The 288,358-nt window shown below is 35.8% G+C and overlaps 1 protein-coding gene across 1 annotated transcript; it reads left to right on the top strand.

Annotated features, from left to right (window-relative positions):
• The first annotated feature begins 91,317 nt into the window (after positions 1-91,317).
• MCC (MCC regulator of WNT signaling pathway) lies at positions 91,318-274,268 on the top strand. Its single transcript, XM_044680147.1, has 17 exons — positions 91,318-91,371; positions 155,924-156,037; positions 161,631-161,773; positions 166,410-166,552; positions 180,801-180,964; positions 186,547-186,753; positions 202,855-203,001; positions 203,961-204,050; positions 205,162-205,310; positions 209,392-209,532; positions 211,114-211,214; positions 213,940-214,123; positions 245,519-245,753; positions 247,906-248,112; positions 257,857-257,957; positions 270,843-270,965; positions 272,203-274,268. The coding sequence occupies exons 1-17, from the start codon at positions 91,318-91,320 to the stop codon at positions 272,381-272,383; spliced, it is 2,484 nt and encodes an 827-aa protein (XP_044536082.1). The 3' UTR covers positions 272,384-274,268.
• Positions 274,269-288,358: the final 14,090 nt, after the last annotated feature.

The following is a 288,358-nucleotide window of genomic DNA, read 5'->3' as shown; positions in this document are numbered from 1 at the left end:
TAGATATTACTCATCATTTTAGAAAAATTCCATTGATTTCTCTGCTTCCAAGTATATTTTATAGGAATGGATAGTATATTTTGTCAAAGGTTCTTTCTGCATCTTTGATAAAAATCATATGCTTTTCATTGTTTATGCTTGATATGGTCAATTATGCTTATAGCCAAGCCTGCATTCCTGGGATAAATCCCATGTGGTCATAGGGTATCATCTTTGTGATATTTTGCTGTAGTCTTCTTTCTAATATTTTTTTAAAATATTTGCATCAATATTCATTAGGGAAATTTGTCTATAAGTTTCACTGTTTTTACTCTTCCTGGTTTAGGTATCAGAAACATATTTATGTCATAGAAAAAATTTGGTAGAACTTGTTTACCTTTGTTCAGTTGTCTACATAGTAGTGAGATTAATTGTTCTTTGAATGTTTGGCAGAATTTGCTTATAAATATATCTGGTCTTAGTGTTTTTTTTAAGGGAGCTCATTTGTGACTTGTTCAATTTCTTTTTCTATGTCAGGGTTATTTAAGTTTATTTTCTCTTCTGTTAAGCTAGGCAATTTATATTTTTTGTAAATTTTCATTTTTTTTAATTCAAATGTCAATTTTATTGGCATAAAATTGGGCAAAATAGATCCTAATAATTGCTTTAATTTTATTTTCATTGTTGGTACATTCACCGTTTCCTTTTTTGATAATGGTAATTTGGTTTTCTTTTTACTTTTAAAATATCAGATTAACTAATGGTTCATATATTTTATTGGATTTTTTAAAATAAAACCAGCTACCTGTTTTCCATTTGTGAAAAATATTTTTACTTTCATTTTTGTTAATTTCTCCTTTGAAATTCATGATTTGTATTGTTTTAAGTTATATTTTTAAATTAGGTCTATTTTTGCTCTTGCCTTGTCTGAGATCATGATTGCCACTCATGCCTTATTCTTTTACTTCAATTGATGCATAATAGAGTCTACTGCAGTCCCTTATTTTAACATTGTATTTGCCTTTCTGTTTCAAATGAGTACTTCATAACCAATTTATAATTGGATCCTGTTCTGATTCATTTTGCTATCTTCTTCTGTTTTACAGATGAATTCAGCCTATTCTGTTTCCACAGTCATGATTGGTAACTGTTTATTTCTCTTCATTCTATTTTCTTGTTTCTCCTTTCCCTCTTTTAATTTACCCTGTCCCACCTTGGAAATTCATTTTGCTTCTGACCACTTCCTCCCTTAATCTGCCCTTTCTCTTGTCACTCTCCCCTTCCTGTTCCCCCTTCCTGTCCTTCTTCTCTGTTGGGTAAGATGAATTTATATAAGTGCAAACATTTCCCTCTCTATTCTCTCCCCATGTCCCCTCAATTATAAAAATTCTTCCTTGGGTACCTCTTTTATGCTAATTTCCCCCATTGTGCCTCTCCCTTCCACCCTTTTTGGTACCTGAGTAACAATAGATTCCACTTTCTCGGCCTTTCATTTTTCCTTTGAGATCACCTGTAGAGAGCCAATTGGAGAAATAGGGTCAGGATAGGGCCTGTTATCTGGATTCCCTACGTGATCAATCCAGGCTGAGGCAGTCTTTGTGTTTGGTCCTGGTCACCTGAGCCCTGAAAAGCTCTGGTACCAGCAGGTTAGTTAATCCAAAAACAACTTGACCCCTCCAAGAGGCTATTGGGAGTCATTTAGAGAAATAGAGTCTGTAATAGATATTTTATCAGGATCCCATTACAAAATCATTGGCAAGTAAAACTGTGTGTATGATTTTTTTCTGTACTGCATGTCAGGTAACAGACAGAATGGGCCATCTGAGGTAAAAATCTGAGACTCTTCTTTTGACTCATTTTCAGATCCCCACCTTTTCTTAATATTCTTATTGGAAAGCTTTTAGTCCTTAGCAGACCAGCAGCTACTGAGTTCACCATTTTTCTACTTGATAATTAAGAAACCTGAACTCTAAAAAATATTACTTAGATAAGACTGGAGCCAGACAATCTAGTCCAGACTTTATCTGACCAGGTACAGTCCTGTAAATCTAGGGAACAGGACGCAATTAGTAAAAATCTGTATGAAATATGTTTCTGCTCCCAAAGTTAACCCCCTACTAATTGGTGGTTGGAATTTGGCCCTTGCCCTTGTACCTCTCTCTCTGCTTTTTAGACTTTATGGGTTTGTGTATGATTTGTAACCCCTTCATAGCTGTGATTCTTTCTCTGTGTTCTTTGTTTGAAACCAGTATATAAATAAACTCCGAACTCCATAGCAGTTGGAGCAGCTATGGCTAACCACTAGTCTGGCTGTTCTCATTTTCTGTTTCCTGTCTTTTCAATCTGACACCATTAAATGCCACTCAGGACCCCAACCATATAGAGGTGGCTCTCTATGTGAATAGATAAAGTCTGAACTAGATTGTCTGGATTTTTGTGTTTTAATGTGAACTTTTCAATTCAGCTCCAGGCTTTTCATCAAGAATGCTTGAAAGTCCTCTCAATAAATATCCATACACTCTTCCTTGCAGGATGATGGTCAGTTTTTCTGGGTAGATTATTCTTAGTTGTATTTCTAGTTCCTTTGCCTTCTGGTATATCATATTCCAAACTGTCAGCTCCTTTAACATGGTAGCTGCTAAATCTTGTGTGATCCTGACTTTGGCTGTGTGATATTTGAATTGTTTCTTTCTAGTTATTTGTAGTATTTTCTCCTTGATCTTGGAATCTTGGTATTTGGTATACTATTCTTTGGAGTTTTAATATTGAGATCTCTTCCAGGAAGTCATCGTTTATTCTTTAAAATTTCTACTTTACCCTCTAGTTCTAAGATGTTGAGTCCATTTTCCATGATGATTTCTTGTGTTTTGTTTTTTTATCATGGCTTTCAGGTAGTTTAAAAATTCTTGAATTATCTCTCATCAATCTGCATTCCAGGTTGATTGTTTTCCAAATGATATATTTCACATTTTATCCTATTTTTCCCACTCATTTGACTTTGTTTTATTGCTTCTTGATGCCTCATGGAGTCATTAACTTTCACATAACAAATTCTAATTTTTAACAAATTATTTTCTTCCCAAAGTTATTATAAATCTTTTTCCTATTGGACAATTTTACTTTATAAGAAGCTATTTTCTTCTAAAAAGCTTTATACCTTTCTATCACTTTGGCAAATCTGTTTTAAAGGAGTTCTTTACTTCTCTATTTTTTGTATTTCTTTTACCAAATTGTTGATTCTCTTTTCATATTTTTCTTGCATTACTTTCATTTCTTTTCCCAATTTTTTCTCTACCACTTTTATTTAATTAAAATTTTTTTATTCTTTTTAAATTCTCTTTAGCTCCTCTAGGAATTTTTGTACTTAATCTTCATTTTTCTTTGATGTAGATATATTCATAACTGTATAAATGGAGATTTTGAACCTTGGCCTGCATCCCCCAGAAGTCCCTTAGTTTTTCCCAAAATTCTCTTTAATCTTTCCTGTGCCTCTACATTTGCGTGGTAACGTTTGCATAAGTTCTAAAGCTCCGCCTCTCTTTTGCTCTAGTGAGTGGCCTGAATAGCTAAGTCTCTTACTTTAGTTATTATAAATAAAACTTTATTAAATATAATACTTAGTTATTAGATATTAATTTTAAAATCCACATTATGTCCAACCACAACAAGATAGAATTCTCAAATATTTTTAAGAGTGATTTTCAGTTAAGTTAGTAAGTTTTTTGCTATTAGTTTTTGCTGGCCACCCAGCCCATCAGCTTTTGTATCATCATAGCCCCTACTGCTCCACCCTCTGCCTGTGCTCTGCCTGGTGCCACTGCTATTGCTGCCAAGGGAAAAAAAACACACACACACAAATCCTGAAACCTGAGGTAACATACCCCAGCAGCATAAGAACCCTGGAACTTTAGGAAGAAGCCAATAATCAGCCTGGCTGTTGAAATTTTTTTTTAAATTAAAAAATGAGCAATCAAAGAAAAATCGAATTATTGATAGCTACTATGGGGACAGAGAAGTCCTTGGTTCAAACTCAGAGTACAATGAAGTAAAAACACCAATTTTTAAAAATAGTAAAGAGATAGAATAAATGGCTGCAAGCTCAAAAAGAGTTTTTGGAAGAGCTTTAAAAAGACATAAAATACCAAATGAGAGAGGTTGGAAAAAATAAGAGAAAAAAATCTAAGAGCAATACAAGAAAATCAAGAAAATTATGAAAGAAGGCTCACCCACTTGGAAAGAGAAATCTAGAAACTCATGGAAGAAAACAATCTATTAAGAAGAAGAGTTGTACAAGAGGAAGCTAGTGATTTCCTTAGGCAATAAGAAATAATAAAGCAAAAATCAAAAGAAAGAAATAACAGAAAAGAACATGAAAAATCTCATAACAAGAACAACTGATCTAGAAAATAGATCAAAGAGAGACAATATAAGAATAGTTGGATCCCCAGAAAGTTTATGATCTTAAAAAAGTTCAGACACTATACTCCAAGAAATCATCAAGTAAACTTGTTTAGAAATTTTAGAGAGGATAAAATAGAAATTGAAAGAATCCAACAATCACCACCTCAAGGAGACACAAAGACGATACTGCACAAGAACATCATTGCTAAGTTCTGAAGCTACCAGGTTAAGGAGAAAATACTACAAGCAACAAGGGAAAAAGAATTTAAATACTATGGAGCTACAGTCAGAATAACATAAGACTTAGCAGCTACAATATTAAAATATTGCACTTTGGGGAGACACCACTGAACTTTATCTTTGGAGACCTTGTGGCCTCTCTTATGTAGTGCTAAAAGGAGATGCTTGCTCTCCTCTTGGCATGCCTCAGCATTTGGTGAGGCCAAGAGCAAACCATCCATATATTAGATTAAACGGCTGTATTTAAATTTAATGGCATCTGTATTAGCAGTTAAGAATTGTGTGAACAATGTAGGGGTGTCGACGAACCCTTGGGGCAAATGTGCCCATGTCCATTGGAAACCTTTCCAGGTGAAAGCAAAGATATGCCTGGAAGAAGGCTGAGCACAAGTCTACTACTGTAAAGTATGTAGCTGTGCTAAGAATAGAAGAAATGATAGTATTTATATTGGAAAATATAGGGTGTCTCTTTATAACGTGATTGTTCACAGCCTCCAAATCCTAGACAAATTGATAGAGATTCTTGCCATCGGGCCCCAATTTTGGCTTTTTAACAGGCAGGATTGGCGTATTGTATTCAGATTTACAGGGAATTATGATGCCTTGGTCAATTAGTGAATTTATCACTGGTGAAATGCCTTCTATTGCCTCCTTCGAGAGAGGATACTGAGGAATGGAAGGAGGTGGGCTAGATTACGTTTTAATTTGGATAAGGATAGCCAATTTAAGTAAGCCAACATCAGAAGGTGATGTGGCCCAGAGAGACTCAAGTATATCTGTTGGGATTTTAAAAGTGGGAGACTCCTTCATCTCATGACTATCTGAAAGAAGCACAGGGAGCAAAGTTAAGGATTCCTCAGGCAATTCCAGTGACATAGAGCCATCTGGAGAGCAATTTATTGTGGCTCTAAGCTTGCATAAAAGATCTCTCCCCAGCAAATTTATAGGGGAGCCAGCCATCAAGAGGAAAGAGTGCTCCACATTTAGGGGTCCTACAGACACTGTTGTAGGGGAAAGCTTTGGAACCATTTGGGGTTTCCCTGATACCTCCACTACACTTATTAATCCTATTGAATTGCAATATGGGTCTGGTGTACTCTCCAATATAGATCTGGAAGCTCCAGTGTCCAAAAGACAGTCATAATAGGTGTTACCAACCTTTAATGTTACATAGGGCTTGTCAGTATTGGGGGGGCCAGTGGATGGGGACAACAGGTAGTAAGGCATCAGGGTCTGGAAAAATCAAAGGTTGTATCCTTTGATTCCTGTGCTTCAACCCCCCCTCCCGGCCCCGTACACCTTCATAACCTTTGGGTAGGTCCTTGGGCTCCTCCTTGAGGGGCAGTAGCACCCTGGGTGGTTCAGGGCTGAGCTCCACTCAAGATATACTACTCTGGAGTCATTTGGTATGAGTTATCAATTGCCTGATCTATATTCCTAGATCTATTATTAGTCCTAAAGTTTCAATTCCTGAAATCATTATTGTAATCATTTCCATAATCATTATTATTTTTATAATTGTTATTATTACTAAAGTTGTAATTTCTTAAGTTATTATTTCTATTTGCTTGTTTCTAAGTCCTACAGTTCATCATTATGTGACCCCTTTTTCTACAGAAGTGGCACATAAGGCGCTGAGAGGTAGATTCTTGGAGAAGGGCAATTGCCATTGGTTGAGTAGCATACTCTTTTAGTTATTTTCCAACTTTATCACTTAAAGAGTCTAGTTTCTTTGAAATATGTTCAGTAGACTATTACTCTCTTCCTGTTTCTCTTTATGGTTGTTAAAGATATAAAAAGCAGTTCTTATCCACTGGGGGATGGGGGGAAGGTGCAGTTTGGAAGCCCTGGATGGGAAACCCTGACTGGGAACTCATTCCTCAGAGGATCTGAGGCTAGATTCTGAGTTCCCTTCATGTTGCCAAACTATAAGCTTTAAAATTAATATTCAATGCCTCCAAAGTATATTTACAAGGATTTATTAAAACGCAGGGAAAGAGTCCCAACTCACCCTTCACCACGCTGCCTCGGGTCCAAAAGCCCTGTGACCATGCCAAAAACCCATTTCAATACAGCCCGTGAAAACCAACAACCAATAGGAAAGGCTTAAGGAATTATGGGTACGATGAAAGGGAGTTTGGATAATGTAGTTTAAAGGAGTACAAGGTCTTTTCAACTTTACAGCATCTAGACTCTTTTTCTAATCATGGCTTTCAAAATCCAATAATTCTTAAATTATCTTTCCTTGATCTATTTTACAGGTCAGTTGTTTTTGCATTGTATGCTCCTGGCCTCTCATCTCCCTGCTGTCTTCAGATGTTTTTGTCCGCCTCTCTTTACTCTGATGTAAGAATTAAAATTTAAGAGACTGGCTATAGATTAAAAATTTGATTAAATCATAAGTAGTGTTGTGTGCAGATGCAAAGCATGGAATCCCTGCAAAGGTACAGGGAGAGCCTCACCCAGAATTCCAGGGGACCCCCCCCCTGGAGAATTTTGGGTGAGGGGCAGTTGAGATGGGTTGAAGACAGTTAATTGGTGGGATTGGATGTGAGCAGATACTCTGCTTGTCTCTCCTGACTTGGGATTTCTCCTGAGAAACCATTGTAGCTTAAGCTAGTAGTTTCTACTCATAGAGCTAGCCTATTTGTCATTTCTATTCTTCATTAATATAATTATATAATTATTTAGTAATTAGAGAGTAAGATATTTATCTATAGCAATAGAGCCAGTTTTAGTTAAGTGCTTCATCTTCTCCAGTGAGGAGGAGGAAGGGGGCATCAATTTAACAGTTTAGGGGCACCTTTCATTTATCCTAAACCCTTCATGGATTTATATAATTTTCCTTGTTAATTCCTAATATAACTTTTACCCTTCAAATCTGTGCCTGATAATCATTTGGAAGATACTTACAATTCAGTCTGAACTTCTTGATTGAATCCTGTTGGCTGCCAGTTTAAGATTTCCTCTGTCCTCAACAGTTAGATAAATAATTTCTATATATCTCCTCTAACTGACCTGAGAGGAATATAAATTTAAGAAAGGAACATTATTGGGATTTCAGCCATAAGAGAAACTTACCAGAAGAATCCTATTGCTGTCTTCATTACCAACTGAAGAAGAAGCAGTTAGAGGGGGAGGGGTTTGAGAGCCAGGAGTGTTTTACCCCCTTGTTTCCTCACTGTAGCCTGACAATCTCTGGCTCTTAACTTAAAGCGCTATTTGGTCCTGAAACATTTATCTGCTTCTCCAAACTATCTGTTATTATAATCATAACAGTAGGAGGAGGAAGAAGAAGGAAAAAATAAGAGAGATATATAAAGGTATAAAGGTACCTAATCTGTGGCTGCCATTTTGGGACCCCTACCAGCCCTACACTGAGGAGAGCAGTCAACAGGAAATAAGGAAGTCCAGACACCTCGAGCTCACTTCTTGCCTCAATTTATCCAGCCTAATCTCCACCCACTAACACATGACATCCCAGGAGCCTATCATTTTCTCTTTTGTCTGCACCCCCAGTGGTAGGGAGCAGTCTAGAGGACTCAGCTCTGCTTCCTGTCTTGTGACTCTTAGCTTCCCTTTTCCAGTGGTTGGTCTATATCTCAATTTACTCAGTGGTACCTAGCCTCCAGATGATGTCAAGAGATTGACAGGAGAGAGAGAGAAATTTACTTTGGACAATGACCTTGTATCAACTATCAGATTTCAATTTGATACATTTTCTAGGTCCATCTGGAGGACTTCTGTGGAGAGGAGCATGGCCATATAACTAACTACCACTTCACTTTGGATCCTTCTCTGGTGGAGAGATTACAAAGAATTACCTGGGATTGGTCATTCATCCCAAGAACCACAAGCATAGTCACTTTAGAAGGAAAGACTTACAAGGAGCTCCACCCCTGAATATTCTATTGTCCTTCTTGGAAGAGTCAGAGGAGGGAGGGGTTTTTTCCAGAGCTGGATTCTTTCTAAAGGAAACTGGTTTCCTGTTTAATGAGAGATTTCATTCTCTGTCTCCAAGATTTACTATCTAACTCTTTATAAGATATTTTTCATCATCTACCTACGAAAGGGAATGGGTTTAATGGAGCCCATCTTAATGGAGCCACCTTTGGTGGCTTTAAAGACACTAGATTAGGGTCAGCCAGTAGACCAAGGCCCTTGGAGCATGTATAGATTTGGTTATAATTGCAAACTTGGTCTTTCTCAAAATAGAAGAAAGAAAGCATTCTTTCCATGTGCTTAAGCATAATGTTGCAATGCTTCTGTTCATCAAAAGTATAAATTTGTTCACTTGAGCACTTGAGACTGCATCTTTCCATTTGAGATAAATGCTTTTTTCTAGAGTGGAGAGGAGATGCAATTGTTTATTCATGAGATGACTAATAATTATTTGATTTTAATCAAAGTAGGGGAAAGGTTGTTGTAAATAGAAATTATTTCTTTTACTCATATATTGATTGATAACAAAGGAAGTTTCACCTCCAAAACATAAAGTAAATGAACATCTGATTATTATCTGGATAATTCAGTCACAGTAGATAGGTGCTCTGAATAATTCATATGGAAAAATTGAAGTTTTCATTCTAATGTTCTTATGTCAACTTAAATCAAATTAACTGTGTGTTTCCCTCTTTTTAACTATGTATAACTTTTAGAACAAGAAAATCGTGACATATTTTGTGCTTTTTATAATTTTGGCAAACTGAAGTTCTGTCTATACAATTAAAACCTGAGAAACATCCAAATGAATCCTTTAAGAAAAATCTGATATATCTTATTCATTTAGATTGACACTGGAAAGAAATAGTAGCTTTGGAAAGAAGCAAAAAGACCTATTTTCTGACACTACTTGAACAACAGGCATTAGGCAAATCTTGGGCCTTGCCTGGGCCTCCTTTTTAAAATGAAGGGACTAAAGGTTCTTTGAAGTCTCCTCCAACTCTGGCTTTATGCTCCTATGATCTGTATGTCTCCCTGGAACACAAATCATTTCTCTTTATTTTCCTCTGACTGTTTTATTTTATTTTATTTATTTTTTTAAACCCTTATCTTCCGTCTTGCAGTCAATACTGTATATTGGCTCCAAGGCATACGAGTGGTAAGGGTAGGCAATGGGGGTCAAGTGACTTGCCCAGGGTCACACAGCTGTGAAGTGTCTGAGGCCAGATTTGAACCTAGGACCTCCTATCTCTAGGCCTGGCTCTCAATCCACTGAGCTACCCAGCTTCCCCTCCTGACTGTTTTAATATATTACTCCATGCAATTCAGTATCTGCAGCATTGGCTACCTCCCTAGTAGAGAAACTTTTTTTTTTAATTTCCATTCAAGCTAGGAGAAAATAGTTACTAGTGATTAAAATAAAAACAAAAACTTTCATTTTATAGATTTTTAAGAGTTTGAAGAGATGGTAATCACTTAACCTAACTTCCTATCCGGTGCCAGAATGTTCTGGAGGTCATCCTGCTTGAACACTTTCTGTGATGGAAAAGCTCATTGCCTTACAAGGTAGAAAAATATAATTTTTGGAAAATTCTTATTGTTATGAACAAAGTGACTAGAATGCCTATTGGGACTTGGATTCCATCACAAGACAGACCCAGACACCAAAATATTTATAGCAACACTTTTTGTGAAACTAGAAACAAGGTAAATGATCATTGATCAGAGGAATGGTTAAATAAATTGTGGTACATTGATGAACGTAATTAAAACTAGAATACTGTTGCACTATAATAAAGGATTAATATGAAGAATTCAGAGGATAAACTAATATGAACTGACAGGGAATAAAGTAAACAGACCTGAGAAATAACATACACAATGTGAATAGGAAGAACAACAATAACTATAAAGCCTAGATTATTGTGTAATGATAATTATGAAGTTTGGCTCTGCAGAAGAGTTGAGAAAATGTTCTTCCCTCCCTTCATTATGTAAGTGGGGGAATATGGGTGTGGAATATTGCATAAACTGTTAAATATGCACTGGCTTTCTTGTTGAAGTGTTTTTCTCATAAATCTTTGTACAGCAAGAGTTAATGAACATGTAGACATTTCATGGGAGGTGCCCATCTTTGTGGACAAAGCTCAAATGGTATAATTTCCATCCAGGGATTTGAATAAGATTCAGATTTGACCCAGAGGCCCTCCTGATTAATCCTCTGTTATAGAAGGGTTCTAGAAGAAAAAGAGAGATATTCAGAAATGAAGGAAAATAAAAACAAACACTAGCAATAAAGTCAAGTTTTAAAAAAGAAAAATTTTCCTTAGTTTTGGTCCACACCTGTCTTCCTTATATTGGTCTAAATTTTGCAGCTCTGTAGTGTCCAACCTAGACCTACGTTCTGGAGCCACAAAGATATATTCAATCCCTCTTTTATATCTCTTTAGATATTAGGAGACAGTTTTCTTTCCTAAATGTAGAAAATTTGTTTCATCCACCTAACAGGGCATTTACACCCTACACAGATAACTCACAAAATTATAGATTCTAAACCATACTTCATTAGGAATTAGTTTTACAATATACTCTACCAGCATGTAGCTTTTACTTTATGATTTTTTTCTAATATTAAGAACTCACTAACTAAATTCATTCCTTTTGGGAATAGTGATAAGAAATTTTTCCCTGCATCAAATTTTAAATCCGCTTCTCTGCAGCTCCCACCTGTTGCTCTTCTGGGGCCAGACAGGCTCTTCCAGATTAGTACTTCAAATCTCGGAAGGCAGCTTTCATAGCCTCCTTCCTCACCAAATCTCCTTTCTAGACTAAATATCACCAGTTCCTTTTATTCGTTTCAACTAATATAGTCACCTGCCTGGGTGAGGGAGGGGTCTAGCTTGTCAACGGTCTTTGAATTCCCATGACTCTTTTAATGGTAAATTATATTCTTAATATTTCTTTTTTGTTAATCTGCGAAAATATCCACCTCAAGTCAAGGGAGGGAAGAACATTAATGTAGCCCACGAAGTGCTTGACTGTCAGTTTGGGGATTTGTCAATACCTAAGTGGGGGAGGACTTTTCATGACTTGGTGAAGTCTATGTACTTTCTTTCTCCCCAAACCCCAAGACAACCTTTCTAACTTGGCTATTTTAAGTGGCTTTTCCTGTTTGTTTTTTTATCATTATAGTTTTAGGTACTGTAATTAGTATTACAAAGAGCTGGAAAGATGCCTGCAGTTACAAAATGCTCCCTCGGTCCTCCCTCTCCTTTTTCTCCTAAGATCCCGCCCCTTCTGCTCACCCTTTAGCCAGCAGTGAGACAGCTGTGTTCAATCAGAAACCACTTAGAACTCCAGGCTGAGAGAAGGGGGAAACTTTATCGTGTAGTGCCGCAGATAGGTCTGAGTGTCTCTAGTGTTCTCTTGTTCCATGGGGCGGTCCGGCGCACCCTTCGGAAGAGCGTCGAGCCGTTTCTTGGGTGCTGGTCTTTTCTGGTAAGTGCCTTCCAACCCAGCTGAAGAGAAAGGTAGCTCAGAACTGCGGAGGAGCAGATATTTCTCATGGACTTTCGGCAGTTTCGAAATGCAAAGCCATTGCTACCTTCTCACTGCAGCCAGGGCAACTGGGCACTGCAATGTTAGTGAGTCTTTTGTAGCAATGGATTGTTGGTGAAAGAAAACCAATCCGGCTATTTTCGGAGTGTTTGCATCATGATTTAGGGTTTACAAATTCCTGAGTAAAAATGGCTGTCTAGAGCAAAATATGCAAAAAGGAAAACGCAAGGAAAGGGAGTGAATGTTGAATCTTAAAATACAACTTCCGAATATTAAAACCTGGCGGAATAATCAAGCCTGAAAAGTACAATCATGAATTCTGGAGTTATCTTGAAATATGGAAATGACTCCTCTGCCGAGCTGAGTGAGGTAAGAAATCGCTGAAGTCAGTGCGTTCCTATTCGTCATGCGTTTGGCTTTTTTGAAATCCTTTCTCTTCCTCTTTCACGTCCATCTCCCTCCTCCCACCCCACCCCCTACGTTGTGCTTCCAGTCCTTGCAATGAAAGATTGCTTTTTCTGTATCTTATTTAAACTTGTAGTGCTGCTCAGGAAATGACCTGGACTTGCTTGTATCTTGAGTTTGCACTGAGGGATAAAAAGAAGAAAAGCTATCTTTGTAGATAGAGGCATTTTTTCTTGCTTTAGTAAGGATTCCCCTCCCCCCAACCTCTCACATTCCTTATTGCAGTAGGTAAACTACGGAGATCTCAGCCGAAATTAAGCGGTGGGTACTGATTTGATAGAAAAAGAGAGGGCAAAAAAACCAAATAATACTAAGCCGACAACTTTCGTTGAACCACGTGATGTGTTTGATTAAGTTCAGCCCAGGTAGTCCCGCTTCTTCTGTTTAGATGAGTTTATCCTTGTTGGGGGATGGGAGAGAAGGACAGTGAAAGCCTTTTAGAAGTTGATTTCCTGGCGGAATGGTAGGACTTGGATTTCCTCAGTTTTATTCCCCTGAAAACACATTTGAAACTCCCAAGCTGTTAGAAGTCTTGACTTGTGTTTAAATGTTTGTTTGAAATTAAAAGTCACACAAAGCGTTTTGCAAATATTAAAAGTAGTACGGTACTCAAAATTGTCTCTTTTTTGGTGAAAGGGGGCTGGCTATTGGAACGCCTTGGACTCATCTTGTAGTGATTTTAAATGCGTGAAAAGCACTGATAGGGTTTGTAAATATCCAATTGAAATTAGGATGTCTTTTTTTTTTTTTAATGGAAGGCTGGTAGTCAGCATTTTTTTTTTTCTCCTTAATGAGCCTTATGCACTACTGTAGTCCCTGGGAAGGGGGAAATGAATAGAAATAGATGTGGCCAATGTTAAAGGTAACACAAAGGCAACTAAGTAGATTTCCAAACTTGACGTCGATGGAAAAAAGAGATAAAGCCTTCCAGTGGTTAGCCGGATGGGGGTTGGTGATTTAAAAGAACTGGAAGAGGAAGAACATCAGGGAGGGAAACCTGAGAAGGTTTAATGTGCTCATGCATAACCACTTACTGCAATTGGCCTTGTAGCACGATGCTTTGATTTAAAGGCCATTCTATTATACTGTATTCTGCTGTTTTGGTGGAGGAGGAGGGAGAAAATAGAATTGCATCTTATATTTATAGACCCAGTTACATTAATTACTTAAGCCACAATATTCACTCATTCATAATATTCATTCAGTTAAGGAGGGAAGCAAAAGAAGTTGTTTGTGACATGAGTATTTTATAGATGAACGCAAGACAAGGGGACTGAGTAATTAAGTAATGTGCCAAGTTCAAGCACAGGAAAGGTATCTGTGTGGTAGAAAAAGTACCAGAGTATTTGACTCATATTTTAGATATCTAGTAACTCTAAGCACTTTTTCTCTAAAGTCCTGGTGTCAAGTCCTTTTGAATTAAAAATGATGTTCATCACAATATAGAATCTTTACAAGCCCCCTCCCCCCATCTTGCTTTCAAAAGCTATGAATATCATCTGCTCTTCTGTGTAATTAGTTTCCTCCCGAGCTTTAAACTTAAATAGTAAACATTAATCTGTACATAAGGATCCTGGAAGGCCTCACAGTAACTTAGTTTTAAAATATAAAATTATCTATGTTTTATTATATATTTTTTGTTAAATATTTCTCAATTACATGAATTTGGTTTGGGCAGCACTTAGTATTGTTATGAACCATGTGTGAATCAGAAGATCTGGATTCACACAAGGTCCATCACTTAAAAATGTGTGCAATCTTAGCAAAAAAAAAATACAGATTCTTAATTTTTCTGTTTCACATGAGTACAGATAATTTACAACTTTACCCCTAAAAAAATATACAGAAGAACAAGCTAGTTTAGGGTACTCAGCACCCTGCAAGAGTCAGAGTTTTACGCTGCCATCTTTCAGTTTCTTCTTATCTCTTCCTCTAGCACCAATTCAATGTTTTTGTTTAAATGAATCTGGGTTCCCTAGAGTTTGCCCCTTTAAACATCTACCCGCTTTCATTTGCTTTTTTTTTTTTAAAGAGGAACAGGTTTATTTATTTTTTATTTTAATTTAAACATTTATTAATATTCATTTTTAACATGGTTACATGATTCATGCTCCTACTTTCCCCTTCACCCACCTCAATCCCCCCACCAATGGCCAACCCACATTTCCACTGGTTTTGTCATGTGTCCTTGATCAAGACCTATTTCCAAATTGTTGATAGTTGCATTGGTGTGGTAGTTTCCAGTCCACATTCCCAATCATGTCCACCCCAACCCATGTGTTCAAGCAGTTGTTTTATATGTTTCCTCTCCTGCAGTCCTTCCTCTGAATGTGGGTAGCATTCTTTACCATAAATCCCTCAGAACTGTCCTGGGTCATTGCATTGCTGCTGGTACAGAAGTCCATTGCATTCGATTTTACCATAGTATATCAGTCTCTATGTACAATGTTCTTCTGGCTCTGCTCCTTTCTCTCTGCATCAGTTCCTGGAGGTCTTTCCAGTTCACCTGGAACTTCTCTAGTTTATTATTCCTTTTAGCACAATAGTATTCCATCACCAGCATATACCACAATTTGTTCAGCCATTCACCAATTGAAGGACATAACCTCCTTTTCCAGTTTTTTGCCACCACAAAAAGTGCAGCTATAAATATTTTCTTGCAAGTCTGTTTATCTATGATCTCTTTGGGGTACAAACCCAACAATGGTATGGCTGGATCAAAGGGCAGGCATTTTTTTAATAGCCCTTTGAGCATGATTCCAAATTGCCAGCCAGAATGGTTGGATCAGTTCATAACTCCACCAGCAATGCATCAATGTCCCAATTTTGCCACATCCCCTCCAACATTCATTACTCTCCCCTTCTTTCATTTTAGCCAATCTGCTAGGTATGAGGTGATACCTCAGAGTTGTTTTGATTTGCATTTCTCTAATTATTAGAGATTTAGAACACTTTCTCATGTGCTTATTGATACTTTTGATTTCTGTACCTGAAAATTGCCTATTCATATCTCTTGCCCATTTATCAATTGGGGAATGGCTTGATTTTTTATACAATTGATTTAACTACTGGTATATTTGAGTAATTAAACCCCTGTCAGAGTTTTTCGTTATGAAGATTTTTTCCCAATTTGTTGTTTCCCTTCTGATTTTGACTACATTGTTTTTGTTTGTACAAAAGCTTTTTAGCTTAATATAATCAAAACCATTTAATTTACATTTTGTAATTTTCTCTAACTCTTGCTTGGTTTTAAAGTCTTTCCTTGCCCAGAGATCTGACAAGTATACTATTCTGTGTTCATTTAACTTATTTATAGTTTCCCTCTTTATATTCAAGTCTTTCACCCATTCTGAATTTATCTTGGTGTAGGGTGTGAGGTATTGATCTAAGCCTAATCTCTCCCATATTGTTTTCCAAATTTCCCAGCAGTTTTTGTCAAATAGTGGATTCATGTCCCAGAAGTTGGGCTCTTTGGGTTTATCATACACTGTCTTGCTGATGTCATTTACCCCAAGTGTATTCCACTGATCCTCCTCTCTGTCTCTTAGCCAGTACCATATTGTTTTGATGACTGCTGTTTTATAGTATGGCTTAATATCTGGTACTGCTATGTCCCCTTCCTTCACATTTTTTTTTCATTATTTCCCTTGATATTCTTGATCTTTTGTTATTCCAAATGAAATTTGTTATAGTTTTTTCTAATTCAGTAAAGAAGTTTTTTGGGAGTTTGATAGGTATGGCGCTAAATAGGTAAATTAATTTGGGTAGAATGGTCATTTTTATTATGTTAGCTTGTCCTACCCATGAGCAGTCAATGGCTTTCCAATTGTTTAGATCCAGTTTTATTTGTTTGGAAAGTGTTTTGTAGTTGTTTTCATATAATTGCTGTGTTTGTTTTGGTAGATAGATTCCTAAGTATTTTATATTGTCTAGGGTGATTTTAAATGGTGTTTCTCTTTCTACTTCTTGCTGCTCTAATGTGTTGGAGATGTATAGAAATGCTGATGATTTATGTGCATTTATTTTGTATCCTGCAACTTTGCTAAAGTTGTTGATTATTTCTAGCAGCTTCTTAGTTGATTCTCTAGGATTTTTTAAGTATACCATCATATCATCTGCAAAGAGTGATAGCTTAGTCTCCTCATTGCCTATTTTGATACCTTCAATTTCTTTTTCTTCTCTAATTGCTTCTGCGAGTGTTTCTAGTACTATGTTGAATAATAGAGGTGATAATGGGCATCCTTGTTTCACTCCTGATCTTATTGGGAAGGCTTCTAATTTATCCCCATTGCATATGATGTTTGTTGATGGTTTTAGGTATATACTGTTTATTATTTTTAGGAAAGGTCCTTCTATTCCTATACTTTCCAGTGTTTTCAATAGGAATGGATGCTGTATTTTGTCAAAGGCTTTTTCAGCATCTATTGAGATAATCATGTGATTTTTGTTTGTGAGATTGTTGATATGGTCAATTATGTGGATGGTTTTCCTAATGTTGAACCCATCCTTGCATTCCTGGTATAAATCCCACCTGATCATGGTGGATGATCTTCTTAATTACTTGCTGGAGTTTCTTTGCTAGTATTCTATTTAACATTTTTGCATCTATGTTCATTAGGGAGATTGGTCTGTAGTTTTCTTTCTCTGTTTTTGATCTCCCTGGCTTTGGAATCAGTACCATATTTGTGTCGTAAAAGGAATTTGGTAGGACTCCTTCTTTGCTTATCATATCAAATAATTTGTATAGTATTCGGATTTCTAGTCCTTTGAATGTCTGATAGAATTCACTTATGAATCCATCAGGCCCTGGCAAATTTTTCTTAGGGAGTTCTTTGATGGCTTGTTCAAATTCTTTTTCTGATATTGGATTATTTAGGTATTCTATTTCTTCTGCTGTTAATCTAGGCAGTTTATATTTTTGTAAATATTCATCCATATCTCCTAAATTGTTATATTTATTGCCATATAATTGGGCAAAATCGTTTTTAATGATTGCCTTAATTTCTCCTTCATTAGAGGTGAGATCTCCCTTTTCATCTTTTATACTGTCAATTTCGTTTTCTTCTTTCCTTTTTTTATTAGATTGACCAGTACTTTGTCTATTTTATCTGTTTTTTCAAAATACCAGCTTCTAGTCTTATTTATTAATTCAATAGTTCTTTTACTTTTGATTTAATTAATTTCTCCCTTGATTTTTAGTATTTCTAATTTAGTTTTCATCTGGGGATTTTTAATTTGCTCACTTTCTAATTTTTTGAGTTGCATGCCCAATTCATTAATTTCTGCCCTCCTTAATTTGTTAATATATGCACTCAAGGATATAAATTTCCCCCTGAGTACTGCTTTGGCCGCATCCCACAGAGTTTGGTAGGATGTCTCATCATCGTCATTCTCTTCAATGAAATTGTTGATTGTTTCTATGATTTCTTCTTTGACTAATTGGTTTTGGAGAATCATATTATTTAATTTCCAATTAGTTTTTGATTTGCCTGTCCAGGTGCCCTTACTAATTATTATTTTTATTGCACTATGATCTGAGAAGGTTACATTTATTATTTCTGCTCTTTTGCATTTGTTTGCAATGATTCTATGCCCTATAACATGGTCAATCTTTGTGAATGTGCCATGTGCAGCTGAAAAGAAGGTGTATTCCTTTTTGTCCCTATTTATTTTTCTCCACATATCAATTAAATCTAGGGCTTCATTCACCTCTCTTACCTCTTTCTTATTTATTTTTTGTTTTGATTTATCTAGATCTGAAAGAGGAATATTTAGATCTCCCACTATTGTGGTTTTACTATCTATTTCCTTCTTGAGCTCTGCCAGTTTCTCCTTTATGAATTTGGATGCTATACCACTTGGTGCATACATATTGAGCAGTGTTATTTCCTCATTGTTTATACTGCCTTTAATCAGGATGTAATGACCTTCCCTGTCTTTTTTAATCATATCTATTTTTACTTTGGCTTTGTCAGAAATCATAATAGCCACTCCTGCCTTCTTTTTCTCATTTGATGCCCAAAAGATTTTGCTCAAGCCCTGAACCTTAAACTTGTGTATGTCTACCCGCCTCATGTGTGTTTGTTGTAGACAACATATGGTAGGATTTTGGTTTCTAATCCACTCTGCTATGTGCTTCCATTTTATGAGCAAGTTCATCCCATTCACATTCAGAGTTATAATTATAAGTTGTGTATTCACTGACATTTTTGTATCCTCTCCTATTCCTACCCCTTCTTCTTAAACTATTCCCTTTTAAACCAGTGTTTTGCTATTAAGCCGCTATCCCTTATCCCTTCCCTTGATTAACTTCCCTTTCTAACCCCTCCCTTATTATTCACCTCTTTTTGTTTTTAAAGGCCTAATGAATTCCCTCCCCCTTCTCCCCTCCCTTTTTTGACCTCCCCCTCCCCTGCTCCCCTTGGTTTATCTCTTCTGACTTTCTCAGTAGGGTTAGATAAGAGTTTTATATCCCAATGGATAGTATAGCTACTCTTCCCTCTCTGGGTTGATTACACTGAGAGTAAGGATTAAATATTACCTCTTAATACTCTCTTCATCTCCTTCTTATAATAGTATTTGTCCCCTCTCCTTCCCATGCCCTCTTTGTGTGTAATAGAATATCCTATTTTTCTTATTCACTAAAGTTTCTCTTGGTCTCCCCTACTATTTTCCCCCTCTTTCCAACCCCCCCATGTCATCTTAGACCATTTAGTATTCCACCCTCTCCCTGTGAATTATTCTTCTGATTACTATAATAGTGAATAGAGTTCACTATAGAGAATTATACATAGCATTTCTCCACATAGGAATATGGATAATTAGATCTTACTGAGGCCCTTAAAAAGGCAAATTTAAAAATTATAAGTTTTCTTTCTTTCCCCTTTGTTTCTTATTTACCTTTTCATGTTTCTCTCGATTTTTGTGGTTGGATATCAAACTTTCCATTTAGCCCTGGTCTTTTCTGTGCAAATACTTGGAAATCTTCAATTTTGTTGAATGTCTATACTTTCCCGTGGAAGTATATAGTCAATTTTGATGGGTAGTTGATCCGTGGTTGCAGGCCCAGCTCTCTTGCCTTTCTGAATATCATATTCCAAGCCTTGTGCTAGCGTGGAGGCTGCCAGATCCTGTGTGATCCTGATTGGTGCTCCTTGATATTTGAATTGTCTCTTTCTGGCTTCTTATAAGACTTTTTTCTTTTACTTGGAAGCTCTTGAATTTCGCTATTATTCCTGGGTGTTGACTTTTTGGGGTCGAGTGTCGAGGGTGATCTATGGATCCTTTCAATGTGTATATTGCCCTCTTGTTGTAGGACTTCAGGGCAATTTTGCTGAATAATTTCTTTTAGTATGGAGCCCAGGTTTCTATTAATTTCTGGTTTTTCTGGAAGACCAATGATTCTCAGATTGTCTCTTCTAGACCAGTTTTCTTGGTCTGTCACTTTCTCATTGAGATATTTCATGTTTCCTTCCATTTTTTCAGTCTTTTGACTTTGTTTTATTTGTTCTTGTTGTCTTGAAAGATTATTAGCTTCTAATTGCTCAATTCTAGCCTTAAGGGACTGGTTTTCGGCTATAATCTTTTGGTTTTCCTTTTCTATCTGGTCATTTCTGGTCTTCAATTTGCTTATCAGTTCATTTGATTTCTGAGCCTCACTTTCCAATTACAAAATTCTGCCTTTTAAACTGTTATTTTCTTGCTTGATTTCCTTTTGAGCTATTTCCCATTTCTCTAACCAAATCTTTTCCAACTTTCTTGTCATCTCAGTTTTGAACTCTTCAGGAGCTTGTGACCAGTTTTTCTTATTTTGGAAGCGTCCGGATGCTTGTTTGTTCTCCTCCTCTGTTTGTTCGATTGCCTGGATTTTCTCTGTGTAAAAGTTGTCGAGTGTTAAAGATTTCTTTTTCTTGTTGTTAATTTTTGTCTTCTGAACTTCCTGATTCTGTGTAGCCATCATTAGCCCAGCAGCTTCTCAGCTTTATCCTCGCGCTCAGGGTCTGTCTGCGGTCTTTTGGGTCCTGAGGTCTGAGGTCTGGTTTTTCTCAAGGTGAAACCCCCTGGTGCACCCCCTTGCTTGATCCTCTGCCTGAGGTTCCTTTACAAGTCTTAGGGCGCTGCTTCCACAGACGTATACCCATCTGCACTTGTTCCCCACTCAGGGTTTCATAGCCTTCGCTCCCGCCTGTGTCCGCCTCCACCCACGCCTCTGCCCACGCTTGTGCTCTGTATCTGCGCTCAAAGTCTGTGTGCGTTCTTTAGCTTTTTGGGGTCCTAAATCTTGCTGCTCTCAGGAACAGGCCCTGGAGCTCCCAATGACTCAATGGGTGCCCCAAACTTGCTCTATTTCTTTTTAGCTGGCTTTGGACTTAAAGGTGGTGTGTGTGGAGGGGCTGGGGGAGGGGGTGGTTGCTCAGCCCGTGATTTAGTGAGAGCTGTTTCACCCCTTTATAGCATGGAAATGTCCCGATTCCACATACCTTCCAAGCTGTACCCTGTTGTGGGGTCCCTTCATTCATCTGGACTTGTTTTTATGTCCCCTTGAGGAGTCCTGTGTGTTTCGGTCAGGAGAGGTTAAGAGCTGCTTTTTACTCTGCCACCATCTTAACCCGGAACCGCCTCTTTCATTTGCTTTTAATTCTTTTTAGGCATCAGTAGATTTGTTCTGTGGGAATTGCTATTTGTTGTTGGTGCAATCAAGTTGTTAAGTGTTTTGTAAAGGTTATGCTTCTTTGAAAACTCAATCTAAAATCAGTTTATCTAGTTGATAGAAAAGGATTTTAACGTTCACTTTGTACATTAAATTTTTTTTAAATTTAAATAACATATGTACCAGCACAAAAATATAAATTTCCCTTTAGGTCACTCAGGTTTCATCAAGTATGTATGTGTTTCTTCATTTTTCCCACTTTGTTTAAGACCTGCTGTAGTTTAGTATCTTGCAGAGCAAACGCAATAGAGAAATTACTTTCTAAAAAAATTCATTCTACCTTTCTTGCTTGGAAAGCTACTATCAACATCCCTCCACTCACACAGTCACTGCTCTGAACAGATCTCCATTTCCTTTCTCCTAGATTACTGAAATAACCTTCTAACTGGTCTTTTTCGTTATGTCTCTTGCTCATCAAATTTATCATCTACTTCACTGTCAAAGTAGTTTTCCTAAAGCACTTCTTTCTTTTTTCAGTAAACTTCAATGGTTCCATTTTATCTTCAGAAGCAAATATAAAATTCTATGTTTGGCTCTTAAAGTCCATCACAACTTGGAATTTCTTACCTTTCCAGTCATCTTACACATTATCACCTCCATACACATTCTGATCGTACTCATGGGTGACATTCCCATCTCTCAACTCTGCCTTTTCATTGACAAAGTATAAGATGGAAATGGAACAAATGAATCCCTCTACAGTATTCTCAAGATGACACTCTATATTTTCCACTTAAAGATACACTATACGGCCTCAGACACTTCCCAGCTGTGTGACCCTGGGCAAGTCACTTGACCCCCATTGCCTACCCTTACCACTCTTCCACCTATAAGTCAATACACAGAAGTTAAGGGTTTAAAATAAAATTTTTCTAATCTACCAGACTACAATCCTTAGTTGCTGGTTTAGTTATTTATCTTAGAAGTTGTCTCCAAATTTACTAAGAATGAACCCAAGATGGCTGAGTTCACTCAAAGCTGAGTATGGCTCTGAGGTGAAAATCCTGGAGCCCAACCACCAGGATCTCCAGGTAAACTTTCTCATAGGCAGTGTTGGTAAAACAGCTGTTGGTAAAAAAAAGAACATCTTACTGAAGATATATCAGATGTTCTCTCCAATGAAAAAGAAACCTCCAAATGCAGTTTAAAGGTTTCCCTTCTTCCACAAAAGGCTGAGGTTGTAAACACTCAGAAGAGTACAGCAACCTTCTTCCTCTCCTAGCTCAGGACAAGAAGTGTCAGTTACTCACTCAACCAACTTCCTCTAGCTCCCTATACATTCCAAGATCCCTTCTAGGATTCTTGGACTGAGCTCATGCTAGTATCTCTGGAGACAGCATCCAATATTCTTAAACTTAACCCTCCAAAAATTTAGCTTTCTATAATCCCATTCCTATAATACACAATGCTTTTTACTTCTTAAGAATAGTGTAAAAACTAAATTGAATTGAGTTGAATGAATTGAGAAAGCTAGGAATTGGGTATTAGGTAACCAAATTGTGTTCTAAAGGTAATTTATTCAGAAAATTATTGTTCATTATTCTTATCAATAGTTATAACCTGACTTCTGAAGTTCCCTCTATTTGTTTTGATGATGCTGTTTTCCATGCAGATTTTGCTGGTTGGCCAATAGGTCCAATCAAGAAAAACAATCTTGACAATAGTGTAGAGCTAGATCAGTGGTTCCCAAACTTTTTTGGCCTACCACCCCCTTTCCAGAAAAAATATTACTTAGCCCCCTGGAAATTAATTTTTAAAAAATTTTAATAGCAATTAAGAGGAAAGATAAATGCACCTGTTGCCATCACCACTCACCTGGATCGCGGCAGCACCCACCAGGGGGCAGTGGCGCTCACTTTGGGAATCACTGAGCTAGATGATGGTAAGTCTCAGCTTTTAAGTTGGAGGTATCACATAACTAAAATATAAATGATCCTGGAGATTAACCTCCCTATTGCCTATTTTACATATTAAGAACTTTGAAACATTATAAGGTTATGTCTTGGTGAAGGTCCAGAGCAAGTCAAAGAACTTAGATTCAAAGCCAGATTCAAAGTGAAAGAACTTTAGATTCAAAGCCAAGTGAAAGTACTTAGATTCAAAGGCATATTTTCACTATGACAGATCTACAAATAAAGATATAATTTAGTAGTTAGAACAAAGCTGTAACGAGAATTCTCACAATTGCCATGCTAAGTATTAAAGCTCTTATTTTTTTTTAAACTTGCTAGGTGGCTTTTTTTTTTAAACCCTTGTACTTCGGTGTATTGTCTCATAGGTGAAAGATTGGTAAGGGTGGGCAATGGGGGTCAAGTGACTTGCCCAGGGTCACACAGCTGGGAAGTGGCTGAGGCCGGGTTTGAACCTAGGACCTCCTGTCTCTAGGCCTGACTCTCACTCCACTGAGCTACCCAGCTGCCCCCTAGCTAGGTGGCTTTTTAATGGACATTTAAGAAGATCTATCATCATACTAGAGTCTAGAGAAGTTCACAGGACCCCTTAGGGTCTCAGAGACGAGGCTACATGACCTGTGAATTAAAAATATAGGTCAGTGATTCCCAAACTTTTTTTGGCCTACTGCCCCCTTTCCAGAAAAAATATTACTGGAAATTAATTTTTAAAAAATTTTAATAGCAATTAATAGGAAAGATAAATGCACCTGTGGCCATCACCGCCCCACTGCATCGCTGCAGCACCCATGGGGGGGGAGAGGGGGTGGCACCCACTTTGGGAATCACTGATATAGGTGAAAAAATGATGACTCAGAATAAATGTGGCTAGACCTGGCTGTTTTCCTTGTAATTGTCCAGTATCACCAACAACTAATCAACATAGAAGATCTTTTATGGGATGCTTAGCAAAAAACATGGGTAGTAGTATAATATTCAAAGTATTGAATGACTTTTTTGAATTTCATTTCATTTTGAATTTCAACATGTATATTGATGATACAAAAACAGTCATGGGTAAAATTTTTGATGAGCACTTCTGCATACCAAAGAAAAAGCACTTGGGTGAATGAATTGTGAACTTTTCATGAAATACTATTTTTATGTGAAAGAAGGACTAACAGACAAACTATGATTATTCAGAATTGGATTTTTGGCAGATATTTTCTTAAAAATTAATCTACTATATCAAGGCAAACAACTGACAGTATTTATTGCCAGAGGTGAAATTTGAAATTCAAAGTAGAAATTAGATAATTTGAAAACCTGATGGCTTTGGGGTACTTAAAGATTTTTCTGATGGGAAAAATCAGAGATCAATGGAAACAAATGAATGTGGTTTTTAAAAATACTGCATAATGAAATATGTTTATCTTTTCCAAATGGCCAAGTGCATGATGTGATTACAAAATCATGCATGTGTAAAAGATCCATTCAAAGCTCAAGAGAAACCAATGGATTTTAACGTTAACAGAATATGAAAAGTTCATTGACTAGGCCTTGAGCTATGCACACAACTAGACTGCAGAGGTAGATTAGTAGCCTCAGAAGGGGACAGGGGAGGAGGAATGGTTCTAGAGATTTTGTACAACCAACCTGTTGAGTTTAAATAATTTAGCAACACTGCCTTTGTATAGAACTCTTAGTTGACCAAGACAGGGTTATAACTAATCATTTAGCTAACCTATTAGAACAAGGCTATTTCCCTATTTCTCTCTCTTAATTTGGAAGCATAATGTCAAAAAATATCAAATGAATTAATACATAAAATAAATTGCTTTGCAAATCTTAGAAATGTAATGTATACATATATACACAGATATATAAACTATTATATCAGTCTAGGACACATGCTACTTGAAAAGGAGACTTGTCATATAGTCATGAAATGTTAAAAGATCTACAATTTTCATCACATTGTATAGATTCTCTAAGAAATATTGAAGGGTGAGTCAACAAGTATTTATTAAGCTAAAATGAGAAGAGAAGTAGGAAAAAGTGTAAAAAAATCTTTTTTGACAATTTTCTCTTATAAAAGGTCTCATTTGAAAGATATTATAGGGAACTGATTCAAATGAATAAGAACCATTTTACCAATTAACAAATGATTAAAGGATATAAAGTTTTCAGAAGAAGTCTAAACTATCAATAATCATATGGGAAAATGCTCCAAATCACCAATTATTAGTGTAATGCAAATTGCTTTCATTGGTGAAACTGTGAGAATGGTATAGCCATTTGGGGAAGCAATTTGGAATAATGCCTCTAAAGCTTTTAAAATCCCTGATGCCACCTTGTAACTGCTCAGTCTATACTCCAAAGAGACCAAAGAAAGAAGAAATAACCCATATATAGAAAAATATTTATTTCAGCTCTTTTTGTGATGGCAAAGAAGAAAACTGAGTAGATGTCCATCAGTTGGGGAATAATATATATAAATAATATGTGGAGTAGAATTTTGAGGAGGCTCATACCTCCAGAAATCACTCACTCTAATGATCAGACAGGAGACTTGATAAGATGCTGGCAGGGAAAAGCTGCTTTATTCAGAGAAAACAGCAGACAGCAGGGGTGGGAGGGAAAAGAGTAGAGAAAGAGAAGGAAAAGAAATTCTGCCCACACAAGTGGTTTGCTTCTGGGCAAAAATGTCCTCTCTTCTTCTAGGTAGAATCACAGACTTTTAGAATAATCTTGAGGGCAAGATTCTCTTCCTCTTCTCTGTCCAATCCCACAGAAGAGGGGCTGTGACATTTCAAGTCTTGAGTGTGTGATTTTCAACATTATGTACCCCTAAGGACCCCCATGATTAAGAAAAACCCGTGACTATCATGGGATTCCCAGGCTAGGACAAAAAAGATACTTTTGAAATTCCCTGTACTTTCCCTCCAGCTTATCTTATAGTTTGGCTTTCTTCCCAAAGTAGAGATAAACTCTTCTCAAGAAAATAGGTCAGAAAAACTAAAAGTTTTATGGGGGAGACAGTTTGAGTCTAAAGAATAGTAATACTAAGCATTCTTGAAAATAGGAGTTACAAGCCAAATACTACTCTGAGAGTTACACACTGAATCTTATCCCACAAAATAAGATGAAATATTATCTTACTCTAAGAAATGATGAAGATTGTTTCAGAGATACTTGGGAAGACTGTATGAATTAATGAAATGACCAGAATGAGAAGAACAATTTATGGAATAACAATATTGTAAGACAAGCAACTTTACCCACCTCCTGATAGAAAGGCAGTGGACTGAGAGTTCAGATTGAGGTACATATTTTTTGGACAAGTTTGGGGGTTGGGGTAGTTAACAGACCTGATTCTGAAGGACCCAAAAGAACTGACGTAGGTAAATTGAGTCTCGTTTGTGTGATAGCAGTAGTGTTTGTTTTATAAAAGTATAGACATGCATATAGAGCAGAGAGAACCTAGTCTCAGCTTCTCAAAGACAAGCTGTGGCAGCACCATAATTATGGTGTCTTTGAGGAAAGGAGGTTTTGGGAGGTAAACAAAGTCAAGGGTAAAGGCATACTCAGATACAGATGTTACTTGACATAGATCACAGATATTTTGAAAAGTCTAAATCTCAGAGACAACATAATGGGGTGAGAAATATCTGAGGCTAATTGGATCAGCTCTGAATCTATATCTCAAAGATAGCATAATCGTGGGGAACATCCAAGGCTAGCCAGGTCAGCTAACTGATTGCAGATGTGCTTCATTTTTCTGGGGTCAGTGAGGCAATTTACAAGAGTTGCTATTGGGTTGGGGATATTCCATTCAAAAGATTATTGAATTCTCTTCTTCCCATGTGTCTGGGAACAAAGCAACTCAAACGCAAAGTTAGACTGTGAATTATTTCCACAAGGTGTAAGAGAGGTGAAACTTCACAAAAACTTAATTAAAAATAATCAAACATTTATTAAGTATCTACTATGCTGTAAGTTCTTAGGATACAAAGCCAAAGAAAAGAAAAGAAATAATCTTCACTCTCAATGAACTTACATTTTATTGAAGAAGAAAACATGGACATATATTATTATACACAGCATAAATGGAAAATAAATGCCATCCTTCACATTCCATCCTTCACACAAAATGATGAGATGATTTTCCTTAGGTACAGCTCTGACTTGGTGATTTCCCTACTAAGTAAACCTCTAGTTATTTCCTGCTGCCTCTAGGAAGAAAATACATATTTCTTTGGCAGGCTTTTAAGGTCCGTGATAATGTAACTACAACACATCTTTTTAGCCTCACCATATTGACCCTGCACTATCTTCCTCCTTCCCTTTGCCCTGGCCTTCCTCATGCCTGGAATACACTTCTTTTTTAGCTCTACCTCAGACTCTAACTTTCTTCAATGTAGAACTCAATGCTTTTCTACACAATGCTGTTCCTGATCCCAACTGCTTTCTAACTATACTTTTCTGCCTTTCTTTAGCTCATTTTACAAAGAATAATAATAACCTAGTAGAGTGGAAATGTATTGTACTGAAAGTCAGAAGTGTGCATGAAGCCTTGACCCTACCACTTAGGAGTTGAGTGACCTTGAGAAAATAATTGAACTTCCTTTTCTTCATCAGGTTGGTGAAGGGGTTGATAATATAATCTCTGTTTGCTTCAGCTCTAAATTTAAAACTTGAATCAAATTTTTGAAAAGAATTTTGAATTCCTAATACTAGATTCTAATAGCATCTATTTTAACTTTGCACACAGTAACAGCTGATGAATGCAGTTGTTGAATGTTCATTGTGAGCATTTACAGCTTTGAAATCAGCAAACTCTACAAATCAAGGCTTGATTTATTGTTTTGTGGATTGCCTAAGACTTAAAGTATCGAAGAAAATGTTAATATAAATTAAATTTAAAAGTAGGTAAACACTTTTTTTTTGGAGAGTCAGTTGCTAAACATTTGCTAGCATACCACTACTTAAAATCCTTCCTTTCTTCTGTCTCAGTCTCTGCGTCAGTCTCCTGGGACACTTAATGTTACCTTATGAGGATCTATAAGAAATGTGATGGATTTAGATATGATGAGTAAGCTCCAAATGCTGATGTGCTCTTATGCTACATTAATAGAAAATAATATCTAAAACAAATGGTGCTCCTCTACTTTTTTTTTTCCTGAATCAGCCAGAATCTGGAGTATTTTATTATTTTCTGGGTATAACATTTCAGGAATGTTAATAAGTCTGCACTGTCTAGATGAGAGGTATTCAAATAAGGGAAGTTTAAATCATGCTTTAGGAATACTGGTTGAAGACACTGGAAAGGGGGTGGAGAATTAGATGGTATTAGAAGTCTAGGGAGAAATGATCATTGGCCTCAGATATTTGAGGGGTGTTGTTTGGAAGAGGCAGTAAACTTGTTCTTTTCAGCTTCTGAGAGGAAAAGAAAGATCAAAGAGTAGAGTTTATTGGGAAGTAGATTTTTGCTTAGCATAAGGAAAAGCTTCCTTACAATATCCAGCTCTTAGGGGAAAAAAAAGTTAATAAATTGCTTGTGTCCTTTTAAGAGGGACACTACTACTTTATAATCTTAGGAAGTTAATAGTAAGAAAAGACTAAATATGTGCAAAAATTATTCATTATCTTAAGTAGCAGAAAACACAAACAAAAACTATGCCCAATGATTTGGGAACAACTGAATAAACAATATATGTGTATTATAATAAATCATATATCAATGTAGTAGAATATTATATTAAAATAATAATTTGAAAATTTGAGAGAATATGGGGAAATTGATGACAGAATGCAGAATGAAGAGTTACAAAACTATACATCACTTCAGCAATGTCAGTGAAGACATTTAAAGGCAACAAATTTCATATTTTGAATTTTGAAGACAGTGGCACTATTTGATTTCAGTTAAAGCACATTTTTACATATGGCTTAAAAGTAGAAGAGATTTGGATACATTGAATGATAGTATCCAAAAAGATCTTGACACACTAGAAAATTGGGCTAAATCTTTTAAGATGAAATTCAATAGGGATAACTATAAAGTCTTATAATTGGGTTTAAGGAATTTCACAAGCACAAGATGGAAGAGTAAATGGTTAATATCAGTTTGTCTGAAAAAGATATGAGAGTTTTAGTGTACAAATGTAGAGACATCAGTGTCCTACTACTGACACATATTAGCTATGTGACCCTGGTCAAGTTAAAGAATCCAAAGTTTCTGAGACTCTTTTTTGTACACAGCACCATATCCTTTTCTGTGAAGAATCATTCTATACTATGGGATGTAGTATAGGGCTTGCCAAGAATTTATATTTGATCCTGGAGATAATAGGAAGCCACAGGAGTTTATTGAATGGAGTTAGGTAATATGGTCAGATCTATGCTTTAGGCTGATTAACTTGATTATTAATTGATAAGATTGCAAGCTCGGAAGATTTAGAGGTTGGTAGTACCTTTAATAGTAATAAGGTTGTCAAGAAGAGGGAAAGTTTGTGGGAATTTAACCATGAAAGGCAAGAATGATAAGGATTATAGGTAGTGGGAGTAGATGAATCAGTTGAGTTTTTTTTTGTTTGTTTGTTCTATTTTTTGAGGACTGAAGAGACATGGACACAGCAGCAAGGAAACAGTGAGTACTCAGGGAGAAATTGAAGACAGGTGAGAAAATAGGGATGACAGAGGGGCATAGGAAGGAAAAGGAACATGGAAGATGGACTGGAGTGGAGAGAAGCTTGAGGCAGAAAGACCAACCAGAAGACGATAGCAGTAGTTCAGGCACAAGGTCATGAGAGCTCCAGACAAATTGGTGTTAATTCCAGAGAAGAGAAGTGGGTGTATAGAAGAGATATTATAGGACTTGCCAGGACTTGACAACAGATTGAAAATGGAGGTGGGAAGGGTTGAGAAAGAGGAGCTGAGGGTGATACCAAGTGATAGCCTGGATGACTGAGAGCTTAATGGTACCTTTTGATAGTAATAGGGATGTAAGGAAGAGGGAAAAGTTTGTGGGAGTTTAAAGTTTCTATGGGACATTAAGTTTTAGGTGTCCCAATAGGCAGTTGTAGATGTGAAACTGGAAGTTAGTAGAGAGGTTAAGTTAGGGCTAGAAAAATAGACCTGATCCTTTGTATAAAACAAATCCGTGCTAGAAAGATCACTAAATTGAACAGTACAGAGTGAGAAGAGAAGAAGGCCAAAGACAGAGCCTTGGAGTACATCCATGGTTATCATGCATGACTCGGATGAAGATCCACCAAAGGAGACTGAGAAGAACTACCAGATGGTAGGACCAGGAGAGAGTAGTCTCCCCAAAAATGCCTAGAAAGAGGAAAATATCAAGAAGAGGGTTATTGATTATGTCAAAAGGCTGTAAGATATCATGAAGGTTGAGGATTAAGAAAAGACTATTTGATTTAGCAATTAAGAAATTATGATTAACTTTGGAGACTGCAATTTCCATTAAATTATGAGACTGGAAGTCAGTGCAGAGAGATAAAAGAGAATGAGAGGAAAGCAAGGAGAAGTACCAACTGTAGGTGACCTGAAGAATGATAAAGGATCATAGGGAGTGGATGGATCTGGTGAGTGTTTTTTGTTTTGTTTTGTTTTGTTGTTTTGAGGATCAAAGAGACATGGAAGATCTCTTGAAGCATGAGTGGAGAGGGAGAAATTGAAGACTGGCGAGAGACTGGGAATGAAAGAGGGCATAGGAAGGAATTGTACATTTAAAGTTTTCCTTGGAAAGAGGAACACTTCATGTGAGACAGGATGAAGGAGATAGTGGCAGAAGGCATCTGAGTTAGATGAGAAGAAGGAACTCTAGGCAAATGGTCTATTTTTCCAGTGAAATATAAGGCATGGTTCTTAGCTAAGGATGAAAACCATGAGAAGTATGAGGAAGGATTAAAAATTTTGGAAAAGCTACTGTAGTAAGTCAGATAATTAATCAAAGAGCTGTGAAAAAGATTATGTTACTGCAATAAATTCCAAAATAAGACCATCTAACATAAATTTAGAGCTAGACCTCAACAAAGTTAACGAATTAAGCACTAAGGCATTGTGTATTAGTGATACAAAAAAGGTATACAAAACTCCAAGTGGGGAAGAACTTTGGATCTATGACTCCAGCAATGCGGATACTTCTTTCACTGGAGTAAATCTTACTCTATCTCTGGTTTCTTATCTTTTTAAATTGCTGATCATATCCTTTTTATAACTAATACATAGGAGTGTGAAATAATGTGTGCAAGAGAAAACAAAATAACTGCAAAGAAGAGACTTGGTCGTGAAGAACTAGTACTTAAAATAGTAGTTTGTGTTTAGGGAAGAGTAAATCACTTTCACTTGAGGGGAAAGAAATGGGGAATGATTTGAGAAGGATTACTTGGAGTAAGTGGCATCTTTAGCTGAACTGTGAAGGAAGGGAGGATTTTATTAGAGATATGTGGGCCAGGGAAAATAGTGTTATCAAAGTCATGGGGAAAAAAAAGGTGAGTTGAGACAGGAGAATAGACCAGTTTGGTGTAAAATTAAGTATATGGAGGTGAGTAATATGAGATGGAAAGTAGACTGAAGCCAGAAAGGCCCAAAGTTTTTTCTCTTCTGAGTTTACTTGAAGGGCAACTTAATACTTCAGAATTCACTTTTCTTTTCTTTTTTTTAATAGAATTTTTTTTAAGAAAAATTTTCCATGGTTCCATGATTCATGTTTTTACTTTCCCCTTCACCCTCTTCAAATTCTCCCCTCCCCATAGCCAACGCACATTTCCACCGGTTTTAACGTGTCATCAATCAAGACTTATTTACATATTATTGATAGCTGCATTGGTGTGGTCATTTCCGGTCTACATCCCCAATCATGTCCGCATCAACCCAAGTGTTCAAGCAGTTGTTTTTCTTCTGTATTTCCTCTCCTTTAGTTCTTCCTCTGAATGTGGGTAGCATGCCTTTCTATAAATCCCTCAGAATTGTCATGGTTCATTGCATTGCTGCTAGTACAGAAGTCCATTACATTCAATTTTACCACAGTGTATCAGTCTCTGTGTACAATGTTCTTTTGGCTCTGCTCCTTTCACTCTGCATCAATTCCTGGAGGTCTTTCCAGTTCACGTGGAATTCCTCCAGTTTATTGTTCTTTTGAGCACAATAGTATTCCATCACCAGCATATATCACAATTTGTTCAGCCATTCCCCAATTGAAGGGCATACCCTTGTTTTCCAGTTTTTTTTGCCTCCACAAAGAGTGCGGCTATAAATATTTTTGTGCAAGTCTGTTTATCTATGGTCTTTTTGGGGTACAAACCCAGCAATGCTATGGCTGGATCAAAGGGCAGGCATTCTTTTAGTGCTCTTTGGGCATAATTCCAAATTGCCGTCCAGAATGGTTGGATCAGTTCACAACTCCACCAACAATGCATTAATGTCCTAATTTTGCCACATCTCATTTTAGCCAATCTGCTAGATGTGAGGTGGTACCTCAGAATTGTTTTGATTTACATTTCTCTAATTATTAGAGATTTAGAACACTTTCTCATGTGCTATTTTTGATTTCTTTATCTGAAAATTGCCTATTCATATCCCTTGCCCATTTATCAATTGGGGAATAGCTTGATCTTTTATACAATTGATTTAGTTCCTTGTATATTTGAGTAATTAGTCTTCTGTCAGAATTTTCTGTTATAAAGATTTTTTCCCAGTTTGTTGTGTCCCTTCTGATTTTCGTTGCATTGTTTTTGTTTGTACAAAAATTAAAAAATGTAAAATAAATAATTTTACTTTTTACTAATTTATTAAAAAATAATCAAAATTATTTATTTTACATTTTTTTAATTTTTTCTAACTCTTGCTTGGTTTTAAAATCTTTCCTTTCCCACAGATCTGACAAGTATATTCTGTGTTCTATTCTGTGTTCTTTTAATTTATTTACAGTTTCCTTCTTTATATTCAAGTCTTTCACCCATTCTGAATTTATCTTGGTGTAGGGTGTGAGATGTTGATCTAAACCTAATATCTCCCATATTGTTTTCTGAAAGAAGATTAATATACCCATAATATGTTATTCTTCATTTTGTACTTTGAGGTTTTTCTTAGCATATTTCTTAAGAGGCAGAAGCCAAGACTTGTTTCTCTCTGACTGATTTTCCCTTTCTGCATTTGGGGACATGAAAGCTATAATATACAGAATGAGGTTATTGATCATACAGTGTTTGTACATTGAGCATTTAATGGTTTGTGTTAATCAATTTGATAATGAAAGGGAGAGGGGGAAATTGCAGAGTTGGCCTAAGTAGAAAATAGAAAGGTCATCCTTTCCTTCCACTTTTTTTTCACATTTAGAGTTGGACTTCATTTTTTTCTTAAAAGACCAGGTAGAACATTGATAAATTTTCATTTTTCATATCATAACGATTAAAAATGATAAAGGCTGATATTATAAGGAAAATTAATATTTTATTTGGGCCCATGTGATAGCAATAAATAGGACCACGCCTGACTATTTTAAAAAATACCACCAGTCCCCATCTTGTCTACATAACCAAAGAGGTCATCTCAAGCCCGACCTCCGAATTTAAGCTACCCTATATGTTGGAGACTTCAGAGACGTCCCCACGTACAAAACCAGAAACCCATTGGATCACAGAAAATGTAGTCTCAAAGTCCCCATCATGTCCACAGGAAGTTTGTAAGATACTTTTAAATGGCACCTCCCTGAATTCCAAACACACAATATGGGATAGTTGTAGATCAATTGAGGTTGTTGGTTTTGTTTTTTTTTTTTCAGTTCTCTAGTATTAGGAGTAGATCATCTCTAGTACAAGTCAACAGGTAGGTAACTAAGGGGATTGTGTTTACTCCCTCATTTTAAATAGTAATGTGTCAGCTGTGATCTCTGGCAAATAGCTTTCAAAAGTTATAGGTGATTCTATGAGCCTTTCTAAATTAAAAAAAGATACTTAGAAGGGATTTCTTTCCCAATTGAGATAATACCCATTTGCTCTTTCATAAACAAAGCTCATTATTTATTCTAAAGGAAAAAACAACTAGGTGCATTTCTTCAACAATGTTTGGAGTAATATAATTTATATTTAATCTCTTTTTCTTCTTTCTCTCATTTAGAAAATTAGCAAAGAAAAATAAGTAATGTATTGAATAAGACTTTCTACTAGAAAAAGAATATTTTCCAAGTTTGGTTAAGGTTAAGGTGGTTTCTCTTTTCAAGTTAAGCTGGTACTTCTGCCTTTCTCTTTTTGTTTGACAACATGTTACAAAGAAATCTTCAAAATGGTGTCCATTTTATTTTACCAAATGAGTGATAATCAGCTTTCCACTTGCATGCCATAATTTAATACCAATTTCAATATTTAGTTGAAGATTTGGTACAGTATTTGACAGACTTGACTCACTGAATCCCATTTCTGTTAAAACAGCATACTTAAGATAGGCTATAGGGTTATACTTATCTAATAAACATTTTCACTTTTTTTTTACATTGTCTTCTTGAGTCACTTTGTATTTCAGAGTATTGTTGAGGTATAATTTTTTTCTGCCAATAACAATAATTTATTGACTCTATTCCCAGGAAAGAAGTACCTAGCGTGATATCATGGTTATGAGGGAATTTAAACTTTTGTACGAAGGTTACAGCTTTCACTCCAAGCTGAGAAGGAAACATAAGAAAAAGGTGTGTGACTAATATGTGTAAAGAGATTAGTCTTTTTTAGGTGGAAAAGTCATACAAATTTAAAGAAAAAGAGCAAAGAGAACACTGAAGCAAATAAAATGCTCTCAAAATTTAGGCTAAGAAGAGACTTTAGAAATCATTTAGATCAATACTCCTTATTTTACAAATGAGAAAACTGAGTACCATCAAAATAATGGAATTGGGATTCAAGCCCAGATTCTCTCATTGAAAATCCATGTCCTTTCTAGTATACCATATTTCCTCACTACCATTATTTTTATTTTCATTTTAATGTGTTTATTTCTCTTAATTGCCACTTGTATCATATATCTCCTTTACAAAAGTCTCACTAAGTAGTCATCTGAACCACTGATTGAAAACCTTTTATGAAGGCGAATTCACTCCTTTACAAAGTAGCCCATTTTTTTTTGAGCAGTTGGTTAGAAATTTTCCCTTGTGTAGATCCTACAATTTGCCTCTGATTAATTTCTGTTTTTTTAAACTTTACCTTCTGTTTTAGAAATGATGCTAAGATTTAGTTTCAAGGCAGAAGGGGAATAAGGTCTAGAATTGAGATGCCGAGGGTTATATTGCCAAAGTATCTGAGACCAGATTTGAACCTAGAACTTCCTGTCTCTAGGTCTGCCTCTATCCATTAAGCCATCTAAATGCCCTTGATTAATTTCTTTTTTTTTAAACCCTTAACTTCTTTGTATTGGCTCCTAGGTGGAAGAGTGGTAAGGGTGGGCAATGGTGGTCAAGCCAGGGTCACACAGCTGGGAAGTGTCTGAGGCTGGATTTGAAACTAGGACCTCCTGTCTCTAGGCCTGACTCTCAATCCACTGAGCTACCCAGCTGCTCTCCCTTGATTAATTTCTATCTTTTTGTCCTACTGGCTTTTTCTGGTACCAGAAAAATATAATTTAATTTGTCTTTATTATGACAACTATTAAATTCTTAGTTAAAGATATGGATGTAGAAGCCTGTACATGTTTATAATTCCTGCCACCAGGGAAGCTGAGGTGGGTTGATCTCTTGTGCCCAAAAGAGTTCTGAGATTCAGTGGGCCAAGTCTCTTAAGCTGTCTGGACTAAGAGCAGCAACAATATGGTGAGCCCTCAGGAGCTGCAGAGATGAAGTTCTATCAGATTGCAAAGGGAATGGTGAATAGACCCAGATTAGAAATGGACCAAGTCAAAAAAGTTCCCATTCTAATCAGAAGTGGGATTAGCCTATGAGTAGCCCCTGCACTTCTAGTCTGAGAAAAAATAGAGATTAAGGAAGGAAAGTTTCCTTTCCTGTATCCAATCATGCTAAGCTAAGTACAATCATATCTGCAAGTTTTCTACTACAGAATCATGATTTTCATATTAAATATATTTTTTCCTACAAATACTCTTTGAATATGCAAATATTCTTAGGAAAGGTAACAATAACAATAGTTCTCATTTTTGTAGTGTTTGAGTTATAAGGAGTTTCCCTTGAGAACTCTATAAGGTAGGTAACACAAGTAATTGTTATCTCCATTTTATGGATGAACAAAATATGTCCAAGGCCATCTGATTAGCTGCTTTTCAACACAGGAAGCCATTAAAAATCTTATTATGGGGCAGCTGGGTAGCTCAGTGGATTGAGGGCCAGGCCTGGAGACGGGAGGTCCTGGGTTCGAATCCGGCCTCAGACGCTTCCCGGCTGTGTGACCCTGGGCAAGTCACTTGACCCCCATTGCCTACCCTTACCACTCTTCCACCTATAGGTCAATACACGGAAGTTAAGGGTTTGGAGAAAAAAAAATCTTAATATGAATTTGTTTATCGGATTGAATTTCTTTAATAGAAAGAAATTGGAAATTCACAAGAGGAAGGAGGACGTGGAAGAAACAGATGAATAAAAGGTGCACAGTAGAGTGTCAGAGATGTCATTTACTCCCATATGCTAGTACAAGAGATCATAGGTATCAAAAACATATACTACAATACACTAGTGCCACTAGAAACTAGATTAAAATGTAATTGGGAAATATTGAAGAAAATAATTAAAAATACAGTAAAACATAGATTATGTTAATGTAACTTTCAAGGTCAATATGCAGCCTGTGAGGGATCCTTGTGAGTGGTCCTTCCTTTACCCTCCATTCTATGAGTTTGACACCACTGTTTTACATGTTTGCTGGGCATTCTGGCCACAATGCTTGAAGTGCAGATTAAGGCTGGATTAATTTTTTTAAATAATTTTTATTTTTTAGAAAAGTTATCATGGTTACATGATTCATGTTCTTACTTTCCCCTTCACCCCCCAACCTCCTCCCTGCCCATAGCCGATGCTCATTTCCCCTGGTTTTAACATGTGTCATGGATCAAGACTTATTTCCAAATTGTTGATAGTTGTATTGGTGTGGTAGTTTCAGGTCTACATCCCCAATCATGTCCTCCTCAACCCATGTGTTCAAGCAGTTGCTTTTCTTCTGTGTTTCCACTCCTGTAGTTCTTCCTCTGAATGTGGATAGGGTTCTTTTCCATAAGTCTCTCAGAATTGTTATGGGTAATTGCATTGCTGCTAGTACAGAAGTCCATTACATTTTATTTTACCACAGTGTATTGGTCTCTGTGTACAATATTCTTTTGGCTCTGCTCCTTTCACTCTGCACCAGTTCCTGGAGGTCTTTCCAGTTCACATGGAATTCCTCCAGTTTATTATTCCTTTTAGTGCAATAATATTCCATAACCAGCATATACCACAGTTTGTTCAGCCATTCCCCAATAGAAGGGCATACCCTTGTTTTCCAATTTTTTGCCAACACAAAAATCACGGCTATAAATATTATCGTTCAAGTCTGTTTATCTATGATCTCTTTGGGGTATAGACCCAACAATGGTATGGCTGGATCAAAGGGCAGGCAATCATTTATAGCCCTTTGAGCGTAGTTCCAAATTGCCATCCAGAATGGTTGGATCAGTTCACAACTCCACCAGCAATGCATTAATGTCCCAATTTGGCCACATCCCCTCTAACATTCATTACTCTCCCCTACTATCATTTTAGCCAATCTGCTAGGTAAGAGGTGATACCTCAGCATTGTTTTGATTTGCATTTCACTAATTACTAGAGATTTAGAGCACTTTCTCATGTGCTTATCGATAGTTTTGATTCCTTTATCTGAAAATTGCCTATTCATGTCCCTTGCCCATTTATCGATTGGGGAATGGCTTTGTTTTTTTATACAATTGATTTAACTCCTTGTATATTTCTGTAATTAGACCCCTGTCAGAGTTTTTTGTTATAAAGATTTTTTTTCCCAATTTGTTGTTTCCCTTCTGATTTTGGTTGCATTGTTTTTGTTAGTAAAAAAGCTTTTTAATTTAGTATAATCAGTCATCCCATTCACATTCAGAGTTATAATTATCAGTTGTGTATTCCCCGATATTTTGGTATCCTCTCTTAGTTCTACCCCTTCTTCTTAGGCTATTTCCTTTTAAACCAATGATTTGATTTAAACCAGTAACCCTTGTCCCCTTCCTTGATTTACTACCCTTTCTACCCCCTCCCTTGTTATTCCCCTCTTTTTATTTTTAAGACCTAATGAGTTCCTTCCTCTTTCTCCTCCCCTCCCTTTTTTGACCTCCCCACTCCCCTGCTCCCCTTGGTTTATCCCTTCTGACTTTCGCAGTAGGGTTAGATAGAGTTCTATATCTCAATGGATATAGCTACTCTTCCCTCTCAGGGTTAATTCCACTGAGAGTAAGGTTTAAATATTGCCTCTTAATGCTCTCTTCCTCTCCTTCTTATAATAGTATTCATTCCCTTCCCTTCCTAGTCCCTCTTTATGTGTAATAGAATATCCTATTTTTCTTATTCACTAAAATTTCTCTTGGTGTCCTCTGCTATTCACCCCTCTCTTTCCCACCCACCCCCATATCATCTTAGACCATTTAGTACTCCAGTCTCGCCCTGTGAATAATTCTTCTAATTACTATAATAGTGGATACTATAATAGTGAATGGAGTTCATTACAGAGAATTGTTCATAACATTTCTCCATATAGGAATACAAGTAATTAGATCTTATTGAAGCCCTTAAAGAGGCAAATTTAAAAATAAGAGTCTTCTTTCTTTCCCCTCTGTTTCTTATTTACCTTTTCATGTTTCTCTTGGTTTTTGTGGTTGGATATTGAACTTTCCATTTAATCCTGGTCTTTTCTGTGCAAATACTTGGAAATCTTCTATCTTGTTGAATGCCCATACTTTCCCCTGGAAGTATATAGTCAGTTTTGATGGGTAGGTGATCCTTGGTTGTAGACCTAGTTCTTTTGCCTTTCTGAATATCATATTCCAAGCCTTGTCGTCTTTTAGTATGGAGGCTGCCAGATCCTGTGTGATCCTGAGTGGTGCTCCTTGATATCTGAATTGTCTCTTTCTGTCTTCTTGTAAAATTTTTTCTTTTACTTGGAAGCTCTTGAATCTGGTTATTATGTTCCTGGGGGTTGTCTTTTCAGGGTCTAGTGTAGAGGGCAATCTATGGATCCTTTCAATGTCTATATTGTCCTCTTGTTGTAGAAATAAAGGACAATTTTGTTGAATAATTTCCTTTAGTATGGAGTCCAAATTTCTATTAATTTCTGCTTTTTCAGGAAGACCAATGATTCTCTGATTGTCTTTTCTAGACCTGTTTTCTTGATCTGTCAATTTCTCAGTGAGATATTTCATGTTTCCTTCTATTTTATCAGTCTTTTGACTTTGCTTTATTTGTTCTTGTTGTCTTGAGAGATCAATGGCTTCTACTTGCCCAGTTCTTGACTTTAGGGGCTGGTTTTCTGCTATATCCTTTTGATTTTCTTTTTGATTTGGTCTATCCTGTTTTCCAGCTGTTTGATTTTAGTCTCGAATTTGCTTATCAATTCTTTTGATTTGGGGGCATCTTTTTCTAATTGCCCAATCCTAGCCTTTAGAGACTGGTTTTTGGCTATAATCTTTTGGTTTTCCTTTTGAATCTGGTCTGTTTGGTTTTTTAAGGCTTCCAGCTGGTCATTTCTGATCTTCAATTTGCTTATCAATTCATTTGTTTTCTGAGCCTCACTTTCTAATTGTGAAATTCTGCCTTTTAAACTGTTATTTTCTTGCCAGTTCTCTACCATGTTTCTCATTTCAGATTTGAACTCTTCAAGAGCTTGTGACCAGTTTTCATGTTTTCGGGAAGGTTGGAATATGATTGCTTGTTCTCCTCTGTTGTTTGCTCTGTTGTCTGGATTTTTTCTGTGTAAAAGTTGTCGAGTGTTAAAGATTTCTTCTTGATCTTTCTCTTCTGGGGTTCTTGTGTCTGACTTGCCATTGTTAGCCCAGCAGCCTCTCACATTTATACTCACGCCCAGGGTCTGTCTGTGCTCTTTAGACTCCTGAGGTCTCAGGTCTAGTTGTTCTCAGGGTCAAGCTTCCTGGTGGTCCCCTTGCTTGTTCCTCTGCCTGAAGCTTCTTTAACAGTCTCAGGGCACTGCTTCCACAGTCATGCACCCCTCTGCACTGGATCCCCACCCTAGGTCCATGCTTGCGCTCAGGATCCACGTCTGAGACTGCACCTGCTCCTGCCATTGTTAGCCCAGCAACCCCTCAGCTTTTATCCTCACGCCTAGGGTCTGTCTGTGCTCTTTGGGCTCCTGAGGTCTCAGGTCTAGTTGTTCTCAGGGTCAAGCCTCCTGGTGGTCCCCTTGCTTTTTCCTCTGCCCAAAGCTCCTTTAAGAGTCTCAGGGCGTTGCTTCCATAGTTGTGCACCCCTCTGCACTGGGTCCCTACCCACGGTCTGCACCTGTGCTCAGAATTTGCATCTGCAGCTGTGACCGTGCCTGTGCTCAGGGTCTGTTCAAAGTCTGCATGTTCTTTAGCCTCTTGGGGTCTTAAATCTTGCTGCTCTCAGGAACAGGCCCTGGTGACCTCCAGTAGCTGTCAAGGACTTAATGGGTGCCCCATACTTGCTCTAAGTTTTGTGTGCTGGCTTTGGCACTGTAGGTGGTGTGGGGTGTAGTGGGTTGCTCAGCTCGCATTTTAGTGAGAGGTGTTTCACCCCTTTATAGCATGGAAATGCCCCAATTCCACATACCTTCAATGCTGTGCCCTGTTGTGGGATCCCTTCGTTTGTCTGGATTTGTTTTTATGTGTTCTTGAGGAGTCCTATATGTGTGGGTTAGGAGAGGTCAAGCAACTGCTTTTTACTCTGCTGCCATCTTAACCTGGATTAATTTTTTGACTACCATATTAAATCAACTCCACTAAGAGAGACTTTCCTTTCTGGGATGTCAAATAATATTTTCTCTAAGACTTGGAGAAATATATCACTTTTTAGAGTGGCCTCCATAGAGATTGTTTATAGTGGCTTTAAGTTTAAATCAACCCTATGCCTTTACGTAAAATTATAATATTCCATCATCCTCAAGCTTGTTCAGGCTAAATAATTTTTTTTGTTTGTCTATTTCTGGCTGTGTTCAATGTCTACCCATGCCACTGCAGAGTCCTTTTTAGATTTGCAGCAGTCCTAGTACCAGATGCACCATATTTTTTATCATTATCATGATCTTTCCTGTGGGGAATATATTGTCAAGTGACACTATTGGCTTTCCTGAGAAAGTTTTCAAACTTTTGGGTCATGAGAACAAGATGAAGGAATAGATATTGTCTCCAAACCTCATGAGTGCTTAAAACTTCTTCAAAATAAGAATCATGCACAAGCAGTAAATCATTATTGCTTTCGCCCATGGTGAAAGACTCCCCCCAAAAGTAACAATCTGATAAGACAAAGCTCTAATGCAGTACTGTCTCTTATGTCCCAGGTGGGACAACACAGCTTGTTTAACTATACTGTGGAATTCATTCAGCAATTCTCTTGCAGCTGCTGTATGATAGCGAGGCTTTTTCTTTGTTCATGACTTTTAGGGAGTCCAATAATCCTTTTTAAAAAAAATTATTCATTTTTAAAAATTAATTTAGTATATTTTTCCATGATTACATGGTTCATGTTCTTTCCCTCAGTCCTCCTTCCTCCCCCATCCCGGTGCCAATGAGCAATTTCACTGGGTTTTACATGTATCATTGTTCAAAACTCATTTCCATATTATTAATATTTGCAATAGAGTGATTGTTTGAAGTCAACATCCCCAATTATATACTTATCACACCATGTGATCAATTATATATTTTTCTTATGCGTTAGTCCAGTAATTCTTAAATGATCTTCCCTTGATCTATTTTCTGGGTCAGTTATTTTTCAATGAGATATTTCATATTTTCTTCTATTTTTTATTTCTCAATGTGTCTTGGGATCCTGGCTTTCATTTACCCAATTCTAAGTATCATTTTCTTCAGTTTTTTTGGTGCCTTTAAATTTTTTTTATTTAATTTAAATTTTCTCTATTTATATGTAAAAACAATTTACAACATTTATTAAAGAATTGTGAGTCTCAGATTCTCTTCTTCCTTCCCTCCTTCTTTCTCTCACTCCATTCATGCAAACCATTTTCCCATGTTAATCCTTTTATGAAAGGAAACTTGAACAAAAGAAATTAAGAAAGTGATAAAAGTTTGCTTTGGTCTGGGTTCTCACTCCATCAGATCTTTTTCTTGGGGTAGATGGCATTTTTTTATCCAGGCCTTTGGGATTATTTTGAATCATTGTATTGCTGAGAATAGCTAAGCTATTAATAATTATTCTTTCAGCAGTATTTCTGTCACTGTGTATGATGTTCTTCAGGTTCTGCCTGTTTTACTCAGCTTCAGATCATGTAAGTCTTGCTGTTTTTTTTTTTCTGAGCTCCTCCTACTCATCATTTCTTATTGCACAAAAGTCTCTCATTATAATCATAGACTAAACTTACTTAGCCATTCCTAAATTGATGTGTATTCCCTCACTTTCCATTTCTTTGCCCCCACAGAAAGGGTCATTTTAAGTATTTTTGTACTCATAGGTTCCCTTTGTGAGGGGGAGAAGGGAGGAAGGTAGAAGGAAGGAAAAAGAAGCCCTGGCAGGGGGTAATTGACCAGAGCCCTTTGGGGCTCAAATAAAAGATCAGAGAGCAACGTAGGGTTTAGAATAATTAGGTTTTATTTAAATTAGAAAAGGGAAGGTCTAGGGAAAACTAGGAGGTAGATAGGAGGGAAAAAAGACACTAAGAGAGAGAGCTCAGGGTAGAGAGCTTCAGCCAGCCTCCAGGTTCAAGAGCCTCCAGAAAGTTTGAAAAGGCACCAGACTTACTCTTTTATACCTTCTCCAACACCTCCCACAAAAGAAATGGAAGGTATTGGGGTAAGTTGTGGCAGGCAGCCGTGGGAGATTGTAGTCTCCCAGGGATTATAATAATTTTATTTTATTTTATTTTATTTTTGAGATTTAAATATTTTATTTTTTTAGAAAAATTTTCCATGGTCACATGCTTCCTTTTTTATTTTCCCCTTCACCCCCCTCCCAACTTCAAACCCACCCCCATATATCCAACGTGCATTTCCACTGGTTTTAACCTGTGTGATCAGTCAAGACTATTTACATATTATTGATAGTTGCATTGGTGTGGTCATTTTGTGTCTACATCCTCAAACATGTCCGCATCAACCCAAATGTTCAAGCAGTTGTTTTTCTTCTGTGTTTCCACTCCGGCAGTACTTCCTCTCCATGTGGGTAGCATTCCTTTTCATAAATCCCTCGGAGTTGTCCTGGTTCATTGCACTGCTGCCAGTACAGAAGTTCATCACATTCGATTTTACCACAGTGTATCAGTCTCTGTGTACAATGTTCTTTTGGCTCTGCTCCTTTCACTCTGCATCAGTTCCTGGAGGTCTTTCCAGTTCACCTGGAACTCCTCCAGTTTATTATTCCTTTGAGCACAATAGTATTCCATCACCAGTATATACCGCAATTTGTTCAGTGATTCCCCAATTGAAGGGCATACCCTCGTTTTCCAGTTTTTTTGCCACCAAAAAAAAGCACAGCTATAAATATTTTTGTACAAGTCTGTTTATCTATGATCTCTTTGGTGTACAAACCCAGCAATGCTATGGCTGGATTGAAGGGCAGGCATTTTTTAGTGCTTTTTGGGCATAATTCCAAATTGCCATCCTTTTATTGGTTGGATCAGTTCACAACTCCACCAACAATGCATTAATGTCCCAGTTTTGCCACATCCCCTCCAACATTCATTACTCTCCCCTGCTATCATTTTATTTTATTTTATTTTTTTAAACCCTTAACTTCTGTGTATTAGCTCATAGGTGGAAGAGTGGTAAGGGTGGGCAATGGGGGTCAAGTGACTTGCCCAGGGTCACACAGCTGGGAAGTGTCTGAGGGCAGATTCAAACCTAGGACCTCCCTTCTCTAGGCCTGACTCTCAATCTACTTAGCTACTCAGCTGCCCCCCCTGCTATCATTTTAGCCAATCTGCTAGGTGTGAAGTGGTACCTCAGAGTTGTTCTGATTTGCATTTCTCTAATTATTAGAGATTTAGAACACTTTCTCATGTGCTTATTGATACTTTTGATTTCTTTATCTGAAAATTGCCTATGCATGTCTCTTGCCCATTTATCAATTGGGGAATAGCTTGATTTTTTATACAATTGATTTAGCTCCTTGTATATTTGAATAATTAGACCTCTGTCAGAATATTTTGTTATAAAGATTTTTCCCAGTTTGTTGTTTCCCTTCTGATTTTCGTTGCATTGTTTATGTTTGTAAAAATCTTTTTAATTTAATATAATCAAAATTATTTATTTTATATTTTGTAATTTTTTTCGAACTCTTGCTTGGTTTTAAAATCTTCCCTTTCCCGTAGATCTGACAGGTATACTATTCTATGTTCACCTAATTTTCTTATAGTTTCCTTCTTTATATTCAAGTCATTCACCCATTCTGAATTTATCTTAGTGTAGGGTGTGAGATGTTGATCTAAACCTAATCTCTCCCATATTGTTTTCCAAATTTCCCAGCAGTTTTTGTCAAATAGTGGATTTTTGTCCCAAAAGTTGGGCTCTTTGAGTTTCTCATATACTATCTTGCTGACATCACTTACCCCAAGTCTATTCCACTGATCCTCCCTTCTGTTTCTTAGCCAGTACCTTATTGCTTTGATCACTGCTGCTTTATAGTACAGCTTAATATCTGGTAATGCTAGGCCACCTTCCTTCACATTTTTTTTTCATTATTTCCCTTCATATTCTTGATCTTTTGTTATTCCAGATGAACTTTGTTATAGTTTTTCCTAATTCAGTAAAAAAGTTTTTTGGTAGGTTGATAGGTATGGCACTAAATAGGTAATTAATTTGGGTAGAATGGTCATTATTATTATGTTAGCTCGTCCTACCCAGGAGCAATCATTGTTTTTCCAATTGTTTAGATCTAGTTTTAATTGTTTGGAAAGTGTTTTGTAGTTGTGTTCGCATGATTCCTGTGTTTGTTTGGTAGATAGATTCCTAAGTATTTTATATGTCTAGGGTGATTTTAAATGGTGTTTCTCCTTCTACCTCTTGCTGTTGTGATGTGTTGGAAATATATAGGAATGCTGATGATTTATGTGCATTTATTTTGTATCTTGCAACTTTGCTAAAATTGTTGATTATTTCTATTAGCTTTTTAGTTGATTCGCTAGGATTTTTTAAGTAGACCATCATATCATCTGCAAAGAGTGATAGCTTAGTCTCCTCATTGTCTATTTTAATGCCTTCAATTTCTTTTTCTTCTCTAATTGCTACTGCTAGTGTTTCTAGTGCAATGTTAAATAATAGAGGTGATAATGGGCATTCTTGTTTCATACCTGGTCTTATTGGGAAGGCTTCTAATTTATCCCCACTGCATATGATGCTTGTTGATGGTTTTAGATATATAGTGTTTATTATTTTTAGGAAAGGTCCTTCTATTCCTATACTTTCTAGTGTTTAATAGGAAAGAATGTTGTATTTTTGTCAAAGGCTTTTTCAGCATCTATTGAGATAATCATGTGGTTTTTGTTGGTTTGCTTGTTGATATGGTCAATTATGTGAATGTTTTTCCTGATGTTGAACCATACTTACATTCCTGGTATGAATCCCACCTGATCATAATGAATAACCCTCTTGATTACTTGCTGGAGTCTTTTTGCTAGTATTCTGTTTAAGATTTTTGCATCTATGTTCATTAGGGAGATTGGTGTGTAGTTTTCTTTCTCTGTTTTTGATCCCCCTGGCTTTGGGATCAGTACCACATTTGTCATAAAAGGAGTTTGGTAGAACTCCTTTTTGCTTATTATGTCAAATAGTTTGTATAGTATTGGAATTAGTTGTTCTTTGAAGGTTTGATAGAATTCACTTTTGAATCCATCAGGTCCTGGGGATTTTTTTTTAGGGAATTCTTTGATGGCTTGTTCAATTTCTTTTTCTGATATGGGATTATTTAAGTATTCTATTGCTTCTACTATTAATCTAGCCAATTTATATTTTTGTAAATATTCACCCATCTCACCTAGATTTCTATATTTATTGCCATATAATTAGGCAAAATAGTTTTTAATGATTGCCTTGATTTCCTCTTCTTTAGAGGTGATATTGATGATTTGGTTTTCTTCTTTCCTTTTTTTAATTAGATTGACCAGTACTTTGTCAATTTTGTTTTTTTTCAAAGTGCCAGCTTCTAGTCTTATTTATTAATTCAATAGTTCTTTTACTTTCAATTTATTGATTTCTCCTTTAATTTTTATAATCTCTAATTTGGTCTTTACCTGGGGATTTTTAATTGGTTCCCTTTCTACTTTTTTAATTTGCATGCTCAATTCATTGATCTTTGCCCTCTCTAATTTGTTAATACATGCACTCAAGGATATAAATTTCTCCCTGAGTACTGCCTTAGCTGCATCCCATAGAATTTGGTAGGATGTCTCATCGTTGTCATTCTCTTCAATGAAATTATTGATTGTTTCTGGGATTTGTTCTTTAATTAACTGGTTTTGGAGAATCACATTATTTAATTTCCATTTAGTTTTTTATTTGCCTGTCCATGTGCCCTTACTAATTATTATTTTTATTGCATTATGATCTGAGAAGGTTACATTTATTATTTCTCCTCTTTTGCATTTGTTGGCAATGTTTCTATGCCCTATTACATGGTCAGTCCTTGTGAATGTACAATGTGCAGCTGAAAAGGTGTATTCCTTTTTGTCCCTATTTATTTTTCTCCACATATCTATTAAATCTAATTTTTCTAGGATTTCATTCACCTCTCATCTCTTTCTTATTCATTTTTTGGTTTGATTTATCTAGAACTGAAAGAGAAATATTTACATCTCACACTAGTATGGTTTTACTACCTATTTCCTTCTTGAACTCTGCCAGTTTCTCCTTTAGGGATTTGGATGCTATATCATTTGGTGCATACATGTTGAGTACTGTTATTTCCTCATTGTCTATACTGCCTTTTATCAGGATGTAATTACCTTCCCTATCTAATTTAAAAAATATCTATTTTTACTTTGGCTTTGTCAGAAATCATGATCTCCACTCCTGCCTTCTTTTTCTCATTTGAAGCCCTTCAAAAAAAAAGATTTTGCTCCAGCCCTTGACCTTAAACCTGTGTATGTTCACCCACCTCATATGTGTTTCTTGTAGACAACATATGGTAGGATTTTGGTTTCTAATCCACTCTATTTGCTTCAGTTTTATGTGCGAGTTCATCCCATTCACATTCAGAGTTATAATTATCAATTGTGTATTCGCCGACATTTTGGTATCCTCTCCTAGTTATATCCTTTCTTCTTACACTATTTCCTTTTAAACCAGTGGTTTGTTTTAGACCAGTCCCCCTTGTCCCCTCCCTTGATTTACCTTCCTTTCCACCCCATCCCTTATTATTCCCCTCTTTTTATTTCTTAAGGCCTTCCCTTAATTCTTAAGGAATTCCCTCCCCCTTCCCTCCCCTCCCTTTTTTGACCTCCCCACTCCCCTGCTCCCAGTAGGGTTAGATAGAATTCTATATCCCAATGGATATAGCTACTCTTCCCTCTCAGGGTTAATCCCGCTGAGAATAAGGTTTAAATGTTACCTCTTAATGCTCTCTTCCTCTCCTTCTTATAATAGTATTCATCCCTTTCCCTTCCTGTGTTCTCTTTGTGTGGTATAGAATATCCTATTTTTCTTATTCATTCAAGTTTCTCTTGGTGCCATCTACTATTCAACCCCCTCTTGTTTTCCCCACCCCGTCTCATCTTAGACCATTTAGTGCTCTAAACTCTCCCTATGAATAATTCTTCTAATTACTATAATAGTGAATACAGTTTTTTAAAATTACACATAACATTTCTCCATATATGAATACAAATAATTTGATCTTATTAAGGCCCCTTAAAGAGGCAAATTTAAAAATAAGAGTCTTCTTTCTTTCCCCTCTGTTTCTTATTTACCTTTTCATGTTTCTCTTGGTTTTTGTGGTTGGATATTGAACTTTCCATTTAATCCTGGTCTTTTCTGTGCAAATACTTGGAAATCTTCTATCTTGTTGAATGCCCATACTTTCCCCTGGAAGTATATAGTCAGTTTTGATGGGTAGGTGATCCTTGGTTGTAGACCTAGTTCTTTTGCCTTTCTGACTATCATATTCCAAGTCTTGAGGTCTTTTAGTGTGGAGGCTGCCAGATCCTGTGTGATCCTGATTGGTGCTCCTTGATATCTGAATTGTCTCTTTCTGTCTTCTTGTAAAAATTTTTCTTTTACTTGGAAGCTCTTCAATCTGGTTATTATATTCCTGGGGTTGTCTTTTCAGGGTCTAGTGTAGAGGGTGATCTATGGATCCTGTCATTGTCTATATTGCCCTCTTCAGGGCAGTTTTGCTGAATAATTTCCTTTAGTATGGAGTCCAAATTTCTATTAATTTCTGCTTTTTCAGGAAGACCAATGATTCTCTGATTGTCTCTTCTAGACCTGTTTTCTTGATCTGTCAATTTCTCAGTGAGATATTTCATGTTTCCTTCTATTTTATCAGTCTTTTGACTTTGCTTTATTAGTTCTTGCTGTCTTGAGAGATCATTGGCTTCTACTTGCCCAGTTCTCGTCTTGAGAGACTGGTTTTCTGTTATAATCTTATGATTTCCCTTTTTGGTTTGGTCTATCCTGTTTTCCAGCTGTTTAATTTTGGTTTCCAATTGGGAGTTTCTGTCTTTTTTTTTTCTGTTAATTTCCTTATGAGCTATTTCCCACATCTCTTGCCAAATCTCTCCCATCTTTCTCATGATCTCAGATTTGAACTCCTCAAGAGCTTCTGACCAATTTTCATTTTGGGGGGAAATTTTGGATGTGATTATTTGTTTGTTCTCCTCTGCTGTTTGCTATGTTGTCTGAATTTTTTATGTGTAAAAGTTGTCGACTGTTAAAGATTTCTTCTTGCATTTTCTCTTTTGGGGTTCTTATGCCTGGCTTGCCATTATTATTATTATTATTATTATTATTATTTCTTTCTTTGTCAGAAGTCTGGGTGAGACAGACAGGCTCTCTGCCTATGGAGCTGTGGAGCAGTTTTTACCTGAATCAGAGATCCGTGCGCCCTCTGAGTTTTATCCTTGAGGCCACAGTTGGTCTGCACTGAGGTTTCAAGTCTAGTTGTTCTCAAGGTCAAGCCTCCTGATGGTCCCCTTGCTTGCTCCTCTCCCTGAATCTCCTTTAGCAGTCTCAGGGAGCTGCTTCCACAGTCATGCACCCCTTTGTACTGGGTCCCGCCCCCAAGTTCTGTGCCTGCGCTCAGGGTCCACATCCATGCCTGCGTCCGGTCCTGAGCTCAAGGTCTGTGTTCAAAGTCCGGTTCGTTAGCCTCTTGGGGTCTTAAGTCTTGCTGCTCTCAGGAGCAGGCCGTGGTGATATCAGGTAGCTGCCAAGAACTTAATGACTGCCCCAAACTTGCTCTATCTCTTGTGCACTGGCTTTGGCACTGTAGGTGGTGTTGGGAGGGAGGGGGTTGCTCATGTTTTAATGAGAGCTATTTCACTCCCTTATAGCATGGAAATGCCCCCAATCCCACGTACCTTCAATGCTGTGCCCTGTTGTGGGGTCCCTTCGTTCGTCTGGGTTTGTTTTTATGTCCTCTTGAGGAGTCCTATATGTGTGGGTTAGGGGAGGTTAAGCAGCTGCTTTTTATTCTGCCTCTATCTTAACTTGGAAGTCTTACAATAATTTTAAATGACACACCTTTTTGTTTTTTTATCTTTTGGGGATATAAACCTAGTAATGTTATTGCTAACACCCTAAGAATCATCATCGAACAGTCCATCCAGTGGCAGTCCCCCCTCTACATGACTTTCGTGGATTTCGAGAAAGCATTTGACAGCGTGGACAGGAACATCATCTGGAGATTGATGCAGCATTACGGGATTCCCCCGAAGCTCATCAACATCATCCAGCAGTTATACGAAGACTTTACCTGCCAGGTCATCCACAATGGGAAACTGACGGCTCCCTTCACAGTGAAAACCAGAGTGAAGCAAGGCTGCATGCTTTCGCCCCTTATCTTCTTGATGGTCATAGATTGGACCATGAGAAGAATTACCAAGGACAACAATACGGGCATTCAATGGACTCATACCAAACAGCTTGAGGACCTTGACTTTGCAGATGACATCTGTCTCCTTTCTCACAAGCAGCAGGATGCACAAGCCAAACTTGCACGACTCTCTGAAGAAGCGGAGAAGACAGGTCTGAAGATCAACAAGAAGAAGACCGAGGTGATCACAGTCAACAGCAGACAGGACCTGCCAATCCAACTACAGGGAGAAAACATCAAGGAGACGGACCACTTCACCTATTTGGGTAGCATAGTCAGTAAGGAAGGCGGAGCAGATGAGGACATCAGAAACCGAATCAACAAAGCCAGACAGGCATTTAACACCTTACGGTCTGTCTGGATCTCCAAAGCACTGTCCCTCGTCACTAAGCTCCGAATCTTCAATACCAACATAAAGGCCGTCCTCCTATATGGATCAGAAAGCTAGAGAGTGACGAGCACTAACACCAATATACTCCAGGTCTTTGTTAATAGATGTCTACGCCACATCTTGAACATCAGATGGCCTGAAAAGATCTCCAATGCTAGTCTCTGGGAAAGAACAATCCAGTATCCCATTAGTCAGGACATAAAGAAACGTAAGTGGAGATGGATAGGACATACGCTACGAAAACCGGAAGACAACGTAGCCAGACAAGCATTGAGCTGGAACCCTTCAGGGAGGAGGAAAGTTGGAAGACCAAAACAGACCTGGCGAAGATCTGCCGAAAATGAAACAAAAACGGTCGGAATGACATGGGCCCAGCTGGGGGAAGTTGCCCAGAACAGAGTCCGCTGGCGTGAGATGGTTGCGGCCCTATGCTCCTAAGGAGTCAACAGGAATAATAACAACAAATAAATAAATAAATAATGTTATTGCTGGGTCAAAGGGTGTGGACTTTTTTTTTAATGCCTTTTGAGCATAGGTCCAAACTGCTTTCCAGAATCAGTTCAGAACTCCCACACAGTGCATTAATGTCTCAATTTTCCCACATCCATAAGTTTTGTCATTTTCCTTTTTGTCATAATAGCCATTCTGATAAGTGTGGGGTGGGGTAACTCAGCTATTTTAATTTGTATTTCTCTAGTAATGATTTAAAGCATTTTTGCATGAATATAGAGAGCTTTATTTTGTCTGAGAACTGCTTGTTTATATCCCTTGACTATTTATCTTTTGGGGAATGACTTGTATTGACATACATTTGACTCATTTTTATTAATGTATTTGAAAAATGAGGCCTTTATTAGGTTTGTAAAACTTTTTTTTACCATTATGATCACTGTGTGATTAGTCTCTATCCTATTTCCCCCATATTTAGCTTCTGACCACCACATACCCTAATTTTTTCTCTTTTTTATCAGCCCAATTACTCTTCTTCTATCCCTGTGCCCTTCTGCTTTCCTGTAGGGCAAGACAAATTTCTATTCCCAATTGATTATGTATATTCTTCCATCATTGAGCCAATTCTGATTAAAGCAAGGTTTAAATACTCCCCTCTCTACCTCTCCATCTTCCTCTCCAATGTAAAAGTTCTTTAATGCCTGTTTTTGTGAGATAATTTATCCCATTCTGTTTTTCTCTTCCCCCTTTGCCCAATGCATTCCTCTTTCTTACCCATTAATTTTATTTTTTAGAAATTAGCCCATCATAATCAACTCACACCCTTACCTTCTGACTATGTATACTTCTTCTAACTTCCCTAATAATGATAAAGTTATTAGAAGTTATAAGGATCATGTTCCAATGAAGATATGTAAACAGTTTATCCTTTTAAAAGTTTTCTGATTTTTCTTTCCTGTTTACCTTTTTATGCTTCTCTTGAGCCTTGTATTTGAGTCATGTTTTCTATTCAACTTTAGTCTTTTCTTCAGGAATGTTTGAAAGTCTTCTATTTCACTCAATACACTTTTTTTCTCCAGAAAAATGATTCTTACTTTTTTTTTGGTTACTGATTCTTGGTTGAAATCCTAGCTTCTTTGCCCTCTGGAATATCATATTCCAGGCTCTCTGACTTTTTTAATGTAGAAGCTGCTAAATCTTGTCTTCTTCTGATTGTGACTTCATAATTTTTGAATTGTTGGGAGTTTTTTTGGCTCCTTACAATATTTTGTCCTTGACTCCCCTGGGAGTTCTGGAACTTGGGTATAACATTTCTTGGAGTTTTCATTTGAGGATTTCTTTTAGGAGGTGACCATGGATCTTTCCATTTCTATTTTGCTCTCTGGTTGTAGAATATGAGGGCAATTTTCCTTGATGTTTTCTTGAAGATAATGTCCAGGTATTTTTTTTTTAATCATGGCTTTCAGGTAGTTTAATAATTCTTAGATTATCTCTCGTAGATTTATTTTTCAGGTTAATTGTTTTTTCCATGAGATATTTCACATTTTCTTCTATTTTTTCATTCTTTTGATTTTGCTTGATTGTTTCTTGATGTTTCATGGAGTTATTAGCTTCACCAGGCCCAATTCTAATTTCTAAGACATGATTTTCTTGAGTTAGCTTTTGTACCTCCTTTTCCATTGGGTCAATTGTACTTTTTAAAGAGGTCATTTCCTCAGTGGATTTTTGTACCTGTTTTTCAGTGTGGCAAATTCTGCCTTTTAAGGAGTTCTCTTCAGTGGATTTTTGTATATCTTTTTCCATTTGGCCAATACTAGTTTTTAAGGAATTCTCTTCAATGGTGTGTGTGCATGTGTGTGTGTGCGTGTGAGTGCGTGAGTGTGTGTGTGTGTGTGTGTGTGTGTGCGCGCACATGCGTGCCTCTTTTACCAATTGGCCTATTCTGTTTTTTTAAGACATTAATTTTTTCATCATTTTTTGTGTCTCACCAGAGCTAATGTGTGCTAGAGATCCTCTTTACCCAGGGCCGTGACCCAAATCTGCATATGAACAGTGAAGTAAGAGTCTTGCACCCAAGGCCAGCAAAGAAACTGCTGTAATCTCATTCAAAGCAGTTTTCTGACCCTGCTTTACTATCTGTGGCTGAGAGTTTCAGATGCCCTTTGCTGCTGATTCTACCACCCCCAAGGCCTGCTGCCATGATGGGTACTCCTTTGACATGCTGCTTTGTGCTCCACTTCACCCTTAGTGCAATAGCTCTTTTGTGCCAGCCTTCTGAATTATTTTGGCCCAAATAGTTATTTCACCTCTTCTTTTTATGTGTTGTGCTGCTCCAGAATTTATTTTGTGGCCTTATGTCATAGTTGTCTGCATGTTAATTTGGTAGAGATGAAGTAGGTCTTTTTACTCTCTCCATTATCTTGGCCTGCAAGTAAATATTTTTTATAGTTTTATATTTTTTATATTTATGTATATATGTATTTTATATTTTTAACCAAGCTGTTAATTATTAGTTTGTAGTTTTCTTCCTTTGTTCTCATTTCATTACTTAATTTTTTCCTTTTTTTGCTCTTTCAGGAATTCATGGTAGGCTTATGTCAAATTTACAATTTTCCTCTTTGTGGCTTTGTTTTGACTTCATTTGATGCTGAGTTTGTGGATCTTCCCTTTCACTATAGTAGCTTTTTATGGTCAGGTTTTTGTTGTTTTTTACTCATTTTTTCCACCCTATTTCTTGGTTTTGAACTTTTTTTATAGTTGGGCTTGGTTCCTGGCATAGACAGTAGTGGTGGAGGGAAGGGCCATTGTCTCAAGCACCTGTTCTTTTTTTTTCCCCACTGTTGTTTTCAGAGCTAGTTCTGGAAGGTTGGAGATTTATAGTTCTTCCAAGTTATCATGATATAGGGAAAGGTGTGATTACTGCTATCCTGGTTAGCACTCTGGTCCTTACTCAGGAAGGGCCTCTGATACCTTGGGATTGCAGTAGATACTATTCCTCAGGGTCCTTGCTCGCCTGGGATCAAAAGTAATGTTGTTCTTCAAGGTCTTCAATCCTTTATGACCAAAAGTACCCCTCTCTGCCCTTGAAAAATGACCCAGAAGCGTGTATAAGTAATAGATTTGTCAAACAATATCTGATTCCATGTCCAGTGTTAGCACCTTGTAATCTCTGACTGGTTGCTTTGGTCCCCTTATTATCTCAGGCTTGATAGCTCCTGGAGCTTCTGCATGCTTCTGTTACCAACACTTAGTCTCACTACTGGTATTTCATCCACATGACCTCCATACCAGCTTCTATGTCATAAATCTCTTTTTCCAGGCTCCTGTGTTTTTCTTGTATTGGAAGAATGTCTCACTCTGACATTTTCTTGGCTCTACCACTCCAGTAATTCTAACTGAGGCATTATTTTAAAGTTGTTGGAATGACAATATTGGGAAAGTTTATCTGAGAGCTTTCTCTACTACACAATCTTGGCTGCATACTCAGAAGTCCCCTTATAATTGTTAAATTATTCTGCAAGTGATCAGGAGAAAGACCTTCCTTCAAATATTAAGGAAAGGAAATTCAAGCACAAAACTGTGCTTCTCCACCTACAGGAATCTATAGCCAGGGAATAGAATTATGTATTCTGAAGTATTCTGAGTACAAGAGCTCAAAATGTAACCCACAGCAATATTCCCTGCAAACTTGAACTATATTTCTTTATAAATGTATACTATGAAACTAGGGTGAAAGTGAAACTTAAATGGACAAACTGATGGTATAAGATGTCTTTTGATGCCTTAAACACCATGGACTAAACCCTAAAACATCCCATTTACAATTGAATCAGTGGTTTTTTATGAGGCCAATTTGTAGAAGGCATTAAAGGGAAGTGAGGAGGAATGTGTAATGTACCTTAAACAAGTCAATGGTCCACAATGAAGGGAAAAAAAATTCCTTCAGTCTCTCAGAAAGAAGGCCTGCTGACAGGTGAGATAGTAAAGGGAGAGATTGAAATAGGGAACGCAAAGGGGAATTCTTGATTCTGTGATGGGAGAAGATTCCACTGAAGCATGTTTCCATGCAGAGAAAAAGATATCCTATAATGGGAGGTGGTGACCTTTAAGTGAATATAATCTACCGGGAGGTGGTGTTTAGCGAGAACACTGTCTCTAAGAGCGTGTTGTGCCCATATGCACAGCATCTTGCTTCCGGAGAAGAGCAAAACAGAGCTCCTGGGAGCCACTAACATCTAGAAGGATGAGAAAATATGGACCCAGAGAGGTTATCTAATGGAAAATGGAAAGAAGTTAGTATGGGGAGTTGTTCATAATGAGCTGTACAATCAGAGATAGAAGAAAATTTCTGTGATGGGACAATGTTTTTAATCACCATCATTTTATCATCTTTATGATACTCAGGTATTGATACTTTAAAAAATGAGGTACAACAGGAAAAAAAAGAAAAATATCTTCAAGGTAAGAACATAGAAAACATTTAGAAAGGGGAAAGTAGGTAACTTAGAACCTTTAATTTCATGAGGAATTATGACTAAAAAGAGGATAATTAAATAGGAAGGTAAGAGAAGTGGGGAATAGAACAGGCAAAATTCTTTTTCTAAGAAAGAGCAGGCAATTAAAACACTATGCAATAAAACAAATTGAAGAGTGGAAGGGAGTTTTTACTTGACTGATTAGCTGAGTGACAAAAGAAGAAAATAATTAAATAAAATAAAGACAAGAAAAGAAACGAAGAAGTTAAGCAAAACTGCAAAATTAAAGAGGTGACAAATGGAAAGAGAAGGCTTGAGTATGAGGGAAAGAGACCATGTAAAAATAGGGTTGCCTTAATGTAAAATAAGCTAAAAGATCTTAACAAAGCTAAATCCTAATTAAAAGAAGATAAAAGTCATGTTCAAGGCAAGTAGAGGAAAATATAGACCTCACTTTGTAGACAATTTAACCAAACTAATTAAACTTTTAATGTATTTAAAAAATCCAATAAAATGAAAGAAAGTGACAGATTGGATCAGAAAACTAAAACCCATAGTCTGTTGCTTCTAAGCATACACCTCAAAAGCAAAAACATATAAAAAAATAAAATTTGGGGGTTGTTAAAAATTAATATACATTAAATGACGCAAGATGGTAATAATCTATTTTGGAAGTATTGATGTGAGATAGACACACTATTGTAGTGTGGGTGAATTTGTGATTCATTACAATCATTTTGGAAACAATTTAGAAATATGCAAATAAAGTCACTAAAATGTTCAAATTATTTGACCCTCTACTGGGCTTATGTGCCAAGGAAGTCATTGTTAAGAAAAAAGTTCTCATATGTACCAAAATATTTATAGCAGCACTTTTTGTAGAAGTGAAGATTTGGAAGCAAAGTAGGTATCTATCAGTGGGATGGCTAAACAAGTTTGGTAAAATGATTGTAATATAGTATTGTGATGTGAGAAGTAAATATTATGACTAGCAATCAGTAAACACTCATTAAGCACTTACTTTTTAACAAGCTCTATGCTAAGAATTGGGGATACAAAAAGACTGTCCTCAAGGAGCTCACAATTTAAAAGAGACAACATGCAAACAAATGTATACAAAGCAGGTTATGTATAGGATATGGAAGGCACTGAGGGGTTGGAGAAGTTTTCCTGTATGAGATAGGATTTTAGTAGAGACTTACAGAAAGCAGAGAGGCCGGAGTAAGGAAGGGAGAGTTCTCCATGCATGGGAGACAAAAAAAAATGCCTGGTGGGTGAGAGATGAAATGCTATGGAACAGGTAGGGACTGATATTAAGAGGTGGAAAAGTTTGTTTTAAGGAGTAAGGTGTAAGAAGTTTGTAACAGTAATAGAGGGCTAAGTTTAGAAGGGCTTCAAATGTCAAACAGAACATTTTGTATTTGCTCCAAGAAGCAATAGAAAGCCACTGGAAACTGAGGGAGATGATATGATAAGACTTACATTGTAGGAAAATCACTTTGGTGGCTCAATGGAGGATGGAATGCAGTGGAGAGAAACTTAGACCAACGACAGAGATTTTCATGATCTGAGGGAGAGTGAAGTAAGCATAGCAAAAAATACACAATAACTACAACAATATAAGTAGAAAAACAGATGCAAAACAACCAAAATTAATGTTTCAAATTTTCAGAGAACAAGCATGGCTCCAAATAGAAAAAATCATTTTTCTGTGCCTCTGTAGAGGTGGGAGAACTGTGGGTGTAGGGGATTGCACATATTTTTAGACTTTACGTATTGAACACTTCTGTTGATATCTTTCTCTTTTTCTTTTGTTTTTACCTGTTAAATATTATATTTGTTTTAAGAAATGGCTCCCTGAGGGAATAAGAGAGAGAAATTTTATTTATATTAAAAAATTTAAAAAAATTCAAAAGGAGCTTTTTCATTACTAGCACTTAAAATATATTTAACTTTAATATTTACTGTTTTGATATTTAAGTACATATAACAGCATAATTTTATACAATAAATAAAATGAAATCTAAAAAGAGTGAAGATTCTGGAGGTCACTTTTCCTAAACTCTCTAAGTAGGCTTGGTAGATTGATTAATGAGAAGTTGCCTAGTTAGTGTTCTTCTTAGCTTTCTAGGGGAGATAGGCCATTGGCTCCCTTTTGATATGCTCTTCTTTTTAATAACAATTATCCTGTTTTTTAATAACAAATATCCTTAATAGCAAATAACCATTTATCATCAATTAGCTTTGTAAAGGGACATTTAGTGAAAAGATATAGCAAAGACCAAGATATAATGGTATTTCCCCTAATTCTTGAGGAGAGTAGACTCAAACTTAAAATTTTGGGTACAAAACCCCAACCTCCTCTCATATAGAAAATCAGACAGTTACTTTTTTAATTTTAATTTTAATTTTTTTACAATATTTTTCCATGCTTACATGATTCATGTTCTCTACCTCCCCTGTTCTTTCCCCTCTCCTGAAGTTGACAAGCAATATTTCTGTATTATTTATATTTGTACTATAGTAATCTTTTAAAAACCACAACCCCAAATTATATACCCATATAACCAAGTGATAAGTAGCCATGACAGGCTGCCCCTGCTACTAGCTGTTCTGTCAATTGCAGGCTCATAGAATTTCTTTCTTCTTACTCAGATGGGGACAGGGGAGGAGGAAAGTTAAATGGATATTTTAATGTAATAAAAAATAGAAAAATAAATTTAGATTTAAGTTTTTAAAAAGCTTATAGAAAAGAGAAGGGAGAAATTTGTCCTTTCAAACCTTTTATATACAAACTCAGTTTTGACTCAGGAACCAATTAAAAAGGTGTTTCATTATCACTTGTTAGGCCAATAGGAAATAAGGCATTCTATGTGTACTCTGGACAATTGTATTCATGAATTTCTAGAAATTCTGGACACTGGCTCAAGAAATCAGCTTGTGATTTGCCTTTATTGTCCAATCCCACTCGTTCCACAAAAAAATGATACAGTTTTCAAAAGTTTATGGTTCTTTCCAGATCTGCATTGTCTGAGCTTCTGACCTGACTAAATTGATAGTATTTTAGGATTATCTTTCATATTCCAAGTTTGCCCTAGTCTGGAGTAGATTATGGAAGGTCTCAAATTAATTAAATAAGTAGCTTTATGTAATATTAAATTACATAGACATTACATAGTATGTTAATGTTGAAAATGAAGTTTTGATCATGCCATTGAAGTATTCTGGATAATATTTTGACCTCTTTGACAAGCAAAGGTATAAATCCTTTCAACAACCTATTCTTTAGGGGAGGACATTGTGGTTTGAGACTTTTTTTAGAGCAACATGCCCAGAATTTGCTTTTGGTCCTGTCAGTTTGACATCATTCTAAGGAGAGGTCCATCTATTTTTGGAGTTCAACCTTGAACTAATATCAAGCCTTCCAACCTCTGGGATATAGAAATAGGATGGTATAGCATTACATGTTCTTGGAACTCTGTCAATGAACAAAACTACCTGTGATTTCTAGTACCTTAGCCTCAAACACTGAGTCTTTGTAAAGAGCAGGGATCCACAAACTTTATCTTAGCAAATATTTCCATTCATTTCCTAGGAAATATGCTTCATAAATTCTTGATTAAGGTTCATTTTCCAATATCAAGGTTTTTTTTTCTTGAGCTATGTAAATAATTCTAGGTTGCTGGCAAAAATTCAAACAAATGTGTATTTTTCATTTTTTTGTTCTTTAAACCTAGAATTATACTATCTTTGAGTTGGGAAAGATGTCATCTAATCTAACCCCTTGATAATTCTTGGTGACTTGTCACTAGTTAGTGGTGTCTAAGACAGAGTTTTGATTATAATGAGGAAAAATGTTCAATTTTGAGAAAAGTTAGAATTTTGTAGAATCCAAGAACTCTACTGAAGTTTTTAGGATTTTTATTATTTGGTTTATAATTCCATGTAATGAAATTGGTTCTAACTTCCCACATAACTGGAGGGAGAGTGCCATTGCTCCATTTATCCACAACCAGCCAGTTTTCCTGAGATAAATATGCTAATTAGTAAATATGTTGCATCCTAAATTAGTTAGGTTGCATCAATTTGGGTGCCAAAAGGTGGCAGAAAAGTATTTTATAGAAAGAAAAAGAATTATATCAACTAGTAAAGGATTGATTACTGTTTCCATATATAAACAGTGTTGTTTGGAAGAAATAGGAAAAGATTTTCGATTTAATAAAAACTACTAAAAATCTCTGTATAAAGAAACAATTTTCAGGTAATCTATGAATAGTTTAGTTGCAAAAGTGATGGAAAATGAACTTGTGCATAAATATGAATCACCTTACAAAGGATGTAGCCCCTTGTATTTATAAATGGTTTAGTGGTTTAGAAAGGCAGAAATCTAACTTATTTATTAAAAACTGATACACCTAAGTTGAAATAAATAGTTCCTATAGGTGCAAACTATTAAGAGGATCTCTTTTAAGACTACAAAATAATGAACTTCATCAGTGTTTCAACAGCTTATTTACATGTAACTGTTTTAAGACTTGTGAGGTTAAAAAATTAGATGAAAAAATAATATTATTGGTGATCAAGATTATTTTTAACTGTCTATTTTATTTGTGAAATAAGTGGCAGTCAGAGCAGGAAGTTGGCAAAAAGCTTCAGCTATAATGTTTCTGATTGTAGAGAGACTGAACCTCAGTTAAAAGTTTCATTGTTAGCTATTGCTCTTTAGACGTTCATAGAGTTTGAAAGGTAAGAACTCGTAGCAGGGCACTTGCTCTCTGTTGCTATGTTGGGTTTGGAGAGGCAAAACTGCCATTCTAATTGTTTTAATCTGTTTGCTATAAACTGATTGAATGATGTATCTTCATAAGTAAATAGCTGACTAGACTAGAGAGCCAGACTCTTGAGCTTTGCAGATATTTGGCTTAAAGGTATTGTCAACAAAATTAATAATGCATTCCTTCTGGTACCATTTTTGATTTGATAGTAGAAGAGAAGAGAACTTGCCCAGCTGAAAAGTAGTGAGGAACCAAAGGGCAACAATTAGCAGCACTTAGCTTTATATGGAAGCCAAATAACAGTAAGACTTGCAGTTCAAGTTGTTACTATTTGTACAAGTGTGTGTCCCCTCTTTCTCATACTCAGTACATTGATGGAAGAAAGTGACATGTTTATGCATGAATTGTTATATTTATAATACCTGCATTTTACTTTAATATATGAGTAAATATGATGCTACTTTTTATTTTGCTATATTAAATAAATGCTTATATTTAAGATCTAAATCTTTGGGAGTGTCAAGGTTTGAGTAAGTGGAAGCACACAGGTAGCAACTTGAGTTAAACTGATTAACAGGTGGAATATATTTTGCCAACAACAACAACAACAAGGTTAACCTTATGTGTGTAGTAAAGACCCTGCTCTAGAAACCTAGTGGTGAAAGCAGCTGTTGAGGTGACTAAGTAGATGTCCACATTTTCTGTATAAGAATTGTGAGATACTCATTGCAAATTGAGACACCTCATAAGTGCCCTTCATCTTGAAGTTGCATGACAGAGACAAACCATATAAGGGTTTGTTACCAGTGTTGAGAGTAGACCTGATTGTATTAGTGCTAAGAGTGGAACCACAAGATTCCTTCTTCACCAGATCTTTTAATTTTACAATTTTAGCTTATGTAGAGATTATTCAGACTTTGGTCTCTTTTCTTGTCATGTCCATTTTTTTAAACCTTCTGTCTTAGAGTAAATACTATAGATTCTAAGGCTAAAGAATGGGAAGGGTTAGGCAATTGGGGTTAAAATGACTTGTTCAAGGTCACACAGTTAGGAAGTATCTGAGGCCACATTTGTATCGAGGACCTCCCATCTCCCATCACCTAGCTGCATCTCCATGCCTATTTGTAAAACATTTTACTTCTCACTATTTAAGAAAGAAATGAGTCTTCCGGTAACTTCCTAAGGGATACATTTTATGACTTTTTTTCTTCAGTATTTATTCTCATTGACTTGTTTGAAGGTTTTAACACAGTTAACTAGATATTTTTCCCTTGAAATTTTCTATTTTTGAATTCTTTTGGTATACTATAGTACTCTGGATCATCTCATATTTGTTATACCATTCCTTTTGTCATCTCCTGAATCCACTTCTTCCTTCTACTACATTTTAAATATATGAGTAGCAGTATTGCGTAGTAAAATGAGTATTATACTTAGCGTCAAGAAAGACCTGACTCCAGTACCATAAATCCTAACTCTAATACTAAGTATGAGGAATCCATTCTCTCTTAGATTCAATTTATTCATTTTAAAAAATGAGCATAATGCCACCTGTTCTATTTTCCTAACAGGATTGATTTAAGAATCAAATGAGATAGCTTATGTAAAGGATTTTTAAACCTTAAAATACTGCTTGTCAACTGTTGTTGAAAATTAGAACATTACCACCTCCCCGCCCCACCCCATTTTGGTTAGCACTGAAAAAAAATTGATGGAACAGCAAAATTAAACTAGCAAGGGGCAACAAAATTTTGAGAGGGTTCAGGGATAAATGACCAAGTTATATGAAAGAGAGGACAGCAAAAAATTGGGAAAGTATTGGATTTTATTTTTGTAAAAAGGAGGCGCCACTGAGGCAATATCAACTGTAGATGACCACTTTCTTATTTTCCTTACTTTTAAAAAGCTTTTATGAAACTAGTGTTTATAAACCCTTCTTCCTGTCTATCCTCTCCCCACCCTCTTAGATATCTAGATCCCCAGAGATTTGGCTAGAGTTCTTATAGGTAGGCTTTTGGGGTAAACAGTGTTGCACACAAGATTGGAGAGAGGTATTGTTATGATGATAATAACAGATAATTTGGAGAAGCAGATAAATATGTCTGGGTCAAGTAAAGCTTCAAGTCTAGAGCCACAGATTGACAGGCTTCAGTGAGGAAAGGAGGGGGCTAAACACTCCTGGCTCTCAAGTCCCTCCCCCCTAAACAGTTGCTGGTTTCAGTTGGTAATGAAGACAGGAATGAGATTCTTCTGGTAAGTTTCTGTTATGGCTGAAACCCCAATGATGTTCCTTTTCTTTAATTTATATTCCTCACAGGTCAGTTAAAGGAGTAAGTAGAAGCTAGCTATAACTGTAGTAGACTGAGATGATCTTCTTAAACTGGCAGCAGACAGGATTCAAACTAGATGTCCAGACTGTATTGTGAGTATCCCCAAATAATTGCCAGGCACAAATTTGAAGATAAAGGTTATATTAAGTAATAACAAGGAAAACTAGAGAGGTTAATGAGGGTTTAAGGATAATGAAAGGTGACCCTGAACTGTTAAGTTGATACTGCCCTTCCCCCCTCTCACAGGAGGGGATGAAGGCACTTAACTAAAACTGGCTCTCTTGCTACTAATGAATATCTTTACTCTCTAATCGTTGATATAGACTAACCCTATTATACAGGCTAATCCTTATGTAGAAACCACACTGGCTATGCCACAATGGCCTCTCAAGTGAACCCCCAAGTGTGGAATAGTAAGCAGGGTGTCTGCTCACTCCAACCTTCACAAAGTAACTGTCTCAAACCCTTCTCAACTGCCCCCTCACCCAAAGTTCTCCAGGGGGGTCCCCTGGAATTCTGGGTGAGGCTATCCCTGTGTATCTTTGCAGGGATTCCATGCTTTGCATCTCCACATAACAGGTATATAAGATTTAACAATAATGATACTTTTCCTTACTATAGACCTAGCTGCTGAGTTTGGCACTCTGCTCTGTGATATTGCTTAGAGGTGTGAGAAATCCTTGCCAGAGTCAAGCTAGTGGGACCTCATAGGTCTCCATTGATACTGGTTCCTGAGTTCCTTGTCTCAAATAAAAAAAAGAATCAGAATTATGCTACTGATCAAATGTTCTGTAAACCCATATAGTTCTTTATGTGTCACTGGTTTTGCTCCCCAAATACCCATGATCAGCCTTGTACATCAGAAAGATATTCACATTTTTTTCATGGCTTCCCCATTACTTCCTAGACCTTTCACTCCCCCATAAAGAACCCCATACCTCCAAAGTTTCTTTCTCTGCTATTGTCCCACAAGATATATGTTAACCATTTTATGGAAACTATGTTGTTTATTTGTTTTTGCCTTCTCACAGGAGCCTGGTCCACAAGAAATTAAGCAAGCTTATAATTTCCTATTCTAAAAAGCTTATTTATTTCCTAGAACTCTTGGTTTTAGATTGTTTATGTTTCTGACACATAGCGGACATTTAGGAGAGGATGGCTCAGCCTCTTGGTAGAAGTTTTGTTATGCATTGTGTTCTAGTTATTATGCATTATTTAATTGCTTATTGATTTGAATCTAAATGAATATCACTTTATGTTTTATCCAGACATGTCTTTTTTCTTTTGAGAGCCAACAAAGTTTACATAATTAGGGCTCTCTGAACTACAGGAAGTTTAAAAAAGCAAGAGATGGGGTTCAACAGTGACTGGAAGCCACTAGCTAAGTTGTGGTTTGATAAATTCACAATAACCTCTTGATAATGAATTTCAACTACCTCACAGAGAGAGAGAGAGGCACAACAAATAGATGGAAAGTAGCTGATTTATCTGAGAACTTGCTCAGCATTTCCACTCAGCTGGCCATGCAAACAAAGCAAAGATTCTTTACTCAAGCTTAGTTTCATTCCTACTGTCACCATTCCTATCCAAAATTCTCACTACCTCCTAACTGATCATCATGTCTCTAATCTCTTTTGGAAAAAAAATGATTTACACATGTTACCCTCCCTCCTCAGAAACCTTCAGTGCTTCACAGGTACCTTCAGGATTCCAAATACAAAATTCCTTAACCTGTTCTAATGTCTAACTATCTTACTAATTTTTCAATATCATCCTACAGCTTTCCTACATACACTGTTTTATATTAGCTAAGTATTTACTCCTACAGTCCTTTCTTGGGAGGTGAATAGCATTCTTTTTCATAAGACTTTCAGAATTTTCCTGGATCATTGTATTGCTGTGAATAGCAAAGTCACTCAACAATATTGCTATTAATGTGTACAGTATTTCCCTGGATCTGCTTATTTCATTTTGCATCAGTTCATGTAAGACATTACAGCTTTTTCTGAAATCATCCTGTATATCATTCCTTATAACACAATAGTATTCCATCATCCTAATATGCCACAATTTGTTCAGCCATTCCCCAATTGAGGAACATCCTTTTATTTTCCATTTTTTTGCTACCACAAAGAGAGCAGCAATAAATATTTTTGTACAAAGTACAAACAGGTACTTTCCCATATTTTTAAAAAATCTTTTTTGGGATACGGACCTATTAGTGGTATTACTGGATCAAAGGTTCTTTTATAGCCCTTAAATTTAAATTTTTGGTTTTTCTATAAGGCAAAGGAACTGGATTTACAACCACAAATCACCTACTCATCAAAACTAACTATATTCATCCAGGGGAAAGTACGGTCATTTAACAAAAAAGATTTCCAAGCATTTCTGAAGAAAAGACCAGACCTAAACAGAAAATTTAATGTCCAAATACAAGATTCAAGAGAAGTAAAAAAAGGTAAATAAGAAAGAGAAAAAAATGTAAGTACTGCTATAAAGTAAAATTGTCTACATTCCTAAATGGAAAGCTGATATTTGTAACTCTCAAAAATTATGATATTGCAAAAAAAAAAACAAAACAACCCTAAGGGTGAAAAAGAGGATTGTATGAAGAGAAATGAAAAGAGAGAAGTAAAATGGGGTAAATTATATCAAATAAGGAGTGTAGGTGGGAAAAATATTTCTTTGGAGGGGAAGATGAGTTGGTGACTGCTGTGCTTAAAACTTACTGTCATTGGAATTGACTCAGAAGAAGAGCAGCCAGATTCATTGGGGTATAAAATCTTGTCTTACCCGATAGAGAAGTAGAAGAGGAATAAGAAAGGGGGTGGTGGAGAGAGGAGGAATATAAAAGGAGGGAGAAGTTGGGGAGTGATTAAAAGACCCTCTGGAGAAGTAGGAAGGAAATAAGAAGGGTGGTGGTGGGAAGGAAAGTAATATAAGGTAAGGGGAATAGGAGAAGTGATTAAAAGCAAAACACTAGTGTGGAGGGAAAGAATGAAAGGAGAAAGGGCAAGATTAAAAGAAGAAAACAAGATGGAGGGTACACAGATGGTAATCATAATTGTCAATGTAATGGGATGAACTCACCCATAAAATAGAAGGGGATAGCAGAGTGGATCCTGTCTACTAGAAACACTTGAGGCAGGTAGGCACACAGAGTAAAAAGTAAGTGGCTGGAGCAGAATCTATTGGGTTTCAACTGAGAGAAAAATCAGAAGTAGCAATCAAGATCTCAGACAAAGCTAAAGCAAAAATAGATTTAATAAAAAAGATAAGGAAGGTAATTACATCTTGATAAAAGGCTGTAGAGACAATGAAGAAATATCAGTACTCAACATATATGCACCAGATGATATAGTATCTAGATTTTTATATGAGAAATTAAAGGAGCTTAAGGAAGAAAGAGACAGTAAAACTATACTAGGGGGGAACTTCAATTAAAGACTAAATTGGAAATCCTAAAAACCAAAGGAGAAATGTATAAAATTGAAGGTAAAAGAACTACCAAACTAATAAAAAGAGTAAGAGCTGTTTCTCTGAAAAAAATAAAATAAAATAGAGCATTGATTAATTTACCTAAAAATAGAATCAAATTACTAGTATCAAAAATGAAAAAGATGATTTCACTTCTAATAAGAGAAAATTAAAGCAATCATTAGGAGCTATTTTTCCCAATTATGTGATATTAAGTCTGACAATCTACATAAAATGGATGAATAATTACAAAAATATAAATTGCCTAGAATAACAAAAGAGAAAATAGATACTCAGATAATCCCATCTCAGAAAAAGAAATTGAATAAGTCATCAGTTAATTCCCCATGAAAAAGTCCCCAAGGTCATATAGATTCACAAGTGAATTCTATCAAATATTTAAAGAACAATTAATCTCCAGATTCTTTCACAAAGTGAACAAAGAAGGAGTCTTATAAAATTCTTTTTATGTCACAAATATGGTGCTGATACCTAAACCAGGAAGGCCAAAAACAAAGAAAGAACATTACAGACTAATTTCCCTAATGAACTTTGATGCAAAAATCTTAAATAAAATACTAGCAAAGAAATTACAGCAATATATCACAAAGATTATTCACTGTGATGGTGGGATTTATGCCAGGAATGTAAGGCTGGTTTAATATTAGGAAAATTATCAGCATAGTTGACCATATCAATAATCAAACTAACAGAAATCATATTATCTCAACAGATGCAGGAAGCCTTTTAAAGAAATATATCATCCCTTCCTGTTGAAAACATGAGAAAGCATAGGAATAAAAGAGCCTTGCCTTAAAATTATAAGTAGTTTTTATTTAAAGCCATCAGCAGGTATCATCTGCAATGGAGATAAATTAGAAACCATTCCATTAAAATCAGGAGTGAAGCAAGAATGCCCATTATCACCACTATTATCTAATATTGTACTAGAAATGCTAGCTTTAGCAATTAGAGAAGAAAAAGAAATTAAAGGAATTAAAGTAGGCAATAAGGAAATTAAACTGTCAATCTTTGCAGGTGACATAATGGTGCACTTAGAGAATCCTCCAAAATCAACTAAAAAGCTAGTTTAAATAATAAATTTAGCAAAGTTGTAGGATATAAAGTAAACTCACATAAATCATCAGCATTTCTGTGTATTTCCAACAAAGCTAGCTCAGTAGCAAGAGAAACTCCAAATGCAGGAATTATATGAATACAATTACAAAACACTTTTCACACAAAAAAAAGTTAGATCTAAACAATTGGAAAATACATTAATTGTTCATGGGTAGGTAGGTTAAGCTAATATGATAAAATGACAGTCTTACCTAAATTAACTTATTTATTTAGTGCCATGCCAATCAAACTACCAAAAAAACTATTTTATAGAACTGGAGAAAATAATAACATAATTCATCTGGAAGAATAAAAGATCAAGAATATCAAGGGAACTAACAAAAAAAAAAGTAAAGGATAGGGACCAGATCTTAAAACTGTACTATAAAACAGCAGTCATCAAAACAGTCTGGTACTGGCTAAAGAAATAGAAGAGTGGATCAGTGGAATAGATTAGGGGTAAATGACCTTGCAATATAGTGTTTGATAAGCCCTAAGATCCCAACTTTTGAGATAAGTACTCGCTATTTGACAAAAACTGCTGGGAAAATTGGAAAATAATATGGAAAAAGTTAGGTTTACATCAATATCTCACACCCTATAGCTAAGATATGGTCAAAATAGTTTTATGATTTAAATATAAAAGAGTGAATAGAATTTACTTAATTTATAAATAAATTAGAGCAACATAGAATAGTTTACCTGTCTGATTTAGGAGAAGGGAAGAATTTGTGACCAAATAAGAAATAGAGAACATTACAAAATGTAACATGAATAATTTTGAATATATTAAATAATTTGAATATATTAAAATTAAAAGGTTTTGTACAAACAAAACCAATACAACCAAGATTAGAAAGGAAGCAACAAACTGGGAAAAAAATTTTACAACAAATTTCTCTGATAAAGGTCTCATTTCTCAAATATATAATTGTCAAATTTCTAAGAATCCAAGTCATTCCCCAATGGATAAATGGTCAAAGGGTATGAATAGTTAGCTTTGATTTCTTTATCTGAACACTATCAATTATCATATTAAAAATATTCTAAATCACCCTTGATTAAAGAAATGCAACCTCATACCTATCAGATTGACCAATGTGACAGTAAGGGAAAATGATAAATGTTGAAGAGGATATGGCAAAATTGGGTCACTAATGCATTAATGATCAAGTTGTGAATTGATCCAACCATTCTGGAGGAAAATTTGAAATTATGCCCAAAGGGCTATAAAAGAATAAGAACCAGGAAAACACTGTACACATTAACAGCAATATTGTGGAATGACTTTGCTACTCACAGCAATACATCATTGATCCAGGACAATTCTGAAAGAAAGAATGCTCTTCATCTCCTGAGAAAGAACTGTTGGAGTAAGAATGCAGATGGAAGCATATGATTCATCACTTGCTTATTTGTGTATATGTTTTATGGTTTTGGTTTGATAAGATTATTCACTTTAAAAAATGAAAAATACGGAAACATATTTTGTGAGATTATATGTGTATAACCCAGATTGAATTGCTTGCCAGCTTGGGGGGGGGGGGATGGGTGAAGAAGGGAGGGAGACAATTTGGATTATATAACTTTTGAAAACTCGTGGAAATTTGTTATTAAAATAAAAAAAATAAGTGAGAAAAATCTGTTAGTTTCAGTGAATTTGTAGCTTTATTACACAGTACAGAATTGGGAGAGTCATTTACTTCACACAAAATAATTGAAAATAGATTGGGTTTTTTTGATGGTGAATTCTTTTGACTTTTTTGTGTATAAAATGATTTATTTTATATTTGTGTGTAATAAATATATGTAACTGGGTCCCTGAGCTCTTAATGTTGTATGATTGAATAAGAGCAGTCTTGAAATTCTGAGCATCCTTGGCATTTATTGGATAATTATTTTTCCATTTCATATTATATTTTCCTCCTAATTCATTCTTTTATCTGAGCACAAATTTCTCTAAAAGTTGGACCAGGTCCATTTTTCTCTTTTCCTCTGAGAAACTCAGGGCACATTACCTGCTGACCCTTGTATAGCGGTTTACCCTCAATTAATTTTTGTTTAGGATAAAACTGTATCTTGACTTTTAGGGTAATTATGACAAAGTGCTTTTCATCTTTAGTAACTATTGATTAGTTAATGAAATATATATATATACACACAGTATATATTGACATATACATGTGTGTACATGTATATATATACACACACATGTACACGTGTCTATATGGCAGATACAGCATTCTGGCATCTTTTACTTTTTGAAAATGTATATATAAGAAGTGTTAGCACAGCCTTAATGCCAGCATTTGTCTGGTTCATGGCGGTATAGGCAATTAAATAATATTGTACAATCAGAAGTTGGCGTTAGGTATACTTATTTGTTGTTGTTGTTTTTTGAAAAATTTTATTTAATTGATTTAGAATATTTTTCCATGGTTACATTATTCATGTTCTTTCCCTCCACTCCTCCCCCCAAAACCCACCCCCGGTAGCCAACAAGTAATTCCACTAGGTTTTACATATTTCATTGATCAAGATCTATTTCCATGTTATTAATATTTGCATTAGGATGATTGCTTAGAGTCTCCATCCCCAATCATATCCCCATTGACCCATATGATCAAGCAGTTTTGTCTTTGTTCTGTGTTTCTGCTCCCACAGTTCTTTCTCTCAGGATTGTCCTGGATGATTGCATTGCTGCTAGTAGAAAAGTCCATTACATTCAGTTGTGCCACACTGTATTCATTTCTGTGTATAAGGTTCTCCTGGTTCTTTTCCTTTCACTCTGCATCAATTCCTGGAGTCATTCCAATTCACATGGAATTCCTCCAGTTCATTATTCCTTTTAGCACAATAGTATTCCATCACCGACAGATACCACAATTTGTTTAGCCATTCCCCAATCGAAGGGCATCCCCTCATTCGCCAATTTTTTTGCCACTACAAAGAGCACAGCTATAAATATTTTTTACAAGACTTTTTCTTTATTATCTCTTTGGGGTATAAACCCAGCAATGGTATGGCTGGATCAAAAGGCAGTCTTTTAAAGCCCTTTTAGCATAGTTCCAAATTGCCATCCAGAATGGTTGGATTGTTGAAAGCTATCCAACAGCTCCAGGAATCTGATAAATGGATGTCTTAGGTGAGAAAGAAAGAAACTGGAGACTGTCAGCTCATGGCCGCTCGGCAATGAGCTTGAGATTTATTTTATACAGTATTCAAAAAAATCTCTTTCACACAAAGGACAAAGAAAATTTCACAGCTGCACAGTCATGCCAAGGTTACAGAAATTACATCATAATTAGTATATGGTTTTACAAAGAATTTTCTCATGAAGATCGTGCCCGGATGAGAAAAAGTCCCAAGGTTAAAAATGAGCCTCACTTTATCTAAAGTGGAATTTTCCCTGAGTCTGCCACTCCATGACCTTGGGACTCCTGGAGCTGTAAGAGAGATATACCCACAGCTGCAGCTCTACTCTGCTGAGTGAAAAAAGGCTGTTAACTCATTAAGTGCTGGTTTACTAAAAACTTAAAGCTTCTTAGAAAATCAGATTATAGTGCTGTCCAATAAGAAAAGGATCATAAAAGGGATCAGAGAGGAGTTCAGATTTTTATCTTAGATAACCCATCCTGACTTGCAGGGCAGAAAGATCAAACACTATAATGAATAAAGGGGCTGATGCTAGTAATAATACTAGAAGGAGAAAGGTGCTAGCTATAGAGAGGATGGTATGGGCAGTACCAGGGCTAAGCTTGAAACTGATTAAAAATGTAACAAGGATCCAGCCCAGGTTAGCAGAGTTTTAAGGAAAACTCTCTCTGCTAGGCACCAGGCTCCTTTAAGATGTCAAACCTGCAGCCCCTGTCCTAATGAGGAAGAAGCTTCCTATTGGTGTGTATAGTACTTTAACAGGAAGTGAGTATGGGACTTCCTGTCCAACTGCAATGGAGTTTATCCCTGATGTAGCTCTTCAGAACCTTTCTTTTGGCTGTCCCTGCTTGGCCTTAGATGGGTAGGCAATAAACACAAAGTTCTCAGATTAAGGCTAAGGGGTTTATTAATAGAGGAGTATGGGTGATAAGGTAATGGAATGAGGGTTAGGAAGTACAGAGAACTAAGGGTGAAAGATTTATCTGACTCAAGATGCTATTAGGTCTTCCTAGATGCTCTTCTGCTAATAGCCCTGGGTCAGAGTGGTGTGGTCTCTTTGATAATAAAATAAAATTAATCTTTGGTTAAAGGTGGTTTGCTCTGCCAGTAGTAATAATAGGTTGTTCAGCAGAATTAGTTTAATCATATTCTAAGCCTAAAATCCTACCCACATTCCCGCTCCCACCATCCGGTCCCAAGGAGGTATGGGGCAAGTGAGAGGTGATGGGAGAAGTGAGAAGCCAGGGTCTGCCAAGCTTATTTATAGCCTGGCCCCAACTGCCAAGTGGCACCAGCCGCCTGTCTCATGGCATGTTCCACATTCTAACCATCTCAAATTGCCAGGTTGCCCCATGCAAAATATGACAGTATGCTTTTCCATACTACAACACACAGTATTACCTGTTGTTGATCTCATAATGGGGTCCAGATAAAATATCTATTATAGATTCTGTTTCTCTCAATGACTTCCAATTATAAAAGGACCCTCCGGGAGGGGTCAATTATTTTGGATTAACCAACCTGTTAGCAGCCCAGCATTTCAGGCTTAGGCTACCAGAATTAATCATAAAGCTGCATCAGCCATATTGATCATGATGGGAATCCAGATAAAAGGTCCTATCAAAGACCCTATTTCTCCAATTGGCCTTCCACATTGGATCAATTCACAACTCCACCAGCAATGCATTAACGTCCCAATTTTGCCATATCCCCTCCAACATTTATTACTTTCCTTTGCTGTCATTTTGACCAATCTGCTAGGTGTGAGGCAGTTAGGTATACTTATTTGGATGCCTAGAAAGGAATAGGAATGAAGTCTCATTTTCTCAAGCACCTACAAGTAGAAATTCTAGCCAAATATCAATTTCATAATTCCCTCATAAGAGATCCCTTGCTCTTGTTATCTCTATTGTTACCTTCTTTAGGTTAGAACTGAGTGAAATAATTTCCTCTTTGGGAAGTATGGGGTAAAAGACTTTCCTATTTTTCCTTGTGTTATAAAGAAAATAGGACTCTGTTACTACTATGCTTCTAGGGGATATTGGTTAGGGAAGCTGTGCCTTTGTATTCCCCTAGGTTACTGGTGACTGGGGAAACACCAACCCAATCAACCTTGCTTGATGATATAATTCCCTACTCTAAATAACAGTGCCCAGGCAGGACCCTTAATGGTCTGGTGGATGGGTAACCCTTTCAGGTCCCACCTGGGGTTGGATTATTATTAATATTGGGCTTTAATTAGCCTTGGATTACGTTTTCATCTGACTGCATTGCTCCCTCCCCAAGGGTCGTGATGTAATGACCACTCAGGAAGGTACTTAATGAAACTTTATCTACTGATCTTAAATAGGGAAAGGGATAATCAGGAATGGAATGGAGAGTGGGGACACTGTCACACTAATATCTATGATCAATAATCCCTCAGGACTGTAGGCTGTTGTTTCAGTAAAGCTGGAGCTACTGTTTTCACACTCCTCTGGTTCAGCTTGGCCGCTGCCAAACCAGAGAGGGCAATCCGTTTGGTTGGTACAGATATTGTGATTTCTCTCAGCTTCCTTATTATCGTTTGTGATATGTCAGCCTTGACAGTCTTCAGGAAATATCCACCCTTACCTGCCTCTTCTTCTTCACCTCCCTTCCTCCCGTTCACCACCCAGGCCCAAATACCTAAATAGCTAATGATGATTCAAATGCCTAAAGATCTAGGGAGATTCAGGGAGAACCAGTGACCCACGGTCAGGGATCCACAGATCGATGGTCAAAGGCCAAGGACTAAATCAAAAGCCCAAAGCCCAAAGAATCCTCCTAGAGAGCTGTTAGGGGTATTTATACTCTCAGGCCAACCAGCTTTGCCCTGTCCTCATGGCCTCTGGGAACATTCCGAAGTCTCCAACTGTGTCTTTACCTGTCAATCAAGATGAGACTAACAATTCTCAGAGTTTGAATATAACACTTGTTAGGCCTGATATTTATCTTCCAGGCTCCAAATTATCTGTGATGGTAAATAAAATGATTTGTAATCAAACATTTGATGCTTTCTTAATGATGTGAAGTTTCTGATGCTTTTTAATAAAATGTATCTACCTAAAATAGTATACTCTGCCTCTCAAATATCAGAAATTAGAGAAGAGCTCATACTAATTGGCATTCAAGTGGAGAAAAACCAAAATTTTAAATTTAAGTAAAAAAGAGGGAAAAAAAATAAAATATTACTAGATTACCAAGTTTTTTAAGTTTTTTAAAATTTTTAAATCATTTATTAATATTCATTTTTACCATAGTTACATGATTCATGCTCCTACTTTCCCCTTCACCCCCCTCTTTCCAAATTTCCCAGCAGTTTTTGTCAAATAGTGGATTCATGTCCCAAAAGTTGGGCTCTTTGGGTTTATCATACACTGTCTTTAACCCCAAATCTATTCCACTGATCCTCCCTTCTATCTCTTAGCCAGTACCATATTGTTTTAATGACTGCTGCTTTATAGTATAGTTTAATATCTGGTACTGCTAGGCCCCCTTCCTTCACATTTTTTTTTCATCATTTCCCTTGATATTCTTGATCTTTTGTTATTCCAAATGAAATTTGTTATAGTTTTTCCTAATTCAGTAAAGAAGTTTTTTTGGTAATTTGTTATGTATGGCGCTAAATAGATATATTAATTTGAGTAGGATGGTCATTTTTATTAAGTTAGCTTGTCCTACCCATGAACAATTAATGACTTTCCAATTGTTGAGATCCAGTTTTATTTCTTTGGAAAGTGTTTTGTAGTTGTTTTCATATAATTGCTGTGTTTGTTTTGGTAGATAAATTCCCAAGTATTTTATATTGTCTAGGGTAATTTTAAATGGGGTTTCTCTTTCTACCTCTTGCTGCTCTACTGTGTTGGAAATATATAGAAATGCTGATGATTTATGTGCATTTATTTTGTATCCTGACACTTTGCTAAAGTTGTTGATTATTTCTAGCAGCTTCTTAGTTGATTCTCTAGGATTTTTTAAGTAGACCATCATATCATCTGCAAATAGTGATAGCTTAGTCTCCTCATTGCCTATTTTGATACCTTCAATTTCTTTTCCTTCTCTAATTGCTACTGCTAGTGTTTCTAGTACTATGTTGAATAATAGAGGTGATAATGGGCATCCTTGTTTCACTCCTGATCTTATTGGGAAGGCTTCTAATTTATCCCCATTGCGTATGATGCTTGTTGATGGTTTTAGGTGTATACTGTTTATTATTTTTAGGAAAGGTCCTTCTATTCCTATACTTTTAAGTGTTTTCAATAGGAATGGATGCTGTATTTTGTCAAAGGCTTTTTCAGCATCTATTGAGATAATCATGTGATTTTTGTTTGTTAGACTGTTGATATGGTCAATTATGTGGATGGTTTTCCTAATGTTGAACCATCCTTGCATTCCTGGTATAAATCCCACCTGATCATGGTGGATGATCTTCTTAATTACTTGCTGGAATCTCTTTGCTAATATTCTATTTAAGATTTTTGCATCTATGTTCATTAGGGAGATTGGTCTATAGTTTTCTTTCTCTGTTTTTGGTCTACCTGGCTTTGGAATCAGTACCATATTTGTGTCATAAAAGGAATTTGGTAGGACTCCTTTGCTTATCATATCAAATAATTTGTATTGAGATTAGTTGCTCTTTGAATGTCTGATAGAATTCACTTGTGAATCCATCAGGTCCTGGTGATTTTTTCTTAGGGAGTTCTTTGATAGCTTGTTCAATTTCTGTTTCTGATATGGGATTATTTAGGTATTCTATTTCTTCTGCTGTTAATCTAGGCAATTTACATTTTTGTAAATATTCATCCATATCTCCTAAATTATTATATTTGTTGCCATATAATTGGGCAAAATATTTTTTAATGATTGCCTTAATTTCCCCTTCATTAGAGGTGAGGTCTCCCTTTTCATCTTTAATACTGTCAATTTGGTTTTCTTCTTTCCTTTTTTTTTTTATTAGATTGACCAGTACTTTGTCTATTTTTTCTGTTTTTTCAAAATACCAGCTTCTAGTCTTTTTTATTAATTCAATAGTTCTTTTACTTTTGATTTTATTAATTTCTCCCTTAATTTTTAGTATTTCTAATTTAGTTTTCATCTTGGGGTTTTAATTTGCTCGCTTTCTAATTTTTTGAGTTACATGCCCAATTCATTAATCTCTGCCCTCCTTAATTTGTTAATATATGCACTCAAGGATATAAATTTCCCCCTGAGTACTGCCTTGGCTGCATCCCACAGAGTTTGGTAGGATGTCTCATCATTGTCATTCTCTTCAATGAAATTGTTGATTGTTTCTATGATTTCTTCTTTTACTACCTGGTTTTGGAGAATCATATTGTTTAATTTCCAATTGGTTTTTGATTTGCCTGTCCATGTGCCCTTACTAATTATTATTTTTATTGCATTATGATCTGAGAAGGTTACATTTATTATTTCTGCTCTTTTGCATTTGTTTGCAATGATTCTATGCCCTATAACATGGTCAATCTTTGTGAATGTGCCATGTGCAGCTGAGAAGAAGGTGTATTCCTTTTTGTCCCTATTTATTTTTCTCCACATATCAATTAAATCTTAATTTTTCTAGGACTTCATTCACCTCTCTTACCTCTTTCTTATTTATTTTTTGTTTTGATTTATCTAGATCTGAAAGAGGAATATTTAGATCTCCCACTATTATGGTTTTACTATCTATTTCCTTCTTGAGCTCTGCCAGTTTCTCCTTTATGAATTTGGATGCTATGCCACTTGGTGCATATATATTGAGCAGTGTTATTTCCTCATTGTTTATACTGCCTTTAATCAGGATGTAATGATCTTCCCTGTCTTTTTTAATCATATCTATTTTTACTTTGGCTTTGTCAGAAATCATAATAGCCACTCCTGCCTTCTTTTTCTCATTTGATGCCCAAAAGATTTTGCTCAAGCCCTTAACCTTAAACTTCTGTGTGTCTACCCTCCTCATATGTGTTTCTTGTAGACAACATATGGTAGGATTTTAGTTTCTGATCCACTCTGCTATTTGCTTCTGTTTTATGAGTGAGTTCATCCCATTTACATTCAGAGTTACAATTATCAGTTGTGCATTCACTGACAGTTTTGTATCCTCTCCTAGTCCCACTCCTTCTTCTTACACTATTTTCTTTTAAACCAGTGGTTTGCTTTGAGCCAATATCCCTTATCCCCTCCCTTGATTGACTTCCCTTTCTGCCCCCTCCTTTGTTATTCCCCTCTTTTTATTTTTAAAGGCCTAATGAATTCCCTCCCCCTTTTTCTCCCCTCCCTTTTTTGACCTCCCCACTCCCTTGCTCCCTTTGGTTTATCCCTTCTGACTTTCTCAGTAGGGTTAGATAGAGTTTTTTATCCCAATGGATAATGTAGCTACTCTTCCCTCTCTGGGTTGATTACACTGAGAGTAAGGTTTAAATATTGCCTCCTAATGCTCTCTTCCTCTCCTTCTTATGGTAGTATTTATCGCCTCCCCTTCCCATGCCCTGTTTGTGTGTAATAGAATATCCTATTTTTCTTATTCACTGAAATTTCTCTTGGTGTCCCCTACTATTCCCCCCCCCTCTTTCCCACCCCTCATGTCATCTTAGACCATTTAGTATTCTATCCTCTCCCTATGAATTATTCTTCTGATTGCTATAATAGTGAATATTATAATAGTGAATATTATAATAGTTCACTACAGAGAATTATACATAGCATTTCTCCACATAGGAATACAGATAATTAGATCTTATCGAAGCCCTTAAAGAGTCAAATGTAAAAAATTATGAGTTTTCTTTCTTTCCCCTCTGTTTCTTATTTACCTTTTCATGTTTCTCTTAGTTTTTATGGATGGATATTGAACTTTCCATTTAGTCCTGGTCTCTTTTGTGCAAATACTTGGAAATCTTAATTTTGTTGAATGCCCATACTTTCTTCTGGAAGTATTTAGTCAGTTTTGATGGGTAGTTGATCTGTGGCTGAAGGCCCAGCTCTCTTGCCTTTCTGAATATCATATTCCAAGCCTTGAGGTCTTTTAGCGTGGAGGCTGCCAGATCCTGTGTGATCCTGATTGGTGCTCCTTGATATTTGAATTGTCTCTTTCTGGCTTCTTGTAAGATTTTTCCTTTTACTTGAAAGCTCTTGAATTTGGCTATTATATTCCTGGGTGTTGACTTTTCTGGATCCAGTATAAAGAGTGATCTATGGATCCTTTCAATGTCTATATTGCCCTCTTGTTGTAGAACTTCAGGGCAATTTTGCTGAATAATTTCCTTTAGTATGGAGTCCAAGTTTTTATTAATTTCTGCTTTTTCTGGAAGACCAGTGATTCTCAAATTGTCTCTTCTAGACCGGTTTTCTTGATCTGTCACTTTCTCATTGAGATATTTCATGTTTCCTTCTATTTTATCAGTCTTTTGACTTTGTTTTATTTGTTCTTGTTGTCTTGAGAGATCATTGGCTTCTAATTGCTCAATTCTAGCCTTTAGGGACTGGTTTTCCTTTTCAATCTGGTCATTTTTGGTGTTCAATTTGCTTATCAGTTCATTTCATTTATGAGCCTCACTTTCCAATTGCAAAATTCTGCCTTTTAAAGTGTTATTTTCTTGCCAGATCTCTTCCATCTTCCTCAGCATCTCTGTTTTGAACTCTTCAATAGCTTGTGACCAGTTTTCATTGTTTTGGGAAGGTTTGGATATGATTACTTGTTTTTCCTCCTCTGTTGTCTGGATTTTCTCTGTGTGAAAGTTGTCGAGTGTTCCAGACTTCTTCTTCATAATCTTTCTCTTCTGGGGTTCTCAGCTTGCCATTGTTAGCCCCACTCCTTCTCAGCTTTTTCTTCACACTCAGGGTCTGTCTGCGCTTTCTAGGCTCCTGAGGGCTCAGGTCTCCTTGTTCTCAGGGTCGAGCCTCCTGGTCTTCCCTGGTCTGCCCCTCTGCCTGAGGCTCCTTCAGCAGTCTTAGTGGCTGCTTCCACAGCCGCATTCCTGTCTGTACAGCGTCCCCACTCAAGGTCCAAGCCTGCTCTTGAGATCTTTGTCTGCGCCTAGGGCAATGTCTTCACCCGTGCCAGTGCCCAGGGAAGTCTGCGAGCATTCTTTAGCCACTTGGGGTCCTACGTCTTGCTGCTCTCAGGAACAAGCCCTGGAGCTGCCAGTGACTTACTGGGTGCCCCAATCCTGCTTTCACTCTTGTGTGTTGGCCTCTGGGCTATATGTGGTGTGGGGTTGGGGGAGGGGCTTCTTCCCCTCACGTTTTAGTGAGAGCTGTTTCACCCCTTTATAGCGTGGAAATGCCCCGATTCCATGTACCTTCAATGCTGCGCCCTGTTTTGTAGTCCCTTCGTTCGTCTGGATTCATTTTTATGTCCCCTTGAGGAGTGTCCTGTATGCTTCGGTTAGGAGAGATTGAGCAGCTGCTCCTTACTCTGCTGCCATCTTAACCGGAAGTCTATGTGAACTCCTAGATTACCAAGTTCTTGTGAAGAGAAACAAGTCCTGTTAGAAAAAAGTACAAATGCATGAATGCTATAAATTTAAACTTGAAATTTGGGTAAAGACATCATAGATTTTTCAGTTCTCATTTACCTGTGAAGTACCTCCCTCCTGTTATAAAGGAAGTCATACCTCTTTATTTTTTGCCTTCAATAATGAAACTGTAAATGGGAGGAGGACATAGGTTAAGCTTGTCCTGCAAAGCATGCATCCATCAGTAATGGTCTAAAAAAGCTAAACGAGCTAACATGGTTTGTAGGATGGAGCAATAACAGCTAGATCAAATGAGATAATAATTGTAAAGCACTTAGTATTGTGCCTGGGACATACTAAACACTTTATAAAAATTGTTATTGTTATTACTATCCCCCTATACTCTGAACTGATCAAACTATCTTTATAAATTTTAAGGGGACTGTATGAACTGAAACATGTATATAAGACAGTTGCTAGAAAAATGAGGAATTTCGAAAACAGGCCATCCATACAAAGTAAGGAAATGGGGATATTAAATCTTGGTAAGAGAAGAGTTATACAGGATATTATTGTTATTTTTCAGTCATACTCTGACTTATTCTGAGCCCATGGATGATAACATACCAGTGTTTTGGATGGGGTTTTCTTAGCAAAGATATTGTAATGGTTTGCCACTTCCTTCTCCATTAGATTAAAGCAAACAGGTTAAATGACTGGCTTTGTATCACACAACTTGTAAGCACCTGATGCCAGATTTGAATGCATATCTTCCTGACTTCAGGCCCAACATTTATCATATTAACTTAGCTACCCCAGTTGGGACATTAATATATTCTTAAAATATTTGAAGGATTGATAAATGATAAAAATTCATTTTACTTGGATTTGGCAAAGGAAACTAGAACCAGTGGGGTTAAATGATAGGAAAGGAATTTGCAATTCAACTTAAAGAAAAACTTAACAATTAAGAGTTACACCCAAATGGAATGGTTTACTTCAGAAGGTAGTGAATTTCTCATTCCTAGACATCTTCAAGTAGATGTTGGATGACTACGTCAAGATACCTTGTTTTTTCTTATCGCTGTTAGCGGCAGATTTGATGTAAGTGCCTTGTTCATTCAGGTTCAGGATTGGTATGAAGTAAGGCAGTTATAGGTCACTGAACAGTTCACAAAAGGAAGTTCTCTTAGCCCTGACATAGCAAGAATATACAAGAATACAGAGGCAATTAGCCTCTACAGATGCATCCCCTCTTGTCTCCATATGAAAATATCATCAGTGTAATAGTAACTGGATTTAGTCCTTGGTTATCTACCAAATCAGAGGAGTCTTGACTCAGTGTGGATGGGACCTTTCACACCCATCAGTGACTCAGAGATCACATCAATACAGCCAACGGCAACTAGAAAGCTGAGCCTAAAGGGGCACAGTTTAGACCATGTCCCTCTCTCTGGCCATTCAAATCCCAATCACTTTTTTCTAACCCAGGCTTGCTGGGGGGAGGGGTGGGAAGAACCTTACTAAATACTCAAATACACTGATCCTATCACTTCCACTTCTTAAATTCTATAATTATGTCACCTGGGTTGGAGAGAAATAAATTCATCATGGGTCAATAAACCACTACTGCACATAAAATAATTTGTGAATAATGTGTACTTCATTTCACCAACATCTCTTTTCTCTGTCTCTTCCAAAGAGTCAATTTGGGATCCTGGTGATACTGCTGTTACTGCTGCCAAGAGAGCCTTGCTCATGTTTCCTTCTTGGAATATTATTGTCTCTAGACATCTCTTTTCACTGCACCCTCTCCCACCTGGTTTTTCAACCCCAACTCCAGATAAGATTTAGTGGGATCAACTCTACTCAAATACACACACTGGAATACCTATGTAACATTCTCTTCTATCCACAACAACTATTACTTTAAAACTTCCACCACCAGACATTTCTTCCCCACTCTCAGTTTTCTAAGCTTTTAAAGAAGATGGCCCAGTGCGTGTCTAGGAAATTTCCATTGCAAGTGGAACTATGTTTGCCCATAGAAAGATCCCCTGGATAAAATTTAAGTACATTTTCTTTTGGAAATATTGTTGTAAATGGCTGTTTTTTATTTGATATTTATACACACACACACACACACACATGTGCTAGTTTTTACTAGCATTACAATTAAGGCAGTGAAAGTGGTTAAGAGGCTTGTTGGTGGACTGATCTGGGAGGCTAACAATCCTTTCCCAAACAATTGACAAGTGCAATTCATTTCAGTTGATGTTTATGAAGCAGGTACTGCTTTTATGTGCTAAGCTACAGATTCAAAAAAGAAAAAGTTCTTTTTTTAAAGAACTTTAAAACTCCTGCTTTTAAGGAGTTTATAATCTAATGGGAAAGATAACACACAGAAGGAAACTGTAAAGGGAGGAGGGTATACCCAGAGTTGGGAACATGAAAACAGAGCTTTGGATGGAAAATGGAGAGTTGTAACATTTAAAAAAAATCATTAAGGATCTGCCTGAATATCCCTGGCCCTAAATCACATGCTCTTGGTTTAGAGGAAGACAATTGATTGTCAATAGACAATAGGTTGTTCAGTCCACATTACTTTGTTTAGATGTTGGATTGTAGGATTCATTTCTAACTAGCACCCTTAATTTTTAAGCTGGAGTTCAGTATGGGGTGGCAGTTAAATTGCTTTTTAAAACGTTATTATCTCCATTATGTATCTGAGAGACTTAGATTCCAATCTTCCCTGTTCTGAGGCTGACCCCCCCCCCCCCAAGTAAGTCACTTAGCCTTTCAGACTCTAAATTGCTGAGGTGGTACCCATTTGTATTTGTAAAGAAAATTTCTTCATTCAAAAGTTCCCTTTACAGATGAAATCATAGGTCAGATCTGCATCCTTACCCTCTCATATATGAGAAATGTGAGGCTTAGACATGTTAAATATCTTGCCTCACGGCTAAGAAGCTTTAGAGCAAGGTGTCAAATCCAGCTATATTGATTCCAAATTCAGTGACCTTTCCTCCAACAAACAAAAGTCAGATTTAGCAACCTGGCAAAATGGACCCAATTCTTGAAATTATAACTACATCCTTAGACAAAGTAAAACTCTGTTTTGTCATTCTTGATTTTTGAATTAAGTTATTTCAGTCACGTCTAATTTTTCATTATTCAGTTTGGGGTTTTCTTGGCAAAGAGTAGAAAGGAGTAGATTGTTATTTCCTTCTGCATATTTTACAGATGAGGATCTGGAGCAAACAAGGTTAAGTGACTTGTCCAGGGTCACACAGCTGAGGTAAGATTTGAACTCTTCTTAGAAGTCTTCCTGACTTCAGCCCATGCATTGTATCCACTATGCCACCCAGCTGCCCTAATTTTAAGGAGACTTATATTTTTAAAAAATTACAATGAAGACCAAGTTTTCAAAAAATGATATCAAATATGTCTGAAAGAGACTTATTCATAAGCATTTAAAAATGCTATTCAGCTTTTTAGCCAAGTTTTCTAGAAGGTGTCTATTTTAAATAAAATTGAATTTTTAAAATCCAACACAAGACGTTAGTTTACATCCACTAAACTCTCTTAATATGGTTTCATTTTTAAAGATAGCAACAGTTAAAATTCATGTTTCAGTCTGCTAACAATTGTGATAATTTTATATGGAGAAAAAATTCTTTTGGCTTTTCCAATTCAGGGCTATACATATGCTCCTTGGACTGCTCCTGATCCAAAAAGATAAAGCTGAATATAGCTGCATTCTTGATGTCTGATATTAATATAACAACCAGAAATATTTTTGCTCTCATTACTACTAGGGGAATGGGAAATTAAGAATCAACAGACTAGACTTCTTTCTTCCCTTTCTTTTTCTGATGTTTCTAACTTTCTGACCCTTTCTGACTTTTTTTCTACCTACTCATGGGGATTTTTTTCAGTTGTTGAGATGTGGAAGAATTGTAATAATTAAGGTACAACACATTCATAAGTAGGCTTTACATTTAACCTGACTTAAATAATTATATCTTTTACAATAGTTACCTTTTACATCAAAACAGGACATATATACAAAATTCTTATCCCCCTGGATTCACTCAGTGAGTGCACAGTGATTCATACTGATTTATACACCTGTAATAAGGGAGTAATATGGCTGATAACAGGGGAGCTGGTGGTACAAGTGAGTCACCTGGACTGAGGAGCCTGTAACTATTGGTAGCTGGTGATTTGAGACTATCAGTGTTGTGTAGCCTGAGCTGTGATGCCCAGTCAGTCTCCCTGCTGCCTATAGGCTCCTTTAAGGTGGAGAGTGAGGAGCCCCTCCCTGCTGGAGTGAAAGCAGAACTCAACAGGAAGTGAAGCTCACACACTTCCTGAATAAAATGGATGCTTGCCCAGTACTTCCTTTGGAGTCAAGTGGTTGCTCTTCTCCCTCTCCTCACCCCCTTAGCCCAGGATGATGTTATAAATAACTATAGAAACTCACAGTTTCAGGCTAAGGGTTTGTTTAAACACAGAAGGGGAAACTGAGGAAAGAGGGTTTAGGGTCTGGAGAAGCTGTTGCTAAGGGCGACTGGCCAGTGTTGGCAATGGACCTAGAAGGTAAGATCAGGCTGAGGGAACCAGCCTCTCAGCCAGAGATAATTTTCACTGCCCTGATGTTGTGATCCACCAGCTAGACAGATGAAGTTGATGAATTGGTTTAGGGGTGTCCCTGTTGCTAGGCTGACCTGATCTAATTTCCTGCCCACGATCCTCCTCCCTCAATCCCTCCCGGGTCTCCAAGGGAAGTCAAGAGGTAGTCTTGGTGAGGTCAAGGAAATCAGAACCCCCAGGTTGGTTCTGCAGGGGTATTTATAGTCCCAGCTCAAACTGTCATATCCTGGGCCAGAATTCCATTCTCCTAACTGACAGGATTGCCTAGGGTAATTTTGCAAATGCAAGAGATCTTGCATAAATCCTGCATTACACGCCCTATGGAATGAATCAGGAATTTTTGTTGAGTTGAAGATTGATTGGTAAAATAATACAATCTTATATCTCATATATTCCTTCTTTTGGAGTAAGTATATATGGGTGCACATGTTTTCTCTAAATCATATTTCCCTACTTTTTCTTACTTTGTCATAAACCAGAACCCATGAAGTATTTTATTCTTGAATATTATTCTTTGAAAAATCACATTTCTTAGTTTTTCACCTTTGTAAAAATTGACCATGTGATAGGGCATAAAAACTCTATGAAAGATGGAGAAAAGCAGAAATATTAAATAGACTATTTATTGACCATAACACAGTAAAAATTATAATAAGTAAAAAACCTTGGAAGAAAGCATTCACACTTAAATAAGAATAATTTAATCTTAAAAAATCTGTTCATCAAATAACAAAGAAAAAATAAATAAAATTATCAAAGAAAAAATAAAATAATATATGAAAGTACATCTTTTTAAATGTTTTGTTTTTTGTTTTTACTAATTACATGTTACAACAAATTTCCACACAAGTTTCCCTTTGTTATAAGATTGAAATTATCTCCCTCTCTCCTTTCCCTTTCCCTTCCTGATGTTGGCAAGTGATTTGATCTGGGTTTTAAACATGTATTATCATGTAAAACATATTTCCATGTTGTTCGTTTTTGTAAGTGAGTAATCTTATAAAACCAAAACCCCAAGGCATAAGCCCAAATAAGCAATTGAAAAATTGTATGATTTCATCTGCATTCTGACTCCAGTAGTTCTTTCTCTGGAGGTAGATAGCATTCTTTGTCATAAGTCCCTCAGAATTGTCCCAGATCATTGTATTGCTGATAATAGCTAAATATCACAGTTGAAACTCTGAAGTACCACCTCACACCTAGCAGATTGGCCAATATGGCAGCAAAGGAAAGGGGATCTGACAAAATTGGGACGTTAATGCCTTGCTGGTGGAGTTGTGAATTGATCCAACCATTCTGGAAGGCAATTTGGAATTATGCCCAAAGGGCTTTAAAAGAATGCTTGCCCTTTGATCCAGCCATACCATTGCTGGGTTTATACCCCAAAGAGATAATAAGGAGAAATACTTTTTCAAAAATATTTATAGCCGTACTCTTTTTGGTAGCAAAAAATTGGAAAATGGTGGGGAGTTCATTGATTGGGGAATGGCTAAACAAATTGTAGTATCTGATGGTGTAGTATACTGTGCTGAAAGGAATGATGAACTGGAGGATCTCTAAATGAACTAGAAAGACATCCAGGAATTGATGCAGAGCAAAGGAGCAGAACCAGGAGAACATTGTATACAGAAACTGATACATTATGGCACAATCAAATGTAATAGAGTTTTCTACTAGTAGCAATGCAGTGACCCAGGACAATCCAGAGGAATTTATGAGAAAGAACACAATCCACATTCAGAGAAAGAACTGTGGGAGTAGAAACACAGAAGAAAAACATAGGATTGATCGCGTGGTTTATGGGGATATGATTGTGTTTTGGCATTTAAAGATCGCTCTATTGCAAATATGAATAATATGGAAATAGGTTTTGAACAATGATACAGTAGAATACCCAGTAGAATTGCTTATCAACTCCAGGAAAGGGGAGGGAAGAGGAGTGGGAAAAATCATGAGTCATGAAATGTAAGAGGGAAATTTAAGGTATTTTATAGATATATATAAAACGTGGCCGCCAGGAATCAACAGTTCAGATTGATTCCATAATTAAATCAGACCCAAGTCAGCATCCGGTTGAGATAAGTTTATTTACAATCAGGAAGATAAAAGTATAAAGAGAAAGGGAGAGGCTAGTCCAGGCCAGGCCTGGACGAGAGAGAAGGTTAAAAGGCTAAGTAAATGAAGCTGCAAGCCACAAGGCCCAGCAACCAGATAGGCAGAGTTTGGAATCGGCCTAGGTAGGCCAAGGAAGTCAGCCTAACTTACCCACGTGACAATACAGAGTATTAGTGTTCTGTGGTCTGAGGAGCTCCTTTCAGCACCGAGTTTCGAAGCGGGGAACTGCCTCAACAGGAAGTAACTAACATACTTAAAGAGATATAGTGTCTTTAGTCACTTCCCGTGGGTCTACCTCTAATTCAAATGGACAAATGGCAGTCTCTACATTGATTTGGACTGCCCAAAGGGCAGTCCCTTATTCTTGATTTGTTACTTGTTGTCACGTGTGGGTAACTCTTCTCCCCTCCCCACTAAGGAAGGTGAGGGTGACATCATTTCTACGCCTAGGATGGGTAGATTTTTTGACTATGAATGGGCTAGAGTTAATTCCATTTACACATGGAACAATTAAAAAATATTCTAATTAAATAAATTAATTAAATGGGGAAATAATTAATAAATAAATATCACATTTGATCATTCCACAATATTGCTGTTAGTGTGTGCAATGTTTTACTGATTCTGCTTATTTCACTCTGTTCATGTAAATCTTATCAGCTCTTTCTAAAATCATCTTGTTCATCACAAAATATATCTCTAAGTACAGTTATCAACACAGAGGAGAAAGAACAGATAAATGAAAATAATATGTAACTAAAAAATGGAGAACAAAAAGTAATAAAACCTTACCAAACTCCAAAATAGAAATTCTGAGTCAAAAAAGAGATAAATAAAATTGAAAGCAAAGAAAAAAAACAATGAATTGATCACTTAAATTATCTGGGATGGAGATGGGACACTGATAAAGGTGGTGTTATTTTTTACTTGTTTAATGAACTGTACCAATGAGAAATCTGTTTAATTATTAATACGTGTTTAATTGTTTTGGAGAGAACTACCTGAGAAAGGAGTAATATTTTACTTGTCTCTCTAGTATCTAAGTTAATAAAAAATGTTTACTTTTTTATTTGGGAGAGAAAAATTATTTGATTGCCTTATCTGGCCTGGTGCCAGATCCCTGGTAGTCATTCAACTCTAGGATCTAAGATAGAGGAAGGAAAGGAACAATCTCCCATTTCTCTTATTTTTGCCTGAATATATTTTTACATGTAGCTTAGTATGTTGACAAGAAAATGTGGAAATACATATAGCACTTTTTACTCTGCATATCTTCTAGAAAGCTACATAAGTGAATAGAAAATAATTAGTTGCTAGCATTTATATAACACCTTAAGATTTGCAAAGTATTATCTCATTTGATCTTCTCATCAACTCTGACAGGTAGTGCTGTTATTACCTCTATTTTCAAATTTGGCCACTGAGGCCAGGTGTCATTTAGGATCTTGCCAGGGTTTGAGTAATTATCTAGGCAGAATTAGAATTCAGATTAGATGGATCATAAATAAATTCTCCAGGAATAATCATTGTATCCTGCTACAATTTTAGAGGTTGCTCTTTACTGTGTGTTATGAAAAATACTAAATACAAAAAAGAAAAATTTTAAGTTTTTTGGCTTACAATTATACTCTCTTGGAACCATTGTTACGGTTGTTTCCCTCATTCTCATGGCAAGAAGTCCAAGAATCTTTTGAAAGTGATCAGGACTTTTATTTTATGTCACCTTAAGGTTTTTGTGCTCTTTTTATCTTTTTTTTTTTGCTAGTGTTGGAAATGCCTGATTCTGATACTCACTGTCTGAAGTTGTTTTTCTCCAGTTCTGGTTTTCTTTGCAACCTCTATATCCGGAATCCATGAAGAAGTAGGGTATTATTTGCAAGACTGGGTGGGGGAGACCTGTGTTTCCTTCAGGAAATGAGTTGGAGATGAGTCCAGTTATAACTGTGGGTGTTTTCTATATATATATATATATATATATCTACCCCCGGCACAGAACCACTTCATTTTACTGCTTGTTTAGCCTGCTAAATGAAAACTGAAAACTATAGGAAGAAAATTTCTGTAATTTTACTTCAGGATTTTTCAGTTAGTGGACAAATTTTTAAAGAAAACTACAACTGGACTACTACAACATAATATTATTCTTCAGTATGTACCTTCGGGTCTGACAAAAGGCTTGGATTCAAAGGCACAGTTCATGAAGGAAGAACTTGGGTAAACTTTCTATCATTACATTTTACCAAATATTTTTTAAGTCTTGTGTTCTTTTAAACTAAAACAGTATTTTAAAAGTAAGCCAAAATGTTTCATTCTTGAAAAAGTCAGAGAATCCCTAAGCCTTAGTTTCCTTATCTGTAAAATGAGTGTATTGGAGTAGATGAGTAGATTGACCTCTAAGAGCAGAGCCATTTTAATTCTAGATGTATGATGCTATTATCCTGGGTTTTTTTGGTAATATATAGTAGAATGCATTGGTAGAATTGATTGTATGTGTTTGGTGATGTATCACAGAAGCAGATATATTTTGAGGAGTGGCTTTGTAAATAAGGGAGTTTATTGTTTATGATTAACTATTAATAGTTAATATCATATTAATATAATAGTTAAAATAATATAATATAATATGATAATTAATATAGTAGTGTAAGACGGGAGACTAGATATGTAAGGTATGATTGCCAGAACAATAGTAGTTATTTAGCAGTTTCTTTCATAAAGATTTTACAATGTTTATAAGGTAGTTTAATGAACTATCATAGCATTTCTGAGAATGAAGCAAATACGATTAAAATGAGAATTGATCATTAAGTACTTCATCCATATGGCTTAGATAAAATAAATATGTACAGTGCTGAGTTGTCTCCTTTTAAAACTGAAATAGATGATATTGGTGGAGATTTACTTTTTTAATGTTACTTTTTGCTTAAAATAGATTTTTACATATACTTGCATAAACATTCCCCTTCTCTCTGACTTTTGCTTTTTGTTAATTTCTCTATCCTTATAATTACATAAGTATGAGTGAACAGTTTTTATACTGATATGTGATCAGTTTGTTAGTAACTGTGTGATCATAGCAAATCTCTGGGCCTCCAGTTCCTTCTTTGTAAATGAGATTAGGTTAAATGATCTGAGAATGTTTCAACTCTAATATCCTATGCAACATGGAAAATGGCAGGATGGGATTCCTGCAAGATACAGGGTCACGCCTCACCCAGAATTCCAAGGGAATGGTATGGTATATTATCAACCTAATTTGAAGTTTCTTTTTTGGAGGAGTTGGAGTTACAGAATAGAATGCATGTGATTTCCTACTTATGTACATAGGTACATAGGATTGTAGCCACTGACTAAGTGTGACCTTGCTAAATCTGACACATAGTCATCTGTCCATGGAACAGTTATTTAACCTCCTTGAACTGGTTTCCTCACCTGTAAAATAAAAATAATAATATTACTCATAGTACTTAATAAATCTTCTTAGTACTGTTATATAGGAAATTTATAATTTATAGATAGGACTTATTGTAGTGAGTAAAGTAAAAGAAAGACCAAGCAAAACCCTAGCTGAGGCTGTGAACATTTTAAACCCCGAATGTTCAGAGAGATTTGTCCCTAGAGACTGAAAAGAAACAGTTTTTGCCTGAGAGAGTGTTGGAGGCTGTGACATTTGTTCAGCTAAGCCTGTGGACTATTTTGGGATCTCAATAGAGGAGATTGATCTACAATCAAGATCTAGGTAGAGTTGGGTGCTTTTCTTGTTGGTGGACCACAACAGAAAGCCCTATATTCTCTAGTCCTTTGGATTAACTTGCTCTTCCCTGAAGAGTTCCTGTGTCCTAATTTCATTTGGATATCATCCTAGGACATGCTTTGTGAGATTCCCAAATCCCCTTTGCCTCTACAGCCTTGCCAGAGCTGGCTGGCTGTAGATGAGTAGTGTAGCCAATTCCCCAGCCACCATTCCTTTTGACAGTTGGTCATAGACTTGAGATTTTAGCTAACCTTCTACCCTCCTTACCTATCCTTATTAAAACATTAAACAATCCTTTTTATAAAACTTCCTGATAGACTCCTTCCCAGTCTTCAAGAACCCACTTAGTTTAAACTGTTTCCCTGGCTGTATTGATTTGTTACTGTTTGTTTCCTCAGCTAAGTTATTTTGTGTTTCCTCTACCTAATCATCTATATAGCAGAACTGGTGTTTCCCTTCTCATTCCTACCTATTTCCCCATTCCCCTAAAGTTACTGTTATTTGTCAGTTACCATTATTCTTTCAGTACTTAGACGATTAAATAAGATAAAGTTTTGTAAAATCCCAGAATATTATAAAAATGCCCTTTTAATTAATATCATTATTATGTTTTTAGAAAAGCTCTGAAATTACTAAAAAATTTCTAGTTACAATATTGACCTTTGTCACCTTGATGGCATAATAAGAAACATAATGGTATTTCTTACATAAAAGATCCAGCTTTTTTAAAAGAACTCTGTATTTTCAGTTTAGAGATCTGTTATTGATAATTAATAAGCATTGTTTTCTTGAAGATGAAAAGTGGTTAAAAACACATCTCAAAAGGAAACAATAAACTATTCCAATTATTGTCTTTTGTAGTGTGTTAAATCACTTTATAGTGAATGTAAAAACAGATGTGTGCTAAAATTAAAGGTTAAGCAAATTAATAAATTGTTGAGTGTATTTGAAAAGTAGAGGTTACTAAGGGTAGAGTTAACAGGTATTATAGTAGGCTATAACTTGGATGTTTACAAACTATGCTGATCACATAAAAAAACCTTGAAAGAGATGTAGCACAGCTGAAAATAAACCTCAGTGATGAAGCAGTGAGTTCCACACAAATCTGTTAAGCTCATTTTTTTCAGTCATTGATGCTGGCAATAGCAATTATGTAAATATAACATTATTTTCATCTTACATAGATGTCAATTTTTCTCTTTTCTCTTTTTAAAGTACCACATTAAAAGAAAGTAGTGAAAATATTAATGAAAAAGTTGTAATGAGCATTTGATTCAAGGAGAAGAATGAATTGTGTAGAAAGCCATGATTAAAAGCAGAAGAATCATCTCTTTTTGAGCTTTACAAATTGTAATCTGGCAAAATGCTAAGTGTCCTTCATTTAAAGTAATTTTTGTCTTCTTTTATAGAATTTTGAAATTTACCAAATGGAAACAATGAAATATTTTTATTTTAATTTAATCCAAAGCCCCCAAATAAAGTAAGTTTTAGGTATGAACACTTCATGTGTTGGAAGGTGACCTATTCTGATTAGAAAAGGCCCTGTAGCCATCACCAGTGGTAGATCATGATATCTAGATAAAAAAAAAAAGAGCAAAACAAAACTAGTTTCAAAAATCCAGAGATTTTCAGCCTTGAAAATTCAAAATACAAATGCAGCAGCATTTATTAAACACTAACTCTATACAAGCTACTGGAGGTACAAAGACAAAAAGAATATGTTCCCTCTATTCCAGAAATGTATGCCTTCGTAGGAGAGGGGATGATGGTGGTGGTAATGCAACAGGTACAGGTGAGTATAACATATGTGAGTTAGAGAGGAAATGAACATCAACAGCTGTTTACAGCAAGGTCAAAGAAGGCCTTGAGAAAAAGGCATATTAGCCTAGCTTAAAAGAAGAAAATTCTGGACTTGTACAAAAATATTTATAGCCATGCTTTTTGTTGGTGGCAAAAAACTGGAAAACAAGCATATGTCTTTCAATTGGGGAATGGCTGAACAAACTGTGGTATATGCTGGTGGTGGAATACTACTGTGCTCAAAGGAATAATAAACTGGAGGAATTCCATGTGACCTGAAAAGACCTCCAGGAATTGATGTAGAGTGAAAGGAGCAGAGCCAGAAGAACATTGTACACAGAGACTGGTACACTGTGGTAAAATTGAATGTAGTGGACTTCAATACTAGCAGCAATGCAATGAGCCAGGACTATTCTGAGGGATTTATGGAATAAGAATGCTACTCACATTCAGAGGAAGAACTACAGGAGTGGAAACACAGAGGAAAAACAACTGCTTGAACAAATGGTTTGATATGGACATATTTGGGGATTTAGACTTGAAACGACCACACCAATGCAACTATTAATAATATGGAAATAAGTCTCGATCGATGACACACGTTAAAACCAGTGGAAATGTGTTTCAGCTATGGGTGTGTGCGTGAAGGGGAAAGTAAAAGCATGAATCATGTAACCATGGAAAATTTTTCTAAAAAATAAAATTAAAAAAAAAAAAAGAAAATTCTGAAAGGAAGAGTTGAGGAATAAGTGTATTCTGAGTTTGGGGGATCTAGTTTAGAAAACATCTAGTAGTCCACTTTAGCTGCCCAAGATATAAACTTGATTTAGGATGGAAACTGGGATTGAATTTCAATGGAGAATTTGAGGTTTTGTTTTGTTTTGTTTTGTTTTTTACAGAAAGTCTATGGGAGAGCATCTAGTTCAGAAAAAGGCTAGGATGATATACCAGTTAGGCAGTGAAGAAATAGATGCACCTTTCAGAATTCAGCTTATAAACTTTGCTGAAATACATCTGTTTTATAAATCATGGAAAATATGCAGTTTGTAGGGAGTTTTTTTCCAGGAGATTTTGATGAATTTCTTTCTCTAGAATTGAGAATGAAACTCCCAGTAGAACTGTGGAAAAGTCAGCATAAATTAGTGAAGTTCAAGTGTCTTGATACCTTTCTTTTTTTCTTTTATCATTTAAAAAAATTGAACTTAAAAAAACACCTAATTAGAGAGGCAATTATATATACAAAATAGAAAAGAAAAACAAAATTGCATATGCAGTGGTAAATCTGCACTAGTGACAATTCGGTTTTCTCTCCAAGTATACAAAAATTCAGCATTTTATTTTCAGAACTATTCTTCATCTCTCTAACTTCTGAGCATTTTGAAAAGTGCTTCAATGATCCTCTTCTTTTAAAAACTTACTTCTAGCCCATCACTGCCCTAAGGAATATTTCTGTTTTAAAGTTTTTATGAATTTTTTAATATATGTAAGACCACAAATCTTTTTTTTTAAAACCTTTACCTTCCACCTTAGAATTAGTACCGTGTATTGGTTCCAAGACAGAAGTGTGGTATGGGCCATGCAAGTGACTTGCCCAGGGTCACATAGCTGGGAAGTATCTGAGGTCAGATTTGAATCTAGGACCTCCCATCTCTTGGCCTGGCTCTCAAACCACTGAGTCACCCAGATGTCCCCCACAAATATACACAAATGTGTATATAGGCATATATATTTCAACATATTACTTCCAGAGCTATATGGTTTTTCTTCATTTTTCTCTAGACTCCCTTCTAATGTCTTAGGCATTTAAAAAATGCTCCAATGACTTTCATTTCTTGTTTTCCTTTTTTTGCTAACACTTTTACCAATTCCCAGGGGGGGAAGGAATCCTCTCCAAATTAAAAAAAAAAAGCCAAAAATAATTGTAATAAATAAGCATAGACAAGCAAAATAAATCCATACATTTGCCTTGTCCGAAGATGTTTAGCTTATTTGGCCTCATGGGTCTATCTGAAAGATGGGTAGTATGCTTTATGTTAATCCTTTCATAAAGGGGGAAAATCTCCCCATACTTTATTTGTATTGTAGAAACTAGATTTTCTTGTAGGTTTGTTTAAAGTGAGATGAATCCACACTTTTGGATCATGAAACTGTCTTTTTAAGCATTGTATTATGTTAATGGAATCAGGAGATTTATGAACAAAGGAAGCAAAAGCAACTAATGCACTTAACTGATTATCCTGACCCGCTTTTGCCCTCCTGGTTTAGTGGCTAGTAATGTCAGTAATAAGAAAAGAGCAGACACTCAGATCCTATTGCCCATTCTCCTTTCCTGACATTCAAGAACAGTTTTGTGAAACACTGTTCTTCCCATCCCCATCTTTTTCAGTTCTGCTCCTATAGCAAATATTCTCAGGAGGATGGAATGGAAGACTAATGCAGAGGTACTAGACAAAGATGCTCATTAACTGTCTTGGGATTTTTTTCCATACTGAAATGTATAGAATAGTGGGAACATTTTTTTTCCTGGTTGACCTCACAGGCCAGAAAAATTTTATTACAGATTTAAATATATCACATGACATGTCAGTGTAGCATAGTCAGTGGAAAAGGTTTTTCAAGATTTATATCTATATTATTTCTACCCTATTGTAGTTTAGTATTTACTAAACCACAGAGTAGGTTTTATTCAACCTATACTTCTCTCCTCCAGCTGCTGATAGGAGGAACACACTATAAACTGATTAAGGCTAGCAGTATTTTCTCCTCAAACTCTCTTCAAAGAATCCTTAACCCTCATTTGGGAGAAATGATTATTTTTTTTTTTAGACCCTTAACTTCGGTGTATTGTCTCATAGGTGGAAGAGTGGTAAGGGTGGGCAATGGGGGTCAAGTGACTTGCCCAGGGTCACACAGCTGGGAAGTGGCTGAGGCCGGGTTTGAACCTAGGACCTCCTGTCTCTAGGCCTGACTCTCACTCCACTGAGCTACCCAGCTGCCCCCTGAAATGATTATTTTTAAAGAAAGTATATAAAAGGTTTGAATTCATTGACTTCTCTCCCTTTCATAGATCACAAATATGAAAAAATCTGGTCCCTCTTTGGACTCAAGCATTTGTAGAATCTGGATGTTTTAGTGTGGTATAGGCTGAAGAAGGGAAAAGACCAAATAAGTTTAAAAGTTTATTGAGGAAAATTCATCAATTAAACTTTGAATTATATTTCTATTCATTTGTAATTTTTGTGCCTTTTAATTGGTGGGAGTCTTAGCTACCATTTTACTAATTAAACCTTTAGCAAGTATCTGGATAGAAGATTAACTTTTCTTAAATCTCACTGTTCTCTGTCAATAATGGCCTGAACATCAGCAGAATAACTATTTTCCTCCTTTATGCCCTTCTATTATAAAGGATAACTGTTTGTTAACTTAAGGCCTACAAAATTTTCAAGCTTCAGAAAAGAACCTTGGAGATCATATACCCCACACCTTTAATTTTTTGATAAGGAAACCCACTAAAAATATAGGTGGATTTGTCCAATAGTACAGAAGATGAGCAGTTGTGCACCAGTTGTAGCAGTACATAAATCAATTTCCTCCTGGAAATATGGAACTTAAGCACAATTCAGCAAATGTTTATTCTTATTTGTGCAAAGAATTGTGTTGAGTACATAAATTTGAAAAAATACCACAATTTTCTAAATTAATGTTAGTGATAAAGGGTGGGGAAAAGAGACATGAAAATCTACTTGTGAGAATTCATATTATCATTTCTCTTAAGTTTTAAAAACTACTATTTTTAAAAGCATATTTTCATTTGAAACAAAAAATTATCCTGTCAGAAGAATTATTAGTAGAAATCTACTTGACATTGCAAATTATTTTTGTACTTAGCCAAAATACATTTATAAAGATGCATATTCTGAAAATATTTGTTTCAGTTAATAATGAATAACGAAATGCTGAGATAAATGAAATTTTTTTTCCTTTTATTTTACTATAAATTTTAAAAATCCATAAACACTCTAACGGTGGTCATCCTGATATGGCTTTAGCTCTAGGTAGTTGGAAGTTTATTTCTGTTTAAATTTTGGTTTTTGAAGTGAAAGTGAGGAAAATTTAGGGTCATAAAAAAAAGAAGAGGGCAAGGAATAGTTTTATTTTTTTAATTGCATAGAATTTTTTAAAATTTTTAAACCTTTAATTTCTGTGTATTGGCTCCTAGGTGGAAGAGTGGTAAGGGTGGGCAATGGGGGTCAAGTGACTTGCCCAGGGTCACACAGCTGGGAAGTGTCTGATGCTGGCTTTGAACCTAGGACCTCCCATCTCTAGGCCTGACTCTCAATCCACTGAGCTACCCAGCTGCCCCCTAATTGCATAGAATTTTAAATGCTCTCATGTTCCCCACAAATGAATTTGAAACTTTTTAATATTTTATTTTTTCAACTACATGTAAAATCAATTTTTACTTTAATTTTATAAAAATGTGGTTTCCAAAGTCTATCCCTCTTCCCCCACAGATAACAAGCAATTTGATATATCATCACATTTAGATACATATCATATCATCTTATATTATCATATATGTCATATCATCAATCAGCTAACTTCCCCACCTTCTTTCTGGATAAATTCCTTCTATCTTCTCTACTACTAAGAGTAATTTTTGAGAATTACATATATCCTCTTTCCATGTAAACATATAAACATTTTGACCTTGATGACTCCCTTAAATTTTCTCTTTCTTATTTACCTTTTTGGGCTCTCTTGTGTCTCATGTTTGGACTTCATATTTTTTGTTTTGGTCTGGCTTATTACCTTAGGAATGCTTGGAAATCTTCTGTTTTATTGAATGACCATTTTATCCCCTGAAAGAATATATGCAATTTGGATAGGCTTTCTGATAATCCAATAATTCTCAAATTCTTTCTCCTAGATCTATTTTCTAGGTCAGTTGTTTTTTCAATAAGATATTTAACGTTTTCCTCTGTTTTTTATTCCTTTGATTCTGCTTTTTTGTTTCTTGACTTCTTATGAAATCATTAGTTCCTACATGGTCAATTTTGATTTTTAAGGCCCTATTTTCCTCTGTCAGTTTTTGGTTCTCCTTTTTCAATTGCCCTGTTTCTTCTTGTATCATTTTTATTTCTCTTTCCCACTTTTCCTCTGCCTCTCTTAATTGGTTTTTAAAGTCTTTTTTTGAGTTCTTCCAGAACCTCTGTCCAATCCATATTTTTCTTTTGGACTTTGCATGAGTTTCCTTTGCTTTCACTGTCCCTTTCTGTGTCTGGACCTTGCTCTTTTGTCTCCTTAAAAATTCTTTAGAGTTAGGTGATTTTTTTTGTTGTTTACTCATTTTTCCTATCTAATTATAGGTAGGCTTGGTGGGGGGGTGATGTGATAGAATGAGATCTGAGAGCTCTGAGAGCCCCCTCCCCCTGATGATTCAATTGATCCCTTGAGATGTTGCTAGCTTAAAACCTTGCTTTAGGCTTAGGTATAAGCTTTTGATCTCAAATTCTAGTCCCAGGCTTAGGCTCAGATTGTTGGTCTTATTGTGTACTTGATTCAATCAGTCACACCCTTTGTTGTCCTGTCTTGGAGCTTAGCCCTGAGCTTTAGGCAAAAAGATCAGTCCTTTTACTATCATTCACCCCAAAGTGTGAATTAAGTCCTTGTCCCAAACCCAGACTAGAATTCCCTGGGCTGGGACTCCAGACTTCTTTGAAATTTCAAGGGGTATAGGTTGACTTGTACCACTATTTGCTCAGGTAGGATTTCGGGGTCTGGATGTTTGCACATAGGTTCCTGAACCTTGGTTTGGCAGATAAGGGGTGTGGTTTTGCTTGGTTTGGCAGATAAGGGGTCTTGGTTTGCTCTTCCTTCCTTGCTACAGCTTCTTGCTGGGTTTCTGTGTTTCTCTCACTCAATTGCCCTAGATGTTCTTTGCCTACCTTTTGGATTCTTCTTTTTCACTCTGTCCCCTTGTTAATTCTTTCACTCCTGTAGTCATTGTGTGACAATTTTTTTTTAAACCCTTGTACTTTGGTGTATTGTCTCATAGGTGGAAGATTGGTAAGGGTGGGCAATGGGGGTCAAGTGATTTGCCCAGGGTCACACAGCTGGGAAGTGGCTGAGGCCGGGTTTGAACCTAGGACCTCCTGTCTCTACGCCTGACTCTCACTCCACTGAGCTACCCAGCTGCCCCTGTGTGACAATATTTTAATCTTGGTCACAGAAGATTCTCATGGTGGCAACAGCAATTTGGTATAGATTATACATGAGCAGTCATGCAAAACATATTTCCATATTAACAATGTTGGAAAAGAAAACACAAAATAATTTTTTAAAAAAACCCAAAGTTTAAAAAATATGCTTTGTTCTGCATTTAGACTCTGGTTCTTTCTCTGGAGGAGAATAGCATTGTATTGCTGAGAACAGTTAAATCATTTACAGTTGATCATTGTATAATATTGCTGTTACTGTGTAGAATGTTCTCCTGATTCTGCTCACTTCTCTTTGCCTCAGTTCCTGTAAGCCTTTCCTGTTTTTTCTGAGAACTTGTCATTTCTTATAGTTCATATGATCATATACTATAACTTTTTTAAGCCATTTCCCAATTGATTAACATCTCTATAGTTTCCACTTCTTTACTACCACAAAAAAAGAGCTAGCAGTAATATTTTTGTTCATCTAGGTTCTTTTTCTTTTTTCTTTTTGTCTCTTTGGGATAGAGACCTAGTAGGGGTATTGCTGGGTCAAGGAATTTGCGTAGTTCCAAATCACTCTCCAGAGTGATTGAATCAATTCACAAGCCTCCCAGTAGTGCATTAGTGTTTCAGTTTTCTCATACCCCCTTGAACATTTTTGATCATGGCTTTCAGGTAGTCCAATAATTCTTTAATTCTCTCTCCTGGATCTATTTTTCATATCATTTCTATTTTTTCCAATGAGATATTTCACATTTTCTTCTATTTTTTCATTCTTTTGATTTTGTTTTATTATTTCTTGATGTCTCACGGAGTCGTCTTCTACTTAGCCAATTTTATTATTTTTTTTGGCCATATTTATTCTCCCTTACTATAACTTTAGCAGATACTTTCTATCTTTAGAACAAAAGAAGCAACTTCAAAAATACTAATGCCCCCATTTCTGGGTCATTAACCTCCTCATATTACATTATCCAACTACTTTCAAAAATGTTATATGCTATTTAATTAGAGAGGGGATGAATTTACAATGCAGAAAGGGATAAATATTTTTGGACATAGCTAATTTTGTTTTTAGTGGACTATATATCTAATTTATCAAGGGATTTTTGTTTTTTAGATTTTTTTTTCCTCAGTGAGATGAGGATGTAGTGATGGACAAATTAATAAAAATACTTGTTGCTTGAAAAAATAAAATTATGTAAAAAAGGAATAAACATTTAGAAGCAACTCACTAGAGTAACTGGGTTTATCTATTCCTATTCTTTTTCAAAGTGGTCTCCTCCCACAGTTTTTGGAACCTCATATCTCCACTGCTTGACACTCCTTGACACAATGCTAGCACACAGCTAGTACCCAGTCCATTATTATAGCACCTAACTGCATTACTGAAAGCAATACATTTCTTTTGATTAAGCTATTTAACTTTTATAACAAAATATTTTAATAGGACTGTGCATTCTATAAGGTGTTAAAGATGAATATTTATTATTAACATAACAAAAAGGAACATTAGAGATGGATTCAGCTGATGAGTTTGCAATTCAATCTGGGAAGAGTCATCACTAAGCTTCAGAAGTCTCAGGGGAGAAATGGCAAGTTAGCATCGGAGTAACAGAAGTTTCAGTTTTCAATACCCCTTTCAATGGGAAATAAAACCTTGACTTACTATGCTAAGATTAAGTCAAAGAAGAGATTAATGAAAAAAAAAATTTTAATGGACATTTTAAAAGCAATTGTGTCTTGGTTCCTTGATAACTAGCAGATTTATTTCAGGAAAAGGAAAGGAAAGTAGAATTGACAAATCCAAGAAAATGTGGTTAGAAAGGATGATATATATACATATATATCTGCACATATGAAAATGAGAGGGAGATAGAAAAGAAAGGGAAAATATTCAGAGATATAAATTATCCTAAAACTACAAGAACCAGAGATGATATACTGATGAGAAGATTAAAACAAGAGTCTTCAGCAGTGGTGAGGAAGGGACCCTCTACTGATGCCTTACTATGATGCTTTTGGTCTGAACCTGCTGTGAGGTTCTCCTGGGCACTGCCAATAAAACACAGCTTCTACTAATTCCCTTCAAAAAGTTCCAGTTTACTATATTAATTGCAATAGACTGTCTTGTATAAGGATTAATGTTCCCAAGTTTGGAGAAGCTTTTACAAAGCCTACAGAAATAAATAAAATAGATAGTGTGCTAAAATGTGGAGAAGTATGATCTATTTCCTGGAGGAAAGCCAACACCAACTATAGTCATGAAACTGAAATATTAAAGAAGAAGGATATACTAGAGGAATGTTTAGAAATTAAGCAAAAGAAAAAATAAAAAATTGCTAATGGCATAGTTATAGGAGAAAATGAACAAGAAGTTTAACAATGTTGAATGTATTTCAAAACATATTTGACATGATTCTTTTTGAAGATATGAGTCTAAAATGTAAAGTATATTTAGAGGTTCACATTTTATGTACATCTACATGTCAACTCTATGTGTTGTGGTTAATTCTGGGCTAATCGAATTGATAAAGTGCTCTTGGTTTTAAAAGATTAGACCACATGTGACAATTGAATATTATGCAAGAAAATTATATGACATCTCTTCCCTATAGTGTAATCAAATAATGTCTGCTTAGTCTTGACTTTAATTAACAAATGTCCATGTCTAGAATATAAAGATTAAGTGAAATGTAATTATTTATGACTTGCCTCTTTGCTTTATAATGTCATAATATATATTTATAAATACTAAAATGTCTTTACATTTTAAACCTACATTTACTCTCATTTATTTAAAATAATTAGGGAATAGGGAATTATGATTAATTGGATATTATGATGAAGTAATAATTAATATATATATAAAATACAAATGTTGTTTAAATTCTTAAAAACTAATGCATAGTTATAGTATCAGTCTTTTCTCTAGCACCCAAAAGTTTTATCCTTTTTCCACCTTAAAAAAATTCATCCTTCTTCCACTGCTACTTAAATGAACTATTATTTAATTTAACAAAATTCAATAAATTCACAGTTTGTATAATCCACTGTAATAAGTACTGGAGAAGCAGGTATGACAATACTCTCAGTTCATAGACTTAATGATTATGTTGGTTTCTTAGAAAGTGCTTTCATTTTTACCCTGGAAAGAAATATATATATATATTTTTTTGTCTTTTCTTACCAACCAAATATTTTTCAATATTTTCCACTGTATACTTTTTGCCTCTCCAAATTCTACATAGCCCAAGTTCCATCTCTTTCGTGAAGTTCTTCTGACTATTCTAGCCTTCCTTTCCTCTGAAGTCCTAGAGAATTTATGACACTTTCTTATATTTGTGGTATGTCTCAGCCACAATTACTTCATGTTTAAAATGTAAGGGGTGGACTAGATTGCCTTTAAATGTCACTTCCGATTTGAGATGTTGATCTATGACCGCTTTCATTTGAATTCCTGTCATATATTGAATCTGTATTACAAAACTTTACAACGTTGTTTTATGACTAATATTAATTGTTGAATGTTAGTCTTCTTTCCCTATTCAGCTTGTCAGGAGCAAGAACTCTGCCCTATTATGCATAGCAGTCTAACATAGTGAAGAAAACATTGATTCAAATTCATGATTGGTTTAAAAATGTAGGTAAATTAATTCAGTATGTATTTTAATGTTTTAAAAGTCCCAAATGGAGCCATTTGTCAGAAGAATCTCCATATGCTGTTAAAGGCCTAATATTTCAGCCTCTCCATCCTTGTTTTTGTCACTGCTTTTTCTGCACTGATATTCCCTTCCTTTAATGATGACCTCTGTGCTGACCGGTCTTAATGAACTTAATAGAGCAGATGAGGTTACTCTGATTGGGGAAAAAAGGAGGGAGGGGAAAAAAAGAACACTCATCAGAGTGGCTCATAATAAGCAGAGTAGTTAAATGGAGGTGGGGTGGAGGATGCCTTCCAAATGCTTGTCTTCTCTGAAATGTGACTTAGAAAAAAAAGCAAAAAAACTAAGAGAACATTTCCAGAAGTTACTTGACTTGTTTAGTAGTCAATGGTAACATCCTTTTGCTGGCTCTTTAGTTTTCTTGTTTGTACCTGTAAAACAATATGGGTTGATCATGGTGTCACAGGTAAAGATTGCTGGTATCACTGCTGTTGAATCATCCAAGCCTGTCAAAGCAGACAATACAAATAGGTCAGCCAGAATAGCTAGCTACATCCTAATACATGAAAGCAATAATTACCTTACTCTTAATTTGGGCATGGGAGAAATTTTCAGGGTATAGGAGAAAACTTGTTGGATAGGTTAACATAAAACAGGTTTCTATTTGGCTTTTAAGATAAAATTGATGAACCTATAAAAAATAGGGAAGTACCTAAAACATACAAGATATCAAGGAAACCTATAGGAAATTAAGACCAGTCTCCAAGACGTGCCTTTTCTTTTCTTTCGAAACCAGTACATTTGTTTTAGGCTTGAGTTTTTCTTCCTTAGATTGGAAAGATAGAAAAGTAGGGTGCTCATGATTTACATGCAAATGGAGAATCAACTGGAAGAGAATTTGAGGCCCCAATTATTAGCAGCTATTTCTAAGGCCTTTATGCAACTTAAATTTTTATGTGGTTGAGTAAATATGTCCAATTTTGATTAAAATAAGACATTGTGTTCAACAAACCTCAGCTATTAGAAAAACTGAAACCTCATCCTACTCTGGATGTGCCCATATCTGGTTGTTTTTTTGGGGGGTGAAGATAATATATTAATAAATCTCTGAAAGCTTACTAGAGGGATTAATATAAGGGGGGAGAATGAACAACAAAGATTAATAATAACCCAGGAGATAACCTGGTATTGCCAAAAAAAGTATTGGACTAGTAGTTGAATGGCTGGCATTCAACTAGTAGTTAAATCCTTGCTCTGCTGCTTACTTTTGTTACTTTGGGTGAATCACTTTGCTGTCCTGGGTTTCAGGTATGCCACCTGGAAAATGAAGTGTGAACTTAATCGCTTAAATTGGTTCCAACTTTCAAATTGTGTAATTATCTTATACATGCAAGCCAAAAGAACCAAGACTAGAGAGGCCTGACCCTTATTGAATACCTACTTGCTATTTAGTGTCATAGTATGTCAGATTTGGATAGGTATGCCTAATTTATTTTTTTATTTTTTATTTTTTTTAACCCTTAACCTCTGTATATTGGCTCCTTGGTGAAAGAGTGGTAAGGGTGGGCAGTGGGGGTCAAGTGACTTGCCCAGGGTCACACAGCTGGGAAGTGTCTGAGGCTGGATTTGAACCTAGGACCTCCCGTCTCCAGGCCTGGCTCTCAATCCACTGAGCTACCCAGCTGCCCCTACACCTAATTTATACCATCACTTTCTATAAGGAAACACTGCCTTCAGTCATCAATCAATAAGAATTAATTGAATTGGCTATTTACTAAGAATGGTGAATATTTTGTAGCCACAATGACACAAGTGAAACAATTTCTGATAAGGAACTAACATTTTCTTGTGAGAAACAGCATATATACATGTAAAAAAATATAAAAGAAATACAGTAAATACCTAGTTATTTTTAGGATAGCTAAGGTAAAGAGCAAGGATAGGTTTCCCATAGGAGGCATTACTTGAACTGAGCTTTGAAGTGAGCTGAGAATAAAAGGTAGGAATGAATAGAGACTGGCTTGAAGCACACAAAGATCCATTAGAAAGCTATAAGAAATAGAGGACCCAAAAGAAGGTGAAGGCTGCTTAAGTGTAGGGTAAAGGGAAAAGCTGTTCTGTGGATGCAGAATCAAGATGACTTGGCAATGGATTGAATGAGTTGAATGAAGGAGAGGGAAGAATCAGAAATGATTGTCTTGGGGCTTGGATGATTGCTAAACTCAAAAGGAAGTTTGGAAGGTGGTGGTTTGGTGTGAGGAAGATAAATTTTCATTTCGGAATTGCTGTCAGGAGGTGATAGGTAACTTTGTTCTATTTGTATATTTTCCTTTAGTTCTAAGAAACTAGGCTGTTTTATTTCTTGATTGAAATATGATATCTAGGATCTATTTTTGTATGTTTAGGTAGTTTAATGATACTTAATATCTCAATATTTTCCAGGTCACTTGTTTTGATTATAAGATCTCTTATCTTTTCTTCTCATTTTTTTCAGTTTTTTTCTTTGTTTTAGTGCTTCTTTTTGTTTCAGTCATTGACTTTTGTCTGTTCTAATTTTCAAAATCTTTCTTCAATAAATTGTATTTCTTTTTCCATTTTTTTCTAGTACCCTAACTTGATTTTTCAAATTATGTTTTAGCTTTTAAAAAATCTCTTGTTTCATCTCTTCTAAGAATTCTAGAACTTTTTCTCACACTATTTTCCTTTGAGACTTTGCCTATAAAAATTTGGAGTTATTTTATTCTTTTTCTGGGTTTGTTGTGAACATCCCTGACACCATACTATAGTGGGATTATTTTTTTGATTGCTCATTTTTTCTGGATGGCTTTATGACTTTGGTCTTTAAATTAGAGTCATCATCTACACACTTTAAAGGAGAATGACTCTTTGTCCTTTTGGATTCTGTTTTTCCTTTCCTAAGAGTTTTGAGTGTTTTGTTGTTCTAGACTTTTGGGGATAGCTCAGGCTGGGGACCTGTAAGCTTTCAGTGTTCTCAAAGTAGTCTAAGCCAGGGCAAAGTCTTATTATTGACCTCCTCATCTGAGCTCTGCAAGTTACTAAACCGAGTTTGTATCTGAGCAGATGTGCATTTCTGGGCTCGATCCTGGTTAGAGTTTTTGCTGGTTCAGAGGTATAGAACTTCAGGCTCCTCTTTGGTCAGGGATTCTTTACCTAGTTTTTTCAATACAAGCTTCAGACTGAACCACATGCTATTATTGATACCCCACTCATCAGATAGGGTCAAAGTTACTATTTGCTTCTGAACTTATTCTTCACTCAGTATACAGCACAGAGCCCATAACTGCTCCTTATCCTATAACATCACCCCTTGGTATACTTGGTATCCTGGACTTGTGATGGCAGATTTGAGTAGTGAACATCAGAATTGCTGGTTGGCACTTACTATAGCATGCCCAACACTGAGATTCTCCTATGCAGATCTTAACCTCTGCCTCAGCCCTCTGTATTTCTGTGGGCTGTAATGCTCTTTTTGTTGAGCCCTAACCCAGCGCCAAGAAACCTCCCAGTCTGTCTTTATATAGACCTAGACTGGAAACATGCTTTTAAAAAAATCAATTTCATATTTATAGCCATATTTTGTGATGGCAAAAAATTGGAAAATGAGAGAATGTCCTTCGATTGGGGAATGGCTGAACAAATTGTGGTATCTGTTGGTGATGGAATACTATTGTGCTCAAAGGAATAAAGAACTGGAGGAATTCCATGTGAACTGGAATGACTTCCAGGAAGTGATGCAGAGTGAAAGGAGCAGAACCAGGAGAACATTGTACACAGAGACTGATAAATTGTGGTACAATCGAATATAACAGACTTCTCTACTAGCAGCAACGTAAGGATCCAGAGCAAGGCTGAGGGACTTATGAGAAAGAAAACTAGCCACATCCAGAGGAAGAACTGTGGGAGGAGAAACACAGAAGAAAAACAACTGCTTGAACACATAGGTTGTTGGGGATATTATTGGGGATGTAGACACTAAACGATAACTCTAGTCCAACTATCAATAATAAGGAATTAGGCCTTGATCAATGATACATGTAAAACCAGTGGAATTGTGCGTCGGCTAAGGGGGGGTTGCGGGGCTTGGGGGAGAGGGAAAAAATGTGAAATATGTAACTAGGGGAAAATATTCAAAATTTAAATTAAAAAAAATTTTAAAAATTGATTTCTTGAGAAGAACTTGCTGTGGTACTTTTTTATACATCTTTGTGAAGGAATTGTGTTGGAGAGCTCATCTGTAATTCTTACTTTTCTGCTGTAATATTTAACTCAACATTTTTATAGTGATAATATTAACTCGCCCTTCCTTCATTGACAACTAGGCAGTTCTTGTCTGATATGCAGTGATTTCTAGTGGAGTCCTCCCACTCGAAGGTCAATACCTTTTGTTTTACGTGGTAGCCCTAAATTTGTGTGTGTTGGGGGTTTTAGAAGGTGGAACAACTCTGATAATGCTGTTTCTGAAAGTGTGCTCATCCAGAAAGTTCTGTAGAGGCCACTGAGATACACTTTTGAATAGTGCTTTCAGTATGCTGTCATCTCAGAGACTGATCAGCAACTCTTTTCTGATAGAAGGTAAAGAAAATTTGTAACTCTAGGTCTCACCTGTTAGAAGCGATTTTTATTAAGTTATAGTGGAATTTAATCCATGTATTCATGTTATTACAAAAGCAATGCCAATCTAAGCAACTGTTCATTTGGTTGTGTAATTTTTACATACTAGAAAGTATTTAACATTTGTAATCATTCCAACTACTCTTTAATAAGAAAGTGGTATTGGGATAATTATTTTATAAAGGAGGAATTAGCCTAGAGACATTTAAGTGACTTTGGAGTAAAACTCAGGTATTTTGGTAAAAGCTACTTGCAGAATTTTGTTTTAATCTCTTTCTCTGAGCATTGGAAAATGGAATTAGTATTCCTTTGGGACAAGGACTATTTCATTTTCAACTTTCTATCTAGCCTAGAATTTAGGCTACTTAATTAACAGTATATCAATTTGTAGTACTAAGACAATTAAGCCTCTTTTGCCATAGTTTTTACTTTTGTAAAATGAAGATTGCTCCCATAAAACCTACCTTACTCATCACAAATGATGGTTATAAGGAGCAGGTATAGAAAATATTTTATAACTTAGAGAACAAATTACAAAACATTTCCATATTAGTTTATGTTGTCCCCCCCAAAAAATAAAGGAGAAAAAAAAAGAGTGAAAAAATAAGCTCCAAATTATTTTATTATATAGATATATGTTATTATAAAGATATAAAGATATATGTCTTTCACAGTTGATCATCCTTACAATACTGGCATGTATAATGTTCTTACTTCTGTTCATTTTATTTTGCATCAGTTCTTGTATGTCTTTCTAGGTTTTTCTTATAACACAGTAGTATTCCATTACAATCATATACTACAGTTTGTTCACTGATTTCCCAATTGATTGTCATCATTTTAATTTCCAGTTCTTTGCCACCACAAAAAGAGCTGCTATAAATATTTTTGTACATGTTGTTCCTTTTACTTTTTCCCAGTTACATATTGATACAATTTTAATATTTGTAACCTGACACTTTGCAATCCGGGTTCTTTCTCTTCCTCTATTCTTCTCCCTTCCCCAAGAAAGCAGGTAATATGATATAGGTTATACATACATTATCATAACAATACGTATTTCCATGCTTGTTGTGTTGTGAAATATGGAAAATATTGCTTATGCTAGAGAAAATTTCATGGAGGAAATAAAGTGAAGAATGGTATGCTTTAATTTGCATTCAGACTCTGTTCCTTCTATGGCATTGGATATCTTTTTCACCATGAGTCCTTTGGAGTGTCCTAGATCCTTGCACTGTTGATAATAGTTAAGCCTTTCATAGTTGATCATTATACATTATAATTGTTCAACATTCTGGTTTTTCTCACTTTACTTTGCATCACTTCTTAAAAATCTTTTCAGAGTTTTTGTGATGATCTTGTTTGTCATTTCTTATGGTACAGTAATATTCCATTACAATCCATATACCAGGCATTTCTCAATTTCTCATTATTTGCCACAACAAAAAAGAGATAAATTTTTTTTGTACAAGTAGGTCTTTTTCACTATCTTTGATCTCTTTGGGATATAGATGTAGTAATACTATTGTGACATCAAAGGGTATACACAGTCTTATGGTCCTTTGGGCACCAAACAGTATATTTATTAGTGTACAAATTTTTCCACATCACCTCCAACATTTATCATTTTCATTTTTTGTGATATTAGATAGTCTGATAGGTGTGTGGTGGTATCTCAGAGTTGTTTTAATTTGCATTTTTCTAATAGTGATTTTGAGCATTTTTTCATATGACTAAAAATAGTTTTAATTTCTTCATCTGAGAATTGTCTGTCCATATTCTTTGAACATTTATCAATTGGGGGATGTTTTATACTCTTCTAAATTTGTCTTAGTTCTCTATATATTTACAAAATTGTCAACAAGAAAAAAATTTTACATTCAGGGTTTTGTTGTTGTTGTTTGCTTATTTCCCCTGGCTATGTCTTGACTTTAAACTTTATATTAAAGTTGAACTCTGCTTACCCTGGAATACAGAAGTGCTGCAAACTTAAAGACTTGCTGTTTTCACAGTTATTTCTGCTGGGGTTGGAAGTTTTCAGAATTTTCAAATGAGATCTAGGGAAAGGTGTGGTCACTGTCCTGAGCTATTTCACTGGAAGCTCTGGTCTGTACTTAGGAAGGGCTCCTACTTCTTTGTAGTCACAAGTGCTCCTCTCCGGACTTGGAATTGCAACCAGGATCCTTGTTTCTTTGAGACTTCAATTACTCCTTTCAACCTAGGAAGTGTAACCAGCACCTTGTTCACTCTAATTCACAAGTGCTCCTCCCCACTCTGGAACTGTGAGCAGGGCCCTTGCTCCTTTGCATCTACAATTGTTCTTTCTACCCTGGAACTATGACACAGGAGTGAGTATGAGCAATGGCATCACTGAGCAGCTCCCATTCCTGCACCTAGTGCTAGCACAGGGATCCCTCGTAATCTCTTTCTAACCAGTTGTACATCCCTTACTATTTTGGGACTGAGAGCTTCTGAAGTTGCACCTCTTGCTGTGTTGGCAGCTGTTTCCATTGTCTACTCCTGGTGTTGCCGCTTCATGGGCCCCAGGCCAGTCCCTTGCCCAATGTTTCAGACCTCTTTTCTGACCTTCTAATTTGTCTTTGGCAAGAAAAATGTCTCATTTTGAACTTTTGTTGGCTATGCCCCTTCAGAATTCAATTTGAGGAATTATTTTAAAGTTGTTTGAAGGTGGACACAGGGAAATCTACATTATAGACTTTACTTACTACAGTCTTGGCCCCACCTTTTTCTCTCTCTAATATGTTTTAAATATTTATTTAAAGAATAAGTATGAGGAATGGATCAAGTATAAGAAAGAAAAAACATAGAATAAAAAACTGAGAAGATGGAAGGGGAACCTAAATTGGCACTTAAGATGCCATTTTTTTTTTTTAACAAAAAGAAGTCACTGCTGCCTTGATGAAAGCAAAACCATATCACCTTATATTGATCTATGTAATTATGCTCCATTTAGAGGAAATGTATCACAGTGCTCCATCCATTCAGTTCTCTATATAGTTTGAGATTTTTGTATTACTTGATTCTATTCTTGAGTTGATTTTATTTAAGTAAGCTTTAGAATATCCTCAAATCAAATAAATAGCTTTTCTAAAATTTCCAAATGCCCTTCACATAAATCAATTTATGTTACAAACCAACAAAGAAAATTTTTTTTGGTGATTTAAAAGTTTAGTTGACATTAAATACTCCATCTGTGATAAAGAGTATTATAAGCCAGAGAGAAAATTATGAAACTAATCTTAGTTTACTTAATTTTGCTCTCTTCCCTTTCTCCAATGAAACTATATTTTTACCTCTTTTGCATTAGTCTTTATGACCCAACTCATCAAATCTCTCTTAACCAACCCTCATATCTGCCTACCTTGTTGTACTTGTAATCCTAAAGTGTTATTAAGTATTTGCAAAATTCCAGCAAATTTTTTGGACTTGTCTTGTTTTGTTTTAACTTAATACCTTTGGCAAGCAAATCTATAATTTTCAAAATATTCTTTCATAGAGTTAGGTAACACTTTAAGGATAACTGAGAGAGAAGGCAAAGGAAACTTTTTTCAATATGGTAATTTAAATAGTATTCTAAAGTTCCTTGAATATTGTTTTTATATCTGTTTCATTATTGTTCCTTATTCTTAGTATGTTGGACTAACTTCATTTAGCCTCTCAAATGATACTTATTTTTCTCCTATTAATCAGTATGCTCTTAGTAGATTTCAGAAAGCATCTGTTTATCTTCTTAAAAAGCATTTTTCTGTATTCCAGTTTGCCCTGGGTTCTTCCAGGACTGAGAGGTATGATTAAGATTCATTGAGTTGGGCTTTTTAAATAACCATAGGACAAAGAAAATCTGATATCTGTCTCAAAAAAGACCTTATTAGGCTTGGTTAATATTTTTTTTTTTGGCAGAAGTGTTGCTGGATAGCTTTGTGTAAGGTGTATGCCTATATAACATTTTGTAAATTCCAAAATATTTTCTGAAAAATTCCCATGTATTTCTTTAGGGGAAATAAAGCTGTTTATTTAATGATATGCTTTGAAAAAAAAGTATGGTATGGAAAAAAAGTTAGCAGAATGTTGAAAGTTATTTCTTAGGTCTGTTACACAATTCAAGAAGCATTTATTCAGCGTTTACTGTGTGCCAGGTATTCGTGGCACACACCAAAAGTATTCTTTACTATAATCCTTGATGATATTATTGATGAAGTATCAGGATATGGCTTAAAAGGCTAACAGTAAATTAGGTAAGAAAGTGAAAGACCTCTTCCTGTTGAACTTCCATTTCTGCCCTATCTAGGCTGTCTTTTGGGTCATCTGGTTGGTCATTTGAAGATAGATAACTGAAGTCCTCAAAGGATTGTACAAAATTTAAGGTCTCTCATAAGTCAGCTACCAAATAAAAAAAATTTTTTTAATTACATGGAACAAAAAAGCAATTGCTTTAACTGAGTGTTTAGGAAACCAATAGCAGCACCCTCAAACCTGTTATTTTTAATTTCATGTTATCCTAACATGTAAATGTTTTTACCTGATTGACAAAGGGAATTCCTAATGTTGAAACTCCCTTCATAGAAAGAGATAAACACCTCTACCTTAATAGTTATTCCAGGCCCTGGCCCTAAGAACTTATGGTATTTGTCCATATATCACACATTTAGTATGCAGGAGACAGAATATGAACAAGGTCTAACTGACTCAGAGGTTTCTTGCTAATAAGACTGTTGGCTCTCTGGAATTTCAAATGTGGTCATTTTTTATAAAACAAATGTATACAAGAAATATTGAATGAATCTAATACATAGGGTTTCTTCATAATAATTTACATAAAATTTTGTATCAGTTTTCATATTCTTATACCTTTTCATGTGACATTGAATATTGGTTATTATGCTGTTTTGTTAAAGCCTTAGGAAAAAAACTCTCCTCACATTAAGCTATATAGTCAATAAAGAAGTCTTATTGCAGTCTTTTGTAAATAGTGTCTACATAGGGAATATTCTTTGGTCCTCAGGGAAGGTCAACAAAATGGTAGTAAGACACAGAGTACTCTGGTCTGAGTAATGCTGAAAGCTCTTATTGATAGATTAGTCTCAGTGGAAGCATCCTACTGTCAGAAGCACATTATACTGATTGAGAGGGGGAAGAAGTGAGCAAGGAATTGGAAAGAGAAGTTGAATTAGATTTATAAAATAAGTTTATTAAAAGGTAGTTGATATGTGGGAGTGGAGGGAAAGAAATATAACTCAGTCACCTACTCTTGTCAGATAGTTGATCAGGCTTGTTACACTGTTTTTGGAAGAAATAAAGCAGTCCTCAGAGATTGAAATCCCGACCCCCCCCCCCCCCAGGGCAAGGAGATAACACTGTTTCTAGAGCTAAACATTGTGGGACAAAACAACTGGAATGTCAATTGGCCTTTGAACTCCCTCCAGTTTTTGTGTGCCTGCATTGGGTGTGTCTTTGTTTTTCCCAGAGAGAGGAGATCTGATTACCAAAGGTTTCCTGATTATGTGTGGCTTTGCAGTCATAAAAGGGAAATAGAATGAAAAAAAAAAGTGACACAAAAATGCAAACCTTAGTAACAACTAGCAGAGTTTTGGGTTGTATAAAAGGTAAAATGAAATTTTAAGTAGCTCTTTTTCCTATAATCTTCCTGCTTTGCTTAGTCCTATGCTATTTGTGGGCACAAAAAATATGAATCTATGTAATTCAGGAACTTTGTGCCATTTTAAGTGGCTGTGGCATGAAGTATTTCTTTGTGTATATGCTGAAAGAGTTAGGTTAGATGATTTTTAAGATGTATTCCATTTCTACTGTTCTGAGAATCTCTGAAAAGATATGTGTGTAAAGTTGGTGCCAGAAGTATAGCTATGAATAAATTTTCTGTGTGCCAATTGTGCCCATCAGAATGGATTGGTGGTTAGAAAAGGACAAACATTTTTAAGATACACTCACATGAGTAAATATAGAAATAACAAAAGGGTTAATGGTTTCTTGCTTACTCCCTGAAATAATAAAGAACAGTGATTTAGATCATTCTTATCTGGGTTTTTTGGAGGGATTTTGTTTAGTGAAGAGCAGAAATAGATATCCTGCAACAAGAAATAGACATTAGAGTTAAAAGGGACCTACTCAAATGAGGCAAGTCTATCCATTTTTCTGGAAATATTGATTAGTCATTATTTCCCGTTAATGCTATCCTTCTAGAGGCAATGATGGGTTTGTTTGCTTTTTTTTTTTTTTAACTATTTTATAATCCTTTTGAAAACCTGAGCATGGAATCCTATTAATCTTGATTTGTGGTTGATGAGGCCAAAAGAGAAAATCTTACCTAGAAAAGGTCTGCTGGTTTCTTTTGTTTATACTTTAAAATAAGCTATGAGAGTATAGAACCTGTTTATTCTAATAAAATTTGCTGTTTACAAGAGTTGGCAACTATAAGAATTGGGAAAGGGGTAAAAGAGAAGAGAATTAGTTAGCAGTATAGCCAATGCTGTTCCAAACAAGCATAAACAAGTCAGCTTTTTGGGGAAACCACTTAATTCCCACTTTCCCTTTTTGAACTTTTCTATAAAAATGAGAACAACCAACCCAAAATATACCATGCTATCTCTGACTTTACCTGATTAAGACCCCTCATTTGAGAAAAAGAAGAGACAGTGTGTTTCAATATCAATGTACCTTTCCTAAACCACCATTCTATGTAAGTAAATGGGATGCCTGTGGATATAGAGTATCCTTGAAGTGTAAGGTTACCCAAATTAAGAAACTTGGTTTTTATCAAGTGCTAATAAAACTGCTTGTTCAGCAAGTTTCCAAAAAATTCAGGGGAAAATCTCACAGAAAATTGGTTTTCTATGATTCAGTATTGAGCAAGCAGTCATGACCTGGTATGAACTATAGATTTTGACATAATCCAGTGTGGAGCTTGTAGTATTCATGGTGAGAGGAATGTGAAAAACTAATGGTATTTTGACTATTCAGTAGTACTGCTAGCCTTTCTAGGGATAGAGACTTTTCAGAAGAAGAGATCTGAATCTGGATGGTTTCATTCTCTCAGCTGTTTTTTTATCTATATATCTAAACATAAATAGATATAAATAGATTGTGTGAGCATAATATCTAATAAGAAAGCAAATAACTTATGTACTGGGTATTAGTGGTAAGCACCAGAGATACAGAAACCATCCCAAATCAGAAGGAGCTTACATTCCAATGGCAGAACTATTAATTGTACAGCAAAAATATAAAGGCAATATACAAAAGTAGTTAAATACAGAATTGTTTGGGAAGGTCATTAGCAGTTGAGATGATTAGGAAAGACTTAAGGCAGAAGATGGTACTTGAACTATGTCTTAAAGGGATGTGTGGTATATTTGGGAAGAACTAGCATCTCTGGTGTGAGGGCTTGCCAAGCCTTTTTCAAGGCTACTAATCCTCCTTTGTAGTTAGGTAAAAACCCAACTCTCAGTTGTTGCTTCAAGAAGTGGTAGCAAGTACAGTGGCCACACCTCGTTGTAAAACCTTCTTGGTAGACAGGTTAAACCAAGTACACAGTAACTGCCAAGCTTCAAATCTGTTGGTCAGTTAGGGGGACATCTACGCAAGCATATGAGGACTTCCCCCAGTGGAATAGGTAAATGAGAACAATTCATTCCAACAGCCATGAAAGTGGCTGATGCAGATGCTGTGGAGTACATAAAGGTTCATTAAACATCAAAAGACACTGAGATCATCCACTACATCCCAGTTGGCTTTACTCTTGTGTCTTACCACTGGATTTCGATGACTCAGGAAGAGAAAGGGAGGGTGAGAACTTTGTACAACATTTGTTTCAGTTAAATCCAATTCATTTGGGAAAAAGAGACTTAATGAGGCAAAAGGAAAGGAAGGAATAAATTTCATATGTATTGGCCTGAGAATGCAGTGGCACAGAGTCAAGAGGGATTTTTACATTCAAGGAGGGATTTAGGATCTGAGAGAAGGCCAGTTTGGCTTGATCTCAGAGCAGGAGAAGAATATATAATTCACTGAGGCTTAGAAAGACAGGTTGGGGCCAATTAGGTTAAGATAATGCCAAATTTATGAACCTGGGAGACTGGAAGGATGGTGGTACCTTTGTCAGAAATAGTAAAGTTTAGTCATTTTATCATTTTCTACCTCCCACATATCATATTGGTAAAGATAATAATGGAGGAATATAATAAGTATACACTAATAAATAGAATAGAATGGAATAATATTCTGTATTGATTTAGTTACTCACAACATTTTTCATGTGACTGTTGGTGATAGCTGGATTTCTTACTTTAAATATTGCCTTTTTTTGTCTTTTATATTTCTATTGAGAAATGTTTCTTAGTCTTATACATTTAAACGAGTTCCTTATTTTGGATATGAGAACTTTAACAGAGAACCTCATTGCAAATATTTTCCCCCTAGTAAAAGATAAAACTGAAATAAGAACTATTTAAAAATAATTTTATTGGTGTAAAGCACTTTGATTACTCTAAAATATTAATATTTTAAGTGAAAATAACATGATTGAATATATATCACTTAATGTTTGGCTAACACTGTGATAATGCAATTTAACAGTCTTGTAAGTCTCTTCATTTCAATACCTGATTTAGTGGTTGCCACACATGAAATAGGCAGCTAGGTGGCACAGTGGAAAGAGTGCTGGGTCTGGAGTAAAAAGCACTCATCTTTCTGAGTCCAAATATGACCTCAAACATTACCTGTGTGACCCTGGGCAAGTTGCTTAACTCTTTTTTGCCTCAGTTTCCTCATCTGCAAAATGAACTAGAAAAGTAAGTGACAAAATATTCCAGTATTTTTGCCAAGAAAATCCCAAAATGGGATCACAAAGACTCTTACATGAATGAAAATGATACAACACATGTAATAGGAAGAATGTGTAGATTCTTTTTAAGGGCTTCTTCATATATATATATATATATATAATTTTATACATCTTTTTCCAGGTGGCCAGTTTTGCTTTTTAAGAAGTTCTCTTTATTTTTGTGCCTCTTTTTCTATTTGATGTATTCTGCTTTTCAAGGTATTATTTTCTTCAGTATTTTTTGGTACCTACTTTGCCAAGCTCTTGTCCCCTTTTTTTCCATGAGGTATTTCTTCTCCTTGTCAAATCAAATCCTCCCTACTTTGCAAATGATTCAATTTCATCACTTCTTCAGAATATTGTCTCTCTCACTGATCTTCATTGTCTCTCTACTAGCTGCTTCCCTGCTGCCTACAAACATCCTCATGTCATCTTCTTCCTTATCTTCAGAAAAACTCACTTCATCCATTTATCTTCATTAGCTATTATCTTATAGCTCTTATTTCTGGGCTAAACTCCTAAAAGACTCTATAATTATTGTCTCTGCTACATTTTCTCTCTTTTCCTAACTAGAGTCTGACTTTTGGCCTCATAATTCCCACTCCAGCCCATCTTCCACCCAGTTATCAAATTGATTTTCTCAAAATGCAAATTCTGACCATGTTATTTCCAATTCTGTAATCTCTAGTGGCTCTCTGTTCCCCTCAGAGTCAAATATTAAATCTTTATTTGAATTTTTAAGCTATTTATGACCCTGTCTCCTCTACCTTTTCAATTCTCTTTATGCCTAACTCTTTCCCATCTATTTTGTGATCCAGTGAAAATAGCCTCCTTGCTGCTTCTCAAATAAGACAGTCTGTCTATCTACCATCTCTCAGCATTTTTTCCTTACTCTTTCTCTTCCCTGGAATGTTCCTTCTACTCCCATCTTCCTCTTTGCTTCCCTGGCTTCCTTCAAGTCTTGGCTAAGATCTGACTTTCTTCAAGACTTCCTCAGCCCTTCTTAATATTACCCTCTTTCCTCTAAGATTTAAGGTTATACTATTTATATTATGTTTGTTACAGTTGTTTGCTTGTTGTCTCCCCTATTAGACTATGAACTCCTTTAGTGAAGGGACTGCCTTTTGCCTTTTGTGTCTTTTGCACATAACACATAATGCTTGCTTATTGATTTGCTAATATACCATCTCTATACATAACCAGAACTGTGCTCTTAAGGTTGCCAACCTATCCTTAATGGAGAAAAGTTTGTTATAATTTTTTTGCATGTATTTCCTATTTTTTTTGTTGTTGTCCTCTTTCACTTTTCATCTGTCAGTATCTTTGGCATGACTGATTAATTCAATATTTTACCAAGTTGTGTTTTTTTTTAATACTGGTTTTACTCTTCATTGCTTCTATTTTATGAGATACTATGGCTCATAAATGTTTATCATCCTTCTTTCTAAGATTATACAGATGAGTTTTTATTCCAAACTGATGTTGCCTTTGGCAACCATCTCCCTCAATTTGGCAAGCAAGTCATATATTTCATGACTAGCACTTTTGATATAACTTGTGTGGCTATTAGTTTGTATTAACATTTTATATAAAATTTTTTAATTGGTGAAGTCATTTCTGTTATCCCCTTACCATTTTTTTCTAGAAAATAAAATATATCTTTGTTTTATTTTTCCAATCCTTGCTCTGATGAGTCAGTGATTTAATTATACAAAGACAACTGATTCAAAGTTGATTCCCACATAAATCACATGTATTTTCCTGTCTGTTCAAATATCGACTTCATTCTTATGATATTATTTAATGGCTACCAAGATTAGCTTGGCAACTTGAAATCCAGGAATCGCCAATCAACTGGCATTTATTAACCACCAACTACATGCCAAGCACTATACTAATTGCTGACAATACAAAGAATGAGAAAAAATAGTCCCTGCTCTCAAGGAGTTCATAGTCTAATGGTGGAAGACAACATGTAAACAAGTAAAATATGAACAGGGTAAATTAGAGGTAATGTCAGATGGAAGTTACTCCACTTAAGAAAGACATATCATAAGGTTAATTTTCATAAGCTTATTTCATAACTGAGACTTGAAGGAAGGTAGGGAAGCTAAGAATGAAGATGATGAGGGAGAATGTTCCAGGCAGGGAGGGTAATCAGTGAAATTTCTCAAGAGTTAGGAAATGGGGTGTTGTGTTCAAGGTCTAGCAAGGGCATCATTGTTACTGGATCACAGTGTACTTTGATTAGTGGATGGAAGAAGTAAGGTAAAAGAAAAAAGGTAGGTAGGAAGGGGTAATATTAGAAATATTATTATTTTTTATCTTAGTGGTAATAGGGAGTCACTGTAATTTATTAGGGAGCACATAAGTAGTTGCAGAGGCAGTAGATGCTTACATCCAAGGCTGGGGTTTGGAAGGGCAAGAACTTTGACAAGATAAAGGGGAAAGGGACTGAAGAGAACAGGACAGTATAGAACAGTTGCAGATAGTAAGGATTTAGAATACTTGTGGTCAGTGGTAAGATCAAGAATATGACCATCTCTGGTAGAATGTGGGATAATGGGAAATGAGCAAGGGATTTGAAAGGTTAGAGTATTTGAGGGAGTTTCAATGTATATATTGAAGTTTCCCAGTATGAAGGTAGAAGTTGGGGAGGAGACAAGACTGTGAGCTACACCTTTAACTCTGAAGAAGGAAAGAAAGTGAATTGGACTGGATGTCTATAAAACAACAGCTACCAGAATCTTGATTGGGATGTGTAAGAGGGAAAATTTAGGGTATTTTATAGATATATATTTAAAGTGTGGCCGCCAGGAATCAACAATTCAGGTTGATTGCGTAATTAAATCAGACCCAAGTCAGCATCCGGTTGAGGAGTTTATTTACAATCTGGTAGGTAAAGAGTAGGAATAAAGAGAAGAGGGAGAGGCTAGTCCAGGCCAAAGGCCTGGACAGAGAGAGGGGATTAAAGGCTAAATAAATGAAGCTGTAAGCCACAAGGCCCAGCAGCCAGATAGGCAGAGTTTGGAAGCGGCCCAGTCAGGCCAAAGGAAGTCAGCCTAACTTACCCACGTGACAATACAGAGTGTAAGCTGTCTGTGGTCTCAGGAGATCCTTCAGCACCGAGTTCGAACTGGAACTGCCTCCACAGGAAGTGAGTAACATACTTAAAGAGATAGTGTCCTTCCTCACTTCCTGTGGGTCCACCTCTAATTCAGATGGACAAATGGCAGTCTCTACATTGATTTGGACTGCCCAAAAGGCAGGCCCCTGTTCTTGATTTGTTACTTATTGTCACGTGTGGGTAACTCGTCTCCCCTCCCCACTAAGGAAGGTGAGGATTACATCATTTCTACTCCTAGGATGGGTAGACTTTTGACTGTGAATGGGCTCGAGCTAATTCCATTTACACATATGTAAGTATGGATTGAATTAACCCTGAAAGGAGAAGAAGTTACTGACTAATGGTGATTGAGGAAGAGTCTAATAATAATGGCATAAGAATGAAGAGTAATCCATCTCTCCCAACCATAGCCAGTGAGTATGAGGTAGGTAGTAACAGCAAACCAGGTGTATCAGTGAATACAAGATGATGGAGCGAGCGAGGAAGGAAAAGTTTTTAAATACACTCTTAACTTGTTACATGTGAAGTAGACATTCCCTAGAGCAGTGATGGGCAAACTACAGCCCAGGCCAGATGAGGGCCCCTGAAATGTTCTATCCAGCCACGGGACATTATTCCTAATCTGACGAATACAAGGAGTAGGATACAATACAATGAAACTTCGAAAGAGTTGCCTTAGAAACAGACTGACAGATGAGCATTTCCTTTCCTTTGACCCCCTCTTTAAAAAGGTTGCCCAACACTGCCCTAGAGCAATGATGGCCAACCCAGAGTGCTAGGCCATCCCCCATCCTGCCCCCTGCCAGAGACCTTGTGCTGTTTTCCCCCCCAATCCCACCCCCTAGTGCTGGGCATGTCCCCCCCCCCACACTCATTACCCCACCCAGGGAGGGAGAAAGCACTCCCATTAGCTGTTGGGCAGAGGGGCAGGGGAATGTGAAAAAAGTCATCAGGCACAGTGGAGAGAGGGAGGGGAACAGCTTCCCTGAGTACCTCTGCCTTTCTAGTAATGAGTTCCGCTGGGGGAAGGAAGGGCCCCCAGAGAGCGCTCTACATGCCATCTTTGGCACCTGAGCCATAGGTTCACCATCACTGCCCTAGAGCATAGTGGAAGGATTCAGTAGCTTCAGCGTGGAAGGCTGAAGAGCATGGTTTGATGGGGAAGTGAATAATGAACAGGATGCAGAACCACTGAGATAGGCAGATGTGGTGGAGTAAAAGTATAGCAGTCACTGAGATATCAGTTCATATCGTCATTTTCCATAGGGGTTAATTCTCAGCTGGAGTTATCTAAAGTTGGCCATGGGGGAGTAGTATGCAGAAGTGGGTGGAGAGGAGTGGAGCTGCAGATAGCTCTGCAGAGAAGGTTATTTCTGAGAGCAGGAGGGAAGCCGTATAGGCCGCCAGGTGGAAGTAGCTTCAAATCCACTTACCAGCTGTTTGACCTGGGCAAGGTTTCTGCAGCTTCTGCCTATTTGCTTTGATTTCTTCAGCTGTAAAATAGAAACACTATATAGCAACTCTATCCTAGGGTTGTTGTTATTGTAATTGTAACATTTATAAGGCACTTAGGAAAGGCACTTAAGTACCTGTTCTCTTTCCTACTTCTCCCATAGAAGGGTGCAGGCAAAGCTGTCTCTGTAACCATATGTAGTAAGACCTAGGTTCAATTCCCACCTTGAAACATACTGACTATGGGATTTTGACCAAGTCATTTAACATCTCAGAGCTTTAAGACTATGTGTTGCTGAGAATGTGCTCAATTGCACTGGGAGAAGATTGCTCATCTGGGAGTCCCCTATAGTAAGGACTTGGTTTTTCATCATATCCAGGATATGAAAACTATTCTTTCAAAGATATCTGTTCAATGATTAAAAGCATGCGATTTATCAGTAATCTTAATCTCTGGATTTCCTATTCTTTTTTAAATAATATTTTTTGAATTACATGTAAAAACAATTTTAACATTCATTTTTAAAATGTTTGACTTCAAAAAATTCTCTCTACCTTTTCTCTGAGACAAAAAACTGTTTTATTATCGGTTATACATGTACAGTCTTGAAAAACATTTTTATATTAGCCATTTCCTCAAAAAAGCAGACAAAAAATTATAGGGAAAAATACTGTGCTTCAATCTGTATTCAGACTGCATCAGTTATTTCTCTAGATAAATTTTTTCATCATGAGTCCTTTGGAATTGTCTTGGATCCTTGTGTTGCTGAGAATAGCTAAGTTATTCACAGTTTATCATTACATAATATTGTCATTACTATGTGCAAAGTTCTGGTCCTGCTCACTTCACTTTGTATCAGGAGAAATGTCTTCCCAGTTTTTCTTTTCTTTTTTTTAAACCCTTACCTTCGGTCTTGGAGTCGATACTGAATATTGGCTCCAAGGCAGAAGAATGGTAAGGGTAGGCAATGGGGGTTAAGTGACTTGCCCAGAGTCACACAGCTGTGAAGTGTCTGAGGCCACATTTGAACCTAGGACCTCCCGTCTCTAGGCCTGGCTCTCAATCCACTGAGCTACCTAGCTGCTCCCGCCAGCTTTCCTTCAAAGCATCCTACTCATCATTTCTAATAGCATAATTGTATTCCATGACAATCATATACTACAACTTGTTCAACCATTCCCTAATTCACAGACATGCTCTCAATTTCCAATTTTTTATCACCACAAAAAGTTATTATAAACATTTTTGTGAAAGTAAGTTATTTTCCTTTTTAAAAATCTTTTTGAGATACAGTTCTGGCAATGCTATTGCTGTGTCAAAGGGTATGCAAACTTTTATATCCCTTTGAGCTAATTCCAAATGGTTCAGTTCACAACTCCAACAGGGCAGTAGTGTGAAAATTTTCCTGTCCCTCCAATATTTGTCATTTTCATTTTCTGCCATAGCCAATCTAAAGGTATGAGGTAGTATCTCAGAGTTGTGTTTTAATTTGCATTTCTCTAATCAATAGTGATGTAGAGCATTTTTTTCATATGACTCTAGGTAGCTTTGGTTTCTTTTTCTGAAAACTGCCTATTCATATACTTACATTTACCAATAAATTTGACTCAGTTCTCAATATATTTGAAAAATGCCTTTAGCAGAGACACTTTCTATAAAAAAAATTTCCCTCCGCTTTCTGTTTTCTTTCTAATTTGGACTTTATTATTTTTATCTAAAACCTTTTCAATTCAATTTAGTTAAAATGATCAATTTTACATTTTGTAATACTTGTTATCTCTTGTTTGGTCATAAATTCTTTATTTTTCCATCAATCTGATAGGTAAACTTTTCCATCCCCTTTAATTTGTTTATTTCAATCACCTTTTATGTCTAAATTAGATACCCATTTTGACCTTATCTTGTTATTTGGTGCAAGTTTTAATGTATGCCTAATTTCTGCCAAACTTTTCCAGTTTTCCTAAAGTTTTTATCAAATAGGGAGTTTCTGTCTCCAAAGTTAGGATCTCTGGGTTTATCAAACACTAGATTACTATGCTCATTTACTATAATATATATTGTATACCTCATCCTTCTACTGATCTACCATTATCTTTTAGCCCGTAGCAGATTGTTTTGATTATTACTGTTTCATACTAATTTGAGATCTGATACAGGTTTTCATTACTTCCCTTTATATTCTTGACCTTTTGTTTTTCCTTATTAATTTTATTATTTTTCTAGCTATATAAAATAATTTTTGGTAGATTGATTGGTATGGCACTATATAGGAAAATGAATATAGGTAGAATTGCCATTTGTATTATATTGGTTTGACCTACCCATGACAATTAATATTTTTCTAATTGTTTAGATCTGTCTTTATTTGTGTGAAGAATATTTTGTAATTTTGTTTCATATGTCTTATCTGAAAACTAACTTCAGTTATTGTTTTCATGTTCCTTTGATTGAACACAGACTCTAGAGGGAGAGTGGAACATCTCTTTTTTCTGATTTCAAGGAATTACACCTGTTTGCTTTGTTTTTCCCCACATGGACAGTCCCTGATCTTTCTCTGAATAGAAATCAAATTACCTCATTTTGTATCCTGGATAGTTGTTTTCTTTTAATTAAATCTCCTTATTTGTTTAATTCTTTGTAATGTATAAAAAATCCGTCTCCCCATTATTCTGTGTCTAGCTCTAAGCTGCAAAGGTCTGGTTCAGATTTGTTACATAATTGACATTCATTGCTTAATAAATTAATATGCTTGGAAGCTTGTACCTTTGTTTCCTTAGTAATATTCATCTTATGCCCATCATACTCAGAAGGTTTCTCTCAATAGAGAGAAATTAGTTTTATTGTTTATTATTTATATCATCTAATAGTGATTTGGAGCATTTTTCACATGACTAAAGATAGTTTTAATTTCTTTTTCTGAAAATGGTCTGTTTATACACTTTGACCACTTGTCAGATGGGGAATGCTTTGTATTCTTATAAATTTGACTCAGTTGTCTCTATATTTAAGAAATGAGGCCTTTGTCAGAGATACTTCCTTTAAAAATTTTCTCCCAGTTTGTTTCACTTCTAATCTTGATTGCATTGACTTTGTGTATGCAAAATTTTTAATTTAGTAGTCAAAGTTATCTATTTTACATCTCATATTTTCTATGGCTTATTTGGATATAAGTTCCTCCTTTACCTCCACTTCTGTGTTCTTTGACTTTATTTTTCTTCTCACTCTTCCTGACATAGACCAGAGCTGAGGCTTTAGAAAGTATGTGATCAAGATGAAGAGCTTTGACTGCCCTTCTTTTAAATTATATGGAGTTTAATAAAGACCCCTCATTCCTCTTTCATAACTCTTTTCCCTTGCTTTACCTTACCCATCTTTCATTGTTCACACATATAAATTTTTTATTATAATTTATTTTCAATGGAGTACTTTTCACAATGGTATTATCTTATAGGCTCAATTTGTATTGTGCTACATCTTGTCTGGCATTTGAGAGCAAGGGCAATTTAAAAAATTAGTAGTACAGTATGGGGAAAATTGAGTGACATTTTTTAAGTGGGAGAGTCTAAACTTTCCCTAATATTATAAAAACAAGTTATGAGTCACTTACTGTAAAAAGTTGAATGAATTAGAAGCATTTAATTAATTAAGAGTACTTGAAACACAAGATGCCACTGGAATATTTGCCAGAGAATACTTGGTAGACACTTTTATAGGATAATACAGATGCAATAACTTTTCCCAAACACTTAATAATTGTGACATTTGTGTTGACTATAAATTAAGAAATCAGGAGCATGGATAGGTAAATGGTCTACAGACTCCTGCTTGATGACGTTTCAAAAATGAAATATCTATTGAAGAGAATAGAGAATGGAAGAATTGACAATTTTAGTGATAGGTTATTTCTACCTATTTCCCACTATCTTAAATATGTTCACTGGGCCTCTGTTTCTGAACTTTAAAACGACTGTACCATCCATCTTATCCTTGATTAATAATTCTGTGAACATGATGATGAAGTTTAATATCATTTCTTCTATTTTTATTTCTAAGGAAATCTGATCATTGCCTTTGTCTCTTATGGTAAATGAGTCTCTTTAGCAGAAGCAAGTTGGTCATTCCTATTTGAATATTTTCTCTAGGGAGTAAAGCTAAAAAGTACGTTGATCTCATTAGGCCTCTATAAGGAGGGTAAATATGATTTTCAAAAAAAATTAAAATATCTGTGTTATTGTTATCCCATCTGTTTTGGGCACAAATTACTAGAAAGATAGAGGATATCCTTATCCTCTTTTGGGGGGGGATATAAAGATATCCCAGAAGATAAAATAAATAACTTTTGTTGCATAAAATTAAGTAATTTTTGCACAAACAAAAGCAATGCAACAAAAGACAAGATGGTAGGTAATCTGTTGATTGAAGAGATAGCTTCACATAAACTATATCCAATAAGAATCTGATAAATTATATCTGGAATTAACATAAAAATGTAAGAACAAAAGTCATTCCTCAAAGGACAAACAATTCTCAGAAGAAAGAACTGTAAATAACTAACTGTCCATATGAAAGATGACTCCAGATTACAAATAAGAAAAATGTCAATAAAAACTCTTGAATGTTTCACCTTACTCCAAGCAAATTGACAAAGACAACAAAAAAATGAAATAGCGTTGGAGTGGCTACAAGGAACCAAGAGATACTAGTATAATGATGAAATAATTGTGGCTCAATATGACTATTCTAGAAAATAATTTGAAAATATGCTTTAAAACTTAAAGAAAACGCTTATATCCTTACAACTTTATTGCTAGTCGTGCACCTTAAGAAGTCAGAGAGAAAATAAGTTCCCATTTATGCCAAAATATTTAAGAACATAATATTTTGAGACATAGGACCCAATTTCAAACCCCTATTCTATTAATTACTACTTTTGTGATGTTATGCAAATCACTTCTCTGGCCTCCAGCTTTCTCTTTAAAATGAAAGGGAAGGAAAGCATTGCACTAGATATTATCTCAGTTAATTCTTAACTTCTGTGATCTATGCAAAGAACCTGAATCTTTCAAAGTTTTTTTTGCTTTTTTAAGGAAAACACCATATAAAAGATATGAATTGTAGTTGTCGTCTAGATAGTTTTTTCTCTTCTGTTCACTTTCACTTTGTCGGTTCATATAAGTCTTTCTAGAGTTACAGGCTCTGGGTTCACCCAACTTGAACAGGGACTGGCAGGTCAGGTACCCAGAGTGCAACTTTTACTTTTTTTTTTTTAGAATTCCAGGGACAACCTGGAAGAGCAAGTATCAATTGATATCTCCATAGTATCAATTAACCAGTTGATATAATAAAGAAATATTAATGAGAAAGTATATCAAAGACTGAAATACAAAAACCACTATGTCCTCAAAACTGGGAGATGCACTTTCAACTTTGCACTTACACAATCTCTAAAGTGAATGAATTCAGACTTAAAATTGAGACAAAACATTATCCCAACCTCAAAAAGGATTCACTCCTTGTGTACAAGGTTCGTGGGGACAATTAGGCTCAAACTTTTAAGTACAATAATATTAAAAAACAATAACCACAACAACAAAAAACCGTTTGTAGGAAACACTAGCAGTTCACATGAACATCTTGGCTTTGGGAAGTCTTTTTTTTTTTTTTTTTTTTTTTTTTTTTTTTTAGAAATACCCAGCAAGTTCATATTTGATGTTATATTGCCAAAGGATGAGAAGCTACTTTGCTTGTGGAACATGGTAACTCAACTGCTTGGTTGATTGGCTGTTGACATGGGCAAACAGGTGGTTCAGAGTGCTGTCTTTTCACCAGAGTTGACTGTTAAAACTAGTAGTGGATTCTTCTGTCCCCACTTGCTGTCAGCTCCTTCTACTTTTCACATCTCACAAGATCACTACCAAATTTTTGTTGCTAAATTTGTTGTTTGCGTAACAATAAGAATGATAGAACACATCAAACACATTTTCCCTTTATCTCTAGCTTTTACAGTCCCTCCTTTGCTTTCTCATCTATTCACTCATAGGCTCTTTTCTTCCTGGGAAATTGGAGACTTTATTTTCCCTCCGTTCTTAACCTTGGACTTGATTAGGGCACATCACATCTTCTTTTTCTTCTTCCTCTACTTCCTCATTTACATCCTCTCCCATTCTGTCATTTTGACCCATAAATATATTGATTCATCTGTAGATAGGGTGCTGTGAGGTTTATTCCATAGTTTCATGCCTGTTTTTCCACTATCACATCTATTTGACTTATGCTTTTTCATGTTTTTCTGCTTGTATGCATTTAAAAAGAAAATTCTTAATTCTCTTTTCTTATGTTGTTTTTTTAATTGCCTTTGGCTGCTGTATCTTTTAAATCATTCTTGTATTTCTGCTGTATAATGTTTTTGAGAAGGAAATAATTTCTTCAGATACAGTTTTCTTTCTAAGAATATTCCAAACTTTTTTTTTCTTTATGAATGTAAATCCTTTTTCATTTATGTTTAGGTTCAGATTTCAGTGCCCTTGTTCAGATTTGAGTTAAATCTTGAGTGCCTTTGTTTTTAGGAAGGCATTATTCCATTGCCTCCTGAAGTTTCTGGTAGGTATATTCTGCAGAATATTCTTATTTATTCAAATTTCCTTTCTGTTTTATTTAAAGATTTTCTTTGTTCCAGTGCCTTTTATTGAATGTAATTTGTATTGCATTTTGATCAATAAGTAATGTTTAATTTTTTTTTACATTTCTCTATTATCTTTTTATTCCTTACCAATTGGTCCATTTTTGTAAAGATGCCAGCATAGCTAAGATAAATATCTATTTCATTTTAGTTTTGATTCAATAAGTACTTTACATCTCTCAAATCTAACTCTTCAAAAAATCACTTCATAGCTTTAGTTCCTTTTTTCCTTATTAAAAAAAATTATTTGTTTAGGTCTGAAAGGGGCATATATAGAATCCCACTTATATAGTTTTGCTTTCTATTTCTGGTATTTAGATGTTATATCATTAGGTACATATATAAAGAAATTATTAATCATTTCTTGTGCCTTTTATCATGTATATTTTCTCTACTTCTTTCTATTTCTCTTTCTGCTTTTCATCTTTCTGTTTCCAACATCTGTGTCTAACCAATCTCAACTACACTAAAAGTTCAATGGCCTTTCAAGGACTTAATCATCCTAATGCTCATTTGTTGGAAGCCATTTAGAGAAATAAGGTCCTTTGATAGAGTTTTTTTTCTGGAGACCATTGAAGTCAACACAGACAGGCAACACCTTGCATTGATTTTTGTGGCCTGAAAATCAGGACACAGAATGGATGGCTTATCTAAGATAAAATCTGGACTTCTCCCTGTGACTCCTTTTATGATCAACACTTTTACTTATTGGAAAGCATTATAATCTAATTTTCTAGGATAGCTTTAAGTTTTTAAGTATCATACAGTAAACCAACAGTTAAGGAGTTAACAATTTTTCCCCAAGCTGAGAAAAAAGCAGAAATTAGCAGAAGCTGCCCTGGCCCTGTATCTGTTTCCGACTGCCCAAAGTCAAAGTAGGCAGAGTCAGACACCCTTCACATTCAGCTAGGTATTTTCCACCCCATAATCTTAAAGGCTCATTCTTTAAAGATATCTTTTGAAATATGGAAGCTTTTTACTAAAATGAGGCACATTTCTGACCTTGGATGTTGTCTCATCTGGGCATAATCTTCACGAGAAGATTCTTTGTAAAACCATATACTGATCATGATGTAATTTTGTAACCTTGGTGTGTCTGTGCAGCTGCAAAACTCCATTGGGCTTTGTGAGAAACTGTTCTTTGAAATGGTATAAAATAAAAATGCTCAGAGACTTTTTCAGAGCAGCTTTGAGTTAACTATTAGTTCAGCTGTTCTCAATTTTCTGCTTCATTCTTATCAACTGACACCACTAAAGGCCATTCACAATCCTTGTTGATATAGAGCTGGACCTCTATACTCATTGGCATGGAACTTTTAACCTGTTCTGTTTTTCCAACCTGAATGGGCCTGTTCACCTCCTTTGGCATTCTGGTGTCTTTCTTCTGGGCTCACCATATTGATGCCAGATTTAGTTTGAATACTCAATTGATTGTAGCTCTATTTTATCTCAGAATTTTGGAATCCACACATTCCATCAACCTCAGCTTCCCCAGCAGCAAAAACTAAAGACATAGACTCCCATGCCTATCACCTGCCTATCTCTTTTTAAAATGCCTACTTTTAACTGAATCTGAATCCAGACTAATGCAAACTTTTTTCATTTTGTTAATTTTTTTCCCATTTGAGTTTCCTTCCACAAAAAGATTAATATGGAAAAATGTTTTATATGATTGCACATGTAAAATCTCTGAGATTGCTTACCACCTTAAAGAGGTTAAGGGATTGGAGAGTAGGGAGAGGGAGAGAATTCAAGATTCACTATATTTTTTTAAATGTTGGAAACTATTTTTGCATGTTATTGGGGGGAAAATAGAATAAAATTTAAAAATATTTTTAAATGCCTTCTTTTACTATTACTTTTTCTAATATCATGATTTCTATACTAGTATTTAATTTTTTTCTTGAATCATAATAAATGTTACTCCCATCCCTCATTTTACCTGTATTTTTTATTATTCACAAATGTTTCCAACATGTTAAATTTTGCTTTCAAATGGGTAAGTTGAAATCATTCATGTTTATAATTATAAATGTTGATTATATCCCTCCATCACAATAACCTCATATTTTCCCTCTTTTCTTTCTGTTTCCTTCTTACAAAGAAGGGAGATGGAGAAAAAAAAGGAATATGTTCAACAAGTAATTTACAATTGAAGGGACTTGTTGGTGTTCCTCTGACTCTCTTCACTAATGCCAGGTCCCTATTTCTGTTAAAATTTTCTTCTTAGTCTCTCTATTAAACAGTGTCTAGAGCTGAAGTTAATTTTCCTTGTGACTGTTTCCTCCCCAGTGCTCTTTAATTAACTCTTCTTTAATTCTCTTCTCTGTCTTCACTCTTTCTGTGTATGTAACAATGTGTTCAACCTTCCTTTTGTTCAACTAAGATAAGATTGAGATGCATCTCTTCCTCCATATTTAGATGAACTAGCAATCCTATGCATACCTTCTAGTGGTCTGATCTTTTTTTTCCTTTTATAAAATTGATTTCCATATCACATGCTTATGGAGGAAAAAATGTAGACAGTGGTTCATTACTCATGACTTCTTCTTTCTCCATCATTGCCCATCAGTGTGATTGTTGATAGTCTGAATTCAGTGGAAGCTGAAACCCTCATGGGACTTGGAGCATGCTAAATTTGTTGATAAAATAGCATAGAATTATGTAGAGAATACAGAGCTACGAGTGACCTGGATTCAAGTACTTTCTCTAGCATATACGATTTGTGACCTTGAGTAAACCGCAGAATCCCTGGTCTCTAGGTAATTCTCGAAGACTGAATTTCAGAGAAAGTCCAAACTAGCATTAGTTAATGGGATTTACTCACCAAGAACTTCCCTAAACTGCTTTAAATATTTTTATATATATAGGGCCTTACTCTTTTGGGGTTATTTTTTTATGCCTTTGGGATACAAACCTAGTAAAGGTATTGCTAGGTAAAATCGCATGTATTGTTTCATAGCCCTTTGGGCACAGGTTGAAATTGCTTTCCTGAATAATTAAATCAGTTCACAATTTCCCCAACGGTGCATTCCTGTCCCAACTTTCCCACATCCCCTCCAAGTTTTGTCATTTTCCTTTTCTCTAATTAAAGGTGATTTAAAGTATTTTGTGAATTACTATAGAGAGCTTTAATTACTTTGTTTGAGAATTGCCTGTTCATATCCTTTGACCATTTATCAATTGGAGAATAACTTGTATTCTTATATATTCAGCTCATTTATTTGTGTATTTGAGAAATGAGGCCTTTATTAGAAAGACTTGTATAAATTTTTTTCAACATTATGATTACTGTGTATTACTTTCCATCCTACTTATCTCTGTTTAGTTTCTGACCTCTACCTCCCCCAATTTGCCCTCTTTTCTATCAGCTCCACCCCCTCCTCTTATTTCCTTCCCCTTCTATTTTCCCACAGGGTAAGATAGCTTTCTTTACCCAATTGATTGTGTATGTTCTTCCCTCATTGAATGTTATGTAATTTCTAACCACAGGACTGCAATTAAGAGAAACTGCATCTCCAAGTCATAAAGAAATTAGGTTTATTGTAAGAGGGCCAAGTCTCACAATAAAGCCAGACTCCTGGTCAAGACCAAGAGACCCCAAACACTGTGAGAGACCTTCCTATATACCCCCCAAAATTATATAATTTTTATAGCAGCACAAAAATAATTCAGGAAAGTGATAAAAATAGAGATGTGGATTGGTTGAAGTAATCAGGAAATACTTCTTATTGGTAGAAGAAGTCACTTGATAGACAAGGGGGAGTAGAGACACAAGTTAGAAGCCATGATGAAGGTGCATGGTATAGCAAATTTGAAGGTTAAGGTAGACAGTGAGGCTGACACATAGGCCATGTGAAAGCAGTTATTTACTTAATTCACAACCTTAAGATTTATATTAAAATAATCACAAACCTATTAATATTATTACTTATATCATTAATTACCTTATCTTAAAATCACAATTATGATTATCTCAAAACTATTGTTAATACTAAAATCTCCTCATATAAGGATGTAGGAGATTTTTCACCCATGTGAGCCAATTCTAATGAAAGTAAAGTTCACATGCTCTCTTCTCCACGTCCCCCCATCTTCCCCTCCACTGTGAATGCTCTTTCATACTTCTATGTGCCATAATTTGCCACATTCTATTTTTACCATTCCCCTCCTGCCAGTGCATTCCTCTTTCTTATGCTTTAATTTAATTTTAATTTTTATATCATCTCATCATATACAATCCACACCCTTGTCCTCTGACTTAGTAATACTTCTTCCAACTGCCTTAAAGACAGTTATTTGATTTTATGATAATCATTTCCCCATTTATAGTTATACCCAGTTTAACCTTATTGAATGCCTTTTGATTCTCTTTTCTACTTATCTTTTTATGATTTTCGAGTCTTATATTTGAGAGTTAAATTTTCCATTCATCTCTGGTCTTTTTATCAGGAATGTTATTCTTGGTTGTAAGCCCAATTCTTTTGCTCTTTGAAATGCTGTGTTCCATAACCTACATTCTTTTAATGTTGTGTCTTCTGTGGCTTGTGTTTTTCTTACTGTTGCTCCATAGTATTTAAATTGTTGGGTTTCTTGTTCTTGTTGCTTGTAATATTTTCTCCTTGACATGGGAGCTATGGAACTTAGCAGTGATGTTCCTGTGCATTTCATCTTTGGATCTCTTTGAAGTGATGATCTGTGGGTTCTTTCCGTTTTATCCTTTGTTTCTAAAATCTCTGGGCAGTTTTCCCTGATTATTTTGTGGAATATGGTTTCTAAACTTTTGCAACTTTCTGGGAGTACAACTATTCTTATATTGTTTCTCCTTGATCTGTTTTCTAGGTCAGTTGTTTTTGTGATAAAATTTTTCATATTCTCTTCTATTATTTCATACTTTTGATTTTGCTTTATTATTTCTTATTGTTTTGGGAAATCATTCACTCTTCTCCTTGTCAAATTCCAGATCTTAAAACATTATTTCCTTCTGTAATTTTCCAGATTTTTTTCCATTTTCCATTTCTTGATTTTCTTGTATTGCTCTTTTTTTTCCTAATTTTTCCTCAGTCTCTGTCATTTGATTTTTGAGGTCTTTTTAAAGCTTTCCCAAAAGCTCTCTTTGAACTTGTTGCCATTTATTGTATTTCTTTGCTATTTTTGAAGTAGATGTTTTTATTTAATTATCCTGTGCATTTGAGTTGAGATCTTCTCTCTCCCTGTAATAGCTATTTATCAGTAGTTGTGTTCTTTTTCTTTTACAGGCTCATTTTTATTTATTTATTAAATGTAGCAGCCAAGACAATGAACTTAATTATTGTGTTGTGTTTTTTTTCTAGAATCCTAGGGTTCCTAGTATATTGATGTATGTTATCTTAGGTTTTAGGATTTTTGTGTGTATATGTTTGTTATTTCCTGGGTCCTGTTTTTTATTGCAATTTTATTGCAATATCTGACTCCAGAGTCAGATATATTCTGGGTCCCCCACTCAAACTCCAGTCTGTGATTAACCTCAGGTGCTCCAACTAGATCCTGTGGGCAGGTATGTTACCATAACTGCAAGTAGTCAGTCTGACTCCCTCATGGCACCAACCAGGACTCCTTTTTCCTGGGGTATATCACAGCTGATGGGCTCCCAGTTCCTTGGCAAATATACTCACAGGTTTATACTCTTTCCTCATTCTTCCTCTCTCACTGTTGTAAGTCTGGACAGAGCAGGTGTCCAGTTTGCATTTCTTGAGCCTCCAAAGTTCTTACTTATTAGCAATGAGGTTTGAATTCCTACCCTTAGGGTCTGACACCCAGCTACTCAGTCCTCTGGGGTCTGTGGAGCTGAGACTACAGCTGACAAAACCTGTTCCCAAAGCCCTCCCCTGTGGATTTAGATTCCAGTGGTAACCTCATGGATTCAAGCTTCCCATGATCAACAAACAAGATGAAGTTCCTAATCCTGCTTGTTGTCCTTAGCTGTTCTCTCCAGGCCCCTATCCATTTTTTTCACTTTTAGTATTGATTTTATGGAGTCATTTTGGATTATTTGTTAGGAAGATGAGAAAGCTTCAGACTCTGTATTTTTTCACAATGACCCTCCCAATTCTAATTTTTAATGAATTATTTTCTTCAGTGAGTTTTTGGATTTCTTAATTGGTTGATCTTTCATAATTTTCCTGCTTTTCTTGCATTGTTTTTATTTTTTCTAATTTTTCTAATTTTCTAATTTTTAGAGAGGTTGAACTCTCTAATTTTGTTTTTAAAGTTACTTTTGGATCCTTCAGAATCTGAATTTTAGAAATCGACAATATTCATGTGGATAACAGAAGCAAAAGGTTAGGGCTGAAGGGAACTTTAGTGGTAATTTAATCCTCATTTTACAGATAAGGAAACAGGACTAGAATTTAAGTGACTTGGAGAAGATTACAAAAGTTTTAAGTGTCAGATCCAGGTTTTAAATTCTAGTCTTTTGAGTCCAAATTCAGTGTCCTTTTTCCTGTTCCATGTGGAACGTTCTAAAGCTTCCTCTGCCTTTTAAGGCAGAGTATATTCTGTCAATCCTGGTTCTATAAATATTAATTACTATTTGAACATTGAATCTAAGTAGTTTAAGCTCATAACATGCCTAGAGTTTCTAGTCTGGATGTTGAGTTGGAAAGCAACAGCATCCTCTTGAGTATACTTGTCCTTGCCAGAAACTGGAAAACATGCCATAATATTTCAAATGCCATTGAAAATGCTCCTTTTCATCCCCCTTTAATCTTTTTTTTTTCAGGGAGTAAGCCCTTTAATCCTCCCATTAAAGCAAAAAGAGAAAAAGAAATCTACCAGGCAATTACTTAGAGTGCTGAGTGTTGCCAGCCCAAGTACTAGCTTCTAATAGCATCTCAGAAGACAAATGTTCCCAGTGCTAAGCACCAAATGGATTATAGCAGTGTCAATTCTCTTCTGTCAAGACAATTAACATGAGCAAAATATTTGCCCTACTTAAAGCAGATGAGGAGGAGATTTAGAGTATTAGGATTTGCTCATTTTAAGATTAATGTTCCTATAGGGATAGCAAGTCCAAGATTTATTTCCTGAATCCTGTATAGATTTACAATAGTGGTGACAATGAATGCTGAAGGCACAAATCTATGTACATAAAGGGCCTCATTTATGGCCTGAACAAGAATGAAAGAAGATAATGGGCCTTGCAGAGTCTTCAAGGTGCATTAGATGTATAGTATCTGTATAAAGGATAAATGCTTACTTTTGATATTTTTGTTTTGCTTTCAAGTTGTTTTGTGTCCATACTGGTATCCATATTAGAGAATTTGTGTTATTCTTATAAGATTATTTGGTAATAGAAATATAGAGGACTGGTTTCTTTCCTGCTCTCTACAAATATACCCAAGTTTTTCCATCCTCAACAAAACAACAATAACAACTGTACTGTTTCCTATTTAGCTAGGATCCAGTTATTGTTTTTTTAAAGATATTTTATTTTCCAAATTACATGTAATATCAATTTTCAAAATATGTTTTTTGAAATTATAAGATCCAAATTGTCTCCTTTCCTCTCCCCTCTAGGAGATGGTAAGCAATTTAATCTGGGTTATAAATGTACATGCTTCCATTTTGGTCACTGTTATAAGAAAATACTCATACAAAACCAAAACTCCAAAGCAAAAACATAAATAAACTAATGTGAAAAATAATATGCTTTGATTTGCATTCTGACTCCAATAGTTCTTCCCGTGGAGGTGCATAGTATTCTTTGTCATAAGTCTTTAAGAATTGTCTTAGATCAGTGTTGACAAACCTTTTAGAGACTGGATGCCCAAACTGCATCTTTTAGCTGCCTATGAGCCTTCTTGTTACCCCAGAGAATGAAGGGAGGAAGTGCTTACATTGAGCTGCTGGGCAGAGGGATAGTGCATGTGAAAAATGACCTCAGGCTCTGTGGAGAAGGGGCACAGACCAGCCCCTCCAGCACACCAGGGCACATGTGTCATGTCATCACGAATATGGCCCTAGATTATTGCATGGCTGAGAGTAGTTAAGTATAATGATCATATAAATTTTATTTCATTTTTTTCCCTATCAGAAAATTAAGCCAGCCCTGCATTCATGGTATAAATCTCATCTCATCAGAGTGAATAATGCTAAAACTATTGTTGTAGTCTCCTAGATAGTATTTCATTTAAATTTTTTGCATTTATATTTATGAATGAAATTGGCCCATAATTTTCTTCCTCTGTTTTTGCTCTTCCTGACTTAGGTATCAGTAACATGTTTGTGTTATGAAACAGAATTTGGAAGGACCCCTTCTTTGTGTATTTTCCCAAGTAGTTTATATAGTATTAGAATTAATTATTCTTTAAATGTTTGATAGAATTCATTTGTGAATGCATCTAGCCCTTGGGAATTTTCTTAGGGATGACTTGTTCAATTTATTTTCCTGAGGTGGAATTATTTAGTATTCTATTTCCTCTTTTGTTAATTTGGCCAATTTATATTTTTACAAATATTCATCTATTTCTCTTAGATTGTCAGATTTATTGGTGTATAATTAGGCAAAATAATACCTAATGATTGCTTTAATTTCTTCTTCATTGATGGTGAATTTACCCTTTTCTTTTTTGATTTTTTTTATTCTTTTTTTGGTAATTTGATGTTCTTCTTGACTTTTTAAATTAATAAATGCACTGTCTGTTTTTTTGGTAATTTATTTATTTTTTCATAGAGCCAACACCTAATCTTATTTGTTCAGTGGTTCTCTTTCAATTTTATCAATTTCTCCTTTGATTTTTAGGATTTCTCGTTTAGTCTTAATTCAGAATTTTAAATTTGTTCATTTTTTAATTTTTTATAGGTGCCCAATTGATCTGTTTTTTGTCATATTCTATTGATATAAGCATTTAAGTGCCCTAGGTGTTGCTTTGGCTGTATCCCATTGAGTTTTGAGATGTTTTCTCCTCATACTCTTTCTTTTTAATGAAATTATTTTTTCCTATAATTTTTTCTTTGCCCCATCCCTGTTTTAATAGATTATTTATTTTCTAATTAATTTTTAATTTGTCTTTTCATGGACCCTTATTGATTATAATTTTTATTGTAGTATGATCTGAAAAGAATTCATTTATTATTTCTGCTTTTCTACATTTGGTTGTGAAATTTTTATGCTGGTCAGTTTTTCTGTAGGTAATGCTGAAAAGAAGGTATTTTCTTTTCTATTATCATTGTTTTCTCCAGAGATCTTCTAAATCTGACTTTTCTAAAATTTCTTTCACTTCCTTCACTTCTTTATTATTTATTTTTTTGTTTGGTTTATCTAGATCTGAGAGGGGAAAGTTGAGATCCCTCACTAGTATGGTGTTATATTTCCTCCTGAAGCTCATTTAATTTCTCCTTTAAAAATTTGGAGGCTGTGTCATTTCATGTATATTTGTTTAGTATTGCTATTACTTCACCATCTGTGATACCTTTTTTCAAGACGTAATTTTCTTTCTAATTTCTTTTAATTGGATCTATTTTTGCTTTAGTTTTTTGGGAAACCTTGATTGCTACAACTCTTTTTTTTTTTTTACTTCAACTGAAGCTTGATAAATTCTGCTCTAGTGCCTTACCTTTACTCCGTGTGTGTATCTCCCTGCTTCATATGTGTTTCTTGTAAGCAACATATGGTAGAATTCTGTTTTTTAATCCACTCTACTATGTGCTTCAGTTTTATGGGTGAATTCATCCTGTTCACATTCACATTTATGATTATCAACTGTGTATTCCTCCCCTCCATCATATTTCTCCTTTTGATCCTGCTCTTTCTCTCTTCTTTCACTCTGTCCCTCCTTAAAAGTGTTTTGCTTTTAATCACCTCCTTGTTTCCCCCTACCTTCTGTTACGATTATCCCCTTCCATCTTATTTCCCTCCCCTCCTACTTCTCTATAGGATAAGATGGGATTCTGTACCAAATGAGTAGATTTTTATTCCCTTTCTGAGCCAATTTTCATAAGACTAAGATTTAAGCATTCCCTATAACAACTGTCATTCTCCCCTACACTGTAATAGTTTTTTGTGCCTCTTTTGGTGAGATAATTTATCCAGTTCTACCTGCCCCTTTCCTTTTCACTCAGTACAATCCTCTTTTTCACCTCTTGATTTTTTAATTAATTTTTCATTTTTTCCTAAATGCTCTAATATTGATAAAAAATTTTAAGAGTTACAAATATCATCTTTCCATCTAGGAACATAAACTGTTTGACCTTATCAAATCCCTTAAATTTTCTCTTATTTACTTTTTTTTTTTTTTTTTTTTTTTTTTTGCTTTTCTTCAGCCTTGTATTTGAATATCGGATTTTGTTTAGGTCTGGTCTTTCTGTCAAGAATGCTTGGAAATATTCTTTATTAAATGACTATTTCTTTTTACTCTGGACAAATATACTCAAGTAAATCCTCAATTGTAAACCTATTTCTGTTTCCTTCTAGAATATCATATTCCAAACCTTTAGGTCCTTTAATTTAGAAATTGCCAAGTCCCGTGTAATCCTGAGTATGGCTCCATGATATTTAAGTTGTTCCTTTCTGACTATGTGCAGTATTTTCTCCTGGGCCTGGGAGGTTTGAAATTTGAATATAATATTCCTAGGATCATTTGAGAATTTATTTCAGGAGGCAATTGGAGGATTCTTTCAATTTACTTTTTACTTCTTGTTCAAGAATATCAGGACAGTTTTCTTTGATAATTTCTTTTAATTTAATATCTGGGGTTTTTTTAATTATGGGTTTTAGGTGGTCCAATAATTCTTTAATTGTCTCTCCTGGATTTATTTTCCTGGTCAGTTTTTTTTCACTGTTTTCTTGTATTTTTTCATTTTTTTTAATCATTTTTATTGTTTCTTGATGGTTTGTGAAGTCATTAGCTTCTATTTACCCAATTCTAATTTTTAAGGCATAATTTTCCTCCATAATCTTTTGAAATTCCTTTTTCATTTGAACAATTCTACTTTATAAGAAACTCTTTTCTTTATTGGATTTTTGTACTTTTTTTCTATTTGGCCAATTCTGCTTTGCATTGCTTTCATTTATTTTCCCACTGCTTAATTGACTTTTTAAATCCTTTTTGAGTTCTTCTTGAGTGAGACTAATGCACATTTTTCTTTGAAGTTTTGTTTGCGTCTTATTTGATCTCACTGTCCCTTACTTTCTTTGTCCCATAATAATTTTCTATGTTAATGTGCTTTTTGTTGTTTGCTCATTTTCCCAGCCTTTTTCTTACCTTTTACCTGTGTCTTAAAGGTGGGTTCTATTGTGAGGGTATAAGGGGTATTCTCTTGAACTTTAATTTTTTCTTGCTGCTAACTTTACTCTATTTCTGAATTTTAGCAAATTTTAGTTCTTCCAAGGTATTATGATCGCCTATGGTCTGGGAGCACTGGGCCTAACCTCAGCCTTGGGCAAAGGCTTGAGGCCTCACTCTAGGTCTATGTAGACCAGCCAGGCACTTTGTGCTGTTTACTTGGGGGGGCCTAACCTTAATCTTGATCAGGGGCTCTTATCCTCATTCTGGGTCTATACCATCCAGACCCACCATGAACTGCCTTGCACTAGGGACTGGGTGCTCATTGAAAGCTTGTGAACTTAAAGAGGTGGGAACATGATCCTTTGTTGTTGGCTTTGACAAGGTCTCAAGATCTTGAATTTGGCTTTGGCCCAGGTTCAGAACCTGGAATAGTAGCCTGGGATGGGTGACCTTGCTTTTAGTTTAAGGCAGTACTCCTTTCTGTGGCTTTCCCATGGGCTGCATGGCCTTGCTTTGGGCTGCACTCCCCTCTCATCTCACTGAATCAGGCCCTTTCTACCATCTTTCAAGTTCTTTTCTGAAAGAAAATTGCTTCCCTCCATCCCCCTTTTTGGTTTCATTACCTCAGTATTCATTTTAAAGTGTTATTTTAAGATTGGTGAGAGAGGATTCTCAGAGCTGTTGGAGCTTTCCCTACCACTACTCTGCCATCTTGGCTCTACCTCCCAGCTATTGTTCTTAATCTCTCTCTCCCTTCTCCGTTAAACTTGAAAAAGTTGTCTACACTTGCTGCCTCTGCTTCTCTCACTACCTTCTAAGCCCTCTGCTTAAGCTTTAACTTATCAATGATCTCTTAATTTTGAAATCTAATGATCTTTTCTCAATACTTACCTTTTTTAACATCTTTGTAAACTTTGACACTTTGTCGAACTTTGACACTTTTAAACTTTAATCACCCTATCATTCTAGATACTCTTTCTTTTTTTTTTTTTAAACCCTTAACTTCTCTGTATAGGCTCCTAGGTGGAAGAGTGGTAAGGGTGGGCAATGGGGGTCAAGTGACTTGCCCAGGGTCATACAGCTGGGAAGTGTCTGAGGTCATATTTGAACCTAGGACCTCCTGTCTCTAGGCCTGATTCTCAATCCACTGAGCTACCCAGCTTCCCCCTAGATACTCTTTCTTTATAGGTTTTCATTTGGTTCTCTTCCTGCTTATTCCTTCTTAGTTTCCTCTGCTAAACTTTAATTCCTTGCCATATCTACTAAATGAAGATATTCCTCAAAACTGTTTCTTGAGCTTAGCATAGTAACTGACACATGATAATTACTTAATAAATGCTTGTTGACTGAATCTTTTCTGTCTGTGTTGTCTAACTTGGTGATCTCATCAGTGGCCAAAAATTTAATTATCATCTCAGTGCAGATAATTCCCATATCTACATATCTATATCAAGTTTTGCCTCACTAGCTAGTTATTTGTGCCACTAACTAGCTATTGGACATTTTGAAATAAGTTAAGAACTCTTGTTCTTAAGGCAAAAAAATCTTAATATTTTATGTTTCACCCGTTAGTTTTGTCTTCCTCATCAAAACTTCAGAGGCAAGCCAGTAGTTTGTTTTTATTAAAGGGATTTGGGTAGTATGTTTCTCCTGAGATGCTTTTAGCAATGAAACAATCAAATTTTTTCTCTGATCAAGTGATAGGTGCTTATGTATCTTATGATTATATTATCTTAAATTTTCTAGATTGTAGCAAATAGGTATAGGTTGAACTAGAATATATTTTGTAATAGGCTCTTTACTGTTGTCAAGATAGGGATGCCATTGGACTTAAAGACCTGTAAGGTCTGCATGTGAATCCTCAGTGACTGGTTTAATGTTTACTACTGTAAGTAACAATATATAAGCATCACTGAGTTACAGAGAGTCATGTCCTTCGCATCCTTGTAGAAAGACTTCCCTGGATTCTTATATCTAAGGTTAAAGACATAGTTATATTTACGACTTCAGTACTTTACTTTCTCTGTAAAATTAATATGTAGTGGATAGAGAGCCAGGACTGGAATCGGGAAGACCTGGGTTCAGATATGGCTTTAGACTCTTCCTAGATATATGATCATGGGCAAAGTTACTTAACTCTGCTGGCATAGCCTTTCCTACTCTTAAGACAGATGGTAAGGTTTTTTTAAAAAATTAATATATTGCCTCATGAACTGGTTTTGAACTTTTTCCAAAGAGAAAAAAATGTAAGCATCTTTAACTGTTTTTCTCAAGAAAAATGACACTTGGGAGAGTTCAGGTGAGTGCCATGCAAGGACATTACTATGCATTAGAACTTACTTTTTCTTAAATAAGCACAGCATAAGAAGGTATGAACAGATATACTCAAAGGTAATCACAAATCACCTACTCATTTTCCCACTGGGTTGTATGCTGTAGGTATTGTCCCAGAGGAGGGAGATATATGCCCTTCAATCAAAGGCAGAGATCCACTGGGACTCCAGCCTACAGGGTTCTCAGATAAAAAATCCACAGTTGTCACATCATCTGTAAGAGCCAGATATGTTCCAGTAGCAAAAGAAGAAGAGTTTTTTTTTTCTTTAAAAATTAAGCAGGAAGGCCTATTCAGGATGAAGAAAATGTAATTAAAACTCTGCCATCTCAGCAAGTTTGCTAGAGAATTTCAGCCACTATTTCTGACTAGAACTGGGTACAGTTTAAACCTTAAGTGTGCCAAACTTATGTAGCAGGAGATAGTCTTAGGAATGTGGATCTATAGACTACTTCGGATCTGCAATCCACTCCTCTCCTGTTATAAATAAAATTAATGTAGATGGATATATTTAAAGATATTAAGGTTTTATTAACAGCCATGTTGATAAGAAAACCACATGCCTGCTAAGATCTAATTCAAAATGCCACCGTACAGCCCCCTTGGCTACTTCCTAGCAAAGAGAGTGTACCAATCAAGTTCTCTCTATTTAAGCTTCTCTTTATGTTGGCTCACATCACCATGTAAGAAGGAAGCCCATTGAATCTTGGGAAATGTAGTTTGAAATGAGATCCAAATGTCCACAGGAAGTTTAGACCAGAGACCTCAAAATAAGTTCAAAGATCCCCAAATTTCCAATATCACACTCCCTAATATCCCATTAATCCTCACCAACCTCAGCATAAACTCTACCATCAAGGTAGATAACCAGATAATCAACTGGATGAGGTAGCAGCTAATGAATTCATCTCAGGACATACTGTACCAACATTAACACAAGATAAAGATTAGAACAACTCTGATGGTAAATAAGGCTGCTGAGACACTCTCTTAGTGTGTCTTATCCAGCTTAGCCTGGATTAGGAAAACAAATCCATTCTTCTATTTGCTCAGTCTTAGAGACTTTATGAGACCTATTTCCTAATTTTCTGAGATTTCTCTCCTCCATTGGTATTCATCCAAAGCAACAGAAAGTAAAGGGTATAGATGCTTCCTTCATTAGCTAGCAGATAATCTAGGGAATTATATTGGTCTAAAACCATCAGAACCAGGAAATTAATACTTCTTTCCAGAGTACCTATGACCCTATCAGTTTCATTTGCTATAAGGGCTACAGGGAATGAGTGGTGACTCATACTCTTGATATTGCTGTGTTAGGACTATGCTTGGCAGCCTATTAGCTTAGCTTAGCCTTTCAGACTTTGCTTAGTGTCCAGTGTTTTTAGGGCTTGCTTAAAGCAGTCATTGGTCCATCTTTCTACAGTCCTTACTGCTTAAGGAAAATATGATATGCCCGTATAATCTTGTAGTTTTACAACCATTTCTGAGTGCTTGTTGATGAGAAAGCTATGCCATGGTTACTGAAGATATAATCAAGATATCCTAACCAGACAGAGATGCCCTCTTCCAGGGCTGTGATGATCAACTTAGTATTAGGGTGATCACATACCTTAAATAGGTATCCACACCCATTAGAATATACCAAAAAGACTTCCGGTTAAGATGGCGGCAGAGTAAGGAGCAGCACTGCTTGATCTCTCCTAACCGAAGCATACAGGACTCCTCAAGGGCACATAAAAATAAATCCAGACGAACGAAGGGACCCCACAACAGGGTGCAGCATTGAAGGTATGTGGAATCAGGGCATTTCCATGCTATAAAGGGATGAAACAGCTCTCACTAAAATGCGAGAGGAAGAAGCCCCTCCCGCACCCCCCACACCACGTACAGCTCAGAGGCCAGCGCACAAGAGTGAAAGCAGGTTTGGGGCACTCTAAGTTACTGGCAGTTCCAGGGCTTGTTCCTGAGAGCAGCAAGACTTAGGACTCCAAGAGGCTAAAGAATGCACACGGACTTTCCTGAGCTTCTGTGCGGGTGAAGGCAGTGCCCTAGGCGTGGACAAGGATCTCGAGCGCAGGCTTGGACCTCGAGTGGGGACCCTGTGCAGATGGGAGCACGGCTGTGGAAGCAGCGCCCTGAGACTGCTGAAGGAGCCTCAGGAAGAGGGGCAGACCAGGGACGACCAGGAGGCTTGACCCTGAGAACAACGGGACCTGAGACCTCGGGAGCCTAGACAGAACCTGAGTGTGAGGATAAAGCGCAGAAGGCGCTGGGCTAACAACAATGGCAAGCCAAAATCGGGAACCCCAGAAGAGAAAGATTATCAAGAAGAACTCTGGAACACTCGACAACAAGAAATCATATCCAAACCTTCCCAAAATAATGAAAACTGGTCACAAGCTATTGAAGAGTTCAAATCTGAGATGATGAAAAAGATGGAAGACATCTGGCAAGAAAATAACAGTTTAAAAGGCAGAATTTCGCAATTGGAAAGTGAGGCATGTCAACTGAAGACCAGAAATGACCAGATTGAAAAGGAAAACCAAAAGATTATAAACGAAAACCAGTCCCTAAAGGCTAGAATTGAGCAATTAGAAGCTAATGATCTCTCAAAGCAGCAAGAACAAATAAAACAAAGTCAAAAGACTGATAAAATAGAAGGAAACATGAAATATCTCAATGAGAAAGTGACAGCTCAAGAAAACAGGGCTAGAAGAGACAATTTGAGGATCATTGGTCTTCCAGAAAAAGCAGAAATTAATAGAAACTTGGACTCCATGCTAAAAAAAATTATTCAGCAAAATTGCCCTGAAATTCTACAACAAGAGGGCAATATAGACATTGAAAGGATCCATAGATCACCCTCTACACTAGACCCAGAAAGGACAACCCCCAGGAATATAATAGCCAAATTCAAGAGCTTCCAAGTAAAAGAAAAAAATCTTACAAGAAGCCAGAAAGAGACAATTCAAATATAAAGGAGCACCAATCAAGATCACACAGGATCTGGCAGCCTCCACGCTAAAAGACCGCAAGGCTTGGAATACGATATTCATAAAGGCAAGAGAACTGGGTCTTCAGCCATGGATCAACTACCCATCGAAACTGACTATATACTTCCAGGGGAAAGTATGGGCATTCAACAAAATTGAAGATTTCCAAGTATTTGCACAGAAAAGACCAGGGCTAAATGGAAAGTTTGATATCCAACCACAAAAATCAAGAGAAACATGAAAAGGTAAATAAGAAACAGAGGGGAAAGAAAGAAAACTCATAATTTTTTAAATTTGACTCTTTAAGGGCTTAAAGAAGATGTAATTATCTGTAATACTAGGTGGAGAAATGCTGTAGTGAACTCTATTCACTATCATAGCAATCAGAAGAATAATTCACAGGGAGAGGTTGGAAAACTAAATGGTCTAAGATGACATGGAGGGGTGGGAAAGAGGGGGGTGAGTAGTAGGGGACACCAAGAGAAACTTGAGTGAATAAGAAAAATAGGATACTCTATTACACACAAAGAGGACATGGGAAGAGGAGGGGACAAATACTAATTAAGAAGGAGAGGAATTAAGAGGTAATATTTAAACCTTACTCTCAGTGTAATCAACCCGGAGAGGGAAGAGTAGCTATATTATCCATTGGGATAAAAAACTCTTATCTAACCCTACTGAGAAAGTCAGAAGGGATAATCCAAGGGGAGTGGGGAGGTCAAAAAAGGGAGGAGAGAAGAAGGGGGAGGGAATTCATTAGGCCTTTAAAAATAAAAAGAGGTGAATAACAAGGGGGTAGAAAGGGAAGTCAATCAAGGGAGGGGATAAGGGATATTGGCTCAAAGCAAACCACTGGTTTAAAAGAAAATAGTGTAAGAAGAAGGAGTGGGACTAGGGGAGGATACAAAAATGTCAGCGAATGCACAACTGATAATTATAACTCTGAATGTGAATGGGGTGAACTCGCCCATAAAACGGAAGGAAATAGCAGAGTAGATTAGAAACCAAAATCCCACCATATGTTGTCTACAAGAAACACATATGAGGCAGGTGGACATACACAAGTTTAAGGTTAAGGGCTTGAGCAAAATCTTTTGGGCATCAAATGAGAAAAAGAAGGCAGGAGTGGCTATTATGATTTCTGACAAAGCCAAAGTAAAAATAGATATGATAAAAAAAAGACAGGGAAGGCCATTACATCCTGATTAAAGGCAGTATAAACAATGAGGAAATAACACTGCTCAATATGTATGCACCAAGTGGTATAGCATCCAAATTCATAAAGGAGAAACTGGCAGAGCTCAAGAAGGAATAGGTAGTAAAACCATAATAGTGGGAGATCTAAATATTCCTCTTTCAGATCTAGATAAATCAAACCAAAAAATAAATAAGAAAGAGGTATAAGAGAGGTGAATGAAGTCCTAGAAAAATTAGATTTAATGGATATGTGGAGAAAAATAAATAGGGATAAAAAGGGAATACACCTTCTTTTCATCTGCACATGGTACATTCACAAAGATTGACCGTGTAACAGGGCATAGAATCATTGCAAACAAATGCAAAAGAGCAGATATAATAAATGTAACCTTCTCAGATCATAATGCAATAAAAATAATAATTAGTAAGGGCACCTGGACAGGCAAATCAAAAACCAATTGGAAATTAAACAATATGATTCTCCAAAACCAGTTAGTCAAAGAAGAAATCATAGAAACAAACAACAATTTCATTGAAGAGAATGACAATGATGAGACATCCTACCAAACTCTGTGAGATGATGGTCTACTTAAAAAATCCTAGAGAATCAACTAAGAAGCTTGTAGAAATAATCAACAACTTTAGCAAAATTGCAGGATACAAAATAAATGCACATAAATCATCAGCATTTCTATATATTTCCAACACATCACAGCAGAAAGAGGTAGAAAGAGAAACACCATTTAAAATCACCCTAGACAATATAAAATACTTAGGAATCTATCTACCAAAATAAACACAGCAATTATACAAAAGCAACTATAAAACACTTTCCAAACAAATAAAACTGGATCTCAACAATTGGAAAGCCATTAATTGCTCATGGGTAGAACGAGCTAACATAATAAAAATGACCATTCTACCCAAATTAATTTACCTATTTAGTGCCATACCTATCAAACTCCCAAAAAACTTCTTTACTGAATTAGGAAAAACTATAACAAATTTCATTTGGAATAACAAAAGATCAAGAATATCAAGGGAAATAATGGGACAAAATGTGAAGGAAGGGGGCCTAGGAGTACCAGATATTAAACTATACTATAAAGCAGCAGTCATCAAAACAATATGGTACTGGCTAAGAGATAGAAGGGAGGATCAGTGGAATAGACTTAGAGTTAATAACATCAGCAGGACAGTATATGGTAAACCCAAAGAGCCCAACTTTTGGGACATGAATCCACTATTTGACAAAAACTGGTGGGAAAATTGGAAAACAATATGGGAGAGATTAGGTTTAGATCAACATCTCATACCGTACACTAAGATAAATTCAGAATGGGTGAATGACTTGAATATAAAGAGGGAAACTATAAATAAGTTAAGTAAACACAAAATAGTATATCTGTCAGATCTCTGGGAAAGGAAAGATTTTAAAACCAAGCAAGAGTTAGAGAAAATTACAAAATGTAAATTAAATGGTTTTGATTATATTAAGCTAAAAAGCTTTTGTACAAACAAAAACAATGTAGTCAAAATCAGAAGGGAAACAACAAATTGGGAAAAAATCTTTATGACAAAAAACTCTGACAGGGGTCTAATTACTCAAATATACAAGGAGTTAAATCAATTGTATAAAAAATCAAGCCATTCCCCAATTGATAAATGGGCAAGAGACATGAATAGGCAATTTTCAGGTACAGAAATCAAAAGCATCAATAAGCACATGAGAAAGTGTTCTAAGAAATGCAAATCAAAACAACTCTGAGGTATCACCTCACACCTAGCAGATTGGCTAAAATGAAAGAAGGGGAGAGTAATGAATGCTGGAGGGGATGTGGCAAAATTGGGACATTGATGCATTGCTGGTGGAGTTGTGAACTGATCCAACCATTCTGGCTGGCAATTTGGAACTCTGCTCAAAGGGCTATAAAAGAATGTCTGCCCTTTGATCCAGCCATAGCATTGTTGGGTTTGTACCCCAAAGAGATCATAGATAAACAGACTTGTACGAAAATATTTATAGCTGCACTTTTTGTGGTGGCAAAAAACTGGAAAAGGAGAGTATGTCCTTCAATTGATGAATGGCTGAACAAACTGTGGTATATACTGGTGATAGAATACTATTGTGCTAAAAGGAATAATAAACTAGAAGAGTTCCAGGTGAACTGGAAAGACCTCCAGGAACTGATGCAGAGCGAAAGGAGCAGAGCCAGAAGAACATTGTACACAGAGACTGATATACTATGGTAAAATCGAATGTAATGGACTTATGTACTAGCAGCAATGCAATGACACAGTACAGTTCTGAGGGATTTATGGTAAAGAACGCTACCTGCATTCAGAGGAAGGACTGCAGGAGAGGAAACACATAAGAAAAACAACTGCTTGAACGCATGGGTTGAGGTGGACATGATTAGGGATGTAGACTTGAAACTACCATACCAATGCAACTATCAACAATTTGGAAATAGGTCTTGATCGATGACACATGATAAAACCAGTGGAAATGTGCATTGGTCATGGGTGGGGGAAGAGCGGGGGGGCGAAGGGGAAAGTAGGAGCATGTATCATGTAACCATGTTAAAAATGAATATTAATAAATGTTTAAAAAAATTTTTTTAAAAAGAATATACCAAAAAAACACCTCTTTGTCATGGCAGTGATCTTATATCCCCTGTGAGATCCTGCCAGGCAGAGAAATGTATAAATGATGTCAGATCTGATAAGTTTCGGGGTATTTTTAAGATACATCATGTGTAATGCGAAGACCTCCCCAAATTCCTGACAAACAATGCCAAAATTAAAGCAATTTGACATTGTAGAAGGTCATATGTGTTTGCAAAGATATGCAAAGGAGAGGGCTTGGAAGCCTTTTATTCTGGTGAACATATGCAATATCACAATCAGGCTGCTTATGGTACAAGAAAGTCGTTTTTCAGAGCCTGAAGAGAATTTTTTCTTACCAACCAGAGGATGTAACTCTCCTGTTAAATATCATATGTGGGATTCTTCCTGGATTATTTTTTCATCTGTTGTCATTCCAACAGATGTTTTGAAAATTTAAAAATAAGTGAGAGGCTCAGAGTAATATGATTTAAGGAGATATGATAGGCAACATCACCAACATTGACTAGCAAAGGAACAAGAATACTTTGGAAGGGTGCGTTCCTTATTTCCCAAAGAACTGTCCTAGTTGCTGGAATAGAACTACCAAAAGAACCATCTAATCTTATTTGGCCTGATGGGAGATACTGTCTATTCAGAATGTCTATCAATGTTTGCCTGTAGTTTAGCAGAGGCTTTTGCTTCAAAGCCTTTTGATATTGTGAGAACACTTAAGATGATTCAGAGAGTCTTGAGAGATGAGCCACATTCTGGTTACAGAAGCACCCTGAATTGTTTATTATAGGCTACAGTTCAGACCTTCTGTAACATACCATAGAAACTACTTCAACCTGGAAGCTCATTCTACCCCTGAACTTCACTCAATCGAAGTACCTCCCACCCTCTGCCTCTCTTTTGATTGGCTAATTCTTAAAAGAGCATGTATTTTAAGGAGGTCTTTCATGATGACTACATTCCAGACCAGGCTGTTTCTTTTTTTCCTCCATTAGAATAAAGCTCTAGAGACAGGTACTGCCTTTCTGATTTTGTATTCCCAGTAGTTAGCATGAAGCATGGCACATGATAGCATGTGTTAGCATACTAGTACAGTGCATGGAATTTAATAAAAGCTTTGTTGATTTGATTCTCTTATGGACCTATTGCTACATAGTTTTCTCTTTACTGTGGCCTGTGAGCCACTTGAATCAACTATGTAGTGGTGGTTATTTGATTAACTTCTTTATTTCACTATTATTCTTCTTAGAAGATATCTTTCTTATGGTCAAGAGACACGAGTTACGTAGATTATTCAATTGTTGAACTTGGAGGCGATGCTTTTCCACTGTGAAATTCCTTAGACAAGTAGTGATTTGATTATCCAGGCAGTAGATTGACTGGACCGGACCACATAGCAAGACTATTTGCAACTACCCTGGAATTGATGAAAAGAAATATCTCCTTTGCAGTAAACAATTTAACTATCAGAACATGTGATGTTCATATCACAGAGAGAAATGCATTGAAACATTTTGTATATGTTCTGATTTACCGATTTAGCATTTTAGTCTTTTTCATCCAAGTTTTCCAATTATTCACTTTAGCAGTGCATTGGGGCTGCACTTTTTGTTGTGATAATGGATCCTGAAAGAAGTTTTTATAAAACCCTCATTGGAGAAAAAAAATTCAGCTTGTCGGGAGAATGGCCAGTGCCATTGGTAGTATGGACATCTCTTATCTGCTTCCCAAACTACTGAGGCATGCCAGTGAATTTGACCATTTTTGATATAAACTATGAGCCCAAGCATCTTCTCCTTGGAGCTTAGCAAAGTAAGGGACTCAGGGTAGAGAGAGTAGGCTTCTAGTTAAGGAGGCCCTCAAGAAATAGGACTGGGAGCTTCCTGTTGCTTGGCAACAGACTCATATAGGCATCTCACTCCTCTTAGACCTGTCTCTGAATATACCACCACCATTTGATGATGGTAGCTTGGTCTCAGCCTGTCTTGTGGAATTTGGCATCAGTAAACATCCATTGAAGAATTATAATTTCTGGCCAAAGAGTGACAGATGTTTCCAGAGAGTCTCTCAGTTTCAACCCAGTAGAAAGAACTGATTTTCAAATAAGATATAATTCAGCATGACTCTTGTCCAAGCTTAGGTCCTGAACTCCAAAGATAGAAGTACTCTGATTTCATTCAATCTGTATCAGTGTTGGTAGTGAATGTCTGTGGTATCAGCCATTAGGACTCAGAGGTAAGACTTTCTGGACTGCCTTCTGTGTGGCTTCTAGGGCTTTATGCTGCCTTGTGTCCCTTTCCAAATGTGCATCACAAAATAGTGGATTGTAGGTTGGGGAGGAAAAAAGAGAAATATGTAACAGCAACATCCAAAGAGCCCAATTACTTATGGTGCTTTCTTCTTGATTTTCTTTACTTATTGTTTCGAGGGTTTTATTTTCTATTTCACCCCTCTTTTTCACAAGTAGCTAGATGACACAGGAGACAGAGACCTGGGCCTAGAGCAATGATGGGCAACCTTTTGAGCTTGTTGTGTCAAAATTCACCAAAAAAACAAGCATAACTCAGGTGGTGTGTCGCTTCAAGAAAAAAACCCATAATTTCAGCATGCAGCCCCATACTTCTCTGTATGCAGCTATACACCATCAAAAATGGCTACTTGTGTCAATGCTAACACATGTGTCATAGGTTCTCCATCAGGGGCCTGGAGTCAAGAATATGTCAGTTTAAATCTAACCTCAGATACTTAATTGGTTAGTAATGTAATTATTAGTAATTAGTAATTAAATTAGTAAGAGTAATGTAGTTTCTATTTGTCTCAAGTTTCCTCAACTGATATAGGTCCTTTCCCCCTATCTCTGATTTCTTTGGGATTCAAACCCAGTAGTGATACTGCTGGGTAAAATGATTAGTTTTATGGCCCCTTGAGTGTGGTTCTATATTTCTCTCCAGAATGGTTGTATCAGTTCACATTTAAAAAAAAAATTTTTTTAACTCTTAACTTCTGTGTATTGGCTGTTAGGTAGAAGAGTGGTAAGGGTGGGCAATGGGGGTCAAGTGACTTGCCCAGGGTCACACAGCTGGGAAGTGTCTGAGGCCGGATTTGAACCTAGGACCTCCCGTCTCTAGGCCTGACTCTCAATCCACTGAGCTACCCAGCTACCCCTCAGTTCATATTTTTACCAGCAATGTACTAGTGTCCCTATTTTCTCACATCCCCTCCAACATTTATTGTTTTCCTTTTTGGTCATATTAGCCAGTCTGATAAGTGTAAGGTGATATCTCAGATTTGTTTTAATTTGCATTTCTCTAATCAATACTGATTTGGAGCATTTTTTCATATGACTATATATCATTTTAATTTCTTCATCTGTAACTCATAGATTTTTAACAAGAATCAGAATTTTTTCTTTGAAGTTTGGCTCTCCTTATCCTTCTGCAGACTATATTGCTAAATCTCTTCTGTGGACTTTTCCAAGTTGAAATGTATCTGAGAATTCTGACCTAGAGGAACCTGAGGAGAAGGGAAGAGAATTAGCATTTATATAGTACCTATTATGTGCCAGGCACTGTGCTAAGTGCTTTTATAAATGTCTCATTTGAACTCTGTCTAAAGGGCTTTAAAAGGCTGCCTGCCTTTGATCCAGCCATACTGCTGGGTTTATACCCAAAGAGGTAATAAGGAATAAGACTTGTACAAAAATATTTATAGCCGGGCTCTTTGTGGTAGCAAAAAATTGGAAAATGAGGGGATGCCCTTTGATTGGGGAATGGCTGAACAAATTATGGTATCTGTTGGTGATGGAATACTACTATGCTAAAAGGAATAAAGAACTGGAATGACCTCCAGGATGCCAAGTGAAAGGAGCAGAACCAGGAGAACATTATACATAGAGATGGATGCACTGTGGTATAGTTGAATGTAATGGACTTCTCTATGCAGTGACCCAGGAGAATTCTGAGGGATTTATGAGAAAGAATGGTATCCACATCCAGAGAAAGAACTATGGGAGTAGAAACACAGAAGAAAAACAACTGCTTGATCACATGAGTCAATGGGGATATAAGAAATAAAATGAATATAAAAGGATAGTTTTTAGAATATTATGGCATTAAAAGATTTATTGGTAACCATAGAAAAATGAAACCATGCGCCATGCTTGTTAAGTCAGTTTAAAAGACACATGCCCTTGCCTCCTCTCCCATGATGGATCAGCCACCAAGGCAGCCAAGAGCAAGAGCAAGTGCAAGTCCAGTCATTTAATTTTATCCTCAGGTCTACATCATTACGTAACTGTCTACATCATCATGTAAGACAGGAAGCCAATGAGTTCATGGGAAATGTAGTTCAAGAACCCCTAAACTTCCACTGGAAGCCAGTGGGCTCACAGGAAATTTAGTTCAGAGACCCTGAAATTCCAATAGCACATGGATATGATTGGGGATATAGACTCTAAACAATCACCCTAATGCAAATATCAATAATATGGAAATAGATCTTGATCAATGACACATGTAAAACCCAGTGGAATTTCATGTAGGCTATGGGAGGGGGAATGGGAGGAGAGAGGATATGAATCATGTAATCATGGAAAATTTTTCTTAATTACTCAATTAAATTTTAAAAATGTCTTTATTTGATCCCCACAACAGTCCTGAGAGGTAGATGTTGAGGGATGAAAAGGAAGAATATTTAACTGAACTAAAGTTTCATAATGCAAAAGAATTAAACTAGAATTGAAACCAAATTATTTATGCCTCTCATAAGTATGCACTCTTTGACTTTCCTATCTTCAGAATTCCTTCCTGCTACCAGAATTGCTGCTCTGAAATGAAACATTTTGTTTTCTAGTCAGCTCCCTGATTGTTCACTATTAGCATATGAGGAGTGAATGAAAGGGTATAATATATAAGAAGGCAGAAAATATATAAGAAGGCAGAAAAAAAGGCATAAAATGGAACCACATTATTAAAGACTTCAAATGCCAAACAGGAATAAGCAACTACTCAAATTGATTGAAGCAGAGTATGAGATGTTCAGGTCTGTCTCTCCTTTAGAAATATTATTTCTATGGAGTTAGATTTGAGAAGGGTGAAACAAGGCAAAGAAACAAAATAGATTTGTGAGTTGAAAGTTAAAAAAATTATAGGATTATAAAATGGGAAGTCCATCTTGTACAATCTCTTCTATTTTCCTAAGGGAATATAGAACAATTACTCTCATAAATGACCTTTCTGGAAGGATTATTGGGAGGGTTTTTTTGTGTTTTTTTTAAGACACAAGACAGTAATTTCTCAATCATGTTAGTTTCTCTGAATTACTTAATTACTGAATTACTTAAAGGGTTACTCTCAATTAATTATTTATTCCCTGGGGATTGTATAAAGCAAGCCTTTTTTAAAGGAACTGGCCTGTCACTGGGTTGAAGAGATAATGGATCTCTTTGCTTTTCTCAGTCTAGCTAAGTACTTTCATGGATTATTGTATAGAAAGAGAACCATTAAAATGAGTTATGAAAATGAAGATAAGGAATGTGAAAAAAATTTTAGAAGAGAGCTATTTATTTATGAATTTGTCACTTTAAATAACTGTTCTGAAAGGCAGTAGTATTTTCCTGTGCTTTTCTCTCTACTAATAAGTTGTAAATGCAGAAACAGAATGTTCTGTGATATAGCAGAGAAAAAGATGAGCATGCACACAACTGTATAAATACTTCCTGTTTGGTTATCTGAAGTATGATTGTGGGAAAATTGTATTTGTATGATTTTTTGTTCTTTTCTCTTCTGGTCTCTGCCTGTCTTTTGAGACTGACTAAAGTCATTTTATACTGTCTCTGTTCTGTTACTTTGTCAGTTGAAAAGAATACTCTCTATGATTGCTTAGTGGGATAGCTCACCTTCTTGTGCCTGGAGTATGTTTATTTAGGATCAAAGAGTGATGGAATCCCAGGACTAGAAAACATTGTGGTAAATTTTACATTAGGCAGGATGACACTTGCACTCTTCCAGTCAGATGAAGACTGTTCATATTTTTTTGCCAACTTACCTATTCAATTATAGAATGGCTCTTAGTTTTCTTATATTTTGTTCTGAGCCACTTTATATTGAAATATAAGAATTTTTATTTGGTGATATACAAATATTTTCCCACTCTACAGTTTTTATTTAATTTTGTTCATACAAAATTTTATAGTTTAATCCATTTTTTGTCTTTTATTATCTCTATCCCCTATTTGATTAAGGATCTAGGCTAAACCCTCCACTTCTTCTAGTAATCTCATTCAATTCTCTCTTCACCAACAGATTGACTTAAGTAGGCTTCAGTTTGAACCTTTGTTTTGTTATGACTGATAAAATGCCTGAGATCTTGTTTCATGGTGGATTTTTAAGTTCCAAATGAAGTACTTATGGAACAAGAGATAGATGGTCACATCCCAGAATTAATCTTGCCAAAATTAATGTACATCATATTCCAGTCTTCAAATATTCAGATGATCTGACATTTTTAAAATTCCTAACCTCTTTAGCCATAAAAATGTATATGCAAATAAATTGAGGGTCTCTGCAGTTTTAACTGACTAACAATGCCATTCAACACATTTTGTATCCTGAAACTGTGGTTCTTCATATTCATATTTTTTCCATTATCTAATAAATAAAATTTTTCTGCCCCTTTAGTTTACATTACATTCTTATACATAGGCCACATTCTCAAAGTGATTTGAACCTTTATGCCACATTTTATTTCTGTCCAAAGCTTCTTCATTCTTGTTGGGATGCTATTTTCCATATATAAACAATTTTATTAAAATATAAGGCGTGAAAATATTAATGTATAACAGCAGAAATGCCTTTCTTCCTGTAATTAGTAGACTTAAATCTTTTCCTTTACAAAAAGTACTTTGTGTGCTCTTCTCAACACTAAACTATATACCATGGTAAAAAGAACCTATCAGGAGAGTACAATACATATTGTCCCCATTTTACATATGTGCAAAGCAAAGTTTAGAGTAATTGTGACTTTTCTACTTTTTCAAAGCTAGTAAATGTTAGAGATGAAATATAAATTCAGATCTTATCAGCTTTAATTGTAGTTTTAAAAAATACTATACCATATTGCCTCTAAGCATATTAGAAGCCTTATTATTTTAGTTTCTCCAATATATTAGGACCTACTTGAATTGGGCACTTAGATTGTCTACCTGTTCTTTTCATTCTTCTTCCTGCTTTACATCTTTTTCCAGTTCTCATGTCTATGATGATATCACTGATTAACAAATAACTTACTCCAACTATGGATTTTTCTTCTTCAGTTAGCTGTCATTTTGGTTCTTCTAACTTCATAGTATTTCATGACTCACAGTTATGTATAATCATCTAAAGAATTTTGGTGCTAGAAAAGCAAATTTAAAAAATGAGAAAAACAAAATAAAAACAGTAGGCTGCTTAGGATAATTGAGAATACAGCAAAATTTCCAAGTTGTAATTCAGCTTGACCAATTCTGCTCAGTTCTGTACCAAGTTCATTAGCAGTGTTTAAGATTATGTGTATTTATATGTGTAGATGTACATTCATATACATTTAAATATGTATAAGTATATAAAACTAAATAGTTGGGAATGAATAATTATGTATTTTATCAATCCATCCATACAATAGTTTTTCTTCCCATATGTATAACATAATTGTTCTTTTCATGTGCTTTAACAGATACACACATAAATATGTTAACTTCTAAAACTTTTGAGAATCTTCTAATCCAACAACTCATGTGAGATCATATTGAACATTAAGGCAAAGTAGATAGACCGGCCCAGTGGCCTTGAATTCAAATTTGGCTTTGTGACCCTGGGCAGGTCACTCAATCTTGATTGCCTCTGTTTCCTCATCTGTAAATAAGCTGGAGAAGGAAATGGCAAATCACTCCAACCAATATCTTTGCCAATACAACCTGAAATAAGATATGAGAATACAGTACTATTGAGGGAGACAGCTTAGGCAAGGGAATTATTGCCCATTTCTACTTCCAGAGATGTAAGTTTCAAGTTCTGATTTATCTACACCACCCCTGCCCTGCCAAATTTAATGATTTGAGGTTCCAACCTGACCTCCATCCATTCTCTTCTTTAAAAGTTCTCGATACTGAGTGGACTCCTTGAAATAAATGAGACAGACTGAAAGATCTGGCAGAGCAAGACTCTTATGGTTTCTCTGTGAACATTCTCTTAACTTTTTGGGGAAACATCCACATAAATGAATCCCAAGTAGTGAAAAAGAAGGAATAAGGCAAGATTTTAAATGGAACTCTATGTTTCTGTTGCCTATCCTTCTGTCAAACCTGAAGGAAGTCCACTTAAAGGACTGAAATACATTAAAAAAAAAAAAGTAAAGCAATCATAGGCTGCAACAAGAGTCATAAGGTCGAGGACTAGTTTAGAAGTAGTTTCAGAGCATTTTTCTTTATTATGAACAGAAAATCTCTTCAATTGAGTTGTGTTTCTCTTTTTAAAAAGTTGTATCCATCCCTGAAAATCATACATGGTACAGAAGTTTAATTGGCAGATATCTTCTTTATTCTTCACCTTTACTCACCTATCTACATGTATGATGCAGTATTAATATACAGTGATTTAAAAAAAATTGTATCTAATTTGGATAATGCAAAGAAAAGGAAAAAGAAGAATCAAAAAACTGAAGTATCTTCTCATGAACTCATAAGGTACTTATAATGTCCTAAAGGTTATTCATTTCAATCTGATGAAAAATTTCCAAACAAGGCAATTTCAAAATATCTTCTGTGTGTTTGAAACTTGGTTTTTAAAAAGTTAAAAATGAATTATGATTCTGAATACTCCCAAGTTTTGATGTTCTGAAAAATATCCATTGCCAAGCTCCTGAGGAAATGCTCTATGGTATCATTCATTTTGGAAGAATAAATTTCCTATCCAGTAAGTCTGAAAATGTAGTAGTGTTTTTCAGTCAAATCTTTTGATGACTAGAATATCAGACATTTCCACAAGTTTTAGACGGAAGCCTAGATCCTGAAAAGGGAAAGTTGGGCAGGGGAAGCCTCTTAGATGAATTTTCAGACTTCAAAGAAAGTGGGAAGAAACCGCAAAATAAAGAAAGAAAATTATTAGTTCCTTCATAGAGAATTCATCTCTAGAACCAATTTTATTCTCTTCTAAGTTAGTCCCTTGCAAATATCTGACTTTTCTGGCAGCTTGATCACTACAAGTTATGTTTACACATTTATTTAGTTTTCTAAAGATGAAGGCTATTTCTTTATTACCCTTTTTAACCTGGGAGAATCAAAAAACTGAAGTATCCAGGCTCCTCATTTCTCTACAACCTCTTTTTTCTTCCTTCAGTTTATATGGTTGAATTCTCCTATATGTTGGTCTTAATTTTGTCCTGAAAATACTAATATTTTTGACTGTTACAAAAAATAAAATATAAATATTTTTGGCCATACTTGAATTTAACCTTCCTGGTCTTTTTGTTTCTATTCTCATAGTTCCATTTAGCAGCTCTGGCATCTCTGAAAGGAGACATAGTGGAGCTTAACAAGCGTCTACAGCAAACGGAACGAGAAAGGGATCTCTTGGAAAAGAAATTGGCAAAAGCACAGGTGGGTGATGGAGCATGTTTCTAAAATGTGTTTATATTTAAGAATTAGAATTTTAAAACTATAGAGCACTTGAAGGTTTGCCAGATCAATTAAATGATTGTTTATTGAGGACCTGACATACGAAGCGCAAGGCACTAATATATAGGCAAAAACAAAGCTATCATTACTTTCAGGGAACTTCTATTCTGCTGGAGGATATGACACATAAACAAGTAAAGACAAAATAACACAATGTAATAATACAATGTAAAGAGAGAAGGACCCCCAGTGGTCAAGAGAATGAATTGAGATTTCCTGTAATAGTTTGGCCCTTGACTTGTGCTTTGAAAGCCAAGATAAAGTGGGAGTATTTTCCATAGTGGGTGGATCCCCTTTGCAAAGACAGAGAGGAGGGAGATGAAGTGTTTTACATGTGGAACCATGAGTTTGGTAATTTCATCACAATAGAGCTGAGAGGAGGAATATGAATTATGGCTGACATAAGTCAGTAGCCAAATTTGAGAATTATGATTTTGTTGTATTTACAAAGTACTTTTGTATTTTTTATTTGATCCTCACAATATTCTGAGTAGATACTACAGGAATTATTGTCCTTATTTTACAAAATCCACAGTGTGAATGTACATCATTTTCACTAAGAAAACAGCTTTATTAAAAAAAACAACAACCATAAAACAGTAGTATAACAGCTAATGCACATTCAAGAAATAACAAAATCCCCAAAGTCATAAAAGCACATTTAGATGACAATAGCAAACAAACCTGCTATCCTTTAGGATTCACATGAGTTGCTGTGTGACATTAAAACAAAAAAAAACCTTTGAAACTCATAGATACTTGTCACAAGTTCTCCAGATCTAGCCAATCTTTCAACTTTGGCTAAGATATTTTTTACTGTCATCATTCTAAAATTTGGCAGGAGAGCCCAGAAAAAAACCAAACACAAACCTCTGTACTGCTGATGAAAACCTTTTGGGTCTAAAATGTCACTAAGAATCTAGATCATTCTGGTGGAAGGGTAGAGTAAACTGAAGAATTACAAATATAAAAAACCATTCAGAAGCTACTAGGCTTCATGCAAAATGCTCCCTCTCAGGGGCCGTTACAGAGTACCACACCCCCTAGGAAAACCTTTACCACCTCTGGACAAACCTCCTTCCTCTGGCATGCGACTGTAACAACCATAAAAGGTATGTCTTTATATGTCCCATCCATTGCAATGTGGAGGTGAGGGCTACAATAGTGAAAATCACTTAAGACGTTTCATCTATTACATTTTTATAAATGCTGAGGGGGGTAATATAATAGTGCTATAGCACTTCACTTCAGCTACTAAATTGACCCTTTTCCTCTTGTTACAACTTGGAGGTAGGCAAATGATCTGCCAGAGGTAGTGGTTCTACTAGATAGCTAAAAATCATTTCTGAAGGCTCCTTACAATTGATTTAAATTTTTAGGTCATTACATATTCCAAAGGTTGTAACCAGTTTGATGGAGTTCATCCGTCATCATCTATGTGACAATTGACAAAAGGCAAAAAGGCACAAAAGGCCATTTAGGCAATATGTGACCTTGATGGACCTGGTGACACACCCAGCATCTGTATGGACCTATGGTTTTGCCATGGAAAAGGGTTTATGCAACTAGACTGGGCTTTTACAATGACATTTTCTCCAGTCCAGTCATATGGGGAGATACAAATAAAGACAATGTAACAATACATAGCTAATGTCCAAAACAGTAATTTAAAGTGGCAGTGCAATAGAGGATATTAGATTAGATCAATATGTGAACTTAACAAAATTTAAATTTAAAATAATCAACAAATAAAATATATGTAATGAAATTTAAATTTAAAACAATCAACAAATATAATATACGTATTTCATAATACATATATTGAGCTAATATAATAAAAATGGCAATCCTACTTAAATTAATTTACCTATTCATTTAAATTAAACTACCAAAAAAATTTGTAGAACAAGAAAAAAATAATAACAGTTCTTCTGGGAAGAACAAAAGGTCAAGAATATCAAGGGAATTAATGGAAAAAACAATAAATGATGGAAGGCAGTACCAGATCTCAAACTATAGTATAAAGCAGTAATCCCAAAACAAACTGGTACTGGGTAAGAAATAGAATGGTGGATCAATGGGATAGATTAGATGCACAATATACAGAGGTAAATGACATTGGTAATATCAAACACTAGTTTGATAAACCCAAAGAGCCCAGTTTATTGAGATAAGAACTCACTATTTTGCAAAAACTGCTAAGAAAACTGGAAAACAGTATGGCAGAATTTAGGTATAGTTATATACCAAGATAAGATCAAAATGGGTATATCTGGGTTTATATAAATCACATATACAGGGCCAAAAATTTAACTGCAATCCTCTCTCACCAGTTTTTCCTTCAGTTTTTAGTTTACTTGCATGATGATGAACTATATTTTCTTTCCTTTGGGAAAACTGTTTCCAAGGCTTTCTTCTTCCTCTTCCATTTGCCATGATTGTTTGCTGAGTTGTATTCAAGAAACATTCAGTAACTTGGAGTTCTTATAATTCATCTGGATGTTATGATCACATAGCTTATATTCCTGAAAACAAATTTTTAATGACACTTTGTGCGACCCTCTTGTCATTTTTCTCTTTAATCATTGTTATTTGTGTATATATCCCATCCCCTAAACTTGAAGTTTATAAACCTAATAGCATAATATTTCACTTGATCAAAAAATATTAATTTAGGTTTGAGTTAGAGCCAACTGGTGGAAGTAGGTAGAGAACTCCACCAAGAGTCAAAAAGACTGGAATTCAAACCGGCCCTCAGATACTTCCTAGAGGTGTGACTCTGGTAGGTACTTCCAAAAAAGCCTCAGGACTTCCCAGGCAGCTCCCTGCTCAAACCAGAAGACAGCTTCAGACCGTAGAGAAAGCCAAGTGGGAAGATTAATGGCAGCATTGCAGCCCTCCATCTGATAACAATGAGAAAACTGAGGATGAGAGAGGTTAAATGATTTGTCCAGGGTCACACAGGAAGTATCTCAGGATTGTTAGTAAGCAAAATGTCAATGGACTCTCTTACCAGTTAGGATGCAGTGTATGTGCTGAGAGGGGTGAGATGACCGTGATGTACAGAGAAGCAGCAGCATCAGTCCAAGCAAGTGGAAAAGAGGCAGAGAAATTCAACCAAAGAAAGTTAAGTGACTTACCTAAGGTATCAAAAAGCATTGTGCTGGACATGGAGGACACAAATGCCAAAGAATGAAGCAATCTCTGCCGGCAATGGGCCTACATTCCAAAGGTGGAGATCCCAAGACTCTAGGAAAACACCCATGGCCCAGAGATATTCATTTTGGCTCCCAGAGGAAATGTTACCCCAGCCTCATTTTTTGTCCTTGTTTTGTCAAGGTCTCCCACCAGGAGTGCAACTACTGGGTTGTTCTAAAGCATGAGCTTTGAGAGAACCAATGGAATGACTTTGTCCAGCCTAGAGAAAACACTCACCCAGAGGCTGCTAGCCTGGAAAATGATGTCTGGCCTTGAGACATGATCAATATGAAGCTGACTGTGTCTCCAGTGATAGACAGGCTAGAATGCAGAGTGGCTGCATAGGACTCCCAAGAGAAGATTGTTCTGGAAACCATTGACTTGGACATGAGAACACTCACCTTATCCCTCAGCCATGCAGAGTTTTCTTGTCACACTTCTCTAGTTTCTGCCACGGGAAAGTGGCAGATGGTTTTTCAGTGGCACATATCTTTGTTTCATTGCTTGAGCTTTTCAAACCCCGAATAAATGTTTTGGGAATTTGAAAAAAATTTAATTTAATACTTAGTCACTATCCTAAGCTTTAGAGATACAAAGAAAAATAAAGAACAGAATTAAAAAACTGTCTTTTCTCTAAAGGAACTATGTGCAAAATACAGAGTAAATGAGAAATAATCTCTGAAAGATGTTGGTGTCTGAAGTGATCAGGAAAGACCTAGAGGAAGTAAGATTTGAGCTGAGTCTTTTGGAAGCCAGGGAAAGGAAGGAAAATAAAAGTTGGAGGAGGAGCATTCCAAATATGGAGGAAGTTAATTCAAAGGAGAGATAAAGTGTCATACTTTGAATAGCAAGTAGACTAGTTAAGATGGAAAAAGAAATATAAGAGGACTTGAAAGGTTGGAAGGGGTCAGATTATGAAGAAATGTAAATACAAAAAAAAAAGAGGACTTTATTTTTTATCCTGCTGAAAATAAGGAGCTGTTAAAATTTGAAGTGAGAAGGAAGGATACCATGGGCAAAACTACACTTCAGGAAATCCTCCTGGCAGTTGAATGGAGAATGGATTGCAATAGGGAAAGATGTGAGGCAACTAAAAATATTAGAAAACACTGACCTTGCAAGACTAGTTGACTAGGAAGATAATAGTGTATCACTGATACCTCACATAAGACCTTGCTTTTATAAAGCCCAGTCACTTAACAAACAATGAATTATGGAGTCATTCATTCAGTTATATGGGGAAGAGGGTTGGAAATTATGATCTTTAGTAGTAAGTTTCTCTGATTGGTAAAAATTTGTGGCTGGGAAACATTATTTTATACTTTAAAAAGCACTTTGTTTCACTTTGTTTGTGAGGTAAGTGGTACAAATATTTTTATCCCCATTTTACAGATGAGGAAAATAAGTCTTAGGAATGTGAAATGACCTGCTCAAGCTAACAGAGTTAAGTAAGTCTTTGAGTCAGGAAGCATTTTGACTTCTTTTTTTTTTTTTACCCAGATGAATTGCAAATTCCTTTATTTTATTTTTTTCAGTATTTTTTTAATATTTTATTTTTTTAGAAAAATTTTCCATGGTTACATGATTCTTGTTTTTACTTTCCCCTTCACCCCCCCCCATATCCATTGCACATATCCACTGGTTTTAACATGTGTGATCAATGTTTTGACTTCTTATCCAATGTTCTTTCCCTAGTACCACACTATGGATACAGTATTGCAATGAACATGTTCTTCAACCTGAAAGTGAAGAATATGTTATCTTTCTAGTATCTTCCACTATTGACTTCTCAATCATGGAATTGTCTAATTATATTAGAATCATCTTAAGGCAGAGAAAGAATTTTCAAAGGCAAAATGACACAATGGGTAGAGAGCTTCTCTTGGAGCCAGGAATACCTGGGTTCATGTGTTTTGGCTGGCACATACTGAATCTCTGAACCTGAGTAAGTCACTTAACTTCCCAATGACCTAGCAACTGATCGTTCCATAGACATGCCAGTCTGCATCTGAAGAAGGAATTTCCTGATCAGGAGTTCCCTGTCCTAGGAAGCTATAGGTCCAAATAATAAAAGAACAGGGCTTATTGGCTCCAGTCCTTCAAGTAGAATCTAGACAGATGTGAAATGATGTGAATTTTGTCTTTGGATGGCCCTAATGTGGATAGCCAACAGATCAAATTTGAATTTGATTTTAGTCTTTTCAGCATTTCCATCTAAGAACATTTAAATCTAGAAATTGAATGGTATCACCTACCTAAATGGCTAGACTCTCAACTCACTCATATTTCTCTTCTGTGGTTCCTTCCCCCAATTTAGGGTGAACAATCTCATCTCTTGAGAGAACATGAAGATGTTCAGGAACGAATGACCCTGCGCTATGAGGAGCGGATCACGGAGCTCCACAGCATCATTGCTGAGCTAAATAAGAAGATTGACCGCTTACAGGGAACAACAATCAGGTAAAGAATTCCAGATTGATTACACAGGTACAAGTAGAGCCTTTTCTTATGGGAGTCCTACATGACTATTAATTATTTTCTTTATCATCACTATTTTGATTATGTTTTACATAAATATTATGTTAATCTCTGGGGGTTTCAAGAGGCTTATGTGTATTATAATTAATCATCTTTCTGTTTTAATCTTATAATTGTAGAGACATAAGGAGCTGGCTCAGGTAGACTTGAGTTCAAGACCTATCCATGACATACTTGGTGTTTGACTCTCATTAAGTCGCTCACCTCTCTCAGTGCCCTAAGTTGATTGTTAAAGAGTAATTTCTAGTCTGCTTTGGTGGATAAAATTTCCTTTACCAATGGAATCATAGATCCACATTAGATAAGTCTTCTTCCACTCCCATTTCTTATCCTCAAAACTAATACTTAGTGCTAATTGAATCAGACTATCTGCTAAACATGAGTCATCACACTGGAGGACAAAACAACATAAGCTTGAAAGGGTTAAGTAACAATCTTGGAGTCACTGACATTGATGAACAGAGGCAGAATTAGATCCCAGAACATTTTATGTGCTTCACAGATATCTACAAGAGTCATTGATATTGTATCAAAAGCTTCTTTTCACCCATTATTCTTTTTCTACTATACCGTTTAGTATGTTTTCCATCATCATTGAGCAAAGGAGTTTGATTTCAGTAGGCTTTTGGGTTAGAAATGATATTTCTTGTCTTCCTAACTCAAGGAACAACTTTAAGGGAAATAGTTGAAGCCTATCTCTGTAGAAATTGAAGAACAACTATATAAGCTTTTTCTTCTCTGGAATTTTGAAATGGGGATATGGGGGATGGGGGGAAGCAACTTCAAAATAAAATTATAAAGCTCTCCTTTAAAGTGTCTCAAGGGATAAGAAATTAGTGCTGTACTATATTATTCATCAGAATAGCAATAGAAAAGTTGTTCTGTTGACTTTAAAAAAACAAAAACTCTTACCTTCTGTCTTAGAATTGTTACTTAGCATCTGATCCAAAGTAGAAGAGCAATAAGGGCTGGGCAGTTGGGATTAAGTAATTTGCCCAGTTTATATGAGCCTTGTAAAATACCAAAACATAACTCACCCATATTAACTAAATTTGGGGACAAGAAGGAGATGAAATCAACATGTCTCTGAATTATAGAACTTTGTAAAATGGAATAAATCACTTATCCTCTCTGGACGTTAATTTCTTTCTCTATTGGGTTGGCCTAAGTGACCTGTAAAATTAATTCTAGCTATGAATCCTATTATCCTGTAAAATTGTCAAGGATACTGGTTCAGGTGATCTGTAGCAGAATTGAAATAAATTGTCTTTCTTCCCAAGAAAAAGGTATATTTATAATATTTAAAGAAAACTCATAAGGAAATTACCTTTCTTAATATGGTACAGATTAAATTAGTAAATAGTTAAAGAAACCAATAGATGGTTCAATAGGTTAGTTTGTTGAAATGAATAACACTGAATTGGTAAGGGAAAGCAGTAATGTCTAGAGATCATGCCATTCAATCAAATTTAACAAACAGGTACCTAGAGTGTGCAAAACATTGTACTCATAGTTACAAAATTTAGGAGATAAGATTTAGTTCCTGCCTTCATGAAGCTTTGTTATTGTTTAGTCATTTTCAGTCCTATCCAACACTCCTTCTAGGGTTTTCTTGGCAAAGATACTGGAGTGGTTTACCATTTTCTTCACCAGCTCGTTTTACAGATGAAGAAACTGAGGCAAACAGAGTTAGTGACTTGCCCAGGGTCACATGATTGCGACTTACTGTCTGAGGTTAAATTTGAACTCAGGTCTTCCTAACTAGTCTGATAATCTAATAAATCAGTTTTATAGGGTGCTATAAGATTTTAAAAATAAACAAAACAACCTATAGACAGGGCAAATATCTTATTTGTAATCTATATAAGGTGTGTTACATAGTTAGCAGTTGCCATATCTAGAAATCAAAATATTGATCATATGATTCCTAAAATAAGAGTATCCTTGCTCTTCTCCATACAACCATGCTCTTCTCCAAATCACCCTCCAGATATTCTTATCCTAACACTATGACTTTGATTATTCTGGTCCATGAAATTAGTTGATTAACATGATAGAGTATGGGGTAAGGCATTATTTTGAAAAGAATGAGCATCTTTTTTCAATTTATTGGCTTTTCACCTATGATACTTGATATGGCTTCTAAATGCCCTCATTTAGAATTCCTAATTGTCTGTTTCCTTGAATAATATTATTTACAACAATCATCTGACAAGAGAATCCTCCATGTTGTAGGGATTAAATTTATGATTGGACTAAATATAAGGTGTGGTTGCTGATTTAAAAATAATTAATACAAGTCAAGTCAAAATGACTCTTTAGCAGCTTTATTTACAAAAAGAGAGGAAGAGTGAAAGTAGAGAAATGTGAAAGAGGGTAGAGTAAGATATCTAACCTAACACACTAAATATTTACTCTGGCCCCTGGCTCAAAGTAGGCAAAGCTAATTAGCCCTCAGCCAGAGGGCCCAGTGGTGAATACCCACCCAGCCTCCTACAAGATGGGGAGGCCTCTCTGGAAACTACTCTCTCCAGAAGCCAGGAAAGGAGTCAGCTTTTCACTCACCCAAGCAGTGGCTCCAAAGGGAAAAGATCCAAGAGCAGTCTTACCAGAGTCCTTGGTCCTCCATGCTCCAGATTCAGCCCGAAGACCTTCCAAAAGCTCAAAAGCCTTGAAAGACCTCCTGAAAGGAAGTTTTGGTCTCTTTTAAAGCCCTTTCTTAACGTCACTTCCTGTCCCTTCCTCCACTTTACAGGGACCAATTGCAGTCTTTAAATTACTCGCTTCTTCCGGAGGTGTAAAACCACTTTAGTAAGTGGTTTGTGGACTTGCCATGCTTAAATGCTAAGTATGGGTTTCTTTGCTTTTTGTTAATTAAATTGACAAGTAAGAAGGGGAGAGTTAATCCTATCTTCACAATGTAAAAGAGAGAAATGGAGAAATATATCTGTAGTTAACTGGAATTCAGCTTTGAAGAGTTCTGTCAGGGAAGATTTCACCCTCTTTCTCAAGGAGACTAGCACTTATTTGTTTAGAAAAATTGCTTATTTCATTGAAGTGTATTTTCAACAAAATAACTTCTGAAGTATGGAAAGACAAAATAAAAATCCTTATTCCTTATACCTCCCTTGTAGCTAGGGGGAAGAAAGATAATTCCTTTAACTTTTAGTATCACAGAAACTGCTCTCTCACCACATGACTAGTATTTCAGAACAGCATGGTAAAGAGGAAACGTTTGAGTTCCAGCTCTGTTGCTATTGGTCTGATCTAGGACAAGACACATCACCTCTCTGGTCTTCAGTTTCCTCTAATGTTAGCCAAGATAAACTAGCACTAACAGAATTTCTTTCTCCATAATATCCTATTTTATCCAACTCTGAAGTTCTGGGCCAGACCTGACTTCTTTTAGTCTGGTGAGTTAGAACAAAATAAGACTTCATATAACATTTAACAAAAGGAGTTTACTTTACAATAGCCTGCAAAGGATTTAGCAAGGAAACAGTGTTGTCCCTAAATTTTTAAAAAACAAAACGAAACAAAACAAAACAAAAAAGTACAGTTCTGTTTTTGAAGAACAAATCTCTAGAAATGGTGATTAATTTTTTTTTTTGTCCAGAGATAATTATTATTGGCTACCTAATAGTTAACTTGTTTGTGGAACATTAACCCACATTCTTGTCCTATAATTGATACCTTTCTATTTTTTGTTGTTTGGGATTAAGTGTTGTGAATGATTAAGAAGATTTAATTTTGCTATATTTATACTTGCATTCAATGGTTGTAATTGTTCTTCCTGAATCATCAATTAAATATCGATATTGTCATTATTAGTACCCTTAGTGACTCATATATTAGATCTGTGTGTGTGATTTCAGAATGGAAACATGAATGAGCTTAAAGTTTTCCTCCTTACTAATGAATACAAGTAAATATTAATTTCCCACTTAATATGTTTTGGGTTTAAATGTTTTTATATTATTTCCTTTTCTCTATCATTTCTCTTCTGAAAATCTTGGGAGACCATTTATTTGGGTTTGAAATGTAAAGTTTAGCATTCCATTAACTCTATCATTTCATTATTTCCTTAGTCAAATTACTCTTTATTTTCTCTTCTAAGAGAAAAGTCCTATTGGTAAAAGATATTGGGAAACTGCTCTGTGTGTCTTGTACCAGCTCTTAGAGCCTATGCTTTATGTGCTGGGGTGCTATATAGCCATTTCCTCCACTAGAATTGAAATAATTCTGTAGACTCCAAAGGAGAAAAGTATTTCTATTTCAATTATTTACACTCCATTTTAGTCCATAAATGCATATATTGACTTATGTGTTTACAACCATAACAGTAGCCTTCATTCCACCCTTGAAGTCTAGATTATGTGCATTTATTTGTTGGAAAAGGAATCTTTTCTTATCTATGTTGACTGTTTGGGAAAGAGGTCTTCATCCATTGTACCCCTTTGGCATTATCTCTTGCCCCAAGCCTAAGGCCCTGAAGCCCAGTGAATTCCTCTCAGTCTTTCCATATTAGGATATCTAACTGACTCTGCCTTTTGCTTAGGGAAGAAGATGAGTACTCAGAGTTGCGATCAGAGCTCAGTCAAAGTCAACAAGAAGTCAATGAGGATTCTCGAAGCTTGGATCAAGATCAAACTTCTGTCTCCATCCCTGAGAATCAATCTACCATGGTCACTGCTGACATGGGTGAGTTTCTTAATAAAAGAGGACTGGATTTGGACTCAAAGGACCTGATTTTGAATTTTGCTAATGTCACTGTGTGTGACCTTGTCAAAGTTAACTTCTGGGCTTGTTTCCTCATTTCCAAGGTCTCTTATACTCCTAAATCAATAAACTTATGATGCTTCCTTCTCTTACAACAAGGCTAGAGCTCTGGCTTTTATAGTTGTAACACATGTTATGTGTAAGAAATATTGACCTGAGAATTTAGACCAGGAGTAGAAAAAGTATGTCTTCAGGTGAATGAACAGGAGCAGATAAATTTGAGTCCTTAGATCCTGCCCAACTCCTCAGACTGTGAATGTAGACAGTTTTCCATTCTGAACTACTCCTGATTCAAATGTTGTTGGCTATCTTTTCTTTTCAGAAGGAAATTGTTGGTAATTTGGATCTTCACTTTAGAAAGTTTTCTAAATTTCTAAAAATTGCTTATTGAAAATTTAGATAGAAAGATGGCAGTGCAATTTTCTGAAGTTATTTGCAAAGAATTTCAAATTTACAAGAAAAATTTAAGGATTCTAAAGCTGAAATGAACTTAGCTAAGATGACTTTAAAGTTTTGATTTAAATTAATATCCAAAACTCTAAGAAATATATTTTGTAAAGTTTATTAATAATCACTTGAAGTAGAAGAAATAAAAAGGAAATGGGAGTAAAAAAACCTTATTATCTAACAAAATTAAAACCACATTAGCAAGTTCTCCTGCCTCTCGCCTTACCTCACTTTCACAGCACGCAACCACCCAAAAGAGAGCAAGAGGCAGGGCTACACAAAATTTATATCCTTCCTACATCAGCACCTAACATGAGAAGGAGAGTGAGGTCCTGGGAATCATAGTTCTGGGGAATAGAAATTAATTACACATAGGTATATAAGACATAGTCCTTGCCTTCAAAGACCTTATAGTCTAATTGGGAATAGATGCATACTTATATAATAATAATAACAAAATATCATTAATAAATGCCATGAGAGAGGTACAAAGAGGGAGTTAAGTGGAGGGAAAAATTATTTCGATTTTTGTTTTATGTTTTGGAGCTGTGATTAGACAATCAATTATTGTATTTCATTTACAAATCAGACCAGTCTGTTTCATTTAACCTTTGCATAGTTAACTAAGGACCAATTTCTATTATATTATTGTTTCTGATATGAATATGGAAACTGACACAAAAGGCGTATAGTATTATTTTTACTTAGTAGTAGTCTTACTGAGTCAAAAGATATGGTCAGTTTAATAACTTTGGGGAACATATTTCCTAAGTGTTTTCCAGAATGATTAGACAAAAACACAGCTCCTTCAAGAATATATTAGTGTGCGTGTTTTCCCACAGCCCTTCTGGTATTTGTTATTTTACACTCTTTTATCAACTTTGCCAATGTGATAGATATGAAGTGGAACTTCAAAGTTACTTTAATTTACATTTCTCTAAATATTAGTGATTTTGGAATATTTTTTTCCCACATGACTTTTAATAGCTTGGTTTTTTTCCTCTGAAAATTGCCTGTTAAAGGGACAGCTAGATGGCTCAGTGGATTAAGACCCAGGCCTAGAGACAAGCGGTCCTAGGTTCAAATATGGCCTCAGACACTTCCTAGCTATGTGACCCTGGCAAGTCACTTAATCCCCATTGCCCAGCCCTTACTGCTCTTCTACCTTAGAACCAACACATTGGTTCTAAGACTGAAGGTAAGGGTTTAAAAAAACACTTGTCGGTTGGTTCAGGCACGCCTCTCTGCCTAGTGACCCTAGCTATTATTGCTAGTAAAGAATGAGCCTCTTCTTGCATATTGCATTGTCAGTGTGATTCTTCCTCCGGCCATGATCAAACCTGGGTTAGGTATTAAAATTTGGGTACAACATATGGGGGCTTGTCTCTCATGGCCAGGAAAGGACCCACTGCCAGAAGAGCCAAGAGGGTGAGGAGATCTGGGATTGAGTGTCCTGTGCATGTGGTTGTGTAAGTGTGTGCTTGCATTGTATGAGGAGGGAGCCTGCCCCAGCCTCCCTTCTGCATGTGTGTGGATGTGTGATTGAACTGATGGGGAAGGTGATGCCCTGGTAAGCATACAGCTAAGTGGTTCAGCTTGCCCCGCCGCTCCGGGATTGATACGGAGGAGCCTAAGCCAAGCTTACCAGCCACGGGCACCCCTTCTACCTGTTTCTGAGTGAGGACTGGGGAAAGTACGCAGTTCCTTTTGATCCATGCGGACAAAGATCGGAACCCCTGGGAGCAAGTGCTGTGTGTGACTGGCAGGCCATGTAGACCAATTGATCTCTCTATTCCCTTGGAATTACTATGGGAACTGGTGAGGTTCAAGGCCTCACAGGACCCCAAAGCAAAAGGTTCGAGTCCTGTCTTTGGAGTCCGTCCGGTTGGTTCGAGTCCAGCCGGATTTTCTTGGGGATTGAGGTCCCCAAGTCAGGGGTTCGAGTCCCCTGAGGAAGGCCAGTGGACGCACTGGAGGTTGGGAGGAGAGAGGACTGAGGCAGGATCCCCACATTAATTGTTTGGGATCTGTCTGGGCTCCCCCAGGCAAGTGAGTGTGAGTGTGCGCACCTTTGTCTTGTGTTCTCTTGGCCAGTCAGGAATATGTCAGGTTTAAACCGTCCTTAGTTCGTCTTTTGTGTGTCCTGGCTGGGTCTGTGTCTTTGGTGTTATTTCCGTCCTTATCATGAGCCAGGGAGAGTCAAACTGGTGCTTGCTGGTTTCCCCAGCTTCAAGGGGAGTTCAGAGGGGAAAACTGCAAACATTGTGCAATTCCCCTTCCCAGTCTACATTTCTAACCTCCCAGACTGGAGAAACTGTGCCACTGGGGCTGCAGACTTAAAGTTCAGACTGGAGGAACTGTGCTACTCCAGCAGCGGACAACATTTGAATAGGGAGAGGATTCTAAATAAACCTCTCAAACCTGGGGGCAGATTTAACATCTGAATAAGAGAGGATTTGAAAGTTCAAAGTTCTTTCCTTAAGAAACACAGCCATCCTAATGAACAGCTCACTTCTAACCCCCACTGGAAAAGGATATCGGTTTATTTAGGTGCTACAAGAAGCATTTTGTTAGAAATCACAGCCAAAGAGAGACAGGTTAGGTCAATCAGAGTGTAAAGCACAGGGAGAGTTAGGGGACAAGGAAGTCAGCTCAGCCAATCAGATGGCTGGTCACTGTACCTGAGTAGCCTCAGTTGAAGGGGCCATATGTGCTGCAACTGTTTTAATGAGCTTTCTCACAGCAAGAATTTTCTTTTTAACCATGGATCCTAAAGAACTGATTTTTTTCCTTTTAAAGTATGCTTGTCATAAGGTTGTATATTTCTGTTTATTGTTGTCTTTGTCACAGTCTCGTCTCTATATATTCTTAAATTGGATATTATTAAAAAAAAAAAAAGAGAAAAAAAGAGGGGGAGTTGAAAGATTGAACTTCCCGCAGTCAAAAATCCTCAGCAGAGGACAAAAGAAAATATCTGTTTAATGATTTTTTCTCTTTCTTCCTTTGGATGGGCCCCCAAAGGAGTGAAAAAGAGAACAATTCAGAGCAGAAAAGGGAGATTTTACTCCACAATTGGAAGCATTTTCACTTAAGATCTGATTTTAAGGGTTGAGGATTGCTAATGATGTTGAGATGGTACAATGTAATTTTATTTATTGTGGTAACTGTTTGTCAGTCAAATGTGAAATATTAACCAGATTTTATTGAGCACAAAAACTCATGGTTAGAAGTTTGTTAAGCTTTGGTTTCAGTGAATTGAGAATTGTCTAAATGTGGTCACTAGCCAGTCTGACACAGAGAGGAAATGTTTATTCTATAAGGTCAAAAATTATATTGGCTACTTTGTAGATGTAAAAGTCATTCAGAAAAAGTTGTAATGTTATTATTGAGAACTTATTCTAGAATTTAAACTTGGGATTTTAAAATGAGATGTTCTTTTAATGTATGTGCTGTCAGAACTAGCAACATGTAATCATATGATACACAAGAAGTTTTTAAAGTAGTTAATCTGTGCATGGATTTTAATAATACAGGTACTGAAAACTTGGTAAAAATGTGTGCAATGTATAAGAAGGAATTTGTGATCAAGAGATTAACATGCATTTAGACTCAAATTGCTAGAAAGCAATGATGAATGAATACAAAATATGTATGCATTTGCACTATAAAGAGAATTCAGTTTTCAATAGGTTAAGAATATATGATATGGGGGCAGCTGGGTAGCTCAGTGGATCGAGAGCCAGGCCTAGAGACGGGAGGTCCTAGGTTCAAATCCGGCCTCAGACACTTCCCAGCTGTGTGACCCTGGGCAAGTCACTTGACCCCCATTGCCTACCCTTACCACTCTTCCACCTATAAGTCAATACACAGAAGTTAAGGGTTTAAAAAATAAAAATTTAAAAAAAAAAAAAAAAAAAAAAAAGAATATATGATATGCAAACTGTATGAAATTAACAAGAGAAAATTTGACCAGCCCAAGAAGCTAATAGGATTACATACAATTAAATATAGTACCTTTCCTCTTTTTGCAATAATGGTAAAGGAAGAGAAGCCAGAGGAAATAAGAGTAATTGATAATGGAATAATAGGTGTGAATTCTAGAACAAATGGTAAATCAGAATAATATTGATGGAATTTAATCGGTTATGTAAGCAATGCCTAAGGTAAAAGGAAACTGAACTAGAGGTTCTATTCTGTTTAAACAGAGGTCTGAAAGGAATAAAAGTAAATGGCTTTGAAATTCAGTTGTTTACATACTGAAAGATTGCTAAAGGACTTAAAGTTATTTGGAAGTTGTGGAGTTCAAACTAAAGTTTGTTGAAAATAATTTATTATGAAGATTTTGGTACATGCTAAATTTTAAATTTTAGGTGATCTCACTTGGTAAAGAGAGATAAGAGACAAGGTTGTTAAGTCATAAAAACCTAAATCAAGCCAGGCAGCCTTAGGGTAAATTGTCCACAAGCTATTAAACTCTTCCTTGCAAATAGGAAGAAGAAAGAAATACTTTTAATTGTTCCACTTTGATACTTGGGAACTGATATAACAACACAGTACATAAATAAGATCTTAAAGAGTTTAAAGATGAGTATATTTTAATTGTATACTTCAGAATTTTAAAGAGATGTTCAATCAAGTAAAAGCTGATAGAAAAGTCATGGATATCTTGTAAAACAGGTTCCTTTTTTAGCAGTACAGTTGTTATAGGGGTGCAAATGGTGAACCCCTGGGTTCAGGAAGGAGGCCCTGAGGATGAGAGGACTCCAAGTTTAGTTTAGAAGTATCCTTTTCAAAGAGCATGGACATGACTCCTTGCACTCAGGCATTTAGTGAGTGGAGGATCTGTCTGAGATCCTCTGGGCTTAGGCTATCAAGGTGTGGCCAGAGATGTATCTGTTTAAATTGATCAAAAATATTTTTTTGGGTTTAAAAGTTATCATAAATGGTTTTCCATCTCAGTGTATTAAAATTGACTAACTTCATTATTACATTTCACTTCCTGGTTTTGAAAATAGATAAGCAGCCTACTGGTCAAAAGGCTTTCTTTAAGGTTTATAGTGCTTAAAAAGTTTCAAATCTTGTAATTGAAAATAGACCCTGTAATACTACATGCTTTATGATATTCCTTTAAGTATGACTTTTATGTAAATTGTTGCTAAAACATGTGCTTTAAGTGTTGTTTGAATGTAAGCAAAAGCTCATTGTAAACCTGACTGTACCATGGGTTTTGTTCAATACTAAGTGGTTACCTCAGTTTACCAATTTGTACTATGAACTGAATAAAGTTAGCGTATATGGTGTTGGGAAAATCATAAATAGTTCTGGAATTTCTCTTGAAAGTTACACTGAAGAGATTCCTGTATGGCTTGTCTTAGTCTTTCAGATGGCCCAGGTACAGGAGACAATACAGCCCTGATTTATATTTACTGTGGAGCTACTCAGTCCAGCACTCCTTGTTCCTTAATTCAGGTTTTGTGACTAAAGTATGATATGTTAATTATTGCCAAAGTATGTAAGAATAACTGAGTGATCAGCCTGGTAGGGATGTGAAAGGCTTGTCTGAGGGTATGCAAATTGTTTTCAGACTGCTACTTAGCAGAATTTCTCTGAGCTGTAATGGGAAAGACTTGTCTTTAAGGAAGGAAAAGGCTTCTGGGATCCAATAGTGATATAGTGCAAAAGACAGAATATTCTGTGATGGTTAGAGAGGCAATTCTAGGGCTCAACCTGGACTGGACCTCTTCTGACCATCTAGGCTACTAATCCTTGAGTGACAAGAATGGCATGAGCCAGTGACAGCTTTGGCCTATACTTGAAGCCCCTCACAATGTGTCCCTTGGGACCTGAGGAAATGCTTTCCTATCTGCCTTCCCTTTTGGAGCAAGTTCCCATAATCAGCACTTAATGCAAATTGTAAATTAATGTTTCCATCTCCCCAAACAACCTATTAGGTTAATAATTGAAAATTATCAAATTGTTAGGGAACACACTTTGAGAAGTAGGTGAAGTTTAGTGATAGATGACTTGTAGCTTGCAGCCTTAATTTACCACAGCTGAAGTTCAGATCTTGACCCTAGAAATAACCCAGGGCTTTCTGGATTTCCTCCAGGATCTGGGATAAAGAAATTTATCTGTAAAGTGTTGTTATTCAAGTAGTTATAGATGCCATATTAATGTGGGCCTTACGAAAGGATATTTTTTTAACAGAAACATCACATGCCAGCTCTGCAAACAACTTAGGGATCAAATTTCCTAAAAGGTTTAATTCCTGTCAGAGGATGATTTCTGGGGATAAAATCTGTTGGCTAAGATACCCAAATGTTAATGTTTAGTATCAGTTTCTATTGTGCTAATTTTCTTTTTTTGTATCTGGTGTTCTAGTTTTTGCCCTAGTCCTGGGTTCTATACTTCTGCCTTAGGGATGGATGCTCCCCCTTGTGACCTGTCTGTCAGTCTGGGGAAACAGTCTCTGGTCTCCAAGCCTTCAGGACCCTGGCATTCGCTGCAGAGGTCCCTCTCAAGACCCTGTGCCCACAGCTCCTCCTCCTGTTCCCCCCCTCAGAGATTCTACACCCCTTCTCAGCTTGAAGAAGCTACAGAAGATGGAAACCATCGACCCTCTTCCTTTAGACATTTGGAGGAGGAGAGTGGAGACAGCATGGGACATTGTGGGACATTGTACCCCAGAGACACATAGAACACTGTACCCCCATAGTGAAAAAGTTGTTTGTTTTTTTTAGGCAAACTATAGGCAGGAAAATCCCTTTGCTTCCACTATGTACCCTTCCCCTTATTCTTAACCGCCTAGCAGCTTTTGTAAAGGAATGAATTAACACCATTTAGCTTACGGTCCTGCATCAGTATTAACTGACAACCCCCACCCTTGATACGGCGTGTGCTGTCACCAATCTTTAAAGGACCACCTGAGGATGATTCCTCAGGATCAAAAGAAAAGGGAATGTTGGATTTAAAAATCAGTCTGGCAGTCTACTGAACTATTTCTGGCCTGGGCAAGCTACCCCCAGCCCCCAAGGTTTCCCAGCACAGTCTTCCTTATCTCCCCCTATCATAAACCTAAAACTGAAGCTATCTTATCTGATGAATATTAACCTTCTTGAGGAATGTTTGTCTATGTTTGCCTGCTTAACAATATTTGCCTATTTAATGTATGTTTGCCAAATGCTTCCAGACCCCTGACCCTGAAACCCCCCCTCCCCAGATGCTTCCTAACCACCTGTCCCTGACACTACCTTGATAATTATGTATGTACCAACCCCCTTCCCCAAACATTTCTATATAAACTCTTGGCTGAGAATTCCAAGGGGTCGTTCAGGCACACCTCTCTGCCTAGGGACCCTAGCTATTATTGCTAGTAAAGAATGAGCCTCTTCTTGCAAAAAAAAAAAAACACTTGTCTGTTAAATTTACTTTGACTATTTATCAAACTGTAAATAGATCTTATTCTTATAGTTATTAATTAGTTCCTTATAGATATTGAAAAAGAGACTTTTTTTTTACAGAGAAAAGTAACTGCAAAAATTTCCCCCATTTAAATGTTTCCTTGTAATCTTGACTGCATGCTGTTTGCTTATATAAAATTTTTTAAGTTTTTGCACAATTAAAATTATTTTCTGGATACCTTCTGTTTTTTGGATCTGAACTCTTCCCTTATCCATAGCTCCAAAAATCAATTTCTTCTTACATTCTCTAAATTGTTTTATAATTCTTTGGGGTAATACAGCATGATGAATTTTTCATTATTTCTCTTGAGATTTTTCATATTTCTTTTATCACTATAAATGAATTTCATTTTTTTTTCTAATTCTACAAAATAATCTGCTGATGGGTACTGACTTCCTTTTGAACCTAAGTTACCTATCCTAGTCAGGAGCTCTTTAAGTACTACACTTTTCCTCTGAGAGAAGCACCTAATTTTTTCTCTTCTACTTTTTTGATCCTAGTATTAGTGCATGTCATTGAAAGCAGAAAGACTTTAGGAAATTTGTAAAATATTTGTTGAAATGTGTAGCCATACATTTGGAGATGTTCATCCATTCTGATATGGCTGAATAATTTTTTAAAACTATTTATTTCGATTTATAGCCACATTCTTTGTGGTGGCAAAAAATAGGAAAATGAGGGGATGTCCTTCGATTAGGGGATGGCTGAAAATATTGTGGTATCTGTTGGTGATGGAATACTATTGTGCTCAAAGGAATAATGAACTGGAGGAAGTCCATGTGAACTGGAACGACCCCCAGGAATTGATGCAGAGTGAAAGGAGCAGAACCATATACATAGAGATGGATACAGTATGGCACAATCGAATGTAATGGACTTCTCTACTAGCAGTAGTGCAATAATCCAGGACAACTCTGAGCGACCTATGTGAAATAACACTATCCACATCCAGAGGAAGAACTGTAGGAGTAGAAACACAGAAGAAAAACAACTACTTGATCACATGGGTTGATAGAGATATGATTGTGGATGCAGACTCTAAATGATCACCCTAGTGCAATTATCAATAATATGGAAATAGGTCTTGATCAATGATACCTGTAAAACCCAGTGGAATTGTTCATCAGCTGTGGGGGTTGGGGGGTCGAGGGGAGGGAAAGAACATGAATAATGTAACCATGGAAAAATATTCTAAATTAATTAAATAAAAATTTTCAGTTGGGGAAAAAAAGCCTATTCATTTCTCCTTGTCCAAGAACTCAAGGATTTTGCTAAGGCTCTTTAGTAAAAGGGACTAGGGAGACACTCAGAAGGATAATGCCAAGAATCAACAGAGAGCCTTTCAGAATTGAGAATATGGATAAAGAACCCCTTTTAATTTAATAAGATCAAATATTGTCTTGGGAGAGAATATGATTGGGATGGGTACTGATCAGAGAGTTGCAGATCAATTGAGACTCCCCCAAGCTATTTGTTGAAATGACAAAATGTAGGGGCCAGCTAACAGAGACAGATGATTCACCCCTTTCAGACTCTGTCCAGTTTAAAGAAAATAAAAGGAAATATTCATTCATCTTTTGGAGATATGAAGAAGTTTCTCAATAAACTTAATGGAGATGTTAGCCATTGACTTACTAAAGGATCAGCCTCAGCCTTGGAGATTTTTTAAAAAGCAAGAGCAAGATCTGAGCAGTTCGTCTTCTCTGGCTGTTGAGAACCAGATGGGGTCATTTACCCAGTAGGAGAGATTGTACCCAAAAGAGAGCAAGCCTAGAAAGTCCAGCTGCAGAATTCAGTTGAGTCATGGAAAGGAGCAAGCCCAGAATACCATACAGAGATATTACATTCCAGGAAAGCAACATGAGGACTTTGTGACAAAGAGTAAAGATATCAGGGTCCTACAGTGTGTGAAGTATGAGTTACCTGGGCAATATCTGTTCCCTCCATGTCTGAATTTCTGCTATTAGACTGTATTTGTGAATATTCTTCCCAGTGATCTTATGTGAAACCAAGGAGTTCTGCTTGATTTCAGATCTGTGGAATATAATTACTCCTCTTTCCCCCAACAAGATAAGCTGGTCACCTAAAATGTCATCACCTTATATCCAGCTTTTGATAATTAACACCTCAGTCCCCACAGTTTCCTCTCCCTTCTGATTGGAGGACTGAAGGGAGGAACAATAAATTCCTCCAAAATTGAGAGAAGGCCCAGAATGTTCCAAGTAATTCCCTATTTTCTATCTGCTTGGATCACATTCTACAGAGGAGTATTATGTTCCCAAGCTGAGTAGCCCTTGCTTTCCTGCTATATTTTTCAAAGTCCTTTAATGTATAACTTCCCTAATTAAACTGTAAGCTCCTTGAGTTGTAGGAACTATCTTTCTTTTTCTTATTTGTTTCTCCAAAGAAATTGGTACATAGTGTTTCATCACAATTGTATTCCAACACAATCATATGCCACAACTAATCATTCACCTAATTGATACATCCCTTCAATTTTCCATTTTCCACCCCCACAGAAAGAGCTGCCATAAATATTTTGGTACATATAGGTCTTTTCTCTTTTTGGGGCATAGACCGATTATGTTGGGGCAAGGGTATATGGAGAATTTTATAGCCCTTATGGCATAGTTCCAATTTGAACTCCAGAATGGTAAAATCAGTTCACAAAATTTTTCGACATCCCCTCCAACATTTGTCATTTTCATTTGTCATGTTAGCAAGTCTGAAAATGTGAGGAGGTACCCCAGAATTGTGGTTTTTTTAATGTTTATTTTATTCTCAAATTGCATGTAAAAACAATTTTTTTACATTCTTTTTTAAAAATTCGAGTTCCAAATTCTCACTCTAACTTCCCTCCCCTCTAGCTGAGACAATAATCAATTTAAAATTAGCTTTATAGGTACAGTAATGCAAAACATTTCCATACTAGTCATGTGAAAGAAAACATAGCCAAAAAAAAGTACCAAAAAATGCATTAAGACTCCATCAATTATTTCTTGTGGATAGCATTTTTCAATATGAGTCTTTTGGAATCATCTTAGATCATGTAGTGCTGAACATAGCTAAGTCATTCACAGTTGATCATTGTAAAATATTGCTGTTAGTACAATGTTCTGGTTCTGCTCATTCATTTTGCATCAGTCCATGTTTTTCTGAAAGCATCCCACTTGTCAGTTTTTACAACACAATAATGTTCCTTTACAATGATATACACAACTCATTCAACCATTCCCCAATTGATGGACATCTCTTCAGTATCCAATTTCTTGCCACCACAAAAGGAACTACTTTAAATATTTTCATACAAATAGATACTTTCCCCTTTTTAAAATCTCTTTAGGTTACAGATCCAATAGTGGTATTGCCGAATCAAAGGGTATGCACGGTTTTATGGCTCCTGGAGGACAGTTCCAAATTATTCTTCAGAAGGGTTGGATCAGTTCACAACTCCACTTATAGATGTAACAGTGCAATTTTCACATATCCCTTCAAAGATTTTTTACCTTATCTGTCATATTAGCCAGTCTTGAGCATCGTGAGGTAGTATACCTCAAAGTTGTTTTTTTTTTTAATTTATTTTTCCATGGTTACATGGTTCATGATTTTTATCACCCCTCTTCCCATCCCCCTTCTGGAGCTGACAAACAGTTTCACTGGGTTATGCAAATATCATTGTTCAAAACCTATTTCCATGTTATTCATATTTGCAGTAGAGGAATCTTTTAACATCAAAACCCCAATCATATCCCCATTGAACAATGTGATCAATCATATGTTTTTCTCCTGCATTTCTGCTCCCACAGTTCTTTCTCTGGATGTGGCTAGCATTCTTTTAAGTTCCTCTGAATTGTCCTGGGTCATTGCATTGCTGCTAGTAGAAAAGTCTGTTACATTCGATTGTGCCACAATGTGTCTGCCATACTATTTTCCAGTACAACGTTCTCCTGCTCCTGCTCCTTTCGCTCTGCATCAATTCCTGGAGATCTTTCTAGTTCACATGGAATTCCTCCAGTTCATTATTCCTTTCAGCACAATAATATTCCATCACCATCAGATACCACAATTTGTTCAGTCATTCCCCAATTGATGGACATCCCCTTGTTTTCCAATTTTTTGCCATCACAAAGAGCGTGACTATAAATATTTTTTGGTAGAAGTATTTTTCCTTATTATCTCTTTGGGTAGAGCCTTTTGAACATATTTTCAAATTGCCCTCCAGAATGGTTGGACCAATTCACAACTCCTCCAGCAGTGTTTTAGTGTCCCAAATTTGTTCCAAATTAGTGTCCCTCCACTTTCAATTAACAATTAACAATTAACACTTTCCTTTGCTGCCATATTGGCCAGTCTGATAGGTGTGAGGTGGTACCTCAGAGTTGTTTTAATTTGTATTTTTCTAATCAATAGTGATTTAGAACATTTGACAATATAATTATAAATAGCTTTAGTTTCTTCATTTGAAAACTGTTCACATCCTTTGACAATTTATCAATAATATAATGACTTGTATTTTTATAAATTTGACTTAATTTCTCTATTTATTTGAGAAACGAGGCCTTGCTATAGTAATTTTTTTCCTTCAACTTTCTTCTTTCCATCTAATCTTAGCTACGTGGCTTTATTTGTACAAAAGTTCTTCAATGTAATATGATCAAAATTACCCATTTTATCTAATTCTTGTTTGATCATAAATTCTTCCCTTATCCACAGATCTGACGGGTAAACTATTTTGTGATCCACTAATTTGCTTATGGTATCACATTTTATATCTCAATTCTGTACCCATTTTGACCTTATCTTGGATACAGTATGAGATATTGGTCAATACTTCATTTCTGCCATACTATTTTCCAGTCTTCCAGCAGTTTTTGTCAAGTTGTGAGTTTTTGTCCAAAAAGATTGGCTTTTTGAGTTATCAAACAGTAGATTACAATGGTAATTTGCTACTGTGTATTCTGTATCTCATCAATTCCATTGATCCACTACTCTATTTTTTAATTCCAGATTGTTTTTATGATTGCCACTTGTATAATATGGTTTGAGATCTGGTATGGCTAGGCTATCTTCCCTCATAATTTTTTTTCCATTAATTCCCTTGATATTCTTAAACTCTTGTTATTCCAAATGAATTTTGTTGCTTTTTTTTCTAACTCTGTTAAATAATTTTTGGTTCTTTGAATTATTTGCACTAAATAATTAGATTAATTTAGGTAGAATTGTCATTTTTATTATGTTGGCTCTTATGAGCCATGAGCAATTAATAATTTTCCAATTGTTATGATCTGTCTTTATGTGAAAAATGTTTTCTAATTGTGTTCATATAGTTTCCAGGTTTATCTTGTCAGGTAGACTCCCAAGTATTTTATATTGATTGCAACTATTTTAAATGGAATGTCTCTTTTTATCTTTTTCTGTTTACATCACAAAGAGTCAGACACAACAACAAAATAGGGGATAGGATGGAGAGAACTTGGTAGATAGTGTTCCTAACACCACATGCATAAGTATAGATATTAAGTTACCTGATAAAATTTCTGACTACCATTCTATCTATTTTGTAATTTTCACTTGGGAAAACAAATGTGATTGCTGTTTTACTAGTCCTTATTCTCTTATAATATGCTAACTCATCTATTGCATACCTGATTGATGGGATTGGCTAATCATAAATTTCATTTGATTTATAATCTGATATTCATAAACTTTTGGAGTTTCATGAAGGACTCCAGTTCCTAATATAAGTTAGGAATTTTAGAGTTTTAAGGATTCTTGGAAATCATCCTGTCAGGCCTCATTTTACAAAAGAGGAAACTAACACCCAGAGCAGTGAAGCGACTTCCCCAAAGCCACAGTGGCAAAGTCAAGACTGAACACAGTTCTATGATTTTTCAGTTGACTCCTGATTTTGAACCTTTTAAAAGAATCTTGTAAATCTGTGGGATAACACTAAAAAGAAGAGATCTTGGGGGGGGATCATTTCACAGTGAAAGGAGATGGGAATTTAAAAGCATGCTATAGTCATTTGCAGTGTAATCCATAAGCAAAAAGCCTTTAATTTTAAACTTGTTTTAAACATGGTTGAATGTTATTTAAACTTGTTTTAAACTTTGGTTGTATGGTATTTAAACTTTGACATATCAAATTACAATGTGTCATTCTGAATTACTTGCATCGTTGCCTTTTTCAATCGAGAGAAACAAAGTCATAGGAAGCTCCTTGATGTGCATGCTGATTGCACTTATTTCTGTCCTTTTTACAGATAACTGTAGTGATCTGAATTCAGAACTGCAAAGAGTACTGACTGGGCTGGAGAATGTTGTCTGTGGGAGAAAGAAGAGCAGCTGTGGTCTCTCAGTAGCTGAAGTGGATAGACATATTGAACAACTCACCACTGCAAGTGAACACTGTGATTTGGCTATTAAGGTAACTACACTGAAATCACTAAGCGGTGATATCATGTGAAAGGTTATAATGAAAAGGCATCCTGTCCTATACTATTCACACTTGCCTATTGGCAGCAGATCTTATAAAGAAAACCAAGCTCAATATATTGTTCCACCAAGCAGATAACAGATTCATTAAACTAAATTAGAACAAATAAATCTTAATGTCTTTTTTTAGACTTGTTATATACATAAGGAGATAATACCATGTTCCAAAGTCTATAGTCTTTATCCTAGGCAGTATTCTGATCAGATAATATGATCATAGATATAATCTATGGTAGTACCATGGATCTAAAATTAGAAAGTACATCAGATTCCATGCTATCCAACCACTTTATTTTATATAAGAGGAAACTGAGAAGATTGAGTAAATTGCACAGTATTGAGGTAGATGAGAAGACCAATCTGATCTCAGGTCCTTCCTTAAACTTGAGAGCTAGTATTCTTTCTTACACTATCTCATAATAGCTCCATTTATAAATGCACATTATAATTTTTAAGAGAATTATCAGTGAGACATCAAGCATTTTTAAAGATTTTACTATGTACCTATGACTGCTAAATGGAAAGACAGGCAAAAATAGTTGCTGCCCTCAACTTACATTTTAGATGTACACTCCATACTTAAAATATTAAATAATCAGAAAAAAAGGAAGGCGTTCTGAGAATGGAAAGCATTAGTAGCTATGGCAATTGGGAAAGAGGTCCTACAAAAATGATATTTGAGCTGTCTCAAAGCCAGAGGAACCTAACAGACAAATGTGAAGAAGCATAATTTTCCAGGCTTTAATGGAAGACTTAAAAGGGCAAAGGCACAGAGTTGAGAGTGTTACATGTAAAGAACTACAAGTAGGCCAGCATTGCTGGATCATAGAAAGGAGTAATGTACAGGGAAACTGGAAAACTAGAAGATAGCCATATCATTAAAAAGCTTTAAATATCAAATACAAGACTTTATATTTGATTCTGGGTGTCAAGAGGGAGCCACTAGAGCTCACTAAAGAGACAAATCTGAAGAACTTCAGAACAGTCACTTTAATAACTGAGTCCATCAAGGATAAGTGGATAAAAACTTGAAGCAGGAAGACAAGTTAGAAAACTTTTAGTTGTTCATTTGAGAAGGCTAAATTAGTGTTTTGGGTGAATAAGTGGATAGAACTTAAATGATATTGTAAAAGTAGATACAAAATTTGATATCAGCTTGGATATGTGCAATGAATGAGAGTAAAGAGTTGAGAACAACACCAGTTGTCATCTGGGAAATTTATAGGATGATAGGCTTCTCCATGGTAATTCAGAATCTCAGAAGAGGGAAGAGTTTTAGAGGAAAAATGAGTTCTATTTTGGACATGTTGATTTGGGGACTATGTAACCCTCAATTTGAGATGTCAAAAAGGCATATAGGAGGACATGGTAATCAATAGTGTCAAAGAGTGCAGAGGGATCAAAAAGGATAAAAATTGAAAAAAAGATCTGGCAATTAAGAGATCATTAATAACTGAGAAGGCAGTTTCAGTTGCATGATGAGATATATTGCAGAGGGTGAGAAAGAATGTGGTTGGATCAATGGAAAATTATTAACTTCATAATAAAAACAACTTGGAATATATGTCCATTTGACAGGGGACCATAAATACATACTACTTGCCCAAAGTCACACTGTGTCATCTATACAATGTGGCCTCTTAGCCTACTAATATGAAACCTTGATTAGTCTTAAAAGGTTGTTTAAGTTATTGTATCCAGCGGACTTGCTTATATACACAGTCTGATTCAGTGTTTGCAAGGAAATGGCCTAACCAAAAGTTGTCATCAGTAATAATTATTTTTATTAAACATCTTCAGTATCTCAAAAAAAATCTAGCATGTTACACAATGATTCATCTTCATTACTTATCCTAAAAACTTATCTTAAATTACAGTTGTGGAGAGGATTCCTAAAATTTTCCTTTCTAGTATCTCACAACTGTTGCTCCAAAAATTAGTCATGGCAGAGTGTGGATTAGGAAGGGAGAAAGCCAGGAGAAGGCAGAGATAGTTCTCAAGGAGCTAAAACCACAGGCCTCCAGACATCTCTTTTGAAGCACAAATCAGGGAAAGTGACATGGACAAGTACATTGCCTTCACTTGGATGAACAGGCATCTTTGAGAAGAGTTTTAAGTATGAAGATATGAGCTAATGCTCTTTGTACTTAAAGTAGTGTTAATAGTTGCTACCATATGCTGAAAGAAGGAATAGAAATATGTTTCACTTTTAATGATGGCTTGAAACCTACCTGAAGGTAGAGCCACTTAGAAATTCTGATCCCCTATATTATTGGGGACGTAGACACTAAACAATAACTCTAGTCCAACTATCAATAATATGGAATTAGGTCTTGATCAATGATACATGTAAAACCCAGTGGAATTGTGCGTCGGCTAAGGGGGTTAGGGAAAGAACATGAAACATGTAACTAGGGGAAAATATTCAAAATTAAAAAAAAAAGAAATTCTGATCCCCTGAGATATCCTGTTTGTTAAATATGCTTCAACATCATCATCTAGCCAGTTATTAGTTTAAGATTATCATGCAATGTGTTTTCTTTGTCCTCTGTCTATACACACTTAATGCCCCCCGATATTTTTAAAATTCAAATTGGTTAATTCTTTACAAAGAATGTTAAAACTAATATAGTGTTTCAGAAAACAAGAAAAACAGGTATCTTTTTGGTTCTCATTTATCATATGTTATCTTTCTTTTAAATGCACAGATAACATCAAACTCCCATTTCCAAGTACTATTAAGGCTTTGTTTCTTTCAGAGAATGTTATAAATGTAAGGATTTATAATGACATAGATTGCTTCCAGACCATATCTCTTCTTCTTCTATAAAAGAACACCATTTTATTTTTCCCTGTCTTAGAAGCAAAGTCCATTCATGCAGAATCAATTCTTTTAATACATGAATACTATTATAGTGAAATAACCTGTCTTATCATTGAATTGATTTTTAGAGGATCTATAAATGAGGAAAGTTCCAATCAAATTTTGTATATAGCATTCAACATAATATGTTTCAAAGATTACTAATTATATGAAAAGGCAACTTATCGATCTATGGTCCTAAGAGCTTATGTGTATCTTTTTAATTCTTAATCTAAGAGTTGTGAAGGTAATAAGCAATCCTTCTTGCCATGTGTCAGGAAACATGCTATGTACAGGAATAAGACAGCTTTTGTTCTCAGGGAGCTTGCATTTTTTTTTGAGAAGCATATTTTTAAAATAAAAAAATAAGTCAAAAGTGTACATTTTTGTTGAAGAGGGCACAAATAGCTAGGGGAATTAGAAAAGTGTTCATGTTGAAGGTGGCACCTTAGCAAAGTTTGAAGGAAATAAGGAATTCTAAGATGGCAGTAAGGAGGGATCATATTTCAGACATGGGGTTATCCAGTACAAAGGTGTAGATACAAGAGATAGAGAACTGTGTGTGAGATATAGCAAGAAGTCCAGTTTGGCTGAACTATAGAGTATGAGAATGCAAATAATATATAATAAATCTGGAGTGGTAATTTGATGTTAAATTGTAAAGTTCTTAAAAGTCAAACAGAACAGCTTAATAATTAATCCTGCAGTCAACAGAAATTGACAGGAGTTTGTTTTACTCAACCCTTACTTGGGAGTAACATGGGCAAATATGCACTTTAGGAAAATCTGTTTGGCAGCTATGTATAGTATGAGACTATGTACATGGTAAGGGAAGAAACTTGATACAGAAGACTAATTCGCCTGTGCAAAATTACAGATGAGATTATGAGAGCCTGAACTAAGGTGATAACCATGTGAGTAGAGATTAAAGGATAGATTCTAGAATTGTGCATGTGGAAATAGCAACAATTAGCAACTTATTAAAGATTTGGGAATGAGGGCAAGAGAAGATTCAAGAGTAATACCAAGGGATAGCTAGGTAGCTTAGTGGGAGAGAACAGGTCCAGAGAGAGAAGGTCCTGCATTCAAATATGCCCTCCAGATACTTCCTAGCTGTGTGTCCCTGGGCAAGTCTCAGTTGCCTAGCCCTTACCTCTCTTCTACCTCAGAACCAATACTTCTAAAAAAAAAAAGAAGAAGAAGAATACCAAGGTTGTGAACCTGAGTGACTAGAAGGAAAATGTTGAAACTGCAATGCATATAGGACATCCAGGTATTTTAAATATCTAGGGGACAATTGGAGATGCACAACTAGAGCTCAGGAGAAAAACCTGGGCTACTTTCTGCATAGAAATGATAATTAAAAATGCAGGAACTGTTGAGATCACCAAATGAAAGAGTTTAGATTAAATAAGATAATATTTATAAAGCACTTTAAAAAGTACCTGGCACATATTAGGCACTTAACAAATATTTATTCCCTTCCCTAAGGAGAAAAGGGAACAAGACTCAGAATAAAACTATAATAGAGACCCACAAGAGACTGAGAAAAGTCAGGTTGGAGATAAACTAGGAGAAAGAACAATAGACTAAAAAAAAAAAAAAACAGAAAGGAGAGGGTATCCAGGAAGAAGGAAAGTCAGCAGTATCAAGTGCAGCAAAGAGTTCAAGAAGGATGGGTGAGACCCTGGAAAATGTAATCAGATTAGGCAATTAAGATATCACTAATAACTTTAAAGAGTAGTTTCAGTTGACTAATAAGACTGAAAGATTACAAAAGGATGAGGAATGAGAGGAGAGGAAGTGGATGTAAGGGGGTGTTGATGACTTTTTCTGAGAGCTGGGCTATAAAAGGAAAGAAAGTTATAGGATAATAGCCTAGGTAGATGATAGGATAGAATGACATATTTTTGTCATTTTTGTTTTTCTATTCTCCAGGATGGTAGAGATTTGTGTATATTTTAGGAAAAGAGCCAGTAGATGGGGAGAAATCAAAGCTTAGAAAGACTGAGAATGACTAGGGCAATATACTAAGGTAGCTGGAAGGCTGTGGAATGGAGAAGGGTTAGCCTTCAATCAGAGACTGAATTAAAGGAAGGAGAGAATAAAGTTTGATAACGACATTTTTTAAAATGTAGAGAAGATAAGAAAAGGGAGTTCATGGATAAATGGTATCTATTCCCCTAAGTAAAATGTGAAATGTGTTGAACTCAGAGGACTGGGGAGGAAATAGTGTAAGAGGCATGAGAAGGAAAAGTATTAAACAATCCCTTTGAATAGTAGGACACACAATCAACTAGGAAAGAATAAAAGGATTGTCTTACTCTGGTGAGAACCCGACAAAGATCACATAACAAATTTTTTAATCACTTGTGTTAAATATTACAATTACCTTTATACGTCTAAACCCTAGGAATGAGTATATTTTTCTGACTCATGAGTTTTTTGAGTAATGTAGTTTAATGGTAACACAGTATCTCCTCTCTGCCTCAAGAAACCCATCTGTAAAATAGGGAAATTACTGAAAATTTTATAATTTATAAGAATATAATTAGTTTTAATTACCATTTTAAAAGAAATTATTGTGCTATAAACCACTCTTATTAATCTGTGACACAACTTCCTTCCCTCCTTCTTTTCCTTTTTTGTAGACAGTTGAAGAAATTGAGGGAGTATTGGGTCGGGAGCTCTATCCCAATTTGGCTGAAGAACGATCTCAATGTGAAAAAGAGCTGGCTGGTCTAAGAGAAGAGAATGAAAGCTTGACTGCCATGTTGTGTAGCAAAGAGGAAGAACTCAATAGGACTAAGGCCACCATGAATGCTATCCGGGAAGAGAGAGACAGGCTACGAAGAAGGGTAAGAATTCCTTTTGAGCGTGTATTTTTTTTAAACCCTTACTTTCTGTCTTAGAATCAATACTGTGTATTGGTTCCAAGGCAGAAGAGCAGTAAGAGCTAGGCATTGAGGGTTAAGTGACTTGCTCTAGGGTCATACAGAAAGAAAGTGTCTGAGGCCAGATTTGAACCTAGGAACCTATCTCCAGGGCAGGTGCTATCCACTGAACCACCTAGCTGTACCCTGAATGTATATTTTCTATTGGATTCAGAACCAGGGCTAGAGACATGAGGTTCTGGGTTCAAATCTGTATTTCCCAAATCATTGTTTATAAAATCACCTTTTGAAAATATGCAGTCTTCAAGCATAAAGGAATTGAATAAGATTATTTATAAAGCACTTTAATGAAGAAAATACCAGGTACATATTTGCCTTATTTCAGGGAATGTATCCTAATGGTGAAACTGATCATTTCAACAGTAGAATAATGGTGAAACTGATCATTTCAACAGTAGAAAAATATATCAAATTTGTTTCTAGAAAGAGTGATGTTCAAAATAATGGTTTTTCCTTGAAAGGCGCACAACTTTTATTTTGGTTCATGTTAGATCTGTGGTTTGAAAGAAAAGAGAGCAAAGCAAAAATAGGACTTCTATCAATATTCCCTTTGAACTGAGCTGTGAATCTCCTGGCTATCACCAATCTCATTCTCTTTTTTTTTAAGTAATTTGCAGTTTTATGCCAATTTAAAATCTTTATTTTCTACAACATGCCCAAAAGGGAATTCAGTTGAGAGAAAACTGAATCAGTACAAACAAAAAAATACAAAGGACACAGTCCTTTAGTGTCCTCTAGTGTTGACTTCATAGTGTTGACTTCTAGTCCTCTAGTGTTGACTTCATTCATCACCTTGCAAAAGGGAACTTTGAAAAGTGTGATTTCTTTTTTAATATCAACATCTGTGATCATCATATTTGTTTCCTAATTGGGTGCATGGTAATTTTCTTAAGAATTTTTTTCATACTTACGTAAAGAATAGAGAGAATTTTTAATTGGTATTTTTCTTTAGCAGCAAAGTCAAGTCACTGTTTTCAATAAAATTTATGATTTTACATTAGAAGCCATTTTCTATAGGCCATGGTAAGTCATCTCAATCAGCAAAGATGTTTGTGCAGAAAATGAATTTGCTTACCTCTAAACCTCATACCATCTGTAATTTCCTGAATGTTTCACTACTAGATCATTATGACTAATGTATTTAATTATACTTGTCCTTTTATATATTCATTTATTATGAACTTCTTCATGAAAAACCTGTGTTAAATGTAATTATACACTGTGGAGACCAATAAATTCCCTTCCTTGACCTGAGATACTCAGAGGTGGTGAGGCCCTGGAGGAGGCCTGCACAGAAGAAAATTCAGCTAGGTCAATAGCCTTTCTCCAATATTCTCCCAAACCCTCGTTCTGGGCCAAATGCCAACTTGTACATGCCTGAACATTGCCTGGACATGATCGTTCCCAGAAATAGGCTGTCAGACACATAGTAGAGTCTCCTGTTAGGATATGGGAGTGGAATATTCATGCCTGACAAAGTTTGTTATGTTCATATCATGTTCATAGAATTTAGAGCTAGAAGACACCTCTCAAAGGCTATCTAGCCCTACCCCCCACTTTATAGTTGAGGAAACTAAAGCCCTAAAGAATGAAGCCATCTGCCTGTTAACATAGTTAATATTTCTTTTTAAACCCTAAATCAATATTTCCCTAATGCTACCCTCACCTATCCAAAGTAAGATTTTTAGGACATATGGTATATCTTAAATCCTAGTCTCATAGGCTTAGATAAATATCAAGGTTACTGGCTATATAATTTATTATTAGATTTATCAAAGTATGTAAACTCATTTAAATATTTCAATAGTGTTATTGGGTGTGAGAAATATCATAGGCAAAATCACTCTTAGCATCATATACAACTGCTACCTTCTCTTTAATTCTAGAACCATAGCCTAACAACAATTTTTTTTTCTGATTGGCAGAATAAGTTAAACTAAGTTCTGTGATAGTCAACTCTTGCCAGAATGATGTTTAAACTATAACTCCTAAATTTAATGCTCTATTAAAGATAATTACAGTGTCAATAGTCTTTATGGAAGAGACTGTTTTTACTAGATTTATATTTATAAGTAAGCATTTATTAAGTGCCTATTGTGTGCCAGGCATGGTGCTAAATTCTTTACAAATATCTCATTTGATCCTCATTACAACTCTGTCTGGTATTGTTATTACCCATATGTGTGTGTACATATATATTTATACAGACACACAATTAAATGCTATTATATATGATGATTAAAAATTCCAACACTGGATTCTAGGTAAAAAAAATCAATTTATTGATCAGACTAGAAAAAAACAAATAATCCATAAATTGATCAGTGATCAGATGGTGATCAAAGACAAAGACATACAACATCTTGAACCAATAAATTCACAGTCCCTTCTTGATTCCTTTATGGGTAGAAGGAATCTTATGCCTGGTCATAAGATCCTAAAAGCTATTGGTGATCTAGATGGAGAGATTGAGTTGAGTCTAGTTAAAGTCATTTCAATTTTCATAGCTCATTGCAATGGGATATCCAACGGCATTGTCTTTTTACCCTTCCAGATATACCTAAGCCAGTTCTTATTTACCAGGCAAGATGGAGTTCACAATTTTACCTTTTAATCCTCCCAATTTAAATGATGCTTTGCAGTAGGGAATGTGAAAAATGTTCTTTAGATTTGTTAAGAGCAAAGTAATGAAGAACAAAGTTTGAAAGATAGACCTGAAATTCAATGTAAAACTTAGAAATAGATATATTATTAGAAATAAATCTTCTCATGTGCTATATTATGTGCTCATCATCCCCCATTTTACAGTTGACGACACTGAGCAGACAGAGCTTAAGTGGTTTGCCGAGGGTCACACAATTAAATGAATCTCCCTGACTTCAAGTCAGGCACTATATCCATGTAATATACCACCTACCACCCTTCCCTGACTCTGTGAAGTCTATTTACCCAAACAAGAATCTCTCACCTGTGGCTGCCATTGTCAACTATTTCACATTGATCAACAAGCAATCAATAGTACTCATTAAGTCCTGTGGGGGAAAAAAGAAAAGCAAAAACAGACACTACCCTTCAATAGGCTTACATTTGAAAGAAGATGACAGCATGAATATATACAGAGTACATAGGCCTTAGCGGAGCATGCAGAAACAGTGGAGGAGGGGTAGAATTGATAGAGAAGGAAAAGAGAGGAAATATGATATTTAAGCTGTTACAAGTTCTATGGCAGACCCAGAGTCACACAGGGATGACATGTCTGAGGCCACATTTGAACCCAGGACCTCCCATTTCCAGGCCTGGTTTTCTATCCACTGAGTCATCTTCTTGCCCCCAAAACAGAGACTTGAAGCCAGGGATTATGAGAGGAGAGAAAACATTCCAGAGATGGATAGCTAGTACAAAGGCATGGAAATGGGAGATGGAACATTTTGTGAGAATATCTCTGCAAAGTAGAACTGATTTTATAATTTTTTCCGTATTCTGGTGACCTTTATATGATACCTAGTGGATGTGGGGTTTTTTTCAGATGGATTATAACTTTCTAAAACTTTGAGCTTAAAGTTACTTTAACTTGTCAGGGACATGAGGCTATTTAATATCTTTGTTTTTCTTCTACTCAAATTTATTATATAGAGAAAGTAAGATTATCTTTACTAGATCAGTGGTATGGTACTTTATTCATATAAACCTATAATCAAAGTGCCCTGTGTAGATTTTCTAAGATTTATTAGAAATTTAATTAAATTGGTTCATTCAGTTAAGTAGTTAATCTGATTTACAAAGTAGTTGCTAAGAAAAATGTACAACATTTTCATTATTTCAGAGGTCATTAGTAAATATGATGATTTTTTTCTATAGGCTCTCTTAAATCATAGCCACTACATTCTCCACATACAAAAGTGAATTTGAACATTCAAAGATTCAGCTTACCTTCACCATACATCAGATACACTCTCTAGTCTAATTTGTAGCAAAATGTCCATTCTCTTTCCTCAGATTGCTTGGTCAAGCAAGCTTTGTTGCTTGATCCATATGAGCTTTTATATCAAAAAGTTCTACAAGAAGTAAGCCAGAGAACATTGTACACAGAGACGGATACACTGTGGCACAATTGAATGTAATGGACTTCTCTACTAGCAGCAATGCAATGATCCAGGACAATTTTGAGGGACTTATGAAAAAGAACACTAGCCACATCCAGAGAAAGAACTGTGGAAGCAGAAACACAGAAGAAAAACATATGATTCACTTCCCAGCTGTGTGACCCTGGGCAAGTCACTTGACCCCCATTGCCCACCCTTACCAATCTTCCACCTATGAGACAATACACCGAAGTACAAGGGTTTAAAAAAAAAAAAGAAAGAAAGAAAAACATATGATTGATCACATGGTTCAATGAGGATATGATTTGGGATGTTGGCTTTGAATGATCATTCTATTACAAATATTAATGATATTTTGAATGTTGAATAATGAATTACTTGTCAGCTCTGGGAAGGGGGAGGGGAGGAGGGAAGGAGGGGAGGGAAAGAACATGAACCATGATGTAACCATGGGAAAATATTCTAAATTAATTAAATAAATAAAAAAAGAAGAAGAAAGCCATTCTCTTAGACTGCCCAGAATCTTCTATGAGTTTTTTTAATATGAAAACTTCAAAAAGTTCTACAGCTCTCAATCTTTGTTTGTTCACAAAGCTAATGAACAATAAGCAGCCTACTTTCTTCAACACTCCTATCCATATTTTGGTATCAGGGAAAGAAGCCATCTATTTAAGAGGATAGTTCAAAAGTTGTTGAGCTTCACCAGTTATTTCTATCTTGGTCTCTTTTCTATGACTACCAGCTTACTAATAAAGGGAATATGTGTGGCTAGTGGGTGGTTGGTGCAACAGAGGCCACCAAACAGATGTAATATGGTAGTGTTTTTTGTCCTAGATGGCCAATGCTATGTTTGAACTAAAAGAAACACCATGATATGTGATTATTAGAGATCACATGATTCTCATTTTAAATAATAGTCTTGAGGCTTAGAGGGGGGTAAGTGACTTACTTAAAGCTACATTTTAGAGTTTGCATGAGTCTTTAACATATAAATTCTCTTTAATCCATGGAAAAAATAATAGTCTTGGTTTGTCATTATTATGCTTTTACTTAGGAATTTTCTAGTTAGCTACAGTTTTACGCTTCGTCTCCTTCAGGCCAATTGCTAAAAATTCCCAAATTTTTATTATTTTAATTTTTAAATATATTAACATATAATAATATATAATTTTATTATTTAAACATGGTTTTATGCTGCATGCATTTGAGACATAGAAGCACCTAAATCTAAGTAATAAGTGGAATAAATGGAGCTGACAAGTTCCAGCTAAACATCACTAAGTTAAAGTTAGGAGGAAACAGACATTATCTAGTCTGACCCTCTCACTTTACATAAAAAGTTTTAAAAATGTTTTAGTGAAGAGGATCAAATTTGGATTTTCTTTCTTTCTTACTTTCTTCCCCTTTCTCCCTCTTTTTCCCTCTCCCTTCCTCCCTTTCTCCCTTTCCTCACTCCCCTTCTGTCTCAAAAACAGGCTTCACCTGTCCCAATGCTTTGCTTTGTATTGGTTCCAAGGCAGAAAAGTGGTAAAGGCTAGGTAGTAGGGGTTAAGCGACATGCCCAGACAGTCACCCAAATAGAAAGTGTCTGAGACCAGATTTGAATTCAGGACTTCCCATCTCTGGGCCTGGCTCTCAGTCTACTGAATCCCCCCAAATCAGGATTCTATGATAATTTTGAATCAGTTTACCATGTACAATTTCCATCCTTCTCATTGATTCCTTCCTATGAAAGGAATATAAATCTATAAACCTATAGTATCTATAAACCATTGTGACTTGTTCTACAATAATGAATTCTGAATATTTTTGTTGTTGTTAAGGGAATGTTCTAGAAGTAAGGGAGAATTTCAGGAAGGGAAAGCCTCGTTAACATTTATGTAGTTAGAATAATTTCTTCCATAAAACTCCTTTCTCATAAAACTTATCTCTGTGCCTGGTCTATTAAGCTAAAATACATACATTATTATTACCAACTACACAATTTACTAGCAGCATACAAGACAGATATATTAAATATTTCAAGAGTGAATCCAGTGAATAGGATCACAGCCAGGGTTTACTCTAACCATCATCAATAATGGCTTAATTCTTCTCAACTCTCTAAGCATACTCCCATCATTCATCTCTCTTGGGTTGTAGGTCAAAAACACACAAGAATTCTTTCCAGTATACCTTCAGAGCCTATCTTCTCCATTGGATAAGAGTTAAATTCCTTTCTCTCAGACTGTATTTTTTTAAACTCTTTCTCATTGACAGTAACTGACTCGTTCTCTCAGAGAAGAAATTCCCTTAGTCCATTCTGTCTAATCTCTCTTAGTCATGACAGCAGAATCCAGCTAACAGTTGTTACTTTTTGTCCTTTGTTTTCAGAGGGCCCAGTGATGTCTTAATTTATGAGTGAATTGTATTTAAATGAGGCAGAACTGTACAAAGTCAGCAGCTTTACTCTCTTCCTGAGTCATCAGAAGTTCAGTAAGATAAAAGTCAGAACAACTGGCAGACCTTGTTGTCCTTGATGTCTGACAAAGCTCTAAACACCTCACAGAGCCTGCTTCATCCATATTCATGACCATTAGAACAAATTGTTCTCATCTGCCCATCATGTTGGAGGATGGCTTCATCTGCTTGGGATAAGCACCCCACAACTCACTAATGGGTCTGAGGCCTGTTGGTTATCCACAACCTGGTTTAGTCTGTCTGCCTTGTGGCTTCTGTGCATTTTACAACCTCGTGGAGTGATCAGTGAGAATTGAGTGAAAGGTGGGCACCAAAGACAGATGAAAAGGACTTGGCTAGTCCTCCCTGAATATCCCATATACCCCAAGCTTACTGTTAAACTACTATTGTACCCAAGATTCTATTCCCTCTTTACAGAGACAGTTGTAGTATCTATACTCTCCATTACCTATATTTTCTACAGTATTAATGTTAGTTTTGCATAAACAACTGTCTGGTTAAGTGCCAAAAACTTCTGCAAATAGTCCTTTTTTTCATAATGTGTTTCATTTTCTCGGTTCATAGTTCATAAGCATTAACTTATAAAGCACAGTGGCTAGGCTATCTAGGCTCATCAGATTGAAGCCACAGAGGCTTGGAAATCTTTGCCAGTAGCCCTGGGCTTCACCTGTCCCAATGCTTTGCTTTGTGTTCTTTACTTCGAGGGCTTCCAGTCTCAATCAGAATCTCCATTCTTCCACTTCTATGCCCACCTCAGATTTTAGTTTTAGTTGTTTTTCCCATAAAAGAGTGGGGAATTGGGGTTTGAGGGAAAGGGCCACAAAAAATGGAAAGTAAGAAAGGTTAACATAGTACAAACATGGATCATATATAAAAGTTTTATTCACATCGAGGAAAGAAAACACTGTCATAAAGAAATCATAGAAAGATCAGTCTGAAAGCTTTTCAAGCTTTGTTAAGCCATTTTCAAAAGCTCATTAGCTGTTTAATATTTCACCTCCACTGAGTACAGCCTGATCAAATGCCAACTCAGCTCTTTCTATTGATTTCTCTCTGTGTGAGTAACTTCTTTGCCTCTTTTCTGGTTTGATTTTGCCACTGTTAGTGTTGCTATTATAACTACTCTAATAGTGAACTTCCCATTGCTTATGTGCCTGTGCAGAGGACACAATGCCAGCTTCCTTTAAACATTTCACAAGGCCTTTTACCAAAGGAAAGAAGACACAAGCAGAAGGTAGCCTCATCTCAGACACAGTCTTGCTTAGGGAGCTATGCATTCATGGGATTGTAACTGGTGCAAGGAAGAACATATTTCTTCTTGCCCTTTAGCCTATACACAATTGCAGCTCAGCAGGCAGTGAAAAGAGTCCATTTGGAAATTAGAGGATATTTGTGGGTATTCTGAAGTTGGGGGACAGGATCCTATACACATTCCCAGAGGAATATATACTATGACGTAATTTTTAAAGGTATTTTTCCATGGTTACATGATTAGTGTTCTCTCCCTCCCCTCTTCATTCCCCCCATGCAGAACTGACAAGCAATTCCTTGTACATGAACTCATGCTATATACCAAGAGTTTGCTATCCATTACTGAAAGATATTCTAAGGTTAATTGCAGTGTCATCAATTGATACCTTACTCAACTCATTATTGTATCTCAAAAATGTGTTTGTTTTGAACCTAAATTGATCCTTATTTTTATGTTGAATGGGTGATACTTTAGTATTAATAATTTTAAAAGGAGATTATTTTTTATTATTAGGTTACCTTTTCAATTTTGAGAATAATTATCAAAATTGTGACAGTGAGTGGAATAAAATGAGGGAGGGTAGAAGATTTGATAAGAAATCATAATCGAATGTTTATAAGAAATATATTTGAAACAGAAGATTTGTTGGGTTTAAAATAAAGATTGAGTAGGAAATCTGTTATGCTTCTAGTGAAGCAAGAGTTGTGATCTTGACCTTAGACAACTGTAAATTCATATTTAGGTAAAAGAGGTAAACAGAGAAAATAATTAAAGGAATTTTAGGAAATGAATTTATCATCAAAATAATAAGTATGTGCCAAATGGAATGATATATAGCACCATCATTTTCTTCATTTCTACCCTTAAACCATTGTCCTCTGGTACTCCCCTTCGTTTCCCACAAACACTTTGCTTTTCTACTTCTTTTGTGTATTGTCTAAGCCCCCCCCCAATTAGATTATAAACTTTGGAAAAGTAAATAAATTGATTACTCACTCAGGTTATTATTGAATAAAAAATTTCCTTGAATTTCTTCTCAAAACACCAAAAAGCAAGTGAGTAAGTAGTATCTATCTAAAACCAAAGACAAGGTTTATAACTAATAGAGATAAAGTAGAGGTATTTCCAGTAAGATTAAATGTAAACATGTCTATAATCACCATTTTTATGTGAATAGAATATCCATTGTAGTAGTAACTGTGCTGGAATACTCACTTTGTAGTAACAACAACAACAAAAGAATGAATGAAAGAAAGAAATTAAGGTATTAAGCCTAAACAAAGAAGAAACAACATTGTTCCTTTTTGCTAATTGGATGTCTACTTAGAGACTCTCTAGAAATTCAACTGAAAATTATTCAAAACAATAACTTTTTAAAAAGTAGAAAGACATAAAATTTACACTCACAAATCATAATATATTACCAAAAAAATAGCTGGAAAAATTAGAAAATAAAATTTATTCCAAGTAACCACAGAATATATGAAATATCTGGTGAAGATGTGTTATAGCAGGATAAAATAATAACTACAAAGAAATGCAGAAATTATAGGCAAATATAATTCTTTATAGAAATAATAATAGACCTAAATAATTGGAATGATGTAAATTTCTCTTAGATTTGGCATGCCAATATAATAAAATGACATTACTACCTAAATTAATTTGCTAATTAAGAACTATACCAGTCAGATTACTAAAAGATTACTTTATAGAGTTATAAAAAATAAAATTTATCTGGAAGAACAAAACATCAAAGATCTCGAGAAATGATGATGAAAAAAAGCTAGAAGGACAGGGTCTTGGCAGTGATTATCAGAACTTTAATACTGGTTGGAAATAATGAAAGTTGATCCGACATAATATTTAATACATATGACCCAGAAGTAATCAACCATACTAGCATTATGTTCATCTAATTCAAGCACCTGAACTATTGCAGTAAGGACTCACTATTTGACAAAAACTGCTTGGAAAACAGGGTAGCAGAAATTAGGTTTAGACCACCACACACACCATAACAAGCTCTAACTTATTAACACATGACTTAATTTGAAAAGTCACATCATAGACAAATTAGAAAAGGAAAGAGGAAATTTCCTTTTCCAGGAACAGAGAGAGTAAGATTCATGTTCAAATAAGAAGTAAAACAGATCACAGAAAAAGAAATGGACAGTTTTTCTTATGTAAAAAAATATTTTAAATGTATAAACAAAATTATTACAATTGAAAATTATTAACTGGTGGAAATTAACATAAAGAAACTCTGATAAAGATCTGATATCTAACATATATGAAATATATATTCATAGAGAACTAATTCAAATCTGTAAGATTAAGAGCCATTATTCAATAAATAACAGAATATAAACAGACAGTTATCAGAGGAAAAAAATCTAAACTATCAACAACAATAAAAATGATCCAAATCTCTAATAATTAGGGAAATGTAAAATTGAAATAACTCTTAAGTTTTACATCCTCACATCTCTCATTGGCAAGCCATCCATTGACAAAGATGGAAGGAAAGGGAAATGAGAGGAGAAATGGAAAAGCATAAACACTAATATACTATTAGCAGAACTGTGAATTAGTCCACCCACTCTGCTTTTTCATTTTTGATACCGTTAATTTGGTTTTCTTCTTTCCTTTTTTTAATTAGATTTACCAGTACTTCGTTTATTTTATCTGTTTTTTTAAAGTACCAGCTTCTAGTCTTATTAATTAATTAATTCAATAGGTCTTTTACTTTCAATTTTATTAATTTCTCCTTTGATTTTTAGTATTTCTAATTTAGTTTTCATCTGGGGATTTTTAATTTGTTCACTTTCTAGTTTTTTAAGTTGCATGCCCAATTCATTGACCTCTGCCCTCCCTAATTTGTTAATATATGCACTCAATGATATAAATTTCCCCCTTAGTACTGCTTTGGCTGCATCCCATAGGTTTTGGTAAGAAGTCTCATCATTGTTATTCTCTTCAATGAAATTATTAATTGTTTCTATGATTTGTTCTTTAACTAACTTATTTTGGAGAATCATTATTTAATCTCCAATTAGTTTTTGGTTTGCCTCTCCATGTATCCTTGCTAATAACTATTTTTATTGCATTATGATCTGATATGGTTGCATTTATTATTTCTGCTCTTTGCATTTGTTTGCCATGTTTCTATGCCCTAGTATATGGTCAATCTTTGAGAATGTTCCATGTGCTGCTGAAAAAAAGGTGTATGCCTTTTTGTCCCTATTTATTTTTCTCAATATATCTATTAACTCTAATTTTTCCAAGATTTCATTTACCTCTCTTATCTCTTTCTTATTTATTTTTTTGGTTTGACTTATCTAGATCTGATAGGGGAAGGTTCAAGTCTCCTACTAGTATAGTTTTATTATCTGTTTCCTCCTTGAGCTCTGTCAGTTTCTCCTTTAGAAATTTGGTGCATACATGTTGAGTACTGCTATTTCTTCATTGTTTAAACTGCCTTTTATCAGGATGTAATTACCTTCCTTATCTCTTTTAACCAGATCAATTTTTACTTTAGCTTTGTCAGAAATCATGATTGCAACTCCTGCCTTCTTTTTCTCAGTTGAAGCCCAATAGATTTTGCTCCAGCCTTTTATTTTTACTCTATGTATATCTACCTGCCTCATGTGTGTTTCTTGTAAACAACAAATGGTAGGATTTTGGTTTCTATCCCATTCACATTCAGAGTTATAATTATCAACTGTTTATTCCCTGATATTTTGATTCCTTTTCCTTGACCTGCCCTTTCTTTTTTTCCCCTTCTATACCAGTGTTTTGTTTTTAATCGGTTTCCCTAATCCCCTCCCTTATTGTACTTCCCTTTCTCCCCCCTCCCTTCTTATTCCCCTCTTATTGTTCTTTAGGGTCTTTTTAAGCTACCCCCACCTTCTCCCTCCGTAGTATTGCTTCCCTCCCCACCAGTATGTTTGTTACCCTTCTACTTCTCTATAGGGCACAGATCAATTCTCTGCCCCAATGAGATCTGATTGTTCTTCCCTCTTTAGGTTAATTTCAATGCACTTAAGAATTAAGTATTTCCTCTCTCCAACCTCTTCACCCTTCCAGTGTTTTGGTCTTCTCCCCTGTTCGCCCCATGCACTTATTTATGAAATATAAATTTAGTCCATTTTGTCTATTTTCCTGTTTCTCTTAATATTTTCTCCTTTTCTTACCTCTAGTTTTATATACATAGTTATAAGTAAATATGTATATATATTGACATTTCATCCTATACAGTTTGTCACTGTTCCCTCTAAGTATACTTCTTTTAGCTACCTTGTTGATAATAACAATTTTTAAGAGTTACCAATATCTTCTTTTTTATGGGGATACAAGTCAATTGAATTTATTGGGTCCTTTAAAGAAAAGGTTTTCTGTTTTTTTTCCCCTCTCTCTTAATTACCTAATGGTGATTGTCTTGAGTTCTGTATTAGGGCAGCAAACTCTGTTTGAGTCCAGTTTTTTCCTTATGAATGCTTGGAAGTCTTCAATTTTGTTGAATGGCCATACTTTCCCCTGCAAGAATATAGTCAGTTTTCCTGGATAGTTGATTCTTGGTTGTAGACCCAGTTTTCTTGCTTTCCAGATTATTATATTCCATGCCTTCCGGTCCTTCAAAGTAGATGCAGCCAGATCCTGTGTTATCCTAACCGTGGTTCCCTGGTATCTGAATGACTTCTTCTTAGCAGCTTGTAATATTTTTTCCTTGCTCTGGTAGTTTTTGAATTTGGCCTGGAAGTTGTCAGTTGTGGATTAAATGTAGGATCTGTGGATTCTTTCCATTTTCACTTTTCCCTCTTGTTCGAGAATGTCAGGGCAGTTTTCTTGGATAATTTCCTGTAGGATAATATCCAGGCTTTTTCTTTTGTCATGATGTTCTGGTAGACTAATAATTCTAAATTGTCTCTTCAAGATCTGTTTTCCAGATCTGTGGTTGTGTCAATGAGGTGTTTCATATTTTCCTCAAATTTTTCACTTTTTAAATTTTGTTTTATATATTCTTGCTGCTTTATGAAGACATTTGCTTCTAGTTGTTGAATTCTAATTTTTAAAGACTGAATTTTATCCCTGGCTTTTTGGTCATCCTCCTTCTGGTCTGATTTTCTTTGTAGATCATCTTTCACCTTTTTTGCTTCATTTTGCAGCTGGTCAAATTTGGCTTTTAAAACATTATTTTTGTGTTTTAGTTCATGTATTTCCTTTCCCCAATTGTCTTCAGCCTCTGTTGATCGTTTTTTGAATTTTGAGTTCTTCTAAAGCCTGTGTCCATTTCACTGTGGAGTATCTATGTTTTTGCTTGGTGTTCCTTGGTCTTCCTCTGATCCATTTGCTCTTTGTTCAATTTTTGGATAGAAGCTGTTGATTGTGGTTTCTTTTTTTATTTTTCTGTTGTTTATTCATATTTTTTCCTTCTTTTCCCCCCTGTAATTGGCTGTAATCTTGATCCTCTGATCATTTTTTTTATCTCTGTGTTTGAGCTGTTCAGTCCTGGGAGTGCTTCTTCTCTGCTCTGTTGATTAATTAGGTTAGTGGGACCTGAGGCCAGATTTTCCCCTGCTGGTGGTAAAAGCTAAAGAAGTGAATTTGGCTACTTTCCTTGTAGTCTGGGGGGGGGGGGAGGTTGGGGAGGATGGAGCTTCCCTGCCCTCTGAAGACTTCTCAGGCTGTACTGATAGGATTAAGCCAGGGTGTGGTTGATCTATGGAGCTCCAAGTGCCCTGAGGTCAAAACCTTGAGAGAAAGGAGGTGGGAGGGGGTGGTGGGCAGAGCAAGATGGAGCATTTCTTTTTCCTCTCTGGGTTTCTCCCCCAGAAGCCTCCCTGCTGTCCATGATCAGAGCCTTGAGTTTGGCACAGCTGTGCCAGCAAGGCACTCCCTCAGACTAGCCCACCCAGATATTCCAGGATCCACTGGAGACTCAGCACATTAGGTGGAGGAGGGGACCCTGGATCTTCCTCCTTTCTTTCCCCTCCCACCTGACAGTTCCAAGAATTCAGGCTTTTTTTTACTCTTCTCCCCTCCCCACACCCCACCTTTTAAGTTGGGTTCAGCTGGGGAATCCTCCAGCTCTGTTCTTTTGTCAGATTTGGTTTTCTATTCCCTCGGAGCCCTTTGTCCTTGACTGGTGGTGAAGGGTTTTATGGAGGTCTGGAGCCTTGCTGCTTCTCTGCTGCCATCTTCCCAGAATTCCCCCCACCAGTCCACCCACTCTGGAAAGCAATTTGCGATAAGTGCATAAAGTTACTAAACTTTATATCCTTTTTTTTTACTCACTGACATCACTACTAGACTACTACTACTCAAAAGATACAAAACAAAAGAGCTTGTTTTGTTATAGAACTAGAAACTAAAAAGTTTCCTAAAACTGGGAGATTATTGTACTTGAGAGTGTAATGCAAGATTTCTTGCATTTGCAATCCTGTCAGTTAGCAGAATGGAACTCTGGCATGGCAGGTGCCATCCCAGGTGCCAACTGACAGTTGGGTTATGACTATATAAGGCCCTGCAAACCTAACCTTGGGGTTCTGATTTCCTTGACCTCACCCAGACACCCAGCTACCCCTGATCTTCCCCTTGGGGACCCCAGGAGGTTGAAGGGAGGTGGGTTGTGGAACATGGGCTGGATTTAGTTTAGTGTAGCCTAGTGATTTAGGGACACCTCTGGAACAACTCAACAACTTCATCTATTTAGCTGGTGGATCAAATAACATCAGGCCAGTGTCAAGTTATGAGGGAACCAGCCCTCAGCCTGACCTGACCTTCTAGGTCCATTGCCAACACTTGCCAGTTGCCCCTAGCAACAGCTTTACAAGACCTTGATCCCTCTTATCTTAGTTTTCCTTTTCCAGTTTAAATAAATCCCTTAGCCTGAATCTGTGAGTTCCTTTGATTCCTTCAACATCACCAAGGCTAGGGAGACTAAAGAGAGGAGAGAATATTTAGAAGTTGATGTTACTGTGAAGCAGAAGCTAAGCTTCCATTGTAGCCAGGAAGTAGAGTCCCATTTCCTGCTGGGTTCTTCTCTCACCCAATAGGAAGGCAGTTACTCCAGCAAGGAGGGGCCACACACTCAAATCCTTAAAGGAAACTACAACTGGCAGTGGAGATTGGGCACCACAGCTGAGGCTGCTCATCTAGCTCCAAAAATCTCCTGCTAGTTTAGTTACAGGCTCCCAGGCCCCTGATGACTCACATTTACTGTCATCATCATATTATCTATTACATTATTATCAATTACATTTGGTGAGCACAGTTAGGTTAATACCTACATAAATAATACTAAATGGGTCTTGCTAGGATGTTATTCATAGTCTCCAGCTTCCCATGCTTCTCTGGTCATTCATGCAGGGAGCGATTGATTTTTGGTTCTGGAAAGTTCCACAATTCATACAACAAACATTGGAACTATATGACTACTATAAATGGTGTACCATAACACTGGCAGAGTTTCTATGCTTTATACTCACATCTCTGGCACTAGTTTTTATGATTCTGCAATTCATGATAGTCCTGAAGAGAATCCTCTCACACTTATGGCTGCTTTTTGGCTCTGCTCCTAATTCAAAACCTGACTCTGTCTCCCTAGAACTATTGGAACACATGAAGCTGTTGTTCCAAGTCCTTAAGCAAATTAGGGAAGGGAAAGAACTGGATGAGCATACAGTTCTCCAGTTGGAGATTGTAGAAATGAAATATCTAGGTGCTGCTAATCTGAGCAAAGAATCACAATCTGTAAAGGACACCCAAAATCCAACAAAAGAAACCAGGCACTGAGACCACTGTATCTGTACTCCCAATAGGTGACAGAACCATCTTGCAACCTGGGGAGGGTATCGTGCATGTGAAGTCATATAAGGCTTTTACCCCAAATGATCTAGAGGTACTCAGAAGGCGCTTCCCCAAGTTGTTCATCCATTACAAGAGTCGGGTCTAGAGATGTGAGGTCCAGAGTTGAAATTTGGCCTCAAATATTTCCTAGCTATGTGAACCTACACAAGTCATTTAACCCCAATTGCCTAGCACTTGCTACTATTCTGCCTTGGAACCAAAATATAATATAGGGAGGCAAGGTTTAAAAAAAAAGACATTCAAATCATCAACTCAAAATTAAATTAAAATTCTTTTGCTAAATACTGTCATTTGTATCTCAAATTTTTATTGTTTCAGGTTCGAGAACTACAAACACGCTTACAGAGTGTCCAGGCAGCAGGGCCCTCCAGTCCAGGTCGTCTTACCTCTACTAATCGACCAATTAATCCTAGCACTGGAGAACTGAGCACCAGTAGTAGCAGCAATGACATCCCCATTGCCAAGGTGAATGATTTCGGGTTAGCAATAATATGTCTCCTTATCTAGGAGCAAAGGTTTCCATTGGGCACAACTACTCTGCAAGAATGTGATTATCCAGAAAGAATTCTTTGTAGCCACAGAGAGTTTGTAATTGGAACCTCTACATTTGAGCTCCAGGGAAAAGATAATGCACTCATAATTTTAATTCTTTTTCAATTGGAATATAAATACCAGATCGCATTAATCAACCCAGCAAGGCAAGGATTAACTGGTTTATCAATTCATTGTGAAGAGAAGGGCATACTGTAAACCCTGCAATGCTTCAGGAAGAAATAAAAAATTTCTTCTGTGTGTAAACTAGATTGAGCCTGACAGTAGAAAAGGTTAGTACGCTAACAGTCATGTTAACAGTCATGAGACCAAAAGGAAAGAGTAGTAGTAGTAGGAAAGTGATGGTAGAGAGGTTACGATCAAAGTGAAAAGCTTCTCCAAGCTGTCTGTACTATAACAAGAGAGAACGTTGTGTGATGATAAAGGGAGCTGGGAAAATAATGTCATCAAGAGGTCCACCACTATCTATTAGTCAAAGAAGTACTCTCGAGGTAATATATCAGCTTGTCCAGCAAATATATCCAATCCCAACCCTGTGGCCATGTTTACTAACAAATTAAGTCTGTTTAGTCAAACGGATTATAGGAAAATCAGTCAAAATGGCTTTTAGAACATAAACCCCAAAAGACATTTTTAAGGCCCTATTCTGGGGAGAAGCATTGCTAGATACTTGTGGAGGTGGAAATCTGGATAAGACATAACCTATAACCATGGTTTCAATGATCTTTCTGGTTTAATACGAGAACAGGATGTTCTATTTAAGACCTGAGGGTAGAAACTCAGAAAAGTTATGATTGAAATACTCTCAATCAAGAGGTTTGGAACATTAGCTGTATATACACATAATTTAAATGATTTGTGCCTTTCTTTAGATTGCTGAGAGAGTGAAGTTGTCCAAGACAAGGTCAGAGTCTTCCTCGTCTGATCGGCCTGTCCTGGGATCAGAAATCAGCAGTATAGGGGTGAGTGTTCTTAAAAGATGCTTAAAAACCTATAAAGAACTATTTAGAATTTTTTTAAAGAGCCTTAGAGATTATTTTAAAGGACATTTAAGTTTTATCTTTAAGAAATTTAATAACGATAATGCTAAATTATGCAATATTTTGTTCTCAAGAATCACAACAAACATTAACTTCTATATGGCATATAGTTTTTGTGGGAGCTAATAATTTTTTGTTTTCCTTTATGAAACTATTGAAAAAAATTTATCTAGATCTGATCAGGGGACATAGATGAAGAAATGGGGATTTTTTTTTCCCTGTCATCTAGATACAACAGATAATACTTGTAGCTATCAAGCTCATTAAGAACCATATCTTGTGTGCCTCACTCTGATAGAGAATAAATTGCCTAGCAAGGATGAATGTTACTTCTGAAGGATTAGCTCATCATTATGAAAGATTAGGATCTTGTATTTTAGTAGTAGAATTTTCATTAGTGAAACTAATAAAATCCTTCTGATTTGAAGCAGAGTAGATAGATATCCAATGTTCCTTATGGAATGCATGGTAAGAAGTTGTTCACAGCGCATTCAGACACTATCCAATTCTGCATTATGCTGAAAGTGATCTCATAGTTATCTTGTAGAATTTTTTTCTTTTGATAAAAGTTTACCAAGCTATGAAAATTCAGCCAACTGGTAGTGCCAATTATAAAGAAACTTCCCTTAAGTAGGCTAAAATCCTAGGACACCCATTGCAAAGAAGAACAAAAAAGAAAAGAAAATACACAAGGTCAGGAGATTTATGCTCTTCATTGCTGTGAAAGGGAAATGTGGACCTGTTTGTACCTGCTGTCAGGCACCATTGATTCTAAACATGAAATATTTTGATGTACTTATTAATGTTATTTCTAAAAATTATTTTTAAATGGTTTCTGGCACTTAAGTGGAATTGAGCAAACCAAGAAACATAGCTAAAGTAACAGCCTATCTCTTATGTGGTGCCGTTCTTCAAGAATATCAGATTCCAATGATTTGTCACTTCCATAAGTGTCCAACCCACTTAGGGACCAGCCTCCCTGCAGTACCAGCCTTCAGCACTGTCAAAGAGGATTTCCTAACACCTACTACAGGTATCTGGCAGTGTGGCAGAGCACCTAGCCCACTCTCTTCAGGACTGTTCTAATATCCAGGAGATTTTCCAGACACTCTACTCACATGGATCTGCCATCTCAGAAAGCAAAATTCGAGAATTTGAAGTAGAGACAGAGAGATTGAACAGGTGAGTTTGAAAAAAGACACCTGAAGATACAACACAAAAACGTCTTTCCCCTATCCAGTCCCCCATCATTCTGCTCTGCCCCTTTCACATCTCCTTCTAAGACTTGTGCTCCTTTTCTTTGTGTCCCCTGGAGTCAAATGTCATCAATCTTTGCAGTCTCCTTCTTGATATAGCTAACATCACAGAAAATATCTTCATTTTCAAATAATATCCAGATTGGTTTTCTTCTATGATTGATTCATATATATGATTCTATATAATATGATAGATTAATATATATGATTCTATATGATATCAGTGTCTACAGATATATAATGTACATAGTCATATATCGGTTTATAACAGTACAGAATGTCCATGACATTTTCTGATCTCATTCATAAATTTGAGGTGGTTTGAAGGAACTTTCCTGTGTTTCTTTTTTAATTGCATGAAAAATCTGAGGTTCCAGCTTCTTTAGCGATCAGAACCATTAGTACAAAATTGTTTTTAAAAACATGTTGATTCAAATATGTCTTTTACAATTTAATAAAGTAAGATATCTTCAGGGTGTAGGTCACAGCTTCTGGAATTTGAAAATTCTGCTATGTAAACTGAGATTACTTTCTCCATTAAATGTACATTTAAAGAAGAGACTTGCATGTGTGGACACCCTTCATTTCAAGATAGTTTTGCATTTCTAATTTTCTGACATTGAGGGATTCATTGCCCCAAAACATGATAGCCATTAACTTTGTGGAACAGGAATTGAATCACTCTACCATTCTCTTATGCTATAAAAAGAGTATATACCAAGTTCTTCATAATACTTTATTTATCCCAAGCTATTCTTTGAATTCCCTCAAAAACATCAGTTGCTTTAGCTAAGTTGGCTACAGATGGTGTTCCCATTCTTGTTTTGAAAACACTCTTGACAATATTCTATCTGAGGATTTAAAAAAAAAATTCTTAGTTTAGAATCTTAGTCTTAGAATAGTCCTAGAATCAGTACTGTGTATTGATTCCAGGGCAGAAAAGCAGTAAGGGCTAGGGCCATGGTGGTAAATCCATGGCATACATGCCAGAGGGGAACCCTCTCTATGGGCACATGTGCCATCACCCCAGCACAGAGGGGGCCAAACTGCTCCCCTCTTCCTCTCCATGTATGCCTGAGGACATTTCTCATATCACCCACCTCTCTAAAAGGTTTGCCATCACTGGGCTGGGGTCTCACAGCTAAGAAGTGTCTGAAGCCAGATTTGAACCTAGGAATTCCCATCTCTAGGCCTGACTCTCAGTCCACTGAGCTACCTGGCTGCCCCCATCTGAAGATTTTTTGACCTTTGATACTCTGTGTTCAGAACACAGGTAAATATTATTCTTTTATGCTTTGTAAATTCTAGACTTCTGTGCTTCCTCTCTCATTTCCTTCAGGAGCTTACTTCTGTGTCTCTCATTTTCAGCCACTTCTACTCATCTGGCTTTTTCCTCATCTGTTGCTCAGATCTCCCCATTAAAGAGAATCCCTTAAGAATTTTCACTTGACCTATGAACCCCTCAAAATTTTATCCTATTTTCTCCTCCTTTTTACAGCCAAATTACAGAAAAACTTGTTATGCTCAATGCTTCTGCTTCTCTCGTCTTACTTCTCAACCTTACCTTTTCAACTTGGCTTCTCTGGTGACCGCACCATTGAAAACACTTCTTCTGTGGTCACCAATACCTTCTTACTTGCTAAATTCAATGGCCTTTTCATAGTCCTCATTCTTCTTGTCCTATCTGTTGCATTTGACACTATTGACCAACTTTTCCAACTTGCTTTGCTTATTATGTCAAATAATTTGTATAGTATTGGGATTAGTTGTTCTTTGAATGTTTGATAGAATTCACTTGTGAATCCATCAGGCCTTGGTGATTTTTTTCTTGGTGAGTTCTTTGATGGCTTGTTCAATTTCTTTTTCTGATATTGGATTATTTAAGTATTCTATTTCTTCTGCCATTAATCGAGGCAATTTATATCTTTACAAATATTCATCCATATCACCTAGATTGCTATATTTATTACCATATAATTGGGAAATACAGTTTTTAATGATTGCCTTGATTTCTTCTTCATTAGAGGTGAGGTCTCCCTTTTCATCTTTGATACTGTTAATTTGGTTTTCTTCTTTCCTTTTTTTAATTAGATTGACCAGTACTTTGTCTATTTTATCTGTTTTTTCAAAATACCAGCCTCTAGTTTTATTTATTAATTCAATAGTTATTTTACTTTTGATTTTATTAGTTTCTCCTTTGATTTTTAGTATTTACAGTTTAGTTTTCATCTGGGGATTTTTGATTTGTTGCTTTCTAGAAATTGGAGGTATTAAAATAGGCAATGAGGAGACTAAGCTATCACTCTGCAGATGCTATGATGGTCTACTTAAAAAATCCTAGAGAATCAACTAAAAAGCTAGTAGAAATAATCAACAACTTTAGCAAAGTTGCAGGATACAATATAAATGGATATAAATCATCAGCATTTCTATATATTTCCAACACCTCACAGCAGCAAGAATTAAAAAGAGAAACACCATTTAAAATTCTCCAACTTGCTCCCTCTGAGCTTTCATAACAATGCTCTCCTAGATCTGTTCCTAATTGTCAAACTCCTCCTTGAGTCTGTCTTTTTTGTAGATTTATCCCCCAACAATATGTATGTATATACACCCAAGGTCTCTGAGTGTATTTTCATCAACTCCCACCTCTCTACTCACTCCCAAATTTATACATCTGTTCCTCATCTCTCTTTTGAGGTTCAGTCCTATATTTCCAACTTATCTACACTTGGATAGGCACCTCAAAATCAACATATCCAAAACAAGAACTCATTATCTCTTTCTTCTAATATCTACTCCTTTTTCTTAATTCCCTATTTTTGTTAAGATAAACATCATCCTTCTAATCACCCAGATTAGAAACCTAGGGATCATCTTTGACTCTTGACATTCTATGACCAACCTTTACCAATCAGTCGTTAAGTCTGGTTTTCCCTATGCAATATATCTCATATATGTCCACTTCTCTCTATTCACACTACAACTCTCACCTGGATTATTACAATTAACTCACCTTCTTACATCTGGTATCTTATCACCAATCCATCCTCCACACAACTGACAAATTCTTAAGTGCAAGTCTAGCAATGGCACTCCTTTGTTCAAGAAGCTTCATAAACTTCCCTTTATCTTTATGGAAAAAATTATATATGAACTCCTCTATTTTGTGTTTGAAGCCTTTCACCAGCATGATTACAAATTACTTTCCAGCATGATTACAAATTACTTCACCTCATGCACTCCACTCCCTATCTAACCTAGTTGCCTTATGTACTATCCTCCATACCAGACATTCTCTCTCCCATCTCTATGTTTTTGTGCAGGCTACAGAACTTCCTTTCTTATCTATTAGTTTCCTTCATTGCTCAACTCAAGTGCTACCTCCTTCAAAAAGCCTTTTTCATTACTAACAGCCTCCATTACTTTGTATTTTTATTCATCTATTCTGTTTTTACACATAATAGCATAATAAGTTAGCATTTATGTAATTCTTCCAGGTTTGCAAAGTGCTATACCACCCAGCGACCTCTTATTTGTATTTGTATCTTTCATGTAGATTAAGATTTCCTCTCTTAGAAACTTACTTTTATTGATTTTCCTCCTTCTTCTGTGCTTCCTCTCTCATTTAATTTAAACTAGTCCTACTTAATTTAAACTTGACTTTCCAGTTTCTAAAGAATAAATATATAGATATATAGATAGATAGATCCCTACACACACACACACACACACACACACACACACACACACACACACACACACACACGACTACTCCAGGGATTCATTTAAAGATACCTAGTAGCTGCTGTTTGCCTTAGCAGAATTTGAGCTCAGTTTCCCTTATTATCCTTTATTTTGTGTGCTTTATTTGTTAAGATATCCAAAGATATTAAAATATTTCTTCCATCTGAACCCTGAAAGTCTCTGATAAGAACATATTTTTTTAAGAATTAGCAGATTTGTTAGAATCAGTAAGAAATTTGAAAATTTCTGTTTCTTTGCAGTCGAATAGAGCACCTGAAATCCCAGAATGATCTACTGACCATAACCTTGGAGGAGTGCAAAAGCAATGCTGAAAGGATGAGTATGCTGGTTGGGAAATATGAGTCCAATGCTACAGCTTTGAGACTTGCATTACAATATAGGTAGGTCAGTAATTGTGGGGAAAACGATAGTAATACTTTTTTAAAAGCCACCTTTTATTCCCAAATGTCACTTGACAGACAGACCTTACTAAGTTAGGGGGCAAATAAGATTGAGAGACAGAAAAATTTGTATTTAGTGTAATGTTATTAAAATTTGATGTAGCATTTAAGGGAAAGGAGCCTTGGATTAGTTCTTAAAATAATTGTGCAACTTTCAGGAGGTCACTATGGTTTGCTTCAGATATAGCTCACGATCACTGAAGCTTATTTACTAAGAGACTCAGGTACATCGGTTGTGTTGGACCTTTTGTACATCTAGATAATATGGAATATTAGTTACTCCCCTTTCATCTTAAGACACACCAAGAAAACAAGTAATCTGCTCTGCATTAGTCCTTAAAGCAGGCATTCTTGTCTGTTTTTAGAAATAGCTGAGGATACAGTCTCCTTATTAGCAAAGTGAACAAAATCATAATTTGTGAATGGTGGTTGACTTTCAGCCCCTTTTCTTGGAAGTATTGAGGTGAATGAAGAAGGCTTACATGTCTTTTTTTAGCATGGGACTAAACTTCTTAGCAATATTTATCTAGCATTTCATAAGAGTAAGCATTCAAGAAATGAAGAGGGAAAATAAAGTATTATCATCCAAATAGGCTCATCCATTTTCATGCTGCCTGGCTTAGAATAGGTGTCACAGAATATTTGGGCAAAAAGATCAAGAGCATTTCTCAGGCATCTTGTTTATACCCAGCCAGGTGGCAATATTTGTTCTCTCATGACAGATGTGCTCTGCATGAATATGAGTTTATGTCAGGTTAGGGGTGGTACTAACTGTCAGCTTTAAATTTTATCCTTTTTACTGATGACCAGGATTCAGGAAGAGGGACATCTTTCATTTAGAAAAGGAAGCCAAAAAGTAAGATCATCCTCCAAATATAATTTCTCTATGTCATTGTGGAAAATGGTCTCTATATCAGTGTTTATTACATTTCCATTTCGTCTGAGCATCAAAAGGAAAGGCAAATTCAACCCTTCCAGTTTTATTTTATTGTATCTTTTGTTTTTTTTAATCCACACATAAAATGAAGGAGAAAAAACTAACATGGTCTAAGTAGTAACAGTGTTGATCCCAGTAAATATTGATGAGTACCTTTTTGCTCAGTTGTGTTGAGACAGAGTGAGAGAGAGAGAGAGAGAGAGAGAGAGAGAGAGAGAGAGAGAGAGAGAGAGAAACTAAACTTATGTCATGTTGGAAAATTTCTCCCATTTCATCTCTCATGAGAATAGAAAATATGACAAATAATACCTCCCATTTATATAGTATTTATTGTCTGCAAACCACTTTTACAGACAGTTTACATTACAAAGGTGCAATTAATACTTTTGTAGATAAAGAAAATGAAGCTTAAAAAGGTAAAGTGACTTCTTCTTGTTAATATATCTTTCAGTTGTTAATGCTAGGTCTCCAAGTCAGGTTGCCTGTAGTTTTTTCTATTATACCATAATGTCTTGTTTTCTGAGATGTCTTTGACTACATATATTTTTACCTTAATTGATGACTGTGATCTTTATGTTTTTCAGTGAGCAGTGCATAGAAGCCTATGAACTCCTTTTGGCACTAGCTGAGAGTGAACAATCCCTTATCCTTGGGCAGTTCCGAGCAGCAGGTGTGGGATCTGTTGGTAAGACAATCTGAAAGTATTTCTCTTTTTAAGTCCCATTCTGTTCTTCAATAACTATATGTGTACCCCTAAACTCAAGCTTTTTAAGCTGTTTGTGATGGATCATCATAACACTATATAACTCTGTTAAAATGTATTTTTCTTTTTTCCTTTCTCCTGAGTCAGTTGTTTAGCTTGAATGAAATAATAATTGCAATTGACATGAAGAATTGCAGACAAGTTGAAACAAACAACCCTTTCCTGGAATTGTATTTGCATGGATTAACAGTATTGCTAGACAGTAAGACTAGTGAAACAATAGAAATAATTCATCTTTCTTCTTTCAAAGCAGGGACCCACTTTCTTTTCACTGTGTTATAGCCTCTTCACTGTGTTAAGTCTTTTATTCCTCTATTGACTGAATTTTTCCTAAACTTTCCTTCCCATAAGCAGAGCTTTATAGTTGTAGGGTTGATGACCTTTTTTCTCTTCACTTTTTAAGTTGTTTCCCTATTAATGTCCTATAAATGACAGCTTCCTTTAAAATATGAATTTAGAAATTCAATGAAAAAAAATTTTAACCTCTACTGTCTTCCTCTCTAAAAATATGTGTGTGAATTGTTTGTAGGAATTTCCTCTTCCATTTCCTGAAATATTTCTTACCTCCCTTTGTCCTGAGGTATTCTCTATAAGCACTTTATTTTCTTCTGTATTTTTAAAGTCCCAGAGTGTTTTATAATAATGTTAATTTTAAATGCACGGTTTTAATTGAGCCTCTTTTTAATGTTCACTGAAAAACATGGTGTTATCACCCTTACTGTGACCAGGTACCACTTGCAACTCATACACCTCACTGTTGTTAAATATATCTCCCTACCAGTAGCTTCACTATTGATTGATTTGTGCTCTTGTATCCCAAGCAATGTGATAATTGGAAGGAGTAGAGGCATTGAATGGAAAAACATAAGTGTAGTTTAAGACACTTGAGATTTAGAGACAAGTGAAACATTTACTGAAAATTTGCTAAGGTTCCTTTGGACCAGATACTTTTAGTGAGAAATGATGAAGTGGTAGGCACATGTAACCTACCAAAGAAATTAGAGGAGAAGGATTATGAGGTATGAGAAAGAGAAAGAGAAAAATTGCTCTCCATTCTATGCTGATATCTAGAAACTACCTATTTTAGTCTTAATTTATAATGGCAGGTCCAGTGGTGAAGCAATAAAATGTAAATTGAAGATTTTTAAGAACCATGTTACTAATTTACTTTAAAACCACAAGGTGGAAGAGTTCAACATTGCATTTCCTAAAGCCAACCTTTATGGATGTTACTAGGTTTCTGTCTCCCAGGTGCCTTTTGCATCTCTCTTCCTTGGGAGAGAGGGAATGAAATTAGTTGAGGGGTAAGTGAAGCATTAGTGAAGAAAAATTATGTTTTTTTTCCTCCTTTGTCTTTGATATTTGCTTCTTCTTATTGAAGTTAACCAGCCTTCACTTATATGGGTAGTCATTCTCAACTTTTTTACCCTCTGTTTTTAAAAAATTGAAACAATTACCATTCCCAGCTCCAAAATGGAGACAGTGCCATCAATTCCATTAAAAACCTCATTTTTCAGCATTTTTTTTTGCTGAACTATAAAATTTCATTTCTCATATGAAACTGATCCAAAAATGATCTTGGCCAGCCATCAGGATTTCTTTAAAATACACCTATTAACAAATATGATCAGTTAAAAGTGGAGGGAGGTAGAAATCAATTGGTTTATTTTTAGTTTCTGATAGAGAGAACCCTTTATCTTAAATTTCAAGAACATTCTGTCTTTTGTAAGATTATATCCCAGAACATCAGCACAACATAGCTACTTGGATAATTTTTTTTTTATCCTGGGACTCCATTCTAGGAGCATAGGGCCACAACCAGTAGGCAATGGGTCACACAGTCGCTCAAGGGCACCCAGCTGGGAAGTGTCTGAGCCCGGACTTGAACCTAGGACCTTTCGTCTCTAGGCCTGGCTCTCAATCCACTGAGCTAACCCAGCTGCCCCTACTTTAGGTTGCAGTTTCTTTAGCAGATGTAGTTTTTACAGGGTGGGGTTGCTAGCCCCATGCCCAACCCTCCTCCTTTTTCATCTGGGCTAGGGACCATCCTTAGCCCAGGAGTGGTAAGGGTGGGCGATAGGGGTCAAGTGACTTGCCCAAGGTCACACAGCTGGAAGTGTCCGAGGCCGGACTTGAACCTAGGACCTCCAGTCTCTAGGCCTGGCTCTCAATCCACTGAGCCACCCAGCTGCCCCACTTGGATAATAGGAGGGATCATTTAAATAAATGTTTAAAATCAGTAGTAAAATAATTCATATTTACCTAGTTCTAAGTAACATACATATATTTATGAGATAACTTCCTTAGGTTTATCATTTCTCCAGAGATGAACCTTAAGGAATTCTAATACTTAAAGAATACATGGTTTTATCAATGTCAGTACTACTTCCACCAACCCAGACTGAGTTTTTTTGTGAAAAGGATTTCATTACATAGATGAAGAAACTGAGTCAAGAAAAAAGATTACAAAGACCAAAATTATCCTAGAGGGCCAGAATGGAAACTTAGGTGTGCTGACATTTAGTCTAATGCCTTTTTCCCTACAGCACCCTGCTTCTCATCCGTCGAATAATTGAATATTGCTTGCCTATGTTCCTCCCCAGGCTTATGCTATGTCAATTATTCCACTGATTACTTTACAACTTAGGGGACCAGACAAGAGATGAAAATGTTACCCAGATGCTCAAACATGCTCATGATTGCCGGAAGACAGCTGAGAATGCTGCCAAAGCCCTGCTGATGAAACTGGATGGAAGCTGTGGGGGAGCATTTGCCGTCCCTGGCTGCAGTGTACAGCCATGGGAGAGTCTTTCTTCCAATAGCCATACCAGGTAAGCAGGACATATTTTCTATCTTGTTCTGCCTGCATTTTCTTTCAACCTTAACAAGATTATTGACATTTTAGACCACTAGTCCACTTTTTCAATCAGGTGTCTGTGTCCATGCATGTGTGTAAATGTCTGTTTTATGTTGCGATTAAAAATGATAAAGACTGATAAAGTGAGGGAAATTAGTAGTTTAATTAAAGCCATGGCTGATAGAGATAAATTGACCACGCGCCTGTAAGAAATCTCTGGTGCTTTTGCCATTTTCTTCCATACCTTCCCTACTACTCCTCTCTGTCCCCTGGGAGCCCAGCCAGGTAACCAAAAGGCCGTCTCCAGCCCGCCCTCCGAATTTAAACTGCACTATACATTGGTTCCCGTTCTCTGACATAATCACGTCAGAAACCGGAAACCCATTGGAATCACGGGAAATGTAGTCTCAAAGTCCCCACATGTCCACAGGAAGTTTGTAAGATACTTTTAAATGGCACCTCCCTGAATTCCAAACACACATTTATGTATATATAACATGTAAATAAAATTTATATAAAAATATTCATATAAAAACCTATCACCAAGCTTGCATGATCTAATTCTTTTTTTACCCTGGGACAAATTCAGTTTGAAAAAGAATCATTAAATTTTAGACTTAATAAGAATTCCTTTAGAGATCATCTAATCAAACCTCCTTTTACAGATGGAAAAAACTGAGTCTCAGAAATATAAAATTATAGCACAGTAGAAGAATGCTGGGCTTGCATCAAAAAACCTAAGTTCAAATCCCACCTCTGATGCTTATGTCTGGTGTGATCCAGGGCAAGTCACTTAACCTCTCTGGGTCTCAGTTTACTCAATAGTAAAACTGAAGAATGGATTTCTAAGGTCTCTTCCATCTCAGTGATCCTGTAAATGACTTGCCTAAGGCCACACATCTAATTACTAATAGAAGCCAAATTTAAACTTAGGTCTTTGGAGAGAGGGAAAAAATAAGCATTTGTATAATACCTTCTTTGTACCAGGTGCTGTGCTAAGTGCTTTTTACAAATATCTCTTTTGATTCTCACCATATTCTTGAGAGGGAGATGCCATTATTACCATTTTACTGTTGAAGAAACTTGAGACAAACAGGGATTAAGTGACTTGCCTCAGGTCATACAACTAGTAAGAATCTAGATTTCAATTCAGGTCTTCCTGATTCCTGATACTCACTAGGCCCCTACCTATTTGCTCTTTCCAATATATTTCTGATTTGTTGCAAATGGATAACTGACTTTTAGCCTAAGTTACCTGTGATCATGCTTCTACATTCATTTTGCCTGTTTCTCTGAGTTTAGATATATCAAGTTTAAGTTTTTGTACGATAGAAACTTACCATATTTTCCCCATGCTTAAAAAAGCTCTCATTTCTCCCAGTTTTGTCATGTATACATTGTGCACTTAACAAAGATAATAATAATTTAAGTCAATGGTTTTTGCTTTCGTGATTTGCTGAAAAAAGCATTGGCTTGGGAGCTGGACTTAATTTTTTAAGTCCCCAGTCTCCTGCTATCTTACTATATCCCTATAATCATAAAGTACTATAAAATTGCATGCTGTTGTCATCTTCTAATTTGTTTGACTTTAGGTATTTATCTTTCGCTGAGCCTGTTTCCTGATCTGTAATATATATGTGACAGTACCTGTTCTATCTATCATATCTGAACTGTTAAAAGGTTCAAATATGCATTCGAAACAAATACTAAAGGATGATGTATTAGCTGTTTTTATCATCAGATAATAGTGCTACTTTCTTTGCAATTAAAATACTACTTGTACATCATCACACGTTTGTGAGGTTTTCCAATATTTGTCGTATGTTAAAGTATTTTGATTCTGACAGAAAGCTCTTTCTCAACCTTCCAATATGGAGGAAATGTTTTCTAAATTATCTTATTTCTTATGTTTTGCAGATCAAGTGCCTAGAGTGTTATAGGATATAGATTGAGTTTATATGGCAGGATAGAAGTACTGCTGTTTATGTTAATGCCAGACAGTAACTCCCCATAAAGATTCAAGATGTGCCACTCATAGATGCAGCCATATGGAATTGCCTGCCTCAAACTCATTATGCCAGAGAAAGGTGAATTCTTCCAAATTCACTCAGATCATTGCCCACAACCAAATCATATCCTTATTCCAACATGACTTCCTCTCATGTACAGACTGAAATTTTATTCAGAGTTTGACTCTAATACAAAAAACAGGTGTTTTCCCTAATGGTATGTTCAGATGTATTACATCCACAGTGTGCATATTAATTTGGCATCGGCATACATATATATATGTACTTTGTCAGTGATAATTTATCCACTTGGAGCAATGATTGGAAGATCTAAGACTGGCAATCACTTTGTGCTATATGTCTTCCATTTAAGTAGCTCTGTAAAACTACCTTCCTTAACAATCTTGGATCCAGAAATAAATTTGGAGATAGATGAGGAAAAGTTGTTTTATTAGCATCTCTTCAGAAAGGAGATAGTTATGTAAAGATTTTTTTAAAATCCTACTTTAATTATGCAAATTTTAAGATTCTTCATGGTATATGTACATATATATACACATACATACATATATATGCCTTAAGTTTGATTAGACTGCTATTTTATTTTATTATTAACCCTTGCTTTCTCTCTTAGAATCAATATTGTGTATTGGTTCCAAGGCAGAAGAATGGTAAGGGATAGGCAATGAGGCTTAAATGACTTGCCCAAGGTCACAAAGCTAGGAAGCATCTGAGGTCAGATTTGAACCCAGGACCTCCCATCTCTGGACCTGGCTCTCAATCCACTGGGCCACCTAGCTGCTGCCTAGACTGCTATTTTAGAAAAAAAAATTCCCCAGTTATGAAGAGTAAAATGCCTAACATGCAATTGTGAAATCTCAACTATACTTTTTATGACAACATGGCCAAAGAGCAGTTTTCCCAATGTTATTTGTCATTATTTGATAATCCTTTAAGGGTCTACCTTTTAAGATGTAGCACCCTTAATCCAACTTTCATTTTAAGTATGTTTTTCCCTTGTCAATCATCCCCATAATTTTTGTTCAGAATACCACAAAACTTCTCTTACACTAGGTGACCTATACAAGATGTCAGAGAGAATGATCTCTGGTGCTTGGTAGTATTTAGACAAGTTTTATGCTATTTGAGAGGAAGAAAAAAAATCCCTAAATTTCAAACCTGCAGACTTCTTTTGGAATTATGGTAATTAATGTAATTTATTTGCTGATCCTGACAGCTTAACTGATAGACTGCTAGAATAATGGAACTAAAAGGGATTTTCAGTATTTTCCATTCTAAACCCTCTCATCTTATAGATAAGAAAACTGCAGCCCAGAGAGGCAAGGTTACTTGCCTACCACCAAGAGAAGAAAATTTCTAAAATTAAAATTTTATATTACATCTCTAGGGCTGTTCGCAGACTTTTGAAATGAAGGATTGAAATCAAAGACCTAACCCAAGACAGCTGTAAATAGAGCACCTGGCCTGGAGTTGGGATGACCTGGGTTCAAATCTGGCCTCAGATACTTGCTAGCCATTTCACTCTGGGCAAACCACTTAACCCCAATTACCCCTTGCTACTCTTTCATCTTAAAATGTATATTAAGACAGAAGGTAAGGGTTAAAAAAGAAAGTGCTATCCCCATTAACTTTAGTTATCAAAGTGGGAAAGTTAAATATTAAGTCTCCAGATATCTTTCTGTCAGCTGAGTAATTCCTGATGTCAGGTGAGTTACGAGTTGTGGAAAGAACCAACAAAATGAGAATAGAAAAGCAACAGAAAGATGGTAGCTAGCCAAGCAAATAAGAATCATAGCTAACTCTTCAATTTAGTTGGCAACAACTCCAGATATTGCCATTTCATTTTTAAAAGAAGATGAGCCTAATTACTCTAATGTTCATGTTGAGGAATGGCAAAGCTCATCTCAGTGAATCATTTTTTAAAAATAGAAATGGACAAAATGAGAAGTGTATGTAGGGAGAGAGATGGGGGGGGGGTCTTCCTGGATTGATCTCATATGCTACTCTTCTGTTTACAGCTTTTACTGCCATCTAAATCTATCCTGGGGAGCAGTGCTATCAATTTAAGCATGTGAGATGAACATTAAACAAGACAAAAATAAAGCATTGAGAGTCTTGTGTAGGCAGAATACTGCACTCTCCATCTCAGATCTCATTACATTTCCCCACAAACTCACACCTTTCCAAAATTCCAATTTGGTCCAGAGCACCTCTGTTTTTTGAGTCATTCAAGTTAACAAATTTGATATCATATTTGACTCCTTATTCTCACTCACAGCATATATCCAATCAGTTGTCAAATTACATCATTTCTACCTACACAACATCTCTGGCATGTATTTCTTTCTCTCTATTTTCATAGCCACCTGAGACTTATTTTAGGACCTCATCACCTCTCACCTTCACTATTGTAATATCAAATTTCTTTATTCTTTTTTAGGTCATTTTTATTTTTTGTCATTAAAAAATTTAATTCATCTTCCCCATTGAGCATATTTAAAAACAATTAAAAACATTAATCAAGTGAAAATGTTTTCTTTCTGTACATTAAGTTCATCACCTTTATGTTAAGATGTGAATGGCATATTTTATCTTCATTCTTTCGAACTCATTTTTTATCATTTCTTAAAGGATTCTTAAAGTCTTTCAAAGTTATTTTTCTTCTCTAATTTCATTACAATTGTGTAAATTATTCTGAATTCTTCGATCTGTATCAGTTCATAAATGTCTTCCCAATTTCCTCTGAAATTTTCTATTTCATTATTTCTTATGCTACAGTAGTATTCCATTACACATCAATTTAGGTTTTATTTTTTTGGCTACTACAATAATCATCGCAATAAATATTTTTGTATATATAAATACTATTCCTTTTTCTTTGCTTTCTTTGAGACATAGGACTAGTAGGAGTATAGCTGAGCAAAAGGGAATATAAAATTTGGTTAATAGACGTAATTCCAAATTGCTTTCCAGAACGGCTGGACCAGTTCATAGCTCCACCAGTAATACATTTGAATACTTGTCCTTCCTACATTTTCATTTTCCTCTTCAGTCTTCATTGCCAATCTGATGAGTGTAAGATGGAACCTAAAATTCTAATTTGATATCTCTAGTTGTTTGGGTTTTAGATTTTTTTATGTGATTGTTGCTGGCTTGGACTTCATTTTAAAAATGTCTTTCCCTTTGACCATTTATCTATTAGGGAATGGCTCAATGTCAGAAATATTAAATTAGTTTCATGTATCCTGGAAATGATACTTAACGGGGAAAGTTGTGGCAAAGATTTGTTTCCCTAAATTACTTCCTTCCTTTCTAATGTTTACTACATTGGATATATTTATGGAAAAGCTTTAAAAATTTTATGTAATCAAAACTTATTATGTGTGATCCTCTCTGTTACTTGTTTGGAATATCCTCATGAATAGATCTGAAAACTAATTTGTTTCATTGGTGACCTTTCATATATTTAAGCCATGTATCCATTTACAATATATCTTTGTTTTATAGTGTGTCTTGTTTATCAAACTTGATTTTTGTTTTAAACTTAATTTCTGCTAAATTTTTTTCCCCATGGAATTGTTTTTCCCCCTGGGAATTTTTTATTTTTCTAGGAATTGTTATCAAAGAATGAACCCTTCTTCTCATAACTAGGATCTTTAGTTTTACCAAAAATTAAGTGACTTTATTTATTTATTTCCCTATATTGAATACCTATACTAATCTATTCCACTGGATGATACCTCTTTTCTCTCTCTATCTGTTCATACTGATAGACCCCTTTTCTTCCCACATTTTAAAATTACCTTTGAGAGTCTTAAGTTTTGTTACTTAATATGAATTTCATTATTATTTTTTCAAATTCCATAAAATATTCTTTGGTGAATCTGATTGCTGTTGCACTGAAAAAATAAATTAATTTAGCTAGTATTGTCATTTTCATTGAATTGGATCAACTTAATGAAAATAATGTTTGTCAAATCATTTAGATCTGTCTGTTTCTTCAAAGAATGTTTTATAATTTGATTCATACAGGTCCTAAGCAAATCTTAATAAATGGACTCCCAAGAATTGTTTAACTTGAGGAGTTATTTTTAAAAGAATTTTTTGGGGGCAGAGTCAAGATAATGGAGAAGGAACAGGGAACCTTCTGATCTCTCACAAATTACTCTGCAGACAACTTAGATATAACACCTCAAATGAATTCTGGAATAGCAGAACCCGTAGAGGGACAGGTTAAACGATTTTTCAGCCCCAGACAACTTAGAAGGTTAGCACAAAATGTCTGTCACACCAGAGTGAGAGTGGAGCACAGATCAACACACCAAGGCAGGCCCTACCTCTGTAGTTTAGCTCAGGCCTTAGAGCAGCTGAATCAGCAAAAATGGCTTTTGGCACTCTCAGCCCCACTGATGGGGCACAGACTACTGGTCAGAAAAATTACAAAGGTCCCTTTGCTATCTGGTGAAAATATATATATATACCACCCACCCACCATTCTACCCCAAAGCTATCTCTGAATGGAGCTGCATAAAAAAACTGAAACTTGGTTCACCATAGGAACAAAAACCAACTTCAGTATTTTTTTTCTTACCTAAGTTTAAAGTCAAGAAAAAGTCTGGAGAAATGAGCAAACAAAAAAAAAGAAATTCAACATATTTTGGCAACACAGAAGACCAAAGCACAAACTCTGAAGCCAACAACAAAGTCAATACTGCTGAATTCAGAGCCTCAAACTAAAATATAAGTTGATCTCAATCTCCAAAAAAGTTCCAGTAGAGCTCAAAAATTATTTTAAAAATCAAATAGAGGGAGAAGAAAAATTGGTAAAAGAAATGAGAGTAACATAGGAGAATCAAAACTCAACCTGGTTATGGTATATAATCTTTCTACCTGCCTGTTGGAGGAAATGTGTGGGCCGCATGGTGATGAATGATTGGATCTGAGGACCTTTGTAGCTCAGGAGAGAGAGAATTAGTCTGCTGAGGAGACTAACAACTAGAGAGAAAGAATGAGATAAGGACAGGAAAGATTGTGGGCCAGCATGCCTGAGAAGGACGGAGCAGAAGAATCACAGCACCATGACTTCATTTATTGTGACAAAGAGAAAGACTTTTATAGAGAGTAGCATACTAAGCATTATAACATTCTTTTGGGGGGGGGGTGCTACTTTCCCACAGGATGATGTTTATGAAAAATACTTCACACATGAATGTTCCTGGGTTGCTATTATAGACTTAAGCAAGTTGAGAAACAGTGATTGCTAATCTATTCTTGGGGAAAGGCAGGTTTGGTACTTTTAGTCATGATGTTCCAAGGACTTTTTTCCTCTTCAGAATGAGGCAGGGACTCAGGGTTTAATGATGACCTTTGGCTGAGAGCAGCAGTGCCTTTGTGTGAGAGATTGGGGACCTTGTCAGCAATCTCAGGCAAGCATGGCTACTTTCCTCTGTGGATCTCACACCTGCCAATGCTTTAAGAATTTTGCATCTATGTTTATTAGGAATATTGGTGGGGTCAGCTGGGTAGCTCAGTGGAGTGAGAGTCAGGCCTAGAGATAGGAGGTCCTAGGTTCAAACCCGGCCTCAGCCACTTCCCAGCTGTGTGACCCTGGGCAAGTCACTTGACCCCCATTGCCCACCCTTACCACTCTTCCACCTATGAGACAATGCACCGAAGTACAAGGGTTTAAAAAAAAATAAAAATAAAAATATTGGCCTGCAGTTTTTCTTTAATTCTCCTCTGCCTTTTTTAGGTTTTAAGATCATATTTGCATCATGGGAAAGAGATTAGAGAGATGCCTTCTTTTCTTAATATTGCAAATTATATTATATATTGCATTATGAAGCATTAGAATTAATTGATAGTATTCCTTTTTGAATATCTAATCTTGAAATTCTTTTGGACATTTATTTTAGCCTCATTTAAATTCTTTTTCTGATATTTTTTATTTAAATACCCCAATTGGTTAATCTGAGTAATTTATATTTTTGTGATCATTTTTTCCTATGTTATCAATTTTTAAAATATATTCAGACTAAAGAATATTCTGATAAATTCCTTTTTAATTGCTGTAATTTCTCCTTTTTTATATGAATAATTTGGTTTTATACCCTTTTAAAAATCAGCTTTCCTATCTAAATCACTATTTTTTAAGTACCTTTTAGTTTTAGTTATCAGAACAGTGGCCTTTTTGCTTTTAATTTTTTTCATCTCTTTCATTTTTTTTAATACCCTTACCTTCCGTCTTGGAGTCAATACTGTGTATTGGCTCCAAGGCAGAAGAGTGGTAAGGGTAGGCAATGGGGGTCAAGTGACTTGCCCAAGGTCACACAGCTGGGAAGTGTCTGAGACCAGATTTGAACCTAGGACCTCCCGTCTCTAGGTATGGCTCTCAATCCACTGAGCTACCCAGCTGCCCCCTCTTTCATTTTTTAAAGTTCTACTTTTTTACTTAGTTGGGGATTTAGGAATTGCTGTTCAAGTTTTTTTAATTGCATGTCTAATTCACTTATTTGTCCTTTCTCATTTTAATTGATAAAAGTGTTTGGAAAAATATAACATTTCCTCCCAGAACTACTTTAGCTACATTCCATAAGTTTTGGTATGTGGTTTCAATACAATTTTTTTTTACCTTCCTTCCAGTTGTTTATTTATTATTTCTTTAAGAACCTGCTATTGAAAATAACTTCATTGGATTTTGGCCAGTAAATTCTGTATTTAGATTTTCCACTTTTAGAGAGGATTGTGGAAAGATGACCGAATGAAGGACAAGCTCTCCACCTTTCCCTTGAAGGAATAAAAAAAAAAATGATTCACTTTTAAAGCAGCAGATATTGTTAAGAGTCAGGGTTGAAACAGACCATCCTAGGACCGCTTGGGAGGAAGGACTTTGACTCTCTCCAGGTTGGTCTCCCCTGGCAAACTTTTCCAGGCAAATACCACTAAATCAACAAACAAAAAGCTTGGGGAGCAGCAGTGACCCAACCATAGATATGAGAATAAAAAAGATCTGGGTTCAATTTTAGAAGACAAATAAAGTTAAAACACCTACTTCTAAACATCAAAGAAAACATAAAAAGGTCATTAGCCCTAAAAATTTTTTGGAAAAGCTTTAAAAAACTTTAGAACCCAAATGAGAGAGGTTGAAGAAAAATTAAGAAAAAAAATAAGAGCAATACAAAAAAAAATAGAGAAAATTATAAATATCCCAAAACTTACTGAAGAGAACAACTCATTAAAATTTAGAATTGGGCACTCAGAAACTACTGACTTCTTAAGACAATGAGAAATAATAAAACAAAACCAAAAGAATGAGAAATAGAAGAGAATATAAAACATTACAAAAACAACTGACCTGGGAGACAGATTGAGAAGAGACAATATAAAAATTGTCAGACTACCAGAAAGTTATGATCAGAAAAGGAGTTTAGGTATTATATTTCAAGGAATTATTAAGGAAAACTACCCAGAAGTTTTAGAACTATGAGGTAAAATAGAAATTGAAAGAATCAAGTGATCACTACTTGAAAGAGACCCCAAGATGAAAACTCACTAGAACATTTTTACTAAGATCTATAACTCTCAGGTTAAGGAGAAAATAATGCAAGTAACCAGAAAAAGAAAACAAAAATAACTTAAATACTGTGGAGCTTCATTAAGGATTATGGAAGATTTAGTGACCTCAACGTTAAAAGAATGATGGACATGGAACACAATATTTTGAAGAGCTAAAGAGCTGGATTTACAACCAACAATAACTTATCCAGCAAAGCTAAGTATAATTATAATGGGGGAAATGGATATTTAACATACTAAATGACTTTCAGCTATTCTTTAGGTAAATACCAGAACTTAATAGAAAATTTGATCTACAAGAATTATAGGAAGGTAAACATGAAAAACAAATTAGAAGGGATTCAATAAGATCAAACTATTTACTTCTTATAAGGGTAGATGTTATCTGCAACACTTAAGAATATCAGCATTTGGTAATTTGAAAGAATACAGCTTTAGACTAGTCGAATATAATAGAATGAGCCACAAAAAAAACTAGGCTAGGAAGAAGTAAAACAGAATAATTATCTCATAAAAAAGGAGGAGGGACTGGAGGTCCGAGAGTGCTAGAAACTTATTCTCATCAGATTTGGGTTAAAGATGGAGCAATACATACATCTAAAAGAGTAAAAGTCCTCTAACTTACAGAGAAATAGGAGAGTGAGGGAAAAGGATAAGGGAGAGAGAAGGTATGTAGTTTAAGAGAGAAGGGAGCAAAGAGGATAAGATAAGGGAGGGATTCTTAGAAAGGAGTTCATATTAAGAAACAGGACGAAGTGGGGAGATAAGAGAGAGATTCTAAGAAGGGTGGATAAAATAAGAACTAGGTGGTAAGGGGATAAGAGAGAGACTTTTAGAAAGGCAGATTGATTTAGAACTAGGAAGACGAGGAGAGAGGATAAAGGAAGGACTCTTAGAATGCTAATCAAGGAAGTAGTGGTCAAAGTAAATCAGACTTTTAAGGAGGGATAGTGTTAGAAGAGAAGGAGAGGACAAACATTAAGGAAAAATAGAATGGAGGAAAATACACAATGAGTAAGTATAATTTTCAATGTGAATGGGATGGATACACAAATCAGAAATGTATAGTAGAATGAATAAAAAACTAATACCCAATAATATGTTGTTTACAAAAAATACATTTAAAATGAGAGACACAGAAAGTAAAAATATAGGGCTAGAACAGAATATACTATGCATCAGCTGATAAAAAAAAAGTGGGATAGTAATCATGATCTCAAAGTTAAAGCTAAAATCGATTTATTTCTACTTTTTTCCTACTTTTTTGGGGGGGGTGAGGAACCTATGCCCCAAACACTTAAGTTTTTGTAAAGGTACTATATATTACCAAGAATTATGCAAATTCCTTTCTATTCCCATTCAGTCTATCGTATTTTACTTTTAAAAATTCTTTGCATTCTCAACTTCTATGATCCTTTGACTTTCCTGTTAACATTTTAGTCAATGACTTTCTCCCTTTTTTCCCTGTGAGCCCTTTGAAATCTGCTTTCCTAAACTAATATGAATGTCAGACTAGACCAGAATTTCTTCTTCTCTGGGAGCCTCCAGGAGTAAGTAAATAGTCACTTTTGCACAGGGTTCCCAATATTTCTATGCCATCATTAATTCCTCCCTATTAATGAGAATCATATCTAAAGTAGATTTTCACTTTGATGGTTTTTGACTTTTTAAAGTTTGAAAGTATCATAAAGTCAAAAATTTATTATTCTATTTTGGTCATAAAAGAGCTCTAGCTCATATGTAGATATAGTCCCATCATTAATATATCATTCTTCCATCTCAGGCTCATGATCTTTCCCCAAATTCATCATCTGTTTCTTCTTTCTGTAGGAATGTATGATCAAAATAGTTTGTGGACCAAACCATTAGAAGTACAAAAAAGAAAAACTGATTTCTTCTTGCTAGGTTTTGAACAAATGCTGTACACAAAACTGAGCCTATCTTCCTTGTTTTGTTGGCACTCTTCCACAGTAGCTCAGACCCATAATACTTCCCTCTTTAAAAATAAAACAAAAAAAAAACCTTTACCAGGAGTGTATTCGCAGAAGTTCATCAGTGACATTTTGTACATTAAGAAAGGCAGCATGAAAAATCTGCTGTGACTTTTAGAACATGAAGTTAACATTCACTTTTTTATTTGAGTTCCTAGTTACCTCCCTTCTTATTGCCCCTCTCCCTACCCTTTGTGAATGCAAATAATATGATACCCATTTCCCTATTAACCACATTTCATCAAAAAAAAAAGTGAAAAAACTAAAGAAAATGAAATAAAAAACATGCTTCAGTCTCAACTCAGAATTCATCAGTTTGGTGGAAGTGGATAGTATTTTTCACCACAAGTCCATTGAAACTATTTTGGATCATGGTATTTATCAAAGTAAATAACTCTTTCACAGTTGACCACCATCATGATATTATTGTTACTATGTACAATATTTTGATTCTGCTTACTTCACTTTGTTTCAGTTCACATCAGAATTCCAAGTATTTTTTCAAACCATCTCCCTCATCATTTTTTATAGCACACTAGTTAGTATTCCATCTCAATCATATACCACAACTTGTTTAGCCATTCCCAGTTCATAAACTTTGATAAAACTGGTTCCAAGTATTGGTTCCAAGGCAGAAGAGTGGTAAGGGCTGGGAATAGGGTTTAAGTGACTTACCTTGGGTCACATAGGTAGGAAGTATCTGTAGCCTTATTTGAACACAGGACCTCCCATCTCTAGGCCTGGTTCTCAGTCCACTGAGCCCACCCAGCTACCCTCTTAGAGCATTTTTTCATATGACTATTGATAACTTTGATTTCTTATTCTGAAAATTCCCTTCGGACATTTATCAGATAGTAAGTGGCTCTAATTGTTTTTAAATTAGAGGCCTTTATCAGAGAAAACTTGCTGTAAAATTTTTTCCCAGTTCCCTGCTTTCCACCTAATTTTGACTTCATTGGTTTTATTTATGCAAAACCTTTTTAATTTAATGTAATCAGAATTAAACTCTTCCCTTTCCATAGATCTGTTAGTTAAGTTTTTCCATGCTTTTCTAATTTGCTTATAATATTCTTTATATCTAAATAATGTACTCATTTAAACCTTATTTTGCTTTATGGTGTGAGATGTTAACCCCTGCCTAGTTTCTGCCAAACTACCTTCCTATTTTCCCAACAGTTTTTGTCAGATGAAGAATTCTTGCCTGGAAAACTTGTGTATCTAAAATATTTCACTGATTAAGATTGTTCTCATGATTACCATTTTGTAATATAGTTTCAAATCTATTACTGTTGGTCACCTTCTTTCACTTTTTTAATTTAATTTATTGATTCCCTTTATATTCTTGACCTTTTGTTGTTCCAGATAGGTTTTCTGGTACTTTTTTCTAGTTTTATAAAACCATTTTTGATAGTTTTATTGGCATAACATTGAATAAGTAAATTAATTTAGGCACAATTGTCATTTTTTTATATTGACTTAGCCAACCTATGAACAATTTCTCTGGTTGTTTAGATCCATCTTTGTGTGAAAAACATTTTGTAATTTTATTCATATAGTTGCTATGTGTGTCCTGACATGTAGACTCCCAAGAATTTTGTCTGAAGTTATTTTAGATGGAATTTCTCTTTTTGTGTCTTCCTGCTGGTTTTTTTTGGTAATTTCTAGAAATGCTGATGATTTATATGGGTGAACTGTGTATTCCGTAACTTTGTTAAAAGTTGTTAAATGTTTCAACTAAAATTTTAGTTGCTTCTCTAGAGTTCTCTAAATATATCATCAAAATATATCATCTCTAAATTATATCATCTACCAAGAGCAATTGTTTTGTTTTCTCATTGCTTATTTTTATTCTTTTCATTTCTTTTCCTTGTTTTATTGCTATGAAAAATACATTTCTAGTAAAAAATAATAATGTTAATAATTGACATCTTTGTTTCACCCCAATCTAATGGAAAAGGCTTCTGGTTTCTTCTTTATATATTGCAGATGGTTTTAGATAGATACTACTTAATCTAAGAAAAGTTCCATTTTTTCCCATGCTTTCTTAGTGTTTTTAACATAAATTCATTCTCATTTTCTTCTAATCCCTTTGTTTTCTGTCTTCCACTATCATCATTCAATTTAATCTGAGCCCCCCAAAGTTAAATCAGTCACCAAATACTTATTAAGTATCCGTTATATGCCAGACAATCTACTAAACTCTTAGATAAAAAGGAGAGCAAAAATAATCTCCCACTCTCAAGGAGTTCATAGTCTAATTGGGGAGACAACATGCAAAAAACAAGATAGATTTAGGACAGATTGGGGATAGTTTTAGAAAGAAAACACTAAAATTATGGAGGAATGGAATAGGGTTTTTGCAGAAGGTATGACTTTAACTGAGACTTGAAAGAAGCCAAGAAGCAGAGATAAGGAAGACCAGAATTCCAGGCATGGGTGAGAAAGCATGGAGTTAGGAGATGTTGTAAATTGTGAGGAAGAAACAGTATAAATGAATCACAGTATATGTAATATGGAAAAAGGCTAGGAATATAAGAAGATGCCAGGTTTTAAAGGACTTTAAATGCCAAACAGTAAGATTTTTCATTTGATCCCTAAAGTAATAGAAAGCTACTGGAACTAGTTGAATGGGGCTAGGAAGAGGCATGATTTAGTCAGATCTGTACCTTAGTAAGATCAATTTGACAATTACTAGTCATCTTGTGCCTGCCTTCTTTTCAATCTTAATCCCTCTTGATCTCTCTGAAACCTTGGATCTTCTCCAGAATACTCTCTATTCTGGAGTTATTCTCCCCTGGTTTTCCTTCTATGTCTATCTGCTTCTTCTCATTCTCCCATTCTCCTTTGCTGGATCTTCAACCATGTCACTCCTACTAACTGTGAGTTTACCACCAAGTATCTGTCCTGAGCCCTCTTTTTTCTATATATTATCTTACTTGGTGATTTCATCACCTTTCATGCATTCAATTACCACCTCTGGAGGTTCAGAGCTCCACTCTGAAACAAAAATCTGCCTATTTCACATTTTTTTAAATTTTTATTTTGAATATTTTCCCATAGTTGTGTGTTTCATGTTCTTTTCTTCTCCCCCAAACCCCCCTCATCTCCCCCTTAGCCATCACACAATTCCACTGGGTTTTACATGTATCATTGATTAAGACCTAATTCCATATTATTGCTAGTTGGACTAGAGTTATCATTTAGTGTCTACATCCCCAATAATATCCCCATCAGCCCATTTCACATTTTTTTTAATGCTTCAAATATTTTATTTTCTTCATTAGGTCATTGACTAACTATGGCCTTTTTTGAATGTCTTAGTTCCTATTTCACATTTCGGACTGCATGTCCTAAAGGCAACTCAAACTCCACATATCCAAAACAGAACTCATTATCTTTTTGTAAAAAAATTTTTGGAGGGAAAGAACATGAATCATGTAACCATGGAAAAATTTTCTTAATCAATAAAAATAAATGAATGAATGTATGAGTGAGTGAATTTTCCCCCCTGTTCTGAACCATCCCAGGGTTATCCTAGATTCTTATTTTCCTCCCTATCCCATATGTACAATTAATTGCCAAGCCTTGTTATCTTTTACCTTTGCAATATTGCTCATTTATTGCTTCTTTCATTCCACTCCTATTCTGTCATTTTATCCTCATCATCTCTGGACTCTTACAACAGATTTCTATTTGGTCTTTCTGCCTCTAGTCTCTCACCACTCTAATCCATCCTTCATACAGCTGCTTAAGTAATTTTCATAAGGTCTAAGTTGCCCATTTCACACACATTCTATACCCTACTCAGTAAACTCCACTGGCTCCCTATTACCTCTAAAATCTAAAATAAAGTCCTTTGAAACCTTGTTCCTTCCTAGCTTTCCATTCTTCTTATATACTCTATTTCCCATGCTCTTCCTTGCATGTGACATTCAATTTCCCATGTTTGTTCTTTTGCCCTCACAAAGTTCTTTTCCGTGTTTGGAATACTCTTCCCTCCCCTCCTTTGTTTGTGGTATTCTTCAAGATTGCCTTGAAGATGCCTTGCAGAATCCGGTCCCAGTCCCTCTCTCCCCTCAGCCTTTTGAATCTTCCTCTCTAAGGTTACCATCTTCCTGCTTTTGTTTCTATGTACTTATTTATTTACATGTTGTTTCCCCTTTAAGCTCCTTCAAGATAAGGACTGTTTTTTTTTCTTTTTCTGTATTTCTCCCTGTGTCTAGCCTGGCTTATAGTAAGCATTCAATAAATGTTTTTCAACTGACTTTTTTTTAAACTTCTGTTAAACATAGTGCATTTTTTTTTAAATGGGGGGAGAGAGATGAAATTTGAAATTAACTGCAAATGGAAGTATCTCATGTGGTTCATATCGCACTAAGGATGGAATATGGGGGTTTAAGGTCAAAGGGAAAAACTAAGGAGTATCTTTGTAACACTACCAATGGTTTTTCCACTTGGATTGCACAGTGCCTGCTATATATTCTGAAAGATACACTGGCAAGTAACAGATGCATATGAAGACAAGCAAGACCAAAAGTAAAAGAGAAGTCTAGTAATCCTGCCCTAGCTTCTCCATATCACTTAGACTAGGGAGAAAATAAATATTACTCCACTGAAATACAAAATAATAACCTAAGAAGTCATAAGAATAAATAAAACATAAGAAATCCAAGCAGGGGAAGCTCAGCTCTTCTTTATCTACTGTTCGTGCCTGTATTCCCTTGGGCCCCTCCCCCTAACGTACACAGCCTTGAATTCTTCTTCAAATGACTAAGATATAATACAACCTCCAACAGTATTCCCTTGCTGACAAGTGAGATCATACAATATTCCAGACAAGCAGAGTTAATGGATGACTTAACCCTACCTCAGCCACCAGCTGACGGCCTGTCTCTAGGAGACAGACCACAGACTGCTTTGTCTGCAAGTACAGTATAAGATTTCCTTTTTTCACATTATCATAATCATATTCCGCCACTTAGCATTAAGAACATAAAGTCAAATTGTAATTAACCTTTCTTGATCTGTTTCCCTGCTGAAATTCTGGAGGGGGTAGGGGAGAGAGCTGGGGTTAGAAGGGCATTTTGTTGCTCATCTGGAAATTAAGCTTTCATTTTGCAAAAACAGTTTTTGCTTGATGATGATACATCTACCAAGTACATTTTTTTCCCTTTTCAAAACCACTTTTGGAAACAAAAGGCAGCCAGGATCTTTTCTTGTTTATCCACACACAGTTGGAGATTAGGGGAGGGGGACACAGAAAACTAATATTCTTTGAAAGGATTTGACATGCATCCAACTCAGCCCTGAGTCTCATTGCTTCAAATTCTCTTGAATCTTTTTAAGTGATCCTTTTTAGTTCTAAGGATCTCTTTTGGGTGGAGGTTTTCTGGAATACAAGGTGAATTCATATTATTCCATTTCCCACAAAAGGAGAAAATGGGAGTCTTAGCTCCCACAATTCATCCATGAATTTATCAGGCATTTTATTAAATAGCATTCAGGAGCAGTGTGGCCAAGTGAATAAAGGGACAGCCCTGGAGTCGTGAAGACTAATAATCTTGCCCCTGATGAATAAATGCTCTGTGCTACGGGTAAATATAACTTAACCTCTTAGTGCTTTGGGCATTTCTTTAAGACTACAAGTTACAAAAGGAATTTCCTCATTAAAAATTCCCTTTGGTGAAGTCTAAACATGAGTCTAGGACATAAATGTTGCAATGTCCTCTGCACAAAGAAAGAAAAGATACATCAGAAAGAGAAATAGTCAATGCTGTATTTTATCTTAGAGGCATTAAGTTCTCTACACTGATGAAATTAGGGACAGACTGGGAGATAACCTCCCTGTAAATATGGATGGTTTCCTTTTTGTTTTTGTTTTCCCAGCACCTTGTTAGCACATATAAATACTCAAGAAATTCTTATTTCATGAATATAATATAAGAATTTTATTCTAGAAGAAGATGAAAAAAGAATTTTATTCTAGAAGAAGATGAAAAAACTAATTTGTAGGTAAAAAACACTAATTTGATAGGGAAGAGATTGGAAAACTTTGTGGAGAGTATAATATTTGACTTAATCTTAAAGGATTGGTAGAAAATCAACAATGCCTATGTAGAAATAGTTCATTGGAAGAATTTAAGAGAGACTTTCAGGGGTGGCTCAGTACATGGAGAGCCAGGCCTAGAGTTTGGTGGTCCTGGGTTTGAGTCTGGCCTTAGATACTTCTTAGCCTTCTGACCCTGGGCAAGTCACTTAACTTCTATTACCCCTTACCACTCTTCTGCCCTAGAGCCAATCCCTAGTATTTATTCTAAAAAGAAAGTAAGGAATAATAATCAGGATCAGGCTCAGACAGTCAAGTGTGATGTGAAGAATAGAGAAATCAACCAATAAGAATTTATTAAATACCTATTCTTTACAGTGTGTTTGGCTCTGGGGACACAAAATTGAAATGGAAAAAATACTTTTATGAAACTTGCATCTTAATGAGATACAGTGAGTCTCAGTGAGGCAAAGTTAGGCAGTCAGAAAATATTTATTAAGTTCCTATTCTGACCCAGGCACTGTACTAAGCTCTGGAAATGCATAGAGAGGCAAAAGATAGTTCCTAAGCCTGAGAATTTCACAATCTAGTAGGGGAGACAACAAGCAAACATCTATGTACAGGGAAGCTTTGGAGAGTACATTGACAGAAGGAAGACACTAGAATTAAAGGAATTTGGAAAAGACTCCCAGAAGGAGGTAAAATTTCAGCTGAGATTTGAAGGAAGCCAGGAGATTGAAATGAGGTAGAAGAGCTGATTAGGCATGGGTGAGCCAATGAAAATGACTAGAGTTTGGAGATGGAATGTCATATTCAAAGAACAGCAGTAAGTCCAATGGTACTAGATGGAAAGAGTATGTGGGACTTAGTAAGTTGTAAGAAGGCTAGAAAGTTTGGGGTGGGGGTAGGGAGACAGGTTATGAAGGACTTTGAATCCCACACAGAATTTTATATTTGATCCTAGAGATTATAGGGAATCACTGGAGTTCATCAGTCAGAGGCATGACCTAGCCAGATCTGACCTCAGGGAAGATGATTTTGACAACTGAATCATGGATGGACTGGAGTGTGAAGATGCAGTCAGACAAGCCAACAGACTATCATAGCAGTTCAGGCATGAAGAGATAAAGACCTGCATGAGGGTAGTAGCCGTTTCTGAGGAGAAAATGGGAGATATATAGGAGAGATGTCTAAAGGTAAAATTGGCAAGCTGTAGCAACAGATTATTTATGGAAAGCGTGAAAGAGCAATAGAGAATGTTAATCACATTGTGAGCCTGAGGGACTTAGGAGGATCATGGTGGTATCCTTAAGAGTAATCAAAAAGTTTGGAAGGAGGAAGGGTTTAGGAAGGAGTCAAAAAATGAGTTCTTTTTTTGCTTTGTTGATTTTAAAATGTCTATTGGACATCAAGATTAAAATGTCTACTAAGTTGGAAGTGTGAGTTTAAAGATTAGGAGAGAGGTTAGAGCAGATAAATTTAGGAATCATAAATGTAGAAATAATCATTAACTACATGGGAGTCAAAAAGTTAACTAAATGAAATAATAATATTGAGAAAGAAGAGAAGAGGACTCGGGATGGAACCTTAGGGAACGCTCACAGTATCACCTGGATAACTAACCCCCAAAGGAAACCAAGGAGTAATCAGAGACAGGAAGAGAAACAGGAGAGTATTATAAAAAAACTAGAGAGAAGGGAAGGTGGTGTCTGAGGCAAGCAGTGAATTTAAATCCTCTGATTCCATAGCCAGTTACTTCTTTTCAATTGTACCACATCAATTCTTTTCCCACATTTGTGGAAAAGGGACAGAAATGGAGTGATCGACAGTATCAAAGTCTGCAGAGATGTCAAGAAGGATGATAATTGAGAAAAAGGTTTTAGGCAATGAAGAGACCATTTAGAAAGAGCAGTTCCAGTTAAATGATGAGGTTGGGAGCCAGATTGTAGAGAGTTGAGAAAAAAAGATGCACAACACCTGTTATAGATAGCTTTCCTAAGTATGTTAGCCACAAAAGGGAAAGATGTGGAGCAATAACCGCTGGGGATGGATGGACCAGTGGAGGGAAAGGGAAAGGGAAGCAGAGATGAGAAAGGAGAGCAGTTGAGAGACAGACTTTTCACAAAGCACAGAGATAGGAAGTAGCTCTAAGTAAGAAACAAAAAGAAGGCCAGTTTGTCTAGAATCTAGACTCTAGACAATAGAATGCAGAAAAGGAAATATTTAATAAATCTGGATTGTAGGAGGTTTAAAAAGAAAAGATTTATGACAACTTATTTAGGCTGTTGTATACAGAGTTATAGATAAATACAAGAGTGGCCTTGCTAAATTGAGGACCCAGTTGAGCTTAGACAAAATAAATTTTTGGTAGACTAAAGTCTATGTGACTTCTACCTCTATTCAATAGCATTCCAAAAGGAGTAATTTATTACGGTTGGTGTTGGGCAAGCAGGATTGGTGAAAAAACAAGGGAAGAAGAAAGGGTAAAAAATTGTCTATTTTTGGGGCAGCCTGGTGGCTCAGTAGAATAGAGAGCCAGGCCTGGAGATGGGAGATCCTGAGTTCAAATGTGACCTAAGTTACCCTGAGCAAGTTATTTAATCCTAATTGCCTAGCTCTTACCACTCTTCTAACTTGTAAATGATACCTAGTATTGATTCTAAGATAGAAAGTAAGAATTGTTTGTTTGTTTGTTTAAGTATCTATTGCTTTTGATTTCATTTTGAAATAGAACTTAAACTTGGAGAATATTTCCTCATTGAACACCAGTGGCAGCATTGGACTATTTTCATCTTATAGGCTGGGCAGATTTTCCTAATGATGATGTAATGTTATTGTCAAGTCATTTCAGTTGTCTGATGTGACCCCATTTGGAATTTTCTTGGCAAAGATAAATGGCAAAGTGGTTTGCCATTTCTCTTTCTAAGATCATGCAGTAATGGAGTCTTAAGCTATAGAAGTCCCCACTTAGAAAAACATGTAAATCAAAGCAACTAATAAGGGTAGGGAGAGGGTAGTTTGACCCTAAGAGATGCTAGAACCTCCCAGGCCACTTCCTTAGGTATCCCACAGATATTCTACAATACCCAAAAAATGATAATAAAAAGAACTTTTGTCTTCTCAAGAAAGATTTTTCTTGTTCTTTGACTTTTGTCACTTTAAAAACTTTTTAAAAACAAAAATTTTTTAAAACACAAAAACAAAGTCACAATATAATCCGGTCCAGGATTAAGATGGAGGCAGAGTAAAAAGCAGCTGCTTGACCTCTCCTAACCCACACATATAGGACTCCTCAAGAAGACATAAAAACAAATCCAGAGGAAAGAAGGGACCCCACAACAGGGTGCAGCATCTAAGGTACGTGGAATCGGGGCATTTCCATGCTATAAAGGGGTGAAACAGCTCTCACGAAAACAGGAGCAGAGCAACCCCCTCCCTCACCCCACACCACCTATAACGCCAAAGCCAGCGTACAAGAGTCAGAGCAAGTTTGGGGCACCCATTAAGTCATTGGCAGCTCACCAGGGCTTGTTCCTGAGAACAGCAAGACTTAAGACCCCTCAAGAGGCTAAAGAACTCACAGACTCTGAACACAGACCCTGAGCCCAGGCGCAGGCGAAGGAGCTGACACAGGCGCGGACTAAGGCGTAGGCAAAGGGGCTGATTCTGAGTGCAGGAGCGGGCCTTGAGTGGGGACCCAGTGCAGAGAGGTGCTTTACTGCGGAAGCAGCTCCCTGAGACTGTTAAAGGAGCTTCAGGCAGAAGAACGAGCAAGGAGACCACCAGGAGGCTTGTCCCAGAACAACTAGACTTGAGATCTCAGGAGTCTAAAGAGCGCAGACAGATCCTGAGTGCTAGCATAAAGCTGAGAGGGCACTCAGCTTACAATGGCAAGCCAGAATCATCAGGAAAACCAGAAGAGAAAGATGAAGAAGAAAAAACCTTTAACACTCGACAACTTTTGCACAGAAAAAAATCAGACAACAGAGCAAACAGAAGAGGAGAACAAACAAGTAACCATATCCAAACCTTCCCAAAACAATGAAAATGGGTCACAAGGTCTTGAAGGGTTCAAATCTGAGATCATGAAAAAGATGGAAGAGATCTGGCAAGAAAATAACAGTTTAAAAGGCAGAATTTCACAATTGGAAAGTGAGGCAAGTAAATCAAAGACCAGAAATGACCAGATTGAAAAGGAAAACCAAAAGATTGTAGCCGAAAACCAGTCTCTAAAGGCTAGAATTGGGCAATTAGAAAAAGATGCCCCCAAATCAAAAGAATTAATAAGCAAATTGGAGACCAAAATCAAACAGCTGGAAAACAGGTCAGACCAAACTGAAAAGGAAAATCAAAAGCTTATAGCAGAAAACCAGTCTCTAAAGACAAGAATTGGGCAAGTAGAAGCCAATGATCTATCAAGACAGCAAGAACAAATAAAGGAAAGTCAAAAGACTGATAAAATAGAAGGAAACATGAAATATCTCAATGAGAAAATGACAGATCAAGAAAACAGGTCTAGAAGAGACAATCTGAAAATCATTGGTCTTCCTGAAAAAGCAGAAATTAATAGAAATTTGGACTCCATACTAAAAGAAATTATTCATCAAAATTGCCCTGAAGTTCTACAACAAGAGGGCAATATAGACATTGAAAGGATCCATAGATCACCCTCCACACTAGATCCTGAAAAGACAACCCCCGGGAATATAATAGCCACATTCAAGAGCTTCCAACTAAAAGAAAAAAATTTTACAAGAAGCCAGAAAGAGACAATTCAGATATCAAGGAGCACCAATCAAGATCACACAGGATCTGGCAGCCTCCACACTAAAAGACCGCAAGGCTTGGAATATGATATTCAGAAAGGCAAGAGAGCTAGGCCTTCAGCCATGGATCAACTACCCATCGAAACTGACTATTTACTTCCAGGGGAAAGTATGGGCATTCAACAAAATTGAAGATTTCCAAGTATTTGCACAGAAAAGACCAGGACTAAATGGAAAGTTTGATATTCAACCACAAAAATCAAGAGAAACATAAAAAGGTAAATAAGAAACAGAAGGGAAAAGAAGAAAACTCATATTTTTTAAATTTGCCTCTTTAAGGGCTTCAAGAAGATCTAATTATTGGTACTCCTATGTGGAGAAATGTTATGTATAATTCTCTGTAGTGAACTCTGTTCACCATTATAGCATTCACTATTATAATAATTAGAAGAATTATTCATAGGGAGAGGTTGGAATATTAAATGTTCTAAGATGATATGGGTGGGAGGGAAAGAGGGGGGTGAATAGTAGAAGCACCAAGAGAATCTTGAAGGAATAAGAAAAATAGGGTATTCTATTACACACAAAGAGGGCATAGGAAGGGGAACAGATGAATACTATTATAAGAAAGAGAGGAAGAGAGCATTAAGAGGTAATATTTAAACCTTACTCTCAGTGTAATTAACCCTGAGAGGGAAGAGTAGCTATATCCATTGGGATATAAAACTCTATCTAACCTTACTGAGAAAGTCAGAAGGGATAAACCAAGGGGAGCAGGGGAGTGGGGAGGTCAAAAAAGGGAGGAGAGAAGGGAGAGGGAATTCATTAGGTCTTAAAAATAAAAAGAGGTGAATAGTAAGGGAGGGGGTAAAAAGGGAAGTAAATCAAGGGAGGGGACAAGGGTTACTGGCTTAAAGCAAACCATTGGTTTAAAAGGAAATAGTGTAAGAAGAAGGGATAGAACTAGGGGAGGATACAAAAATGTCAGTGAATGCACAACTGATAATTATAACTCTGTGAATGAGATGAACTCGCTCATAAAACGGAAGCAAATAGCAGAGTGAATTAGAAACCAAAATCCTAACATATGTTCTCTACAAGAAACACATATGAGGCAGGTGGACATACACAAGTTTAAAATAAAGGGCTTCAGCAAAATCTTTTGGGCTTCAAATGAGAAAAAAAGGCAGGAGTGGCGTTCATGATTTCTGATAAAGCCAAAGTAAAAGTAGATACGATTTAAAAAGACAGGGAAGGTAATTACATCCTGATAAAAGGCAGTATAGACAATGAGGAAATAACATTGCTCAATATGTATGCACCAAATGGCATAGAATCTAAATTTGTAAAGGAGAAACTGGTAGAGCTCAAGAAGGAAATAGATAGTAAAACCATAATAGTGGGAGATCTAAATATTCCTCTTTCAGATCTAGATAAATCAAACCAAAAAATAAATAAGAAAGAGGTAAGAGAGGTGAATGAAGCCCTAGAAAATTAGATTTAACTGATATGTGGAGAAAAATAAATAGGGACAAAAAGGAATACACCTTCTTTTCATCTGCACATGATTGTGCATGTAATAGGGCATAGAAACATTGCAAACAAATGCAAAAGAGCAGACATAATAATTGTAACCTTCTCAGATCATAATGCAATAAAAATAATAATTAGTAAGGGCACCTGGACAGGCAAATCAAAAACTAATTGGAAATTAAATAATATGATTCTCCAAAACCAGCTAGTCAAAGAAGAAATCATAGAAACAATCAACAATTTCATTGAAGAGAATGACAATGATGAGACATCCTACCAAACTCTGTGGGATGCAGCTAACGCAGTACTGAGGAGGAAATTTATATCCTTGAGTGCACATATTAACAAATTAGGGAGGGCAGAGATTAATGAATTGGGCATGCAACTCAAAAAACTAGAAAGTGAGCAAATTAAAAATCCCCAGATGAAAACTAAATTAGAAACACTAAAAATCAAGAGAGGAAATTGGTAAAATCGAAAGTAAAAGAACTATTCAATTAATAAATAAGACTAGAAGCTGGTATTTTGAAAAAACAGATAAAATAGACAAAGTACTGGTCAATCTAATAAAAAAAAAAGGAAAGAAGAAAACCAAATTGACAGTATTAAAGATGAAAAGGGAGACCTCACCTCTAATGAAGGGGAAATTAAGGCAATCATTAAAAACTATTTTGCCCAATTATATGGCAACAAATATAATAATTTAGGAGATATGGATGAATATTTACAAAAATGTAAATTGCCTAGATTAACAGCAGAAGAAATAGAATACCTAAATAATCGCCAGGACCTGATGGATTCACAAGTGAATTCTATCAGACATTCAAAGAGCAAATAATCCCAATACTATACAAATTATTTGATATGATAAGCAAAGAAGGAGTCCTACCAAATTCCTTTTATGACACAAATATGGTACTGATTCCAAAGCCAGGTAGATCAAAAACAGAGAGAGAAAACTACAGACCAATCTCCCTAACGAACATAGATGCAAACATCTTAAATAGAATACTAGCAAAGAGACTCCAGCAAGTGATCAAGAGGATCATCCACCATGATCAGGTGGGATTTATACCAGGAATGCAAGGATGGTTCAACATTAGGAAAGCCATCCACATTATTAACCATATCAACAATCTAACAAACAAAAATCACATGATTATCTCAATAGATGCTGAAAAAGCCTTTAACAAAATACAGCACCCATTCCTATTGAAAACACTGAAAAGTATAGGAATAGAAGGACATTTCCTGAAAACAATAAACAGTATATACCTAAAACCATCAACAAGCGTCATATGCAAGGGGGATAAATTAGAAGCCTTCCCAATAAGATCAGGAGTGAAACAAGGATGCCCATTATCTCCTCTATTATTTAACATTGTACTAGAAACACTGGCAGTAGCAATTAGAGAAGAAAAAGAAATTGAGGGTATTAAAATAGGCAATGAGGAGACTAAGCTATCACTCTTTGCAGATGATATGATGGTCTACTTAAAAAATCCTAAAGAATCAACTAAGAAGCTTGTAAAAATGATCAACAACTTTAGCAAAGTTGCAGGATACAAAATAAATGCACATAAATCATCAGCAATTCTATATATTTCCAACACATCACAGCAGCAAGAGGTAGAAAGAGAAACACCATTTAAAATCACCCTAGATAATATAAAATACTTAGGAATCTATCTACCAAAAGAAACACAGCAATTATACAAAAACAACTACAAAACACTTTCCAAACAATTAAAACTAGATCTAAACAATTGGAAAAAACATTGACTGCTCATGGGTAGGACGAGCTAACATAATAAAAATGACCATTCTACCCAAATTAATTTACCTATTTAGCGCCATACCTATCAAACTACCAAAAAACTTTTTCACTGAATTAGGAAAAACTATAACAAAGTTCATTTGGAAAAACAAAAGATCAAGAATATCAAGGGAAATAATGAAAAGAAATGTGAAGGAAGGGGGCCTAGCAGTACCAGATATTAAACTATACTATAAAGCAGCAGTCATCAAAACAATATGGTACTGGCTAAGAGACAGAAGGGAGGATCAGTGGAATAGACTTGGGGTAAGTGACGTCAGCAAGACAGTATATGATAAACCCAAAGAGCCCAATTTTTGCGACAAAAATCCACTATTTGACAAAAACTGTTGGGAAATTTGGAAAACAATATGGGAGAGATTAGGTATAGATCAACATCTCACATCCTATACCAAGATAAATTCAGAATGGGTGAATGACTTGAATATAAAGAGGGAAACCATAAATAAGTTAAGTGAACACAGAATAGTATACTTGTCAGATCTCTGGGAAAGAAAAGATTTTAAAACCAAGCAAGAATTAGAGAAAATTACAATATGTAAAATAAATTAGTTTGATTATATAAAACTAAAAAAGCTTTTGTACAAACCAAAACAATGTAGCCAAGATCAGAAGGGAAACAACAAATTGGGAAAAAATCTTTATAACAAAAAACTCTGACAAGGGTCTAATTACTCAAATATACAAGGAGTTAAATCAATTGTATAAAAAATCAAGCCATTCCCCAATTGACCTCCTCCTGCAAGCCTGATCTCTCAGCTGGGATGTAGAAAAACTCCTGAGTAAAGAAAGCAACTTTCCCAGTAATTCCACACCTCACGTCTCCTGTTACACTTCTCTTTGGAGGGTATAGAGGTAATGACCTCCACGTAAAGCTGAATATTCTCATACCTGGTCATATCTGTCACATCCCAGTGACTCTACACTCCCATAGATCATCATCCAAAACTCATTCCTCTCCCATCCCCTTCAACCCTCCCATCCCAGAGTTTCATTCTAACTCTACCCAGCCCTTCCACTGTGCCCTCTTGAATGCCTGTTTCATAGGCAACAAACTTCCTTTCATCTTGAATCTATTTCTTTCCTCCTCCTACATGAAACCTGGGTTCCCTTTGATGATACAGCCACCCTGGCCACTCTTACCAAGACGGGCTGTTTCTTCATTCTCCTCAACTCACTGGTCAAGGCAGGGGAGATGGAATACTCTGCTCCTTTCAGGTTCTCCTCCTTCCTCTAACACTTAGTAACCTCTTCCTTTAACATTCAAAATATTCCTATCTACTACTCAATCAAATCACTAATGGCTGTTGTCAACTGACCCTTCCTTCCTCAGTAAGTTTGATACCTTACAATTTTTAACTCCTCTTCAATTTCTGCCTTCACGCTAGGGGACTTCAACATACATATTGATTCTTCTTCAAATGCCCTAGCTAGTCAGTTCCTTAATCTGCTCAACTCTCATGAGCTATTCCTCCACCCCACCTGAGCCTCATATAAAGGTGGTAATAGTCTTGCTCTTGCCGTTACCCACAAATTTACTCTCTCCATGTTTAAGAATTCCCAAATCCAATTGCCAATCATATTCTATTGTCTTTTCATCTGTCTCTCTACCTTTCCTTACGTAATCCTATTCTTCATCCTTACTGTTATTTCCACTATCTTAACTCCTCAATTCTTTCCCAGACTGTTTCCCTTTCACTAACTAAAAGTTTCTCATCTTTTCTCTGTCCACTCACTAGTGAACCAATTCAACTCTCTACTTCCCTCTTGAATCACTAGCTCCCTTTCATTGCCAATTATGCTCAGCCAAGCTTCAGTCTTAGATTACTCTCTTAGATCACTCTACATGGTTAAATGGCCCCTTTCCATCCCATTTCTTCAGACAGATTACCTTCTCTGTCATCCCCATACTTTCACTTATTTTCAAACTCTCCTCTATTAACACACTCTTTACTAATTACAAATGTGCCCATATCTCTCCCACCCTAAAAAAAAAAAACCTCGCTTTACCTTTCCATCCCTAAATCTCTTTTGCCCATTGTACCTGTTCTCTGCAAAGTTACTAATGATCTCCTAATTGCTGAATCCAGTGGCTTTTTCTCAATCTTCATTTTCCTTGACCTCTCTGCAACCTTTGACATTGTTTGATTCTCTCCTTACATTGTTTTCTCTAGGTTTCTGGAACAACATTTTAAAATATGAATTGGAAATTAAGTAATCCAATCCTAAAAAATGAGTGCAATCAAACAACAAATCATAGAAAGTTAGTATTTTCATTAAGATAATGACAATAATGAAAAAGCCTACCAAAATTTATGAGATGCAACCAAAGCAATATTTAGGGGAAAATTTACATCCCTAAAGCATGTAAACAATGAAAAGAAGAAAGAGCAGATCAATGAAATATCATAACTAAAAAAATTAGAAAAAGAACAAATAAAAAAATCCCTTATTAAACACTAAAATAGAATTCCTGAAATTCTAGGTGGAGATGGATAATTTTAAGTATTTGTGTTATTTATTAATTATCTAATATTTGTTTTATTTATTTTACTTAATATTCAATTAACTACTTTAATTAAGGGTAGAGTTATTGCTAGACTAACCCTTCGCTTTTAACAGTATGAAAAAATAGGCATAATTTTATGAAGAGAAAATCTGGAGATTATCGAATTAAAGGTTTTTGCCACTGAAGACTCTTCTCATGCCATGATTTGAAAAAGCTAAACAAGACAAAAAACAAAAACAAGAAAGGGGAGAGAGAGAGACCACCTTTCTTTTTGGAAGTTATGTTGCAAATAAAATGAAAAGAATTTTTGATAAGTGACTATGTAATTTTTTTGAGTGAATTGAATGGTGTCAGAAGTAAAGGAAAGTCATTTGCCATCATGGTGAAGGTATGAGTTCACACAGCTAAAATATAAATATAGTGTTTTGTTTTATTAATTACTTCATTGTTAGTAAATTATATGTCTAGTAACTTTAATATTTAATACTAGGAGATTAAGTGATTTAATAAAGAACTACTAATAACGGCTTTTGGGAAAAGAAGATTTCTCCAGCTTATCTAATAATATTGGCATTGATGGGGGGGGGGAGCCTCTAAGTTCAGTTAATTGAAATACATTGAAATTTTACTGATGAGGAAATAAATCAGCATACTCTAAATAACTATAGGTCTTGGAATGATATGATTAAATATTACATAAAGTTAAATATTAAAAGTACATAATGTGCATTAAAATTTTTGTATCACTTTCTTAAATTAAAACAGGGTTTGGCTAACTACAGCCAGACGACAGATTTATCCATTAATTTTTGTATATCCTTTGACCTGAGTAAAATATAACAGAAATATTTTAAAAACATAAAAGTCATTCTTAGTTTATGAGCTATATGAAAACAGACAGCAGGATGAATTTGGTTCATGAGCAATAGTTTGCCAGACCTTGGTCTAGACGATCTACAAAATAATAAAATCCAGCTCTGATTTGTAGTGTTTCCAGTTCCTGTGCTGCAAATGTGGTTCTCCCGTGCTGGTATGAGCTATTTCCAAGATGCTACTGGAAATCCCTCATCCAATTCTATTCCAAACCCTGAAAAAACATCTCCTTATTTTTCCTTCCATTGATGTTTCAGGGGAGTCTTCCTGCCTATCAGAATTGTCCTGTCTCTCCTCCTTCTCACTCTCCTCACCAAAGATCTCATAGGGATTGATCCACAACGGAAGTATAGTGGTATAAAATAACTTATAACTTAATGAAAATACAATAAAATTTAAAATCATTAGGGTCCAACTCGGTTAAGGTGATTAGGGCCCAGGAATTAAAGAGATCTAAATTCAAATCCAGCCTCACACACTTATTGTGAAAGTGGGCAAGTCACTTAACCTTGCTAAGCCTCTGTTTCCTCATCTATAATATGAGGATAATAAATAACATCCAACTCCCAGAGTTGTTGAGAAGATGAAAATGAGAGGATATTTGTAAACTGCAAAACTTGAAGTACTCTATAAATATCAACTATCATTATTGTTAAATAAGGGAATAGAAGTTGGGAAAATATACTTAAATTTTTTTTCTTATTTTGAGTTCCAAATTCTTTCTCACCCTCTTCTCTCCCCTCCCTGAGACAATAAGTATTCTGGTATAGATTTCACATGTACAACTCTGTAAAACATTTCTCCATATTAGTCATTTTTGGAAGAGATCTGAAACAAAAAATAAAGAAGAAAGAAAGCAAAATATAATGGTTTGGGCTGCATTCAGACTCCATCACTTATTTCTCTGGAGGCATAGCATTTTTTCATCATAAATCTTTGTCTTGGATCACTGTATTGTTGAGAATAGCAAGGTCATTCAAGCTTGTTCATCAAATAATATTGCTCTTACAATGTTCTTCTGGTTCTGCTCACTTCGCTTTGCTTCATTCCAGTCTTCCCAGATTTTTCTGAAATCATCCTTCTTGTCATTTCTTATAGCATAATAGTATTCCATTATATTCACATACTACAACTTGTTCAGCCTTTCCTCAACTGATATACATCCTCTTGATTTCTAATTTCTTGCTGCCACAAAAAGAGCTGCTATAAATATTTTTGTACAAATAGATCCTTTTCCTTTTTTTTTTTTTTTTTTTTTTGATGTTTTTGGAATACAACCCCAGCAGTGGTATTGTTGGTCAAATGCTATACATAGATTTAATGCCCTTTGGTCACAGTTCCAAATTGCTCTCCAGAATGGTTGAATCAGTTCACAACTCCACCAACAGTGCATTAGTTTCCCAAACTTCCCCATATCCCTTCCAATATGTAAGATTTTCCTTTTCTTTTATATTTGTATTTCTCTAATCAAGACTGATGTAGAGCATTTTTTTCATATGATTATCATATGACTTCATTTTCTTGGTCTGAAAACTGCCTGTTCATAGCCTTTGAACATTTATTAATTGGAGAATGACTTATATTTTTATAAATTTGGTTCAGTGGTTTATTATTTTTATTTCCATTATTATAATTTCCTAGCACCAAATTGCAGGGTGATGACCCAGGCATTTACTAGAGCCTCCTAGTCTCATAACCTGTCGGGCATAGGTTGGAATATTTGATAGTCATAGACTCTTAGACATTGCCAGATGATTTATCCAGCTCTTCAGATTGGTTTTGGAATCATGAGAAATATTGCAGGTAGAGAGATCAGAATCTAGATAGGCCTAAGGTCTCTACTATATCCTATAGCTATTGAAGATTGACCCTATTCTAGAAACCTAGAGGATTCTCTCACACATACCTCCACCTCCAGAGGAGAAACATTCTATTTTTTGTAGAGGAAAATCTCCAAGTGATTCTGGACCTTTGAGCACCTGGTGCATATAAGCAACTATAGTTTTTATAATAAACTGTGTTCCACACATTTGATATTCTTTTATGGCCCATTTACCTAGGGACCTCTGAAAATTTAGTAGGACTGTGAATGACATTGAATACCCACACTCTCTAATCTTCTCGTATTCATTGTGACCAACACTGAGCCATGGAAATATGTGTAGGACATATGATTTTTGTTGTTTGTTTTATTTTTTTCCCTATCCAGCACAACCAGCTCTACCGCTAGTAGCTGTGATACAGAATTCACAAAGGAAGATGAGCAGAGGCTAAAGGATTATATTCAGCAGCTCAAGAATGACAGGGCAGCTGTCAAATTGACCATGTTGGAGTTGGAAAGCATCCATATTGATCCTCTTAGTTATGATGTCAAGCCTCGGGGAGATAGCCAGAGATTAGATCTAGAAAATGCTGTGCTGATGCAGGAGCTGATGGCAATGAAGGTACATGGTCAGTGACTACTGTTTATATTTGCCAGACTGACACTGGATGGAAGACCTTAGAAATTCTCCCCAGAAATGCCACTGATAAATGAGGGTAACAAATCAACTGATAGATTAACTTTAGAAATTACAGTGAGTGAATGAGAATATATGGGTTCATTTTCCTGACCTACCAAAAAAAAAAAAAAGAACAAGCGATTAAAATTAGAGAGGTTATGAAAGTATGTGATATATTTCAATTATTTTCAAGAGAAAGAGATTGATAAATTTATTACTGAGAAACTAGATTAGGGTCTAGAGCCCTGATGGCAAACTTAACATGTGTGTCAGCACTGACACACATAGTCATTTTCGATGACATGCGGCTGCATACAGAGAAATATGTTATTTAAACTATAAATATCATGAAATTATGGGTTTTTTTCTCCAAGTGACATACCACCCGAGTTTTGCTCAGTTTTTTGGCAAATTGTGACACACCAAGCTCAAAAGGTTGCTCATCACTGACAAGACTAATCTAAAGAAGAATGACAGTACAGAGGGAATAGTCATCAGGTGAAGGGGTTTACACCTGGGCAAAAAATTAATTTTATAGCCATAGAGATGAGGGTTGTGCCAAAGTCTAAGAAGAGAACTGTAGAAACCAATAATCCCAAAATCTTACTCTGGATTATATTATTTTAATTTGTGTGTGTCCCACCTACTAGATTGCAAGCTCTTTGAAGGCAGAGAGTATAATCTCAGTTCTTTGCACAGTAATGTATATAGTAGGTATTTAATAAAAGTCTTAAGTACAAGATAAGGGAGATCTAATTATACAGAATTTTTTCTGAAAAAATAAACTCACTGTGAGTCAACAGTATTCTGACAGCCCGGAGTGCTAATATTAGATGGTATTGAGATGTAAAATGTGCAAGACAAGGGAGGTGATAGATCCTGCGTAGTCAAGTCTTCCTTTGTCAGACCACATCTAGAACATTATGTTCTTCAGTAAATTATGGTGACTATTTTAGTTCTTGGTCTCTGTCACCTCAGAAACTAGTTGAAGGGATATAGTGAGTAGATCAAGTGGGCAGGATCTTTCCTACTGGGGAGAAAAAAACCATTCCCCCCCCCTCAGAAGCGAGGAGAAATTATTCTGCTTTTGGTTGCTTCACTTCTCATTTTTTTCTTTTGATGATGGTTTATAATTCCTGGAGATGATTCATGGCTCCAGTCTGCTAAAACAACTGCACACCAATGGCTATCCCTAAGCATCTCTTCTTCCTTTGCTCTGGGCAATTCTGCCCTACCTTCTCCACTCAGGCAAAGGTGTGAAATGCTTGGGCAGAGACCTGGATTGCTTAGAAGACACACATCTCATTTGCCAAACTCTTCAAAAAACAAAACAAAACACCCTTTGCCTTCAAATCCAGGCTTTAGTCTATCTGGGTCATACTATCTGCCTAAGAGATGTAATGGGATAATATTTAATAAAGTGCTTAAGATAGCACCTAGCACATAGAAGATGCTTAATAAATATTTATTCCCATCCTACTGCCAATAGAATTCTCATCCTTATCACTGTTTGCTAATTAAAACTGAGAGATTGGACTGTTTTTTTTTGTTAGTGTTTGAGAGGAAAGTAAAATAATTCACTTTAACTTCCATTAGAGCCCAGGGCTCACTTTCTGGACTCTACAAACATGAGCTCAAATGCTTAATTTACTTGTTCTTTATATTACTTTCTCCGAAGAATTGAATCTTTAGTAAGGTCTATGTGGGATGCCTATCAAATTAGCAGATGACATAAAATCCGGGAGGGTTACTTACCTAACACAATGGATGACAGTCAGAATCTAAAAAGAGCATAACCAAAAGAGGATGGGAGAATGAGCTCAATTTTTTCAGTAAAATTTGAGGCAAGGTTCTCAGGTGAGAGGGTTGACAGAGAAGGAGGCATTCTGGGAAGGTTGGAGAGAGACAGAAAGATCTTGGAAGAGCCCCAGTGGAAAATGAGTTAATTTGGGAGATATAAAAATATTGCCTTAAAGAAGGAAGGGCCCAGTTGGAGTTATTTAACACATATTTGTGGTGGATATAATCAGAATGGTCATGAGATTTTTTCTCTGTGAATTAGCAGATCATACGCCTTCTTATATTTGTTCCATAGGAGGAAATGGCTGAGCTGAAAGCCCAGTTATACCTACTGGAGAAAGAGAAGAAAGCTCTGGAACTGAAGCTGAGTACTCGAGAGGCACAGGAACAAGCATATTTGGTACACATTGAACATCTCAAATCTGAGGTGGAGGAACAGAAGGAACAAAAAATGAGGTCACTCAGTTCTACCAACAGTGGAAGCAAAGAAAAAACTGGCAAGGTAAGGGAGTGCGGATGCTGGTCATTCACTTGAATGGCAAATAGATCAAGATGGACTGCTGAAAGGGTAGTATGATGGGGAAGGGAAGAATGGAAGAAAGCAATTCTACATTTCACTACTATGACTAGGACCCAGAGTGGATTCAGAGGTTAGGATTCAAAATGGGGGTCAAAAACCATCATCACTTCACACATTTTTGTCTTTCACTGCACTTGAAAACTTTGCCTTTTATTCTAATTTCTCCAATGATAAGAATTTGATTTTTTGGTTTTTAATTTTTTTTCAGTTAACAAGCCTTTCTTTTCCTTCATCCCACTTCTACATGGTCACTGGGAGGAGGGGTAGAGCCTTTGTAATAAATATGCATGGTTAAGCAAAATATAGTCCCATATTTTCCATGTCCAGAATTTATGTTTCATTCTTCATCTTGGGCCATCGCTTCTCTGTTAGGAAGTAGTCATTGCATGATCATACTTCTTAAGTTATTCAAAGTTGTTTGTCAGTATAATAAGGGCGTTACTGTATTATTCTCCTGCCTCTGCTCACTTCACTCTGCATCAATCCATACAAGCCTTCCCGGGTTTCTCTGAAATAATCCCTTTCATCATTTCTGATGGCAAAATATCATTGTACCTTATCATGTACCATAATTTGTTCAACCAGTGCCCAATTGGTGGGCATCCCTTCAGTTTCCAGTTATAAATATTTTTGTGAAGCAATCTTTTTTTCTCTTTTCTTTATTTTTTTTGTATTATAGGCATCAAATATAAATGATTTTTGAGGCATATTTCCAAATTGTTTTCTAGCATGACTGAAACCAATTGACAGCTAAAAATTTTGTGTATTGATTTGCCTGTTTTCCTACAATGTCTCCTACATTTGCATTTTCCTTCTTAGTCATCTTGAAGAAAGTATAAGGTAAAACTTCAATGTTGCTTTGATGGAAATTTCTCTAATTATTAGTGATTGGAATTTTTATAGCTTTGATTGCTCTTGTTTTTTTTACCATGACTTTCATTATAGTGTAATTGAATCAAATCCTTAACATATATTGGGACTGAGACATTCCCCAGAGAAATTGGCTGCAAAAGTTTGGGTTTTTTTACAGTTAAATATTTACTTTCTAAGTTTAGCTGCATTTGATTTTTGTGCAAAACTTTAATTTTATGTCATCAGAATTGTTCATTGTATCTTATTGGATCCTTTCTATCTCATTTGATCATGAAATCTTCCACATATTGTCTTCCTTGATATTTTAATTTCTAATGTGATCTCTTACATTAAGTCATCTGTCTAAAATTAATTCCTCAGAAACTGCTTTTCAGCTTTCCCAGCGATTTTTGTCAGTCCTTATACTAAATGCTATGATCTTTGAGATTACTAAGAATTAACCTATTCATTTGAGATATAATAACTGTTAGACTCCTTTTTTATCCCTTCTTTTTACCATTATTTATCTTAAGATTTTAGAGCTTTTGCTCAATTTTTTTTCAGAGTCTATGAAATGGCCTGTTGATAGTTTAATTGCTATATCACTAAATTAGTAAATTTAAATGGTATTTTCATTTTTTCTTATATTTTCTCAGTTATATGTCCAAGTTATATTCACATAGTCACTATGTTAGACTCCTGAACTTTTTTTTTAATTCTGTACTTATATGGAATGTATCTCTTCCTGGTAGGTTGGTTGAAAATACATTGAAATAGTGATCATTTACTTTTTATCCTATGACTTTATTTTTATTTATTTATTTATTTTTAGCCCCTTACCTTCTGTCTTGGAGTCAATACTGTTTATTGGCTCCAAGGCAGAAGAGTGGTAAGGGCTAGGCAATAGGAGTTAAGTGACTTGCCCAGGGTCACACAGCTGGGAAGTATCTGAGGCCAGATTTGAACCTAGGACTTCCCATCTCTAGGCCTGGCTCTCAATCCACTGAACTCACCAGCTGCCCCCATCCTATGGCTTTAAGTTATTTTGTTTAGCTTTAATTGACTCTAAGCTTTTCTGAGTAAACTATATGTACAAAAAATGTTAATTATGTTTCCTATTTTCTCATGCTTATTTCCCCAATTTCCTGTTTATGAAGCTAACTTTTTCTAGTGTTATATCAGATAATTTTGGAGATAATGGGCATCCTTACTTTTTCCCTGATCTTATAAGAAAGATCTCTTGTTTATCCCCATTATAGATAATTCTGGTTCTTGGTTTTAGATGCTACTTAGCATAGAAAGGAAAGGTCCTTTTTTTTTAAAGCATAAATGGATATTGTATTCTACTAAAAGCTTTTTTTGCATGTTTAGATGTAATCATATGATTTTATTGTTCTTAATATTACTCTGTTCTATTGGGTCTATAATTTTCCTAATATCAAATCATCCCTTTATTCTTGGTATAAATCTTTGTCAAAGTTTATAATCTTTGTGATATTTTGATGTAGCTTCATTGCAAATATTTTATTTAATATGTTTTTATAAATAGTCTTTAGAAATAATGACCCATACGAGAGTTTTATTATCTGTTTTTACTTTCCTTGGTTTAGGAAACAAACAACATTTGTATAATAAAATGATTTTGGTGAGATTCCTTTTGTTTCTATTTATGAAAATACTTTATATGATATAATGGTGTCCCAAGAGTCTAAAAGCTTAAAGCTGTACTAGGAATTTTAGGACATACTATATAGGATTTAATAGTTATTTAAACATTTGATAGATTTTGATCATAAATCCAAACAGTCTTAGGGTTATTTTCTTTGTGAGTTCATTTGTGTCTTGTTTGGGTTGTTTTTCTGGGATTGGGTTATCTAAATTCTGCATTTCTTATTCTTGTTAACTTGGCCATTTTATATCTTTATCAATATCCATTTCATTTATTAACAGTTTTGTTGACATGTAGTTAGATAAAATGGTTTCTCTTTTTTATTAAGGAAATTTTTGAGAGATATAATTTTCCCTTAGGATTGTTTCACTGACTTCATTCCAAAAATTTTTGTATTTTCTCATATTTGCTTTGCATATTTTTCATTGTTGTCTTATTGTGTCTATGATTTATTCTTAGGTCCACCAATTATTTTGAATGAATTTATTCAGTTTCTAGTTAGTTTTTGGTCCTATCTCTAATGGATAAATTTTGTTATATTGTGGTCAATAAATATATTTCTTCCTTTTATTTTTTAAGGTTTTATGCCCTTGTAATATGGCCATTTTAAAAATTTTAAGCAAGAAGATGATTGAATTGAAGAGAAAATATATAGGATAATGTTTTCTCAGCAATTTATTCCTACTGAAAGATAAAGATGGCCATAAATATAACAAAGGAACCAAAAGAGTTATAAAATTTTAGTTATTGAAATTGTATAATCAAATAAGTTATTCAAGAATTTTGTGGGAGGAATTTTGGTAGTAAATAGTATAAGAGCAAAATAACTAGAAATATATGGATAAAAGTTAAGTGAGCAGGACAGCTAGGTAGCACGGTGGATTAAACACCAGGATGAAGTCAGTAGGACCTGAAAGAGTCATCTCCCAGTTGCCTAGTCCTTGCTATTCTTCTGTCTTAGAATTAATACTAGTTAGTAAGGGTTATTTTCTTTTAAGTTAAGTGAGTATGTCATTAAAGAATTATTTTCAAAGAATCAGTTTTCTTTTCCCTTCCCTCTTTCTATTAGAGATCATTCTCAACTGGTCATCTGTCACTTCATTTTAAAATGATACTAATTTTGCCTATGCAAACACACCAGCAACTAAATAGATAATAAAAGAATGCGAATGAGGAAACTACCAAATCAGATGATCAACAATATTGAGGACTTAGACATTTTCTACAATAATTACAACTTCTCAAAGCTTTCCAATGTGGAAATTAAGTGTAAGAGATAAGGCAAGTTCCCCATACCATATGATCCAATAAACCTGTAAGATAACAATATAAACTAAAAACAGCATTTAAAATAGCAAAGGCTAAACCACAGTCTCTAATGTATTCACTAAGCATATCCCACACCTATTGGCTGCCATGCTCTGATACCTCCTATAAGAATTTATATTTTTAAGAGTAAGACACAAGGTTTAGGACAAGATCTTCAAGGTAATAACAGAAAAAAAAATCATAAGGGAATTAAAGAAGGAAGAAACCTAGCAGTATATAAATATATAACAACCAAGAAGTCACAGGAAATGAAATAAATTCATCTAGGGAAAAAATTATTCAGAAAGAGAAATACACTTAAGAGACTTCTTTCTAAAAAAGGAAATGAGGAAAGATGAGGAAACAAGGATAAATGAAAACCAAAATCAAAGAGAAGGCAATGGAGGAATAGGCCTGCAAAAATCATGGATTAAATCTCACAAAATCTTCACCTTCAGGTGAATCAGTGTTTACTGTGCAACTAAACTGCAGAATGGAAGGGTATATAAATCAGGAGAGGGGAGAAAGAAGATATAAGATAAAAAATGACGTACATTTATCAAATCGATAGTTAACAGTGAAAGGGAAATAACTCCTGTAATCTCTCAAGAAGGAGAGACTCCAGAAGAAAAACGGATGAGGTAGAAAAGGGGAAAAAATAAGGGAAATCTTAGGATAGTGGTTGAAAAGTGAGAGATATTCTATAGTGGGAAATGGAGATTTTACACTGGATATTATCTCCACAGATTTCTTTCTAAGAGAGACTATTGCCTCTCAGAGAAGTACCTCCCTGTATAGCCTCCTCCTTCAAGAAAAGTTAGAGCTTCTGGGGCAATTGACAACCAGAAGAGGGAAGATATAAATCAACAGGAGGAGGTTTCATGGCAAATTGGGGGGAAATAATCTTGAAAAAGGCAAAAAGTAAAGAACTATATAGAAACAACTTAATTTATAAGGAAATAAAAATACAGACTCAGAAGAGAACAATGCCAAAAAAGAAACATACGAAGCCTCAAAAGAAAATGGGAAAGGATATCAGGCCCAAAAGGACCCTAAAAGAACTTGAAAAGAATTTTTAAATCAAATAATAAGAGACTTGACAGAAAGACTCAACAGCTAAGGGAAAATTCATTTTAAAAAAATCAACTCCCTGTAAGTTAGAGTAGGTCAAAAGAAAGTGGAGGTTTAAAAAAAAAGTCACTGATGAAAACAATTCCTTACAGAGTAATATTGGCCAAATAGAAAAGGAAACACAAAAACACAAGAAAGAAAATAACTTCCTAAAAATTAGAATTGGGCATATAGTAGCTAATATAGGAAACAGTAAAACAAAATCAAAAGAATGCAAAAAATTGGAGAAAATTTGAAATAGTTCATTGGAAAAACAATTGACCTAGAAAATAGATACAGGAGAGAGGATCTAAGAATCATCAAGAATACCCGAAAAGTGCCTGGACACCATATTATAAGAAATCATCAGGGAAAACTGCCTTGATATCCTCAAACCATAGGGGAAAATAGAAATTAAAAGAATCCACCAATCACCTCCTGAGGAAGACCCCAAATAAAATACCTAGGACTATCATAACCAAATTCCAGAACTCCCAGGCCAGAAGGAAACAATTCAAATACTATGGAAACACATCCAGGATTACATTGGATTATATTAAGGGATCTGGAATAGGATATTCCAAAAGGGAAAGTAGGTCTCAAGAATTACATACCCAGCAAAACTGAGCATAATCTTTCAATGGAGTAATCAATGTTTAACAAAATATAGAACTTCTAGTCTTTCCTGACCAAAAAAACAAACAAAAAAAACCCCCACACAGCTGAAAAGAAACCTTAACCACTATTCTTTACTCTGTCCTTAGCTGCTAATTAATCCTAATAATTTGACTAGATTTTATTCAAATTTTTTAAATTGATATTCATTAATGATAATGGTCTACATTTCTCTTTCTTTGCCTTATCCAACTTGGTTTTAATATTAACATTGTATTTGTTTCACAAAAAGGCATCTAGTAGTTTGCTTTCTTTCTCATTTTTTTGTGTATAATTTGTGTAGTATTGATACTGAATGTTTTTAAAGTTTATTAGAATTCATGAAAATCCATCAGAATCACAAGATTTTTCTTGCCTTTAGCATTCCTTCACAGTTAATTCTATTTCTTTTTTTTTTTTTTTTGAGAATGGATTATTTAAATTATCCATTTGTTCCTCTATTTGTTTGGACATTTTTTAACTTTTAAAGAATTCCTCTCCTTTGTATTCTCTATTTTCTTAAGATATAACTTTGTATAGTATACCTAAGAATTCTTTTTCTTTTTCTTGGGCTGTTTGTGATTTTAACTTGTCCATTTACTATTTTGTTGATTTCATTATCAGCACGTTTATTTTTAATCAGGCTCCTAAATCATGTTTATCAGTTTTGTTAATATTCTCAATGTTATGGGTTTACAACCAGATGTTGTGGGATGTAATGGTGAACTCCTGGGTTCGGGAAGGATATCTTTTGCAAGAATGCAAGACTCCGAAACTTAGCTTAAAAGTAAAAAAGAAAGATTTATTAGTAAGATAGAATTATTGGCCAGCAAGAGAGCATGAGTGGAACAACTCTGGGGGGGTTGCTCCCCAAATGCTTCAATTCAGGGGATTTTATATTCTTTACAACAGTGAGGATGTGATGCTGTGTCATGGTGTGGATGTGACTCTAGAGTGGTAAACACTCAGGCATTCGGTGGGGTATTCGGTAATCTGACCGGGGTCTGCCTGAAGACCCTCATGGTTTAGGGAACAGATGGATGCCTGAGATACAGCCCGATGGTATCAAGGTGAAGCCTGGAGGTGCATCTCTATATCCATCTCAATCTAAAGGACGATCCAAAGATGATAATCTCAGGGTCTTATAGAAGTTATCAGATGTTCTTGGGTTAGGAGTCACTAGGACAGAAAGGAGCAAAGGAATTTCCCTGTTTACAGTTTGCCTGGGTTAAGGGGTACAATGCCCATGTCACTCAAAGAGCCAACTTTTAGTTTTATTGTTTATCTTATTCCCCTTTTGTGCTTATTTTCAGTTTATTTGTTGACTTTCTATTGTTTAAAATACATATTCAGTTCATTAACTTTGCTGTTTTTTATTTTGTTAATGCAAACTTAGAGGATTCCTCCTCATGATAGCTCTAATGGCATATCAGAACTCTGGGTATGTGGTTTCATCATTATCATTTTCTTTCATACAACTATGAATTGTTTCTCCAATTTATTTTTGGCCCACTAATTATTAGGATTATTTTGTTAAGTTTACATTTATTTGTATTTTGCTTATACTCCCTAAATTTATTATAATTCTTATTGTGGTGTGGTCTGAAAAGGATGTTAGCATTTTCTTCATTTTTACATACATAGTTTTTTTTTAAGTTCTATGCTCTATTCATTGAGCCACCTAGCTGCCCCAGCCCCTTCTTTTTATTCTGTGTATGTCTCACATTTAAAGTCATAGGAGTTGGGATTATATTCTTCCCATCTATCTTTCATATTTTTTTTGTTTTTCTTGTCATTTCTCTTTCACTATAAAAGAAATTCATTGACTCTTGTTTTCTTTAAGGCAAATCAACTTCCACAGGGTTTTTCCCTCTCGTGCCATTTGCTACTCTTTTTTCCCCTTTTTATTGTAATTTCTCTTAATATTTTCTTCACCTTCTTTCTGTTTATTTAAATATCTATTTAATTATTTTTTTTCTTTTTCAATTTTAAGTAAGAAGCTAAGTAAAATTCCCCTTCCTCTCCTTCAACTTTTTTTGTTAGTTTTTTTCTGTGCATCTTTTTAAAAAGGGTTTCTTACCCTCACTCTCTTCCTTAATTGTCTTTTTTTCCTGTCTACTCTAAGCTTTCATTCTTTGATTGACGATCCTAATAGTTATACTTTCCTCATTGAATTTCAACTTATTTGGTGTTCTCTTCTAAAAATTTTTTATTTTGCTGCCTTGATGATCTTGTCCTTTTCCCCACCCCTCTTTTTTTTCCTACTGTGCTTGTTCTTAGAAGTATAAATTCCTGGAATTAGATAGTATAGAAGTACTGTTCCATGGTATAAATTTTCCTGTATGTTAGACCATGAAGTCCATTTCTATCTATGCTTTCTCCATAAATTACTTTTCCCATTTGCCATGAAATAACCTGTGTGACTCAATGACCTCCCATCCTTTTGGATCTCACCTTCCCCTTTCTCACCCCACCCTTCAGGGGTTATTCCCCACATCCTAAGGCAGGATGCCATAAATGGAGGCACAATACAAATTACACATATTGTAAAGTCCTCAGCTTTCATTATAAAATAACTCTCCCCTCATGGGAGAGTACTTTAGTGGAATCCTCACCACCAAATTAATATTTTTCCCCCTTTCTGCCTTTTTCATCCTCTAATTGCCATATTACCCACTCTTTTATATCTCCTCTTCTTCCTAAAATACAATAGGAGTTATTTTCTGTTCATTATTTACTATTTACATGAAAACATTCCATTCTTGTCTTCTTTCTTCTTTCTTTTCATGCCCCCTTTTCTACAGTGTAGCTCCCAAAAAATGATTCACCAGGTCTATGCCTCCACTATCACTTCTTTTTAAATTCTGCTTTCATCTTTGTGTACTTGTATACATTAAGAAAGAAATTTCTTAATGGTCTTTCCATTGTTATTAATGTCTTTGTTGTTTTTATCCTCAAAAGTATCATATTCTATTTTTCCTTTTTTCTTGGGTGTAATTTAATCACTTCATTTGTGATTTCCTTAGTAGTTTTATTTATTTACCCATCTTGCATTTCTATTGTCTGGAGTGTCTGAAAAGTGAATAATCTTATACCTGTTTTTGTTAAGTTTTCTTTGTAAAAAATGCTTGTGATGCCTCTTCATTAATAAATGTCCATCACTTTTCCCTCGATCATTAGGCTCAAGTTTGAAGGGATATCACCTGGTGTTGCATCTTGAGCTGCTTTGCTCTTTGGAACACATTGCATTCTCTTCTTGGGTATTAAAATGTTCTTTCCTTCATATTTTAAAATCTTTCTTCTAATCATTTGTAAAACTTGTTACTTGTCAGTGGAATTGTTACATTTAACCACTATTATGTCTTGGAGTTTATAAACCTGGGTTTTTTGTTTTTCGGGAGGCAATTTGTATATTCTTTTGATTGTCATTTTATTTTCTGTGTTAAGAAGTTCTGGCCATTTAAAAATATTATTTCTTGCATTTTCATGTTCTTCTGGAAGTCCTACAATGTTTAAGTTGACTCTTTTGACATCTCGTCTTCAAAATCAGTGTTTTTTTAAATTAATTCTTTATCATCAATAAAAATATACCTTTATTTTGTCTTTCCTCTACCCAGTAACTGAAAAAGAAAGGAAAGCAAAACTATCCTTATAGATAGGCATTCTTAAATAAAACATATTCCTCTATTGAGTAATGTGTATGAATATATTTGTGTATGTACTCACACACACTGAGATACGTAAATATATGAATCTGTACCTTGAGCCCATCATCTCTCTATCAGGAAATTATTAGCGTGTTTCCTCCTAAGTACTTTGGAATGCTAATTAGTTATTTTGTTGAACTGAGTTATTAAGTCTTTCAAAGTTGTCTGAGGTTACAATGTTGTTCCTGTAGAAATTATTTTCCTGATTCTATGTATTTCACTCTACATTCAAGTCTTCTTAAGATATAGATAGCTGACACTGATGTATTTCTGCTACTTTATTTGCGTTTGCTCTGGCATAGAGCAAATTTGGTTTTCTAAGACAGCCCCCAAGTTATATTTAACAGCCAGTTTTATTGTTTTCAGGAGTGCATTGATGGAGCCTCATCTGTGCTATCCTTAGCTGAGCTGAGGACAACATTCAGTGAGAATGATTTGGCAGCAGAAGTTACCAATGCTCTACGACGGTAGGTAACTTTTATTCTAAGTTATTCTAGATGGGGTGTTTTCATTGTTGCTGCCAGCTTCTGTGACTATACCATGAATAATTATAATTACTTTTCTGGAAGAGGAAAAAGGCAGCTATATATCTTATTGATTTCTCTGCAAAAACTAATTGCTACATGCTAGAGAAATGGAATCAGAATCCACCAATTGGTTCCAAATGAGTCATTTAGCTTCTGTCTTTAAGTCCCTGGTTTTTTAAATCTCCCAAATACCATAGGTCTTTTCTGGCAAAGTTGAAATAGGCATGAAATGCAGGGTCTGCTGACTAAACATAAAGAGGATTCATTTTTCCCTGTTAACCTGGAACCAAAAAAGATCCTGCAGAACAGGAGAAAGAAACTTAGATAATTATACTATAACTAAAATAGATAAATTTAGAATAGATAAAGTAGAAACAACTAAGATTGAGGTTTTTGTTTTAGTTCTGTCCTTTTATTTGTTTTCATAAACTGGAAAGGATTAAGAAATATATGTTAATTTACAGCAAAGATAGAGTTTAATCCCCCCTATTACTTTTTGTTTGCCTTGCAGGTAGTTTTAAAAATATAAATGGGTGGCTAGGTTGCTTTTAGTTAGTGGATTGAGAGCCAGACCTGGAGGTCCTAGGTTCAAATCTGGCCTCAGACACTTCCCAGCTGTGTGAGCCTGAGCAAGTCACTTAATCCCAATTAATCCCTTATCTCTCTTCTGCCTTGGAACTAATACTTAGTATTGATTCCAAGACAGAAGGTAAGATTTTTTAAAAAATAATTTAGAAATATTAGCTTAAACCACCTCTCTGATCTTTTTCTTATGTATATTTTTAAAACTTTTTTGCTATTTTTTTTTACTTTGTTGTAATCAGTGATACGGTGCCAGACCTGGAATCAAGAAGACCTGAGTTCATATTCAGCCTCAGACACTTAATAGCTGTGTGACCCTAGGCAAGTTAATTAACCCTCTTTGCCTCAGTTTCCTCATCTCTAAGATGAGCTAGAAAAGGAAATGGCAGACTCCTCCAGTATCTGCCAAGAAAACTCCAGATGAGGTCACAAAGAGTCAGATGTGATTAAAACGACTAAATAACAACTATGATATTGTTCTGGTTCTTCATACCACACCTTCATAAAAGATTTCTTTCTCTTCTTCATATCTGTCATGGCTTATGATGACATTATATGAGTATACAAAAATTTATTCAAGCTTTCTCTAATCAGTGAATGACTATTACTTTTTAAAATCCCACTGCAAATATTAATTGGCAGGTAGGTGGCAAAGTAGAGGGCCGGACCTGAAGTGAGGTAGATCTGAGATCTCCGATTCTAACCTAGCTGCCTCTTTTTCTTCCTTTATAATATGGAGATAATAATAACACCTGCCTCCGAGGGTTGTATGAAGTTAAAATGAGAGAGTAAAAATACTACTTTAAAGTACTGTATAAATGCTAGCTATTACTAGTGTTTCTAGTTTTGCATAGTGGAAAGGTGAGCCAGTGTTGGCTTTAAAAAAACCTGGGCAAATCCTTTAACTTCTCAATATTTCTGGCTACCTCTAAGTCTCTAGGGCTCATTGAACATTTCCTACACCACTGAAAACACAAGTTCAATTCTCCCCATCACACCCCTCAAAAAAAAAAAGGAAAGAAAAATGAAAAAAAAATGCTGAGAGTAGTTAGTAGTTTTTGATCCCCAGAGATCAGAGTTGGATCTCATAATCCAAAAGTAAAGATACAAAAAGCATCAAATAAGTGAGTTTAAAAAAAACAACAATAATTTGCTGAAAAGGGTAGGCCATGTGTTGAGGAAGAAGTAGCAGATTTGACATCAGACAATCAGGGTCTGCTACCTTGGGAGCCATGTTACCTCCCTGGGCCTCAGTTTCTTTATAAAATGAAGGCCTACACTGCTTCAGCGGACTAATCATATTGTTCCAAACTCAATGCCTGGAACCAAGTGAATGACAAAGTAGGAGAAACCAATGCAGTCTAGCTCTCCTGGCATGAATGGACCTGGTAATGATCAGAAATGTAAAGAAAAATGATAGTGGGTCTATTTTCCATTAAAAGTTAGACTCCTGAAGTAGAATATAGGTTTTGGGGTGTTGAACTCAGCCCCAGATAAAGACTAGGACTTCAGCAGTTGCTCTGATCCCCAAAGGGGATGCTAGGGATCTTAAGAGACAACCTTTCCCTACCTCCCTACCATTTCCCCACACTTTAAAAGCCTCAGTGTTTTGCTCTGGTCTCTAGAAAAGGACTTGAGAACCAGCTTCATTCAGGTTCACTGTGACCTGGGAGATGGGAACTCAGAATCAGACATCTGGAGAAGAGGTCCGTCTCTCCAACCCAGAAGAGATCTTGGAGTTATTTCCCAGGCTGCAGCATTGTTGCTTTTACCCAACCAGGAGGATAATAAATAAGACAAGCAATAGTACAAATATGAACTTGCCCATTAGCCCCCCAAAAGTTCACATTCCCATACTTCTTGCTATTGCAAAGTTGAAAATAACCTATCCTAGATAAGTGTCTATATTTTGTGATATCCTTCCATAAAAGTCTTCTTCTACTTGGATCATCTCCTGCCCCTTAAGATCTTTTTCATATTTTTACAGTCAGAGTAACTCAACATCCTTCACATTGAATCTCCATGTAACAAAGAAAAAAACAATCATTCTATATGGAAACTTTGCTCAGGAGGTATTCGATATTTTGCCCTCATAGGCCCCCTATTTCCATTTTAAGGAGAAACATCTATATTATTATGTCTTTTTCAGGAACATCATTGCTTTATCCCATTACTTACTAGTTCATCTTCCTTTTAGTTATCTTTTCATTTCTATATTTACATACTTACCATGTTCTTTGGTTCTGCTTATTTCACTTGGCTTGAGTGCCCAGAGCTCATTCTCCATTTTTAAAAATTCCTCACATTTGTAATTTCTTGTTGTACAATATTATTTCATTACATTTCATATTCTGTACTTTTTCACCTGGTCCCCAATTGTTGGTCACCCATTCAGTTCTTTCCTTCATCAAAATATGTTGCTAAAGATATTTTGATATATATTAAGACTTTTGTTGCTCTCTTAGAGATTTACTTGATATCCAGCAGTGGGATTAGTGTAATTTGAATTAAAGTCTTCTTATTACATATCCACCTCTTTTTCTTCTTTACTGTTCTTCCTATACCACTCTTAGTAACCTCATCCAGAAGTGAACTTTCTATTCCCTGAATTCCAGTGGTACTTAGTCTCTTCTGTAGAAAATTTGGTAGATATTTTATCTTCTCTACTATATTGAATAAATCTCATAAGAGATTATTAAATCATCAGGGATTATTATATTCACTTTTATTGCCACCTAGCCCCTTGCACTAGGTCTTACAAGTGCTCAATAAATGTTTTTTAATGCACAAATGAATAAACCAAAACTTTTTGATACTTTGTTATGCATTTTCTTCCTCTCTGATACAAATATACATATTTGTATTCCAGTTCTCAACCCTTCCTTGCCATGCTTATATGTGTTAACCAATTATAACTTAGACAGTCTCTACTACCACTAACATCAATCTTTTCCTCAAGTAGATAATTATCTTATCTTCTCAATTCTTTTTATCTCAATTCAATTTATTTTCTCAAAACAATGAAATTAGATAGTTAAGATTTCTTTCTCTCTTAGAATTTCTCTTTGAGAAAATCCAAAAATATTTCTTCATTAGAAAAATATACACATGATGATAACTGAGCAATGACCTATTTGTATGCAGTGGTCTCATTCATATGCCTAGGATTTAAGTTCAAATCCTGGCTCTGACAGTAACTTACATAGGAATTTACCTACAATAACTGTTGCTTTATCTCCAAAAAAGGGATAATAATTCTTACATCACAGAGCTGTAATGTAAACTTTGAGGCATTGTGGCATAGTATAATGAGTTCTAGACTCATCAGTTTATCAACTTAATCATAGGCATTTCACTGTAACAATCACAGAATGTTAGAATGTTAGAGTGAGAAGAAAACTCAGCAGCAACCTTTTACAACTCATTTCAAACAAAAATAAGTATGCTTTTTAGGTATGACTTGTACTAAATGACTACCAAGGCAGCCCCTTCTACTTCTAGATGGCTCTCATTTGACTTAAGACATCTTGGAAAATACAATATAACTCTCTTAATGCAGACCCAGACTGTATTGCCTTTTTTGCCTTAGCCCTTCCCGCTGCTAACTCACTTTGAGATTTTAGTCCACTAAAATCCCCAGACCTTTTTCAAACTACTTTCTAACTCATCTTCCCCTCATCTTGTATTTGTAATGTTGACTTTTTTAACCCAATGAAATTTTCTATATTTAATTTCATATTTAATTTAATTTCATCTCAATTTTAGATTTATCTCTCATACTCTGTAAGGTCTATCGAGATGATTTTGAATTCCTCCCAGCTTTGTGCCAAATGCAAATTTAATAAGCATGGCATCTGTGCCATTTCCAAGTCACTGATAAGAGGGCAGCATAGATAATGCTTCTCTAGGTCTAGAAGACCTAGATTCAAATCTTGCCTCTTGTGCTTACTATCTTTGTGACTCTAAGCTGGACTTCATTATACTCATCTATAACATTAGTGGATTTGGGTAGATGGTGCTTTTTAGCTTTTGATCTATAATTCTATCATCTGTGGTCCTATATTGAACAGCGCTGCGTTTTAGCTGGCTGTTTTATACATTCCTAAGTCTCCCGCAATCCCACAAAAAAAGAGTTGCCATAAGCATTTTTGCATATATAAGCCTTTTATCCCTTTGCTCTCTTATATATATATAAACTTAATAGTAGAATTGCTCGGTCAAAAAGTATGCACAGTGGGGGCAGCTGGGTAGCTCAGTGGATTGAGAGCCAGGTCTAGAGACGGGAGGTCCTAGGTTCAAATCTAGCATCAGACTCTTCCCAGCTGTGTGACCTTGGGCAAGTCACTTGACCCCCATTGCCCACCCTTACCACTCTTCCACCTAGGAGCCAATACATAAAAGTTAAGGGTTTAAAAAAATAAAAAAAATAAAAATAAAAAAAAGTATGCACAGTTTAATAGTTTTGGTAAGATAGTTCCAATTTTTTTTTCCAGAATGGCTGACTCAGCTCCAACAGAAGTTCATTAATGTTTTCCCACAGCTCCTCCAGCATTTGTAATGTTCCTTTTTGCCAGTGCTGCCAATTTGATGGGTATGAAGTAGTACCCCAGAGTTGTTTTTTTTAATTAATCATACTTTATTTATTTTAACATTAATTTAAAAAATTGAATTTCCAATTCTTTCCCTTCCTCCAATCCTACACCTACCCATTGAGAAGGCAAGCAATATGTATCACTTGTACATGTGAAGTCATATAAAACATTTACATAGTAGCCATGTTACCAAAAAAGGAAAGAAAAAAAATATTTTAAAAGTATGTTTCAATCTGCACTCAGAGTTCATGAGTTCTTACTCTGGAAATAAACATTTTTCTTCATGAGTCCTTTGGAACTGACTTAGATCACTGTATTTTATTGATAAAGTGGCCAACTCTTTCACAATTGGTCATTGTTACAATATTGCTGTTATTGTGTGAAAATTTTTTGCTTTTATAATAGTTCATATAAGTTTTCCCAAGTTTTTCTGAAATCATCCTGCTCGTCACTTCTTATAGCACAAAATATTTCATCACTATCATACATCTGAACTTACTCAGCCATTCTTCAGTATCCCCTCAGTTGCCAGTTCTTTACCACCACAAAAAGAGCTGCTATAAATATTTCTATACATATAAATCCATTTCCTTTGTTTCCCTGGGATATAGACTGAGTAGTAATATTACTGGGTCAAAGGGCATACACAGTTTTATAGCCCTTTGATCATAGTTCCCAGTTGTTCTCCAGAATGGTTAGACCAGTTCACAACTCTACCAACAACACATTAACATACGTATTTTTCCACATACCTTCCAGGATTTGTCATTTTCCTTTTCCATCACATTAGCCAATCTGATAGGTATGAGGTATTTCAGAGTTATTTTAACTTACATTTCTCTACTAGTGATTTAGAACATTTTTTCAGATGTCTATTGACAACTTGGATTTCTTCCTCTGAAAACTGACTATTAATATCTTATGATCATTTATCATTGGGAAATTGTTCCATCAGTTTTAATCAGTTCCTCATATATGTTAGAAATATGTCATAAACTTGCTGCAAAGAATTTTTCCCAATTTCCCATTTCTCTTGTAAGTTTAGCTTCATTGGTTTTGTTTGTGCAGAAATATTTTGATTACATATGATCAAAATTGTCCATTTTGTCTCCTTATTTGGTCTTTATCCATCGATCTAACAGTTAATTTCTTACATGCTCCTATAATTTGTCAATTTTCTCTTCTTACCTCTCCCATTTTCTGTCTTTCAAATATTACTGACCATGTAGCTCAGTGTTAGTTTTTTAGTGTCCATAGATGTAGTTCATGTGAATCAAATCACCTGAATTCATCAAGGACAGGTAGATGCTATCCTTAACTTATCTTGGATATCTATTACCTATCTTTGTTCTCTCATTTTCTTTGGCAGAAAAAACAAGTGAAATAAGAATTGTCCATCTACTCTTCCATCAGTTATTATCTCATTAATCTTAAACAGACCCTAGGAGGAAGTGGTCATTTCTCCACAATAGCCATTGATAATCCAACAACCAGTTTCTCTTTGTTACTGAAAATTAGATTCAGAATGTATTTTCTCTTATTCTTCTACTACCTTTTTAGAGGATGAAATGATAATCAGGGCAAGTCAAGAGTATATTGAATATTTCTGATTCAAATATTACAATCTGTTTCCCAAATACCTAAACCTGTTTAGTATGAAGCATATTCAGATATCAAAAATTATTTGTTTCTTCCTCTGTTGAACTTCACTCACATGCTCTCAGGGTTTTTTCCCCTTTAGTTCCCAAATTTTTTTAATTGAATATAAGATATTCAATTTTTTCCCCTTTAGTTCCCAAATTTTTTTAATTGAATATAAGATATTCAATTTTTCTCATCCTTGGATGAGAAAAAAAATTTTTAAGAATTTGCATACAACTTGAAGGCTTGCAGAGCACTTAACAGATATCTCACTCACAGATATCTCATTCACTCATTAAATGCTACTATTATTCTCATTTTACAAATTGTACAGATTGTGACTTGCCCAGGGTCATATAGCTAGTATGTGTCTATGGCTGGATTTGAACTCAGGACTTCCTTGATTCCAGATCTACCATACCAAAAGGGGGAGAGAGATTTTGTTAAGCACTTCATTGGTTACAAGGCTCTGTTCTAAGTAATGGGAACAAATAAAAGCAAGGCAGTTAGTCCTGGACCTTGAGGAGTCTAATAGGACAGAGACAACATGTAAAGAGAAGCTAGAAATCTGGAGAGGTTAGTGGTATGCATGCAGTACCATAGTTTGGAAATAGTGACCCAATAGTGTAAAAATCTGGTTCTGGGTAAGATAAGGTGAAAGAGGTGGTTCCAGAGGTAGAGTCCAAGGTTCAGGTTAGAAGGAGATAACAATGATCACCAGAGTGCAGGCCATCATATTTCTTACTAGATAAAATTATCTCTTCCCCTTCCTTTTTATCTTTTTTCATAAAGTATACCCACCCAGAGCCATATTCCAATCATGGGTTCTCATGTTCATTCTATCTACATTCCTATTTAACAGATGAGGAAACTGAGGCTCAGAGAGGTGCTATGGCCAAAATTCAAACTCGGGTCTCCTAACTCCAAACCTCCTGTTTGACTCCATTTATCCTTATCCTTAGTAAAGGAAACATCTATAAAATGGAGAAGAGTAGTTTCTGCCCACCTCTCCTTTGTCCCCCCCCCTTCAAATTCTCTCTTTGTTATTCTTTAGCATTAACAAGGATTTAGCTTTATTGACATTCTTCTAAGACTACTCTTTTCTTGTAAGCTTACAGCATTTTCATGAGAAAATAACTTTGTAAAATATAAAGCAGCATACAAATATGAATTACTTGTGATTTCATCAATATAGGCAGTTCTCAATGTGAAACCCCATCCACAAATGCAGATGTGATTTGGCCAGGGTAGAGTAACATCAGAATTATAAGCTATCTGAGATCAACCTCTCTTCTGAAATTTATGGTCCTATTTTAACAGGGCCTTCAGAAGTTAGGTACCTTAAAAATTAGTCTATAACCAATTATGAATCACTATTGTGTATTTAGTCATAAGCACATGATATAAGGACATACCTTAGTTTCCAGTTTGGTGCTGGCACAAAAAGAACTCCTGTAAATATTTCTGTACAGGTTTTTTTTCCCTTTATTTGATTTCTTTTAGATATTGACCTAATAATATGGTATATCTGAGTCAAAATTAATTTAATAACTTTGGGGAGCATAGTTCCAAATTCCTTTCTGGTGTATCTGAGCCAATCCATGGCTCCACCAACAGTACAATCATGTTTTCTCAGTCCAATAGTTGCCATTTTCCTCTTTTGTTTAAAACCCTGTACCAAATCATTCCTCTACATGAATTTTGTAATTTTTTTCTAGGTCTATAAAATGTTGGGGAACTAAATTAGTACAGCACTGAATAAGTAAATCAATTTAGGTGTATCATTTTTATTGTCATGGCTAGACCTACTCTTGTTTATCCAGTTACTTACATCTGGCTTTATTTCTACAAGTAATTAATCTTGAGTTTATCTTGGTAGGTACACTCATACAATCCAAAATATTTTATAGCTTGTGGACTTTTAAAAATGGAATTTCTTTTTGTAACTCTTCCTACTGGGTTTAATATTTTTACATATATATACAAGTATATATATATGTTAATGACTTATGTGTTTTTATTTCATACTCTTCAACATTGCTAAAGTTATTATTTTAGTAATGTTTTTGTTGATCAGCAAGAATTCTTTAACTACATGATCTTATCTTCAAAAAGGGAGAATTTTATTTTCTCTTTTTTCTCTTATAGTTGTAAGTCTTCTTCCCAATAATTTTTCTTTGCAAGATCAGAGTTTACTGTTTTTTCAGTAAATGCCTTCACATTCTTTTAATCACTAATCATTTAGGAAAGAAGTTTTCTTAGTTTTCTTCTCTCTGGCACACTTTTAAATACTATGGCCAGCCATAACATTTAAAACAGATTACGGCATGACATTTAAACAGTAAATCTCCCATCCCTTTCCTTTTTAGAGACACAATAACAGTATCTGTGAAATGACTTTTGAAGCTTGTATGATGCAAAGTCAAATCACAGCATGTAGTTAACAGAATAGACGTTGATTAACAGAAGAGCTTAGAACAGAATTAAGTAATTTATAAGTACTGTTTCAGTCTAAGGGAAACTAATATTTAAATTTCATCAGAATATAAAATAGGAACCAACAGCCAAGGTTGCTGCCCAAACAGATACAAACTGCCTAGCTCTCACACCAAGCTCCAGCAAAAACCTGAAATTCTTAACAGATTAAATAATGATCCAGAAATCCAATGAGAAATTACAATAAGTGACTTTGTCCACCCCAGAACTACACAAAAAATCAGCCAGAATCCTAAATCCAATGGGAAAAGGAGGCCAGCAACAAATCCAATGTCATTATGGGCAAAAAGCTAGTAGATTCTTTCAGTGTGACCAGAAATGATTGTGTGTCCAGAGGAAATACGAGCCAAAGGTCCCAGAGAAAGCCTTAGGGGGTCAGAAGGCCCCAGGTGTGCTGAGATGTCAGAAAGGATCCTAAAGCTCAGGTGCTCTGAAACTCAAAGGTCTAGAGAGACCTAACCAGGGGAGGCAGAGGCCAGCACAAGAACTCAGGTTAAGTCAAGCAGGGTCACCAACCCTACCCTAAAGCATAATAGGGGCTGGAGACTAACCCTGGAACAAAGCCCCAATTTAGGAACCTCAGAGGGGAACAGAAGGGTAAAATGTGGCAATAGTGGTGCCCAAAAAATGATATAGTGAAAAGACTATAGGGAGAAAAAATAGCTAATAAGTGAACATTTATTAAATAACTACTATGTGCCAGCCACTGTTAATAATCACTAGGGATACAAAAAAGAGGCAAAAGGTAGTCCCTGCCCTCTGAGTTCACAATCTAATAGAAGAGACAAAAAATAAATATATACAGACTGTATACAGGAAAAATAAGAAATAATTAAGAGAAGTAGGCACTATAATTAAGAGAAATTAGGGAATACTTTCTGAAGAAAATGGAATTTTAATTGAGACTTAAAGGGATCCAGGGAGATTAGTAGTCATAGAAGAGGAGAGAGAGCATGGGAGACAGCCAGAGAAAAGGCCAGGAGTATATTCATGGACCAGCCAGGAGGCCAGTGTCACTAGATTGAAGAGTATGTGATGGGTAGTAAGGAATAAGACTGGAAAGGTAGGAGGGATCTAGGTTGGTTATAAAGGACCTTGACACCAAAATGAAGGATTTTGTATTTTATTCTGGAGATGCGTGGAAACCACTAGGGTTTATTGAGTAGGCAGGGAACCAGGGGAAAGGAACAGGATCAGATCTGTGCTTTAGGAAAATCATTTTTGTGGCTAAATGGAGAATGGATTGGAATGGATGGAGACATAAAGCAGGAAGACTTTCTAACAAACTGTTGCAGTAGTATGGATAAGATGATGTAGGCCTGCACTGAAGTGTCAAGGGAAATAAGGGGGCATATTCGAGAGATGTTTTAAAGGTGAGATAAACAAACTTTGGTAACAAATTGGATGGGGAAGGAGGAAGTAAGGAATCCAGGATAACTTACTCAAAAGTTGCAAACCTTGAGGAACTGGAAGGATACTGTTGCTTTCTGTAGTAATAGGAAAGATAAGTGGGTGAGAAGTGTAGAGAGAAAAGTTCCATTTTGGACATGCAGGGTTTAAGATGTCTACAAGACATCAAGTTCAAGAGGTCTGAATGACAGCTGGAGATGCAAGGTTGAGGCAGGATAGGTAGATTTGAGAATCTACTTAGAACACTATAGTATAGAGGTAGTAGTTAAATCCATGAGATCACCAAGTAGAGAGAGAAAGAGAGAGAGAGAAAGGAAGAAGACTCTGAATGGAGAATCTTGTGATCTGGGAGATGACCCAGCAAAGGAGACTGAGAAGGAATTCAGATAGGTAGAAGGTGTAAAAATAACTTGTCAAAACTGTAAAAATAATAACCAATGAAATGATTATGGATATAAACTGATTAGATACTTGCTATGCTTATAAAGTATCTTCAGTTTATATAAGTGAAATGAAGCTCATAAGTGAACTTCTTTTCAGGGCCAGTGCAAGGATGCTCAGGAGACTCTTGTTATACAAATATAAACTATTTATTGAGAATATAAGGATATAAAAAGATTTCTAATACTAAGGGATTCTAACTCCACCCAAATAAAACTCCCTGGTTCCATAAAGAACCGCTTCTCTTGTTTCCACAAGCTATACTGATCCTTCCTTGACTAACCCAAATTTTCCCTATTCTACAATAAACTAGTGTATTATCCTTATAAGAAGTATATAATTCTTAACTTTGTCTCCAACTTATAAAAATAACAAAGGCTGGGCCTCAGCAAGAACCAAGTTAGGACTCCGAGCCTTAGCAGACTTAGAGTCCAAACCAAAGACCAGGTCTTTCTTTGGTCTTCTCAGAGACAAAAAAATTTATAAAACAGCAATAGGCAGTCACTAGTGTTTCCCCAAGTTGGAAAAGGAAATCACTGAGCTCCTTCAGGCTTTTCCCTCCTTTCCTTCTACCTCAGACAGTGAGGAGAGAGAAAAGATGTCACCTATTGCCAGCACTCAGAGGGAGCCACTGCCCCTCCCCCAGACTGCCTACAGAAAAACTGTTACACCTCCCCCACACATAGTCAACATTTGAAACTGAAACTGTCTCGGATCTGTTTCAAACTCCAATTCTTTCTCAAGCCAGCTTCTCCACTTCTTATCTCTAACATAACAAGACTTAATTTCTAATATCATTCTTATAAAGGACAACCAAGAAAGTGATATACCAGAAACCTAGAGAGAAGAGAATAATCAGTGAAATGATAAATAAGCTAAGGATTCAGGAGGGGATTGCCCAATTTAATTGGTTTGTCAATGGAGCAAAAAAGAGAGAGGCTGTAATAGCCTTTGCTGGGGACTCTTGAATCTTGCCATTACCACCTAATGTATAAGCAAGTAATTTAACCTTTTTTCGAACCTCAGTTTCCTTATCTATAAAAATGAGATTAATACCTCTAGTATTTAATTCACAAGGCTATTGCAAAGAAGCATATATAAAATATTGTGTGGCAAGCACCTTGCAAACCTATTTTTGCCATCTCTTTCCAAAGACCTTTTGCATCACATCCACAGTTGTTCCAGTTTCCTCTCTTTTGGAGACTAGTGCCACATTTGTTACCTCCCATAAACAAAGTTTAGTGCATGGCTAATGATGGAGATTGGTTAGCCTTCCATTTTTGGTATTTACTGGGCAAAAATAGATTGGGTCTCTGGAAGATGAACCACATTCCTTCTCCAGGACTTTTTGCCCTTCCTGTGATTCCCAAAACATTGTTCATTGTTTAGGCCTTCTTTTCCCTATTTTCAGACAGCTGGATCAACTACCAGGAAAGCCTGTGTGTATTCTAATTCACCATCCTGTGGTTTCTTGGAAGATGCTTAACAGATATGCCTTGTTAGCTTAGGCCTAAGACACTCTATTATTATTCCTGTTTATCTATAACTGCTCTCTGAAGTAAAGCATGAGAGTAGTCTGGGGAGAAGGGAGATCCTTTGCTTCTGCTGCTAGTAATCACACCCACCATCATCAGGCCCCTCAATGCTTCTTCCTCTGACAAAGGGAGAAGAAACTGAAGGCCAGAGTCCAGGAGCTGGTGAGTGCCTTGGAAAGACTGACCAAGAGCAGTGAAATCCGACACCAGCAATCTGCTGAGTTTGTGAATGATCTGAAAAGAGCAAACAGGTAAAAACTCACAAAACCTTAGTTTGATTCCCTATATCACAAGTTGCCAAGTATTCTGCTGGTTTAGTAGAAGCTGCCCCAAGAGCCAGGCCCTCTGCTCCCTGGGGCATGCTCTTCTGCTGAAGGGGATTTCTGTGCTATTTTGCCCTCAAGTTTAACTGGTAACAGGGCTCCAAAGGTAAAAAGCAAGATGATGTTGGCCCTAGAAGGCTTGTTCCATGTTTTGTTAGTGTCCATCTAACTAAGTGGTCCATATTCAAGAACTGCTTTAAAGTACTTGGGTAAAAGTCTTAGGAGGCAGGGTATGGTAAAAGGAAAACCAAACTTGAAAAGAAGAGGAACTGATCCCCTTCATCTCTCTGGCCTATTTATTCATCTGTAAAATTAGACTAAATGTAAGATCCTTTCTGTCATCATATCTCCTCTGTAGGAGGGAAAATTATGAGACTGGCCCAAGAGTGAGCCTGTTTTGTTGTTATGTGAATTGTGTCACTTTTTTGGAAACAATATTTTTTTGTTTCAATCTACTCCTACTGTGAATCATTAAGAAAAAACAAATTTGGCTCATTTCTACTCCACATTCCCCAGTCTCAAAATCGGCATCTTTTCTGCTTTTCATCATTGTTTTGGTCTCTTCTGTTATTTCAGGTTGCTGGTATCACTTCCAGCAATTTAGAAAATAATATGAATTACGGAGAATAGGCCTTTAATTACACAAATCTACATGCCATATTTCCGAATATAAGGAAAAGTAGAGGAAAACAAAACTTGTTTCATAGAGTAATATATATATGTACTTTTAATTTATCATTTCTAATCCTTGTTATAAAAATATCAATAAGCACATAATAATATATACTGATTTGATATGGGTTTTTCAAGGCAATTGTTCAATTACATTCTCTTTAACCTGCCCTACAGATTGGCAGCAGAGCCATTGTATAGAGCCACACATAAAACTGTATGACCCAGAAAAATTTATTTAATTTCCCAATGCCTTAGGTAGCCTTCTGTGAGACTAAGTTGTTGTAATGGCTCCTCCCTGCACTGGTAATGGGAGTTTCCTATAAGAAGAAAATCAAAGGTCCAGTCCCTATCCTAACTTGTCCCTTGGCCTATCTATCCTGCTTTCTTTCAAGTCTGTGGACCTAGGCTAATTATTCACTTTTAACTTACCTTACCCAGTGCCACTTTGGCTAGGTTATCTTCATACCAACTTCTTTCCATTCCTACATAGTAACCTGGTGGCTGCATATGAGAAAGCAAAGAAGAAGCATCAAAATAAACTGAAAAAGCTGGAGTCTCAGATGATGGCCATGGTAGAGAGACATGAAACTCAAGTGAGGATGCTCAAACAGAGAATAGCTCTGCTGGAGGAGGAAAACTCAAGGCCGCACACCAATGAAACTTCGCTTTAAAAGGCACCAAAATTCTGCCCAAAGAAGCTTAAAAAGGAGAGAAGGACCAAGAGAATTAATGATTACCTGCCAAGATCTGCCAAAGTAAAGCTGGCAGGTAGGGATAGCATCTGTCAAGTTGGTCTCCACGAAAACCACTTGTCAGGGCCTCTTGGAGAGCTTCCCAAGAGAGCAGTGGTTGGCCACATACTTTGTATACTGTTCTTAAAGGGAATGTATCTCACCAACTTTCAAAGGACAAACCATCAACAATAAATGTATGTCTCTTATGTGCAGGAGGCCCTGGCCTACCATACCTCAGATATTTGACCCTGACAAATACGTTTTTAGCTCTTCCCCATTCCCCAAAAACCACCCTTTGTAATCTTGGAGATAAAAATTTGAGTTATTTGGTTTTCACTAATTCCGATATCTTCCCATTTTTTGCCCAGGCATTGGGCCTATTTTTTTCCCGGGCAACCCCAGTTCCCTTAGCTTTTAACCTAATGGGATGCAAAGTCCTGACATAGATATGGAGCAAGTGAATGTCATATATAGGCTTAAGTGCCCAAGAGATACATGAAGGCTGCAATTGGCTGTCCTTCATTTTAGAAGCTGATACAACTCCAAGGGTCTCACCTAAGTGGCCTTTCCTATCTCTGAAAGTGAAACAGAGTTGGCAGCATATCTGAAATCATTCAAAATGTATCTTTCACAAATGCCAAAATCAGGTCCTTTAATGGAAGAGTATATTCTGGAAACAATAGAAACTTAACATCTCTCTGGAGTTGAGAAGGGAAACCTGCGTGAAACCTCCCTTATGAATTTGGAATTAGAGCTCCCACCCACTTCACAAAAACAAAAACACAAAAAAAAATAACGAGGAGGATACTCTCAGAAAGTACAGTGCAAGCAAAATGTATTTTATGAATTCCTTAAGAAAAACATCTTTTCACTTTTACTGTAGAACCCAAAGGTTGTATTATTGATTCAAGATAATAAATATATACAACACATGGCTTCAGGTATATGTTGGAATAAACATATTTGAAAAAGTTGTATTAATGTAGTCAACTCCTGTTCAAGCAACTTGTGCTATAAATCATGTGGAATCCCCAGTTCAAAGGAACTTTTCCCCAATTTTGTCTATTATCCTTGTGAACAAGAGAATGGCTTATGGCCTCTTCACTTAGGAAGGGTGGAGATTAACACATGGTGACTAGAAAATGCAGAAAGATAAAAACATGGAAAAATATTTTTTAAATTAAAAATTAAAAAAAAAAGAAATATAGGAAGGGCTTAAATAAAGAATTTATAGAGCTAAAAGGGACCCAGGTTATCCACATACTTTTTAGGATTTCTCTTGTTAAATATGGTATTATTTTGTTTTTCCTATTCAGTTTTCTACTCCCATCACACATATAGTGTTGTTACTACCACAGCTCTAAGTGCAGGTAAATAATGAATGATAAGGTAATAGAGGTTGAAACTGGTCTGTAGTTCACCACAAAACTTAAGACTGAATGAAAAAGAATATGGAGGGTCCTAGTTGTAGGGGAAGAATTCGATTTAACAAATATTTATTAAGCATCTTTACTTGCAATGCATTATGCTAATTGCTAGAGATATCAAAATGAAAGAAGACACCCTATCTCCTCAGGGAGCTTCTAAGGAATAGGAAATATATACAAATAGGAAGAACTATTTGGACCAAGGGGACCTACTCTTATACAAAAATAATCAGATCTGGAAGAAGACTCACTCACAAGACTATCAGAGCTAGAAGGCACCTCAGAGATTATTCTGTCTAGTCCAAGTGTCATCTTTTTGTAAGGAAATGAAAATAAAATGACTCGCCCCTGGGGGCAGCTGGGTAGCTCAGTGGATTGAGAGCCAGGCCTTAGAGACAGGAGGTCCTAGGTTCAAATCCGGGCTCAGACACTTCCCAGCTGTGTGACCCTGGGCAAGTCACTTGACCCCCATTGCCTACCCTTACCACTCTTCCACCTATAAGTCAATACACAGAAGTTAAGGGTTTAAAATAAAAAAAAAAAAAAATGACTCGCCCCAGGTAAATGGCAGTCAGGCCTTAAACCCAAGTCTCTTACTTTAATCTATGTTATACAGTACTGAAGTTGTTAACCATATTGTTTCTGCCAAAAAAAATTCCCCCAGTGGCTGATTTGACAGTAAACTAAGCCAGCATTCACAGTAGTTCCTATTCTCTTTAGTAATAGCTAGCATTTACATAGTGCTCTAAGGTTTTCAAAATGCTTTATTAATATTTTACCCTCATAAATAATAACCCTTAGAAGTAGATGTTTAATTATTATCCCCATTTTGCAGATGGAAACTGAGGCAGAGATTTGACTTGCCAAAGACCAAACAGCTACAAAATGTCTGAGGCTAGATTTGAACTCAGGTCTTCCTGACTTCAGACACAGCTCTTTGTTACCAAACCTGCCTCTGTGTAAGAATACACTAAAGCCATGCCACTTTAGATATTTAGATACATACCACTTCTTCCAGGGAAAAGTGGAATAAAGTATTGTTTTCACAACTGGATAAGGACATAGAACAAAAAGGCATAATTTTTCTGACCTTTTACTTTCCAAATATTTAAGAAGAATGATCCCCAGCCCCAAACTGTAACAGATCACTGTTTGTTCATTTTCTTAAAAAATTATGGGGAGTGACCCAAACTTGTGCTTTCAGCTATGTGATAAGTTCCTCCCACTGATACATTCTGGTAACTCCTCTATCTGTATCTTATAGACAGTGCCTGGAGCACTAAAAGGATAAATGACCTGCCCATGTTCATACATAGAGCCAATATATAGGAAAGGCAGGATGGCAATCAATTTCCTGCTGACCCAAAGCCAGCCCATGCCATGCCACTTCTTATTCATGGTTAGATTTATTCAAACACTGGTTCCAAACATTCATGGAAATTGGTGTTAAGTCCTTTGTATAATAAACTAGGTCCACTCAAAAAGTTTATTTTTTTAATTAAGCCTAATATATTAGGTTTTAGCTGATTCTCTGGTTTGATATTAACCACAGGGTAAAAACAAAATTATCTTTAATACCTTCAATTCTAAGATTTTTTGACCAGGAGACCTTTATCCCTTTTTTTGCCAGGTCCCAGACTAAACTGTCCAATAAACATTGTCATTCTTATACTTCTAATTCACTGTTATTAAAGTGTATGAAAACCTTAGAGCCTCTCCCACACTCCAAAAATAAAACTAAGACAAAATATGTTTGTTCTCTCTTTCTCCCTAATAAGTTGCTCTTGCCCTCTCCTTTACTATTTTAACCTGGGTGAGAAGGGGAAGTATATTTCCTATTTTGCTGCAATAAACATTTCTGCAAGGCTAGAAGCATTGAATATATTCAGGTATATTTTTTATTATTTCCTACTGATGGGTAGAAGGGAAGGAGGGAAGTGTGGTGGGAAAGATAATAAGCCTAAGGATTTTACTCTTACTAAAGATCTTAGCTGGTTGGGGCCCCATAGGGCACCCCTCAGTTACTGGTATATAAAAAGAAAAAAATACATCAAGAACAATCCTGTGGACCCTCAAGTTAATAATCCTGAGAGACTGGAATAGTTAAGAGGTGCCTGATTTTATTTGTCCTGTTTAAAGGAAAAAAAAAACTAAGAATAGGTCAACATTTAATTCTATACCCCTGAGTTGGTTTTTATATACTGTAAAGTCCTTAAGTATTACTCAATTTTAATAGCTTTAATACTTTTTCTCCCCTTAAAATGGTATATAGTTTTCCAATGAAAGAGCCTTGCAAGAAACAAAAGATTTACATAAAAAGATTTACAAAATCTCTGACTCAGAAGCCTAAATCTTTAGGTGCCAGGCTTTCATTGTTGCATGTTTGATGATAGACAATAATGCCAATTAAATGATTCATCTGTTTAGCTATTATACCAGGCATCAAAGTTTTGATTGAATATAATGGTTTCATTCTCCTTTCATATACCCTATGTGTGGTGAGTCCTAAAACTTATCCTCAGTTAAGAGTCCCCTTTTCTCCAAAGCTGGGGATGTCAGGAAATATGTAAAAAAAAAAAAAATTTAAATAAGCAAACCTGGAACTGTTTGAAACTCTCCTGATTCCTGACTGCAACCAGATTACTTGCTTTTCTTTAATTTAAAAAAAAATTCCCATATTTTCTTTGGAAAGCATGCTTTGGTATAGTTCCATATCCTAGTAGCCATTTTACAATACCTTCTTTATAGCATTTTCTTGAAGGCCACAAAAAATTTACTCTATAATTCTTTCCTAATTCCTTATGGTTCATCATTACCAGTTATTGGGTTTGGGTTATTTTTTTTTTTTAAGGGAAGAGGTGTTGGGCAGATGAAAATTTTCAAACTTCAAAGGGCCATATAAATAATATTTTCGTGATTTTTCTCTGATATAAGAGTTTTGCAGATAGCTATGCTAGAAAAGATGATTTTTTTACACAGTGACCATTTTTTCCCTTGTTTTGCTCTATGGCAGTGATGACAAACCTTTTAGAGACTGAGTACCCAAATTGCAACCTTCATGCCACATGTGAGCCCCACACCTTACTACAGACAGGGGAGGGAGGAAAGCACTACCATTGGGCTGCTGGGCAGTGGGACAGGTCATATGAAAAATGTCCTCAGGCACTGCAGAGAGGGTAGGGGAAGGAGCCCCCTCTGGCAGGTGTGCCATAGGTTCACCTTCACAGCTCTATGGAATCTAAAAAATAACAATTCATTTATTATACACATCAATTAAGAAAGAAACTGCTGACTTACACTGAGATTTGCAAATACCTTCTTGTAATCCCAGGAGTCAGCCATTGTTTGGATTTGAGGTTGTTTTTTGTTTTGGTTTGGTTTTTTGGCTATAAAATAAAGATAAGTGTTTATTGACAAAAATGTAAGTACAACCATGTGCAGACAGGTCAACTTTATGTAAAGTGTACTTTTTGTATGTTAGTTTACAACAACTTTGTTCTGTGTTATTTATTTTTAAAAGAAAAGTTACTCTAAAACCACAAATACCAATCTCTACATTTAACTGACAACTTTGGAGAAATTCCCCATTTAGAATTCCTTATTTTGTTTGCTCATTCATCCTTCTGTAATAGGGTCCAGGAACTTTTATGCATGTATAAATCAAACATTCCTCTGTGCAGGTAAACTAAGTAAAATGTTCTCCCTGAAAATTAACCCTCTTGAATTAATGGTTATGGAAAAAGGCTTCTTTACCAAAAGGTAAAAGAATGAAACCTGGCCACTAGTGGGAGGTGTTACCAATGGATACAACTCAATACATTTGGTAAATATTAATTAGGGCCTTCATTACTATGCTAACTAATCATCTTAAAATAGCAACTCAGCAGAACAGACAAGCTAGAGGTCCATAGCTCATCTGAATATTAACTGGACTGCATGCAGACAAATCTAAGAATTGCTATGCTGGCAGCAGCTTGTAAAGTGATGGTTATTGACAGGAATATGTATTGATATACACTGAATAACTCACAAATGAAAACTTATCAATTTTACTAATACAGTAAATGAACCGAATTTACTTATCTATTCTTAATAAAACTATAAATTGTATCTTATTTGCTTTACATGAAAGCTTAGTTTTCCTGTCCTTTTTTAAAAATATGCTTTTATATCACTCAAATTAGAATTGTTAGAAAATTTACACCAGCTTGAATGTATTGTCTACATTATTAAAGCACATGTGACTATTTGGATTTGTCAGTATTGTTTGATTGTATTAAGCATTTCTTTTATGTGTTGTCACTTTACACTGTACTATACCTTGTAATTTTAGATTCTTCACTTGTATGTTTTAAGTGTTTCCAATTACCTTTAGTTTTAGCTGCTGTATAATAGCTGTGTTGATACAGAATTGTAAAAACAAAAAACAAAAAAAAATTGCATTTATTTATACAGAGACATTTATAATACTTATTTTACAAAAGTTCTTATATTCTGAATAAATATTTCTAATACCATGGCATGTTTTGTCAAATATTTATATCTAAAACAATTTAGGTAAATATAATTGAAGAACAGATTTTAGGAAAGTAGCATCAAAAGCTGTGGATAATTTAATTAATGATATATTTTATATACTAATGTCAAATTCCAGCATTTATATTAAACCTAAGGGAATCATCTTGCCAGAGGACAAGAGTACAGTATATATCAAAATGGTTAAACCTACAGGAGCAGTTAAATATTACTCCTACTTATTTTATTTGAATTTGACAAAAATAGGAAGCCAATCACCATAAAACTTATTTTTTCTTTGCCATGGAAACGGGAAATCAACATAGCTTTTGTAAGGTTTAAAATAAAAAGGTTAGACTAACTATATAAGAAATGTGGTCACCAAAATTATTACTCAAGTTAGAATTAGAATGACTTTTTAGTAGTTTATTTACAAAGTAGAGGGAAAGAATTAGGTAGAGGAAAGAGAAAGAGGGTAGAATGAGAAATCTAACTTAACGAGGTAGACTATTTGCTCTGTTTTACTGCAGCAGGGCTCCAAAAGTCCCAGCCAGAGGAGAGGGCCTAGGGTTAAATTAAGCAAAAACAAGCTCCTTAATGTGATGTTATGTTTTCTCAAGTACTTTTGTATTTAATCAGCCCTGGACACACAATGGCTTTGATACAATGATAATTCTGCTATTTTCAAGGACTTCTGTGGCCACAAAATCAAAAAGGAATCAAGTTCTTGCTGACTACATTGGAGAGATTAAAATTGCATAATGTTACAGGAACAACTACAACAGGAAGGAAAATATGGCTCTTCTCTCTTAGCTCCAAGGAACATATCATGCAAAACATGAAAAGAAACCTTTGGATGTGACAACTCTAAGAAATGTTTATACGTGACTTTCTGCCTCCTTTTCCAAAGTAACCTCTGTTACATTGTCCTCAATGCCTCAATTTAGGTAACTACTCTTACTTAAAGAATCTTTTCGCTAAAAAGAATAATATTAGAGAATTTTAGGAAGGAACTCAGCAGGTCTGTTCCAAATTATGGCAGAAAAAGAATCCCTATTACAATATACTAATTATAGTGGTCATCCAGCATCTGTTCAAATACCTCCAAAAAAGGGTAACTCCCAATACAGAATGAATCTCATTGACCTACCTAGATATCCCTACTGTAAAAATAATATTAGGGCGAGGCCACAAAAATAAAGACAAAAACTATGGAAATACAGGTTTAAACTGTTTCTGATGCTTTTAATAGATGTTATCAAAAGTATCTTCAGTGATCATCTGAGTGAACATTCAGTGAACACGAAAAAATCCAAATAAAAGAGAAAAAAATAACTTGTGGAATAAAATATAAAATGTCAAAGTTTTATGTGCAAAAATGTAAGTAGGAGGCAGCTGGGTAGCACAGTGGATTAAGAACCAGGTCTAGCGATGGGAGGTCCTAGGTTCAAATCTGGCCTCAGACACTTCCCAGCTGTGTGACCCTGGGCAAGTCACTTAACCCCCATTGCCTAGCCCTTACCACTCTTCTGCCTTGGAACCAATACACAGTATTGACTCCATGACAGAAGGTAAGGGTTTAAAAAAAATGTAAGTAAAGAAAACTAAATCTATAACAGGTCCTCGAATCAAGGCCCAACTAAAGTGATTTCTATAATTACGCACTTACCCATTCAGAAGCCTGGACTACAGAAAGTTTGCCACATTATAAGAGAGAAAAAAGGACTAGATTTTTATGTGAAAGGAAGTGTCATTCTTCATTCTCAGGGAAAGGTGGGGCCAGGATGATAGCCAACCTTCAGTACTTGACTAAGATGTGGCGCAGGGAAGGCTGGCCTCTAACATATGTCAGAATAGCTGCACCTTCGAACCCTAAACACTAGGTTTAAGTCCTTTAGTATTGGCATAGAAGTTCTTCAGTTCTACCTGGACTGGTTTGGTCTTTTTTAACCTTGTGCTCCTAGGCACTCTGCAGATTCTCATCAATCCTATTGAGATTGGTTGGTCTCCTTGACCTTATGCTTCTTTGCACTGTATAGTGTCTCTTTTGTTCCCTTCTCCTGGAATCAGACACAAACATTAATCATAGTACCATAACATTTATCAATAAATGGCAGGTTTCCATAATCTAAAGCTTTTGGGGTATGCATTAATATTATAACAAATATACATTTTTAACTTATATTACTATAAAATCAAAAAAGATTAATATTGATAATGTGCTCAAGTATAAAAATGAGAGAAAAAAAGGCACTCAAAACCGTATTGCATATATGAGAAAAGAATAAAAAAGAATGTTTTAAAAATCAAAAATACATAGCTTATTATTATTTTATTTGAATTTGACAAAAATAGGAAGCCAATCACCATAAAACTTATTTTTTCTTTGCCATGGAAACGGGAAATCAACATAGCTTTTGTAAGGTTTAAAATAAAAAGGTTAGACTCAGCCAATCAGAGGTAGAACACAAAGGTTCCTCACCCAAAAATGAGATCCAGTTTCTTTTAAAATTTTGCCATGGACCACTGTGTGAGAGCAAATGATTTTTACAAAATAGCAGGTTCATAAAAACAAAATAGTAGTAGAATAGATAATGCATTCAATTAAAGTACCAAAGTTCCCCAAAATTACAATAACACATTTAATGACAGACAATAGCAAACAAACCTACTATCATATAAGATTCACATGAGTTTCTATATAGCCACTTGCTGTGTGATATTTAAAAAAATCTATGAACTGATGGACACTTGTCACAGGTTACACAGATGTAACAAATCTTTCAACCTTGGCTGAGATATTTTTAACAAAATCTATTACTGCCATCATCCAAATTGTGGCAGAGCCTAGAAAAAATGCAAAGCTGATTTAAAAAAAAAAACAACAAAACAACTTTTTGGGTCTAAAATGTCACCAAGAAGTCTAGATCCTTCTGGTGGAAAAATAGAATAAGTTGAATGAGATTACAGGGTAACTAAGCCTCTTGGGCATCTCGCTCCCTCTAGTATGGAACTATAACAGTTTACAGACCTGTCTCCAAAATGCCCCACCCATTTCACATGGGGCAAAGAATTAAATAGTGAAAATCACTTTAAATTTCTCATCCATTCCATTTTTATAAATGTGGAAGTGGGGAAATAAAATAGTGCCATAACACATCTCTTCAACAACCAATGGACCCTTATTTCTAAAAAACCACTTCTGAAAATTCTTTAAAATCAATTAGGTTTTTAACTCATTAAATTCTCTAAAGGTTGTATACAATTCTATTTTATATAATAAAATCTGTTAAGGCAACATGTGATCTTGTGAAAGGGTTTGTGTAAGTTGACTATAAACTTCAACAATGATATTTATTCTAGTACAACCATGGGGAGGTACAAATAAAATCATGTAACAGAATTTATCTAATAGCCAAAAAACACAGTAGCTTAAAAGGATTCTGTGTAACAGAAAGACATTGTTCAGATTAACATATGAACTTAAAACAATAAAATTAAATCATAAAACAACACATTTAAATTGTAAGCAAACAATTAGCAAAGTACAATAAGACACAGAGACTTTCAAAAAACAATGGAGTCTGAGAAGGCTTACTAATTTACCTCCAGACTCTTTTTTAAAAGTTCCTTCTCTATCCATTCAGATTCCTTTTGTCAAAGCTCTGTGTAATGGATAATAATGTGATGGATAATCAATTTGTTGATGGTAAATGTGAGTCACCAGGGGCCTGGGAGCCTCTAACTAAACTGGAAGAAGATTTGGATCTATCAGTGATGAGCAGCCTCAGCTGTGGTGCCCAATCTCCACTGCTAGCTATAGGCTCCTTTAAGGTGTTGAGTGGGTGGCCCCTCCCTGCTGAAGTAACTGCCTTCCTATTGGGTGAGAGCAGAACACAGCAGGAAATATGGGACTCAACTTCCTGGTTACAATGGAGGCCATAGCTTCCACTTCACAATAACCTCAACTTATTGATATTCTCTCCTCCCCTCAGTCTCTTTAGCCTAGGTGATGTTGAAGGAATTACAGGAACTCACAGATTTAGGCTAAGGGATTTATTTTAAACTAAAAAGGGAAAACTGAGGTAAGAGGGTTCAAGATCTTGTGAAGCTTTTGCTAGGGGCAACTGGCAAGTATTGGCAATGGACCTAGAAGGTAAGGTCAGGCTGAGGGAACCAGCCCTCAGCCAGTGATAATTTGACACTGCCCTAATGTTATTTGATCCACCAGCTAAACAAATTAAATTGTTGAGTTGTTTTAGGGGTGTCCCTAACCACTAGGTTACTCTAACCCAATTCCTGCCCACGTTCCACAACCCACCTCCCTTCAACCTCCCGGGGTTCCCAAGGGGAAGTCAGGGGTAGCTGGGTGTCTGGGTGAGGTCAAGGAAATCAGAACCCAAGACTGGGTTTGCAGGGCTTTATATAGTCACAGCCCAACTGGGATGGCACCTGCCAGGCCAGAGTTCCATTCTGCTAACTGACAGGATTGTGTAGGGTAATACTGCAAATGCAAGAAATCCTGCATTACATCTGATATCTCCCATAGTGAGGGAGGATTCTGCACTGAGCATAGTATGGATGACCCCCAGGCCCAAATGGCCAGGGGGTATAGGGGGATGAATCTCAGGCAAGATAATCAAAGGGACCAGTGCACCCAGGAATGGTGGGAAGAAAAAACACAGCTGTTTGACATAGGCAATACACTGCTCTTTCATAGGGCAGGCCATGCTTGCCATTTTACTCCCTCTTTGGAAGAGTAACCTTCCTTTCCCTCTCCTACAGGCAGAGCATGGAAGTCTAACTGGGGTAGGGGCTGGAAAAGTGGCAGGAGCAGGCTCGAAAACCCATGTTGGGGGGGGAGGGGAGAGGGAGTGAAGGGATTTATACTTCACCTGGTTCTTAACACCTCCCAGTTTGTGTTCTAAAGACGTGGTGGCAGCTCCAGGAATGACCAGGATCTGGCATCAGTGAGCAGCAGGAGCAGCAGCTCAAGGAGAGGCAGGTGGGGGGGGGGGGGGGGCCAGCATTGGCAACCAAGATCAGGAAAAGAAGGAGCAAAAAACAGCAGCGAGGCTATCTGAAAAATTGAGAGTTCTTTCTCCAAACTTCTGGTTGTCATTAATGTAAAAAATAAAATTAATATATAATGATAACTTTTAAAATATTATGGTTTTTGTAAGATTTATTAGTAGTCTCTAGAAAATAAAGCCACGTGCCATGCTAGTTTAGGCTATTTAAGCAGCCCGCCATTCCCAGTTCCAGCATGCCATTATAGGAAGCAAAGAGGAAGAGGAACACCCCCTCAATTTTACCCCCCCCCCCATCTATGTCAGTGCATAACAACTGGGAAGCCAATGGGCTTATGAGAAATATAGTTCAAAGACCCAAAAATTTCCAATAACACACTCACACGTGGCTAGACTCAACAAATGTGGATTTTACTTAACAAAAAATGTTTGTATCAAGGGTCCTGTCACTTGTAATTAATATATTGTTGGCTGCCTCAGTGAGTATAGGAGGGAAAGAAGCTGGAACTCAAAATTTTAAAAGATGAGGCTTTTACAATAAATAATAAAGTTAAAAATAATTAGTGAGTTGGGACATTTAGGTAGGTAAGAGGATAGAGAGCCAGGCCTGGAAACAGGAAATCTCAGGTTCATATATGACTTACCCTTTAAGTGATAGTTAAAATCTACAGTAACAAGGTCTTTTACCTAGCATATGGAATAGTTGTTTGTTTGAAACAAGTTACTAAAAGGAGAAACAATCAAGGTACTAAAAGTGTCAGGGCTAAAAACTTTATTGATGTATCACATGGCAAACAGTAATCTTTTTGCTTCAAGTTAATACAGTAAACAATTAGAAAAAAAATCTATAACAAAAACAAAATATGAAAATATGTTTTAATTCTGAATAAATGCTATTTACATAAGAAAACCCTTAAATAATCAGTATAGGCTAACTTAATACAAGCTTTTGCTCATTTTGTTGAGATGAATGGTTCAGAGTATTCTTTTGGATTTATCTCAAATTGTAGAAATATTGTTTCATCACCACAATTCCTTACAAACCTTTACTTGAGAGCTTTCTACCCAATATGCTTTAGGATTAATGAGTCCTTTTCCCATAGAGCAAGTGAATTTCATTAAGATTTAGGGAGGGAAAAAAACCCAAAGGTAAAATTCAATCATAATAACTTGGCTTTATCTGATACTCAACCATTTACAAAGATTAAATGTAACAAAACTTATCAGCCAGTATTCAGCTTCTCTCTGAGTTGAAACTGACTTGAGGATAACCCTGGTTCTTTCTCTGATATCTATGTTGATGGTTTAATATTCCTTTAACAACACATTTTTTTAAATGGAAGAATTTTATTACAGCCCCGGATAGATATGTTTAAATATTATGTTTTCATACAACCCTTCTCCAAGGATCTAGTGTTAAGTATAAGAGATAATAGGGAAAATGTAAAAGTTGTCTCTAAGGGGGAAGAGAATTTAGACCTAAGTCCTAGGAAAAGATTCTGGAAGGAGAAGGCATTGCAGAGGAGGATCTTGGGAGTTGACTGAGATTAACGGCCACTCCTAAACCTGCCTCTCTCTGAGCTAGAAGGGAGTACAGCTGCTCTACCATATCCTGGGAACTAATTAGTCTTGTAGAAAGACTAGTACAATGACGGGCAACCTTTTGAGCTTGGTGTGCCCAAAAACCAAGCATAACTCAGGTGGTGTGTCACTTCAAGAAAAAAAACATAATTTCCTGATATTTATAGTTTAAATAACACAAATGTATAATTGTAATATATAACTGTATTTAATAAACCAAAATATGTAAATTAATATAAGTAGAATTGTCATCTATAGTACACAGAGTATCTACACTACACCTCAGCAAATGTTTCATCCTCTGTATGCGGCTGCGTGTCATTGAAAATGGTTATGCATCAGTGCTGACACGCATGTCATAGGTTTGCCATCACCGGACTAGTAGGTTCTTGGGTTTGGAGAAAGACCTGGAAGATCTCTGTGTTTCCTTGAAGTGCTGTAACAATCTGGCTGAGAACAATCGGTTTGTGACAATTTGGCAAAGGTAAACCCAAGGGGTTTTCATCTGGGACTTTGGGTTTTACCTAGGAAGCCAACCCCAGGCTTAGGAAAGGACTCAGTCCACTTGTGAGTCCTGTATCCTTAACTTTTTTAGAGACAATCTGGGATAGTTAGTTTAGTAAGATAGTCAGATAGCTTTTTGGGGTCTAGACAGATCTGGGAGTTATTAAGGAGGGCTTGAGAAGATCAGAAGAACGTCCCTATGAGGGGAATACAGAAAGTGGGAGGAGATAGAGCTGTGTAGAGATAGGACTCCAGACCCTGGTGCTGCTGGCAGACTTCCAGCACTACCATTTCCCTAACCTCAATATTAGCTAAATAAACTTAATTTTACTTATTGTCTCAAGGGGTTTGTGCTTTTCTGATCCTGGAAGGTTCCTGGGTGGGTTTTCTCCATCATTAACCTATTTAGGCACTTTTCTTTGAACCATACTAGGTACTCCTTTGGGAGGTATATTTTCTTTTCACTAGTAACCCTAGAATCTGGTGGTAAAAAAATAAAACAAAACACTGCTGCAATTTAATTAGAAATTAAATGCAAAAATCATCTATTTTAAGCCAAATCATTACTGGAAAAAAATTAATATAAACTTGTCTTACTCTTCCTTAAAAAGATCCAATTTATTTTGCTTATGAATCTATATATGCTTTTATAAGAATGTAAGAGGGCATTTATTACTGTTTACTCACTGTTTCCTTTATGTTACCATGTGTAGGTGTTTAAATGCAATGTTTCACTAAACACAGTTGTACTTCAAAACCTTCAATTTTTCTAAAACTACAGACATCCTTTTCAAAAAAATGTAGACTAATCTGTTCCCATATTCTTGGGGAAAAAAAAAATTTGTTTTTTCCATGATGAGGGCACAAAAAATTTTTAGGTTTTTCCATGAACAGGGCACCAATTATCCAAAGCACTCCAGCTTCATTCCTTTCTCCCTCTAAACCAAACCTATAGTTTCAGAGGTTGTTATAGGGAAATCATAGGGAAAGTAGGAAGTACCAAAGCAGAGGCAGGGAAGATTCCAGAACCCTGCAGAGAGTGACTCTGGAGGGGACAGTTGGTTGGACTTGTTCTTGGGAGGAAGACACCATATGTGTGGACTTTACCTACAAGCTAGTTTACCTTCTGGGAAGTGGTTGAGATTGATTTTAAAGTCCACAGGTGGACTGTGTGAGTTAAACTATTACTCCCCTTCTTATTGGATTTATTATATCTGTCTTGTGTGTTCCTGCTACTGCTGTGATTTTCTACTGGGACTCCTGCCAAACTCCAGAGGACAACTGTCTGTGAGATATTTCCCTTTTTGACCCTGTGGACCTGTGTATCTTCCAGCCTTCCCTTACTCTGATAACTAGAAAAGGGGGTGAATTTGGTTAGGGGGATAGTACAGGTAGTTGGGATCTGTAGGTAGAGATTCAGTGATAACATCCATTCAAACCTATTGGATTTTGGTGGGAGGCATTAGTTTAGAATTTAAATAATCCCAATCCCCTTCCCCTACCTGTCCTAGTTTAAATAAACCCTGAGTATCATCAGTGTGGTAACTTGTCAGTTTCTATCTGGAATCCTTCCCAAACCTGAGGACTTCTGATAACTGATCCTAAGGACCCTAAGGTTTGGTGGATTGCTAGCTACTTACATATTTATATTTTTATTTCAAGGTAAAAAGAATTTCACGGACCATAAGAAGGCTTTATAGGTCCCCTGTAAAATTTCTTAATGTCTAAAAAAAAAACAGAAAAAAGTCACTAATTAGGGTTCCATTTAAGTAACCATTTGATTGGTTTTTAAGACCACTTCATTACATTAAGTGAATGGTGGTACTTTATTGCTTTTCATAGGAGGGATCCAGACTGAGCCTACAACTTTATAAACTGCCATCAGTTTTCTTAAATTTATATACTATATCCTTCACAACAGAAAAAGTAGCATGGCCTGAATTAATTTTTAAGCCCTTTTCACAGTGTTGGGAAGTCCCACAGAGAAATTCCCTTATTTGTTTTCTTTCCAGGTTTTAATCTAAATGCTGTCAGCAAAACTGTTCTCTGAATACAGGTACAATTAGAGGCTTATTTTTTTTACAGGCCAAATGATAAAATAAATGCTACAGAGGCCAATTTTCAGTGTGGCTCAGAAAAACCACAGCCTGCTTGAACAGTACTGGATTGCACAAAGTATGTCTTTTGTGCTTTACCAGCTGCTATTCACATGCTCTAAGAGTCATACCCAAAATCAAATTGGACAATAGTCAAGTTTTCTAAACTTAATTTTCAGGTAGGAACCTTGTCATCTGAATTCAATGTATGCACACTAAGATCCAAGTGCTAACAGAAGAGTATTATGACCCAATCATTTAGCAAGTGTGACACCTGCTTTCTCCAAGCATAAGAAATGAATAACAGTGCAGACAGGTATACTCTGAGTTTTTACACTGAAGCTTATAATGTCAAAGTCAATAGAGCCTAATATGTACAATGCTTACAAAAATAATAATAAAAATATTAAATTCTTCTATACTACAAATATGCTACCCCAGAATTTATGGGAAATGTTGCCAGTCTTTTGAAAGGAAGAGATTTTTAACATTTTCAGTGATGGATTCACAAAATAAATCTAGTAAAGAAAATTACACTGCTTATCCATAAAATTCAGAGATTTCCTCTACTATCTCACCTCCTAGTAAATCAGTTTGCATCCTTATGGTTTGCAAGATTCAACAGTGTAGGGAGACTTCACCAAACCACCTATCCTTTTTCCTCCTTGGAAGAGAACAACATTTCTTGTGTAAGGGAAATACCTTTCTTGCAAAGCAGAGTGACTAATTCCCTGCAGGTATTCTATAAAGACAGGAAGA

The sequence above is a fragment of the Gracilinanus agilis genome, chromosome 1 (assembly GCF_016433145.1).
Source record: "Gracilinanus agilis isolate LMUSP501 chromosome 1, AgileGrace, whole genome shotgun sequence".
Classification (NCBI taxonomy): domain Eukaryota; kingdom Metazoa; phylum Chordata; class Mammalia; order Didelphimorphia; family Didelphidae; genus Gracilinanus; species Gracilinanus agilis.
The sequence above is the reverse complement of the archived record's forward strand: the minus strand, read 5'-3'. Positions and strand labels throughout refer to the sequence as shown.

Excerpts from the sequence above, each read along its gene's own strand:
- MCC (XM_044680147.1), top strand. The coding sequence starts at position 91,318 with ATGTATGCCTTCGTAGGAGAGGGGATGATGGTGGTGGTAATGCAACAG. Across the intron at positions 166,553-180,800 it reads CATGGTCACTGCTGACATGG|ATAACTGTAGTGATCTGAAT; the intron begins GTGAGTTTCTTA and ends TCCTTTTTACAG. Across the intron at positions 211,215-213,939 it reads AGCAGGTGTGGGATCTGTTG|GGGACCAGACAAGAGATGAA; the intron begins GTAAGACAATCT and ends TTTACAACTTAG.